The sequence below is a fragment of the Poeciliopsis prolifica genome, unplaced genomic scaffold (assembly GCF_027474105.1).
Source record: "Poeciliopsis prolifica strain line A6 unplaced genomic scaffold, Auburn_PproV2 SCAFFOLD005, whole genome shotgun sequence".
NCBI lineage: Eukaryota > Metazoa > Chordata > Actinopteri > Cyprinodontiformes > Poeciliidae > Poeciliopsis > Poeciliopsis prolifica.
Genome location: NW_026562380.1, coordinates 12,025,304 through 12,313,661, shown reverse-complemented (window position 1 = coordinate 12,313,661; position 288,358 = coordinate 12,025,304). Strand labels below are relative to the sequence as shown.

At 38.0% G+C, this 288,358-nt stretch overlaps 14 protein-coding genes, 1 long non-coding RNA gene and 3 pseudogenes across 23 annotated transcripts in view; 12 read left to right on the top strand and 6 right to left on the bottom strand.

The window, feature by feature from the left end:
* Window positions 1-6,188, bottom strand: part of sorcs3b (sortilin related VPS10 domain containing receptor 3b) — a 60,411-nt gene extending 54,223 nt beyond the window's left edge. For both annotated transcript variants that reach the window (XM_055029344.1, XM_055029346.1), the window contains exon 1: window positions 5,390-6,188. In XM_055029344.1, the coding sequence (XP_054885319.1) occupies window positions 5,390-6,037 (648 nt within the window). In that variant the 5' untranslated portion in view covers window positions 6,038-6,188. The remainder of the gene's footprint in view (window positions 1-5,389) is intronic.
* Window positions 6,189-63,795: 57,607 nt separating this feature from the next.
* Window positions 63,796-98,355, top strand: neurl1ab (neuralized E3 ubiquitin protein ligase 1Ab). The gene is made up of 7 exons (XM_055030328.1): window positions 63,796-63,943; window positions 64,079-64,198; window positions 70,488-70,729; window positions 72,965-73,286; window positions 88,338-89,063; window positions 93,554-93,733; window positions 95,044-98,355. The coding sequence occupies exons 2-7, from the start codon at window positions 64,165-64,167 to the stop codon at window positions 95,286-95,288; spliced, it is 1,749 nt and encodes a 582-aa protein (XP_054886303.1). The 5' UTR covers window positions 63,796-63,943; window positions 64,079-64,164; the 3' UTR covers window positions 95,289-98,355.
* A 2,211-nt stretch (window positions 98,356-100,566) lies between these two features.
* Window positions 100,567-184,666, bottom strand: sh3pxd2ab (SH3 and PX domains 2Ab). Of its 3 annotated transcripts, XM_055030321.1 has the most exons (14): window positions 184,328-184,666; window positions 147,079-147,159; window positions 142,723-142,798; window positions 141,947-142,023; window positions 141,291-141,382; window positions 135,746-135,777; window positions 126,725-126,853; window positions 112,268-112,381; window positions 107,988-108,071; window positions 105,525-105,642; window positions 105,110-105,438; window positions 104,759-104,808; window positions 103,751-103,870; window positions 100,567-103,598 (listed from the first exon to the last, which is right to left on the bottom strand). In XM_055030321.1, exons 1-14 carry the CDS (start codon window positions 184,397-184,399, stop codon window positions 101,688-101,690), a joined length of 3,285 nt encoding a protein of 1,094 aa, XP_054886296.1. In that variant the 5' UTR covers window positions 184,400-184,666; the 3' UTR covers window positions 100,567-101,687. The 3 variants fall into 3 exon arrangements, with proteins under 3 accessions (XP_054886296.1, XP_054886297.1, XP_054886298.1); XM_055030322.1 differs by lacking the exon at window positions 107,988-108,071 and having other exon boundaries at window positions 184,328-184,664; XM_055030323.1 differs by lacking the exons at window positions 141,291-141,382; window positions 141,947-142,023; window positions 142,723-142,798; window positions 147,079-147,159; window positions 184,328-184,666 and adding an exon at window positions 135,867-135,899.
* Window positions 151,454-154,336, top strand: LOC129360192 (N-acetyllactosaminide beta-1,3-N-acetylglucosaminyltransferase 3-like). The gene is made up of 2 exons (XM_055030326.1): window positions 151,454-151,563; window positions 153,129-154,336. The coding sequence occupies exons 1-2, from the start codon at window positions 151,556-151,558 to the stop codon at window positions 154,285-154,287; spliced, it is 1,167 nt and encodes a 388-aa protein (XP_054886301.1). The 5' UTR covers window positions 151,454-151,555; the 3' UTR covers window positions 154,288-154,336.
* Window positions 158,595-160,323, top strand: LOC129360195 (N-acetyllactosaminide beta-1,3-N-acetylglucosaminyltransferase 3-like; annotated as a pseudogene).
* Window positions 163,484-167,096, top strand: LOC129360191 (N-acetyllactosaminide beta-1,3-N-acetylglucosaminyltransferase 3-like). The gene is made up of 2 exons (XM_055030324.1): window positions 163,484-163,619; window positions 165,188-167,096. Exons 1-2 carry the CDS (start codon window positions 163,612-163,614, stop codon window positions 166,344-166,346), a joined length of 1,167 nt encoding a protein of 388 aa, XP_054886299.1. The 5' UTR covers window positions 163,484-163,611; the 3' UTR covers window positions 166,347-167,096.
* LOC129360193 (N-acetyllactosaminide beta-1,3-N-acetylglucosaminyltransferase 3-like) lies at window positions 169,334-172,279 on the top strand (annotated as a pseudogene).
* Window positions 175,414-177,870, top strand: LOC129360194 (N-acetyllactosaminide beta-1,3-N-acetylglucosaminyltransferase 3-like). The gene is made up of 2 exons (XM_055030327.1): window positions 175,414-175,542; window positions 176,129-177,870. The coding sequence occupies exons 1-2, from the start codon at window positions 175,535-175,537 to the stop codon at window positions 177,285-177,287; spliced, it is 1,167 nt and encodes a 388-aa protein (XP_054886302.1). The 5' UTR covers window positions 175,414-175,534; the 3' UTR covers window positions 177,288-177,870.
* Window positions 180,474-183,088, top strand: LOC129360190 (N-acetyllactosaminide beta-1,3-N-acetylglucosaminyltransferase 3-like; annotated as a pseudogene).
* Window positions 184,667-187,426: 2,760 nt separating the features above from the next.
* On the top strand, window positions 187,427-208,574 carry slka (STE20-like kinase a). 2 transcript variants are annotated; one of them, XM_055029189.1, is made up of 19 exons: window positions 187,427-188,029; window positions 191,330-191,494; window positions 193,723-193,771; window positions 194,191-194,340; window positions 195,455-195,527; window positions 195,790-195,984; window positions 196,146-196,227; window positions 196,348-196,479; window positions 196,855-198,054; window positions 198,134-198,264; window positions 198,991-199,114; window positions 199,373-199,552; window positions 201,277-201,369; window positions 204,645-204,774; window positions 205,321-205,445; window positions 205,524-205,718; window positions 205,887-206,012; window positions 206,799-206,912; window positions 207,002-208,574. In XM_055029189.1, the coding sequence occupies exons 1-19, from the start codon at window positions 187,880-187,882 to the stop codon at window positions 207,146-207,148; spliced, it is 3,561 nt and encodes a 1,186-aa protein (XP_054885164.1). In that variant the 5' UTR covers window positions 187,427-187,879; the 3' UTR covers window positions 207,149-208,574. The 2 variants fall into 2 exon arrangements, with proteins under 2 accessions (XP_054885164.1, XP_054885165.1); XM_055029190.1 differs by lacking the exon at window positions 201,277-201,369.
* Window positions 208,575-208,620: 46 nt separating this feature from the next.
* On the bottom strand, window positions 208,621-234,676 carry col17a1b (collagen, type XVII, alpha 1b). 4 transcript variants are annotated; one of them, XM_055029186.1, is made up of 55 exons: window positions 234,341-234,676; window positions 233,533-233,607; window positions 233,081-233,133; window positions 230,557-230,607; window positions 230,309-230,416; window positions 228,618-228,920; window positions 228,466-228,522; window positions 228,347-228,382; window positions 228,165-228,215; window positions 226,593-226,736; window positions 225,199-225,717; window positions 224,965-225,048; window positions 224,807-224,869; window positions 224,517-224,675; window positions 223,949-224,041; window positions 223,807-223,851; window positions 223,466-223,609; window positions 220,748-221,392; window positions 220,623-220,673; window positions 220,499-220,516; window positions 220,395-220,421; window positions 220,233-220,295; window positions 220,047-220,151; window positions 219,901-219,945; window positions 218,571-218,597; window positions 218,428-218,472; window positions 218,288-218,323; window positions 218,175-218,210; window positions 218,043-218,096; window positions 217,765-217,836; window positions 217,650-217,676; window positions 216,908-216,943; window positions 216,793-216,828; window positions 216,625-216,705; window positions 216,468-216,503; window positions 216,289-216,372; window positions 215,243-215,323; window positions 215,118-215,168; window positions 214,925-214,984; window positions 214,773-214,832; window positions 214,659-214,685; window positions 214,406-214,540; window positions 214,261-214,299; window positions 214,028-214,144; window positions 213,831-213,950; window positions 213,620-213,730; window positions 212,289-212,423; window positions 212,095-212,214; window positions 211,840-212,019; window positions 211,499-211,639; window positions 210,232-210,459; window positions 209,871-210,035; window positions 209,686-209,766; window positions 209,514-209,597; window positions 208,621-209,411 (listed from the first exon to the last, which is right to left on the bottom strand). In XM_055029186.1, the coding sequence occupies exons 3-55, from the start codon at window positions 233,121-233,123 to the stop codon at window positions 209,356-209,358; spliced, it is 5,415 nt and encodes a 1,804-aa protein (XP_054885161.1). In that variant the 5' UTR covers window positions 233,124-233,133; window positions 233,533-233,607; window positions 234,341-234,676; the 3' UTR covers window positions 208,621-209,355. The 4 variants fall into 4 exon arrangements, with proteins under 4 accessions (XP_054885161.1, XP_054885160.1, XP_054885162.1 ...); XM_055029185.1 differs by lacking the exon at window positions 233,533-233,607; XM_055029187.1 differs by lacking the exon at window positions 233,533-233,607 and having other exon boundaries at window positions 233,081-233,129.
* A 6,081-nt stretch (window positions 234,677-240,757) lies between these two features.
* On the top strand, window positions 240,758-242,173 carry sfr1 (SWI5-dependent homologous recombination repair protein 1). Its single transcript, XM_055029947.1, has 3 exons — window positions 240,758-241,026; window positions 241,461-241,793; window positions 241,879-242,173. Exons 1-3 carry the CDS (start codon window positions 240,934-240,936, stop codon window positions 242,065-242,067), a joined length of 615 nt encoding a protein of 204 aa, XP_054885922.1. The 5' UTR covers window positions 240,758-240,933; the 3' UTR covers window positions 242,068-242,173.
* Window positions 242,174-242,175: 2 nt separating this feature from the next.
* cfap43 (cilia and flagella associated protein 43) lies at window positions 242,176-259,021 on the bottom strand. Its single transcript, XM_055029946.1, has 38 exons — window positions 258,926-259,021; window positions 258,565-258,818; window positions 258,397-258,493; window positions 257,109-257,276; window positions 256,789-256,894; window positions 256,500-256,635; window positions 256,338-256,420; window positions 256,134-256,265; window positions 255,933-256,046; window positions 255,754-255,831; window positions 255,491-255,639; window positions 255,260-255,363; window positions 255,033-255,182; window positions 254,386-254,540; window positions 254,099-254,263; window positions 252,775-252,905; window positions 251,873-252,026; window positions 251,541-251,636; window positions 251,046-251,123; window positions 250,048-250,155; window positions 249,859-249,963; window positions 249,652-249,768; window positions 248,997-249,164; window positions 247,900-248,106; window positions 247,652-247,738; window positions 247,368-247,448; window positions 246,779-246,907; window positions 246,541-246,660; window positions 246,294-246,401; window positions 246,017-246,103; window positions 245,845-245,933; window positions 245,560-245,767; window positions 245,342-245,454; window positions 244,631-244,796; window positions 244,340-244,504; window positions 243,296-243,376; window positions 243,047-243,200; window positions 242,176-242,455 (listed from the first exon to the last, which is right to left on the bottom strand). Exons 1-38 carry the CDS (start codon window positions 258,952-258,954, stop codon window positions 242,280-242,282), a joined length of 4,848 nt encoding a protein of 1,615 aa, XP_054885921.1. The 5' UTR covers window positions 258,955-259,021; the 3' UTR covers window positions 242,176-242,279.
* A 132-nt stretch (window positions 259,022-259,153) lies between these two features.
* On the top strand, window positions 259,154-260,851 carry LOC129359720 (uncharacterized). The gene is made up of 3 exons (XR_008605936.1): window positions 259,154-259,223; window positions 260,205-260,428; window positions 260,515-260,851. It is a non-coding gene; the product is annotated as an uncharacterized LOC129359720 (long non-coding RNA).
* Window positions 260,852-263,669: 2,818 nt separating this feature from the next.
* Window positions 263,670-267,364, top strand: LOC129359719 (glutathione S-transferase omega-1-like). Its single transcript, XM_055029554.1, has 6 exons — window positions 263,670-263,803; window positions 264,097-264,205; window positions 264,343-264,565; window positions 264,685-264,786; window positions 266,646-266,752; window positions 267,024-267,364. Exons 1-6 carry the CDS (start codon window positions 263,776-263,778, stop codon window positions 267,172-267,174), a joined length of 720 nt encoding a protein of 239 aa, XP_054885529.1. The 5' UTR covers window positions 263,670-263,775; the 3' UTR covers window positions 267,175-267,364.
* Window positions 267,365-269,488: 2,124 nt separating this feature from the next.
* LOC129359717 (glutathione S-transferase omega-1-like) lies at window positions 269,489-271,975 on the top strand. 2 transcript variants are annotated; one of them, XM_055029552.1, is made up of 6 exons: window positions 269,489-269,612; window positions 270,449-270,557; window positions 270,644-270,866; window positions 270,958-271,059; window positions 271,184-271,290; window positions 271,634-271,975. In XM_055029552.1, exons 1-6 carry the CDS (start codon window positions 269,585-269,587, stop codon window positions 271,752-271,754), a joined length of 690 nt encoding a protein of 229 aa, XP_054885527.1. In that variant the 5' UTR covers window positions 269,489-269,584; the 3' UTR covers window positions 271,755-271,975. The 2 variants fall into 2 exon arrangements, with proteins under 2 accessions (XP_054885527.1, XP_054885528.1); XM_055029553.1 differs by having other exon boundaries at window positions 269,504-269,612; window positions 270,453-270,557.
* Window positions 271,976-272,083: 108 nt separating this feature from the next.
* On the bottom strand, window positions 272,084-276,480 carry itprip (inositol 1,4,5-trisphosphate receptor interacting protein). The gene is made up of 2 exons (XM_055029551.1): window positions 276,367-276,480; window positions 272,084-274,541 (listed from the first exon to the last, which is right to left on the bottom strand). Exon 2 carries the CDS (start codon window positions 274,471-274,473, stop codon window positions 272,905-272,907), a length of 1,569 nt encoding a protein of 522 aa, XP_054885526.1. The 5' UTR covers window positions 274,474-274,541; window positions 276,367-276,480; the 3' UTR covers window positions 272,084-272,904.
* A 1,707-nt stretch (window positions 276,481-278,187) lies between these two features.
* fas (Fas cell surface death receptor) lies at window positions 278,188-282,656 on the bottom strand. The gene is made up of 9 exons (XM_055029163.1): window positions 282,571-282,656; window positions 281,967-282,085; window positions 281,200-281,337; window positions 280,375-280,492; window positions 279,594-279,664; window positions 279,379-279,471; window positions 279,179-279,219; window positions 278,909-278,927; window positions 278,188-278,813 (listed from the first exon to the last, which is right to left on the bottom strand). The coding sequence occupies exons 1-9, from the start codon at window positions 282,630-282,632 to the stop codon at window positions 278,530-278,532; spliced, it is 945 nt and encodes a 314-aa protein (XP_054885138.1). The 5' UTR covers window positions 282,633-282,656; the 3' UTR covers window positions 278,188-278,529.
* Between the last annotated feature and the right edge of the window lie 5,702 nt (window positions 282,657-288,358).

Sequence of the window (288,358 nt, the reverse complement as noted above, 5' to 3'; positions counted from 1 at the left end):
CCTGAATTGGGCATCAATAACTTTTACTACAGTAAGCTGCAAGAGTATTTATATTCAGTGGACTTTTTCATGTCCTGTCACATTAGAACCAAAAGCTTCTATAGTTTTTCAATTGGACTGTAAAACCTAACAGTACATCCTGATAACAGAAATAACTGAAACAAACGAAAAAAAGTTGTGATAACTCATTTTCATCAATTAAATAAATGTTTGTTTGAAGCAATAACTCAGTGGTTTTAAGTGATGATAAATATAGTACATAATACTCCATCACAATGTATTTTTAGATCTTAAACTAAATAATTATCCTTGAAATGTTCAACGCTTGGGATATTGTTTATACACAAATCCCGTTTTAAACTTTTCCACAATGTTATCGATGTCTGATGTATTCCTTAGTCTTCACAATGCGGTTTGCTTGCTTACCGCAAACTTATAGGGCCTTCACCTAATGACTGTATCTTTATGGACAATAGTTACACACAAGTGTCCTCTATTCACAAATTCAGTGACTTTTGAAAGGAACAGGTTGCTATAGATTTTAATTGGGCGTCAACACAAGTCCAGTAAGGGGGAGTGCAACACAAATGCATATAAATTTAACAAACTTGTTATTCCTGAAAAATAGCAATTAAATCTAATTAAGCAATGCTTCCATTGCTTAATTATGACCTACTTTGTGCTAATCATAATATAACATTTGTATTAAGCAAACTGAAGTTTATGGTTCCAACATGACAAAATGTTGAATAGGTTTGAATACTTTTGCAAGGCATTATTGCCATTTATTAACTAATCGTGGAAAATAACCTTTGGCAAAACCCGGCGCTCAGATAAACATGTCACTTCTCCTCATTAGATGCCATCACAACTGGCCAACAAAAACAGAATTAACTTCTCTGAAGCCGCATATCAACGATTGCTGTGTTCACAGTGACTGGATAAATAGCAACACCACACAGCTGCAGTTTTCGTCAGCGTCTTACGATTCTATCAGTGGACAGTGCACCCTAAAGGCTTAGGACAAGTGGGATTAATGAACAAGTGTGTGGTGTTGACACCTCCAGAGACAAGCATGTGGAGGACAAGAATGCCTTGCAGGAGGGAAAAAAAGGATTTTTGATTTGTTTTTGTGCTGCCAGTTGTAACTTTACAAACAACAAAAAAACAAACAAAAGAAAATCAGAAGCTAACACTTATTATTAAAGTACATATAAATTAGAAGACAAAAAACTCAAGAAAAGCAGAGTACGGGAAAGTCGACTAATATAAAGTGCATCATAGAGAGAAAGTAATTTATACTCAAATATAAAAGCATGAACTGTTTTTGGTTTTCATCAAGCATCGTGAGGATCAAAAACCCCCTTAGATGGAAAGCAGGGGGGCCAGAGGGTGATAAAAAGTTCATGGATAAAAGCCTTAAGGAACTATTAACCCTTTGACTGAACACCTTTAGAGAGTTTTCCCATGTTTGGCAAGAAAAGCATTTAATATTTTACAACTGATTTGCAGTATCAAAGATATGCATTTTGAGTACAAAAGAAACTTCTATTTTGCCTTTTGATATGCCTCGGTTGTGAAAGGTTTATAATGCTCTTTTCATCATCCTGTAACAGAACCAAATTCTGGTCAAACACCTCTGTGATTTGGGAACCCATTCCATTTGATTTTATGGATCAATGAATTTCTGGCGCATTAAATGGAATGGCTGTCTATGTAATGAAACGGTTTTAAACACAGGTGTCCCCCAGGGCCATGTCATTTCCTCTTTTTTATTGTCTATTTATACCAATGAGATTATGAGGAACAATAATGGCCTCGTTTTGATTAAGCGTTCTGACAACACGACCCAGGGGGCCTGTCTCGTTCTCTGTAAGTCACAACAAAAAAAAAAGAAGAGACAACATTACAGAACTGACAGATCCGTTTGACTAATTCCACCTCAAAAGAAAGAACAGAAAAAAGAGGAGAGGAGCCAGCCTCATCAATGCCTGGCACCTCTTAAAGCAAGTTTCCAACAGCAGGGCAGTAAAGATGATCAGACTCTTTCTATATAGGAACATTATTTACAGGGACGCACAGAAGAAGCTCCAGGGATGTGTAGTCAATAAAGATGCTCATTAATGTCCTCGCCTCGAACACTCCGTCCTGGTTTGATCAGCTGTCTGTGAGGCGGTCGCAAAAATGGTCAATCAGGAGCCCAAAATCATTTGGCTGCCAATAAACTCCCCGGTCATCATCAACTGGCTTGCACACTAAGACGCCTGCCTTTAAGGGGAGGATGGCTTTGCATCCGCTGAAGTAGCTTAATATGTGCTGCAACAGCTGTTTAGCACTTATGTGAGAATAATAACAAACAAACAAAAAAAAAGCAACCTTTGTTATGCATTACAACCAAAAATGTTTACAGGTTTTGATAGGGTTCTATATGACATGCCAACACTAAGAAATCTGTGATGCAGATAAAAAAAAAGAAAAAAAAAACTTACTTTCCAAGATTTTTTTGATAGTAAAAATCTAAACGTGTGATGTCTATTTGTATTCTCCCCACCCTTTTTAATATCTCACTACAATTGCAATTGCGAATGTTGGTGTATAACACCACAATTTATGTATATGTGGAGACAAAAAAATTTGCCAATTTTTCTGCAATAATAGCTGAAGCTCAGTGGGATTGGATGCAGAGAATGTTCATAGAAATGTTCAATTGGTTTTATATCTAGAATTTGACTGGGGAAATTCAACACAAATGCTATGATGTGGCTCTCTTTGTTTTCCTGCTGGAATGTTAACCTCCGGCTCAGCCTCAAGTCATTTGCGACTTTGAACATATTCGCTTCCAGGACTGCCCTGGATTTAGCTGATAATTGTTCCCATTTGTTTTTGACCACACAAATCTTTTTTTTTTTTTGCATCCCTGTGTGGCATAAAAAGTTCTTCTCCATGACTTGAATGACACTTCTTGAATAATTCAGCCATCAGACCACTTTTACATTAAAGCCAGATTCGTGGAGTGCAGGCTAAAAGTTGTGCCTTTAAATTATTTCACATGAGCAGTGGATCTCTGCAGCTCCTCCAGAGTAAGCCTGAGCTATTGCCTTCTTCTCGGTGCATTCCTTGCATGGCCTACACAAAGCAATTTAATTTACACTGAGATTAAATGATACAGAGATTGAATATATTATCTATATCTCTATATATATCTCTGAAGACCTCACTTGTTGTTGTAGGTTGGTAATATCGTTTTTCCTAATTTGTGCAATTAAAATTTTCGCCCAAACTAAAACAGCATCATTACAAATCATATTTTTTTTATCACCTTCCCCATTCATATGCAGGACAGATTTAAGCAACAAGACACATGCACTACCAATCAATACAACACACAGTTAAGGAGCATGAATTTAAAAGGGAATTTGTGGGTTATATGTTTTATTCCCCTGGTTGAGCCCAATCAATGTTATCTCTCTTAAAGTCAGAGTCCAGGGGGCTATGACTTCAGGCTTTGATGTCTTAGACAATCCCAGAAATCAAATGATAGTTGGAAGACTGACTCATGGACAGGTTCAGGGTTTTTATACGATGAGATTCTTTATCAAATCTGAACTCAGAAGATCCCCTGCTGGCACTTTTCACCATCACCCTCAACATCTCTCTCATTTTTCTTCCTGTGGGATTTGACATATTGGCCAAATCGCAGGCAATGTCTTGAAGTGAAAATTTGATAGAACTACCCTAGACCGCAGGACTGAAGTAATTTTCCTTCAAATGTCCCTTTAAGATTGAATTTATTATCAGTCATTTACATCTAATATAGCCTGAGCTCTAACATCCAGTCGTAAAACCCCATAAATTTAAGCTCTGCCGTTTCACTTGTACTTTCAGGACCACAGACTGGAGTCCAGATTGTATAAATCTAAAATGTTGACTGGCTGCAGTGACAAGCTCATCAAAGATCCAGTGAACGCTGTTGTGCAGGAAAAAGAAAAAAAGTGGGGGTGGGGGTCATCAATGTGAAGAGATCTGAAAACTAACCTCATATTTCACTATTAATGACATATGAGGTTGTATGACTTCAAAAATGCTTTGACTTAGCAAAAGTCTGAGAACATAATAATATGCGCCATATAACAGAAAATGGAACAGATAAGAAAAGCAATTAAAGATTGAATTATAAAAAGAAATTGATCTGGCTGTTTTTAAAAAAAAACAGGAATATTAGCTCTTTCACTGGGGATGTGGAAATGATTAAATGTGGAATGAAATGATTGTTTCTGACACAGAGTGTTTTGCCGACGAGACTGAGGTGTTCTAAGTTACCTGAAGAAAGAAAAAAAAGATGTAGAGCAGCAGCTTTAGTCCATGGCTCTTTGTAGTTTGGAGATCTTTGCTCCTGATAAATCCTGCTGCTTGCAAACATCTTTGCATGCTGCATATTTAAAGCATGAGATAAAATCACCTTGGCTTTGTCTGTGTGTTGCTGGAGCGTGTGTACCCACAACATGTGTTCCAGAATGTAGTGAAAATGTGTGTTTGCGCGCATGCGTGTGTGTGCGTGTGTTTGTTTGCAAGAGGGTGTGGGGGTTAATGTGGAGGGATACAGCAATGTCTTGGCATGCATTTCAGCTGTCTGGTGGTGTTATATCGGGATTTATCAAGACAGCAAACGTTCAGAGCAACAACATTCATCAACTAAGCAAGAGTTTACTGTCAATAATAAAACTGTGTTTAATTTGCTAAAAGGTCAGACGCTGTTTCATCAGCGTCACATTAGGGGCCCAGGTTGGACACAGTTATTCTAATTGTAGCTCTTACACCTCTCCAGGAGACATTACTTGATTATTTCATAAATAATTAATGTGTTGTGATTGCTGCCAAAATACCTGCACCCTCCCACAGCTCTGTGCCTCGTCAAATTTACTTGCCAGGACGGATATTAATTTAAAGTTCAAGTGACAAACAGTTGAATAAATTATTCTTCTTTGGATAAATCTTTAAAAAAAAAAGGCAGAAAGAGATAAAGAGGAGGGTTGAAAGCATTCAAAACACCCAGCGGGCATCTACGATAAACAACAAAAATGAGTATTAATTATATATATATATATATATATATATATATATATATATATATATATATATATATATATATATATATATATATATATATATATATATATATATATATATAAAATATATAATTAATATAATATATATAATTTGTTGTGTGCGTGTTTGTCGGGGTTAAATATGCGCGCTGAGAAAAACGTGCGTAAAAATGTGGTTTTCTAAAAACATCTAGTTTTAAGATGCAATAGCATGTAGGCAAGTGAAGGGCATTTTAAACCCTCACGATCTTAAGTTGAGTGTTGGTTTTCAAACTGAAACTCACGCTGCTGTTCTGCCCGGACCAGTGCACCATCGCCTGGTTGTGCGTCGAGTCCCCCGACAGAGCAAAAGTGGAGGTGTCCAGGTGAGGCTCGCTCTGCTTCGGGTTTGAGCCCCTGCTTTCCTCCCCTGTGCGCCGGGACTCGCTTCTGAAGTTGGAAGCACCATGGACAGTTCTCACGGACCTCCGCGCCTCCCCAGTGATACTCCTGTCCACATTTCCGCTGTAGGACACGCCGACACTTCTTTTCTTCCTCTCCCCGACTGAAAATGTGGCTTCGGGCGTTTCAATCTCTGCCGTCGAAATGTTGTCACACTTTTTGTCGGGTATTTTGAGATTTTTGGAATTGTTTCCCGTTGAGCCATTCGTAAGCAGGGTTTCATTTTTCACCTCCTGTTTATATTTTGGTCTCGCGGGTCCGTCAGTTTCAGACCTGTGCAAAACTTCGTTGCGGTCATTGACTTTCAGCGAGACTTTGATTCCCGCTGATTTTCTTATCGTATGTCCCGTCGGCGACGTTACCTCCATGGGATGAAATCTTTTTTCCAGTCTCGGGAAACTTATCTCCGCCCGAGCCGCCAACTTGATGTGAATGGGGAATAGCTGAATGAAAGCCAAAAGAAAGCAACTCCAAAATGACCAAAGTGTCATTGTGGTCTCCAATTCGGGCAGCCCTCCTTTGCAGAGCAGATAATAGTGCGGCAAAGCTGTTCGATTTCTCAAATATTCAGAGAATCATGTCTGCAAGTTAAAAAAAAATCAAAAAAAAAAAATCCATTCAGCAGAACCACTCACGTCCAAGAATTTGTCAAAGTGAGGGACCAGTTGGGGCGGCGCTGCGCATCAGGCAAGCGCGCCAGAAGAGAGTATCTGCAAGAACGGGTAGTATAAGAGCTCATGAGGACGTCTGAAAACAAAAAAAAAAAAAGAGGAGGGAGATTTTAAAGCCTTTCAAATCATTTTGAAATCATTCCACGATCTAGGCTTTCATTCAGCAACATCTCTGGCTGTCTGTTTATGAAAACCTGTGGAAGTTATCCAGAGCAGCGCTTGACAGAGTTAAAACCGTTACCAGAAAGGGGGAAAAAAGTGATTTGCATAACATCGTTCAATCTTAGGCAACATTTTGTCTTTGAAACGACTGTGGAGAGAGAAAAAAAGAGAGAAAGAAACACAATTTGCTGGCATCAATCAGCAACGGATTCACCTGTCAGCCGTGCACGCCCGAGCATATGTGGGAGAGTTCATTTGCGAGAGATTCACTTGGACTGCTGATAAAGATCCAGATTTACTATTATTGTTCCAAGCTGCGATGCTGCTGAGGTGCAGGATTTTCTGTTCTCCTCTTGTCCCTACAAAAGGTTTTTGTTTGCGTACTTTTTCTTTTTTTCTTTTAGTGGCCTTAAAAATACTGCAGGCCTTCTCCAAGGACATACACATTATTACAAGTTATAGAGGTGCAATCTGATCGACTCACAGAGACAAAGCAGTTTTGAAAAGTTAGACTGTCAGTAATCCGATTGGAGAAGCATAACGTATTCATACACAGCCTGCAAGGAAAACTTAGTGTTTTTCTTGTGTTGACATTAATGATAATCACTTTCAGCAAGTGGAAATCCAAAGTGCTGGTTGTCAAAAATACTAATCTGTATATAAGACCAGTAAAAAACACAAAACAGGAACGTGGTTTTGTGGGTCAGCGATCTCATTTGTCATTCTTAATCATACAATCATGAGAGAGAGACTGCTGACTTTACAGATGTCAAGGATTTACACACTACATGAGTGTAAATCCTCGTGCAATGACCTCATGTAGCAATGACCACATGAGGTCATTGCTACATAAAACTGTTGTGCGCAAACTTGATGTACACAAAACTATTAATAAAAAGTTTAGTGGAAGAAAGATTTGTGGCTCCATTGAAAATTTAGGGTAGATTCACAAGGCCTGAGCTGCAGATGCAGTCATTGCTTCAAGGGCATCGGCAACAGTTTTAGGAACATGCATTATTAGCCAAATCTCTTGCATTCTTCATGATGTAAACAGTGCATTGCTGAGCTAAACAGAAAAAGGACTGGAGCTCATGTGGTTGAAAACACACAAAAGCAGCGAAATCCAATATACAACAGGTTTGATTTAAAAATACACTAGATGACATATTACCAAAATAATGATCAAAATACCAAAATTTCACAAATATATTCTCCTAATGAAGCCTGTTAGAGAGATTCAGCCTAGATTTGACATATTTTCACTTTTTATGTTTGTCTCAATTTACGGTTGTTCATTGAATGGATAAAATTGTGTTTTGTTATATTTTGTAATCTTTTTAAAAGTTTATGGATTTCATTAAGTTTGTTGTAAAATATCTAGTTTCAGTTTGACCTCTCCACATGTTTTGAATCTTTATCTACAGATGATACCAGACCTCAGATTAATTAAAAATAACAGCCTCTGAAGTTAGATAAGAGCAATATTCAACTCATCCATCCATCCATCCAGTTTCTGTTTACCTTTGTCCCTAGTGGGATCGGGAGTTGCTGGTGGCTATCTCCAGCTATGCTCAGGGCGAGACAATATTCAAGTCAAAACACTTTTTTTTGTTTTGTTTTGTGCATTTCTCCTTTGAAAGAAACCTTACAATTATGCCAACATGCTATGCAGTGTATGTTGGACATTAAAACTGAGTTTTAAGCAATGGGGGGCCAGGTTTCCAATGCTCTGTTAATCTCTGCACCATCACATTTTCTATTGTTCATTCACTTTCACTGTCCACATTTGAAAAATTAAGCATCTTTCTAAATCAATAAGCTATTTGAAAGGTATTAGTTTCAATTAGTAGAGCCAAATGAATCCTGGAAGGCATTTTCTATACTTCCTGCTGACAAAACTTTCTCTCTCTCTGTCTCTCTCTCTCTTTCTGTCTCTCGCTCTCTTTCTCTCTTTGCCCCTCTTTCAGCTGTTGCAAAACTGGTAAGCAAGGGACCAAAAAAAAAAAAAAAACCCTTCTTGTAAAAGTTATTACAATGCCTGTTAATGAGGAGCTGGAATGTATGCAAGATAAGTTTGCATCAGCTACCAGACAGTTCCCTAAGGAAGACTCATAAAAGAAGTATTTCCACCTTCCTCAAGGACAACAGAAACATCACTGAACAGGAACATAGAACCATGTTCCAACATGAGGAAAAGGAAAACAATCGAGGACCCAAAGATTCTATTTTATTTCCTTAAAATAAAATTACATGCATGGTAATTAGTGCTAGCTATGAAGAGATGTAAAGGCATTGATCCTTTCTTACTTTAAATTAGATTTTTTTTTTCTGTATATACTTGGCACATATTTTCAAAATTCAGGTTTGGACCTGCGCTTGGTTTGATTCTGTTGAGTAGAATCAGTTCTCAGCACAATAATCATCCGTGAAGCTATTTCAGCGTAGTGGGTAGATACAAAAATATTCACAATCTTTGAAACAAAAAATCAAAAAAACCAGCAGGACTGGCAGCAACATGAGTTTATTAAAAAAAAAAAAAACCTTATGATGTTGAATGGTTTCAGAGACAGCGCAGTGAAAACAGCAATCATAGTGCCAAAGAAGGCAGGCAGGCAGCAGTGCCATCCTCCTTAGAGGCCTCGCTTTTTGGTCGCCGGATTCCGGCTCGGCTGTGCAAACAAATTGAGATTCATACAAGTGAGGGCTCCGGGCAGCAGGTGCTACTGTTGCTATCCGCAGCATTGCCAGGCGGCGAGCTCTCATTCCCGCCAGAACGCCTCTGAAATGAGGGGGTAATTGGACTGATCACACTCTGTTTACCCATTATGCTGTGAAAATGAAGTGGGTTGCTCCCAAACACAGTGTGACAGTCCAGGGATGAAGGAGGAGTCTCCTCCATCAGTGACACATCTTTTAATCTGTGCTAACCTTGGGCTGGCTGCACTGCGCGGCTTCATTGTTTACCTCTTACTTATGTGTGCATATATGGGGCTAGCTCAGAGGGAAAGTCTGAGGAAGAGTTCAGCATTTGTTGTTATCTGAAGACGTATCTGAGGAGGCAGCTTTAATGTGTCTCTATGTAGGAAACTCTGCCCTACATCTTGTGTGCTCCTAAACTAATGCAAAGGAATATTGTATATCTTCCGGAGAGGAGCATCTCTCTGAAGCTGCATAAGACACGGCTATGGTAAAAAAGGAATATGGGAAAAAAAAGGCGAGATGAAAAACAAGCCCTAGAATCTCAGGGCTCAATCAGTTTTATGTGCTCTTCTCCTCAATATTAATCATCAGCAAGATTATCATTTTCACTCATCTCATTTCTTTGGGCACACAGCTAGGACAGCCCTCAGCAAAAGCCGAACATCCATGCTTTTGTTTCCAGCCGGAGACAGAAAGCAAACTTTAAAGCTTTCAGGACAAAATTCCATTTGTGCATTCTCTGTCTGCATCCCTGGCTTGTTAGCTCCAACACTTCAGTGATCCCGGTGGAGCGGACGCACATGCAGCAGCAGGAGCCATAATGGCCATCAACCAGACAGCTCGCACTCATACGCAGGAGATGAACAGCAAGGTGCACTCGCCCCTCGCCTATACCCGAGCCATTAAAAAGAGAGATTTTCTTTTATTGCAGATGGCAAAACACTTATTTTGTACTTCCTTTATCATCCAGATGAAAGGAAGGCATTTTAAAATCACAGTGGGAGGAGTAGTTTAGGACAGTTTGCCACTGCAATAAACCGGCCCTGTCACTGAAAACATAATTTTCTCCCTTTATGAGTTACTACCACACTGATGTCTTTGTTTGTGGTGAACAGACTGCCGCATATCAACGCAATTTACCTAAGCCCCAAAACATATAGTTTATTCACAGCTGCGGTTTTTCTGTGGCTAAAACGTTTTAAATGCACCCAGACAATGCCTGTTTGTGATACTTCATCAGTATTCACTAGTGTAAGGATATCACTTGATGACAGCACCTGTTAAAGTTTGGCCAATGTGTCTATCTGGAACAAGATAGTTTTTTTTTATTTTTTATTTTTTTAGGTTTTGACAGAGAATGGAAATAAAATGCTTCGGTGAGAGTTTGCTAATGCGTTCAATTACACCTAAGTAGAAAGGTGAGATGGTAAAGAAATAGAGGGAGAAACTCTTAATGATATTTGGCTAGATTTCAGAAGAGGACAGAGGAGACGGAAAGTGTGTAGAAGTATGTTCAATGTACAGAAGCTACAGAAAGAAAGGGCTTTCATACTGAGCCTTGGTGTTGAACTGGGAGTGGTTTAGGCACAGTGTTTTTTCCAGAATAGGATTATTATGAGTAAGCATATGAAATAAACAAATAATTCACAGTAAGACTTAATTCAACAACTGTTTACAGTGTGTATGTACTTTTTTTTTCCATTTTATGAAAAGTTCAACTTATGGAGATACAAGTTTTCTAGTTTTTATGGCATAAATAATTGTGTACATTATTGTTCTGCAGATATGTCATATCAGTTCATTATTTATTTCTGTATTCTGTTCTTTGTGCCTTTGGTCAATGTTGATTTTTTTTTTCTTTTTGGTTTGTTGTTTCTTTGTGTCTTAGTTGAGCTTGTTTACGTTCTTCCACAGCTGGCCCTATCACCTAATTACCTCAGCTGCCTCCAAAATCCTTCTTCACTGCTGCTGTTCTCTGACCTGCCCTTCCTGCAATTCCCCTTGAGATTTGTTCATTTCTTCATTAGTAAAGTACTCCATCGTTCTCTGCACTTATCAGAATCTAACATGACAGACCGTGATGAAGACAATTGTATTAAGAATCCTAGAACTGACAAAGAGCATTTGTTTTTACATCTGGATTTGTCAAAACCTCTGCGTGATAGTCTGATTTTTTTTTTTTTCTGTATGAATATGTCACCAATTATGTCGCACATAGAGCCCAGCAATTATCCCTAACTCGTGTAATCACACAACACTAAATCTGGCCGGTTCATTCTTATTCAAAATGTTTGTTTATGGCCACTGGTGAACAAAACACCATCTGCTATCATCAGAAACTGATTGATTCGCTTTCGAAAATACCTGATCTGTCTTGGAAAGGGAAAATGCCAACGATTTCATGCAGAACACAAATTCTGCCTGCTTGATTGAGCATCTGAATCCCTTTTACAGTTTGTGAGCAAAAGTCAGCATGTGATAGTATATAAATGCACATAGACATTTTACATCACATATCACCTGTTAAAAGAAACCTGTTGTTATCGTCAGACAGAAACAGGAACAGGAAAACAGCTTGAGCAGACAAACATATTTATTGGCTGCCCGTAGTAAAGTTGTGTAAAAACACTTTACTGGAGCAGCAGCATCATAAACTGAAAAGCGTAAGCAAATAATATATATTTTTTACTTCAGTGGTTGCAAAATGACTGGTACTCCTGCTGTTGGTATTTTGACAACCTCTTTTCACCAGAAAGATAGTTCCTCGGTATTCTCCTGTAAAATGTCTCCAGGGTTAGGCGTATAGGGAGAAGTATTTTTGACCATTCCCCTTGGCAAAATCTCTCTAGATCATCCTGACCCTTCTCCTCTCTCATCTTCTTGTCTCTTCAGTGAAACCTTGCCTTCGTTTTTATGCAGTCTAAGTCTGGGGACTGAAACAGCCAGAACCAAAATGTTAATGTTCCAAATGAAGCATTTTATGTGCTCATTTCTTCATATTTCTCTCCTGCTGAAAGATCCACAAACAATTCATTTCCAGCTTATTGACACCAATTCTTTATTAAACATATCCTGTTCTTTTTATTTTGCTGTGCAGTTAATAAAGTAGTTATTTTAATTAGTTTTGTCTGATGAATGCAAACAACTCCAAAACCTCTTCAGATATTAGCAAGTTTACATTTGAGAGGGTAAGACATGAAAAGTTCATTTATTTTTTCTTTTTTGCCTTTGATCCCAAACCACTTGTTGGCATGTAGATAAAATGAGAATTTTTTTCATGGCACCAAGATGACTCTCTTTTTCTGTCGCTCTGGAACAGCAAGCTTTGCAGACATTTGTTTTGTTTGTTTTGTTGTTTATTTATTTTTTTCACATCACTTATCATCCTAGTCACTGTACAAAAAGTCAAGATAATTATGGGTCCTCATGCAGCTGAATGTTGAGGATTAAAAAAAAATCTGTTATGTCACAGAGATACATGGGTTACTTATTAAAAGTTTAGAACTTGTATTTAAATTTAAAAATGAAAAGACAAAAAATATTTTTAAAATGCTTTTGTTGCATTTATTTCTAGAGGAATTAAGGATCTAATACTTAGGCACTTATGATATTAGACAATTCCTTCCTGTCATTTTTCTTTTTTGCCTACTGAATAATTGTACTCAAAATTTTTCTGTTTTTTTTTTTTTTTGTATTTTTTACTAAATTGTTTCAGTTCAAGGCCATTTCAATAAATACCCAACACTGTATGCAGTGAGCATTTTGCCAGTTTATTATGGACGCTGAAGCAAATAAAGCACTACTGAATGTTTAAACATGAACATTTGAGGGAGTCATGTAAACAGACTATCATTTTCCAATTGACAAATATTGGGATGAAACGGACAAGTGGTGCAGTAGAGTACATGTGTTCTGTTGCTAACAATTCTTAAGATGCTCACGGACTGGAATAGATTGGGATATTGTTTCCAGGCAGTAATATTGGCATCTTCATAGTACCAACAGCCGTAAAACAAACAAACAAACAAAAAAAACTGGTTTTGGTTGCAATTAGTCTCAGTGTGAGAGGATGGGAAACAAAAACAGGAGTAGATTAGATTGAAACGGTGATAAGAAAAATCTTGAGTTCAATCCACATCTTCTCTCTCACCTTTTAGCATTAGTATGATGTCGGGGCAGATTTACAACACTATAACATGGGAAATTAAAAGGATCAGTACGTGTTAGGAATGAGGATTGCTTATTACAAAAAAGGCATCCTGCCCATTCTCCTGCCTCCAGTGTCATAAACAAGTAATGGTTGTATCAGTTTACTGTCCTGTTATATTTCATGCTGACACGATAGAAGCCAAAGGAGAGGAAAAAAAGCATCTTGACTATTATAGATTTTGTCCTACATTTATACATGGGCTCTATGGACAAACTTGGACTTTCAGCAGGTTTTCTTTAGGCTTTCCACAAAGACTGAAGGAAAAGTCAATACTGCTAAAAACCCTCTGCAACATGTCTGCGACATTTATAAATGAGCACTTTAGAACTCGGTTAAAGGTGATGCCTTCTCTGTTCCCTTACTTTTTGGGGAATCTATTGATGGACAATTGCTTACCCCTAGAAACCCTTTTTTCTCCCACCAAATGAGAGCACACACATTATTCCTTTTTTGTATCCCTGTCTGTCTTGGTCTGTCTCTCTTTCAACCGCATTCCTACCACCTCCTTCCTAACTCACCCCGGTCTTTTTTCGTCTCTGTCTATGTGTCTCTACTTGCGCTTCCTCACTTGCTTTCTTCCCCATCTCAACGCTTTTGAAGTCGGAGACAGCTTGAAATCCAATGTGGTTCTTTTTTGGACAGCCAAGGGGAAATGGCTCAGAAACAGAGGCTCAAGTTTGATTACAACTGTTAATCAAAAATCTACACTGCCCAGCATAGCGTGATGTGAGAAATGATTTTGCTTTCGATCTGTCAAAGCTGCTATTTGTTACGTGCACTGACCTATGTGAAGATACGTTTGGCATCAAAAATAGACAACTGTGATATAGAATATAAAATAAACAACCATGTAGATATGCAAATGAAAATGAAAACTGAGAAAAGGCATTCGCAAATATCTGCACAAGCTACTGTGTCCTCTTTGGCTCGACGGGAGAGATTTTCTCCCAAATGTAATTTAGCAAACCTTCACCATCATAATTCACTCAGCTTAGTTAAGCTGAGTGAAAACTAAGTTATCATGTGATGATTGCATCTCTCATATGGTATTGTTATGATACTCAAATTTCGACCTGGATATTTAAAATACTCCACACTAGATTATATGTTGGAAAAAAAAATATCAGTAATAAAAATATCTAATAATAATCTGGTCTGCACTGTGAAGGAATTCACTCAAAAGTGAGCTTTTGTCTGGTTTATTGAGTTTGACCCGCCTGATCACCGCCATGTTGCACTCAGTTCAGCTGCAACAGCGCCGGTCCGGATCTCCAATCATGTCCTAAAAACAAAAAGTTCTGCAACTCATTCAATGTGAAACTGAACAGTATTCCTGCTGACATAAAAACCTCTGATCATATAAATAGTCCTGCTATGTTTTCTTTTCACAATTTTTTTTTTTTCTGGTGAATGTTGTCATCGCCAAATTAAGCTTGTTGGCTTCAAGATGTCCAGTTATTCTAAAGTCCAGCCATAGTTTGTGGTGTTCAATAATCCATTCAAATTCATGGCCCCACAACAGTTTTTTTTTCTCTTGCAGCATTTATCAGTAATACTTAGCAAAAAATTAAGGTAAAACTTTATTTGATAGGTTGTGAATAAGACTGTTATGACACCGTCATAAGCATGACATAACACATGTCATGAACACGAGAGAGTCTTCATGAATATTTTTGACTATTTTCATAAAGTGCCATGTGGTAAATCATGACACTTTCAATACAAAGTTGACATTATTCAATATGTCTTTGTTATGACAGCCTAGACAAAAAAACCTAGACAAAAATGTCTTTGTACGTTAACCAAAAAAATCATGATCTGACATAAACTTGTAATAAAAGTATTACTGATTAAACTTGAAAAATTATGTATCTTTATGTAATTAAAACTAACATTTAATCAGTAATACGTTTATAGCAAATTTAAGTCAGATCATGAATTCTTGGTTAATGCCAAGTTTTCAAAATAAAGACATTTTGAATAATGTCAACTTTGTAGTAAAAGTGTCATGATTTACCGAATGGCACTTTAAAACAACAGTCATAAATATTCATGAAGACTCCTTTGTTTTAATGAGAGGTGTTATGTCATGTTTATTACGGTGTCATGACAGTCTTATTCACAACCCATCAAATAAAGTGTCACTAAAATAAATAAATACAAAAATAGATTTTTATTCTCAACAATTGATAGTTTTCATTTGTTTTTTTGTTTTGTTTTTTTGTTTTTTCAAGAGAGGCAGGTACACCCTGGTTAGGTCGCCAGTATTTACTTACTACTTATTCATATTCAATTAATCACAATGTTTTTATCTATTATTTTATCAAGTAACATGTTTGTTTATTGCCACATTAATCAAAAATGAAATTTATGTGGAATATATGCAAGTTTGTTGAAATCAATTTTAGCAAAAAAACATACTTTTGTAAACTGCACACATATGCTATGATAGTCACTTTAACAGTTATTGACACACACCTAAATTTGATTCATAAAGACAGCTCTGCCTCCTGAAATGTTTTGAATATGTTTCTGATTTTCAACTTTAAAATCAGAAACATTTCATGTTATTAGATTATTTTTATCTGTTAAAATCTGCTGCGAGTGTCTTCAGGTGTTTTATTTTTGGACATTTTTAATTTATGTTGTTTCTTGCAACTGTTTCATGTTCAAAGTTTGTGGTCAACCACGGACAGAGAAACAAAAGTGCCAAGTGTTTTTTATGTTAAGACAATGACACAGCAGAGGTAACAATTCTTATAAGTTGCATTGTTTTAAAAACATTTTCACAAGCGAATCCGTCAATCTTAGCCTCCATTAGAATGTAATCACCTGCTGATTCTGCATCTTATCCTTCCATCTGTCAGGTTATAGGAAGATGTGCATGCTTGTTTCCTTGGGAGTTTAGAGAAATGACAAGCATAAAAAGTGAGAGATGGCACGCTCCTCAGCAGCGTTAAAACAACAGCACAGTCAGCAGCTGAGGACAACAGAGCAAAGGTAATATTTTCTTTGCCAAAAGTCACAGCAACTCTTCATTATATCTCACACAAGGCAAGTACACACAAACAGGTTCTAATATTTCTGTCCTCTTTCCTATTGATAAAAAAGGGAGACAAAATAAAAAGAAAAGAACAACACTATATATATGGTGGCTTGCAAAAGTATTTATGTCTTCTTTTTTATTTTACATTTTGCTTTGGTACAATCAAAAGCTTTTATTAAATAGTCGTATGTAGTTAAAAACTAATTGCTAATTTATTGCATGTTTTCCAAAGCAACACTCTGGCGTTTGGTTTTAATGCTGTTTTTTTTTTTAAAACAATCTCTTAAAAAAAAAAAAAACATTATTCAATACTTATTTGAATAATAGAGAAAAATTATTGGTGTTATCACAGAATTTTTTTCAAACACCAGCACTGATAATGGTACATTTAACACCTTTAAACACATCCAACCCCTATAGAAAAGACATTGTTGTTTAATAGGCAGCTAATCCACACTGGAGGGAGATAACTGACACTCTCCTGCACATCCTTGCAATGTTTGACCTGTGATCAGTATGCATTTATTTTACATAGTGAAAAACTCACAGAATCATTATAAACAAATTTTGGACGTTAGAAAACACAGGCCTCAGCATAGACTCTAACATAAAAGCAGTTTATTAACAGCAAAGTTAATTGACATCATGGTCAAACTGTGCAGAAGTTTCAAACTTTGCAAACTTGATGAACTGAGTCTAAAATTATTACCAGAAGCAACTGCAGAAACTTTCTCAGGGAGAAAATTCAATCAGAAAACATGTATCCTACAGAAAATGCCCTGAGGGTTTTTCAAGTAACGACAGTTGCTCTGCAGCATTTTGAGCTTTTGTGTCAAATATTATCATTCAAAATCTGATTTTCTATTAAATTTGTACACATGCGGTATAAAAGAAAAGTTTTTACATCACATGTGCAGGTTAAATGATTGCATATCATATCATGATTGCACATACCATAATGTGCTTTTGATTTGGCAGAATTACCAATTAACAATATTTTATTTTTTTTAATTACCTTGTGTTTTATGTTCATATTTTATTTTTTCAGTTTAGTTTCAGCTCATACATATTTAACCAATATATATGTAAGTAAATTTGTCTCTTACCCATAGATCATTTACTTTCCTGTTGAATACTGTTTTTGTCTGAAAAAGTTCAAATTGAACTAATGTTTCTTATCAAAAATTTAATTGCCCAACACAATTTCTGCCCTGAGGAAATTAAGGGAAGATGGTGCAGAACTAAAGATACTTGGATGTTTTTACACAAGAGACGGGAGATTTCACTGCTTGAAGAACACTGCTCCTTCTGTCCTTTTAAAAGATTATAGCTGATTTTTAGATCTGAAGCAGAGAAAGAATTGTTCTTAGGAGTCATTTGTTGTGGCAGCTGCATCAGAACAAGTGACTCAAAAATGCTGAGCAAAGAAGCTTGGCTCTGCGCTGGGGAGTGCTCCAGACAACACTGCACAAACTCTACACTACAAAGTGATTGAACAATGGGGATTCTTTAGTGAATGGTTATTTATGTATTACTACAAAGAGGACTTTGAAAAATTATCAATTCACACAAATAAATTAGGGCATTATGTCAGGATTGTGTTTTATCAATTTCCCCTTGTTTTTAATTGTAGATTATCTTTAACTTTCATTTAAATGTATCATTCACAGTATTTACGTTTTTAGACTTACCTATTTAAATGTGTAACTTCACAGAGTGCTAATATTTTTTAGAATTCATTTAACATCATTGCAAATTAAATGTGTTACAATCAAAACTGTGTCAGTGTAGTTATCTATGAATGGATTTCTTTTCAAGGCTTCTTTGTTCCAATTAAATACAGTCTCCAACCTGTTTAACAATGTATTATAGCTTCACTTCAGGACAATCCTTTTTTTATTTCAACCAGCTTGTGAGTCACATTTTTTTTCTTCCTTCAATTCATTATGGAGACTTGCTCATCTTGTGCCTTGATCTTAACCTTTTCCACCACCTTTCGGGTGAATTGCTTCCTGACTGGTTTAAGATTTTAGTAACCGACTCCACAGTCCCACTTCACTTGCACTGTGCTTGATTAAAAGCAGAATGCACTGCAGTCAAGGTTGAAGATCTAATGATAAGCCTTCACAAATAGTTTGAAGGTTCAGACTTGACTTAAAAATTTTGGCGTTAGAAAAATAAAAAGTATATAATGTAGCAGCAACGAGCATTTACATTAACTAAATTTGTACCATTTTATTTTTTCACTGAAGTTCAACACATTGCTACATTAATCAAAAATGAATGTGGCATATATATATGCCACATTCATATGTTATGAATATGGATATTCATAACATCTGTTATGAATAGGTGTTATTCATAACACCTATGAACAGAAAATACTGGTAAGTTTGCTAATTTTGCTGTTTCAAAAATATTCCAAAACATATGTGAGAACAGTAAGTAACTGTTCTTGCATTATTTACTGTCAAAACAGTAAATAATGATGTAACTTTACAGGAATCATCTCCCTATGCCAAAGCAGCGTTCCTTAATGTGAGCCACATGTTAAACAGACGTATATGCAGTGAGCACACCTGCAGTAAAAAAAAATAATAAAATCCAGCCCAGCTACTGTCAAAATGAGCAGTTAGTAGGGACGCATAAAGGAGTAAGTTGACATGGAGCCACACTGACATGAAAAAGAAAACAGTGTTGTGGTTTTTCTCACCTTTAGGCTGCAGTTGGCTAACGGTTATATTATCCAATAAAAGCAGTTCTGAGTTTTGAGGCTTCCTGGAAATGTCACCACTGTGACAGTGCTTTGTCAAAATCAGCAGGCTTCAGTTATCAATTAAAATTATAATGAAGTACAACAAAACATAAAGCTTCCTGGAAAGAGAAAAATAATTTCTCTACACCAGTGGTGTCCAAAGTTTGTCCTGGAGGGCCGGCATCCTGCATGTCTCTCCCTGGTGGCAGTAACAACCTCCTCAGCATGTCAATGTCCTTCTTGTGTCTTCTAATGAGCCATCATTTGATCCAAAATGTTTGGCAAGATGTTTGGGGAAATATTTAAATATTTACAGTATTTACATTTAATAAAAAAAAAACTGTTAAATTCCGGTTCAATGTTGTTAACCCCTTGTTGTCTGCTCTGTCTGTGTTATGTCCTCGGGTCAGTCAATTCAACCACCTGGTGAGAGCCTAACACTGCTGATGCTTCTGTCAGACTGAGGAAGGCTGGATTGTAAAAATATGTTGTGTTTTTAAAATAAAAACACAAAAAAGCATTTTAACCCCATTAATCTACAAATGCATAAGATGATAAGTAATCATTTATACTTTCTATTATTTTAGTTAAAAAGAAAAATGATTAAAGTCTATGCCAGTTTCATAAAAATTTATTTGCTGCTAGAAAAACCCAGATGAGTTCACAGAAATGTTGCCAATCTGAGGTATGTACCTGTTTGTTCAGCATAACTTATATCATTGCCCGTTTCAAAACTTTATTACACGCTAACCATTTGAACATTATTATTTCAAATTTCCAAATGAATTCCCCAATGAGGCCACAATATCTAACAATTTTACAACTTGAAGAGTATGGCCTCAGTGTACCAGTTGTTTTGTCCGACATTGTTAAGACAGTTGGGAGGGCTCTGGAGGTTAAAGCCAGCTTTTGGGTCTGCTGATGGTCACAGCTTCACGGGCTGCAGGTTTCACTGGATGCATTCCCTGGAGTTGGAATGCAGCTGAACACTTTGTCTTCGTCCTGCAGCTTTGTAGCTTACATAACAAAAAAATTGTTTTACAGAGACAGTATTTTGTACTGCTGGAAGGAATAATATCACGGTATAATAAAATAATGTTAATAATGTGAGATGAACTCAGGATCTCCTGTGTATAATTTATAGAACAACATCAAAGCAGATACCACCACAATTAAACTATTAAGAAAATGTACAGTCAACGTTTTAAGTAAAGAGAGGAACACCCACAGTTGGATTCTTAAATGATAACCAAAAACTGTGCTTGTACTATTAATCTTCCCTCAGTATTTATCTACAATAAAGGTCAGATGATAAACTGATCACTGAGGAGGTGGACAAAGCTTCAACACAACTGGAAAATACTACCACAGTATGGAAATGATCACCTCATCATAAACTGCAGAAAACAAAAAAAGACGATTCTGGGTTTCGGGGGAAGATCAATTGCACAAGCACTATTTCTTTGAGGTACTGCATTTAAGTCTGGAAATATGTAATTTATTTATGATATTGTACAGGTTTCTATATATATATATTAAAGGGCAGGTTTCCTATCATTTACACTCTTGGGGATTTTTTTTCAAGAAATGAAGGATCAGAGAGAAGTAAACAGTAAATAAAGAATTAAATACTCAAATAGTAATCCTGATTTGATCTGCATGTACACCTACAACAATTAAAAAAGGGGAAGACTTTCATTTGACCAGGTATGGCAAAGTACTGAAGCAAAAAAAAAAGGGGTTTTGCTAAAGGCTGAGAAAGTAAACATTTTATTAGTGTGTTGGGTAATCATAATTTCCAAAGCTTACACTGCTTTCTGTCGGGGTCAGAGGTTGAATATCATCAGGTGTGACTTGACTTTTACTCTCCAGATCCCTGACTGCTCCTTGTTGTTAACTGTGATGCGACAGGTTTCTTTATATTGAAGGAAACCGTACCGGTCACGCCACACAGTGCCTACACGACAAGGATACTGGCAATGTGGGTTTATGCTCATTACACAATCACTTCTCATGCCAGCAGATGTGATAGAAGTACTGTGATGGAAGCGAGCAATGAGAGAGGGTAACCTACAGCTGCAACGTTTCCCACTGTGCTCCCCGTTCCTCTTTGAATCAAGGCTTAAAGCTTTCTTCTGAGACCAAATTACAGGATCTTCCCCCTGCGCAACGGCTCTTCGAAGGCACTCTCCCTCTCTGTTGGGCGGCTTTCACCACAATAAGATGGAAATGTGACACAGTTAGGTGGGACTCCTGCCTAGGCCTGTATAGCCGATCGGAGGTGCGTGTGACACATTTCCAGCAACTCCTAGCTGCTCCCAGAACAGCTGCTGAGGACTGTTATGACAGCTTTCCACTGAGAGCACAGGAATCCATCTTCTCTCTACGACACTTCTATTCCAGTTCAGTCACTTTCATTTTTCCTTTTTCCACAGTTTTTGCAAGGCTGTCATTCAAGCTGCCTTGATTGGGTTTGGGGAAGCAAAAATAAAAAATAAAAAAATAACACCTTTTTTCACAACACTTGGCATGCATAATTACACAGACCAGTAACTCACCTGAATCCTTACATTTCTTAACAACATATATTAGAAGGAGAACCTTTGATCTTGCATTGCCTCCAACCATCCTTTCATGAGAGTTTTAAAGTTTTATCACCTTTAATGCCCCAGGACAAATCTGGGATCAGAGATGAGGATCAAGACAAGACGGGCAACGCATGATACAGTTGATGTGTGGGATAAAAATCACATAAAGTTCATAGTTTAAGTGAACTTGCCAGAAAGGTAGAGAAGTGTGAAGCTCAGCCCTAAATTGTGCATTTGCACTGCATAATCTCAAAACAGCCACCTGTTTACTCTTGCTTTGCTTTGCATAACCAACAGGAAACCAGGAGGAGACATGCTTTCTGAACAGCAGCTTGTGTATGAAACTCTGCTCCCAGTCACAAATTTGAAATAAAATAGTAATAAAAAATTCTCGAGTAAAAGCCCAGAAAACAAAAGAATGGCATTTTTAATGTTTGCTGAGAGACATTTTCAGGGAGCCAGACAAATTTTTATTTCTTTTAATAATCTTTCTGAAACAGATGACATTCATGTTCCTCTGATATTGTCTAGCTTTGGGTTAAAGGCTGAAATATTAATGGGGCATTGCATACATATGAGCACAGATGAGTGAAGAAGTGGCCAAACAGTTAACTGCAGGGTGTATTGTCTGGCAGGCTTGCAGCTAGCGTATAAAGAAACCAGGGATTTTGTTTTTAATCCTCCAAAGCTCCTCGTCTGAGACATTTGACATGGCAGCTAATATTGCAAACTCAAAACACATGATTTCATGCACTGGTCAAATATTAATCACACCCAAAATGCAAGTTAGGACAAGAATCCCCTATGTCCAAAATGAGAGTAGTGTCAAGTCATTAGGGACGGTGGTGTCCTAATTATGGCTTCGATCAAAGTGATAATATTTCCTGGCACATAGTGCCATTTGTTCAATTAAAAAAGAACCATAGCAAAACAAAAACTTTCGTGCATTAAATATTTAAGTTTATTGAAGACACAAAGCTGTATGTTGACCGTGTTCAAGTATGTGTCGCTCTCAGGAGAACAATGAATACAAGCATCATGTGATCCCATTTGCTCATAGCCTGAGCCGTGACATGATTTTATTATTGAATATTTAATTTCAGTCAACTGTTCAAGGTATTATAACAATGTGGAAACAATTAAGTATAACAGCAAATATGCTATGAAGTAGAAAAGAACATTATGAGTGGAGTCAGCAGATACTGAGACATAGAGAACAGAGGTCACTAACCGTGACAGTTGTAGTTACTTTTCTTTCATGTTTTACCATGAGATGTAGCTGTGGGGAGCCACACGTTGGAAAAGGTTAATCTGTCTTAAATGGTTATTTTTTATTTTCAAAATGTTTTACAGTATTTATAAGAATAAAGAATGAACACTTGATATTTAAGTGAAATTAAAACGATAACATTGATGAGTCTACTTTAAGAGCACGATGACGACGCTTGCATTTCCACTAAGTTCAGAAAACGGTTGATGCGAACTCGAGTTTTTGCTAATTAAGAACAACTAAGACAAAAAAAATGAGTTTTCAAGTTCACCAGCTTCTTCACTGGCAGGCCAAAGTGTTATGCTTGTTCTACTTTTTGTTGTATAAGCTGAAACAGTGAAGTTAATATTTTGTGCATCATCCATGTGTTTTATCAGTTCTACACTGCGCTTGAGATGTAAAAATACTATGGCGATTGAAGATATGTGATATACATACACAATAAACATCAGTTAAAGGAATTCTCATCTCTAGTATTCCAGCTTTGTGAGCAAGCTGGTGTACTAACTTTCTGTACACCAGCTAAAGCTGCAGACCCCAAATCTTTATGTGATATTCAGATAGAGAAATAGTGTGTAGAAAGCTTTATTAAATTGGTTTCCATGGCAGAGAAACTGCATGTAAACCTTCCCCTGCCAAGTGCAACACAAATTGTTGCCTGTAGTGGTGTAAAGTACTCTGGACTCTACAGCCACAGAAATGTGCTCTTTGGAGTGATCATTCATACCTCTCAGTCTGGCAATCCAATGGACCATTCTGGTTCCGACAGTTGCCAGGAGAACAGCACCTTCCAGGGTGTATTAGTCAACTAAAATCTGGCTCATCTTTGTCCTTCTGATTGTGAGATATTGACTAAAAATATCCACTTTGTATACATTCTTTACTTTTTGTCTCATTTTGATCCAACTGACTCCCATTATGACCACATATTCTTTATGTGAATATGTGGCATTTTAATACTGAAAATAATCTTTCCTTTCCTTCAATCTAAAAGTAGTTTCAGGTATGGTGACCCACCTAAAATTAACACAAGCCGTATTGTTCTATTTCATAAAATCTCAAAGGGGAAATGGTTTTATTACCTTCAGAATCCATGTCAATGAACATATTGACATTGTCTGTTGGAAAAGATATAAATGACTGGAGTGAATGTGATTGGGAAAATATTTTGTATGTGTAAATGTGTAATTTGAAGGATCAAAAGGTAAGTTGGCTTTCTTTATGTTTTCTTTATCTCTCTCCTCTCTCTCCTATTAGACGTGTGGCATAGCATGTTTATACATGTGCTTTTTCTAGTGAGGCAAGTTTGCAGTTTTGTCGACCTGTTCATTTCTCAAGGAGACAGCCATGAGAAGAGGACTAATTCTCCAGAGAAACTGATACAGCATTCTTGAAGTCTGGGGAGAGTGAGGACAGGTTTTCTGAGAAGAATATAAGCACAAGTCAGAATTAATTTAAGGGCAATGAGAGATTGGTAGATGAATTGATGCCTTGTAAAGGAGGCACCTTCCAATTGAGAGGAGTAAGAAGAGGAAGAGGCAATGATGATTGGAAATCTCCATGCAGATTGAAAAATAAGAGAATCCCAGGGTGTTGCATAAATGAAGAGACTCTGCCATACTTTTGTCCTCCTATCTTGATCTTCTCCTTTACCAGCATCAGCAGTCCTTTGTCTGCAATTGGTCTTTTTGTCCATGAAGACATCTTGCAGGCAGCTAGTCCTGCACTTCTCCAACCTAATACGGTCAGTAAATACATGCAATACAAATAAGTAAAAAATTTAACGTTAAATTTTCATTGCACTTTTATATTTGTGCCGTTTGGCGATCCAAGGGTAAATCAAATTAATTTTTTATTCTGAAAACTTGGTGAAAATATACCAAAATAAATTAAGGCAGTTCTGTAAAGACAAGGATAATATACATATCGATTGAAATTGTATTACCACAAAATCTTGCCCCAAGTGACCCTCTTACTAAGTACAACATTTGGAAAATGTTGATTGATTGATGTATTTTTTTGTCTTTTTTCTTGAACCTACAATTGGTTGACTTTTATTCATTCATTTCTGTAAAGATTTGTTTAGTACTTTTAAGAAAATGTAACACAACATGTTGAAATGCTTGGTATTATTTTTGCGCTTACCTGAAAGCATGCATTTAAAAACCAGGACAGCGTCTTGTCCGCAGTGACTGTATTCAGGCCTGATTTAAGTGCTACACTACTTATGACATTCACCAGCTGTAAACTATAAATCCCTGTTAAATACAGACTGCGGGGGTTGTAAAAGCTAGGTCTAACATATTCATCCTGCTGTATATTTTCATCATATACATTGCACTATGCCTGTTAATGAAACAGGATCAAGGATATGCAGAAGAAATGAATGAGTAACAGCACTGGAGATGTTGTTGACAGGCTAAATCTCCAGTAAAACAAAGAGGAGACCCGGTGTTGTATAAAAATAGATAAAGGTTACACCACAGATCAATTTGTTTCCTCTGGGGAACTGAATTATAATGCCATTTTGGGTGACCTTGCAGTCAGGTGTGTATGAGGCAATACTTGCCCAGCTGATCCTAAATATTTCTCACGCATAAGGAGATCAAACTCAGCCTAAAGCCTTTTTTAAGCTGCCACCTCTCAAACCAGCAGACCACAGTGCGTGGCCTCTTTGACTCTTCGTGGCTTATGCGTATGTATTTCTGCCACTTTGTTCTGAGCCTTTATGCCTCATGCCATTAGCAAGCTGCCTTCTCTCTCTCTCTCTCTCTCTCTCTCTCTCTCTGTTTCCTGCACATGCCAGCAGGATTTAGATTCCCTATGTATTATGGATTGGAAAAATAAACAGAACGCGGCAGCCATTTATATGACACACTTGTGAGATCACAGGACAGAAGTTATAAAAGTGGTCAGATAAAGCCTCATGGAAAGATGAAGCGGGGCTGTGATACAGCCGGGCTTAAAAGTCTGCTGAATATTTTCTCTGATATTTTTCTCCACATGTTGCCTTGTAACCAATTACATTAAGCCACTGCTTCCTCTTGATGGAAGTCTATTAAAGTGGGTTTTAATCTAATAAAAGGCTTACGTATGTGTTGTAGTGATAATTATTCCTCTCATTGAGGATGATAGCACCTTCATCAAGTACCACTTGGATTCAGAAGACCTGCTTGTGCACAAGCAATTTAAATAAACTTCACTGGAACGTCACACTGTAGTAGCATTGTGAACAGAGTAATCTTTTTCCTGGGTAGATTACTCTATACATACTTATAGGTATAGAGTGAATAATTTTGTGGATCCTGCAAAGATCCACAAAAATTTAATAATTTTGTGGATCCTGCAAAGAGGTTAATTATTTTGTTTGTCAATCAAAATATCTGTATGAACTCAATGAATCACTGCCATTGGCTGCAATTTAATATATCTGCTAAGATAAATATTGTTAAACATACTCATAATGTCAGTAGCATCATTGGTTTTATTTGGTTATGAAGTTTTTATTTTGCACAGTTTTATTGCTTAAATTTCAAAGTTACTTTTTTTTTCTCTCACAATGTTTTTTTTTTTTTGGTTCTTTTTCAAATCGAGTCACATGCAACCTGGCTACCACTGCTTAACAAGCTTTCATTCAGCAAATATATAAAATGCTGATTGGCAGCAGGTCGAGCAAGAGGGATAAAGTAGAGAGGTTGGAAGGGTAAGCCTAATACTGTGCTGCTTTATGATGAGGTGTGCCCATTTGGATCTTTTTGCACTTAGATCCTGGTGCTTATTCAACACAATGTTGAGCTGACATTATTTTGTTGTGCCTAAATGTGGAAAAAATTAACACTAAAACATTTTTTGGACTCAGAGTAGATCTATGTTTTACAGCAATCTTTTGCCATGAGTTCTGCAAGAACGGAAAAAGAGACTAAACGCTTTCTTTATATACATCATAAAGCCACCAACAGCATTCTCCCACTTTAGGCCCTTTGTGGTTTAACATGATGAGAGCCTGCTGTATGACAATCTAACCTCTTGTTGGCAAAACAGCACCATAGCTGTTGTGAAGTATGGCATTAAGTATCAGAAGATCTCAGGAATGAATGAGTAAAATTCTGAAACAAAACTAATGCCAAGATGGTTTACATTTCTATTCTATCCGATACGGCAAAGCCTGCCAATATCTCTATTAAAATCTTTGTTTATTTTATTTTTTCATTGCTGTACAATACTTCTTGGCGATAAATCTCACCAACAGAAAACCAACAACTTTGTGGTTTGAGCAGCTAAGTTGGGAACGTGGGTTGGATCCATGACACAAGACAAATTGGGTGTTAAGAATTTCTTAATTTTAATGGGCATTCTTTTTTTTAGTCAGGCAAGTCAGGACTGTGGGCCAGCCACTCCATCCTCTACAGTACCAAATTCTGAACTTATGCTTTGATAAACCAAACTCTGTGGTAAAACTTTGTAATCCAGTCCAATCGAGTGGACATGTGGGATCACAGCTTGTTGTAGAGCTTCATCTCTCTCTGCACTGAAATGCCTTCCATTGCCTTGTTTCTCCAGTAAAGGAGATGTTGCTCCACATGATCACACCTCTTCCAAAAGCTGTTTGGCGTTGGCAGAGGGTCTGGCAAGCTTTTAATGAGCACAACCCACATTCTCAACTCTGCTGCATAACTTATGAAGGCCTTTTGCCCACAAATTGGTCTTTTTTGAAGAGGAAACAAATACGCATTCAAACTGCAGAATATTTATTGCAAGATGCATCATTTCAACAAAGGAAATAGGTTGTATGAGCATCTCAAATGACTCCCTCTGAACGGCATGTCTCTCTGGGTTCATACCAGAAACTTGCTGGAAGAGCTAAATGTTGCTTTTGGCCTGAGAGGCCCTTGGAGTTTACCAGAGTTGCAGTAATAATGAACAAACAGAATACAATGGAAAACTGTAGGTTGCCCTGTAGAATCCAAAGTATGGCAAGCAAAGTGCCAAGTGCATTTAAATACATGTACTTTTAAATTACAGCATATCTGATGTTCTCATTATTATTTGTCACGACTAGAAGTTTAATGTTTAAATGTTTAGTTTGTGAATCATTAATAAAAATTTTGCATTTTATCTTGCAGAGAAAATTATGATAATCCATGAGAAGTATATCAACCAAAAGGAAAATGATAAGCATGTAAAATGAAAAACCCAAATGTTTTTTTAAATTATTTTGTGATTGGATATTATATACTTTATGAATCCAATCCCATGCAAATTCTGTCATAAACCAAAAATAATATTTCTAATAATCTGGCTCCACTTCACAGATTCCCATACAGAAAGTTAAAAATAAAGATCTAGACAAAACAAAGGCAATATCTAAACATTTGCAAGCGAACTGATTTCCATTTCTGGCCCATGGCTTGGTGGGAAAGTTTGGCAGGTCAGCTGACTGCCGCCTAAGATAATCCATAACACTGTATGGAGCAGCAAATATAATAATAACTCAGTATCTCTGAGTCACATTTCACCCACCAATATTTGACAGAAATCATTTGTTGCAACACGTCAGGCAAAAAAAAAAAAAAATGGTTCTCAGATTAACCAGAATACCTATATGAATAACATACAAAACCACCTTTCATATCGTAGTCCAAAGTTCATAATATCAAAGGGCACAGGATGATGATCAGATATCCAGGAAACGTGAAGGCTTGAAGAAAAAATTACACACATCCAGAGAGCAATATCTTCCCCAAAATGAAAGTGATAAGTGTGTCACCTAGACAGAAATAAAGCTATGAATATCTCAGAGCATAACAGTGCAATTTTTTCTGATTGTCTGACTTGATCTAGAGTTCATGCTTCTAGCATTATTGAAAACCATAGAAACAGACATTTATGAAGTCTGTTTGCTAAATATAGCCAGGGACAGAAAAACAGTCACTAAGAATTTATGTTGTCTGCAAATCCTTTCCTGAGTGGAGCCACTTCATTTACAAACTTTCTATTTCCTGTTATGTCTCTACCTCACAGATATTGAAGCTCAACCGATGAAACATAATTACAAAAGTGTACTGCAAGGTCTTTATTATTGTTTGTCTTTCTTTAGCAAAATTTTGTTTCCCTGCATTTTTAAATAAACGGCCACAGGTGTCCTTCCTTTACCAAAACTGCTGAATTTTAATTAAAAAAACAGGAGTGTAGAAGTTACAAATTTCCATTGCAGAAATTCATTCAAATACATGTAAAACAGCAGGACAAAAACAGTTATTTTCACATAGTAAATATGTAAGTTGATAGAAAACATTGTAGAAAACAATGCTTTTGATAACCAAAAGGACGTTTAAAGATTTGTTTTAGGTTTAAAAACTGGAGGAATACCTTTTGACTCTTAACATTTAACACCAGAGCTTTTGATAAGCTCTGCTGTGGAATCTAAAACCTTTTCATTTAGTCAGAGTCAACTAAAATGGAGTTAAACTTGGCAAAGGTCAGACAGCAGGAGTGGTGCAGATGTAAGCCAGAAATATGCCTCTAGTGATCCATAAGCAATGATGGATGCAAACGTGGATGCCAATGGGTGTAAGAAGAATGATCATCTTCAGAACTTGAGCTGATGAAAATCTATTTACATTCCCAGGGAAGTTAGATGTGAGCTTCGACTCTTGAAAACTACATATTCAACTCGTTTGACATCAATTAGTCATGTGACTTGACAGCACAGCAGTTTCACAAATGATATAGACATTCTGTGGGATACACTTGATAGGGACTGCTTAAATAAATATAAATAGTTTAGAGGACTTAATTTTGTGATGTGTGCTCAAATTGGCTTTTGTGTTTTTCTTCTTTTTTTTTTTGATCACTCACTACAGTGGATCTCACTCAATGTGCTGTTATAGATAGCTGTGAATTGCAACTGGACTCAGATGTCTCTCTGCCTGGGGATTATTTTTGGTAGTTGTGCTGAATATCAGTGTTGTGGGTCATTCACCAATCCATGAATTTGATTTCAGGGGCTCCAGCCACATCAGTTATGGGTGTAGAAAATCTAGACATGCCATCTGCTTTTGCAAAAATTTGTGAGAGAATGGGAAGACCTCACTGACTCAGTGAAATCCATCATAGGATTCCACTTCTACAAGACGTCCACTCATGAAATTTCCCCGTTAACTACATTTTCTGCTGCCGGCTGTTGGTGGCATCAAAACTATGTTTAAAAAGTTGGGAATGACAACAACTCATCCATGATGTTGAAGGCCATCTTAAACCACAAAGTGGGATTAGCAGATGCTGAGGCACATGGACTCAGTCAGGAGATAATGCTTTCAGATCCTTTATATTACATGTGGCCTTCAGAGTAACTCAAGAAATGCACTTAGGGAAACTCACAGAACAAAACCCATTTAGATCCTTGTCAGAGCAGCTGAATCTTTGCACTTACGTCACCAAGTGCACTGGTTAATGTCTGACGCAGTTGTGTAAAGTAAGCTGCCTTTGGAGTTGCCTCATCACCTTAGTTCCAGTGAAAGGAACTTTTATTGCTTCTGTATAATTAGACGTTAAAGGATTTAGATGGCATCATCTGGTTCTAACTTGAAAGCACACCAGTCTACAAGGAAGATCTACAAAGACATGGAGTCATGGTTTGGTGTGACAGACCTCGCCTGAAAGAGTTGTCACATATTGTTGTAAGACACTTCTAAACCTTGTGAACAGCATTGCCAGAACAGGTAAAGCTTTTGTAGCTGCAAAGGATGAACCATGTTATATTAAAGCCTTTCTATTAGTAATGAGGTGTCATCAAAGTTAATATGTTTGGAAAGTCAAGTGACCCAATAGTTTTGGCAATGTGCTACATATTGCAAAGGATTGATTGATTTTAGTCAGCACTTTTAAGACATAATAAAAGGAGGTTGAAACTCCCACAGCAAACAAATTGTTTTAATTCTCTGCTTCTTTACCTTTGTGCCCATTAGTAATATGCTGGACTTGGAATGGCTCTGAGAAGACTGTGAAAAACCGTTCATTTTGCTGGAAATCCTGAGCCATCTTTCAAAAGGTAACGACTCAAATGTTTCCTGTCAGCAGAATGACAAATAACGCTCAGGGGTCCTCAAATGCACCAAGTTTCCAAAGTTGAATAAAGACAAATTCAAGTTCTTATTTATGCATAATTCATAATCATTATTCTTTCTATACTGTCAGCCTGCTATGTGTTTGAGTTCAAGGGCAAAGATGAAATGATAGTACAAAGGGGCTGGGTAAGTCACAGTGGTAAAATGGCATTATATCTCTTGCTTAATGTTTAATCAACGCTGTCACTGAGCCCACACAGGGCTCAGTCAAACTACTCAATTTCAATGACTCCACAAAGTGTGTGTGTGTGTGGGTGGGTATATGTATGCATGTGTGTGTTTGCATCAGTGTGAATGACTGTATATGAGACCAGCTTAGAAGCTAACATTCTGTCTGAAATGTCCTAGAAACTTTCTCTGCCGTGAGTATATTTTTGGTACAAAATGAGAGCTGAAAATCACCAATTAAAATGTCAATGATGAAACCATCAGGCAGGACAATGGCAGACTTTCATTACACTGACTCAGTGTGTTCCACATACATATCCCATAATTGCACTACCAGTTAAATGAGGGTTTTTCTCATTTTATTTTTCTCTGCAACCAAAACTTAATTGCCTCACACACTTACAAATTTAAGGAGAAACAAGAGGAGTGAGCCTTTAAATCTTTTAAAGTGTGTTTAAGAACTCCTTTTAAATAAATTATTGATGGCTTTCTGGCTTCTTGGAGAAGGTAATAAAAGTTACAGACGGTCACTGAGTGCTCAACATAAATATAATGGCACAATAAGTTTGAAGCTATTTCTTTGGATTTTGTGTGTTTATACTTCAAAACAGAAGTTCACACATCAAATAAATCAAGGCACTCCCAAAACAAAATAGCTGCATTTTGTACAGATACAGAAGAAATGTCAAAACCAACAAAAGAGTCAAGATTTTGTCATGCAAATGTACACTGTGTGCAGTGCCTAACCCTCTGACCATTTCATATTTTTTCACATTACAACCACAGACTTCAACTACATAATAAACAAAAACAAAGTGTTGCATAAGGAACTGATTATCTGTGTTCAGCAGGAATTTTGCCAAGTGCCAGTCTGGCATTTTTGTTTTTCTGATAATAGTTGATCTCTCCTGGTTTTTCTTCTTTATTGTGGTTCAAAAACTGTTGTATCTTAAAATTGATGTGGACCTTGAATGGTTTCAGATTTAAATTTATCCCTGTATAAGAGGTAGGTGCTTCTGATTACCTTGAAGAAACTATCACAGAATTCATGTTGGATACGATTCAGCAAATTTTGTTCATTTAGTTCTGCCAAGAATGTCAACGGCAGAGTTGGCAGCACTAAGTGAAATGTGTTGGTTGTCTGCCTAAATCTGACTTTTAAACATGGCTCATGTGTTTTTATTAATGCCGTGAGCAGGACTTTTGGAAAATCATTCCAAAAGCTTTAGATTGGTCTTTTATGTTCAACATCAGCATTTTTAATATCAGTAGATAGATCTGGAGTACATCCCACTCAGCAAATTTACTACACTATGCTTCAATGATGAAACCTGTGTTTCTGTTGCGGCCCTGCAGGATCCATGAGGACTCTTCACAGACATCTGTGTGCAGCCCAGATTTTTACCACAAAGAATACAGGAAAATTAAATCTCTCAGTCAAAGGGTTACCCAAACACACAGGACATGTGGAAAAACATGAATTAGATCACGAATAGAGGGGAGAGGGAGCAAAAAATACACTAACAGTATTATATATTTTCAAAGCACATAGTGCCTTTCTATAACACAATCAAGTAACCATATTACCTTCAGTTGTTAATGCTGCATTTATCAAAGCTTATTTTAAAAATTGACGTTGGACACTTTGAAATTGGTGTCTGTCAGAATGTGTTGAATTTCTGGTATGTCGTTGATTTATTTACTTACTGTGTTAAACTGTGTAAAAGCCAAATAATGTGGCCAGTGAGTGTGTGTTTGGTAAAATGCTGCTTTTCTGCTCACATAAAAATAGAATCAAACGTGTTGGCGAGGTATGAACAGTGTTCAGTTGCAAACATGGAGAAGTATGTGAAGACTTCAAGTCAGATAAAGTATTGCTAGATTTGGAGATCACAGTCATGTGTGGGCACATCAAGTCAGGATCCAGTGATAAATTTGTTGCACCAGAAGTTGGGGCAAGTGATAGGAAAAAGAGTTTTTACTTTACTGGCTCATCTTAAGCCTGACCATTTGATACTGTGAACTAGTTAATAGAATAAAAATGTTTTCAGTGGAAAGATTTGACTTTTTTAAGATCCTCATCAACAAAGTATTCATTTATCCAGAGAGATAGACCAAGTGAACAAAACAACAATCACAAGGTCAAACACACTGGTCAAAACAATGTCTGTTGCTAAATAATAATGAAATTTCAATAATGCTAGTGCTTGCTCACTGAAAAGAAAAACAAGTGTTTCTATGATACATAGTCCATATGTCGACAGATGGGGGCTACATTTTGACTCTGCAGGAACACTGGACCCATGTGAAACCAAAAGAGGAACAAAGCACTGAATTGAATTTATATTGAGTTTGCATCTCAGGAGGTGGAGGAATTTTTCCACCTGTACAGCAATGCACCACAATAATCTGTATGTGCTGTACTCATAAAAAATAGTATTTGGATCCACAGAGGTACAAAAATTGGATGGTATTTTTATCTTTTGGCCAATTAATTTATTTTGGAGTAAAAAGAGAAAGTTTCTACCTGCAGTAATGACTAAAACATAATAATCTAACTCTCCTCCTCCCCTTAACTGTACTAAATGTTTTATTATTTTTTTTGTCTACCTATTTTCTCTTGGCTTCACACCCCTCACCGCATTATTTTGGCTTGGAGCCACCGCTCTCATCAGCCTCGTTGCTGCCGGATTCAGCCAGCTCTTTTAATGCATACACCGAGTTAAAACCAGTACATGCAAAATTCCCTGCCAAGAACAGCAAACAGATTGAAGTTTGTCTCTCATTGGTGAAGCATTTAGATACTAAAGAGACAGATAATCCCATTAGGAGTTGTAGGAAAGAAAAAGAGGTCTATTAGCAAACAAAAAAAAATTTGCTGTTTGCCAAGAGGTTGCCTGTGAAACCAGTCCAAATGAGAGGGAACATCTCCCTGTGTTTGTTGTCTGGGTAAATAATGTTTGGAACCGTGTGCTACATGTTAACTTTGCACAACTTGTTCAAAAAGTAGTCCTGTTCAAGACAGAAGCTGAGCAAGTGAATTAAAATTAGTTTTGTCACAAAATCCCTAGGATATAAATTACTTACACAGAGAAATTAGCATAAGTTCTAGACACAAGCAGAAATACCAAAATGTCACATCAAATGAGATGCCAGAATGGAAGTCTATAACCTGATCTAAAAAAAAAAAAGCAAAAACAAATGTTACATTTACTGATAGGAAAAGTTGTTGCCTGTGTTTGCACCACCTTCAGGTGACAACCAATTAAACACTTCTCTCTAGGTTTTTTCACACACTCACTATGGATATTTAGAAGGTAACTCAAGATTCTGCACCACTGTGTAATTAGTGGGAATTGAAACACGGACGCTTGAACGAGAAATGGCAGTGAGGATGACCAAAAGCATTTTCAACAGTGTGTTTCAGACTAAGGAAGAAATTAGATCTTTTAAAGTATTTGACCTTGTTGTCACTTTTAAACCACAAACTCCTGTATGTTTGATTCAAATTTGATGTGACAGTCTGACAAAAAGGAAAGCATAATGTGGAGGAAGCATAGAAAATGTTTTACTTAAAAAAATTTTGATATGCAATTTGATGACATCAAAATACAATCCAATGCAGCCAGCTGCCTTCCAAAGTCACCTAATCAGTAAACAGAGTCCACCTATTTGAAATTTAATCTCAATATAAATGCCGCTGTCACTTTAAAGTCTTTGTTGGAAAACACCAATGAACAGCATCATGAAGACGCAGCAGTGCGGTCAGGGAGGTAGGTTGGAGGAATCAACATCTAAAGCTTGATCCATTATGGTCAATTTATTATAAGACAACAAATGATGTTTACAATTGTAAACATAGAGATAACCATCCTTCGAAACTGGCAGGCCGGGCAAAAATAAAGCAAAAATTACAGAAGATGCCAAGAGGTCTATGGTAACGCTGGAAGAGCTGCAGTGGTCCACAGATCAGAGAAAAAAAGATGGTTGACAGTGTTGAAGAATAGAAAACCGATAGGAAGACAAATAAAGAAGATAAGTGGTATAAGGGTCAGAGGAGACCAAAAGTTTTGTCTTTTATGAAATGTGCTATGTGTAGCGGAAAAACTGGTAGTGCACTGCTAAACATAAGAACCTCAGAGGAACACATGGTGGTGGCACCATTATGCTGTGTGACGGGGCAGCTGGTCTTAGAAGAGGAAAAGATGGATGGAGCTCAATACAGGGGAATCCTACAAAAAAAATTGTTTAGACATGAAAAAGACTTGAGAAGACGGTGAAGGTTCACCTTTCAACAGAAGAATTATTCTAAACAAAGATTAGTATAAGATTTATGTTAAAATGGTTTGGATGTGCGTGAATGACCCAGTCAAAGTGCAACTCACAGAAAAAAACAGTCTGTTGAAATCGTTGGAGATCACTGTTCACAGATGTTTTCTGTCCAAACTGAGCTGACAATTGGCAAAAGAATCTCAGTTTTTAGATGTACAGAACTGGTGGAGACAAACAAGGGTCTGCAACGCGTTGACTCAGGCAAGATGTTTACTTGTATAAAATTTTGTACCGAAATTCATGCTTGTGGTTACAGGTTTGGAAATGATATTCATCTTAAAATTAGAATCTTTCTATCATCCCAGCCTTGCTGTCTCTGCCTACCCCCTTCTCCTGCTGAAGAACATCTTGGAACTTTCTGTCCAATTACACGATTTGTAGCAACTCCTGGGTTGACCCTACAGTAAATCTCTAAAGGGAGTTGATCAAAGAGCTTCATTAACTCAACCTCCTGATTTTTGTTCTGATTTTTTAGCCTTGGTTTAGGTTGGCATAGCAAAACATGAGACACTCCAGGTGCCACAGTTTTCAGTCTGCATGTGTTTCAGTTTGCAGAAAAATCTCCCGCACAGCAGAACAGAAACTACTGACAATGATTGCAAACTGAACAGAAAGAATAATCAGGTTTCTGTCTGACTCTGGCAGTTTCCTTAGAACCGTCAAGAAAATTGGAAACTTAAAAATGACACATAACTAAAAATGTTCTATGTTTTATAGCATCCTCCTCTGTCGCAGCAGCCCTCTCCATATCCTCCTTCACAAGCTGCTATGTGGTCTTTCTCTTTTCCCATTCCTTGGCACCTCCATATTTAACATCCTTTGTATAGTGTATCTCTCCTGTGCACATGTCCAAACCATCGCAGTGTTGCTCCACTAACTTTGCCTTCAAACTGCTCAACCTGAGCTGTCCCACTGATTTACTCACCACCAATTCTATGCATTTTTGATCACTCCTTAATGAAAATGCAGGCCTGCCCCCTCCACCTATCATCACTGCTTTATTGTTAATTTGTGCATCTCCAAAACATACATCTCTGCAGGTTTCACTGCCACCTTGTACACCTCCCCTTTCACTCTGCCATCCATCATTTTACATAAGTTTATTCCTGAGACTCGTCTTCAACCAGTCTTTCCTTCATTCTCTTTTTCTCTTGTCCACTCACCTTTGCTTCAGATGGTTGGTCCCGAGTACTTAAACTCTTTCACCTTCAATACAACTGTATGCAGCTATACTGTTGCACTGTCCCCCCTCATTTCGTCTTGTCTCTGCTATCTCTGTGCACTTCAGAGGACAGACTTCTCCTAACCAGGGATTTGGTGAAATCATCCTCTGTGTTCTCCAGTGTTGACAAGTACTTTTGCTTTTTGTTCTGTTAATTGATTACATCTAAAATTGAACTGTGGACGGATCTCAAGAGACATTAATGTCAACATTTTAACTGTATATTTTTAAAATTAGCATTGTAATTAATGGGCAGTGAAAAGACAAGTACACTCAGTTTTAATTACATTATTATTACACTCTTTCAATTGAATTAATATAGCTTGTGTTGCCATATTTTTTAAACCATTAATCACACCTATTCCTGAGCCTACACTGATCTGTGCGACATACAGATAGTGTATGTTATGTTACACAGAAAACAACAATTTCCCAGTCAGTGAGAAATGGTAAAATAATTTAGAAAGTTTCATCATCACATGGATTAACTTCTGTCTGCTTTGCTTTTCTTTTCTTTTTTCTTTTTGTTTTCTGGATCAATGTTGAACTAAATAACTACTTTCCTCTAATTTAATTTTTAATAAATCATCAGGATAAGAAAATTCTGTCAAAACAAACATCTTGATAGGTATATCAACTGTCACTCTAATTATTCTGCACATGTTGAGAAACATAGTCTCATTTTATATTAAATATTTCTGTTTCTGATGAACCCCATTACAGCAAAGGTGTCTGTTGTGACCCAAAAATGAATCTGAGTGGCATCCTGTCCCCGATCCAAAGTATTTATAATGATGTTGGCTCACCCTTTGCAGCTACGAGAGCTTCAACTCAAGGGTTTCCACCAGGTTTGTAAATTAGTTTGAGGGAATTTTGTCATTCATCCATAAGTGCATTTGTTAGGTTAGACACTAATGTTGTCGGAGAAAGCTTGGCTCACAATCTCTGTTCTAATACATCCCAGACTTATTTCATCGAGCAGATATCTCTATGTTGCTTGTGCATTGGTTAGTAGTCATGTTGAAACAGGAAGCGGCTATCCCCAAATTGTTCCCACAAAGCTTGGAGAATAAAATTACCCAAAATATTTGGGTGTGCCGAGGCATTGAGAGTTCATTTCACTAGAAAGAGCAAAGCTCAACTTCTGAAAAACAACCCCACACCATAATACCTCCTCCACCAAGCTGACAAGTTACACAATGCAGTTCCCCTGACAGTCGATAAACCAGGTTCGTCCATGTTATTGCCAGACAAAGGGACAGATCTGTCACTGCAAAAAATCATGTCCCCACTGATCCACAGTCCATTGCTCATATGATTCATACAACCACATTCAACACTTTGCATTTGGTGATATAAGGCTTAGTTGCAGAAGCTTGTCCATTAAAATCCATTCCATGATGTTCTCTGTACACAGTTTTTGAGTAAATCTAAAGACCACATGATGTTTGCAGATCTGTAGTCTATTGACTACAGAAAGTCAGAGGCCTTTGCGAGCCATTTGCCTCAGTGTCCACTGACCGCTCTCTGTGATATCATCTGCCTATTACTTTTTAGATTCCAAATCACTTCCGCTTTGTTAGAATCACTGACCTGTGAAAAGCCTGTGAGATATTCGGTAAAGAGCAAACTTCATGATTGAACTTATTGCACAAGTGTCATTCTTTTACAGTACCATGGTGAGATTTGCTGAAAAAAAATTTTTTTCAGAAAAATGTTTTCAAAAGCAATCTACATTTCTAGACGGTGGATTTCTTTGCAGTCAATAAAATAATTCAAAATCCTGATTTCAAAGTTTCGGAGAGGTATAAATTTTGTAATATAATGTATGTTTGTGCATTGAGGTCAAGAGTGTGAAATTTACCTTGTGCTCCTGCTTAGGGATAGAAGTTATTATTATTATTATTATTATTATTATTATTATTATTATTATTATTATTATTATTATTATTATTATTATTATTATTATTATTATCAATATTTTATTTTATTTGTGGCATTCATTCTATGGACATTTTAAAATTGTTTCACAATAAAAATTATGACAGTCAAGACAATAATTTACTTCCAGACACATATTTCTATGTCATAGAAACAAAAGGCAAATCTGCTGTGATAGAGGCATCAGCTTGGAAAAAAGGTTGACATTTTTGTGTAAAAGTTTCCATTTTGGGACTTGCAAAATATCACTTGATGTGAAATGCAGAAGACAATGAGGATAATAGTATGTCACCAGGCCAATATCACTTTTGCAGATATAAAAAAAAAAAGATTTGAAATGCAACAACTACCACTTTATTTAGGTTCTCACTGTAAAGAGTAACGAGTAGTTTGAGGCAGTATTGACCCCATACTGGATTATTAAAAATGTGCTTAAAAGTATTTTATTTACACAACATTAATATGTCTTTCTCCCTTGTAATATGGTAGGCTTTTTGCTCTTATATTGCAACAACACCAGAGTAGTTTAGGCTAAATAATCCCCCAGGACATGTAATCAACAAAGGATGTTCAAAAAAGGAGCATGGAGAGTAAACATAAACATAACATACGTAGTTTTCATGTAACTGGGCACATTGCTTCAGTAAGATCTATTGAAAAATATTTGAAGAAAAAAATGGGTGAAAATGTTACATTGAACCCTCTGTATCTCAAGTTACTGAAGAAAGTCCACTGTAGGAGCTTATTTATATACACTAAATGTACCTCAGTAGCAAACTATTAAGATTTCCAAGCAGGAGGTCATTACATTTGATAAGAAAATATCACTTCCATGCGATTTCTCTGTTAAAGGAGTCCCTTGAATGCAAAATAAACTCTGCGAGATGTGACCGTATACCAGACATCATGGGGAGAGCAGATTATGATAACTTGACAGGGTTGATTTGGATGTGTGCAGTAGAACACATTAAGCTTTTTATATACCTCTTCTCAAGATATTAACATCACTTTGCAGCAAAGAGTCAATGCTGGATCCACACGATGTTTATGCATGTTTAAAATTCAACACTGGGTCCAGATTTTAGAAGTACATAATTGCTAATTTGAGTATACATGTGTAAACAACATCTTTGTTTGTTTGTTTTTTTTTTGTTGTTTTTTTTTCACACTTTACCATTAATTACGCACAATATAGTCTGTATATAAAGATCCGATTAGGAGATGTTAGATTTGGGAGATTAATCATGCATGAAGCTCCCACGCTCCGAAGAACGAAGGGGGAGATTGGAGGAGAGTGAGAAGCAGAGTTGCACCAGGCAGCGTCTATATTGCTTTTGTTTAATGTCATGTAAAGTGCATCCATCCAAGTGGAAGCAAATAATATACTACTACCAGAAGCGCCTGTAGCAGCAAACTGGTCTCCTTGTAACTGATAGCGCTGGGTGTTAAATCAGCAGTCAGGAGAGTAACAAGAGAGAAATCCTTTCCTGTGATGTCTAATAGCATAAGTCCTTCCATCATCAACGCGCCCAGGAGTCTGGGGCAAAGGTGAGTCCGCCTCCTGTGTTATCAAAACTACTGTGACAGATCTTCAGTGGATGCGTGCGCGGAATACAAAAATAGCATGAATTTAATGACTGTTGCGTGGTCCCAAAAATGTGTCCTTTCTTTGTGTCTATGAACTGTGAAAGTTATCTGACTGTGCGAGAGGTGTCTCTCTCACACCTCCCCAGTCAATTTGTGTCTCAAGTCAGGGCCTTTACAGATCAAACTGTTTGATCCGGCTCTGATGGCTCTGCCGCCTGCTCCTGAGTAGCTCTGGCCTATTGACCGAGGCAGCTGTGTCTCCAGCATCAGCAGATGCCACTGTATTTCCATTCGGTTTCGTCTTGGAGTTTTGGGGGGAGCGGGGAAGCTTCGGCTCAAGAAATAAGAACACGTCAACACTGATTCATGTCAAAAAAAAAACGATTCTGTCCTTTTCGCTGATGAGATTGTGTGTTTGTGAGACGATATCTGGGCTGTTGACCCACTCCCTCAAGCTGATATTTAACCACTGGTTTCATACTGCAAATGCTCAGCAATGGACTATCAGACATCACCTCAGCCTACACTCAACTTAATTTTTTTTCTATGGCATGAAAAGGTATAGATTCTGTTTTTTGTTTGCTACCCTTGAATGTCTCGATTATCAAACACATTTTAATATCACTTGGCAACCTGAATAAGTAAAAAATATAATTTTATTTCTTAGGAGTAAAAAGCTATAACCAAACAGGGGTGACATTAACTCACTGAAAGTTCAATGAGATCAATCTTTGTGCTCTTTCTGATCAGCAGAGGTTTTCATCTTGGAACGCCTATGGATGTTTTTGTCTGCCAAGTTGTGTTTATTTTGTTCAACTGTGAACCTTGACCTTAACTCATATAAGTGAGGCTTAAAGGTGTGTGTATTTAAATAGGTGATTGATTTCCTTTTGTTGTGATTTTAGCAATAAACAGGCCAGTCATGGGATATGCTTTCATCATTCAAATTATTATGGTGAACTACTCTCACTGTAGTTCACCATAATCCCAAAGCCTTGGAAAATCCAAACATTGGGGTTACTCGAAGGTAATTAATTATTTAAGGATGGCAATCATATTCACAAATGGTTAAATATGGTTTTTTTTTTATTCGACATTTTGAGGACGTCAAACCTTTAAGAGTGACAAGGTGCAAAGAAAATATATTTTCATCGAAGTTAAAATTCACTTAATCCCAGAGACTTAATCCATAGAGAAAACTGTATTAGGCTGCACAAACAAGGCTTTAACTTTTTTAAGATCGTGCTATTCAACAGTCACGCTAAAATTGGATAAAACTTTGAATTTTTAATGAGCAGCTTAACGTGTTGCTGCAATTACGGTTTGTAGCTATTTTAACTTCAGCATTATTATGGAATAGCAGCTTTGAAAGCCAACTTAAATGTACAAAAAATGGAAATGGCAATTATCTAATTTGAAGCAAAGGATTTATCTTGTTTATTTGATTAGATGAGACCATTTTAATAAATTTTTGGTTCATTATTGGTGCTTTGTTGCCCTGAAACGTTCACTTTCACTAGAGGAAAAGAATAAATAAACAAATCAGGACAAATTTTTGAAGTTTTTTGTTTGTTTGTTTCAAACTATTGCAGTGCAGTTACAAGCCAAGAAAGTACCGAAACAAACTTGAAGGCTTATAAAGTTTGAAAAGTGATATAAACTTTTTAGACTGACGTGTTTCGATCAGTAGATCTGACATTGTTCAAAAATTCCAACTAATGTATTGAAATTAAGAACGTGAAATCAACCAAAATTTAAGGTGATTTATTTAACATAAAAGTAAGATATGACTGTGTCAGTATGATGTTTGTTTATTTTTCTCTTTAACGTTTCACCTGATTTTCATCAAACTTGTCAATTGTGTTCTGAAACGTATTGTATAACTATTCAAAGATTTGCGGTTTCTAAGACACAAATTTCATATAATTGGTCTCAAATATAATCGTGTAAATGTTGTTTTTAAGCCAATACATGTTTTTGTTGCTGTTGTTGTTTGTTTCTTTGTTTTTCCACAAGGAGTAGTTGCAATAGCAAATAAGTGTGTGGCTACATTCCCATTGTAAAGCTAAATGTGTTTACTCCTAAAGAATAAGCTGATGTTACTTGTGGTCATAAGACACAGAGCTTTTAGACCCCTAATAAATTGAGTGTGTTATATAGTTTTGCCATCTATCTACCATTCTATTTTGAATTTGTGTAAGACATTTAAATTGGTCGGTTTCCTTTGAATAAGCAGTTAATACCACTCCAGGAATGCTGCCATCATGAAGTCATTCAGAACGGCGTGAAATTATTAAGTTAGATACTCTTTTGTTTCAGGACTCCCCACTTTCAAGCAGCAGCATCTTTTTCCTCTGTGAAAATTAAAAGATGAGCACTTTGGAGAGATTTGTGCGCCACAGGAAACTTCAGTTCAAATCAACATTAATTAGTCAGTTTTACATGTGTAAATACAGCTTTTCACAAGCGACTGCTTTGCACTCTGAAATTTGAAATGACTGATGCCCAGCAGTAAAAAACGCGTATGGTGGTGATAAGCTAAAGTGTGAAGAACTAAAACTTTGTTCTCAGAGCTTAGCCAAAAATGCTAAAGAAAGCATATTGTTTCATGGTGAAGGACTTCCATTCAGAGACAACCAAATAAAATCTTGTTTAAAACTCTACTGTTTCCCTAAACTTTAAGTGTGCTGAAGATAAAATATATTCTTCTTTAAGTTCTTTCTAATTATTATTAATAATTTATTTATTGTTTTCTGTTTATAGCTAGACTATTATGATGTCTACACTTTGGTATTCACCTGGGACCTTTACAATGCAAGCTGGATAAAAGCAAACTGAAAGGTTTTAAAACAACTTCAGAGCAGATTGACCGAAATGGAAAAACTGGGAAGAAATTCAGGCCAAAAAAAAAAAAAGAAAGAAAAAAAATAAAAAACTAGCTAAAGTTTTGTGCTATGTTTGACACATGTTTAGAAGCAAAGTCCTTGCTTAGGAAGAACAGATTCAGCAAACAACTTCATATTAGGTGTGAATCTGAACTGAAGATAATAGGTTATACTGATCACAATCCATGCTGGTGAAGAAAAATAATGGCTAGCCTATAAGTGCACTACTTTATTTTACTGAAGAGCAATTGCACAATTTCTGATATCTGTCTTGTGTTATTTCAGTTCACAATAAATTGAGAAGGTGTCATTTTTAGATTGCTAATTGCTTTCACAACAACATAGCCTTCCAGGATTAGTTGTTTCTGCTGCTTGCTACAATGTGCACAAAGTTAAGCCTATAAGTGTTGACAAATGCAAGTAGGCCAATTGTCTTTCAAACACACAAGTAGCATTCTGACTTAAGGCAGCAAGCGTAATGAGCTTCAGAAAGACACAGATCCTGCAGAGACAAAAAAAAAAAAAACAAGAGTGGGAGAGGATTAACGAAAGTTGTCTATGTGCTTGTTTCGGTAGAATGCATCAGAAGAAGACCTTGGCTTACATTGAACTTAAAATTATTGCTAGATGATCAAAAGGAGAAATGTTAAAATTAATGCCTCTGTGCTTCAATGTTCCCTTTGAACATCTATGGCTTTCTCCTGTAAATTAATGTATTATTTGGTCTGTATGTGTCCTGAATCAAAAATAATCTCATAAGCGAAGCTTTTTTAATAATGTTCATGGATAGGGTAGGTAAACAAAGCAAGAAATACAAAGGTTAAGAAAGTAATCCCACAAGTTTTGCTGTCAGCAGTGACATGAGATATCATTTATTCTCAAGCTTAATTAAATGTGAAAACCTGAACATACAGCAAATCATCCATGTGCACCAGAATTACATTGATTGATAAATAACATTTACATCATTAAGTACTTTCAAGTCCCTTAGTCATATCCACTGTTTGCATTGACTGAGGTCTATGTGATAAAATAAGGTGGACCTTCATGGTCAGAAGGTGAAACCTTCTGATGTAACATTAAACAATGTGCATAACATTGCTTATGTACATAACATTGCTTATGTACGTACATGTAGAGTGGAAGAAGGGATCTTTTTTTGTCATTCCTTTTGCCTTAGCCTGGCCATTTCTATTCTGTCCAGCTTGATTCTCATCTCCCTTCAGTTCTAAATGTTGGATTTCTCCCATTGATCTTGATCTCAGTGAACAGAAAGAGGAGCTGTTAAACCATTATCTCCATTTTCTGCACTGTTTTATAACACATTTTTAACATCAACGGTAAATAAGTGGTCATTAATGTTTCACAATTATTTTTACTGTTTGTATTTCCCAAACAACAGTAGCATTGATCAACATGTAATATATGTTTTCTTACTTGCAATTTATCTCCATTTGTTCAATTATGTGGCTTCTACTGCATGTGGCAGTTTAGTCAGTTGTTTGTGGAAGGACTTGATTCATTTAAAGAAGCTTTTTTTTTTTTTCCAATTGCCTCATGTTTCAATATCCAATACCCACGATAGGCATCTGTAGGAGTAGATACAAGAAGAATGGAAATGTATAAGAAATAGGGGCAATGCTCATCTGCCTTGCAATTGCAGGGGAGACTGACATTTTGATTTCTTTGCTCCAAGTTTGATGTTAATGATTTGGATTTGGATGGGGGACCTTCATAGAGTCTGAGCCATATGAGTGCAATTTCCGTCCTTGGGATGAAAGTGCATCGATTGCCCTCTGATGGTTTTTTAGGAGGGTTGGGGGTAGGGAGAGAGCAGAGGCAGGGGGGTAGTGCTGGGGGCTGCTTTCATCCAGACTGAGACATTATTGAACTGCGCTCACTATTAATGCAGGGCTGATTCTGTGTAACTATATCAACAGGAGTCAAGCAACCATTACGTAGACTCTGCTTGTATGATGTGGATCCTGTAGCCCTTCATAGGTGTGTCTGCGTGAATATGCAAATGTTAAAGTGAGGTGGAATAATATCAGTTTCTCACAATAAAACACAAGCCTCATATGATCCTGTGAAGACAGACTACAGGAAGCCAGTTCACCAGCCACCCATGGCAGGCATAAAAATGAGCCTTTTATTCTCTGTAATTGATTAATATTGCAATTAGACTTTGCAGTCGGCGAACCCCTCTGCATTCGCATTAGGGAATTTCATCCCTGCCAGCGTGCAGCGGGGAGGATGCTGTTGGAAGCCTTTCTGTCTTTATGAATCTCTCTCTCTCTGTGTCTGCTTGGATTAAGGAATCATCCACAGCTGCCTCTACAGGGCTGATGGGGTTTGTGCTCGGGTTAAACACTGAAATGTGCTCAAGTGATTCTCCTATAGTACAAACCTTATTGAACTGACCCACAAAGACACAGAGGAATGCATCTGGCTAAATGAATAGGGGCTGGACAAAACCTACTTACATACATAAATGTGTCTGTAGGTTGTTGCTGCTGCTTCTGCTGTTACCCAGAATAATTCAAGAGTTATTTTTATATCCATTATGTTTCAAAAAATACTTAGATGTTGCACTCAGACTTTTTTGCCTGTTGTGTTTAGTTATGTTCTGAATGACAGTTAGACTTCATCTTTGATACAAGTTGACATTATACAGTTCAACAATCCTCATTAAAAGCATTGTGTTGCTCTTCAAAATACAGTAAATTACTTCAGCATGAAAAAAATTATTTCACTCTACTAGGACAAAGCTACGAAAGTTTCCATCTTCATCACAGCCAGCTCAAGGAAGCGTGAACTTAGAAAAACACTTGACTTATTTTTGAAATAGTTTTGCAGTTTTTTTTTTTTTTTCTGTTTGTAGCAAATTTGTTAATATCTCAAAGGTGGACAGAGTTCTTTCTGACCAAGAGATGTGATATTTTATGCAAAAAGTTCAGAACTTGCTTTATTAACACTGACAAGATTTGAGCTTTACCGGGTGATCCAGACCCAATTCAAATTTCTGTTCAATCACAAACAACAGCATTCAGACATAACTGATGTATTGAGAAGAAATTGCCAAAAACCCCATATATATATAAATTTGGAGATTGATTAGAATCAAAATAGAAATAATTTTTTTGGGATGATTATGTGCAATTGAATTTGATCACAAGTTGCATTTTGGAAAAATATACCACATCTCGAAGAGGAAGATAAGTCATGTTTTACCAATGTTGGCCTTGTAATATTCAATTGGTGAAAGCACATTTTCATCTGCGACAGCAGAACAAACCTGCCTGTGATTTGGTCTGGTTGATAGGTCAACTCTCTATTAACAAATACATCTGAACAAGGAATGGATAATTTGGGGTTTGTTATTGTAAGCACAACAGTTAAACTTGTGTCCTTCTGTGCAGCTCGACTCAGTCTGTGCACCAAACTGAAAGCCCAAAAGGGAAACACATAAAAAAAAAAACAATTTTCTCCTTTTATTTACAGTGTTCACCTTCTAAAACACTTCATCACAAGTGCCATTTATGTTTTAAATAATGCAAACTGATTGTTCTTCTCTGTGAGTGTGCTCCCAAGAGAAATCATTCTAAATTAAATTCAATTAAGTTTATTTATATACAGACATTTCCCAACAAATGTGATCTCAAGGCGTCCAGACAGAGTCAGTACATGACCAGAAATAGAAACAGATTTAAAGTAAAATAAATGTCTATTTAATCCAAGTTATGATACAATAGATTTACTTTATGAAACCAGTTGGTAAAAAGTTATCAAAATAAGTGTGTCTGCTTTAATCAAGTCACTTATTTTACACCATTGCCTCATTTTGAGCAACAGCAGACAGGAACAACTCTATTTTAAGAGGAAAAATTACCTAAGAAAACTTGGTGCATGACTAGGGCTGTGAGAACATGGGAATTGACTTATGTAATGTCTAAAATAGTATGCTTAGTTAATGACACATATTTCTCATTACATGACTTCTCAGCCAATAGTATTATTTCTGGAAGAAAAAGATTTGCATTTGTTGCCTTCAAGGCAACAAATGACTCCAGCGAAGTGGTGTCAAACTTCAACCCTGGAGGGTTGGTGTTCTACACATGATGTTTCAGCAAGACTGAATCAAATATTTGGATCATTTTTAGGTATTTTAGTGTAGTCGTTAAGTTGTGTTTGATCAGGGATGTTATGAAAGTTGCAGGACATCGACCCTAAAGGACTGGAGTTTGAGAACCATGAGCAGTAGAAAGGAGGCTTTGACATAATATCAAACAAGAGTGAGGAGGAGAAATATTAGTCTCATTCTGCCTGTCGAACAGTGGATTGAAACCAGACGAACTGTGTATATTTTGTTTCCACTTGGATTCCACCAGTACTTCTCTTTATCCCTAATCCTGTTTGTGCGTTTCATTGGTAGGCCGGTTTGTAAAGGATAGCCATGAAGAGAAGGATTTCTAGTCTCAGAATTTCAGGGTCTCGTCTCCACTTTTCACAGCTGATGTGATTTTGTTGGGGTCTTCAGGCCATGATCTTCATTTTGCACCAGAGCGGCCAATTGTGAAGCAGACAGGATAAGAGCCAGTTTCTCTAAGTCTGAGGTCACGGTTTTCAAACAGAAAAAGGTGGACTGCTCTCTTAAGCTGCGGGTCAGACTGTCTAAAGTGGAACATTTTTCAGTGTCTTAATTGCAATTGATGTAGCAGAAAGAGCAGGAGATGGAGAGATGGATTGGACTTTTGTCTGCAATGTGTTGGTGATTGCTCTGACCCATTGTGAAGAAGAAAGACCTGAGCCCAAAAGCAAAGCTCTCAACTCACAGCTCTATTTACCTTCCCACCCTCACCTATTGGCATGAGATATGGATCACAACCAAAAGAACAAAACCCTGGATACAAGAGGCTGAACTGAGCCTCCCCTATGGGTTAGCCTTAGAGTTTGGAGATTTTCTGAAGGTGATAGTGGGAGGAGATCCTGGTCTAGACGTGAAACACACTGGGGAGTCTGTAAATCCCTTCTTACCTGGAAACTCATTTAAATTCCCTAAAATAAGTTGGGAAAATGTCTAGGTCTCCTGTCCAGACCCGTTTCCCCACTAAATGTTAGATCAGGAGAATTTAATGGATGGATGGATGGATGGATGGATGGATGGATGGATGGATGGATGGATGGATGGATGGATGGATGGATGGATGGATGGATGGATGGATGGATGGATGGATGGATGGATGGATGGATGGATATGCAGTAGTCAGTTGCCTCAACTCATTCATTGGGTTTGTCACCAAACACAGCAATATGAGGGCTCATGTGTTTCATCTATGGAGACACAGCATAGAGTTATCAGCAGTCCTGGTGCCATAGCTAAAGGCTGTTTCCAGATAGATGAGGCATTGAATCACTAAATCACAAGGCTAAGTGTTTCTGAACACTGAAAGAAACACCTGGAGAAAAACACAAAGAAAAAGAACAAAGTTAACGTTATCAAAAATTCCAAGTCATGCAGAAATGGAAACTAACAGAAGAAAACAGCAGACGGAGGAAACATTTTCAGTGTATCCATCAGCAACCTTCGTTGATCACAACATACAGCGACAGCTCAGGACAACCAGTACTGCTCTAATTATGAGCTTCAGCAGAAAGGTGAGGTTTAGATCTAGTCTGGGACCTTTTATAACTTTAGGCTTCCTCTGCTCTTAATCTCACTCTAACATGACTCACCAGAGATCAAAAAATGTTCACTTCTCACCGGTCTATGCACTAAAAGCCTGTGTATACAATGAGGGGGGAAAAAAACCTGTGCGTTGAAAAGCATGAACCAGCATTCAATCTATTTAATCAATTATGCTGCTTGGCTGCAGTGCATGGCTGAGTAATCACTAATGCACTTAATAACCTTTCATTTGTCTCTTTAGGCAGAAAATTCCCAGTATTGCTAAACTAGTAATTGGTACACTGGTGATATTTAGTACCCAACACAAGACTGCAGGATCAGCATATTCACCGAGCAGAAGGAGTCTCTGACCTCTCCTCTTCCTATTTAATTTCGGTGACAAATTATAAATATGGAACATAGCAGACCTATCCTTGCACTCTAAATTAGTGCTGTGAAAGGTGTGCTAAAAGGTCAGGGGTTATTTTAGGAGTCAGATGCATAACCGTCCTGTCAACATGGCACCATATACAGGTCAAGAGGTTCGACCGAAAGGATCATTATATTATTCCAATATTTAAAACAGGCTCAGGTATAAATGATAAACAGAAATAGGAAGTTGACACTGGCTAAAAGCAATGCAGCGTAGATTTTCTTTGTTGATCTGCAATCTACTTATCCCTTGATTCTTTATCTAATGGCCATGGAGGTTTTTCCAAGCAAGCCTGATTGTTGGTTAGACCTTAACAATTGCTTATATGGAAGCGCCATCTCACACACACACACATCTTAGCCAATTTGCAGTTTTGTGTTTTAGCCTGCTTGCTCCTCTGCTTTCCTTTGTCTTTTTCTTTCTAAACTAAGACCCACAATCCCTTCAGATCTCAAGAGGCTTAATCAGTGTCTTGTGTCAGACTACTTCACACCAGCCTTTGGCCACAGCGGATATTATCCATCTTTTTCTTCGAACAAATCTGTCAATCCACTCAACGGGAAATGAAACTTCTCCCTTTTGCAGACAAGCAGGGAAATCAGAACAACGTCAGTTTAGCATTAAACACACAGCAACGCATTATGTGAAAGTGGCTCAGGCTCTGCGGAAGGAAATATCAGCAACAAAATGTTGTCTTCAAATTCTCAGTGTATGCAAACGGGGGGATAACCAACCAGGGGAAAGCTTGCTTTGATTTGACTTTATTTGCATAAACCCTCCCAACTATGCTTTTAATAAGTGATCTTCACCCAGGGAGTTGCCGGTGCATAGCAGATTAGCATATTCTAGACAACATAACCACCGTTAGGTTTGAAAAAAAAAAAGGAAAGAAAAAATAAACTGGGGGATGGAAAGGAAGAGATGATGTTTAGGGGTGCAAACTGGAAGAAGAACAGGGAGAAGTGTAAAAAAACAGGCATGTTTGTTCTAACATTTATTTTTCAGCAACACGGCATTAGGTTGAGGTTCCTGGAGAAATACCTACCCTTAGGACTCCCCTGCTAATTTGCTAATGACTGTGTTGTTTCATAGTGCCCCCTAGTGGTTCAAAAAGACCAGTCAACGTGGTTGTCCAGAAAACAAAAGGTTTCAGCATTCCAAGCCCAGTAAACACCTCTTTTTAAAGAAACTTAAGAGCAAAGGGGATGTAAATGTATATTTGTATATATATAAAAGGATACAACTTGATGCAAAGAATTAGACACTTCTTCTAATTATCTGACTTTTTTTTTCAATACATGATGGAAGTTGCATTGCTTAAATATTTTATGATAAACAGTGCGTTGCATATTTGATGTGCAGGGACAGGGGTTTCCTTTGTTATCATTTCTTTACACACTAGAGGGGGCTAGATCATTGAAAGGAAGTCACATTTAATGTGATGACAAAGGACCGCTCCGGTTCCGCATTTGGCCACATTTCTACATTGCAGAAAGAAGACGAGGAGCTTACAGAGAGCAGATAAACATCTACATCAGTGTCAGCTTAATCGGATATTATGGGTCAAGTTAATCCTTCACGTAATACTCTTGAGAATGAACTGACACAGACTGCAGGATGAAATAATGACAAAATAAAAAGATACACCAAAGTGGATCCACACTTCAGTGCCCAGGATAAGCTGGAAAGCTCAGTTAATTTTGCTGTAACTTTAATTTGCATGTCTTTGAAAAGACAGAGACTAATTGGTATTAGATAGTTCAGTGTTGATAGAGAGGAACTGTCAGTGTTATTGGCAGGGATGAAAACACAGGGACCATTGTTTAATTGCCTTTCAGTGGGGGCAAATCTTCATTAACTGGTATGGCAAGACTTAAGTGCATAATTGTGACATCATTTTCATATTCTGAATACATATTGTGCATGTTTTGATTGAATTTTAGAAAAAGATCATGCTTTATATATTTATAGATTCACCTAGAAACATAAATATACATCAGAAACATGTGCATAATCACATTTGTCTGTTCTGCAGGAATTTGTGAGGACAGATTTTTTTTCCCCCATTAATACCTTTTTATCATGGATTTATGTATAATATGGGTTGGTTATTGTTTATTTTTGCCAAGTTTAAAAAATGTATGGCTCGCCCTACTGATTTCATCAGGTTTTTTTTTTGTTTGTTTGTTTTTTGTGACCACAGCCACATTTTTCAGATCATCAAACAAATTTTGCTACAAAGATAATGTAAATAAACACAAACAGCAGCATGAAATGATTCTTTGATTTTCTAAAGGAAAATGGGCAACAGCTGTTTCATACAGCTGTTGCCCATAAACCTAATTAATTGAAATGCCACCTTTGGTAGCAGTCAAGCAGTGGAGTCAACCACATGTGTCGCCCCCTGTTTTATAGAATATATTACAGTCATGATGTCACAAAGATGTGTAATTCCACACTTTGACAAGATTGCTCTAAAATCTTCATTTTCTTTTGTCTGAGACATCTAAAGATGGCAAACTGGTCTACGTTTAAGGATTGTCCTGCTGTGCTTCAGGTTCTGGAAGAACCTGGATAACTTGGTTATCCATCCAGTCCTTACAGTAACAGTTCCATCATTATGTTTGACTGTCTGTTTGATGAAAAAGAAATCTACTTTTGTCTTTTCTGTTCATAAAAAGACAATGCTTCTTACCTCTACAGTAAAAAGCGTTGCTGATAAAAAATAATAATAATAAACTTCAAATAAAGCTGGGGCTGGAGGTTTTTGTTTCCTCAAGGTTTCTGCATATTTGTTTGTTGGTCATCAGCTCAGTTTGAGCAGTTTCCTTGGCAACAGAGTGCAACATCTCAGTCGTTCTCATATCCACGTCCTTGATGTTCACACCAAACTCTGGTCAGATTTATTCATATGCTGAAAAAGCTAAACTTATAACCCTCTCTCTCCAAGTCTGAGCAACTGAGATTATAGCCACCCTTCCCTCTCTCCAACCCTCCTTTCCAAACTTCAGTGTGACACACTCTGGATTTTAAATTCACTCAAATATCCCACACATTCCCCTAGTGAGGACAAAGAGGGAAAGAGGTTAAGGGATGTGCGGGGATGACGTCAACCTCGCAGTGTGAGTAAAGACAGATGTGTTGAACCCTGTCCCATAAGCACAGACACAGTGGAGAGAAACACAATCCTGCAACATCAAGCCCTGCATTTCACTGCACTGATTCTGACTGAGTCTTCATATGGACAGGTTCAGGTTTATGTCAGGGATTCTGTCTGGACCTTGATGTCCAGAGTGGGAGTAATTTATGTCCTTTTTGTGCAGTGATGAGAAAATAGGGATAAGTTTGCTTAATTATTGAAACTGAATTAAGCAAATGGTATAAACACATGTATTATCATTTAAAAATAAACACTACCACTGATCTTTCACTAAGAAACTCAAAGAAGTATTTTAATAACATCTAATTTTACTCCATGCACTGTGATCACACAAGATTTAGCATCAATAATTAATTAACCTTAGAAGCAAAAGCCAATGTATAGATATTTATCATAGAGCCAAGCCATCTATAACAATTCACAACCACAAAACAGAGAGAATCATGCATAAACTTGAGAATTCCAGTGCAGATGAGTTCTGCATTACGAGATAAAATGTAATATGTTAGAACTGGATTACTTCAAGTGCACAACACGTATTTCTTCAGCAGAACTCAAGCAGTAAATAAACAGTGAGTGAATGATGCAGTCAATTTTGTGTTTATGGGTACATTTCTTTGTGTGCCGTTACATAATGTCCCTTTGAAATCTTAGAGCTTAGATCAGCATGCTCGCTTCACCTACTACATGTCACAATGTTGACGTTCTTTTTCTGACAGAAACTGAAACGTTGAAGTGCCACAAAAGTGGTTTGAAACCAAACTGACCTTGGGTACCACACCCTATAAAGATCTGAGAAGATTTTACTGATCCAAGCACCAGTCTATCCTGCTTAGACTAAATTGTTTTTTTTATGTTGCCCCATGTCAACAAAATCACCCTAGCAGACAATAAACTTGTTAATAAGATTGATATAGAGACCTATGTTTTGTCTGTTTCAGTTGTGATAAGCTCATGCTAATGTTTGTGCAACTCCAATAACCGCAGATAGCAATATCATCTCTCAGGTGACTGTAAGTTTCTGCGCAATGTCTTATGTTTTTCTTAAGCAATGTGGCCAACATTTATTCAGTTGTGTTTCGTGCTGCTTTTTGCTTTTTCTGTAAGAGGATGTGGTATGAGGAGTCAAGGACCACCCACGATTGTGCTATCTTGCTGACTAAATAAAGAGCAATGCTTTGGGATGTTTTCAATTCCAGATGAGATCGGGATGGACATCCAGCATGTATGACAGAGGGATGAATGCAGGAAAAACTGCAAAATAAAGAGCAGCACAACAGGCACCAAAAAAACACCATGCTTATTGGCAAATATAGGCTGTCTTGCAAAATTGTTCATGCCCATGAAACTCTCAGATGTGTTCCAGGCATTTGTATTCAGCCCACTTAATTATGATACCCAAAGAGAAAATCCAGAGGAAACAATTGTTGTCATGAATCCCCTAAGTAGGAAATTGAGTCTGTGTAAGTTAATGTCAGTATGAATAAATCTGACCTGTTCACGCCTCAAAGGCTTGTTCGTGAACAAACAGAGAGATAAACAACAGGACAAAGCAAGAGAGCACTGATCAGAAACACACTCTGGATGATGTGTACAGATTGACAGATGAATTAGAAAAGATTGCAGTGTTCAGGTGTTCAAAGATAAGACACCCAAAAAGACTTGCAGTTGTGACTGCAGCAATAGGCATTCTATTCTTTTCTTTTCTTTGTAAGGAAACTTTTGAAAACCATGTGTCTTCAAAAATATTCAGCTACTTTGTGTTTGTCTATCACATCAAGCCAAAAACCATACATTGAGGTTTGTTGCTGTAATACAGCACACAAGTGAAAAAATGTTTAGGGGCATAAATGCTTTTGCAGACTCTATTTACGTGCACAACAGCACACATGCACACACTTATGCTCCGGAACGACGTGAAATGTTTCACAGTGGATGAGAGCTTTTACACGGATTGTCTTTGAATAGAAATCGCAAGGTGACAATAGCTCCTATTGCTCAGCCAAGCATAAAGATATTTGATGGAACTTCTGTTTGGAAGAGCACAGAAACAACAGGCGGAACAAGAGGGGAAGTCTGGATGAGGCAGCCTGCACATTGTAATGCAGCTTCAAATTATAACCCATAACAGACACAACAATGGAAAATGACATTTACACAGACAGAATAAAAGCAAACACATCATTCTATGAACACATTTCCCTCACACATCACTCCGCAAAGAGTTACCTGGAAAGAAGGAGGAAAATATCAAGGAAACATAAAAAAATTTGTGTCCAAGCATCATTTAGTTTCACAGAGGCCTTATTCTCGTTCTCAGCCTGTTTGTGGCACAGAGTAATCGATAGTGTGGAGTGAAGTCTCATGTATCTTCTTTCACACTGACTTGAAAATATAAGCAATAGCTTATCATGAATTCAAAGAGACTGTGTGATTGGACAAGGAAGGAAGCATATAAATGTTAAGATTAAGTTTGGTTTAGTATAGAAGTAATTTTTTTCAACATCAGATTAAATGCAATTGTGTAGGGGGAAAAAGTAAACAGCTGACTGATAAAGATTTAGGACTTAACAAAATGCAAAAAGCATCACAGCAATATTCCCCGAGAAACTAAGAATAATAGAGTGTACATTCTAACTGTATAATCAAAATCTGTTGATGTGGATTTTTGACATGTTGCTTAGACATCGGGGTAGTCAGTGTTAGCCAGAAACATTTGAAGTGTTGACAGTGGTCAAAAAGTCCAGTTTTCAGGTTGCAACAAACCATAGAGAACACAGCAAACCCATGAAAGATGCTCTGGTCAAATGAGACAAAAATAAATGTTTTGTCTTACATGGAAAACACTAAGTGTGACGAACAACAATTTACATCACTGTGAACCCGCCATTCCAGCGGTAATAGATTGTGGCGTAAGAATCATCCTGCGGGAAGGCTTTTCTTTAACGACAGAAAAGCTTGTCAGAGATGTTGGAACAATGAATGAATGAAATGCAATGCTGAAGGAAAATCTGTTCAGATCCAAAAGAAAGACTTGTTACCAGGTGGAGGTTCACCTATCAGCAGGACAACAGCGTAAAACACACATCTACAGTCAGAAGTAATATATAATATTTTTTTCCATTTCAATGAAAAACTCCGAAACTAAATCAAATGAGAATCTCAGACACATGTTAACATTTGCTGTTCACATTCACTTTCCATCAAAATAGATTGAGATTGAACTTTGTTGCAGAGACAAGTTTGTCATGTTCTTTCAAAGTGAGGATCTTGAACAGGCAACGACTACAGAGATGTTTTACAGTGTTTACAGAAATACACAGTGACTGACGGTTCTTCTTTGTTTCAGGGTCATTTCAGGATGTTTACAGTTCTCGTTTAAGGAAAATGACTCACAGGCAAGTTTCAAGGAAAAGAAAGGAGAGGAGCTTGATTACCACTCATCTGAGCAAAACAATTTGACATCTGCTTCAGAGAAACTGCCCCTTTTTAAGATCCTCCTCTGGAGGCTAAAAGAGTTTCAGTTGTTGTAAATGCAACCCGTGACATATTTAATCTATAAAGTTGTACAGAAAATCCAATAATATTTGAGTTTTTCATTTATGTCTTTTTGGGTTTTTTTTTTTACTTTCCTGTATAATTATAACTCAAACTTATCTTCTAACAGCAATGGTTCGTATCAGCCTCATTTAAAATGTAAGTTTTCTAAAAAGAAGAAAAAACCTATATGTACTTGTTGTACAGAACAAAAAAGTTACTTTTAAACAATCTTCTTGCAAACACACAAATTACCACATTAGTACCGTCTTATAGAGGTTAGAGAAGATAAAAAAAAATAATAAAAAAAAAGAAACAAAAAGTGGTAAAACCTGCTTAAAAATTGTAGCATTGCTTTTATGGAGAACATTATCCTTTGTAATGGCATGCCTTCCCTTGCAAACATCCTTGTAAAAAAAAAAAAAAAAATCTTCCCTAAACACCATTAGATCCAATACAAGACCAAACAGGCCTGTCAACTGTCAACTAAATCTTCTCTTGGTACTTTGACAGTCAAACCTTACAGCTTCACACCTTCAGGATGTGAAGCTTTAGCTTATAGAATTAGATGCAGATTGTGAAACATAATGACTCCATTTAAAACACTGATATCGTATTATTCAGTATCACTTTCTACAAATTTATTTACTCTTTGAAAAAAGTGACAATTTGTGGGGAAGCATTTTAAATGTTATTTCCTGGGGCAAAACATTGCATGGATATCGTGGTTTTTTTTGTTGTTCTTGTTCTTGCTCTTGTTTTTAAATAACAGGTTTGGAAAACAACACAAAATTACTAGTTCAATGGCAAGGCAATAATTTTTAGGAGTTTCACAAATGGTTCAAAAATCACAAGCTTTGCGAAAGAATCTATGATCGGTTCAGTGAATGGTTCAGTCGCTAACCAATATATTGGGAAGCTTATGCTTCAAAATTATAAATTGGACATTAAATAATCTCTGTTCATTGTAATATATTTCCATTTATATTTAATTAATCCAAATATTTAAAATTTTGAACTACAGGAGATGAAATACACTGAGGATTTGATCATAAGTCTACTTAATGTTCAGCATAACACTAATCAACTCATATTTAACTTGTCAAAGTATTTAAAATTTGGAAAAAGAAAAAATATTAAAGGTAGTCGTATCTTCTTCAAAACACAGAACTGGTCCAAAAGCAACCTGTAACAGTACACAAAAAATCAGACCGTCATGTTCTAGTTTCTGCAATAAAGAAGGTGTTCTTCTCCTCTGTACACATACACACTCGCTTGTGTAATCTGAACAAATTAAATCTTCAGCCTTATTTCAGTTCTCCACATCAATTCCACCTTTGGAAGACGCCCAACGCTCCACATGTCTTGGAAGAGCAAAGCTATGAGAGATCACTTTACTTGTCGTGACCTGCAAGAAACAAACTGCTTGTGCTATGTCTTCCAGTCATTACATCACTGTGCAGTAATGCAGAGGAATTTAATTAAACCAAAGTTGGAAGGACTGCACAAAATATTTACTAATTCTAAGTATTGTATTTCATTATAAAGTTTTTTTAATTATTGCTGGCTTACTCTTTGCGTCATGTACCTTTCAAACATGTTTTCTCTCATCCTCTGCTCCTGCAGAGCTTTAGAGGCCCAATATTAGCAAATGTTTAAACAGTTGACATTAGAGAACTAACAATGGTGGGAAGACTATAAACAGGTGCTCTGCATTGTATTACAAAAGGTTCACAAACTGTAGCAGGACTTGTATAGACTGGGTTTCTTGGATAAATCAGAGTCTTTTTCCTGACTGTCTTACTACATTGTTTTACAATGTATTTAGAATGGGATTTTAATTGGTTTAGGGTTGTTATTACACCTTGATAAATCCCTCCTTGCTGAGTAAATCTGAATGCTATTTTAAAATGACAAACTGCTTCAAAAGGAGCAGAAACTGAGCAGATGAGAGCACCCATTGAATAAATGCTGTTTGATTTCAGCAACAACTGAAACACAGATTTGTGGATGCCGAAAAACAAGCTTCCCACTAATTACTTAACACTCTGCTCCTCTGAAATGCCGTCTGAGACCTCCCATCATATTAATTGTCAATTTAATGTGCATAATTTCTGGGTCGGACCACAATTTGTTCTGCTGGATTTTCTTTTTCTTGTTTGTTTCAGAATTCAGTGTGAAAAAAAAAAAACCTAGACGAAATATCAGAATACAGACACACTACAGTTTGAGCTACTTGTGGTTATTTATATATTTTCTCCGCAGGGTGGATTTTCATTCTCTCTGGAGGAGGATCAATTGTAATCATCTGAATTCCCTACAGTAATAAAAGTGATAAAAGGCTATCTCTCAGAGGATCTAATAAAATCTCCCAAACGATCGTATCTGTTTATTTATATTCTTGACAGTTGCACACGTTCACTGTCCAAAACAATATGCAATAATTCTGCCGAATTCTTTTCGTAGGGTTGCAAGGTGGTGCAGAAGTGAGCACTGTAATCTTGCAGCATAAAAAAGTATTGACTCAGGCAGACTATATACAAATGCATGGAGAATTTTTTTATTTTTTTTAGTTTCTGAGTGCAGTGTGGAAAATGATTAAGGGATATGAATATGTTGTCATGGCACTGTACTAAAAACAAGAAACTTCAATTAATATAGAGGAGATTTGTACAGTTGAGCCTCTTTACTGACCCTTGAACCTCTTACCTGTCTGAGTAATGCAGAACATTCGAAAAGGAAGAAAAAAAAAGGCTATATTAGCCAATAAGGGCATTCCTAATTTTGTGTTAGCAGTAAAACATTTTTAATGTTAGCTTCGCTGAAAGTGACCAGTGATGTGGAAATAATTAATTCAGACCAGAGAGTTTAAGTAAAAATGTGCTTTTGGGCATTTATTATAATGCATACTTTGATCCTTTACAAACACATTTATTATAAACGCCTGGAGAATATCCTGTTTATAGTAAGATACAATTTGCTGCAGGAAAGAACAGATTGTCCAATACCTAATGCAGCTGTGTTCTGCATTAGTATTTTTACTTGGACATCATTTCAGGGTGTGGACTTTTCATTTTTAAGTATCCTGTAAGATGACTGTTTATTATAAATTAATATGAAGTTCGCCAGGGATTTAATGCATATTTTAACCACAGTCGACGTCCTCAAAACCCAAAATGTCTGGGTGATATTTTGTTAACTGAGTTATGATTGAATTTGTTTTAGCTCACAAACGAACCTTCAGGGGGAGAAAAGACAAATCAGTGGGATACGATCAAATCTAATGAAGCACACTTGTGGAATGTAGTTATCTCGGACGAGAAAACAAATACAAACAGCAAAAGTTTGATGTTTTGGGCTTATTTTCTATATAGTCATTGTAGATCCGTTTGTTTGTCTGCATAATTGCCTGCATATTTTGGTCGTTCTCCAACATTTGTGGTTACAATTCTAATAAAATCTTTGGTCATATTCTGCCAATAAATAAACTGGGTTCAGGTCCTGTCAGATCAAGGTTGCGAATTCCTTAAGAGAGCCTCGAATAATCAGATGTGTTTTACATGTCGTGGTTCCTTTCCAATAATATGTAACAACTCGATTTCGTCCTCACATACATGCCCGCTGGGCGGAGCAACTTTATTTTTTTCCTGCTGACATCCCCTAGTTGAGGATCATATGATGCTCTTGTGTTGCTTTGTAATATTTTGCACATGGTTCCTGGGCGTGAATCCAAACTTGGAGTTGAATGGTGTTTTTGTTCAATATGGTTCATCCAAGAAGAGAACAAGAGTGCGACGGCTGTCTCGAACCAAGGCTGTCAAGATGTCCAGGCAAGCTCCACGCCAGCACACCCCACCAGGCAGCTGCTGCCTGCCAGACGCCCATCTACAAATAATATTCTGTGGGAGGAGGTGTCAATCTTTCCTCTTAGGGTATATATAAATATTCATATTATATATTATCCCTGAGTGAAAGTTTTCAAATGCTACTGCAAAAAAGCAACAATAACAGGAATAATTTCAGCTTAAAATTATGACTTATTGGGTCACAAATTAAGGAAAGACTTTCTTTTTAAATAAAATTATGACGACAAAGTGACCACAACACGGGAACAATGATGGATTCCATCTATAAACAAGCAAAAACACTCATAACCTGAAAAACTGTAAAGATAAAATAATCAAAACAAATACAGAGTGAGTAGATAAAGCAATGATAAGGAGAAGATGAAAAACAACTTCAAAGACATGGAAATGACTACTCAGGGAGAAAAAAAACTGCCTCAGTGATATGCAGATTAAAAATGTATCTATGCTAATGACCACTTAGCAATTCTGTTTACCAAAATATGATGACAAAGAGATTTAAAATGATAGCTAACACATGCAAATGTAAACAGAAGGGAGGTGTGGGGTAAAAGAAACATTCTCTATTGCACAGTTTTATATATCAAAGATTTAAGACAATAGCTCCAAAGAAAAATCACAAAACAAAACAAAAAAAGATTACTGCAAGACTAGTAACTAAATTAGAGATATAGATTTTCTAACTCAGTTCTTTAATTTCCTGAGGGAGTCTTCCCAAGGGATCAATAAAGTACAAGTCTAAGTCTAAGAAACAGAAATGACAACAGTGGGAATACGACTCACTGATTTACACAAATAAACAAAAATACAAAGTGAACAAATGCAAAATTGCAACTACACCCAGTAAGGGCAACGCTTATCTCACTTAATCACCAGCTTTGCAAAATTTCTTGTTCCAGACATTTTGGTTAACAAAATGAAGATCTAGACGGACTGCCATGGCTGCAATGCACCTTCCACATAGATTCCTTTAGGCACATTACTCAAGACACAGGCATATTTATATTTGAAGAAATCTTTTAAGTTTACCCATGTGTTTATTCTACCAGGAAGAAATATTGGTGTTATGCAGCAGCACACCCAGAGTCCTGACTTCAACCTGACGGAGAATTAGATAAATATTAGAGTGATGGTGCGGAGGCCTCAAATCACTGGAGGAAAAAAACATCTGGTTAGCAATTAGAAGAAGGATTTTCTTGCGGTACTAACAATAAAGATTTTTTCCATTGAGAATTGTGTAAATAAGTGAACATCCTGTTAAATAATTTTGAAAAAAATATTTTTGGTAAAATGATTGTTTTCTAAATTTATATTCCCTTTCTGATTTTTAAGTACCTATTGAAATTTCATTTCCTATAAGAAACAAACATTTGGTTTGATAAAAATATATTTTTGAACCACATCTGACCCAAACGTCTAGACTTTGCCCAGGGGTGATCTAAATTAATCTACAATAATATTCACATGGACAGCTCAATAATTATGTCGAAAGAATTATTAGACTTCAAATGATATTATCTACTATCAGGAGGTCCACTTATAATAATTAAAATTTGATTAGTAAGTCTTCTAGTAAACAAATACTCATATTCTAACCAGTGCTGTGTCAATGTGCAACTCCAATTTCAAATAATGAAACTAATGTTCCCCCAGTAATAGATGAAGATATATCAATTCCACATTTGTCCGAAAAGAATATTCCATTTCATTGTAGATATTTTTTAACCATAATGCAATTAAGCTATTTGTCTCAATACATGATCTGTAGTTTTGTCATGACTGTGGGACACAAGGGATCATGTTTCATCATTTTGCTACGAATGACACGTCTTCTCTTATTACTGAGCAGTCAGTCAGTTTCTGACAGCCCAGTGATCAGGTGGCATGTCATACTTGATTAAGTCTGGGTTAGAAAGTCCATGCTATAAACTCTCAAAAGTTTAGTTAACACCTTTTACTCTGGTGTTTTTAATTCATCTGAGTTTCTCATAACTACTCAAACCCAGTTCCTCCGCTTTCCACTAAAAATCACAATTCAAGCTGCTGGAGGAAAAACCCGCAGTCATATGGCCTTACCCTATTCGAAAATTGCTTACAGACAAGCGAGTCAACCGCAATCAGTTTGTATAAACATCACGAGAATGGCCCATTCTATCAATACAGTGTCTACAGGCCTGGCTGCCAATACCAGTTATGTTGAAGCTTAGTCGACAAAGCAGATTGTGAGAGGTGCCACACTGCAGAGGAAGTGCCCAACTGGATGCCAAGAAAGCAACACTTCAGGGGCAACTGTGCAACAAGTCACTATCTTTGCTTCAAATAAAAATTGAAGAACATGTGTTGCAAAGTAGCACAACCCAAAGTAATGTGGATTACTTAAAAACAGAAAAAAGAGATTGTAGTCCAAATGCAGGATCAGCCACAATGTGTTCATATGAATCAAATTTAAGAATCTTAGGATCAGATAAAAGCCTGATGAATATTGAAGATCTCTGTTTTTGACTGTAACCACTGGCTGGATAGTAATAAAAAAAAAAAAAAACAGTTCAGTCCTCCAAAACAAAAACTGGACATTCAGTGGACAAAATAATTTGTACTGTTCAACCCAGAAGCATAAGTAAAAAATTTCACTTTTTAAGATGATGTCTTGTTCAAATTGGGCCTCAGCAAACATATTGATTGGTTAGACCCACAATGCAATTGGACTAACAAGTTTTCCAGGACATCTGTGATTCTACGTCATTTATAGGATAATGGCATAATCTTGGATAATAATTCATGCATAATCTACAATATTATATGAGGCATAGCTGAGCTTTTTCTTCCTTTAGAAGTAGAACATTCATCAGTTTATCAACAGCAAGAGAAGATGCAGGTGAGTTTCCGTACAGCTCTGCACACAACTCTGTAGGATCTTATCAGGGTGGTAGCAGAATCAGGTGTGTTTTGGCCCAAACAGAGCAAGTTCGGAGTCTTTGGAGACGATGGGGATGTTTTACAAGATGAAAAAAATTACCAATGACCCAGAGCATCCTCTCATAAGACTGTCAATATAACAACAGAGGGTCTTCAGAGTGGAGAGGCTGCTTCAGATTCACCATAATATTGTTGTAATCATGTAAAACAACTGGGATAGTATGCGTAATGACAACATCTAATTTCCCAGTCAAAATATTAAGCCTTTTGTAAAAGAGTTTGTTTTGTCCAGTGGGTGCAAAGTTTGCATTTTGACCTGATACAGAGCACTGTGTACATATTTTGATAACTGTGGCTAGAAGATAATTTTGAACACAATTTTGAAAGGGCAATATTCTGCATTTTCCAGGCACACATTAACATTTCATAGCACAATTAAGTAATACTGTCACCTCCAGTTATAAAAAATTTTGTATATATCAAAGAGGACCTAAAAGAAATTTGACTGCAATTTGACGCCTCAAAATTGGGCCTCTGCTCTTTCCAACACTCTGCCTTCATCACATCATTACAACAATTCTCCTCCATTATGCTGTTCACAACCATCCTTAAGAACTTGAAGAAGTAGTTTGTCTGAGCTCAGCAGATTAGCAGCACCACCAGGTGTTTGCTGATTGCTGCTGCTGCTAGTCTGATGGAGCAGAGTGAGGAAGGCTTGAAAAATGCACAAAAGAATCGTGGCAACACTCCAGGTATATTTTTGATGAGGGAGTAACACTAAAGCTCAAACGATCTATTTCACATCAAACCCCATCGCTCTCTTTGAAATGTTCTTGGTTACTTGAAACAAGTGTGAGCAGTGGAGAAAGTGCTGCACAGGAGACTCAACAGGTGCGAAAGGAAACCGATCTCACATTGAAGTGCAAGACGAGGCGCGGAGTGAAACTGAAGCCTCGCAAAATGTGTGGGATTTTTGCCGCAGCTCTCGTTTCGGTTTGCTCCAACAGGTTACATTCAACATGAGCAGGGCAAGAACTCTCGGACCGCTGGTGTCTACAGCGTTAACAACCCTGGGAAGCTCCACCTCCACCGCCACCTTCTATGTTAATTTCAACGTGATCCGTGCACAGAGAGTGAGGACGCAGCGCTCCATATCCGTGAGTCTCTGCCTGCTGCTTAATATCGATGAGGCTTCGGACCAGTCGTTGCGCTCAACCTCTCCTTCTCTCGGGGGGGCTTTTTTTATCTGCCTTTTTTTCTTTCTTTCTTTTTCTTTATTTGCGTCTTGTCAGTATTATGTCGCAGCTGAGAACGCGCTCCTGACCGAGGATCGCGGATCCAGCTCGCAGAGAGGGCGAAAAGCACCTTGCATCCAGTCATGGGAGGTCAGATCACCAGAAATACCTTCTACGGTAAGGACATCTCGCATCACGGTGCAAGAGGCATTCAAAGCCGCCGTGTATCACACGCTTGGGTTTTCGAAGCGCGCCTCAGAACAGAGTGCGTGAGATTTGTAGGCGTTTCTGTCAGACTGAAATAAAGTCAAAGTGTTCAAAGGGCAAGTTTTTAGCCGCGTTTGGATCAGTTGAATGATTTTGAATGATTTGGAATGTTTTGCAGATTAGCCTATAGCAGTGTTTTGCAGCATTGACTGTGAAGCCAATGTGGAAAGTTTCATTTTGCATTTCTTTTTTTTTTTTTTTTTTAGTTTTGGAGAGCAGCAACTAAACACAACATATTGAAGTTGATAAGTCACTTCAAATCCTGAAGGAAAGAAAAACACCTGCTGTTCTCCTGAATGCCATTGGCCAACAGCGTTAGTTTTAACTGTAACTTCCACATTTAATACATAGGAACGGAATAAAGCTGATTTTTCATTGCAGATGTGTTTCACTACAAATATTCAGAAAATACAACGTATTGGAATTAAATCAGGCTCCAAATGTAGATGACTCATAGTTTTCAAGATACTAAATCATCGAATAAAAGATATATTTTTGGTTGCAGTAACAATACAGGTGCAGACTAGGATATTGTTGTGACAAAAAAACAAACTGGCTTCATGACAAGAGCTCTGTCATCTCTTCCTTTTTCCTCTTTTGGGAAAACTTAAACAATTTGCTTCTAAAATCATTTAATAATACACACAATTTATGCACAAATATATTAACAAAAAGATTTTTCATTTTTGTTTTAAACCGTATTGTCTTGCGAAATGTTTTCATTTTTTCCATGTTTTGTTTTTAAATGGTTTGGATGTCTTCATCAGATAAGATGCTTAAATTATTGCTTTCTTGTGCAGCAACATCTGTTGCTTCCTGTTTTGATAAATGTTAACAGGTAGATGCACTCTCAAGACTTGACAATTCAAGTGTTCACTTTTACTTTTGTTTCAATTGTTTTTAGTGTCCTACTGTTTATCCACCAGGTAAATAAATCTAGGGTGTGGACTTTTGTTGAGACTTGACCTGACTGTTATTAAGATCAAAGAACTCTAGAAGTTATTTGATCTTAATAACCAAAGCCAAATTTAAGTTTTTATCACATTACTATTGTCTTGAGCCATTTTGTTGACTCTACAGAAACTTGACTCAACTTAATTAAATATATATCACATCACAGAAACTGGATTAAAAGCATTGGCTTTTTTGTGTACTTTCACAACCTTAAGATAAGAAAACCAAGTTATTTTTGTATGTCTCATTTCTCCCTAGTAGTGCCTAAATGTTTATTTTCTCCTACTTCACAGTTTTGCTTTAGCATAATATGGAGTCAGTCTACACAAAATGTTTCTGCAAATGAATAAATGAAGGGCCCCTTTATACTTTGTTTTCAAGAAGCACCTCAGGGTGAAGTCATGCTATCTTATAAATTTGCTCATTTCTTTATTCTGCTCACATACTCAATCTCAAAACCTAATGAAAAATATTCTCTATTATGTGTTGATCCTAAAAGTATGACCATTTGAGGTAAATAGAAGTTTATGTAGCATGCATGTTTCTGGACAAAGGCAAGGACAGACACACAGACAGAAGACGCTGACTCAGAAAGACATTGTGTCATTTTCTTTGCAGAAGGATATCCGCCTGCCGAACTCGACACCAGGACCCGGCTGAACTATTTTGACAGAGCTCTTTGTGAAGTGCTGTGTGATTGGTCAGAAGTTTGTGGCTGTAATGTTAATGCAGAAATACACTCAGACATCAATGTTGATATTTGTCTGAAACTCTTCCTCTTCCATTGTCTGGCTTTTGTTTCGAAAAGAGACATGAATACTTCTTATACAATTGTTCACAAAATAATTACTACATTTATAAGATGCGCAAATGGTTAATAACTCCTGAATGGAAAATATAATGGAGGCGTTTCTCTGCAGAAAAGTGTCACACTTGTTCCGTGATTGTTTCATAAAAGCAAAATGGAGGATACGATTCCTCTGGATACGATGGTGGTCACTCTTCTGAAAGGGATGTGTGAATGTGAGCGGTCCGCAACCGCGTGATTGCATGCCAACTGTTCGGATCAAGTATGTGGGAGCCTTCATACAACACAATCTTGAGTCATGACTAATGAGGTGAACAGCTACAACGATGTAGCTGTTCAAACCAAAAAAAGTGACTCTTATGACAGTGGCTCCCTCTTTAGCTTCGCAATTTGCCACGACTCAAAAAGAAGATTATTGATATCTGTTGGTCAAAATGCTTTACCGATGAATGTTAGCAACACTCTTCCAATAGAGTGTTGTGAAATTTGTCTTTGCATCAGAACATCTGAGTTACTTGGTTGATCCACACAGATCCTTGTTGGTTGGTTGAGAAAGGCAGTATTCCTCCACATCTCTGAGGATTTCTTCACATTTCCACAAAATGATAACTTCACAAGTGTGATACTTAAGCCACCTCTGGAAGAAGCCCTCGAGCTATGATGTGTTTGCAAAGAGTAAAAAATATACATGCCTTCTGGGTCTCGCGCATTCCTTCACAATGTTTGTCTAGTGGGCCGCGATACTAACGTCAGTCCGTGTTAGGACATTTATTCAGGCTTGTGTAAAGATCCTTGGAATAAAATGTACAGAGAGCAGAAGGCCAAATCCCACACACTAAACCTGCTTTCTGTCTCTGTACTGTCTGCTTCAATTCATGACAGTAGAGGCAGTCATCTTGTGTATGACTTAATCCATCTTCAGGCTTTTTATCTCATCTTTGACATGGCATGTTTCAACTACCATGCCAATATTCTTGCTATTGTTTACCTTGTCGGATTGCATTCCTTCTTAGACTCATTTTGCTGGAAAAATAGTATTTTGCGATATTTTATTTACCTTTTTTATTATTTGTTAGATGTTTGGAGTGCAGAAAACTGTCCATGGGCAAAAAACAATTTCATTTAGCAAAAACTCCGTATTTGATTTCTGTTACTGCATGTTTTGATGTTAATATCAACTAGAAATAGCCAAAATATAGTTACAAATAAAACGTGTATGAAAAATGTATTATTACCTCAGTTTAATAACTATATGTGTCACTCTTCACAGCAAAACTGCAATATCTAATTTCCAAAAACTGGTCCAATCTTCTTTCTGGAATTGGTTATGTTTGAAGTCATGCCACTATACCTGAATTATCCAAACTTTGACTGAATAAGTGGGTGGTTAGACAAAAGTCTTCAGGATTTGCTGCTAGAGGACAATATTCACAATTCCTTCAATTATTGGAAATTTTTCAGGTCCAGACCCAAAAACACAGCCCTAGAATATCACAGTAACGACACCATTTAGGATGGTCTGTTAATCATACAGATACAAAACACCTTCCTCATAATCTTAGTCATTTAAATATGTTTTGGAAAAATGTGAGAAAGATTTTTTTTTATATTTATTTTTTTTTTCTGTCAGCAGAATTTTTTGTTTGTTTGTTTGTTTCACTTTGAAACCAGTCAGAACAACCAACCATCATTGCCCCGTCCCTTATTTATCACACATGAGACCTACAGCGCTATAGATGCTCTTGTGGGTCAGTTGTGATCTTTTGGATGAGTCATCAATGCACTCCCGGTGTAGGTTTGGTTGTGAAGGTTCCCTATGATACCCTCTTTTCTTTGCTTCAGAATAAGCATTGCATCGAACCACAATGAGAGCATTGTGGTTCGATGCAATCGCAATCCCTCAGAAAGAGCTTAATATCTGGACATGATGTGGTTCTTTTAGACACTCTGGTGTTGTCACACAGGCTCTACTCATAACCTTCCCAAACTGTACAATTCTGCTTGTAATCAGGCCCAGATGGTGCTAGTGAAGCTGAAAAGCATGAGTTTATCAGTTAATTCATGAATGAACAACAAGGAAAGTAACTTTGTTTTTACATGGGACACCACTTTGGACTGCATACCTTTGTTCTGTCAATAAACAAAATCCATATTTAAAATCAGCCTTTTATATTTACTCTGGTTATCTCTGTCTGATGTTAATCTGACTTTGATTATCTGAAATATTTAACTGTGACACAAAAGCAAAAACAACATAAATGCTTCATAAGGCAAATACTTTTCCACCACATTGTAGAAATAATATATTGAAATAGGTGAAAGACAGTAATCTGTGCTTAGATAGCTTAGGGTAAAGCTGCACACTATCTGCAAGGAACTGAGATGTTTCTGCTTTGGGATCTCACAGGAAACGCTCCACTTTGCTTTAGGCTTTGTCATAGAATGGGTACACCACAGACCTATTGTGTTTTTCTCAAGACATCACGTCTGACTTGACATCATGACTACAATATGGTTGGAGATTTGTTATGACTTCATCTAAGACCACTGTTGTGCACAAAGCATAATCCTGCATTGTTCTGCAATGACAAGAGCTCGCAAAGAGTTTAACAAATAGACTGCTCTGAACCCAGAACTCTTGGCAGAGTTTCACTCTATTGTGATTCAGTATAGAAAGACTCTGCAGAAATATGCTGACAGAAACTCTCACTTTCGAGCCTTTTTCAGTTTATCCTAATTGCTTTTTTGTTTGTTTGCTTGCTTGTTTGTTTTTTGCTTCTGTCAAGTCATATCTTTACTAATAGAATTGACCTGAAGCAGGTAGATGTATATTCTCTGGCTTTACCCTTACAAAGACAACCATGGTGAAGTAAGAATAGCTGCAGTGGATATTTTCTCCTCTCATAGATGAACACAAGCAGCTCCTCCACAGTTTGTCAAGTTTAGGTGTGAAAATGCAATCTGTTCCCAAGTGTGAAGAGGTGTTAATTAGGTTTAAATTATTCATCTCCAACCTTGGCAGATCGTCTGAGTTTTGCAATACTTTTAAAAACCTTTAAGTGTGACAGGCAGAAACAACTGAAGGATTGTGGCAGATAAACTGTGTCTAATCAAATTAAAAGAAGAGATTTGGTACTTATTTTTGTTTCAGTCGAATCAAAAACATTTCTGCTTGACAATTAACGAGAGCCTCAAGTCTGTGAGAAAACACCTCCTCCACTAAACCACGGTGGCCTTGGTGTTGCGTTTTTAAAAGGAATGTGGAAACAAGAAAGGGGAGAGGTGGTACAATGAAAGCAAATCTGTGTGAAAATAGCCTTTTTATGCCTTTGAGCAAATCCTTTATCTGTGGGAACCTCTTTAAAATATGAACGTCAGGCTGGAAACAGTTATTCACATTTTCACATGGGGGAAAACAAATTCCCAAAAGTCTGACGCATAATATGATTCACTGCGAACCAGTTTGCCTTATTTTGCCCATTAAACCAAAAAAATGTTTCAAGTAAGAGAGGTTTTTATTCTTTTGTATCCTGTCTGGTAAGGCAGGTAGCCTGTGCTTATCGACAGTTCCTTGGAAAAGTATTCTTACCAAACTCTTTCACTTTATTGGTGGAAGAAAAAGGATATATAGCTCTGGAAGAAATGAAGAGACCACTTAAAATGATCAGTTTATCTGATTTTACTTTCATAGGTATATGTCTAATGAACATTGTTCTTTTATTATATGAACTACTGACAACATGCCTCCAAAATTACAAGGAAAACTTTTGTATATATTTGCAGAAAAAAAGATGCATCTTCATTTAGAAACAATGACACTAATGTTTTAACTCAGGAAGAGTTCAGAAATCAACAGTTGGTAGAAAAACCCTGAGACTTTCAGTGCAGTTTGCTCTTATTTTTTTCCAGAGCTGCATATATATATATATATATATATATATATATATATATATATATATATATATATATATATATATATATATATATATATATATATATATATATGAAATCAATATATATATATATATATATATATATATATATATATAACAATTAACATTCAGAAAGTGTAAGATACATTTTATGTGTCAGTGCCTTATAGAAACACTTTCCCCTGCTATTACACCTGTTACAGTTGGTGATATGTATTTATCTGCTTTGCACAATTATGTACTGAAAATCTGTAAATGTGCACTTTTACAAATCAGTCAATGATTTGAAAGTCTTTTTCCCAAGCTGGATGTTGCATGAGCTGACATGTTCTTAGAGAAGATGACATGTGACAGCAGCTGTCACTTTTTATTAATGTGAAACGGTGTGCGATGAAAGTCTATAATTCAGTATTCTAATCTGTTTGGCTGTTTTGCTTCAAACCATGCTTGTAGGGAGATTTAGTGCCTCCCCACCTGTTGACCAAACTTTTCCTTCTCCTTGTAGACTCTCTAAATGGACCATTTCCTGCAGCACCCCACCGATTCCAACACAAGCCGAAACGCTACCCTCCTATCCAACCATGTGGAAACTTGTCCTCCTTCCCGCTGCAGTTCCACCCCAGCACCAAAGGCTCACAGATTATCATGGACCTGTCACATAGAACCGTCAAGAGACAGGCCAGCTTCTGCAACGCCATTACGTTCAGCAACAGGCCCATTGCTGTTTACGAGCAAGTTCGGCTGAAGGTAAATGTGTTTCTAATAATTGCGCGTGGTTCTTGTGTGGCAGTCAGAAGAGACTACGATTTCTTTACTATGTCATGTTCTTTGTCATGCAGTTTCTAAACAAATTATTCAGAAAACTGGTCATTCCGATTCTGATTTAAAAAACAAATTCTTCTTATCTCCGACTCATTCAACAAGTATAATCTTGTTATTCTTCGCCTTCTCTTCATCTCCGGTCTTTGCTCTCCTGTTTTGATTTTCTCTGTGCTGTTCTTGTATGGACCAAAGCAGCGGCAGCTTAAAACAAGTTTCCACTTCACCTATCAGGCCATCTATGTCTCAAACACGAGACAGCAGGGCAAGCACTGCCATATGAGGAACTCCGTTATCTTGAGCCGTACATTCTAAGTAAATACTGAGTCAAAATAAGACAAAAATCGTTTGCAGGTGATAAACATACCAATGTAACCAGTCTCAGTAGGTTTGAAACACATATGTTGTTTTAAGCAATGCTTGTGGCTTGGCAGTAGGGATGGGAATGTTAACCTCTTCAAGAATTGCACAAGAACATTAAAATTCACACCGAAACATACATGTGGAACCCTAAATAACTTATTTAGACTGCTTACCACCAAAAGAAGTTGATTTAAAGGTGAGTTTCACTTAAGAAAATGCAGCAGATTGCATTGGGTTGTTAACCTTCCAGCAACCTGTCACACAAAGGATGCATGTAGTGACAGTCGAAAGCAAAACTCCCCTGTAAAAGCAGAAACTGGCTCAATATGAGCGACCAACTGGGGGGTTGAGAAGACAAAGCAGATGCACAAAAAGAAAGAGAAGAACTGATGTAGAATTATTTTCCAAGTTCATAAAAGTAAAAGGCTAATAGCAAGAGAACAATTAGTTGATATTGAAAGCAGCCTTATCTCAGCTGATGCCCTCCTCCAGGAAGGCAACACATCCAAGCAAAACACCAGATAAGATGTAGCTTCTATTGTGGAAAAAAACTAATAGAAACCTTAAAATTACTAGTCGAAATAAAGGCACATAATGCAAATTGGAGAACAGTAGAAGAAGAAAGTAGCAAAGTGAGTAAAAGTGGTCAGTTTATCCTCCAGCAGCCTATGCCTATAGTGTTCATCCAAGGTCTGTTCTGTCTGTGCCCATGCTGTTTCTCACTGGCACTGCAGCGCCAGTAGGTCCACTTCTGAAACCAGCATAGGAGGGAATTTTTCCCTTGGATGGAGAGCAAAGCGCTTGTTGGCAAGAAAGACAACAGACGACAGAGACAACCTATCAGAGTAATCAGAGTTTATTACACAATCACTAACAATGTAAATGTGCAGTGATAAACTATAAAGTATTAGGGATCATTTAAACTTATGCTTGAATAGTCATTTACCATATTTTGTTGACATTGATCTCATGCATTATTTATAATATTTTATGTTGGAACATGAAAAAAATTATTTCACACTGAAAGTCTGCAACCATCCCTACCAGGTGAACCACCAGATGACAAGTTGTGCACACTTGTTATCTGGTAGTGACTTGCTATAATATACAATGGCAGAAATATTTAACAAATCCTAAATATGGCTTGAAGGAACAGAACGGAAGAGGAGTTTATTTAAAACCCCTTTAGAATTGTTTACGTTCACATCACAACTACAATCATTTGCTTTCAGTTTCTCAGAAGATAATTTTAAGAAACAAAGCTACCTGAACATTAAAAAACTGAATCTGGAGATTTAAAATACACTTCTTCGGTGCTTTGCATGATTTTACATAAAAGAGTAGTTCCACTACATTAACCTTGTTTCAGCAAATCAGGCTTTATTTTACTTATGTCAAAGAACTAATGTCAGCAGTTCCCATAAAACCACAGTGTGTATTTCCAGGATGGGTGAGACAAAATGAATCGTTGAATCGTTCCCAACAATACTTCACAAAATGTAAACATGCTATGTGGGATTTATTTTCATCAGTCAGTCACACAGATGCATAAGTGCAGAGCTCACAACTTTCACAGAGACAGTAAACAGGCTTCCTTCTCTTTGTGGACGTAAGACTGATTAAATTAAATTAAATTAGTGGGTGACTGTACCTTTAATTGTGGTTGTAATTAGAAATGATGTGTGTGAAATTGTCTAGATATTTTAATTTGACTCAAATAAATTAACTTCTGAGCACCTGAGGTAATATTGATTCATCATAATTTGAGTGGCTGTTAATCCGACGCTCTCCTCTCTCCAGATAACTAAGAAGCAGTGCTGCTGGAGCGGAGCGCTGCGTCTGGGCTTCACGACTAAAGACCCGTCAAGGATAAATCCAGACAACTTGCCCAAGTACGCATGCCCTGACCTCGTCTCCCAGAGTGGCTTCTGGGCAAAAGCCCTGCCAGAGGAACTATCTAATGAGGGGAATGTCATATCTTTCTGGGTCGATAAGAGGGGCAGAGTGTTTTACCGTATCAACAACTCCAACCCCATGCTGTTCTTCAGTGGCGTCCATGTTGCTGAACCCCTTTGGGCTCTCATCGATGTCTATGGCCTAACCAGAGGAGTCCAACTGCTTGGTAAGTCATATATTTAGACTCACCTATTTTTATAGCAAATGTCCCAATTTGTACTCTCTTTTTATTTTTCTCCTTTATTTTTTTTTCTTTTTGACCCTGAAAACAAAGAATGCATTTGTGTTTTTCTTGTGATACCTTAAACATGTATAGGGTATTGTTTCTATCAAACAAAGCTACCGTCTGTTGTGCACTTAGAGCTAAAAATATTACTTTTTACATGGAAAACATGATCCTACTGAAGCTCAGCAAGAATTTAACTCCGAGCCCCTCTTCATCGTCACTTCCATGATAGCCCGACTATAAACCTCTGTTACCTCTGGAATTTTTTCCACAGCTCATGTTTTTATTTTTGTTTTTCTCAACTTAATAGATTAAAAGATGATGCATTAAACCACAATTTTTGTTTTTCCCCACTCCACCAAAATGACCCGATGGAAAAAGATGGTGGGAGATAAGGTAGACTGTTTAGTTGCCACGGTTGTTGGTTTCAGAGCAATTTCCCTGAGGGAGGAATTTCTGAATGTTTAAAATCTATTCTAACAAGTGCCATTTAAAGGGTCATTACATCAAAGAAATTAAAGCCAAACAGGTCCTTCACAATTATTAACAGGAGTTGTTCACAACACCAAACCAATTTAAGTGTGTCCTAGCTATAGATTTAGATGTGTTTATAACATACATTGAAAATATCTCAATTTTCTATGAATAATTCAAAACTAGGCAAAAATAAGGATAATCATAATCCCCTCGGGATGCTGCTGTAATTATATTAAATCCTTCCCAAAAATGGCACTGCTTCTCTTTAAAGTTAAAGCTCTGTTAGCACCACTAATAAAAATAGAAGAGGCTCCAGGATTGTGCGATAGTGCCGTTTAACCTCATTTCTTGCAGTGTGGTTGACGGCGTGAAGCATGCTGTCTCATGACGGGCTGTTTGGTATCTGCTGCTGGAGTGCCACTATCTCTGGTTCACTGGCCTCATGGTGCTGCCCAGCCCAAAGCTGTTGCAGAAGAACAAGAGCAGTGTATTCTTCCAAGAAGACAGTCGAGAAAAGACATGATGTCATGTTGTGACATGTATGCCATGGCTTTTGGAACAAAGTCAGACTGCTGGAATGTCTCACTCTTAGTGATTACCATGCGTTTAAATAAAAGATTTGTCTTGTAACCAAATGGTGTGCCATAATTAGGGGTGTACTTCCTTCTTACAACCTGAGGTGATATTGGGTTCGTGGGAATTAGGAAGAAGAGAGTTGAAGAGCACTCTGTAGGAGCCAAAGCAACTTAAACTGGGTTTTAAATCATTTCTGTTTAGTGTTTACCAATTCAATTCAGCTTCCGGTAGTTTTAAGTATTTTAGTCGAGATGATAAAATGTCTCGTATTTGAACAAGTCAAATACGAGAAACATACAAGAGATCAGCTCTTTGGCATTGGAGTTGTAGACCCCTTGCTTAGATTGACATGTACACATTCATGTGCACCCCTACACTACAGGTGTACATTAAGCTCACAAATGAGATGTTATAGTATTGCATGATTTTAAAACCTTCGTTTATGTCGATCCCATTAACGCTCAGATGGTCTAATTATAGGCTTTTGTGCCTCTAAACCTAATTACACCCTTAGCTATTACTTGAGATTTTTTTTTTTCCATTTTTACAGTTCAGTCAGAAGTTTCTCGAGAATATACTTTATCCAGCCTGCCTGTGAATGAGGCCATCTGCTAAAGTCCTGTTGTTTCGATACTGATTTTCCCACATTAAACGTCTTTATCTGCACAATGATGGGATAAGCTGAGAAGCTTAGCTCCTCAGTTTAAAGATCAATTTGCTATCAGCTTTTCTTTATATTCTAAGAGCGTCACGACGCGCCACTTTTGTATCTCAAAGAGCTGTCCTTGGAGTTGCCTCCTGTTCAGCAAACACTTATTCTGAAATACTGGTGGACATGTCAAAGTCGGGTTTTGCAAACCAGCACGTATTTTCACTTAACAACAGATTGCTTTATGATTCCTAATGATGCTTGCACTAGAGTCTGAAATGTAAGCTGCAACAGCGGATAGACTCAGCCAAATTTCACCTGTTGTTGGCTCATTATCAGACAAGCGGCCAAGGTAGAAATTGTAGATCTCTGGCAGTTTGTTACTTTTTCTTTAGTTCCTAATGGAGCGTGGAGATGTGAAAAAGGCAGGAGAGCGCAGAATGACTTGACTGTGTGACCTTGATTTGGCTTTTAAGATAAATGTGCAAGACAGTAAAAAAAAAAAAAAAAGGTGAGACAAGCCTGTTGATTTTGGCTATATGTACTGCTGAGTAAGTGGTTTAATGTTTTTTAAGAGGTTTAAGTCTATTAAACCAGCTTCCAGCAATTCTGCTCAGGCAGAAAAGTATACTTATCTCCAAGAGTCTTCCTCTGCTCCAGGGGGGGGAATTTTATGAGAGTACTCTGCCAGATTAGCACAGAACGACAATTGTTTCCCACACAGTTTCAGTGTACGTATAATGGTTAATGTAGCCTTAAAGTGCATTTTCAGTTTGAGAGTGTTCAGACCCAACAACAACTTCAGTCATGATGGCTCTACTTGTCACAAAGAAACGCAGACAACTGTGAAACACTTTACAAGTTTCCTTTCTGAAGACGACATGTAGATGTTTAATTTCTTTACCAGGAATATATCAAAGAAAATTATGCTTTTTTTGATGGAGCAACATTGAAATGTCAACATTTCATATGTGCAATAGGCACAAAACGGTACAGATAGAGGACAAGGTAAGATGATGCAAAATATATAATTGAATAAATAGACACGAGCTCAACTTCAAATATTGTTTAATATGTTATTCAGGTTATTCAACCACTAGATGGATGCAAAATGCTAATATACACTGATTTCAAGAGTTTCAAGAACTCCTCATTATCCATGTAACTATATAAAACAAACTTCTTTACAAATGTTGACTGTGAATGCTTACCTCAGCATTGGGTACATCTGTGCTTGCTGCAATATGTTTTGTGTTGAGATGCTATTTTAGGCCTGAATAGCTTTACTCCTTTTTGCACAACTTGCGCAAAACAATAGTCTTTTTCAGCGTTCCGTCAGATGTTTTTTTGAAACAAAAGTAAACCCCCACTGCGCCAACAAAAGCTGCATTGTCATCCATCAGATGTTGCTTGTGCATCAGATTTACAGATGAAGTAAACATTTACAAATCAGAAATGGACTTATATTTTTTAAAACTGCTATGAACACAAAATTATCTAGTCCAGGTTCATAAATTGCAGTTTTTGAGTTTTTCTAATTTGAAGGTGATCGTAAAAAAAATCACATTAAAAAGCTGTTTTTGTTCTTGCAGAAATAAAATGAAGGCATTATAAATCAAAAACTGCATGCTAAACAATTTCTGGCTGTAGAAATATTTAATAGGTTTGAGCAATTTATGCAGTTCAGATTTTGAAACGGAGTCATTGAAAGTATTTCAATGCAACCCTAATTGCTGCTACAGCTAGTCTGAAGGAGCTGAGTGGGGAAGTGAGAGGGGAGCGGTGCCTCTGTGAGGCCAAGTTCGGCACAAAACTGCAGCTCCCAGGAAGAGCTTTGTTGAAATTGATGACACTTTGAGGAAGCGTTCGCTTAGTGACTACCACTAAAGATGACATGATGACAGTCATCTTGTCATCAAGTCTCAGTCTAACTGTGACGGTGAATTGGAGAAACATCAATTTACTCTAGGTTTCTGAAATGTGTGAGAGCCATTCTTGCAGATCCCCTAAAAATGGTTTCATTGACTGACATCTTTCAGTCTCAGTAATATTTCTGATTTAAAGAAATATTTTTTTTCAATTTGGCAGCAGTAAGCTATTAGTTTGCAGTGTCATTTTCTGTTAGTATTTTTATGATTGTGTAGTTTGTCTGGTTAAACTGTTTTTCATTATGACACACCAAGTTGTGTTATTCATCAATGCCATCATAGCTTTGCTGCAACCAGGTCTCATTCTGATCTTGAAACCTTTTCAGGTGCACTGCTCTTTTCCTCTATACTGTTGTTGACGGAGAGCAATGTAGTAGCTAGCCACCCAAGCCAGGAGTCAAAGGTGACCCCAGGATCCACGAGAAAGAAAGCTGAGATGGCGTTGCATAAGAGAAGAAGCTAAATTAATCTGCTGAAATCAAACTGAGCCTCTGGGTTGTCCACAGCAACAATGCTGCCCATGCAATTTCATGAAGATCTGTTACATCACTGCAGTCGCTGTGCTCACGCAACTATCAATACATACTAAAGTGCCCTTTTTGAAGTTGCTGCTGTGAAGAATTCCCCGGCTGGGACACATCAGTCCTAAGAAGGGCTTTTAAAGGGTTTCCTCAAGTGTATGAAAAAGACTCTTACTGCAGAGCTGTTATGCAGGCATACATTGTCAACTGGGTTTTTTCAGATGTCTCAGTTTACTATGTTTTCCGGGACTTTTTCTGGACCTAAATTATTCTGGTTTTTATCTTTTTCTGGTTGAACTATTTCAGCTTACCACAAAATTATTTCCAGAAAGTACTGAAAAACAGCTTATTTCTGTTTCAAGTTTGCAGTATGCAGGCGAGGAAAAAGCTTGATCTATGTCCTTTAATTAGACACTGATCACTTTATCAGCTACACCTCACTATTTTTGGCTCTTTGAACTGTTGGATGTTCATGGCAGAGATTCAAAACATTATTGGAAACATTCCTCTTGGTTTAGGTTTGTATTTTTTGATGGTATTCAGCTGTCACTGCAGATTTATCTGCACATTCATAATGCAAATCAGGCATTCCTACACATTGCAAAAGTGCTTTGCTAGACTAATCTGGAGTACAATAAAGTGTTTGTCATTTTAAGCAAGTCAGTGTGAAATAATCTGAGTATTCACATATGGTACTTACATTTAACATGTTTTTTTTTTTTTTTGGAAACAAAAAACATTGAAGTTAAAGGACAGCATGAACAGATAGATATAATCAGTTGTAATACTGAAGAAATAAAGTTAGAATATACCCACCAAAGCACAACATCACTCACACCCAGAATCATTGACACATGCTTTTATGTTGTCTATGCCAAATTTAAACCCCACTGTTTGAATGCTAAAGCTAACATGCAGACTCATTGGATCAGGGAATGTTTGTTCAATCTGATACTGTCTGATCAGAGTGAAACCTACAGACTCTGTTTCTTGTACTTAACTGGCAGCAGTGGAAACCCGTCTGCTTCAAAATTTGACAAGTTGCGCATTCAGGGAATGTATCTCAATTACTGCACTCATCACTGTCGTAACGATCGCTGTTGATTTTTAACTTCAGTTGCTTATGATTTTGAGCTAGTCTGCCAATTCCTCTCTAAATCAGCAGTCAACAAGGATTTTTTTTTCTCTTTTTTTTTCATTTGTAAACCTGAGAGAGGCTTGTTGAAAATTACGGTGTAGTTTAAACTTGCCATGTAATTGCTGAATTGTTTAAAGTTCATACATAATAAAGTGGTCGCTGCACCGTGCTGCACAGCATGCTTTGTTTTTCAAAGGTATGATGGATTTCTTCTAAGTTCAGAAATTCGACGACATTTTCTGATGGATGCAAGATGCTCTACTGGGGCTTTGTTTACCATAGGTAGATGAGTCATTTAATCACTGACAGAACTGTAGTGATCCATAAGACGGCGTCTGCTAGAGTCATCTGCAACTTGTCTCTGTAGTCATTAAAGAAAAATCCCAAATATCTGCCAGAGTGTCACAAGGCCGTGTTCTTTCCAAGTGATTAAGAGATGGGCTTCAACATAAATCATCTACATTTGCTTTGCAGTGGACCTGTAGAGCATCAGCATCAGTAACATGTCTTGCTTTATGCTATCCTTGTTTATCATCATTCTGAGGGACAAAGAGATAAAAGTAATACTTTCTATGTACATTTTCATTGAATGGTTTTGAGTTGTTGTTTTTTTAACTCATTGAATAAATTTACCACTTTTGGATTTGTCTTGCCAGTGCATGTTTTTCCAGAAAGCATATTCTTAATTAGATTATATGTGAAATTGACATTGGATCTGCATGCTGGTGCCAGCCAACATAGAATAATAGGTGTGCACATTAGTATTTTTATATCAGGTCAGGTTTTTTTTCTTTTTTTTCTGGAAATTAAAGAAAAATTATTACACAAAAAATGAAAAATGGCAAAGCATAAATACAATATTTAATAAAGTTTCTTGCTGTTTCCAGAAATTATGTACCGCAGACCCGAATGGCAGAAATAATTTCACATTGATTGTTCTTATTTATCTAGTAATACCAATCACTTAAAATGTTCCATTTCAAGAAATAAAATGGAAAATACAAGTGAAAAATATAAAAAAAAATTCATTTTATTTATGTTAAATAATACATATTTGAGTAAAAAAATTTTCTGCTCTCAAGGATGTCAATGAAACACAGATTTTCTTCAGATGTTGAATATTAAACAATCTTTTTAAGGCATCTGTCACATTTCTTCATGTCAGAGTAGCAGGAGAACCTGGCTGAAAAGATACCTTGTACATGTCTCTTCTGGGCTGCATTCAGTTTCTGTGGTAACCAACATTTGAACTGATGAATGATTGGGCATATTATTCACGACTTCATTCCCTAGTGATATGTATATCTTTACATACATGAGAGAAAAACAATGTCATTGTCTAGAGATCGAGTCTTCATTTAAAGGACTGTAAGATGAAACGGCGTTCTGCCACATTCAGTCTCCATTGTCATTACCTCTGATTTAGAGGGTAAGTAACAAGAGGTTGGTTTTTACTAGACTACTGAAGAACAGAGGGGGGGAAAAAACACTGCAATTAAAAATAAACTTGTTTTCGTGGTTCTACAAACATGCAAACAGTAAGTCTCTTATTTGCTGTGATATAAAATGTTTGGATAAATAAACAAATTTGAAGTTAGCAGCAATTCATTAGCCCTTGGAGATATGTCAAGACTTTATATCTAGTCAGCAAAAATAAAATGCTTCATTGTCTCAATTAGTTTGAACTGACTTTCTGCGCTGCAAGCAGTCTAAGTATTACTAAAAAACGTATTGAAATAAACAACAAGGCCAAGCAAATCTTGTGACAAGTCTACCATTTAAACACCGGTGCAGTTCCTTGTTATTGTTATTCAAATCTGACCCACTTATTTCAAAGAAACACACAACATGATGGGGCTTGTTGAGGTATGTTGCCAATAAATTGTTTTCATTCTTTTTTTTTCTGATATTTTCTTGCACACCTGTCATTGTGTGAATCTCATCTTACTCAACTGAAAACTGAAACTGTTTTTGCTCATGCTGTTTATTTTTGTTGCATACCTGTTAGGTGTCCAGATGAAATGAAGAGAAACTCAATGCTATGCACGTGTTTAGTGCTATTCGAACACGACTGCTTTTGTTTCCTGGCTTTGTGTTTATTTTTGTCCTTTCTCTTAGTGTGTCACACTCTCATGCCACTTGCTACAACACTTATTGTTTCACTTGTCATCATAGATTAGGTGACCTCTCACTGGGTTTGATTTGTGGATTTCAAGGTTTTAAATATAGAAATGGATTTGTGATCAGACCACATAGAGTTTATAGCACTTAGTTGTTCTGAAGGCAGCTTATAATAAAATGTTGAAGGAGAAAAAGTTCAAATTGACCTCTGTTATACTCAAATTCTGATTACAATTAGTGTATTTACACCACGTAGATGCAGTTTTTACCTATTTCATTGAGGCTTCATAAAGCAAGTGAACAAAACTCTTTTGTTAATTTTGATGAATGAAGCCATGCGATAGACCAGAGGGGTTTGCTTACCCTGAACTACTGCAAATTGAGGCTGCACTAGTACATCTGATTTCTAGTCTGGTGCCTGAAGCCAAATCCTCCAAAAACAATATGCTAAAAATTTGCCTTGGTAATCACAATATGCAAAATCATTTATCAAAACTGTGTTTGGAGCCAAAGGCAAACAGCGGGACGGTGAGAGAGGGTGAGGAGAGAGAGAAGAAAAGGATATGCTAAATGTCTCCATACTATAAACATTTAGTAATTTCCTTTCACTGAAATCCTTTGGCACAAAGAAGCTAAAATCATGCATCATACTGCAGCCTTCTACTATTCTTCTTGTTTCGCTCCCTATTCTACTTGAACCTTTCCTCGGAGTTTAAAGATAACACATATAAATCACATGAATGATTCTGTTTTAAGGGACTTGCTATTAAACCTGATTACAGTCAAGAATATGCTCTGCCCTGTCCCACATTTTCCTATTATGGAAATTTCTGCAGCTTGTAACATCGGTTTAGGTCAAGAGGACAAGGGATTTCCATGTACCACTATTTAGGCTATTATAACGCTAGAGGTTACTATGTTTTTCTGCAAAGATATATCTTATTCTTAACTTCATAAGTCTTACCCAATATGTCGTATGCAATAACTGAAGCTCAAGACACTTTTTCCAGTTGTCAAGCAAGTGCTGCATACCATCTCTGGTCTAATTATCTTTCTTTCAGTTAGCAAACTTTATTTCATAGTTAAATATAATTAAAACACGTAACCTTTGATCCTTAAGTCTTTATGTTCTTTTGTTAGGTTTCAAAATAGTTTTGGTTTTAGTTTCATCTTGATGGAGTGAAAGTAAAATCTTCTCACATATTTTTGTATGACTAATTGCAAGTTGGAACCACAAACTTCTATGTATTTCAATGGGTTCTTATGTGACAGAAAAACACAAAGCAGCACAGGGTTTTCTTTGCATGTCTTTCATAAACTTTTGCACCTAATGCATCTGAAATATGTGGCACCCAGCAAGGATCTTTTTTAATATAATCTCCTGAGTCAATACTTTGTGAAGCCAGCTCTCGTCGTAAGCACTGTGTCTCCACCAGGTTCTTCTATGAAAAATACCTGAGGTTCAGTCAGATTGAATGAAGATATCAATATGAACATATTGTTCATATTGTTTTGCTCAACAAAAATGATTCTTAGTTTTATCTGAATGTAAACTTTTAAGTAGGCGATTCTAAATTAATGCCTATAGTTTATTATAAATTATTTCATTGACTAAACTCCATCCAAGTCTTTTGTAGCTTCCAACAGATTTTATTCCACAATGTTCCAGTATTTATCTTCATCTATCTCCCCTTATTTTCTGACCATCCTACCAGATTTTGCTCCACAAAAACGATTTCCACAGCAGGATGCTGCCACTAACATGTTTTGCTCTGGGGATGTTGCACAGTTTTATTTTAATGCCAGAAATGTTTCACATGTGGGTCAAAAAGTTATATTTTCTCCTCTGACCCAAACGCATTCTTCCACATTAACAACGAAACATTTCTGCAGTATATTTGAAATGTTATTGTAATTTTCAGCCTTCAACTGATCACTTTTAAGACACTGCAGCATATTATCTGTGTCATTTGTCATTTGCTATTTAAAACTATTATTTTTATTCACAAAGATATGGATTTTATGTTTAAAAAGTACATCACTTTATCTGTAATGTAATATGTATGTAACGCTTATGCACACAAATCATTGCATGTTGATGGGCATAAAGAGGTTAGATACATTCAGGCAAGAGACAAATACTTTCTTAAGATATGCAGCTCACCAGAGGATCAAATAACACTGTAGTGTGGTCATATGTTTACACACCTAAAGAGATGGACTAACACAGCTGCTCCCGGGTGGAAGGCACATTCAAATTTCACTAAAACATAATGTCCTTCTCCTCTTTGCATAACACGACTGGTAAAAGGACTGCTGACTTTAAACAAACTAACGTTTTTAATCAGTTTTCTGAAGCATTTTAAACTGGATAAAATTGAATGTTGTTTAGGCCCATTGCTGTTTTCATTGTTTCCAAATAATTTTTCTTTTCGCTCATAAAATGGAGCAGCTGTTATGTATGTGTCGACTCTAATCATTATTCTATTTGTGAGAAATTCAAATAGAAACTCACATATAAGAACTGCAGAGTAAAGTAACTGATTGGGAGCGTAATAATGAACACATTTTGAATGTGCAAAAAAAGCAAATTCTATAATAACAGGATATAAATATTGGTGGAGGGAACATCCAGAGTTAAATATGGCTATTAAAGATACTACAACAGATCAAGTAAAGAAAGTTTAGATATTTGATCACTGCTGGTAGGCGTGGTCGAGGTCCTGAGGAAATATGGTGCAGAAATTACAAATTGTTCAAAATAAAGTAATAAAGTGCTTTCATAATATTATAATTCATTTTGTTTTGATCTGACCTCTATTTTGAAATTCTGTGTTTATTGTTGCAGTTAATGTTTTTTTTTTTATTTGTTGTGTATTCCATATACTTCACATATTGTTTGTTATTTGTGCTGAATGCAAGGAACTGTAAACAATAGGGATCCAAATAAAAGAAAGAAAGAATCTCCAAGACGGTTGACAAAATAAAAGACACCCGAAATGAGCAAGATATTGGAAGACTGTCCTCCGACCAAATGTCTAAAATCATGCACACATGATAAGTCCTTGGATTTATGAGATTTCTGTCTCCAGTGATCTCAGGGCTTGGAATTCAGCTGATTTGCGGAACGAAAATAAAAGCGGCCGGGCAAGCTGTTGCGGCTTTGCTGGAATTTTATCGACCCTTGTGGAATCGAACGGATTTGCAGGAAATCAAAATAGAAATGGTAATGGAGCCTGTCAGGTTTGGATCCTGGGAGTTGCAGCGGTCAGGGGGAACCCTTCGGAGAGCGGGCTAATCACTTTCAGATGAACGAACAACTCTCCGAGTGAAAGAGGAGAATGTATGTTAGAGAGCAAATATGTCCATCTGTGAAGTTTTCAAAGATATAACTTCGACCAGAACGTTGAGATAAATCTGAATAATTAGAGAAATGTGTTTTAAATTGAGATCAGATTTGACACTTCATCAACTCGGCATAGAACTGCTGAAAACAAACATGGTTGTGTGAAAGAGCATGTTGAGGCACTCAAAAAGTATTTCTTTGAAAATCTAACAAACCTGATATTGGAAATATTACAGTTTTGCAGTATCAAGACAAAGATTTAAAATGGCAACATATAATTACATGTTATACCCAATGTTTGGTGCACAAAAGCAACACTAATTTATCACTTTTGAAATAATTATTTGGAAGAAATTATTATTACAGTGTAATCCAAAAGTAACAAGATTAAATTTGCTGGTAAACAGTGGGTTGCTGAACAGACATGACACTAACTGGCTTGATTGTGAAATGTAGTTACAAAATGGCTTCATGGGAAGAAAATTATTGGGCGGTGCTGCTGATTTTTATCATAACTGTCTGTGTTTTTCACACCCAGAACGAGTTTCTCTGTGCTGTAAGAAAGTATATTCACAGATAAGAGTGCTTCATATCTTGATTGAATCCAAATATTTCTGCACTTTTCAGGCGAAGAAACGTTAAGCCTTTGGAATGATATTTACAATCTTTACATACCTTTAACAGTTCAAGGTTAAATTGGAATAACACTTTCTGCAATTTTTTTTTTCATTTTTCCGCTTGTTGATGATTAATTAGAAAACAGGAGGGGCCAAATACCAGCTTGACAATATTACTCCATCTATACTATCTCAATTGTTCTGGTCATCTCATGAAGTGTAACAGCCTTACCTAGTCATTTAGGTCCACTAAACAAACAGTTGTGTGTATGTTTTTATTCTGGATTTCAAACATCTTAATCCTCTTTTTTGTATTTCTCTACAAGCACAAGTCATTTCTGTTATTTGGGACAATCTCTCCCATGTCAGATGACTTCACTCTTTTGAGTCATGCCAATCTCTGGACATCCCCCTTGTTCTTTTCTATACTTAGGACCAATACCCAAACTCACATGCAACATGCTCATGCAGACAGTCATCCCAGTTGACCTTGTATAAAGACTTTAGCGCTATTAAAACTCCCAAATGCCTCCTAATCAGAAACCTCTTCCTGCAGTACTAGTATCTGCTATCATACATACTTGTGTCTCTGCGATGCTTCGAGATGGATGGATTTGGACCGAATGTTTTGGCTGCTTGGTCTTAAAATTGTGCTTTTAAACTGCAGCAGTTGCTCTTGGCACATGCTCACGTTAAAACAGGTTTCCAGATTTTATTTGTCTTCCCACTTTGACTTTCCTGGAACTGGTTTTTCCAGATTAGTTGAAGAGTTCCTGTGTCCTGAAGCCTGGGACTTGTTTGTTAGGGGTGGGAAACCATAGCAGGTGGATAAATGTTTGTCTGTGTTCTTGTTTCTGGAGTTTCTATGAAGACATTTCCCCACAGTGTTTACAAAGGGTCTGGTTACACTTCTTTTGTGTTTTTTTTTATTATTATTCCAACAAAGGTGATGACTGCCAAAGGGGCAGTCATCGGCCCTGCAGTGTCAGTCTGGCATGTGCTCCTCTATTTAATTTATTTATTTTTTTCTCTTGCGAATGAGTGGCTGGAGCTGTTTAAAGACCACTTAATGTTAGCAGGGCAATTTCAAGCACTTAATCACATAAGTATTGTTTAAAAGAAAAAAGAGTGATTCTGGGTTGTTACTCAAATGCTTCAAGGACATGAACTTTAAAAATGTCAAAGTGGAATATAATTACCATCATGTTTAGTAGAAAAAAAATGGCTATTGCCAATTCCTGAAGCTCTAAATGTGTGTGCCGAGAATCTGCTGTAAATTTTCCGTGGGAACTTTGCTTAATTTTCCGAGATAATTAACAGCAAAAAAAAAAACATGTCCGCACCTGCATGGGTGCATGTGTGTGTGTTTGCGTGTACATGTTGGTCTCTGGCTTTCCATTGAGAAAGTCAATGGCGAAAAAAAAGTGTTGTTTGTTAAGCACAATTGAGAAATTGTTTCCGGGCTGGACTGCTTGCATAAGAGTCATAGATTTCAACCAGTGATTGTGTGGATAAGATGTATGTAAAATATCCATCTTCTCCACACAAAGACACACAGATATACTAAACACTTTATTGGTTTATTGTCATTTGGTTTGTATTTTATTTAACCTTTGATTAATCAGGAATTCACCACCTCTGTTTTAAAGGAGATGCATGTCAGTTGAACAATTATTAACTTTAATTGATTTCCAAATGTTGGGAAAAATAAAATTTCCCTCTATCCTTTATTTTTTTTTTTAATTTATTTTGAAATACTGGGGATTTTTATTTTTGAAAAATGTGTTAAATGCATATTGTACTGAGATTAAAGGGGCGAGGAAGTCGTACATATCCACTTTGCTCTCGACACTCTTTTTTTGTGTGCGTCTAATTTCGCTGTCCATGTCTCTACGCAGCGGATTGATACGTCAACGTAAATACGCCACTGCTCTGACAAAACACAGAAACTGTGAACCGTAGGAAACCATCAGTGCCAGAATAGAAATGATCTCTTGCCTTCCATCGACGGCCAGCTTTGCCTTGAAGATGATAAGGCTGCTAATAATAAGAGCCTCATAGCTGCTTGTGCTCGGTCTTAACAGAGGAAGTAATTAAGTTCCAGCAGTTTATCAGTGAGTTGGCCGGAGATTTGCTGTCTGTGGGGTGATAAAGAGGAGCTGTGGTGAGGTGTGCCCTTTCTCTCAAGTGTCCACCCAACGCTATTTTTCATCTTATCTCCTCTTGACTTTCACTTGTTCTTCTTTCACTCCGCATAGGGGAAGCCCAAAGCGGGTCGAGGCTGAGCGCCACCGTGTCAATCACCCTCAACCGTCCCCCTTCCCCCTCTCTCCTCTCCTCGGATGTCCAATAAGACTAATTTTAGCTTGTCGTAAAATTGGCACAGAGTTTCTAAGCTTGCCACTATGTGGCTCTGTTTGGACTGGCCGTGTGTGTAGAAAGCACGTTCCGTCTCTGTTTTCTTTTGGCTCAGATGCTTCCATGTGGTTTCTATTTTACAGTGATCCAGATTACCATAGGAATGAGTATTTGCATGCAGCATAGATGCAGTTTTTAGAATGCCTTTCCTTTTCAACCGTCAGAAAATCGTTGGCTGTAGCATTAAGACGTGTAACAAAAATAAGTCTTAAAATTTTGCTGAAATTCATGAAGCACTGCTGCTCGGTCAGCTTATTGACACTTCAGGACTGTAGTTCTATGCATGATTCAGTGGATCAGCTGGTTTTGAGTGGGGAACGTTTAAAAAGAAAGCTTGGAAGATCCCAGCAACATACAGGTTTTAATGCTACTTCACATCTGACCCAAAATTTAAGGTGTAATTCAATCTGTGTTGTTTCTAGAGCAGACTGATGGCGTTTCAGTGGCTTTTTTAAAAATAAACCATACTACATTTTTCTTGTACTTCACAATCATGGCCTACTTTTTTTCCTTTCTGTCACAAAATAGAATGCATTGACATTTCACCCAAAATGATAACACGTTTTGAGGGGTGTGAATACATTTGCAAGACTCTTGTCTGAAGGCTTGAGAATGGAGAATATATTTTAGCGACAGGACCCTGCGGCCCAGACAGGACAGATCTGCTGAAAAATGAAATCTTTTATTCTTTGAATGTTACATAAACCTGTTACGTCTTTTTTTATTTCTTTATCATTCTTACCATGCAGCGATTAGCCTGCAGCTACAGTTGGTCCACCACTTAAAGTCCTGATGAGTCTCTAAGCATGTAAACACTGATGCATGTGTATTTCTGGGTGGGTTTTAATCATCTCTACTAAATATGAATATGATATAAAATGCAGAGGTTCGATAGCAGCGTGTTCCTTGCGAAAGCAGGGATGATGAATGAGCAGAGTACAGAGAATGTACAACTAAACTCTTTTAGAATCTCCATAAAACTGACTGGCAGCATGCATTAAATTACATCACTGATTTTCTTTTTCTTTTGCAAAGACTAATTATTTTTCTTGCAACCAAAATGTAGATTAAATTACGATCTTGTCAAAGTAAAATTTCAAAGCACATAAAAACACTATGATATGATAAAATGAAGCTTTTTATACCACTGAGAAGGGGATTGCATAACGTTGTGTCTATGTGTGTTTTGTATTTGAACAGACAGCGAGATGGTCCCTTTGGACTGCCTGCGTCCTCGTTCCTATGCTGCCACCCGTCGGACTTCAGCTCGGCGGAACAGTCATGACCCTCGCCTCACCATTAGTCTGTGTGACCTGAGCCTGCAGCAGCAAGAGATGCAGCTCGAGGAAGAGGATGATGAGGGGGACGAAGAGGAACAACTCCAGCCTTTAAGCTCCAACTCTTGCCATGTTCCTCAGAACTCCCAGAACTCGCAGCAGTGCTTGCTGCTGCCTGGCCACTTGGACACTGATCTGCAGTTTCACACTATTCATGGTCTCCATGTCACTGCGCTCGATAAACACACAGTCGCTCGGCCAGATCACCGCAGCGACGAGAGGACCCTGGTGTTCACCAGCCGCCCAATGCACTGTTCGGAGATTATGTTTGTGAAGGTAAAAGCCGGAGTCAGTCGGGCGGGGTCTCTTTCTTACGGCGTGACATCCTGCGACCCGGCCACTCTCAGGCCCAGTGATCTCCCATCGAACCCCGAGGCCCTGGTCGACCGCAAGGAATTCTGGGCCGTGTGCAGGGTGGCTGTACAACTCCACAGTGGGGATATTTTGAGCTTTGTGGTGAATACAGAGGGGGAGCTTTTGATGAGCCATAATGGGAGCAGTGCAGGAATGGCGCTTTGTGTCGACAACTCCAGGCCCCTCTGGATGTTCTACGGTCTGCATGGATCCATCACTCAACTCAGAATTTTAGGTACACTCATCTTCCCTTGTTTCGGTCCTTTTCATTTAGCTAGTTGTGTTAGGTTTATTATGTCGCTGCATTCAGTGTTCCTTCCGTTATTAGTAGTATTTTTTTTATCACAATAGGTTTCATTATATTACATTACAAAACTACAAGGACAGAATTACCAGGCTTCAAAAAATATAATTACAGAAAAGAAGACAACCAATAAGAAACAATAATAATATAAAGTGAAAATGAGACGTGTATTACATAGCAAAGTGATTTTATGTCTGCACATTGAAGTTATGATTAATAACAATAATATGGCTGTAACTGCTTGAAGGCTTTATATGTCCCAGTTATATATCCCTGAATCATTTGTGACACCACTGGTGCTCCGACATTCTGAGAGGAGAAGTTTAAAATATGATTTAAGAACAAATCCTGCTTGCAGTCCGGGGTGAAAAGGATGTAATTGGATTTCAGTCAAAAAGATTTGACTTGAACGGTAAGTTGTAGTTTTATCAATGGGCTGGTTTTTAATTCCCCTGCTGTCTTCCAAGTATCTACAAAAGAAGTCTTTTGCAGCTTTCCGTTAGGAAGTTAATACAACATGGAATTGTTCAATTACGTTTTGAAGGACTAATTTCCACTCTTTCAAATCATGAAAAATATTTCTCATCCTTTGCCGTCTGTGTTCCTTTCTGACCTTTTATCAATTGAAATATTAGTTGGTAATTTGAATGCAGCTCTAGTGATTTGAATATGGCGTTTAGCTTTGAACCTTCAGTTAAACAGAATGTGTCTTGTGTATTTTGTTTCAGCAGATCTCACAAATTCATTGAGGCATCACATGAAGGCACATGGAATTTCCTGTACTAAGTTTCTTTTCCTGCCTTTCATACTGAAAAGTGGAGATGTTTTCTTTCTCTCCAGAAATTGCTCAACAAAGTTATTTGTTTAGCAATTGTAGTTGTGCTTGGAGTCTCATCTTGAACCCCATTCAGTGGGGTTGAGATGCTCGAAAGCCTGTGAATGAAAATAGCATATTGTCACAATAAAGATGAGGAAAAAAATATTTTATGTACTTTTTTTTAGATTTTCAGTATGGTAAAGCAACAGTTAGCAGTTTTGTAAAACTAAAGTGTTGTTTAAATTTTACACTTAATTTTATAACGAGCATTTTGAGGGGGTGGGGATTTACCCCTCAGAAGATAGAAGAAGGAATTTATGTCTTGAAATAGATGTTTTTCTCCCATATTATTTTTTTACACACATTTGGACAATCAAAATGAAATCCCACATTCTCTAGACTTTTCAAGAGTGTGTGGAAACCTAGAAGTACAACAAGAACATTTTTTTTTTCAATCTGTTTGCCATCACTGCAGATTAAAAAATATACATTATTTAAAAGCCACATTGCCCTATTCCACTGTCGCTGGCTTGTGCAGTAATGTATGCATCTGAGCCGAGCAGGTGTCTCGTTCACAGGAAATCAATAATTGAAGGTGACCTTTGCTGAAAGTTAAAATAAACTAAAATTGATCAGTTCTCCTGATTTTCTTCTTCAAACCTCTCCTGGATGCTGTGCTCTCCTCTCCACTCCCCCATGTAGTCAGCCAGACTGAGAACTCGGGAGGTTATTTCTGTCTTGCGTGGGCTCCCAGCAGCCAGCATTATGTATCAGGAGGGAGCCTGTGATAGCTTCTTATGATGCCCTCCTGATGCATTATTAAAATGTAATTGCTTGGAGATTTGCTGTGCTGGGTTTTCCACCCACAGCCAGTTCCAGTAACACTAGTTTTGCCTCAGTACTTCCTCTTTTCCCTATTTTCATTTTATTTTGCCCCCCTAATCCTATCCCCATTTTACTTCTTTGGGGTCCGTTACTCAATGCGTTACCCGGTCCAGCTGTGTGTGGGGGGGTGATGCGTTTGTGACAGGATGTCTAAACTCACCCACGGCCTCTGCAGTTGCATCTTATGAGTTGCCATGGAGACATCTAGCCAATGAAGCAAGTGACAGTTTGTTATGGCTGGGTGCTGTCAAGCCTCTGAGGTGGAACAGATGGGAGTCTGCCACTGTCACATGATCACGTTGTCTGATTTATCTGAGAAAGTAAGATTTAACCATTTCATGTTCGACATTTAACATCCTGATGTTTTCGTGTATCGCCATCATTATGGGTTTGCATGACTGCCTCCTTTATCTCCTCAGCTGCTAGCTTGAAGCTGCAATAATATATACATGTCAATGTAATTGTTAGGAACTCTGATGGGTAACACTACTCCTGTTGACACAGTGTTTTGCTCTACTCTGAAAAGCAACATCCTGACATCCATGGGAATGCTTTCTAGACACATGCCACTAACGTTAACATTAAGAAGACCAATCACCCCCCCTACAGGGCAACACTGGCACCATAAACTAGCACACATGTCTCTTTTATCTGCACATGAAGGATAAAATGTGTTCCACTCACAGCCCAATGTTTTCACTTGGCTTTTTATCATTGAATGGTGCCAGCAAATATTGATGGTGCAAAGCAGCAATCCTTCCTGCATAGCCAGGACCCACAACAAGTGGGGTACCTTGTCTCTTGTCCACTCTGGATCTCCTTGTGCCTCTAGATTTGCAATGAATGCGTCTCGTCAGCTGCAGAAGATTTCCCCACGTGATTTCATGTGGTAAGGAAATATGACATGCAAGTGCAAAAAGCAAAAGTAGAGTTCTGTTTCAACGAGTGATGGAAAGGGTCTGTGTACATCAGCCATCAAGTCTTTCTCAGATTCTGTATTGGTCCAGGTTCCAATAGATATTCCTTTAGTTCTTCCTAGTATTTAGCACAATATTGAACAGCGTCCTTGTTCCAGTAAAAAAAAAAAAAAAAAAAAGCATCCTACAAATGCTGCCATGATGCACCCACCACCTTATTTCATTCTTGGGATGGTGTGTGTTCTGCTCAGTCTGCATTGTTTGTTTTTGTCTTTCAACCTTCAGCAAACTTTTCGGACCTCCATGCAACATCTAATACATTGTTATTTCACCACCCTGGTGACTTTTAAGTATAATAGACTGTGCTGGATTTTATTTATAAGTATCAGAGTAAAGGGGGGCTGAATAAAAACACACGATTATAACAATTTTTATTTGAACAAACGTTTAATACTTCATTAAACCGTTGTACATCAATTAATCTATTGATTCCCAAATTTCTGCCTGTGACTGAATGCTTTAGCAAATGTTTACACATTTTGGCAACATCTGTCCCCCAGAAAACTGGCAAAGGCTGCAAGAGGGTAAATGCTCAGTTTGTAACTTGCAGAGAAATACTACTCGATGTGTAGGCAAGCAGTTTGCTTTGACTGGTACTCATAATGTGATATATTGCTGCATTGTAATAAACAAGAACTTGAAGGCACTAAACACAAAAGGCTCAAACAGAAATAAACAGACAACGAATACCGCAACACCAGTTATAAATTTATTCAAGAGAAGATGAAAGGCGCCCTTGATGAAAGGGTGCATAAATAGATATGAAGGTTATCCATTCTGCCTTATTAGCGTTCACCAGGACATGTACCCTTGGTGAAAAGCCCCAAAAAGGTCAGTTTAAGGTGGTAATTCAATGGTGCTGTATACGTGTGCACCCATGTCCCCTCTGTAATACATTGTAATCAATATGTGATCCTGGCAGACGGTGCCACGGCAAAGTGGTACAATCATCAATCTCAACAGTGACCTTAAAGACAAATAAATTACTGAAAGACTTATGTTTCTGTTGTCTTTCTGTCCTGACCTTTTTAGCAACAAACTCGCTGTTGCATAAAAACCTACTATAATTTGTTTATGTAAGCTCAAACTGAGAGAGCAGTGTTAAAAATGGATGGTAGAAAAGGCACTCTGGTTTAGAGCAATACATCAGAACATGCAGAAAACATTCTTTGTATACCATATAAAATTTTGAAGCTTGACATATTCTTTCTGTGGTTTATCTCTGTTTGCAAGGGATGTAAGGCATCAATGTCATGTGCATGACACCAAGTGAACGATCAGTCAGACCGTGACAATGGGGGAACTGGGTCAATATTTTTTGTGCTAGGAGAGATGAGCGGTCTGTATGAGAACCGATGGCAGCTCCAGTGGTTATGGGGCACAGAAGGGAATGGATCATATGGATCAGACAACAGATAGCCTGTGGAAGTTGTTTTGTACCTCATCCAGAGGGATCATGGGTTCGTGAAGGAGGAAGGAAGGGAGGGGGCCGTGCGAGCTCGTGACTCACTCGTATACACCCACACACATACACTGTGGACTTACTAGTCATCTGCTTGGTGATAGAGCAGAGTTAATGTGTGTGAAAGAAATAGAAGAATAACAGGAGGCAGTGAGATGACCAGAACAGTTACATTTGCCTGAATGTTTGCTAATCCACCGTAATCAGCTCTTGTAAAACTCTTGCTTTGACTGTTTTTTATGAAAGTGGATGTTGACTGTCTGTCCTCTCTCTATCCAAGGCTCATCTTTGCCTCTAGATCATCGAGGTCCATCAGTGCCCAGCTCGCCGTCATGTACACCCAACACCCCGACAACACTCTGCAGTAGAAACTCTGGGTCCAACCTCAACACCACACTGAACATCAGTCTGAATTCAAGCCTTAACTCCAACTACAGCACACTATTTTCCAGTTCCACAGGTTGGTCCAAGGTTTCATGGAAAATTCTCTTCAGATTTTCACACTGTAGATCTTTTGAATAATGCAAAGAAAATAATTGTTGAAATAAAGCCATAAGAATTTTGACAAAAAATACGTTGGGGACAGAGTAAACATGTCGAAAGAAGTGTTTCAGTCAGATGAGACCAAAAGTGACGCTTTTGATCAACAGGTTACACACCAAGTAAAACAGGACATCTAGAATGCACCGTCCCTAAAATGCTGTGATGTGCTTTTCTTCAGTACAAGATAACCATGTAATTTAGCCATGCACAAAATACTTCCTGGAAGAAACATGTGCTGGCAGAAACATGTGCTTTCAAGAAGAAAATAACCTTTAATACACAGCCGGAGCCACAAAGGAATAGTTCAGTTCACAGCATACTAATTTATTGGAATGGAGAAGTCAAAGTCCAGGCAGAAATCCAAATGAAAATCTGTGGCAAGAAGTTAAAAATATGTTCTCTGTCCAGTCTTACCAAACCTTAGTTATTTTGCCAAAATATTGAGCAGAATTGTCATCTTTTACGATACTAATTTGTAGTATTAGAAAAACGGCCATCAGTTTTTCTCCTCTTCTCTACTTTGTGTCAGCATAAGTTACATACAGTTTGTTGTATGAAAATGGTCAACAGATGTGAATACTTGCAATGAACTATAGTCCAGTACAAAAAACTTATATCTCTGTTTTAGAAAGATTTACCTTTGTGATATAAAGTGGTGTCCATGTTGTCTCAGGAGGAAGGAAAAGTGTCAGAAAATGTGACACATAAATACTGACTTACATTTAGAGGAGACCCAGTGGTTCTGCAATCAGCTGTCCCAAGGTTTCTTTAGTTACATCAAACAAAGACAAATTCCTTACATAATACTGAATGTGCATTTAGAGCAGCAGAGAGTTGGATCATCTAATTTTTATCTGGGGGAGTTTATTTGCCAGATGAACGCTTCAGACAGTTTTTGTGTTCTTTGAGCCATTCCAAGGCTGTTTACATGGGGACAAGCTATTGAGACAGCATGTCTCCAGCAGGGTTGGTGTGAAGTTGTGGGTGTCATTGATCAGCAAAACTGTTTCAGCAGGTGGCAGGTGGCATGTTAGCTTCAGTGTGAAAAACAGCAAGGTTTTCCCAAAAGCACATTGCATTATAGCAAGATGAGGAGAACAACCTCTCTACCTATTAGTGGTCACACTTGTGTCAAATCCATGCTTCCTGCAGAGTTCACATTGTGAGTTTAGACCTTTCCCAGCATTTCAGCTCTTTTTCTTCTGTCTCTTCTCTCCTCCTTCTCAGGCATACACCCAAGCTCTCCATTTTCCAGCCAGCCACAGTCCCCTACATTCCCATCTTCTTCCAGCTCCTGGAGTGACGAATGCACTATCTGCTACGAGAACATGGTGGACACCGTCCTGTATGCCTGCGGTCACATGTGTCTCTGCTATGCCTGCGGCCTGAAGCTCAAGAAGATGGCCAACGCGTGCTGCCCAATCTGTCGACGGACAATCAAAGACATTATCAAGACCTACCGGAGCACATAGACTTGCTTCCAACAATTCTCAAGACATCGCAAAAGCCATGTAAGACTTTCTAAAAACAGCACAAATGACAATCTGGCTCAGGTACTACACAACAGGACTTGAAGCTTGCCAAAACATTTTGTTCGATTAACAGGAGACGTCATCAAAAGCCATTAGAGATGCAGTGTGATCAACAAAAGCTAACCGTGGTACAGTAAAAACAACGTGGCAGTATGCCTGAACTCATTTATGCTGAAGAAAAACTGCTATGTCCCATGTCATGCAGAATAAACCCTTCGTGATCTCTCCATCCAAGTTAAATGGAGATTGTCCAGAGCCGGGGATAATAACAAACAGAATCAATCTCCAGCTTCACCAGCTGCTACTCTGCTGCTTGTCAGGAAGCTTTGAGTCAGACAGTTGTTTAAGAGGAAGAATTGATTATCTTCCTAAACAGAGGAAAAATCCAGGGAAGATAGTTTTATTTTGAGATTTTCTGAAGGCGGTGGGGAAAAAAAGTAAGTCGGGAGGGTGAGAGAACATTCTTTTAGCAATAATCAGACAATAAAACCTAAGCTCTAAGGGTACAGAGAAACTTAAAGGAACTTAAATCCAAAACAAGTGGAGTGTCTTGCATATTAACCCACCACCTGAAGATGTCAGGCAGAGACTGTGGAAACGGTGCAAAAGTGAAGGTCACACTTGATGAGGATAGAGAATGTGAATCAGTGAAGATGGAGGCTAAGGTGGCTGTAAGTTTGAGACTGAGATGGGGGAGATGAGGAGGTGGTTGAGTAGTGTGTGCCTGTTTTGGTGAAGATGAAATGTTAGTTCACTCAGAAATTGAGATACACGTTCTGGGTGTTGGCTGTCATGTCCTCCTTTTTGTGGCTTTTCGGTAACTTTGCTGTATTATGTAATTGCACAAAAAGTCATCTAAATAAAGAGTGGTGGGTACTGGGAAAGTTTTTTTTTTTCTTTAAAGTGTTGAATCAAGCTCTTCTTCACTATTAGAATCACTAAAAAGCCTATAACGCTTCTCTACTTGTCCCATGTCATGGCATTCTGCATGACATGGGACATGAAAATCTTCTTCAGGAGATTAAAATAGTAATGTTTGATTGAATAATGTTGTATATCTGTGCATTGCATCTTCTAGCTGGTCCTCGTGTGTAATAGAATCAGTGACAGAGATGTAACAACTGTGAGAATTTCATTTGCATATCATTTTCCGTGTGCTGCTCTCTAACTATAAAAGGTAACATGATATTTTCACGTGTCTACTCATGTACTATATGCTGATCATCTTTGAATAGGTAAAAATGTTTTCTGTTTTTTTGGGGGGGTTTTCATGAAAAATTGCATCACTCATTGATCATAGTAGGTATTAAATTGTGTTTTATAACATGTCATCTCATCACGGCAGGATTAGCATTATCAATTACAAGTAAGTTGTATAACATTTGTTCATATTTTTTGAGTGTACATTAGGCAGTTCACTGTGAAAGCCAAAAGTAAAATTTAGATTACTTTTCATCATGGAATCCTTATTTTGTGGTTCTAGTTTTCAAGACATGAGCTGGTTGACACTCAAGTATAGAAACACAACTTTGCTATATTTTATTTGAAACTGAATGCATATATGTCCTTGATGGTATGCATAGTATTTCTTGTATCCTTCACTACAAGTTTTAGTGTCAAAATGACATATTTTTCCAGGCTTGAGTTTCCAATGTTGTCATTTTTCTCCCATTTCTTAAGCTATAAATATCACTTTTACAGCAAACATCTCTGTAATGGTCTTTAAATATGGAACGTGAAGACAGCTAAGATTGGACAAGATGGATGGATGGATGGATGGATGGATGGATGGATGGATGGATGGATGGATGGATGGATGGATGGATGGATGGATGGATGGATGGATGGATGGATGGATGGATGGATGGATGGATGGATGGATGGATGGATGGATGGATGGATGACATCATTGCATGGATTTCCTAGTCTAAATAGGAACATAATTACACATTATGTTCTGTGCTGGAATGTTGTTTGAAATGTTTATTAGCTTTTTCATACCTGGTTATGTTTCCCTTCCTGACTATTAAATAAACTATGGAGTATTTGAAAGTATTAGAAAGAGAAACTTGTGAGGATTGAAACCTTGCTTGTACATTCAAAAGCTCTTTTCATGTTACTATAAAGAATTGTTGTGTGTTTTTATATGTGTGGCTAAATTAGGAAATGTATCTATAATCTTAATAATTTTGGTGTAGGATTATAGAAATATGGTCTATAGCACGAATATAGAAAGAGTTTACTGATATTTTTCCAGTTCCGAACAGTTCAGGTAAAACAAACAAACAAAAAAAAACTCTGCAACCTCACCCTATTCAGCACATGTTTAAACAAGCCAAATGTGCAATTTTCAAGCACATTTGGTAAATTTGATAGTATACCACATATAATTTTTTGGAATTGTGGCCTTTAAGCACAAAAAGCCAGGACGGAAAATCAACTATTCTGTCTTTGTACCAAAAACATATATTACTAATCATGTACAACTTCATAAATTAAGTAACAGATAAAGGAATGTTAAGCTTCCAATCATCTGACCAAGACAAAAATTGCTTAGCTTTTCCAGGAAGTAGAAATATCTACATTTGACAAAAAGACTCCAGTGAGTTGCTCTACATGAATCTAGATTTTAATCAAGTGTAATGCAATAAAATAATAACTTGAAACATTTTTTGTTTTCAAAAAGCCAGGCCAGCATCATCTTCCCCATCGTTTGTATCCTCTCATGGATAATGAGCCATATCTATACCACTTTAAATGATAGACATTTGTATGTTTTTAACTGACAATTAAAAATTAGAATTATCAATAACATGTGACCAAATAGATTCAGTCCAAGTAAAAAAAAATAATTAAAAAAATGCTAGCAAATGTTGCAAAGTGTATATGAGAAAAAAAAGAAGGATTTGCATTCCTATTTTTTTCTTTCTAAAATATGTTAAAATAATCTAATTGCATATGAATATGAATTATTTTTTTGTTTGTTTAATAAAGTCTGTAACACTGACCTTTCTACTGTTTTTCCTCTTTAATTTATCACTTATACATAAAGGAAGCACATGAGTTTATAGCTCTTGCAAGTGTGTAGGTAGGTCATTCTTCACTTATGTCTCGCCATTTGGCTTAAGTTGCTATGAAAGGGGAAACTTATGATTTCACTGTTTCAGCTCTTCTGCACAACATGAATATTAAGTCAATTTGGCACAAATGGAGTATAAGATTAGATAAATGTCACTATATTTTCTCTAAATATGCATTACAAGCATTTGATGGTAACACTTAGCAGAAATTTGAAGTTGGAAAGGAGTTAGAAACCAAAAAGGTACTCTGCTCTGTACAATCCTTCTCCCAAGTGTTCTTGACTAACATTGCGCCATATACTATACAAATAACACAGGCAAGAGCTTTTAGTAAACGACCGTAACTCACAAGGAAAGTGTTTACATTTGTGGTATGTAGACCTGGCCACAGCTAACATCATCTGTTATTTACCGGCTCGTCTGTGGAGTTTTGCTGCAGCACTGTCTAATGATCCAATCCACTGCCTCTGATGTCCAGACATGAAACAGGGCAGTGGTGGCGGCCATTCGTGGTTGAGTATTCTCAGAGGGAAACATGCAGGTAGAGTCTGTGACTGTCAAGGTGACATGAATGCATCGTATTTAGCCAGTGTCTGTGTACACATAGAATTTCCACTAAGACCTCTCAGTGAACCTGGCCGCCAGCCTTCTAAAGGCTCAAAGGGTTTGCCAGACATGCTCAACCTAAGTTGTTCTATCTCTGCCAGACAGCTGCTTGGCCAAACACAAACACTATCTATTAAGGTATTAAGTTTGGATTTCAAAAAAAGCAGTAGGCAGCATTGATTCTGAATCTTAACCAGACGTCAGAGAGCCTGAGTTTTTAGTTTGCTTCTCTTCTTGTTGCACCGGTCAGCTGGTGTTTGGTGTTCAGTTGGATGTGACATCTCTTTGTCTGTCCTATTTGTGTCTTGGACAAATTGTAAGATCAATCACCACTATGTTCGAAAGTGTTAACAAATCATTGTCACTTCCACACTGTTTAATTACAAAGCTGATGAAGTCCCCAAGTAGGTTACTGTGATAGTGTGTAATCCCTACTAAGATATTGTGCAAGGGTGCCCTCCAGTGGTTAATTGTATGTTCTGCATTATGTAATTCCACACATACCGAGCCCTCTTCAGTAATTTCAAAAGTTCCTGAAAAGTTTATATATTTGGGCAACTGCATTCCCACAGGTAAAAACATTATCCCCTATCACACAGAGTTTTTTGTTTTCAGGCCTTTATTTTTATTAATTACTATTATTTTCAACTTACAGCTGATGAAAACGTTGTATTTCTTAGATGAACAGAATTAATTTTGAAAAATAAATCTGGTTTGATTTACATTATATTATTAGCATTGCTATATACAAACCAATCTTATGATTATTGCTCAGCTTTTTGCATGTGTTCACTGATATTTCAAAATACTTAAATGCAGTAAAACCACCCTTTGCCTGGATAATTCCTAACACCACCCCTTTAACAATTACCAAGCGGCAGCATCATGGAAGTGTGTGTTTCAAGGGGTTTCTGTGTCCCTGAGACCACAAGAGAAGGACACAACACCACCTTGTCATGTAATTACCAGAAGCTAGTAATTCAGATTGAAAGGAATTATGATAGGCCAGTCAGGATTAAGGATATTAATGTGAAGTTATCAAACATGATCTATTTTGATAACACTACCAATCAAACTACTGTTTAGCTTTTTGTTTATTTGAACAATAGTCTAATTTTATATGTCAAGATGAGATTATTGTTCCCATAAACACATTCTGCATTAGACAACATTTTCCCTTTTTCATGGTTGGAAACAACTCTTTTGTTTGATCCGCTCAGTGATTGTCTTGTAAAAACTTGTCATTATATTGTACATTAATTGGTAATTATTCTAGATAATTACTTCTTGTAATCATAATTTTAATGCAAATTAAGGTGACCGCCTTTGATTACAATTTGACAGATGCAGGCTTTTTTTGTATTTAAAGAAAGAATAATAACTTTGTATATTATTATTATTATTATTATTATTATTATTATTATTATTATTATTATTATTATTATTGCATTCACCCCTTGTAATTCAAAGTCCCTTATTTGTGAAATTAGAAAAACGTATTAAACTTTGTGCAGAAAAAAATACACATAATGTCAAAAAGTGCATTTATTAGAGTCATTTTTGGCACTTCAGTTATTGTAACTGGTCACACATTTGGCATGAAACACAAAGGAGCATCCCAAAAAAAGAGTTATGTCAAATTTACTGCCCAGCAGAAATTCAAATGTTACTGTCTGTTCAAAGCTGTGATCTTTTTTAATACAAGTGTAAGGAACGAATAAATTATTTTTTTAACTGATGGAAGATTTAATTTTTGCAGAAAAAAGGATAGATAAAAAAAGACATTGCAAGTTCATTCAGAAATGACTAACAAAATCAAAATACTAAAAATCTGAGATGCTCACAATTTGGTTCTTTGGAACAATACTACAAAAAATGGATAAAATGCTTTACATAAAGGAGACGTACAGTATATAACATGCAGCACCATGATGTGACTAACACAAAGCAGCTTAGACAACAAAGCTTTTCTTTAGCACAAAAGAAAGAGTGAAAGGTGTTGTTGATATAATGAATCATTTTAAACATGCAGTAAGCTTTAATTCCTTAAAACGTGTTATGCATTTAAAAGTTACAGAAAATGGTTCAAGAATTAGAAAACTGAAGATAGTCTTCAAGTTAAATGTACTGCACCATGCAAAAGTATTCATAACACTTGAACGTTTTCACAGTTTGTTCTATTACAATCACAAACTTCACTGTATCTAATTAAGATTTTATGTACAATTTACTAGTAGCACTTAAATTTATTTAGGGATATTAGAGTTAAAGGGGCTGAGTAAAGTAAATTGTGAAAATTAGTCTGTGACAAAAACGAATCACAAAGTACACAGACGTTTGTGAGCGTAAAATTACGTAACGTGAAATCGTTAAGGGTTGTGAATATTTTTGAAATGTGCTTAAACTTCTGGCAAACATTCAGTAATTCTTGCTGCTATTTGGTTATGTCACTAAATCCCAAGCTTTTAGTGCAAGGTCTTAGGTACTTCAACATGTAGACTCATTCCACCAGTTGTAATCTGTTTTTGCTTGCTTACTATTTCACTTTGCTGCTTCTACTAATGCAGGTACCGGATTAGCCTTTTAGATTAAACCAATACATTTATAAGACTGGATACGTATGTCTATGGCACTGTCAGCTCAAGAGAGAGATCTAGTGCTTCTTCTCAAGGTAATTAGAGGGAACCCATCCTTTCCTTGGCCTGCCATTGTCCAGAATCTTGCAGTACCACCAGCCATTAGGGTTTCTTTCAAGAACCTCCAGACTTGTCCCCTCAGGAAATCCCATAGTCTCCTCATCACCATGGTAATCTGCAATGGAGACATATACCTCCCTGAGGTTATTGTGGATGATGTGGGGCTTAGGTTTCACTGGGGACACTGGAAGAACATTCTTCGGAGAGCTCAGGCCCAAAGACTCCGAGCTGCCGGTACCAGATCTGTTCCTGTTGTTTGATGGCAGACTGCGAGGCACAGCACCAAAAGAAGCATTGCGTCGCACTGTGGGGCTGACACGGGGGTTGTCTGTTGAGTTGAGGGACTCATTTCTTCTGAGGGACACAGCAGGACTAGCACCATCTCGAATCGGAGCTGAGATGAAGACAGACTGAGGTCTGACAACTTGCTGTTGTTTGGTGCTATTTTGCTTAAGTGAGCTGAACAAGCTTGCAGGTTTGGAGAAACCACCTGGAGGTTTGGAAGGAATGGGCGGCATGACCTTCTTTAAATTCAGGTTGATGTTGTTCAACACCCGCACCCTTTGTTCGTTCTTTTCAAGACTGTTGGACTTGCTGAGGCATCCAGGTTTGGTTGGTGTACCATAGGATTCATACTCTCCCATGTCATCTTGTTGTCTGGCAGGTTCCAAAAAGTATGTAGGAGCCCAACCTTCTGCATCTCCCCAGCGGATATACCACCAGCCACTTTCCTGCTTCTCAAGGACCTCCACTACCACCCCAGCAGGGAAGCTGAGCTCAGAGTCTTGAACTTTCTCATAGGGATCAGTTGTGCGATACAGGCTGAAACCTTCCATGTCAGACTCACCTCGGCTTCCTTTGGAGTAGATGGATGAAAGATCGGACGTACTCTGAGATGAAAAGGAATCTTCTGAGGAAATGACTGAAGCTGTCTCAGAATCTTCACCTTTACTCTTGGTGCCATTCTTCAGCTGACCTGTTGGTCGCAGCTGTCTTCTTAAGGTGCTAATGTCCATCTTCTCTGCGCTAGATGCTTTGGCTAGCTGTGGCTTAGGTCTCACAACAGGTCTTAGTTTAGAGGAAGACTTAGTGAAGGAGGTCTTGCTTTCTTCATTATCTTTCTTTGGTCTGGAGAGATCTGGGGTTGAGTCAGACGAAGCAAATTTGGGACTGGATGCTTCGTCAGATCTGGCTGAAAGTGGAGTCCCATTCAACTCAATCTTGAGCCTGTTACCAGCAGGTCTCCATCCACCTGATGCCTGATTTGCAGTCTTGCCATTTTCTGACAAAACACTTGTCTTGGATAAGTTTGAGTCTCTACTGCACTGTTTCTCTGGAGTCTCCCTGAAGGGCAAGAAGCCATCATTCTCATAGATACATTCTTCCTCTCCCCCAGCTTCTCCTTCTGCTTCTTGGCTATCCTCAAATGATTCACCCAATTTAAAGGAGGCGCTGTGGAGTGATGAAGCAGGAGAAGGCTTGGAAGACAAATGAGATCCCTTTTCAGAGGACGTTTCTTCATTCTTAAAGTCCACCAGAGAACTTTCCCCTCTCAGAAACTCAAACTCAGACTCCAGGTCCAGATCTCCAATGGCAGGCACATCATATTCTGGCTCTTCATAAACTGGTCCACTAGGAGACACAGGAGACTCCGGGGCATCTGATCCCGGACTGCTCGGAGGAGCTGTCTCCACTGAATCCTGTTTTTTAACAGGCGGGGCAGGAGGTGGTACTTTCGGGCGGCACAGAGTGCTTGTTCTCCGATTCAAGTTAGGCTTTTTACGTTTGTCAATGTAGGAACATGGAGCCCAGCCCTCCTTCTCACCAATTTGGACATACCACCATCCACCAGAATTCTTTTCAATCACCTAAAGTACACAAATAAAATAGTTTACGTTTTTAAAAGCATAATTGCGATTGAGAAGACATGCTAACTTTATGAAGCAGAGAATTGTGTGCATTACTGTATTTAAATTTACTATCATTTTGTTTCATAGTTTTAACTTGAAAGGGTGTTTACCTCAGCTTTCTGTCCTCCATTAAAACTGATGCCATCGGATATGCAAGACTGGAAATCTGCAATGGTGTAGTACTCAGCTTCAACTGCAGGGGGCTCTGGAGGGGAGGGCAGCTGAAAACCCTAAATGATAAAGAGACTTTTAATCCCATTGAAAATCAGTGAAAACGCATACAACATGCGCACTATTGCATCTCACACCTTTTCAAGAGTAGTTTTACTTCAAACTAAAAAAACTTGAAACAGCAGATTTGCATTTTTATTCATTCTGTTATTTTCAAATTACTCTGCCTTTTTGTGTTTAATTACTACTAATTTAACTACTTTATTGGAGGACTGTTAACCTAAAATTTAAATGGTATTTTATACATTCCTAGGTGCATATATATAGAGCTATGCAAAGGTATTTGATCCATAAAATATATTTTTTTAGGTTTTCGCTTATTGTAACAAAAACATTGCTAAATTAAAAAAGAAAACAGCTTTTTCAAATTATGATGTCATTTATTATATAACAAACCTCTTAAAGCAACACAAAAGTGATCTTTTCATACTATGTCAACCCCAAATTCTATTGTAAATTAGTTATGGCACCCAGAGGACAGATAATTGTCAGACTTGTGGAGCACTTAATAGAACCTATCTGACAGTATGAAGTAGGTTAAAAGATTTCAGGCACTACACATAGCCATATGTGACATTTGCTAGACTTAAAACCGATTATTTGCTTTATTTGCTTTTTTAAAAGAAAAACAAAAAGAAAAAAATCTGCAATCCTAAATTTTTTCACAACTTGCACAAAATGTTAAATGGCATTCACTTTGGCAAATAACTTACAAGAATAAAGTTGCTGAGATTTTTGCTTTTGAAGTCTTTGCCATTTTCTAAAGTTGTTTGTAACCTTTATCTAAACTAACTGTGCAAAAACATTTACATGACCAACTCGTGAGCCGTGTCGCAGTAGCTAAAAAACTAACTACGAAACAAAGCAAATAGATGGATTATTCTTACCAGAGTTGCATCTCTTCGAGGCGGAGGTTTTTGCCTGAGGACAGGGGAACCTGTGAAAGCAAAATTTAAAGATAAAATATAATAATATACTATTTCATCCATATTTATCAGGGACGAAGATAATGTACTTGTGTAAATTGTATGTACATCAACCTTACTATATGTCTTGGTGCGGCTTAAACAAAGAAATCCAGTGCATAAATATTGAAACACACTGTAAAGTGATTTGTAGAATTTTCAGAGATTTAAAAGACATAATTTATCACAAGACAGAAATAAATAATGAGCCAAATGGAGACTAATCTATTAGTTGTTCAATATAAAACATAATATAAAATTACCACAACTGACCTATTTCCACTCGATGTGGGGCTATCCGGGCGACAGCTGGTGAGGCAGGCTCTATTTTGCTTTTTCCCTCCTGTGGAGCATTAACAAGGCTGGATTCAGTGCAGGGAATCGGCAAGCTGATCTCCTTCCTGGAAACCTGAGGACTCTCAGGGACTCCTTCAGTCTGCACATTCTTCTCGCTTAAAGCCTTCTTGTTTAGCAGGTTGCTGATCTCCATGATATTTCCAATGATCTCAACTGGGCCTGTGACAGTCTTCTTACGGGGAGACAAATCATCCTTCACTTTCTTGAGGTAAGAAGCCGGAGCCCAGCCTTCTTTATCTTGGTATCTGCGAGAAAAGAGACAACCGTAAAATTGGCCTTATTTTATATGAAGGCCGACAAAACTGTCCACAGCAAGAGAGAAGAGGCGTACCTGATAAACCACCAGCCTTCAAGGTTCTTCTGAATGACCTCAACAATGACTCCTTTCTCAAAAGCAATTTCATCTTTGCCCTCGCTGGAGTAAGGCTGTACTGTGACGTACTTCTCTTCTGTTAGAAAAGGGGAATGACAAAAAAAACAGCTAAGATCTGACAGATGTCATAAATCTAAAACCAAAATACATATTGCAATGAAAGAAAAAGCAAAAGGGAAAGTTTTCATGAAACGCTGGCACCGAATGGTACAGAAGACACTGATACAGAGGTCCGTCTTTCTTCGACTGGATCTAATTTTTGTGAAATGTTTCAGCTGCCAGTTGCACTGGTGTGCTTAGTTCATATGTTAAAATGCTCTCTGGCATTATCAGTATTTAAACTCTTTTAATGAAGCCAAAATAACTTTATAATGCAGTAAAAACCAACTACAAGGAACTATAAATTCATTCCTGTAAGAAAATGTTTTTGCCATTGCAGCAGTTAAAAAGAATTCTCTGGGCTTACGCAGATGGCGTGTGTCGAGGTATTAAGATAATTGCTTACCAAGGATCTAAATAACAATATAAAAGAACTAATAGGTACAACACGCTGCATGAGGACTGTAAGCATTGTACACTGAGCACTAGTTTGATGTTCAACATCCATAAAAAGCAATGAGGCACCACGGTGGTGGTAGAAAAACTTTTTTTTTTTCATTCAAAAGGTCTGTTGTTCTCTAATTAATCCTGAACAAAACCAAAAATGGTCCAATGGAAGGAATGAAAAGAAAAAGTGGCTTAGCTCTGGATTTTTTGACAAAGTAAATAAAAGGTGCAAAAGCAAATAAAAGTTTTCTTTTCTTGTTCTCCCACTATATGTTGGGAGATATATGTTGTATGTGTAGAAGAAAAATTTGTAATTAGCTAATTCACACAATACATGATAGGAAGATTCAGGGTCCGAATCCCCCACCACCACTGAATAAACATTTAATATATTAATTATTGACATATTAATATGTTAATATATATATAAATATATATAAGATGGAGATTAAACACTCTCCATCTTTTTGGAAGCAAACAGACTAATTCCAATTTACCTTTATGTCCAGTGATTTACTACACTGACAATCTGCTATCAGGCACGACATCAATCATAACTCGACATAACAAATGAAATGATGTTAATCATGACAGTTATCAGGCTAACTGTCATGCTAGCATGATAACATTTAATGTTACACTGAGAGTATTCAACCCAAAAACACAAAGCATAAGGGGCAAAATCCCAGTATCTATGGCCTTGTGACAGGAACCATCTCCTCAATCTGCACATAATAGCAAGCAAAGACATCATTTCTACATTCCCATGAGGCCAAGGGGCAGAGTAATACTGCTGTTTCCTGTTATTATAGCAGTTCCTGTCTAAACAGATGGGGGAAGTTTAAAAGAGAGACCAGCAGATAAAAAGTTATTTTCTGTGCAACAATAGCAAATCTATTTATTTAAACCAACTTAATAGCCATTTCATAATTTCAAATATGCTTTATTCCTCTTTCATTTAGGACTTTAACCACATGGTGTTACATCTGGTAGATGAAACACCATGTGGACATATGGGGAGACACTGCCTCAGTGTTTTCCTAAGAAAAAACGTGGAGGGAAATTCTGAATCAGACATCATCTTAACCACAACATGCACTGGCTGCAACAGTATTATAAATTATTCTTGCAGAGTCAGCAAAAAGTTTTTTTTTGTTTTTTTTTGTTGTTGTTTTTTCTGTCAACACATCAACAGAGACAACATCTCTTTCTATTATCCCAAGAGGAACTCACACTGCTAAGAGCTAAATATAGGCCTTCTTTTTTTTTTCTCCTTTGTTCATAATCAAAAGACCGCTAAGACCGGTATTAATTAGGTTTTCTGTTTATCAGTCAGTACTGGTAAACCACTGGTAAACCACTGCAAGATAATTGCTTATTCTTGCTAAAGTCCATACTTGCTGCAAATCTACATACATGTTTAATTTCCTCATAAAAACTAAAATACAGCTCTAAAATGCAGCCGAAGGCATTCCAATGTCGATTATGTAACTACTTTCAGATGACTGGGTAATGATTTTCTGTTAAGCTCAGATTGCTAGTTTCGACTCACGTCCTACGACTGTAATATAGTAGAATAATTTGAGTCTAGCATTAATAGTTGGTGCATGTTAAGGTGCTAATTTAACATTACTGGTTCTTTTTACGTGAGCACTGGTTAGTGGTTAGTCTTTCTGCGTGGCGCTACATGATGAATGGGTTAAGTTGCGAGACAAAACAAGATGCAAAACAGAACAAATATGCACATGTGGAGAGAGGAGCAAACTGAGTCATGTGATGACAGACAATGAAAGAGAATGGTGTGAAAGAGAACAATAACCCAAAGGAAGGAAGGAAGAGAGAGATGGAGACAACGGGTAATTTATCTTAGTTCACCTCGGCTCTGCTGCCGACTGATGACACCCCCCAGCGTCCATCTCCGGTCCAGCCTCTTCAGATGAGCCTTATGTCGCTTAGTAACTGACATATGAACGTGGTTACCAAACAAACAAACATGGAGACATGAAGAGCAGGCATAAACGTTACACAAACACACAGCACACAAATGACATGGGCCAGACCAGAGGAGGCCCGTTATTAGCTACGGAGAAGACATAAAAACAAGACAACAGACCATATCAAAACATGATAAGCAGTTAGACGGGAATGGATGGATGGATGGATGGATGGATGGATGGATGGATGGATGGATGGATGGATGGATGGATGGATGGATGGATGGATGGATGGATGGATGGATGGATGGATGGATGGATGGATGGATGGATGGATGGATGGATGGATGGATGGATGGAAAGGAAGTGTTACAATCAAGACATTTCTGCCACAGCAGTAATTAGGATGTTGTTAAAATGGTTTTCTCGTCCTGTTGCGTCTGGGCATATGGTGCACACATTGCAGAAATGCAGGTTCATTAAGAGAGCTAACTGAGTTCACCACCTGTTGGAGGGGTACAACTGAAATGGTCCATAGTTGGCCTTTGTTATGTTTATAAAACAGGAGAAACCAAAATGATCTCTTTCACCTGGGTCACATATTAAACCAGATGATCTTGAAGTCAGTTTTCATTAAAAAAAAAAAAAATCTAATAAAAGACAAGGCAGCATAGTGATGAATATGTTTATTAATGTGATAAATACTGTTTAGATGTTTCAAATATAATAAAAAAAACCAAGGCCTGGTTCACTACAAATGCTGAATCCCCTTTTAGGTTCATAATTTTGCTCACCATTACCCACCCCTATCAGCATCTTATCCACAATGCAAACAGCATCAGGCACAACCACAGGCATCAAATTCAAGTAGAGGTGGGACATTTTAAAAATTTAATGAGAACCTAAATCTGATCTTCTCTTGCAGTAGACATAAAAGACACAAAGATGGAAGAAAAGGCTTGGGCACATCCACCCATGTGGATCTTTGACCTCTCATCTTTGCACAATCTCTTTCAATCGGTCAGTGTCCTACATTTTCCCACATAAACCACTAATACCTGTTAATGCGCACATAGCTAATAGTAAGGCTCATATAAATACTTTACTGCCATGTAATGGTTTGAATTACACTAAATTATGACTCATCTATAAACTAAGCACCTAATTTTACATCTATTATATGCACTGTATAAACACCCTAAAAATAATTAAAGTTTTATGATTACAGGTGTGCTAGACTGAAAGAAAAGTATATTAATGCTTTCTTGTTAATAAGGGGTATCTACTTTCAATAAATTAAGAGGAGCTCACAGTAGTCTCCTGCTGTATAGAAGGGTCTGGAGGTAAATATATCCTTAGTGAGGACTTTGTGATTATGATGGCTGCACAATCTCTGGTATGCTCAGATTTAATTGTCACAGATGATGTTTAATTCTTGTGTGAATCATACTCGTTCTGAATAGGTAAAAATGTTTTGAAGCCATTATATAAAATCCATTGAGTTAAAAAAAGATCACAAACTCTTGTCTTTTTTTATGGGGCTTATATGCCAGTCTGTTTCTCCCAATACTATCCACTTGTTGCCTGGCAACTACTTGCAGGACAGAAATAGTTTGGCACATAAACCCCCCTCGTTGCCAAACTGTCTTCTTACATTTCAGTTTTGAAAAGTTTGAGCAGATGAAATTTGAGAAATGTAAAATTTCGTGCAGATTTGTTTGGCATACCAATGCCAGCTGTTTGCTCCCCTAAACTTTCCTTTGAGCTGTTGCTTAATCTACTGTTATCATGGCAACATTATGTGTCTTTCAATAGGGAAGCAAATCTATTGTCCAAAACTTATAGCTTACACAAAGTAAAAGAAGGATAATGAGACACTGCCTCACTTTCAAAGGTATGGTACTGTGAGATTTGCTCCCCTACAGATTTTGTCTGTTTCTGCATTTTTTTGTCACACCTAAATGTTGCAAATCATTAAACACATTTTTAAATTTTATATATATATATATATATATATATATATATATATATATATATATATATATATATATATATATATATATATATATATATATATATATATATATATATATATATATATATATATATATATATATATATATATATATATATATATATATATATATATATATATTTCCCAACCAACCTGCCACTTTGTGAAAACATAATTGCCCCCCAGCTGCTTCTTTCTTTAGGGCAACAGGTGCCGTCAAGTATTTATGACAACTGGCAATGAATCTTTTACGTCACTGTGGAGGTATTTTGGCTCACTCTTCTTTGATGTATTGTTTTAATTCAACCACAGTGGAAAAGTCTGTTTAGCACCATGTTACAGAATCAAAAATGTCTGAAATTGGCTTGGCTTTTTTGACTATATTTTTTCCACAGCACCGCCTCTTATTTTCTTTCTTTTCTACGTCCCCTTCTAATATCTGTTTTCCAGAACTCAATTTTTTTTTTCTGTCACCACTGAGCTTCACAGATGGGTGAAGAACTGACAAAGAGGATCTTTATAAGATTCATGCCATTCCCATGACTGAGTAGACACATAAACACTAATTAAACTGACAGATTGTCCCTCCCCATCCCTCCAGCATAAAACTCAAATAACAACTTTTAGCTGCCCCCAACTGAATGGAGAGTTGGCACAGACATGTTTGCATATTTGTTGCAAAAAAACACACAAATACATATACAGGAGCCATTCCAGTCTTGGCCACACCTCATGTATTGTTTTACCTCATCTAGGAGTCATTAAGACGTTCAGTGCCAACAGAATCCTGTGCTCTATAAAAGCTTTTTGTTTGACCAGAGCATTGGCAAATCCTGTATATTTTCCATTAATACTATGCCTTCACTGATTGAACTGTTTCAGGTTGAGTTAAACACTCTTTGTTTTCATTCTACGAATTAGACTTGGCGAAGGCCTATCACTGCGACCAACAGGGAAATAACGCTGACTGGATCCTGACTTCAGTGCTACACGTCAGCCTGTTATTCTGGTGAAAACAAATCTCTATAAAGTGTGTTTGCTATTAAAGCCTTGGATGGCTCTCTGTGACTTCAGTAAACTCACGAACCTTAACATCAACACTCAGCATCAATTTGCAGTGATAAGCAGACAATGCACAAAACACTGTTAAGTCACATCAGAGCTGATTTTCTTTTGTAACCACAGCCGTAATTCAAACAGTATGACTTGTGAAATATGATGTTATTTTTCTGTCTCTGTGCTGATGAAAGCTTGTGCCTCTTTCGTGAGCTCACTCCATGGTGGCCATAGCCGTTAATGCTGCACTGTATCCTTCCTGCCTACGGCTTTACAGTACATCACTTTAGACACTGCGGTCGGGTCCCTCCTGGCACCTCTTGGTGTTTACTCAGGTTTGAATCTACACTCTGTTAGAGTGAAGCTGTAATGGCAGTCAGACAGAGAGAGGTGTTCAGAACTGCTGGACCTCAGCTGTCAGCGTGGACTTGCTGCAGAGAACGCTCATCTGAGTTGTTGCGGATCAAAGGTTAAGCTGTGTGTGTGGGTTCAGTGCTTTGGAAAAAGTATTCACACCCACGAAACCTTTCCACGTTTGGGACCGTTACAAGCGCAAACTCCAGTGAATTCCAATGGGATTTTTATGTGTTAGACCAACATAACTGTGAAGTTACATTCAATTTCAAGTTTAAAAAAATAAAATACAATTTGAAAAGTGTAGCAGTCATATGTATTCAGACGCCTTGATTCAAGATTTTGTAGGACCACCTCCAGGTGGAGTTTATTGGAAAGTATCTCACCTAGTTCGGATTTCCAAAGACTTAATTTTTTCTCTCATTCTAGTCATTTTGCCAGGAGAGCATATTTTACACTGTTACTAGTAGATTTCCCATGTTTAATTTGTCATCAACAACCACTGGAATCTACCATTTTATTTACTTGATTTGGTCTTTTGGTAATTGCGTTGAGTCTCTGTCTTTGTGTTAAATAGAGCAAAACACTTTGCTGTATGAACAGTGATATAAATAAAGTCTGATTGATTGATAGCATGATGCTGCCACCACCCTGTTTCATCATGAGGTGTGTTCAGCATATGCAAAAGTTGAACAAATGTAAGGGGACTTTTCCTGAGCACTGTTAGTTGGATAAGTAACAGAATAGTTGATGATGTATTTAGGTGGGTGACAACAAAAGTCTGTGGAGTGATTTACCTTCCCCTGCTTTGGAAGCACCCAGCTCCAAGTCGTCCCGGGTCCCACTGTGGGAGTTGAGATAGGTAGCTGGGACCCAACCTTGCTCTTCTGCAGTGCTCACAAACCACCAACCTGTCAAAAGGCAACAGAGGCTGTAAAAAAAAAACAAGTCTTGCAGCAAACTTTTGTTTCACAACAAGCGTCAAGGTGCATAAAGTATCAAAATAGTGTAGATAAAGCATCACTAGTAAAGGAAAGGAATAGGTCCCTGTACTGTTAATAAAAAAAAAGCCACAATGAGCTGCTCTTTAATTTTTACAGACACTTCTGATAAGTTGGTTCATATTTGTTTTATTTAGAAGGCTCTTATTTAATATATCATTTTAAACCACAAATCATAAATCAGAACTTGCATAAAAATTCTTGTGAATTTCCTCACACGATGACCACTTCCACTGCCAAGAACATCAGAATGAACACTGCCAGGCTACGGGTCGACTCAAAGTTTTCTTTTCTCTCTGCATTTCATCACAATCTGCCAAGCATTTTATTGGGCAGGACACAGCCGAAATGCTATTCTCAGGCCAAATTGTCCATTTGCTTTGCAGGAGATGACATGATTTAATTGTAGTCAGAACGATGACAATTTTCTGCTGAGAGCCTCAAAAAGGGGATATGGGGATTCACTTTAAAGTCAGATTTTAACGAAATGAATAAGTGAGTGAGTGCTAAAGTACATGTGTGTGCTCATTATGTCTCAACATTTCTGCCAAATAAGCAATTCATGTTAATGCCCTCCTCTAAAGTTGGGTACACTCTGTGAAGCTCTGCGAAACTCTGACCTGATATATCTTTGTTCATGAGTCAAAAATGCGGGTTAACAGTTCTAATATGCAACAGTGTGCAAAATAAACTGCGTGAGCACCATCTGAAGAAATGTAGCATAAAACTGTCAAAAACTGTCACTTTCACAACAATTTTAATGTGGTTTTCTCAACATAATGAGAGATAATTCAAACCAGATTTTTACATGCTAAAAAAAAATCACCTTCTTTATTATCTTATATAAGATTAATCTTTTCCTGTTTTAGATCAAATATATAACTGTTTCTACTTAAGTTTTTATTATTTTTTCACATTCAAAATTTGATGTATAATTCCTAATTTTTTTGAAAAACTGCCTGTAAAACTGATTGACTTAAACATTTCTAATAAGTTTATGACATTACTTTGAGATCTTGTGCAACCGAGTCAGGTTTGAGGGCTTTCTTGATCACACACCTTTTCAGCTCTGCTTACAAATCTCTTATGGAACTGGGATCAAGGTTTTGCGATGGCCACTCTGAAACAATGACTTTGTTGTTTTTGGGCCAACTTATGACTAATCTGGTGCTTTCCTTAGAGTTATTGTCAATTTGGAAGCCCAATATGTACCCAAGATTTAACATCCTGGCTGATGTCTTGAGGTTTTGCTTCACAGTTTCCACAAAGTAGTCTCTTCTCATTATGCAATCTCATTTGGTGAAGTGCATCAGTCCTTCTGCAGCAATGACTGATGCTACAGAAGGACTGACGCTAAATTTAGTTGGGTCCACAATTTTCTTCCTGATATATTATCAGATTTTCTTTAAGTTCCATGATGTCACATGAGAAAAGTTGGGTGAATTTAATTTAAAAAAAAAGCTAATTTAGTTGTTTTTTTGTTGTTGTTTTTTTTTTTACATGCTAATGCATATAAAAATGCATATTACTAAGCATAGTAATAGTAGTGCATGTAAACATCTAAATTTAAAGAAAGTAAAATTAAATCTTTAAAAACTGTATCTCATTATTCTGCCATTTAGAGAAAATAAATACTTTGGTAATCCTAATAGACCGAAAGGAAGACATTAAGAGCAAAAGGTTGTGTTTTTTATGAAAATACAAGATGTTGGCCATCTAAATGTGTGTTTTTATATTTTAATAAATAAATAATGAGATGTAATTGGTTTGAAACACCAAATTTGCATGGCTCTTGAGGAACTTACAAATTTAACAAATACTCCACATTGTTGAGTAGGATACTCAACAATGTGGATTACCAATAATTGTTAGTTAATAATTAATTACACAAATAAATGTGGAGTCAATCTATGATTGGGAAACGCCCACAGATTCCTGTAAAAGAAAAAGCTGGCAGAAAAAAAGTGCTATATTTTATATGCCACACACCCACCCACCCCCACACACACACACATACATACATACACACTATTTGTTGTGGTAACAGGATTACAAAATGGCTGAGAGCTGTGTAGACGACCCATAAAGAGGACAGAACTGTTCCATGACACTTTCACAGCTGGTCCAAACCTCACGTCTACAGTATTGTGAGAAAGTCTCATGGTCCAAAGAGCTGTTTTTGCTTATGGTTATCCAAAATAGTTATGAAAAGAACAGGATGGAAATGAATACATTTATGAAACATCAAAGAAGAAATAAACGTAGAAATGGAAAAATGGAAAAAAGAAACAGACTGACCCAGAGGAGCATAATTGAAAAGTGGAACTAAAATTTGTATTGTTTTCACTATTTGTTTTTTGTTTGTTTTTTTAATTACAAAGCTGAAAAGCATGAAATTCATTGGCATTTAGCACCGTTCAGTCTGAAACTGCCAAACTATGTTCAGGAGTTACCTAATATAAGTACCTCAAACTTTTGAAAACATGAGCGAAAAAAGAGCATTATGAAGAACAAATAACTTTACATTAATCAGACCTCGTGTTGAGGAGAAGTTTAAAACAAGATAAGGTTTTGAAACAATCTCACAACTTCATCAACTCAATCAGAGAGCCAAAGTGGCCACGGTATCCCAGAGGAGCTAAAATGAACATAACCATCATTAGTGGTTTTGTCTTGTCCACTTTCGCGATGGGTGTAGGATTTGAACTCATTTCTTTGAGAAGATTGATTCAGCTGTTGGCATAAAAACTCAAAATATGTTCACGATTCCAACATTTGATGACTAACATAACCATCAAATTGACTTCCCGTCTCTTTGCCCGTCCAACCAAATTAAGCTGGAAGCTAAAGGAACCGCAGACGCTCTGTTGACAGTCATAAGAATGTAGTTCTCAATGGTGGCGACAACGAATAAAATACTTCCAGATCTGTTTGCAGCTTGATGTATAGTCTCTGGCATGAATGTAAAAAAATGATTTGTCTGATACACTTGCAGAGTCTTGTAGATTACAACATATGGCTCACTTTTCATACGGACACTTGAAAAAATGGAAACTGCAAATATGGGAATACTAATTGGGAGGAACAAAGGCGGTATTCAAGAAGGCATACAATAAAAAAAGGAATGTCATAGAAGAAAAAAGTAAAGTATAAATATTTTTAATTCTCTGACATTTTCTTCCCATCCTTATCCAGACAACATGAAATTCCACATATTTCTATAACTTGCAGATGGATATAAATTGTCGGTTAAGCAACAGTAAAACACATTAAATGCTCCACATAAAGATTTTTTAGCAGTAGTAAGCCACTCACTTTGGAGGGCTGAGGGCTCTAAGATTTGCTTATTAGCAGTCGGAAACATAGGGAGCCATGTATTATTCTCAGTCTTTGTACCAAAGCTTTGATTTGATTCAAAATGCCACGCCTATAAATCAGAATGAAACTAAACACCACACAAAACACATCATGCTGCCCAAAGAATTCAAATCAAAAGAAATAACTGGCTGATTCCCTTTCCCCACAGTGCAAATCAAAGCCTTTAAAAATATGAGCAATATAATTAATTAGCTTTTAATTGCAGTGACATCATCGCTTTAAATCACTTCAAACTTTCCAGTTTTGAAACGTTGCAATAGATCATTAGGTCAGTGCAAGCCTTTAATTAACTCTCAAGTGCTTAACAGCTCATAAACTCAACTCTGTTTTTGGTACAACAATAATAATGACTCAGCAGGACCAAAGCATTGCTTACCTGCAAAGTGTCCTTTTTGTCCGCTTAAAAATGTAATATGTATAAGAGTTAGGTATTTGGATATGCTTTATTTGAAACACCCAGTTGAAAGCGCATTTTGACATAAAGCATATGCTGCTAATCTAAGATTACTGATTCAAGAGGTTTATAATATTTAACCATCCCTCCATATGGCAACCGCTTAGCCTGAGTTCACCGAACCTCAAAAGAAGCAATAAATACCCCAAAACACAAATGCACATAATGTAACTTTGAAGTTTTATATCAGGTTGCAATTAAAGAGTACTATAGGGGATAAGAAAATTCTTTACATCTTTGTCCTCATGTATTAATTCACAGAAGGTCTGTTGTTTACAGGCAGCATTAACTGGTAGAGATACAGCTTTAGGAAGCCATGCGATATAAGTTGTATGTTTCCAGTAAAACACACCTTGAAATTCCCAACATCTTACATCATACTCTCATGAGGTCTGGCCGAAATGGAGGTTACAATCCTTACTTTTTAAATGTTGATTTCAGACCTGATAGGGTTAACATTTCGTGTTCTTTATAGCAATACAACTCCTCAACTGAGGTCATTGCAAAAGAAACAGCTGTTTTGTGTGTGGGTCTCCTGCTGCCAAGACAGCAATTTTGCAGAATTACACAATCCTGACTTTCAGATGAAATCACGCTCTCAAGTCTGCGTGGATCTCTGGAACTTGTTAACTTACATGTAAATGTGCTTGTAGGATCCACAGGGCCTTGGTATAAATGTTTCAGATTACAAACTATTTAATAGCCGACGGATTTCAAGTGTAAAAAGAATGTAACAGTTTGCTGTGTCACAGTTATGTCAAATGATGTCCTTAATGGAAGCCAAGAAAGGATAGACCAATGGTGCAAATCATTGGAGTCGAGGGAGTAAAGTTCTACATTTCAGTACCCAAAGGTGAAACAGAAGATAAATTATAATTAGATTAAGTAAGTTATGAACTGTCCCCTCCTTGCTTCTGATAAACTGAACAGATGGGGGTGAAAACAAAAGCATAGATAATAACGAGGAGTGTGAGTGTTTGCACAACTGCATCTGTCAGTGCAGCTGTCTGATTCTGATAACGATGCAGTGATGTTTCCTCACGGTAAAAGTTAAACTCTTGGTCCATTATTTACAAAGAAGAGAAAGAAGAAATTTGTCATTTTTCAACAGTGTGGTTACAGATTTGTAGTGGGGACCAAACAGTGACAGGGTATCAAGATGAAAAAATAAAAAATAACTTTCTGCTATGCCAATTCTATGGTAACAAATATTTTCAATGAAATTGTTTAAAATATTTTTGGTTTAAAAAAAAAAAACATGGAAAGTGTTTTTGAGTCACTGTTGCAAGCAATGTTTGTGATTCTGTACATTCAAATTCATGTATTTTCTGTGGAATACAGATTCAAATGATCCGTGGAAAAATTGCCTATTTTTAATAAAAGTATTTGAAAGATAGTAAAAATTGGGAAGCTTGGTATGAGTAGTACTTGAAACATTCTTGGCTGGTCCTTACAAAGCATCCAATCTGGGACTGCTATCCGTTTTTCATTTATTTGGCCCAGAGAGCAGAAATAATAAAGACATGTATTTTAGCTTCTGTGGTTAGGACATTTTTTATATTTGGTGTGAGCTAATAAAATGGACAGCCATAAGCATTTTTGGAAGGGGGTCTCAGTTATTCACAGATTTTAGCTATTCGTAAGTGGTTGTGGTCTCAAAACCCTGCGAATACTAGTGGTCCACTGAATGAGTAATTTTTGTATGTATTATTTTTGCTGTGTTTTGAAATAAACAAGCATATTAAAGTTACAATAGATGATGATGCTGATTGCGTCTACCCGCCTCAATAATAATAGTAAGTACACATTCGAACTTTGTCCTTTGGGGCAATTTTAAAACAACAGCTGAGAAGCTACAAGCACAAGTCTGTTACATCCGTCTAAATGCCCAAAACAATAAATAACTGCTGCAATTAGCTTGTTATGATTCTATTGGTCTATGATAAGCAGAATGACAAAAAATTTATTATGTTGTGATAATCTCTTGAAGGTCCATCCTACTCTAACTATATTTATAAATCCTAAGAACTTCTCAACATTTAAACACAGTTTGCATTTGTAGCCTCTGCTATTTTAGGTTTAGTACTTTGAATAACACAATGGATACTATCACAACCATAATCAAAGATCAACCTCCAACAATCGTAATAGTAGGAAACTCAATGGCCTGCCTTAACAGTGTTATGCGTAACATGGATATGAATTAAAAAAAAGAAAAAAGAAAAATAGTTTTAGGCTAGTTGTGCTTTCATTTGTAATTAATGGTTGCTGTGAAGAACTTAAACTTGCCAGTGCAAGTTTTACATACTAGAGCAAAATTAAGCAAGTTTTTAACCCCTTAAATGGGGGTGAAAAAGGCAGAATATTCAAATAATCTAGATTTGTCCCATGGATGGGATACTGGCAGTTAAGGGGTTAAAGTTTGACAGCACAAGGCGCGACTTGTTGAAATTCGAACAGATGTGATTGTCTTTCACATATACAGATCTATGTATGACAACTTACTATTAAAGTATCCATTCAAAAATATGAAATGTACAAAAAAAATACAAATACATGCTTTCAGAAAAAATACAAATACATGCTTTCAGAAGTCCCTCTAAAACCCTAAACTGCTTGTATATAAATAAAAAAAACTTATCTTATGGCATCGTTATAAATTTTGCTTTTCTCTGCATGCTTCACAGAGAAAAATATTACATGGATCTAACGTTGAGAACTGAACAAGAAGATGTAAAAGAAGAGGCTCCAACTGATTAAATGATTATTAGTTGAAATACTCTGAAAGTATGTAGGAGTACCTACGGTTGGAGCCACTTCAGGCTGGAGATTAAGTAATTCTGCAACCTTTGAATAGCACCTGTGTCAATTATGAAGCAGTGGAGCATTTGTGTAGTAAGTTTAACTTCTCATGCTGAAGAATATTTTAACATGGCCACCAAAAACGGTGACAGACGGGTTTGGCTGTGTATAAAATTGTTAGTTTATTAGAATCTGATACTGAGAAGTATCAGATTCTAAAACAGACATTTCTGGTCTACCTAAAGCTTTGCATTCTCTTGCATCACTAAGACGCAAGGCAGACAGAGCGTGATGGGGGTATAATAGGTTTTGACAGCTGAAATATGTTTTGTTTTTTTGTTTTGTTTTTTCTTGCTTGAGAGTGAGCAAAAACATAACCAGTCCTTACAAAGGTTTCAAACATAGCAGTAACTTTCAGCATGCAAGGAATTATGCCCATATTCGATGCCACTTTCAATAAGAGCAGCACATCACTCCGACGTTAAACAATATTTAAATTGCACAGCCGTAAAAGATTGATTGCAGAGTTAAACTGTAGATGAAGTTCAACTGAAGGTGCATCTAGGCGAGGTAATGTGAAAAATAACTTGAGAATTACATTTCTGGGTCATACATGTAAACAAATGCATACCAGACTCAAAGTGTAATTTATTTCTCGTATATTCCACTCATGCAAGTGAGTATATTATACAAATGACAAATGTACATTGTGAGGTAAGAGTAGTCTTAATGCATGTTTGTCTGTTATGGTCAGGTTCCTGATTATGAACGGGAGAAGAACACAGTCAGTACCATGAAGTAACTTTGTTTATGACTTGAAATGATGAGGAATGCCTGGGCTCAGCAGAAATACAGATATATGACCCCGCTGTTAAGGAGAGACAAAAATTCCATTTGTTTCCAATTGTCTGAATTTATCAGCAGTAGATCTGAAATCAAAGCACGAATAGGTAAATCATGCGATCTAATGCACCCACCAGCAGTTACCCGAGGCGCAGGGGCGAGGAAAGGTGGGAGCCAAAAATGGCACAAAACGACATTTTAGACCTATGTTGACAAAAAGAACAACCTTCACTTCTACCAGCTTCTGAAAGGACTCCCTCATGTTCTGAACGGAGCCTTGGTCTATGGCTCATCTGCTTTCCTTGCTCCACTGGTTGACACACAGCAGTCCTTCAGCATAAGGACTGACTTTTTAAAAAGTCCAGCCAGTCAACCTTTGATTCAGAGAAGTTGTTTTTGTCTCTTCTGAAGGACTTCTGACCACTACTGTGACTACTTTTACAACTTCTATATTTGTTGTGCCTCTGAAAGATGCAACATATAGAAGCTGCTGTCTGGACTGAAAAGCCTGGTTTAAGCCGCCCATTTGACTTTCCATATCTAAAAATACAGTTTAAGGTTAATTTCTTTGGATGGTCGTTAGTCTTTCCTGTGTTAGCCTGAAGGAATGTGAAGGATGGGGATTGCTCTGACTGGATAATGTGTCTTCCATCTGCTGCGGCAACCTCTGCACAAGAAAAATCTGACATTTAACACTTGGCAAGCGTCGTTGACAAGAATTATAGGTTTTTTCCTCTGTTATACAAGGAAACATGTTCCTGCTGAAACTGCAAATACCAAGCTGGTAAACTGAAGGTTCGAGGAAAAACAGCAAAGACGTTGCCTCTTAGCTGTTCCTCCACATCCGGTACAGAAGTGGAGTAAACATCATTATATTTAAGCTTTGAAGTTTCCCCGAAACGAGAATCTGCAAAGAGGCAGCATTTCACAATTTCTACATTCCTTGACAACAAACTGTTCGCCAGTATAAAACATCTGTCATTCTATTGAGTTCTGAAGAGCTGAAGATAAGGTGTCATTGCACCCAATAAATACTACAGATTGTTAGCTCCCAAACTAAAAACAATGTTTATAACCCTAATTACAGTCCTATGTCTCTTTTTTACTGTTTAATTGCTTTTGCCAGAGTATGAGAGTATTGGCTATGCCACATAATATTTGGACTGTTTGTTGTGTCCCATATTATTGATAGAGACCAATTAACCAAAAATGCATGCTTTTGAACATAGGAAAGAAGCACTCGCACTTGCACTGAATATACAAACTCAAGGAGTGTAAGGCTAGACTGATTAGGACTAAGATACAAAACTGCAAGGAAACATTACTAACCACTTTGCCACCTTGGAGCCCTCAGCTATTAGTGTAAAATCAAGATAATGTGCCAGAGCTGCAGCTTTAATTGTTGCTTCCAAGGGCCTCAAAAAATTGTGCACTTACAGAATTGCTGTGGTTTTGATTTTTTGTCACATTTAATGTTATAAAAGAATAAGAACATTTCCAAACCAGAAAAAAATAACTTTGGAAAATATAAAAAGCAATTCTCAATCAATGACTTTATTTATTAGGAAGAAAAACAAACCAAGTCAACCTGGCCCAAAAGTTTTAAAACATTTTTCCAGTAGGCAGTAGGCACCATTGTCCTGATATAATTACAGACCTTTGATGTTTTTGTTTTTTTGCTGTCTGTTTGTTTTTTGACCAGCAGTGGTTTTAATTCATTAAATAGATAAAAGATTGTGGTGGACTTCAGGAAAACGTGTAATATTCCATAATACCCCATGTCATATAAAGAAAACATTGACAGAGCACTGAGAGCAAAATCCCGTGAGTTGCTCTTGAGGTGAAATTAACCTGTCTGCAACTATGACAGTTTTTCTAGCAGTATATGTGCAAATTATTTTTTTAAATAATTTCTGGCAGCTTTAATTATGGTGCAAAGATTAAAACTGATGAATTTAAAGTGTGTGAACTGACCTGCAAAGCTGCTAGCCTGCATTTGGATTGCATCCTTTCCAGAGAGTGTAAATGTAGGAGGCGTCCTGGAGGATCCATTAAGCCATTATAATGAACCAACCTCTCTGAACCACTAACTTTGGCAGCAAATTGCTTTTTCCATTTTCTGTCCGAGTTTCTTGCAGAAAGCTAATCCTGAGCCAACATCTCCTCACTCATAAAGTAGGCAGATAATAGGGACAGCAGAAGGAGGAAGGACACAGTTTATGATTTAAAGACGAAAATGTTGATTCAACACGTCGTGGAACTGCTCAATTTTTATCTTCACAAATCTTTGTGACATAATGTTTTGACAACCATCTTACTGCTGGTTGTTACAACCGGTGATGCCATCATGCACGCGCTGATCTAATTTAAAACGATTCAGTCTGCTTTAATCCCAACAATCCACTGAGTTGCATAAGCTACTGTTCCAACTGAAACAAAGAGCACAACAACGAACTGTATCGTCAAGGCAGTGCAATGGAAAATACTCGCTTGGCTTGGGACAGCAGGCTGGAAAAGTAGAGAAAGCTGAGCTCGCCCATAAGTCTGACCTAGATTTCCTGTCCTGTAAAAGCCATATGTTATCTAACCAAAGTAAGAAAAGGCTGATAGCTGCAGGAGACTGCATTTGCAGTCAATATTTAGAGTACAGTAACTGTACGGCAGGATGTCTGTTAAGGTCTTCAATGTTGGAAAAATAATTTTAAAAAGTTTAGCTTTCCATTGACAAAGTTATGCAAACATATTTATACCTCTGGATTATTCAAAGTTTCTCCATTACAACTACAAGCTTTAATGTATGGTATTGTATGTGATGAAATAATACAAAGTACTGTATATGCTTGTAAAGGAAAACTACTGATGTTTTTTTGTTATTCTTATGTGTACATAAATTGAATCCAGGGCAGTCAGTTGGTTTAAGAGGTCCGCTAATAAGTAGATTTCAGTTAACCCTTTGTGTCAAATAATCTGTGTAGCAATTAATCTGTCGAGTAGAGAAGATTAGTGCACAAACCCGATCATGAAGACCAAGAGCAACATGAGACAGGTCAGATGTAACATACTGAAGAAGTCTAAACCAAAGTTTAGTCTTCAAACAATAACCCAAGCATCTGACACACCACTGTTCTGTCTTTTATGCATAAACAGAAAGTATGTGGAATGACTGCAAGCCTAGCCAGGCATGGCTGTCCATGCCTGGCTAGGCTTGCAGTCAAGAAGCTATGCAAGACAGCAAAGAAGGCCAAGATAACGCTGCATTGATCCACAGCTCAGGTGGGAAAATCAGGCGACATGACAAATATAAGGTGTCACAAATTTGTCCTGTTTCAAAGAGAAGCAAAAGGAAGCTTACCACAACATCCCCACGCTGCGTGTAGTATTAGGCTGTGGGGATGCTGTTCTTCAACATGGATAGCAAAGCATGTCAGATGACAGGTAGATGAAAGAGATGGGGATAAATACAGAGCAATTCTGAAAATAAAAAAAACTCAAGCTGAGAGCTTTGAGACTAAGGTGGACGTTCACTTTCTAGCAGAACAACCATCAGTTTTCACCCAAAGCTACATAGAAGTAGTTTAAATCAAAGCATAGAATGGTGTGTTAACAAAAAACTCCAGGTTTAAATGCAATTTAAATCTGTGGTAAGAATTAGAAATCTATGTCTACAGAGTTAGCTTTTTGTAAGGTTTTACAGATCTTTCAGTCTTTAGATGGGCAAATCTAACAGAGACTACCACAAAAACTGCTTTTGAAAAAATGCCGGTAGGAGAGGTGAAAAAATTAGGGTGGAAGACTAGTTATTGAAGTTCTTTTCCATTCAAAATCACTGAGCACACAGACTCGTACTGATTTAAATCTGCAGAACTTGAAAATCTACGCAACCCATTTCATCAAATGAAGCAGACACTTTTAGTGCCTCTAATTCAGCACATTCGCCATGTAGCTCCGTATTACACTGAGCAATCTGTCAGACACCATTAAAGGGTTTCTACTTATCCTGCGAGGAAGTGGATCCTAAATCAAGTGAGCCCTCAACTCTTCTCAGGACACACTTGGTCTTGTTAGTGTTGGCAGAGGGATATGGCGTAATATCACCCAGCCAAATGAAGCAGTTTCAGCTGACTTACTCTGCAGGAGGTGTGCAGATTTTAGAGAGGAATAAGTGCAGAAAAGGGTTGTGTTTATTCATGCAAAAGGATGATTGTGCAATAAAACTGTCAAAGAGACTGTTAGTATATATTTAAAACCCTGTCTTCTAATATTTTCCTTTCTATGCCACATGTAGCTAGAAAATATAGAAGAATCCCAAATTATTTTGTTAGCGATTTTGTTGCTTTTGCGAAATATATTATGTTTATCACTATTTCCACCAGCTTCCAAAAATGTTGCCTGAAAAATGTAAAGGGAAAATTAAAAGTGGAGGTTTCTTCACTGCTTTTGCAAACAAGTATTGTCAACCAACCTGAGGAAAAGTATTTATTGGATCACTCTTGTCAACTTCCTTTAATAAAACTTCAAAATAAATGTCTAAAAGCCAAAGAGTCTGAAGAATATAAAAATAGAGGTGAGTGTTGTGAGTTTTTTTTTTATCTTGCGAGATCTCAAGCAAAGTGGAAATCTTAATTCTCCACATCTTCTACAACGCCTGACATATTGGCAGATCATCTCCTGTGTGGTTGCAAAGTGGTGAGCACAAACTGTCAATCCTAAAGGGCCTCTTCTTAAAAGCACAGAACCATACATTTTAAATTCATGTTGGAAATAACTCATATAAGGCCGCTGACAAAAGCACTTTCAGGTGCAGGAATATCCGCCCGACTGTGGCTCCCCATTGGGCTGAAACTCAACTGGAGCAAAGAGGAAAAACAAATCCACAAACCCGAAGGCGGGACATGTGATACTTCAAAGTAACCCACCTCTGTGGACCTTCTTCCATAAGGACCAGTGTGATACTCACACCCACCGTGAAGAGGCAGGTCAACATGCCTTCTTCGTCACAGTTTCCTGCTGCATCTCTGTTTCTGTTTTCTGGCTCGAAGGAACACATGATTCCTATTACTGTTTTACTGTCTCAGCAGACCGTTAAAGCTGAACGTGAGTCCCTGTTACCAGGCCTTTGACTCTGCAGTCGCTCTTTTGCATAGTATAAGAAATCACATTTAAGAAAGTGAGTCAGGCAGGTGCTTAGACCAGATTTGGAGCATTTATTTGTTGATATGTGAAGACATAATGCAATTGTCAGCTTTGTGGAGAAGCACAAAGAAATCAGCTGTTGACCAGAATCAGATGATTTACAATCTGATCGTTTATAACTGGTGACTGGCCTGGTCAAAAACTCAAAAAGTTTTTTTTGTTGTTAGTTTTTTTCTCCGAACAGGAAACAGGTCACACTAATATCAAGGGTCTTTGGTGTAGATATTGTTACTGAGTGAAGAAGACTCAGGTGACTTCAGAAGAAAACAGAGAGATTTAAGAAGTTATTTACAAAATAAACTTTATTTTCTACCTATTGAAACATGTCAGCAGGCTGTGAGAAAATGATAAAGAGCAAGCCTTATAGTAGATAATTGATCTTTTTGTTCCTTTTCAGCTTTCAACCTCTGTCTGCCCTGGAGGATACTGGATCGGAAATTTTAACAACCCTCTTGTTAACGCTTAGACTCTTAAGGTGAGTCAAGGTAGGAATTCAGTCTTTTAGTGCTGGACCCCAGGAAAAGAATAAATATAAATTCTATTTTTTTACAATCACAATCACAATTGAAAAAACTGCACATTTCTTTGTAACATCTGTGTATTCCTCTTGGTAAACTTGACCTGTATGAAGGAACACAACAGCGTGTGGCATTGCAAAAAGGTTTTATTGTATTCTGTATGCTTGCTAACTTGGAGGAAGAAAGGACAACCCCAGTTCTCTCTGTCATAGTTTTTTTACACTGAATAGATGCCACCCACCCAGCCAGTCCATGAACCAACAGGCCCGTCGGTGGTGTAAAACAGACTGGGCGCCCGCTATTCTGGTAAATACACAGAATAGAGGTATAGGGCTGTGCTTCTAGTCATGCTTGATTTTTTTCATAACTAATGTAAGATGCTAAGGACAAATTAAAAGGTTTGTATAAATTCTGCCAAAGTTCAGCCACAAAATTCTGATTGGTGCAGCTCTTGGTTTTTTTTTTTTGTTTTGTTTTGTTTTGTTTGTTTTTTTTATTTGTTTTATTTTGTTTTTGTTTCTAAGTAATTAGAAGTAACTGCTGATGTTTGTTGTGATTGAAAACAGTATCTAAACACGTCACAGCAAATTTGTCTGTTTAAATAATTTGAGTCGTATGAGCATGCAAGCAACTTATTAAACATTTACAACTGTCCCACTGAATTATGTGCACCTTAAAACAGCATCTTCGCTCTGTCTCTGGGCTCTTTCCAGAGGTTAAATTGCTGACTTAGGGCTCTCTGCAGCTGGCATTTGTAAACCCGGCATGTCCTTCTGGCTTCCCATTAAAGTGGGGAAGAATAATTAATATGAGTCTGGAAGACATTCCTCTTGCTAAAGGCAATATTTTGGCTCCCAGCCAAAACCAACAGTGGTTAAAAAAAAAAAAACAGGGCTAACTTCGAGCCAAATAAAGCCTCCATATGGGGATTAGTAACAACAATCAAAGTTTGTAGAAAAGGGGTGAAGGGCTGGTTTGGGAGGTGCACACAATATTTGATGAACTGTCAGTCAGAGCCTGACATGCACATAGCAACACATGGCGCCTTTTGTTTTGATTACTCACCGCTCTCGCTCTTCTCAATGACGTCGACCAGTTCACCCGCTTGGAGACTGATTTCTGCAGGCTCTTGTTTCTCGTAATTGGCCACCACCACGTACTGTTCCAGGAGCATGGGGTCCGAAGCGTCCAGACCTGGTGTTGACGGGAAAAAACATGCTGTCAGCCAGCTGCCAGCCATAGGTCCACGAGAACGGCTGCTGGACACCCGTTGTGCCATAGACCCCTCTGTCTGTGTAGCCAATTGCAATATTCACAGGGTTCAGTGCATTTTCCCCACAGCCTAGCCATAGAGCTGCATCCCCATCTAGCTGAACATCAAGGGCAACAGAGCAGTCGAAGCTCTATGAAAAGAACTTCGAAAAGAAAATGATCAGGCCATTACAGGCGAAAATCCATTCTGTTTTTGCTGAAGTGAACGTGTCCTTCCCCAGGTCATCAGATGCAGCTGGGCATGCAAGCACAATATTTTGAAGGAATTGCAACAGCAGTGCAGATGGAGAACAGAGAGCTGAAGCCAACTGAAGACAGGACAGAAATTTCTGAGAAAGAAATAGTTTCCCTTGGAAAATAAACCATCTGCTAAAAAGCCTCCTTCTCCTCAGTGGGGTTGGAGCTGGAGGAAGAGTAGGGGGGGTGGTGTAAGCCAATCATGAGAGTCGGCACTAGGGTCTTTAAATGGAACCAGATGAAGGGGTTGGAGTTTTGCACAGAGGGCTGGACCTGTGGCTCTGTGAAACACTAGAGCTCTGACTCCAGCATGCAGCCCAGCCAATAGAACTTTTCTTCTCGCCACATCGCTACGTTAACCATATAAACGCTGGCAGTGACTCCGTTTTTCATTCGCTTTGTTGCTGTGTTCCTGACAGACTTACCACCCATCCTCGCACCAGATTTCTGGTTCATAAGCAAATAAAATAAGAGACCTCTAAAAAAAAAAAAGAAAGACGTGTTTGGATTTGTGGAGCCATTTAAAGAGCATACAACTTGTTTAATACAGTAATTTATTTCTATCTGATTTACCAGCTGTTTACATCTAGAAACTGCAATTTGTGCCTATTCTTATTCAGCTAACAGCTCTAACCAAGCCAGATTGGATGGAGAAAATCTGTGACCAACTCCTAAGTGTTGACACAGAGTCCTATTTGTAGGTTTGAACTTTGACTGGGCCATTGCAGGATGTGAATATACTCTGTTGTAAACATTGTAGCTGAGGGCTACTTTTCTGTTGCAAGGTGAATCTCTATCAAGTGGCATGCAGCGTCCCCCAGTGATTCCACCAAGTTCATGGATGTAATGAGATCAATTTTGGGAAAAAAAAAAAAAAAGTTAAGGCAGGAACAGTTTTTTGAGGCACTGCAAGTGGGCAAAATTAGCAATGCTACATAGTTCAACCAATACTCATCACAGTTGCCACACAGTGATTAGTTTGTGGGTCTGAAGCTGTTTAGGAAGGATTAGCACAAACTGCTTTCAGAAAGAATTGCTTTTATTTTTATTAATTCAAGATCTAAGATCCACTCTTGTAAAAAGAATGAAAAAAAAAAGTTGAAGCCTCACTCTTCTTTTTATGAACTGTGTCAACAATATGGGAGAGCTTATCTTACAAATCTAAACCCAGCCTCATCAGCATCTCTCTGAATAATGCTGCCAAAGAGTCTGACACTCGGTTACTGTGGTTGGGCTGTGGTTTCTGATGGCTTATCTATGCAAGATGTTTTGACAAACCACAAAGTTGGAAGCAGAAAAAAAAAATACTTGATCGTCAGTAAATAATGTGACAACTACTTTACTTACAATTCATTGTGACTTGTGACTCAAATACTGATAAACCTTGTAAACGTCACAAGTTTTCAAATATATGCAATAATTGCCCATTTAGAGCAGTGTATTTTATTTTTTCAACTGCAGTCTGTTCACTGTCATATAGTATAAAAGCATCTAAAATGTATTTGTTAAGATAAAAGATGACTATTGACATTAAATTGATGTTTAACTATTTCTTGGCTTTATTTTGATTATTCTTTTCGAGACCAGTTCCCCACAGCAGTAAAACAATATGCAAGTGCAGTGCCTTGCAAATGTATCCATTCCCCTTAAACATCAATCCACATCTTCAGTTATTGGAGATGTGCATTGGATATCATACAAACACATTTTTTCATATAAATCTGAAAGGTGTGGTGTGTATTTCACCATCTTTACTCTGAAGCCCTAAATAAGGTCCAATACAGTCAACATTTGCCTGTGTGCAAACTATCATGAGTAGATCTTATCTGTGAAGATCTGTGACATTTGTTTAGAAAAAATGAGGCAGAAACTTCCTATGGGATGCTTTTCTGCAGATAGTGTGGGGAAGTCGCTCAGAGATGTTGGGAAGATGCAACTAAGTACAAGGCAATCCTGGATGAAAACACACTGAACAGTACTTCTGATTAAGGTGGAAGTTCATTCTCCAGCACAATGGCCCTAAATATATCAGAACTGCACTGGAATGGTTTATATCAGAGCTGGTTCATGTTTTTGATTGATCCAGTAAAATTTGAGACCTACATATTATTTTCATATGTTGGGAATACAGGTGAACTTATTTCAGTAACTAAATTTACTAAGGGAAATATATGGAACAATTACACACAAAATGGACACAGATAAAAAAAGTCATTATTTTATAAAGTGACTGAAATTAACATAATATTTTTATTTCTCAGAAGATGTCTAAGAAATTCACTAATGCTGTCAGGAATGGGGGAGGAATGTGAGGCCAGATGAGAGGGACTAAAGACTTTGTCAGCAAAGTCAACAGGAATGAAAGGCAAAAGCTGATATTTTGGCTCCATTCAGGAAATGAAATGTTTTGCAACAGCAGGAAGACAGAGCCAGAACAAGAAGAAAATATGAGAGAAAAATGTGAGTGACGTGACCTAGGGTCAACTTTGTCGCAAAACTAACCATTTCAAAAAGATTACAGGTGAGTCTTGTTGTTAAATGTAACACGTTTGTGAAGTTTTAAGACTTTAATCATTAAATTTTTCAAACCCTTGTTTGCTAAGACGCTACACATAGTGTCAGACATTGCATAAAACTCCCAGGCTCTACATTTCTGATAGCTGCATGAACAAGTACTTAAAAGAAACGCCGACCATTATCTGAAAATATCAGGCAATTGTATTGAATGTGGAGTATTCAAACGTTAGAAGCTTTAAGTTCAAAAAGTGTTTCGTCTTGAGTTCCAATAGTTATTCCTCGAGGCCACTTTCTCCTTATCTGTCCTCACTCAACTTTATAAATTTGTCTCCTGTTCTCACCCCGGCACACCCAAACGTCCTAATTCCATCCAACCCCCACTCTCAAACACTCGCTCCATCATAAGCTCCATCCAGAGATGATAACCACTGAGAGAGATGTAATGATTCATCACCATGAGACTATGCTACAATTTTATTCCAAAGTTTTTTTTTTGTTTTGTTTTAATTTTCCCTGTTTAGGACCTGAAAGTCTTTATGTGTTAACTTCACATTTTGAGCCCCAGAAAATCTCTACGGAGGAATAATTTAGCTAAGAGTAGTAAAATCTAGCAAAGCGTAATGCCTTTGTTTGAGTCATTGGCAGCAGATGTGCAGCTGGATTAGAAGGAGACACAGATCTGCTGATCAATGTAGTACAGATGTACTCGTGTCACTGAATTAGTATGCATTCCCGAAAAGAGAAGGGGGGCAGAACAGAAGCAATGATATTGAATATTATTATTCAATGATCAACTAGTATTTTACAGTCTAAAGACTTTTAAGTTTTACTAAAAACCCAACCTGCTCTGGACGTAAACCTAGTGGGGAAGGGCCACTTCACTGTTCAATATTATGAAGAGAATTTCATTCACATGGAGCAGACATGGTTAGAACTTGATGAAAAACATCATGGCTCAGTTGATAGTTAATATAAACTAATAGTAAATGGGAAAACATGCAAAGTTGACACATTTTGACACTCACGTGTTCAAATTTTTCAATTCTTTCTTAAAATTTATGACCGTGGATTGTAACGCAACTGCATGTAGGAAAAGCCTTACACATTTGAGCTCTTATTCTCGTACAAAACCGCTTCTGTCCTGAAACTATTTTGAGCGAGACCTTTCAGCTCTGCCTCCGGGGTGGGAGTCTGGTATGACAAATGGTCACTTATCAGAAACAGAGAAGCCAGTATGGGGCCTGGTCTTGGCTTAAGGGAAGAGAGAGCTTCCTCCTAACCAGAGCTTAGGTTTAACAAGAGAGAATGAAAACCATACAGCAATTTCAGCTTAGTACATTAAATGTAGTTTCAATGATCATTTCAAAGATTATAGAGAAATCCAGTCCTATAATGGATGCTATAGGTTGGGAATGTTTTATAGCTGAAATGTATCTTTTCGCACTGGAGTACATTTTTTACTGATCACAAATATATTATTTTTTAGTTTGTGAGATGCACCAAGCAATCATCTTGACCACTTGAATACCACTGAATAGTGAAAACTCAAAAATCAAACCGTTGTTTGATCAGTGAACGCACCACACAGAAGTGCCACCAGAGTTAACAACAACTGTCTTTGGTGTGGAGGAAAAAGACTCAAAGTTAGCTTTCATCAGACATAAGCTCAAAAATTAAGCCGGATGGTCCACACAAGCTGTAAGATGTTGTTGGAAAAAAAAAAAAACTCTGGTTTATGCGTCCAGTGTTCTGCCGCAATTATTACAAAGGTCTGGCTGTCTGGGTTTGACCATGCAATCATCACCTCGCCAATGACCACAGTCTCAACACGGATTGAAAATTAAGATGTTTGTGTTGATGCAATTTCACAGGCTAAGCAACAAACACAGGCTGCTGACAGCTGAACCTCTTGCGTGCAACACCCAGCTCAGTCCGGCTTACCCTCCCCTGAGGTGGTTCCAAAAATTGGGGAAGAACCGCACAGTCACTGCAAATGGGAGACTAATCCAGCTGGGGATAATTGGAAGAGAGTAGATTGAAAGCCAAACTGAAAAAAAAAAAACAGGCTAAAGAAGCCAACTTTCGGAGCATTCAATTTATATTTATTGGAAGCTGAGTCGGACTTGGAAATATTAGGAGTCGTTTGGAAAACTCAGAGTAAATGAAGTATGAAAAGAGTGATGTTTACAGATTTACGGTAACTGTGCTGTTCCCGAGTATAAGATACCAAAGACAAATAAACATGTCAACTGCAAATCAATTTGTCCTCGTATTAAAAAGTAAAACACTCGGTTAACAACGACCGCTTCCTTTCAAGCAGATGTTGACGTCGTCTCTGCTCCTAACATAAATACGTAACAACAATTCACAACCAGATTGATGGAAAAACATATTTTGAAGGCTGTTAATTGACGTACCCAGGTTCAAAATTGGCTGCACCACTTTGATCAGTCCCTTTGTATCTTTTTTTTTTTTAATTTGGAAAAAAACTAATAACTAAAAGGAAAAACAGCAGTAAATACTGGAGTCAGCAAGACTTTTTTAAGATGGAAACATCTGTATGCATCAGCTCCTCCATCTGTGGTATCTGTATGGAGTCCAGAACATTGTTTTGTGCCCACGTCTCAGCCAAACGCTTTATCTGAATATTTCTGCTGCATTCTTGTCAGCACTTCCTTCTCATCCAATTTGTTTGATGGAGATATCGCATTCCCTATGACAGTTGAGGAAAGATATGGTTTCGACTTCCTTCATTATCATCTTCCGGCTCGGCCCGCTCTTCAGCTAACCGGGCGTAATGAAACCCGTCAGTTCCTCCTACATGCAAACTATTTAACAGCACACTCACATAAAAGATGCAAAAATATGACAAACGTTTGAACAGAAATAAATAAGGTGGCATAAGCCAGAAGCTGCAGCTCTTACAAAAAAAAAAGAGAAGAGAGAAGCGAGTGCTGGATTGTCAAAGCCGTTTAGAAAAACCGACTGGGCCTAATGACTTCCTTCTCAAGTTTGCAATCGCATCCATCTGCAAATACAAACAAACATGCAGACCTCCTGACCCACCCAGTGTCTGACTCATTGCCCTGCCCCCACCTACAAGCATGCAGCTGATACAGAAACAACCACATGCTCTGTGCTGTATACAAACAGTAGCCATTTCCAAAAACTGCAGCAAAAATAAAGACAGCAAGTCTTGCACTGACAGTGCATCAACATGGTCCCCGCTTGCCACGTAGGCTGTCCTCTCCTCTCCAGCTGCTTTTCACATGCACTACACACCCCCAGGCACTCCAATCCTTTTCTCTCCTACTTTTTTTTTCCTCCAAGTTAGATCTGAGGAGCTAACGTTTGTTTGACATTCACATATTTAAAAAAAAAAAAACTGATGCTTTCGAAGATGGCACGATGTTCCTGAACCTCGGACCTGTACAGCTGTTATGACAGCATGTTTCTTTATCAGTTGCAGTCATCTGACAATGATTTATGCTAACAAGCAGTCAACCCTAAAAGCTCATTTATATGACGGAAAGGATGCAGAAGATCTCCATAAAACGGCAGGACGGCTGTGATGCACTAGTAAGCCTGGGCTGTTTCAACTTTTAAAAAAAGGTCAAGTTTTACTTCAAACAATAAATGAGACCTACTGTTGTATATTTGTAAAAAAAAAAAAACTTGTTTAAGTCTCTGTTTATATAAACCATTTTTCATTTCACCACCTTTAGAACATCTCAAATACTTATTTCGCAGTTGCTGGGTTTTTCTGGCTTCAAGGTTTATCGTAAAACAAGCCTTTTGCTCAAATTCTGGTGTTTCTGTGTTGTCATTAGTTGCATGTTAAGCTGCTCCATTTAACCACATGCATGACATCCATCCATCATCTGTACCACAGGGTTTGGTGCCTATTTCCAGAGGTCATTGGGCAAGAGTACATCCTGGACAGGTCAGTGGCCAGATTTAGGTATGATGCAAATTAGCAGACGAAGACAAAACTGTGCATCATACTTGTGATCCATTGCTTAAAAGTGACCCTCCAAGGGTGATTTTTAGAGACAAATTAAAATTCTGATTTTTAGACTATGCAAGGAAGCCAGAGCACCCTGACATTACCCACGAATGTAAGAGGACACAATATAAGCAAAGTGAAGAAAGGCTTTGTTTGCTTTTGGAACCAAGGACTTTTGGTCCCAGCAACTGCACCACTGCAGCCCATCATTAAATTATTTTATCCATCTTGTTCTTTTGTTATTTCTTGTTGTTTTAAATTGGGTAGTACGAAACCAAATGAGATTCATATGGTAGCAGCATACCATACAAATTTCAAACCTAATTTTGACACCAATAAATCTCATGAAAGCACTGTCATGGCAACAAAGGAATTGAAAGCTTAAAGTGAATTATCAGCTTTGAGTTAGTGATTCTCCGATTTCCTCTGCTTGCCAGGTAAACAGAGCTGAACCTCTAACCACTCACAGTTTTGTGGGCAGGGGCTCAGGAAACTCTTCTGGATACCTCAGCACCATATAATTATGAAACCTATAAGCTGCAAGTACAGCAAAAAGTAAAAATAAAAAAACTCACCACAGACTCACTTTATCTGCTATCCTGCTTTAAAAGGGAAATATTACTTTTAAACCACTAATGTCCACAAAGGGGACTAGAGTGAATGTTTCCAAATCAAATAATTACAACAGCTAGAGCAAAAGGAACAAAATCTTAGGACTAGGTTGCTGTGTGTTCTCACCATTGTTTTCATTACTAACCATTAATCATTAATAACTAATTAATATGAGCTGAGCAGTGAGAGCCACTATATGGAAAATGGCTCAAGGATTTTTAACCGGTCTGATAGCTTCCACAGGCTGAATATAGGCTTAACACACACATACTCTCTCACACACACACGCACAGCTGAAATAAGACAAATTTTCCATTTCTCTATGTGGATGGAATCCCCCATCATCTACCGCCTCAATGCAATGGAATGAATGCTGAAATAAGGTAGGGATCTTATTTCATGTTGGTGACAACTCCCCACAGCCTCTCCACCCACAAAAAAGAGGACAAAGTTGTGTCCACTTTTCACCTACTGAAATGTTTATGGGCCAGCTATAACACAGGCCTTCACAGCTCCATCGCGTTATGGAAAGGATGGTCAAAGAAGCTCCATCTGACTGTAGAAGAGCATTCAATTTAATAATACATGTGGGTATTCTAAGACTACATGCATGCAAGAGCGTGCACATACAAACATGCAAAATCTGCACAGCTGTTCACCAAACTGCCTTCATACTTTTCCTTCTGACTCCTACGCTCATATCCCCCATGCTCAGCTGAGTCACACTCTCTGTCTTTCTTGAACTCTCTTACACACCCACAAACACACACACACACACACACACACACACACCTACACCCCCACACACACACACACACACACACACCCACAGAGAGAGACAGCAAGGTTAACCCAAAAGCCAAAGCAGGCATAGGAAATGAAGAGGCACTAACAGGTGGTCTTGGTCTTCATGCACTGTATTAAGCAGTTCATATATTATTAAGTTGTGGTAACCAGTGATGTACTGATTGGCACCCAAGGTACAAATGGCAAGGCTTTTATTGCAGAAAGAGCCTCCAAGCTCTTTCATCATGCTTCCATCAATAGTCATATGTTTTGTGTTTTGTTTTGTTTTTTTAAAATCAGACTCAACTATGATTTTTTTGTGACACAACCAGAGTGTTTGTTGCAGTTAGTCTCATCTGACCAAAGCACTGGGTTTTGATTAAAGACTCGTTTACATTTAGGTTTATGCAAAGGCTTCCCATTGACATGGCTCTTTAACAATACCTGTTGTGTATTTTGCCAAGAAGACCATAGAGTATTACACATGGAATATGTGGATCGTAATTTGAAGAACAACATTTAATTTATGATTAAGTACGTTTTTGTAAATTACACTTGATGTAGCTCTACAGCATGACCTTAATGCCAGACTATGAATAGACACAAATCAATAAGTCTATCAAACATTAATGGCAAAGGCTCAGAGATGTTCTTACCTGATTTCCGTTTTCCAGATCCTCCACAGTCTCTGAAAAAGAAACAACACCAGAGTACCATGATCAGAGGGAGTGGACATTGATCGAACCGGATCAATCTGGTAACTGGTTACATCTGAACCTCTTAATGCAGACCATCCGAGTGCAGTTGGCACACAACTATCAGCCAAGCCCTCGTGGAGAATGCATGCAGAACTTGACCCACGACTAAAGGGAGGGAGTGCGGGTGGGACAGAAATGGGTGAGTCGTACAGTAATGATGCCAAAAACGGAGCCAAAGCAAAACTTCAGCCAGCATACCGTTGGTAAATGCATTATATCAGTTCTAATATTAGATGCCAGTGCCATGCAGCTGCCTAGTTTTAACAAAACGGCATTTATTGACCGGATAACAGTGTCATATCTCCCTGTGAAGTCCCATTCAGGCTCTGATGTGAAAGGCTTCTTTCTTGATTTCAGACTGTGGCTAAACTCAGATCATTAGTGTGAGAGAACCTGTTCTGTTTTACTAAAGCCAAAGAAGAGCATGTTTCCACTCACTATGCTCCTGCTCACTCTAAATGTCAGTGTCACTAGAAATAGCAAATCCATTGACAGAAAAGTCTCTTATTAGATTTTTTAAGTAAATATTTTAAACCTTGATTGGTTGAATACATTTATGTACTTATTAATTCTTAAGTTTCTTTCTAAATGTTGCACCCGTTAAATCAAATACGGAAGTGTATTTTCTTACTTTGCTTGTGCACAGTGTTAGCTCATCCAGAAGAGATCATTTTTGATGTCTGTCATTTATTCCCCAGCTGTGCCAGAGGAGTTATACAGCAATTATTTTGCAATTACTAAAATTTGTCAGAAACACAAAATGACTAGATGACAAATGCATTAATTAGTTCCTCATTAAGGTGCTGTCCACTCAGTTTGAGTGATCGCTCCTCATCCCCTGAACTGCATAAACATAAATGGGGGTGGATCATGAGGTGGAAACAGGTAAATATTTCAAACCACAAGACCATTTTCGGAAGTTTGGGATGACTGCTCTTCCTCATTTAGTTAACTGGGCAGCGGAGAGAAGAGTGATGAGAAGCTGAGGTTTGACACAGATGGAAACAGACACCTGGCTCTCTGGAGAGGCCAGCAGCAGGACTGGAGCCAAGGCCAGTCAAGGATATGAGAGCATGGTTGGATAAAACTTGTCTAACAAGTGGCACGCTTATCATCTTCAGTTAACAAAGAAATTTTACTAATGCCAGAAGATGATGCTACACTTCTGATATGGCTTAAAAAAACTATCTGTAGGGTTTTCACATATATTTTATATAGAGATGGGTCACATAAAAACCCATCTTTATGACAAATTGGCTGGTTACTGGCCTCTGACCAGGGACCTGGTGATCAGAAATGATATGTTTGTACTTTTCCAATCTTGTAAACACTCCAGACCTAAGGACTAACAGGTTGCAGTAACAATCTTAAATAGAGTTTGCTGCTGACTCAAAGTTTGCCTTTCAAATCAAGCCATTTGATCACTGTAAGCTTTTGAAATCGTTTTAGAAGATAATTTGCAAATTTGAACAAGTAAATAAATCAGGGGTTTTTTTCAATCAAACAATAAATGTTACTTTAAACTATTTTTCCAAAGACTTCATTGCTTTCAGATCAGTGAGTAAATTTGATACTTCTACAATAGATACACAAATTAACCACTTATGTAAACAAAATATCAGGAACAAGATTCATAAAGAGAATGTGAAAAAACACAGCAACTTCAAATTCAAATGCAAAATGTTTCAAACTGCAATGTTTGTTTCAAACAAAATTCAGAAACTTAATAACAAAACAACCAAACAAACAAAATATGCAAATATTGTTCAGATTTACAGAAAGCTTCAATGATGAGCTTCATCTAATACTATTCATGACACATGACAACACCACCACACACTTGTAATTTTTACATGGACGTAGGAAATCAGAAATGCATTGTGTGTTTTTGGGTGGAGATAAAACTGAGGCTTTGGAGGAAAAAAAGCTGAGGATGAAGTAAATGCCTGACCTGTTCTGCTTACTTCTGACCCTCAGCACAAGCTCAGAGGTGGAGTTATATATTCCTCCCAGGAGGAGACTGAGCACACAGCTCCGGCTCTGTGGATTTTCTTCCTAATTCTAACCGTTAGGACTAAGGAGAAAAGTTTCTTTGAACTCTTTAAGACTTTGTGCCCATTTTCAGTGGAAACCGGCACAGCAGAGACTTGTCTTCACTGTATATATGTCAGTATCTTTAAAAGTCCAAGCCCTTCTTGAATATTGAGAAACCTTATGTTTGTACAAGCCTGCAGCTAACTCTTCATAGGTGGGCCTGCTAGAAAGGAATGTGTGAGATATTAGCCCTCCTCTCACATTTTTCTTTTTACAGCAAGTGTGTCTATCCAGCTACATGACAATGACATTTACCTCTGCAGGAGTAACCTCTAATCTCTGTGGTCAACAGGTCGACATCATTGAACTGCAAATCACCATGATTAAGCAGAGTGACTATGTGCACAGAGAAAATGTGCGATGGAGGGTTTTTGTGTGAGGAGGTAGTGGTGCTGTACAAAAACACACACAATCCCAGTAAACTCAGGAATAAGGGCCAACAGTTGAAGCAAATCTTGGCCATGGGCAGACACTGATGTCAGCGCTGAAACATCGCTGCCAAATTAAGCTCCAAGTTGCAAATGAAAAGGCTAAATGTCACTAACGTTTTACTTGAACAAACAAACTTCCTGAGTCTTACAATTATTTCAGTAGTTTTTATGTGGGTGGCTAATTCATCATTTAGTTCAGTTACTAGGAAAGTGCAAATAATCTAAGGAATTAGGGTTAGGGTGTATATGTGTAGAAAAAAATCTGTCCTTGCATAAAAAGTTTTGATTGGATGAGGAATATTAAACCAGAAAGAATTGTCGCAAAACAAAATAAATGCTTAAACTGAGTTATTTGCACATAATCTGAAAAAATATATGGTTAATATCATAATACAATAGTTCACTAAAAATGCATGCAGAGCTTAGTTGTATACTAAGATTGTAACAAGTTAAAATATAGACCAATTTGGCATGTCATCTTTTAACCTTTAAACTAAAGGTCAAAAGATTATCCTACATATTTGAAGGTCCTAAATATCTGAATTTTTCATAGTGGTCATTTCCCTGAACACTGACCTCAGCACTGGAGTCAGTCTCTACCATTTGCTTCATACATTAATCTAAAAAGCTTCCACGACCCGGTTAAAATGCCGTGTTTTTGTCATGTAAAAACCATAGACTAATTGTTTTGGATCTTTTCCCACTCTTAATGTGATATATGGGCTGTCATGGAGAATCACTCAACCTATAGTCACTCTCCCAAATTCAGTTATTTTTATTTATTCATCTTGCAATTTCCCTTCAAATATTAAATAAATGCCATTATTATTTTTTTTTTCTTTTAAATAATCTAGTATCATTATTCTAATTTAGGTCCTTTTTTTAGACTTCTTTTCACCAACAATTTTTCATAAGACTTAAAGCAACAAAAGGTGAGCCACAATCACCTTTTATATATAGACTATTTATTAATAGCAAGATCAAATTTGGAAACTGAGGTTATACTGTCTTATCAAAGCATGTTTTGGCAAAGTTAACATGTAATAATTTATTTTTTCCCCTTATTAGTAATGTTACCATAGATTTTATAAAATATGCAAGATGTGCTTCTTACCACACACAGTAAGTACGCTATATTTATTTCAATGAATGCCAAGATTATTCTTGCTTTTCTTGCTTGTTCAGCAGCTCCCTCTGGTGTTAGATGGATGTAAAAACACCTTCCTGAATTATGTGAGTGTTTGTCCATTGAACATTAGGTGGCAGAATCCAACAAGAATAGCACACAAGTACTGAAGCTGGTGGGTTTATTTGAATTGTGAATCCAATGCGCTGATAGGATTAAAGTTGACTTGATGTTCACACAGTGTTGACCCTGCATGGTGTAACTGGAAAAATGAGCTGCTATCTGACACTTTCACTGATTTTTAAAGCATGCTTATAATCACTATTTTGAATTGCACCTTACAGGGGGGCATGTTTGCAGAATCAGACATAGATTTTTATACGTCATTCCATCTGCTTCTTATGAGTAGTCATTTTAAATGGTAGAACTTCAGCACGAGTAATTGGAGTTTATGGGTGGTATGACTTTTGCACCTCTCAGCTGACGGTGGGCTGGACTGTCTCAGTGACTGCAGGAGGCTCCCACTTTGAAGTGGGATTAACATGCATGGCTAGTCGAGGTTAGAGGTCGTGAGCCTGGTTGTGGCTCAGAAGCCTCATTTTCAGTCAGAATAATAAACAAGTCCTAAAATTGAAACTTGTCCTAATACATTTTCTAAATTCATGTGAAGTTAAATTTGCAAGACAAGAACATGTACAAAAGAACAGACATCTTGCAGTCAGTGTATACTGTAATTACTCCCACTCTTTGACTTTGAACTGAGCATGACTAACAACCTGACTGAGGCCTTTATCTGCCCCGAGACCTGAGCTGGCTGAATCGCATGACACCACTGATCTCTCTTCATTTGTTCTGGCTTCATATGTCACCCCCATGACATCATTATTAATAAAACACGGTGACTCTGGACCAGAATCAATCCATCATTTCAGACAAAATGAAACCGTAGGATCAAGGTGGGGTCAACACGAATAAAAACATTCCCGGCTGTTGAACCATACAAACACACTCAGACATGATAGCTACAGCCCAAGAGACAATGCTTGGTCTCTTAAAGCGCTTTTCAAAAGTATTCACTTGTTCAAACTTCAATGAGTTTTAAAACGTAAATGTGAAATGGAACAAAAATGGTACAGGATTTAAACTGTTCTTAGAAAAAATATCGTTATCCATCATTGCCCTCAGCAAGAAGGTAAACCTCCAGTCTGCCCCGGTTTGCTGCCTCTAGAAGGTTTCCTTATAGCATTGCACTGACCAGATTTATTGTCCCTGATGCAGAATAATGTCCTCACAGCATGACACTGCCACCAGCATCTTTTACCTTCAAGATGATGTGTTTAGGTTTAAATGCTGTAACCTTATGCCACACATTATCGACCACAGTTATAGGCCTTCGCAGAATATCCAAATTTAAACTGGGATTAAAATTTCCACAGCTGGACTGTACTAATAAGGTGTCGTCCAAAGTTGTTGGATGTTCTGAATTTTATTTAGGCATCAATGTATCAAAGTAAAAAGAGTCTGAATACATATCCACACTACATTTAAAAAATGTAGTGTGGATATGAAAAAGAAAATTGTAAAGTGTGGATAATTTTTATTTCCAGCTCACATGTTCTTTACTTTGTGTTGGTCTGTCACGTAAAATACAATTGAAAATGCAGTCATAGTTTGCGTTTGTAATAAAACACAAGGTAAGAAAGTTCAAGGAGAATAAATACTTTTGAGTTAGAAGTTATGGTAAAAAAAAAAAAGAATTGTTTTTTTTTTTTATGTATTTTCAGTGACTTACTCTGTGGGGGGGTTGAGGTCCTCTGGTCGGGTTTCAAAGAACTTAAGGACCTCTTCGCTTTCCGAAATGGAAGAAGGAAGTTTCATCAAAGCCTGTGGATAAACATGGCATTCATGTGTATTTACTTTAGTTGGAAGCATTTAGGACTTGTGACATTTCTGGTGAATCTGCTCAACCGAAACAGAAGTAAGCTGGTGTCTGCATCTCAGTTTGACCGAGAGTCAGTCCAAGCTTCTTAGCCAACTGCATTTATAAACAGTAAAGTTTGATGATTTTACAATAACTTCTCACTATGATAAGAACAGTGCCAGTAACACTCCTCCCATGCATTCTTTTTGATGAACAGCCAAAAGAGGAACAGGTCTGAGTGGATTATTGTACTTTTCTCCATAACTGCTGATTCATTCCTCCCGAATGCATGCCCTAGTTTTCCGTGTTTCTTTCATCGGAGTTCTATTTGCACTGCTGACAGGAAATGACCACTACAGATAGAGAAGCTGCTTTCCTGCTGAGGCTGGTGGCGAGGGAGATTAAAAAAGAGAAGCTGAGGCTTGCATTGAAGAGAAGACGTTGGCAAGCGTTTGTATGTTTCCCAAACTCTATTTGGTGTGTGCTGTAAACAAATTAAAGAAAAAAATGTTTTATGCAGTTCTTACGTTGCAGTAGTTATCCAGATGCTTCAGTCTTTTGACAGCAACATCTCTAATGTGACTACGACGAAACAAGACTTTACCTGAACAAAAACAGAGCAAACGTTGTGAAATTCAAAAACATAAAAATGAGGTGTACATTTTAACCCCCAAAAAGCTTTTTAACTGGCTTGTTGACAGTGAAAACAGGGCCCCCTGTTAGAATATAGCCTCCTGCTATACTCTAACACTCATCCGGGGGCTGACCTCCAGCAGAAACTAAAAGACACATTTGCCCAAACAGTTCCCTTGCAGAAACACAGCCATGTTGTTCCTCCAGCGTGATCAAAACAACACGGTCCATGGCTGAGCTGCGAGCCTTATCTAACAAAGGACCTCTTCACGACTCTCCTCCGCTCCGGCCCACAACAACTTTATCAGATTAGACAAATCCTTCTCTGCTAACCTCCTACTGACATGGCCAGCCACAAATTGATTTGGCCTGGCTACAGCATGGTAGTTGATAAAACAATGCAGTGTGGTGGGCACAGCTGTGGACAGCGTAGGAGGGCCAACAAACAGCTATTCTGAAAGGAAATAGTCAGCCATTTGATTTAATAATTAAAAATTGGATAAATGATATAGATTTGTTTAACAACAAATGGAGAAATAGGTTTCATTTTCATTGAATCGCTGAATGAAAGTTGAACAGAATTGACTTGATGAACCTGTTGCTCTGTAGAGGTGTTCAGGACTGCTACTTGCCTTGCAGCTGTAAAAGGGTTGAATGACATATTTATTACCTGGTAAGAAAGGAATGATTCTCTTCTTTGGATCCTTCTGTCCTGCCTCAATTGGGAATTTGTCAAGAATTCGCATCTGAAAGAGTAAAGTCACAACAATGGTTACGGAAATGTTTCGCTTTCTGATTCTAAAAGATAATAAAATATAAAAGGGATATTAAAACACCACATCTCTTTGTTGTCTCTGTGTGTGAATTAAAAGGTATTGCTTGTGATTGCTAATTAACCAACTTCACTTCACTTTCACATGGTAAGGTTAATTTGCCCATGTTGACTAGGGAAAAAGTACTAAAGATAGAAAACTGGGCTTTTGCACAACAGACACACATAAAGTGTAAACAGCTTACACATAAGAAGTAAGCAACAAAATATGTATTAAACTATAACAAACAGTATCAGCAAAACACACTGGTGTAGTTGTTTCTGTTCTCAGACGGGACTGAATGCTAATACCAGAGTAGGGACAAAGTTGGAAGCTTGTGCATATCCTTATAAACACATGCAGTGCTTGTGAAAAGCAATTGTCTCTTAAATTTTGTTTTCTGTGTTTACCTCAGTCAGAATTTTCAGATTACCTAATAAATTTGGATGTCAGACCTACACACTGCAAAATGCAGTTTTCAAATGGTGGAGTCTCAGTAGTAGTAGTACTCCATGGGAAAAAAGTGTTTTTTTCAAAAGCAAAAACCACTCCTGACCAAAAAGGAAACAAAGGCCAATTTTATGACATGTTGATGATTCCCGGGACTTTGGGGAAAATATTCGATTGGCTTTTTTTGGGATGTTCGTTCTGAAATAAGACTAACATACAATTTCCAAAACAGGCCATCATCACCAACAGTTAAATAAGATGGTGAAAGTATTACGGTGTAGGTCTGTTTTACTGCTTCAGGGCCTTGATTGGCATAATTCATGGACACGTGAATTCTGATTTCTGCCAGAATATCCAGCAAGGAGGAATATCTTCTTTTTTTTTCACAACACTGTACTGCCATACTCTGTGTATATGCTACAAGCTTTGTGGGGTGGATGCATATGTTCTGCTGAGTGCAGGAAACAGCAGAGAAGTGTTTCTAGTTTTCTGGCAACAAACTTTAATAATTTCATAAATACACATGAGAGACCATCTGTAGTAACAGCAGACCTGAAATCCAGATGTAGTCCTGGCTAAGACGTTTTTGCCTTGCCCTGTTCCAGATGTTCTCCCTTTAACAACAGAGTGTGGGTGTCAAGCTGAATCACACTGTGCGCCAAGGAGGAGGAGACCTTAAGACTAGTTTCACTATAAACTGATTCAAAAAATAACCAGGTGGACAAGCAGAATCCAGTTGGCGGGTAAAGTTGGACCCAGCCTGTCTGGGTCTGTAGGAGTTGTTTGTAAGACTTTTCCTCAAAGGGGTGGTTTGGTTTCCCATATTGCGGTTCTTTGTTTCCCTGGTCAACTCCACTGCCTTTGCTAAATGTCAAAATTACTTGCAGGGCACAGCATTTCCTCCTCTGAATCGGGCAGCTAGGAGACTTTGGGTTGTGTAAAAAATGACAGTCATCACTTTGTTTAGGGTAAAGCAGAGGGCAGGGCAAAAAGAAAAGCATTGGTTAACCACACATGCAGACAAGCTACTAAGATTGAATCCTTTTGCTTCAAGAACTGAGAAGAGCAAAAGCTGACAAATGCATAAAAACCCACCCTGTATTTCTGTATGATACTACATAAATAACAGAGTTTTACAGAAAGGGTTCAAACTTCATGTTATAACAATATATTGGCAACGTCATTGTTTTTTCTGAACAGGAAAGTTGCACGCTCAGCTTCACACTTGAATGTAGCTAAACCTTCCTGACAGTAAGTCAGGAAAGTTCACATGACGTGATCCTATTCAAAAATGAGGATGAAATCATCCTCCAGGACCAGCCTTGACAGTCTCCTGAGCCCATAGATTTTATGATTTAGCATTAACAACTTCGAATGGCAACATTGCCTACATTATATTTATTATTCATTTTGGGGATACACAATCACATGCAGTGGCTCTCAAAAGTCTTCAGTTGTTCTGTTAAAATGCTATCTTATTTCCTGAAGATAGTCAGAATGATTTGGAGTAAAATTTTGCAAGACAAAGTGGGCAAGTGATTCTTAAAGATTTTCTTTTTTAATTTTATTAAAATCTTCAGGTTACATGTCAGAATAAATCTGGACTCATTTTTTCCATCACTAAAAATCTGGTTTTTGAAAAGAGGTTGGTTCACTTTTATGGGCCACTGTGTGTCATGAAATATGTGTGTATTAACTGGCCATGTCTCCCCAAAGAAAACGTCTGCGCTTAGCAGGTGCAATTATCTTATGACGCCTCTTTGGTTGTTCCCTTAAAAACGGGGTGAGTTCTCCTGAAAGTGGCAGCACAGGATTCCAGAAACAGGAGAAAGCAAAGCAGGTTGTCTGAAATAATAACTGTTGACATGTTAAGTCGTTTTTACTAAGTCGTGAGAACGAGAGCAGCTAAAACAAAGAGAGACTGAAAATTTCAGCAGACAAAGAAGTGCTCTGGGAGGAATCTGGCTCAGGGGGAGGAAGGAGGAATGCTACAGTGGGAAAACGATCCGATTTCGTCTCTGGGTTGATATTTGACACCTACTTGACAGTTGTTTTCTTCAGAAAGGACAGTCATAAATGAGTTGTTTCAAAAACTCTTGGATTTGCTTCAAGAGACTACAATTTTTAATGGAAGAATCTACCACGTCACACAAATCATTCTACTCATATGTTTAGCAGCTTTACCTCTGCTGGATTCAATGCAAATACACTGTGCTTATCCCAAAGGAAAATTAAATGTTACGTATCTTCAAAGTGTCACTGTGAATGATGTTCAATGGGCAGAAAGGATTTTCGGTAGCAGTCGGGCTTGCTAAAGACTTTTTCTGTGTGACAGTTTGTCATGATAGGCTAACAGCTCAATATCCAGGTACAGAAGATATTCAATGGTAACATAGACAAGCCTATCAGCTGTTGGCAAGCACCACTAATCTACATTACTTGCTTTTTCTGCTCCAATTTGAACCTCTTTCTGGTCGTACAGTTAGAAGACGGACAGAATGATGTTAGAATCGGGGTTGTGATCCTCGCCTGTTATGATTGATGGAAGAGACTAAACACCTTCTTGTCTTTGAAAGATGTAACACAAATGTACTTCCATTGCCTTTATCTAAATAACTTTAAAAAAAAAGAAAACACTAACTTGTGAGGAGGATGTAAGTCAGACAAATCATAATGCAGAGAGAATGAAGCTAATCCTGTTCCAATTTCTTCCAAAAAATAATGACGACTAAGGGCTTTTAGAAAAGGTTTATGTCCAAAAGGAAACTAAGTCAGTATGTACACTCCCCATGTGGAAAGCCCTTAAGCTTGACGAACTGACCAGTACAGTCCCGCTTACGTCAAACTTGCAGGTCACAAAACATTTCCTTTGCACATGTAAAAGACTATTTCAATTTTGCACAACACTGCAAAAAACAAGGTTTAATGAGCAACTGAATGACTTGTCAGATGAAATATCCTGTTCTTCCAAATTATTATAGTCTACTGGTAACTGGGTGTCTTTCCTCTGCAGAAAATGTTTGTTTATTTAGGAACAATAAATAAACAATAAGGACACTATGCCAGTCATTTTGTAATGACAGCCATTCATTTGTTACTCTTCAACAAAGGATTTAGTGCCAGATGAACACGCCTCTTCACAGACGAGACCAATGATTACACAGACAGGAGAGATCCTCTGTTGTAATCTCATTGAGCAGCAGAATTTTCCAGGCTATTGCTAAGGGACCAGAGAACAAAAGGTTTCCTGCAAGCAGCCCACCGGAGTCATGGCGCTCTGGAATTCAGTCTGGAAGAAGGGGTTATCAGACAGAAGCCAGAAACATACAGGAATGATGTGTTTTTAAAGATTTAAACCTCTCTTACATTTAAACCTCACAGAAGTTTACATACATTATCTTTCCAACAAACAAGCTGCACCATGCGTTCGCTTAAGCATATCCTCTGGAGGGCTGATGCTTGAACTTTTGTGGAGACTTTGCCACATTATGCATTCTGACAGAGGTCATGTTTTTTCCTGTATCTGCTGTCTGGATGTCCCCTCTTTTCTTGGTTCTAAGCAGTCATCCTAAAATAGGTTTTCACAGAAGCAAAGCATCTGCATCAGCAGAGCAGAAAGCAGGGGCCTTAATGTCACACAGGCTTTATTGAGTATAATTAGCAACACAAGATGAGGCTACCCTAATATCAAGTTTTGAGAAGTATTAAATGTAAATGTGAATTAAAGCTGTGAAAGACATTTTGTTTTTGCAAGCATGACTTACCTGCAGGTCAAAAAACTTGCTATATCTTCGGTAGATGACATGGGAACTGGAGTCTGAGTAAGTCACTTTGATAAGATAGACCTACAGAAGGAAGAGCAGACAAAAAAGCCACTAAGCAAAGGCCACAAGATACCACTTTATCCCTCCTGACTTAACTTCAAAGATTCTCAGAGGTCACATACAAAAATTAAATCTCTCCTTTTTTTATCACACTTCAGACAGAATTAAGTAAACAACAGATTTCAAGTATTAACTCAATAAATTCTTCAATAATAGTTTACGCTCAAGTCAATAAAAGTGATAACTGTTTACTACATGGCTCAATAGTTGGCTTCATAGCAGCCACTATTAAAAATCATTCCCATTGTATCAAAAGCTTCTAAAAGCAGTGAATGTGACCACAAATAAGTGATTAAGAAAATCAACTACAGGTGGAGAAACTAAACAAAGCTCCTACTAACAGAGCCTGATGTGTGTTAGGCCAGGATTACAGAACCTGTGCGTCTGTGAATTGGGAAAACAGAAAGTAAAGTTGGTGTTAGTGGCTACTAAACTGATTAAAGTCTCAATAAATGTAGAGTGTAAAACAGTGAAGAAATATGACGAGAGTCATTTCAAACATGGATGCGGCTGTGGAAGTGGGGAATGTGGAGATCATGTTAGAATCTAATGCATTGAACTAAGTAAATTTCAACTTAGTTGAAAAAAAATTACTCAATCAGAGTCAAGATCTTAAAATTATGCCACATCAAATCAAATCAAATCAAATTTTATTTGTATAGCACATTTCAGCAACAAGCAAAGTGCTTTACATAACAAACACAAAAACACAAAGTCATGCATCATAAGATAGACAATACATTGTTACATATTACGTTTCAAATACAATTCTAAACAGGTGTGTTTTTAGTTGAGATTTAAAGGAAGTCAGGGTTTCTGCTGTTTTATAGTTTTCTGGAAGTTTGTTCCAAATTTTTGGTGCAAAGATGCTGAAAGCTTCTTCTCCTCTTTTGGTTCTGGTTCTGGGGATGCAAAGCAGACCAGAACCAGAAGACCTGAGAGGTCTGGAAGGTTGATACAACAACAGCAAATCTTTGATGTATTGTGGTGCTGAACCATTCAGTGATTTGTAAACTAACAACAGTATTTTAAAAATCTATTCTTTGAGCTACAGGGAGCCAGTGGAGGGACTTTAAAACTGGTGTTATGTGCTCTATCTTCCTGGTTTTAGTGAGAACGCGAGCAGCAGCATTCTGGATCAGCTGCAGCTGTTTGATTGATTTGTTGGACAGACCTGTGAAGACGCTGTTACAATAATCAATGCAACTAAAGATAAACGCATGGATGAGTTTCTCTAGATCTGGCTGAGACATTAGTCCTCTAATCCTGGAGATGTTCTTCAGGTGATAGAAGGCCGACTTTGTAATCGTCTTTATTTGGCTCGCAAGGTTCAAGTCCGAGTCCATTCCTACTCCCAGGGTTCGGGGAGTAGTGATCGCTAGTTTTTAGTTGTAATAACTGAAGCTGTGCATTGACTCTAGTTTGTTCTTTTTTAGGTCCAAAAATAATGACTTCAGTTTTGTTTCTGTTCAGCTGAAGAAAGTTTTGGGACATCCACACATTTATCTGTTCTAAATATTTATTCAGTGATTGGATGAATAAATGTTTAACACCAACACATGTGCTTCTGTGTTGCATAAAAACCATACAGTTATATCCACCACTTGTCAAGTATTACTTGTCAGACAAGTTAGCACAGATACCGAGCAGCAGGAAGTGTAAGCACACCTTAGTGGATTGATCAGAGGAGATCAAGAAATAAATGAGAGATTTGTGGGCCTCCTTGTTCGTGCTGCATGTCAGTGATCTGCACAATTTATTTTAGCAAATTTTCCTCCAGCAATAATGTTGAAAAGTTCAGTGTTTCAAAGTATCTCAAACATTTAAATATGGTGACATCAAATGGCCAGGATGAATAGTTTAGGAGATGGAATGTTAAGACACTATTATGAAACTAATAAAGGCAAATAGTGAATTATTTTACATCATAATGTATATATACATTATGATGTATATATACTATGATATATACATTATGATGTATATATACACATAATGTATATATACATTATGTGAATGTCCAAATATAAAATACTCTGTGTAATAGTGATATGCTTTATGCATTAAAAAAGATTTTATTAAAAAAAACTTTGTAATCTCTGTATGTATATAGCTTATTAATGCAGATTATTAATACAAATAATGATTGAAATTTTTGTGCTAATGTGAATAAATATCTTCTCTAGTGGAAACCTACCAAAACAAAGATATTTCAGCTTGGAAAGATCATGTTAGTCAAATATTCTAATATCACTACAACGACAATCAAATTTAATCTCCTTCTCCAAGATTTGCAGTGTTCTGTTCTATTACCATATAACAGAATGCAGGCAGCAAAATACACAACAACATGCTGAAATAAAACAAACACGCACACAATAGAATTAACAATTTTAGATTGATGGTCTATTTAGTTGGCTTAATTGTTGTTTGCAAAACGACAAGGTTGCATGGAGATACAAAAGCAGAAAAGCGAGAAATGCAACCAGTCAACAGAACATATCAAGTGACAAGCAGAAACTTTGGTTTCACCCACATTTCCCCATACCTCAGTTTAGGTTGAACTTCATAACCTCTGGCTATTTGCCAAGTCTGCATGATAAGACTCGGTAACTTTGTCCTTTTAGATGTCAATCTCATTTAGTAGTACATTTATTTCAATAATTCCAGCTGAAACTTTTGTAATTTATGTTTGTGTCTGGTAATATTTATGTATTTAAAATGTTTTTGTTAAGATTTGTGCAATACTCTAACCTTCTGGGAAACATAATTTTGAGTTTTTAGCAGCAAACCATAATTTTCACCAGTAATACAAATTAGCATGTTTTACTTGTTCAATAAAATTTCTGAAATAAATAAATAAATTTTTCAATGATATTTCAACTTGATAAGAATTGGATCAAAACAAAAGTTATCTGCAAAGGCTGAAACAGGAAAGAGTTATTTCTTTCTGCTGAGCTAAACCTGAAATTTTATTTTCAACAAGAACGTTTGTAAAAAAGATTTCTAGGTTCATCGTCACTGCCATTTTGCACCTCCTGTGCCACATGTTCCTGGAAGGAAGTGACAATTTACCAGTGGGGACAAAAACAAAGAGCTGCTTCTTTCCTCTGTCAAACCGGACATGCATTTCCAGTTGCTTAGCTCATATATGATGAGATCTTTTTGTCTTTGTCCTCCTCTTTCCTCAAGGGGATTTCCGAGTGAAACCTTCCATCCAGCTTTATCTCCCCTGAGAGCAAGTCTCTGCCCTATGTTCAGCAGCCTTGGGGAGGAATTCTCAGCGGGAGGTGGATGATGGAATTGATTTAAACGCTCAGGTTAATCACTTCAACTGAACCTGATGGACATATTGATTTTTCAAATCCCAATGGAGAAGTTCTCGGTGTTCACTATGTTGAACTACCATAAGCACAAACATAACAACAGTGGACTGTAACGAGCTTTAACAAAGAGAAACACAAGCTATTTCAGTATCATATTTGCCAGAACATTCAAAGTGTTCTCATACCTTTAGAAATACGCTATATACTTAGATTACGGGAAAAAACTCAATTTAAAACCTGACCTCAATGTCATACCCTGCATACCACTTGGCAGTGGCTTTCTGTAGTTTTCTGGGTGTGGCCTGATTGAGCCCAACGAAGCCAAGTCTTGACCACCAGGTGCACCACACACACATCATTTTGTGGAGTCGAAACCAACTTAAATTTTGAATCAGCCTTTGTCTAATCTCTTGCCTTAATCTTACCATGGGAAAAGCCCATCCAGGGGTTGAAGCACCCAGACAACATCACCCCAGGATAACACCACGACTGGAACCCCCTGTGGTTTTTCATACAAAATCATCTCTGACCATTTCACGAATGGATGGCTGGACCATTACATAATCCATCCATCCTTTGACTTTTTTTTTTGTATTCACTAAATTGACGGGATAAAAGAAAAAAAATTTCAATACATGCTCTTACATGGAAAAAGATTCATTATATTTTACTATTCTATTAGTGGGTTTGGTCTTGATCTGTGAGAATTTTTTTAATGTATGATCGTTGTATTATAGGTCTACTGAGATTAACTGTAAACTATTTGATTTCCAACTGCAATCCTTCAATGTTAAGCTAAATGAAGATGAAGGTAGAGAACTGAAATACTTCCTGCTCTACCAGTTTATTGACATGTCAGCATCGTGAAAAAACTTGAATATCTAACACATATCTTAACAGACGTAATGTAGGACCTGTCAGTGTCACAAGTAGCTTCGATGAGAATTTTCAAACTTGTGGCTTCAAAAGATATTTCTTCCTGCTTTATTGAATAAATTCGTCATTTCATCAGGCACTCACCATCTACCAACATGGTCAGGTAATTATAGTAAAATTAGTTTCCACATTTATGGGCTGTGCTTAGTTTATATGTTATTTTGATCACCTGAATGTTTCTGATCAATTAAAAGGGTCATTTGTTTGTAAAATGTTTTGTAAAGTACATTGTTGTTCATAACTGGATATTTATCCTCTGTGAAGTTAGATTGCTTTTCACAATAATCAGGAGGTATGTCACAAATTTCGAGTCATATTTTATCTTCTCTTTATAGGTTTTTATTTTTCATCACTATCTCTTTTTCAAAACTATGTTTGAAAGTAAAAAAGCAGTTATTGTTTTCATCTTTATGTGAAAATAGAAAGGCTACAAATTTTGAAATGTTGACTTGGTATTCATTATGAAATAAGTTATTTTATCCTAAATGTCATCACAATATTAAGACTTTTTCTGACTAAACTAAAAACCTTATGGTATAACTATAAAACTGTATAAAAGATCTGTATCTTAATCTGTGAGCCTTACTTTAAGCCTTTTGTTGCTGTTTATTAGCCTTAATCCGAACAAAATTCAAAATTAATCTATTGTCTTAGCATCAAGATCACAAAAAGTAATGCAATCACATTATAGAGATCTTCCTACTCATTTAGCAATGCAGCCTGTATTAAAAAATACATGTTGCTTATAAAATTGCAATAAAATCTTTGTCCATCTCTGTGATTCAATTTCAACCGAAGGTGTTGGTGAGTTGTCTTGTACTTTTTTATTAGACTGTTATGAAATAAAGAAATCAATACAAACATGAAACATTAATCTTCCCATAAGATTTTTTAAATGGGCTGGGTTCTTTGTATATTTGTTTGCCTGTGTGTCTGTTGAATTTCTTTTCACTTCCTTCTTATTGTTGCGCATGAAAAGTCTGAAACCTCACATTTGCATATAAAGTAAATCTGTATTTTCACTTCTGAATCTGACCAAAGTTTAAAAAATAATATAAAACATGTAAATACATCTCCTTTTATTCCAGGCACTTAGCAAATAGAAGAAATTTTGCTAATCCTACTAGCCCTAACACGGGAATGTTTACTCTGAAATTATGCCAGATAATGAGAAGAAAAAGATCCCATGTCCCTTGTCGTAAGGTTTATGTGAATATTTGTTTATAGATTACTTTATTCCATTTTAGCATTTTTACCTCAATAAAACTGTAATCTCCCACAAGTTAGAGTTAAATGAGTCTTTTTTTATCACCTCCCTGTCATTTTGTTTATTTTTCTCCTCTCTGATGAAAATGTGGCAGACTGTCATGAGTCTTGGAAGAGAAATACAGTCAGTAGCCAAACTTTTCTTCAAATTTAGTCAAAAGGTTAAAAGTCACCCAAACCTTTTTTATAAGCATATTAATGTAAATTCCCATTGCACAGATCTCTTATTGATTTAAAGTGACAGTGTTCGGTCGACTATGTAAAAGGCATCTACTAGAAAGAATCTGTTCCTAAATTCCTCTGTAAAACAAGGCAGAAGAAACAATGCAGTGGAAGTATTTACATAAGACATAGATGAGTTGTCATTCTAAGCTGTATTTCTTTATGTTTCTTTGATTTCAGAATTTTGAGAGTGATGAACACCTGTGCCACAACTGTATTACTGCTGATGATCCTTCTGGTACTTCTTTATTCCAATAAGCAACAAAACATCTCAACACCTCAATCTAGTGCCAACCTTGTCTGGATACCTTCATTTTTACACAAAACTTTCCCATTGTCAAATTGGCAATTGGAAAAGAAGAGGGTGTCACAAAACCTAACAGCAAGATGTGAACAAAACACAATGTTTGAAAATGTCTCTGGCTTTGAGTCCCTTTCCCCTATGTTTCAAGACTTCCTTTACTATCGTCACTGTCGCAGTTTCCCCATAATTCTGGACCTTCCTGACAAATGTCAAGGAGATGATGAGCCTGAGGACGTCTTTCTTTTGCTTGTAATTAAAAGTTCCCCACAGAACTACGAGCGAAGAGAGGTTCTGCGCAAGACCTGGGCTGCTGAGAGGTCCTATAAGGGAAAAGTGATTCGAAGAATCTTTATTATCGGAACTGGCGGTTCAGGTTTCGAGGAGGAGAAATTGAACAAACTTGTCATGTGGGAGCACCAACATTACAATGACATCCTCCAATGGGATTTTAAGGATTCCTTTTTCAACCTCACTTTGAAGCAGATACTCTTCCTTGAGTGGATGGACAGAAGTTGTCCACAGGCTCGATTTCTGCTGAATGGTGATGATGATGTTTTTGCCCACACTGACAACATGGTTGAATATCTTCAAAGTCTTAAAGATAATAATGGAAGGAAGCACCTTTTTACTGGACATCTGTTGCAAAATGCAATGCCTAAAAGAGACCCAAATAATAAGTACTTCATTCCCACACAGGTGTATGACAAGAATTTTTACCCACCCTACTGTGGAGGTGGGGGATACCTTCTGTCAGGCTATACAGCTTTGGTCATTTACAAAATATCTGCATCGGTCCAAATTATTCCTATTGATGATGTCTACATGGGAATGTGTTTGGTTGTAGCGAAACTTAAACCTGATTCTCACATGGGTGTGCAAACACTACAATGGCACATTCCCTCCAGGCAAGTTGATAAAAATGACCCCTGTTACCTTAAAGATTTTCTTTTGCTTCACAAATTCTTGCCCAGTGATCTATTTTTCTTGTGGCAGGAAGTACGCAACCCAAAACTCATATGTAGTGCTAAAGCATGATAAACAGTAGAGTCAAAATAAACTCAAATGAACTGTCTGAACAAGACATGGGTCAAAAAAGATTTAAGTAATTGGTTAGTTATGCAGATAGTATAGCTTGTTATTTTTGAGAAAACTAGGTACTTGTAGATGTTATTTAGTAAGTAAACTGGCTACCAATACTAATCAACTTATTCACTTGTAGGGCAGAGATTTTAATGCTTTTATTCTAGATTTGATTAGTTAATTACAGGAAAACACAGTAAAAACAACACTGTGAAATCTAAACATATGCTATGTGAACTAGTGTTTAAATGAGCCTCAGATTTCTGACTGCAAGTGAACACAGCATAATAATCTGTGAGCTATGTTGCAGGGGTTTATTTTAAACGTATTAATATGTAACTTAATAAAACTGCTAATCATTGTTGTTTCTGAAATTGGGCTGTTTTATTATTGTTTTACCTCTTTCCATCCTGCTGGAATGTTGCAATAATTACTCAATGTAACTCATAGTCTAACTGTAAAAGCAATGTTACCTGTTAAATCTCATGGAACCTGTTTTTCTATGTGTTACATTTGTGAAGATAATGAATGTTTCTTGGAAATTTACATTTTTTTTTTTGTAATTGAATGAAAGATATTAAATGTTCTTTACTACCATAACCAAATGCCTTCTAAAGTCACATGAGTTAATAAAAAAGTGTGCCTGTGAATTATTTGATATTAGTTTTAACGCAGCTGTCAGGTCTCAAAAATTAGTCATTGAACTAACAACATCATGATGATCAAGAAATATGCCACATAAGGTCAAGAATAACTTTCTTAATAGGTTTAAAGCAGGGTTAGGTTATAAAACAATATTCCAAGCTTCCAATATTTGATGGACCACAGTTCAATCTCATGAACTGGAGAAATAAAACTGAGAACAACAATTGCAAATCTACCAAGACAAACTGACAGATTAGGCAAAGAGAGCGCCATTAAAGTATCTGCAAAACACAATGTGTGACAAGAGGATAATATGACACATCAGTACAAGAGGCACATCTTGTCTGAGGTGCATGCGTATACATTATAGTAAAATCTTAACTATTCAAAGACTCAAGTTTAATGTCCTCCAAGATTTGCTTGAGTTGCTTAAACTGCAACACTATGTCGTTTATCAGGCTCAGGTGTTTGATGGAATCTCTGGTAACCGAGAACTGTATTTTGAATGACCCTGAACACCAATAATGCAATACAAAACACAATCTGTAGTTGTCACATCTTCTATTACCATATACCTCTCAGTTTAGGTGGAACTTGATAACTTCTGGCTAATTGCCAAGTCTGCAAATACCTGTGCCACAACTCGGTAACTTTGTCCTTTTAGATGTTAATCTCATTTAGCAGTAAATTTATTTCAATAATTCCAGCTGAAACGTTTGTAAATTATGTTTGTGTCTGGTAATATTTATGTATTTAAAATGTTTTTGTTAAGATTTGTGTAATACTCTAACCTTCTGGGAAACTTAGTCTTGAGTTTTTAGCAGCAAACCATAATTGTCACCAGTAATAAAAATTAGCATGTTTTACTTTTTCAATAAAATTTCTGAAATAAATAAATAAATTTTTCAATAATATTTCAACTTGATAAGAATTGGATCAAAACAAAAGTTATCTGCAAAGGCTGAAACAGGAAAGAGTTATTTATTTCTGCTGAGCTAAACCTGAAATTTTATTTTCAACAAGAACGTTTGTAAAAAAGATTTCTAGGTTCATCGTCACTGCCATTTTGCACCTCCTGTGCCACATGTTCCTGGAAGGAAGTGACAATTTACCAGTGGGGACAAAAACAAAGAGCTGCTTCTTTCCTCTGTCAAACCGGACATGCATTTCCAGTTGCTTAGCTCATATATGATGAATCTTTTTGTCTTTGTCCTCCTCTTTCCTCAAGGGGATTTCCGAGTGAAACCTTCCATCCAGCTTTATCTCCCCTGAGAGCAAGTCTCTGCCCTATGTTCAGCAGCCTTGGGGAGGAATTCTCAGCGGGAGGTGGATGATGGAATTGATTTAAACTCTCAGGTTAATCACTTCAACTGAACCTGATGGACATATTGATCTTTCAAATCCCAATGGAGAAGTTCTCGGTGTTCACTATGTTGAACTACCGTAAGCACAAACATAACAACAGTGGACTGTAACGAGCTTTACAAATAGAAACACAAGCTATTTCAGGATTATTTTTGCCACAACATTAAAAGTGTTCTCATACCTTTAGAAATACGCTACATATTTAGTTAGAAAATGACACTGATTACGGGAAAAAACTCAATTTAAAACCTGACCTCAATGTCATACCCTGCATACCACTTGGCAGTGGCTTTCTGTAGTTTTCTGAGTGTGGCCTGATTTAGCCCTACGAAGCCAAGTCTTGACCACCAGGTGCACCACACACACATCATTTTGTGGAGTCGAAACCAACTTAAATTTTGAATCAGCCTTTGTCTAATCTCTTGCCTTAATCTTACCATGGGAAAAGCCCATCCAGGGGTTGAAGCACCCAGACAACATCACCCCAGGATAACACCACGACTGGAACCCCCTGTGGTTTTTCATACAAAATCATCTCTGACCATTTCACGAATGGATGGCTGGACCATTGCATAATCCATCCATCCTTTGTCTTTTTTTTTGTATTCACTAAATTGACGGGATAAAAGAAAAAAAAATTCCAATAAAAGTTCTTTCATGGAAAAAGTTACATTATATTTTACTATTCTATTAGTGGGTTTGTTCTTGGTTTGTGGGAATTTTGAGTAATGTATGATCGTTATATTATAGGTCTGCTGAGATTAACTGTAAACTATTTGATTTACAACTGCAATCCTTTAATGTTAAGCCAAATGAAGATGAAGATAATGAAATAAGTACTGTAGAGAACTGAAATAAATACAGTGCAGATACTTCTATTATATGAGGAAAAGACAGAAAGTAATTACGTATATATTCAAGGCACTCGCATTGTATTGAACTTTTATGTTAGTTTTCGAGTGAGTGAAGCAGAACTTTATGGGGTTCCGAGCATCAATGGCCTTACCCAGTGTTGTGTTCAAGACCACCTAACCCGAGACCAAGACAAGACCAAGACCAGAGTGTATCGAGACCGAGACAAGACCAAGACTTTTAGGGTTCGGGACCAAGTCAAGACCAAGACCGAGGGAAGTCGAGACCGAGTCAAGACCAAGACCAGCGCCAGTATGTGACAATAAAATGTGAAACATGATCAAAATCACTAAAATTGATCTAAAGGACCCACATTCACGTAAAAACACCTAGATATTTTACACAGAGAACTGGAATAAACAAACATCTTTATTTAGTACTTCTATGTTGTAATCACAGAATTTCAAACAATCAAAGTCGATCAAAATAGTATTTTCCCTGCCAAGTATACATTTATGTTGTTTTTTTAAATGTGCTATTTCAAACCATGTGCACATGTGTAAAACTGAAAAAATGCCAATCATTTCTCTCGTTTCTCTCTCGTATACAGATTATAGCTACATTATATAACTTTTCTTAAATAAATCTATATCTATCACCAAGTTGTGACAATATGTTATGACACAGATAATTTGTTGAAAAAAAGATTGATCGATAAAAGTGTCGATAAAAGTTGGACGTAGTCCCCACCGTCTCTGATAGTGAAGCACTGCAGAACTTACATTGCGCTGTATGCTTTTTTCTCAATGTTGCTTTACAAATGTATTGTTTGTGATTTAAATAGCCAAATTTTATAACCGATGATTTGGCCGACATCTTATCCCCTTCCCAGACAACCACTTGTAACTTTCAATCGAAGTGCTGCAGTCCGCAGCTCAAGGTGAAAGGGGGTGGGGCGACAGCAGTTAAAAAAACAACAACATGCATTTACCAATGAGACGGGTTATTGCTTGGATTTGAATCAGGAGTGCATCCAATAAAAAGAAGGATCTTAAAGAAATTGATACTGATGATTTAGCGTTATTTTCACAGTTGTGGTCTTGACCGGTCTTGAAATAAAATACCGAGTCCTCAATGTCCGAGACCGAGACAAGACCGAGACCAAATGTGGTCGAGTCCGAGACAAGACCGAGACTATCAAAAAATGGTCTTAAGACCGGTCTCGAGACCAAGACCGTTTTCGAGTACTACAACACTGGCCTTACCCAACAAACACATTTGAATAATGCTTGGATGCTAAGGCTTCCTACTTCCTGCTCAACCAGTTTAGTGACCTGATGCCTTAAAGTAGAAAAACTTGTGTACCTAAAGCCTATCTCAAACTTCACAGAGGACCTGTCAGTCTCACAAGTAGCTTCGATGAGAATCCTCAAACGTGTGGCTTCAAAAGATATTTCTTCCTGCTTTATTGAATAAAGTCGTCATTTCATCAGGCACTCACCATCTACCAACATGGTCAGGTAATTATAGTAAAATTAGTTTCACATTTATGGGCTGTGCTTAGTTTTCGTGTTATTTTGTTGTAAAGTACATCTTTGTTCATAACTAGATATGAATTCATTAATCTTCCTTTAAGATTTTTTTAAAATGTTGGTATTTTTTACTTTATACCATTTTAGCATTTTTACCTCAATAAAACTGTAATCTCCCACAAGTTTTTAGAGTTAAATGAGTCTTTTTTTATCACCTCCCTGTCATTTTGTTTATTTTTCTCCTCTCTGATGAAAATGTGGCAGACTGTCATGAGTCTTGGAAGAGAAATAGTCAGTAGCCAAACTTTTCTTCAAATTTAGTCAAAAGGTTAAAAGTCACCCAAACCTTTTTTATAAGCATATTAATGTAAATTCCCATTGCACAGATCTCTTATTGATTTAAAGTGACAGTGTTCGGTCGACTATGTAAAAGGCATCGACTAGGAAAGAATCTGTTCCTAAATTCCTCTGTAAAACAAGGCAGAAGAAACAATGCAGTGGAAGTATTTACATAAGACATAGATGAGTTGTCATTCTAAGCTCCATTTCTTTATGTTTCTTTGATTTCAGAATTTTGAGAATGAGTTACAACTGTGCCACAACTTTATTACTGCTGATGATCCTTCTGGTTCTTCTTTATTCCAATGACCAACAAAACATCTCAACACCTCAATCTAGTCACAACCATGTCTGCACAACTTCATATTTAAAAGAAGAAAGTCGCAATGCCTCAAACAAAACTTTCCCATCGTCAAATAGGCAATTGAAAAAGAAGAGGGTGTCACAAAACCTAACAGCAAGATGTGAACAAAACACAATGTTTGAAAATGTCTCTGGCTTTGAGTCCCTTTCCCCTATGTTTCAAGACTTCCTTTACTATCGTCACTGTCGCAGTTTCCCCATAATTCTGGACCTTCCTGACAAATGTCAAGGAGATGATGAGCCTGAGGACGTCTTTCTTTTGCTTGTAATTAAAAGTTCCCCACGAACTACGAGCGAAGAGAGGTTCTGCGCAAGACCTGGGCTGCTGAGGTCCTATAAGGGAAAAGTGATTCGAAGAATCTTTATTATCGGAACTGGCGGTTCAGGTTTCGAGGAGGAGAAATTGAACAAACTTGTCATGTGGGAGCACCAACATTACAATGACATCCTCCAATGGGATTTTAAGGATTCCTTTTTCAACCTCACTTTGAAGCAGATACTCTTCCTTGAGTGGATGGACAGAAGTTGTCCACAGGCTCGATTTCTGCTGAATGGTGATGATGATGTTTTTGCCCACACTGACAACATGGTTGAATATCTTCAAAGTCTTAAAGATAATAATGGAAGGAAGCACCTTTTTACTGGACATCTGTTGCAAAATGCAAGTCCTATAAGAGACCCAAATAATAAGTACTTCATTCCCACACAGGTGTATGACAAGAATTTTTACCCACCCTACTGTGGAGGTGGGGGATACCTTCTGTCAGGCTATACAGCTTTGGTCATTTACAAAATATCTGCATCGGTCCAAATTATTCCTATTGATGATGTCTACATGGGAATGTGTTGGCTGTAGCGAAACTTAAACCTGATTCTCACATGGGTGTGCAAACACTACAATGGCACATTGCCTCCATAGAAGTTAAAAAATATAACCCCTGTTACCTTAAGGGTTTTCTTTGCTTCACAAATTCTTGCCCAGTGATCTATTTTTCTTGTGGCAGGAAGTACGCAACCCAAAACTCCCATGTGCTAAAGCATAATAAACAGTAGAGTCAAAATAACTCAAATGAACTGTCTGAACAAGACATGGGTCAAAAAAAGATTTAAGTAATTCGTTAGTTATGCAGATAGTATAGCTTGTTATTTTTGACCATAGTGAAAAAACTAGGTACTTGTAGATGTTATTTAGTAAGTAAACTGGCTACCAATACTAATCAACTTATTCACTTGTAGGGTTAGAGATTTTAATGCTTTTATTCTAGATTTGATTAGTTAATTACAGGAAAACACACAGTAAAAAACAACAACACTGTGAAATCTAAACATATGCTATGTGAACTAGTGTTTAAATGAGCCTCAGATTTCTGACTGCAAGTGAACACAGCATAATAATCTGTGAGCTATGTTGCAGGGTTATTTTAAACGTATTAATATGTAACTTAATAAAACTGCTAATCATTGTTGTTTCTGAAATTCTATCATTGTTTTATTATTGTTTTACCTCTTTCCATCCTGCTGGAATGTTGCAATAATTACTCAATGTAACTCATAGTCTAACTGTAAAAGCAATGTTACCTGTTAAATCTCATGGAACCTGTTTTTCTATGTGTTACATTTGTGAAGATAATGAATGTTTCTTGGAAATTTTATTTGGTATTTACATTTTTTTTTTTTTTTTTGTAATTGAATGAAAGATATTAAATGTTCTTTACTACCATAACCAAATGCCTTCTAAAGTCACATGAGTTAATAAAAAGTGTGCCTGTGAATTATTTGATATTAGTTTTTAACGCAGCTGTCAGGTCTCAAGAATTAGTCATTGAACTAACAATATCATGATGATCAAGAAATATGCCACATAAGGTCAAGAATAACTTTCTTAACAGGTTTAAAGCAGGGTTAGGTTATAAAACAATATTCCAAGCTTCCAATATTTGATGGACCACAGTTCAATCTCATGAACTGGAGAAATAAAACTGAGAACAACAATTGCAAATCTACCAAGACAAACTGACAGATTAGGCAAAGAGAGTGCCATTAAAGTATCTGCAAAACACAATGTGTGACAAGAGGATAATATGACACATCAGTACAAGAGGCACATCTTGTCTGAGGTGCATGCGTATACATTATAGTAAAATCTTAACTATTCAAAGACTCAAGTTTAATGTCCTCCAAGATTTGCTTGAGTTGCTTAAACTGCAACACTATGTCGTTTATCAGGCTCAGGTGTTTGATGGAATCTCTGGTAACCGAGAACTGTATTTTGAATGACCCTGAACACCAATAATGCAATACAAAACACAATCTGTAGTTGTCACATCTTCTATTACCATATACCTCTCAGTTTAGGTGGAACTTGATAACTTCTGGCTAATTGCCAAGTCTGCAAATACCTGTGCCACAACTCGGTAACTTTGTCCTTTTAGATGTTAATCTCATTTAGCAGTAAATTTATTTCAATAATTCCAGCTGAAACGTTTGTAAATTATGTTTGTGTCTGGTAATATTTATGTATTTAAAATGTTTTTGTTAAGATTTGTGTAATACTCTAACCTTCTGGGAAACTTAGTCTTGAGTTTTTAGCAGCAAACCATAATTGTCACCAGTAATAAAAATTAGCATGTTTTACTTGTTCAATAAAATTTCTGAAATAAATAAATAAATAAATTTTTCAATAATATTTCAACTTGATAAGAATTGGATCAAAACAAAAGTTATCTGCAAAGGCTGAAACAGGAAAGAGTTATTTATTTCTGCTGAGCTAAACCTGAAATTTTATTTTCAACAAGAACGTTTGTAAAAAAGATTTCTAGGTTCATCGTCACTGCCATTTTGCACTTCCTGTGCCACATGTTCCTGGAAGGAAGTGACAATTTACCAGTGGGGACAAAAACAAAGAGCTGTTTCTTTCCTCTGTCAAACCGGACATGCATTTCCAGTTGCTTAGCTCATATATGATGAGATCTTTTTGTCTTTGTCCTCCTCTTTCCTCAAGGGGATTTCCGAGTGAAACCTTCCATCCAGCTTTATCTCCCCTGAGAGCAAGTCTCTGCCCTATGTTCAGCAGCCTTGGGGAGGAATTCTCAGCGGGAGGTGGATGATGGAATTGATTTAAACTCTCAGGTTAATCACTTCAACTCAACCTGATGGACATATTGATCTTTCAAATCCCAATGGAGAAGTTCTCGGTGTTCACTATGTTGAACTACCATAAGCACAAACATAACAACAGTGGACTGTAACGAGCTTTAACAAATAGAAACACAAGCTATTTCAGGATTATTTTTGCCACAACATTAAAAGTGTTCTCATACCTTTAGAAATACGCTACATATTTAGTTAGAAAATGACACTGATTACGGGAAAAAACTCAATTTAAAACCTGACCTCAATGTCATACCCTGCATACCACTTGGCAGTGGCTTTCTGTAGTTTTCTGAGTGTGGCCTGATTTAGCCCTACGAAGCCAAGTCTTGACCACCAGGTGCACCACACACACATCATTTTGTGGAGTCGAAACCAACTTAAATTTTGAATCAGCCTTTGTCTAATCTCTTGCCTTAATCTTACCATGGGAAAAGCCCATCCAGAGGTTGAAGCACCCAGACAACATCACCCCAGGATAACACCACGACTGGAACCCCCTGTGGTTTTTCATACAAAATCATCTCTGACCATTTCACAAATGGATGGCTGGACCATTACATAATCCATCCATCCTTTGTCTTTTTTTTTTGTATTCACTAAATTGACGGGATAAAAGAAAAAAAAATTCCAATAAAAGTTATTTCATGGAAAAAGTTACATTATATTTTACTATTCTATTAGTGGGTGTGGTCTTGATCTGTGAGAATTTTTTTAATGTATGATCGTTGTGTTATAGGTCTACTGAGATTAACTGTAAACTATTTGTTTTCCAACTGCAATCCTTCAATGTTAAGCCTAATGAAGATGAAGGTAGAGAACTGAAATACTTCCTGCTCTACCAGTTTATTGACATGTCAGCATCGTGAAAAAACTTGAATATCTAACACATATCTTAACAGACGTAATGTAGGACCTGTCAGTCTCACAAGTAGCTTCGATGAGAATTTTCAAACGTGTGGCTTCAAAAGATATTTCTTCCTGCTTTATTGAATAAATTCGTCATTTCATCAGGCACTCACCATCTACCAACATGGTCAGGTAATTATAGTAAAATTAGTTTCCACATTTATGGGCTGTGCTTAGTTTATATGTTATTTTGATCACCTGAATGTTTCTGATCAATTAAAAGGGTCATTTGTTTGTAAAATGTTTTGTAAAGTACATTGTTGTTCATAACTGGATATTTATCCTCTGTGAAGTTAGATTGCTTTTCACAATAATCAGGAGGTATGTCACAAATTTCGAGTCATATTTTATCTTCTCTTTATAGGTTTTCATTTTTCATCACTATCTCTTTTTCAAAACTATGTTTGAAAGTAAAAAAGCAGTTATTGTTTTCATCTTTATGTGAAAATAGAAAGGCTACAAATCTTTTGAAATGTTGACTTGGTATTCATTATGAAATAAGTTATTTTATCCTAAATGTCATCACAATATTAAGACTTTTTCTGACTAAACTAAAAACCTTATGGTATAACTATAAAACTGTATAAAGATCTGTATCTTAATCTGTGAGCCTTACTTTAAGCCTTTTGTTGCTGTTTATTAGCCTTAATCCGAACAAAATTCAAAATTAATCTATTGTCTTAGCATCAAGATCACAAAAAGTAATGCAATCACATTATAGAGATCTTCCTACTCATTTAGCAATGCAGCCTGTATTAAAAAATACATGTTGCTTATAAAATTTGCAATAAAATCTTTGTCCATCTCTGTGATTCAATTTCAACCGAAGGTGTTGGTGAGTTGTCTTGTACTTTTTTTAGACTGTTATGAAATAAAGAATCAATACAAACATGAAACATTAATCTTCCCATAAGATTTTTTAAATGGGCTGGGTTCTTTGTATATTTGTTTGCCTGTGTGTCTGTTGAATTTCTTTTCACTTCCTTCTTATTGTTGCGCATGAAAAGTCTGAAACCTCACATTTGCATATAAAGTAAATCTGTATTTTCACTTCTGAATCTGACCAAAGTTTAAAAAATAATATAAAACATGTAAATACATCTCCTTTTATTCCAGGCACTTAGCAAATAGAAGAAATTTTGCTAATCCTACTAGCCCTAACACGGGAATGTTTACTCTGAAATTATGCCAGATAATGAGAAGAAAAAGATCCCATGTCCCTTGTCGTAAGGTTTATGTGAATATTTGTTTATAGATTACTTTATTCCATTTTAGCATTTTTACCTCAATAAAACTGTAATCTCCCACAAGTTTTTAGAGTTAAATGAGTCTTTTTTTATCACCTCCCTGTCATTTTGTTTATTTTTCTCCTCTCTGATGAAAATGTGGCAGACTGTCATGAGTCTTGGAAGAGAAATACAGTCAGTAGCCAAACTTTTCTTCAAATTTAGTCAAAAGGTTAAAAGTCACCCAAACCTTTTTTATAAGCATATTAATGTAAATTCCCATTGCACAGATCTCTTATTGATTTAAAGTGACAGTGTTCGGTCGACTATGTAAAAGGCATCTACTAGGAAAGAATCTGTTCCTAAATTCCTCTGTAAAACAAGGCAGAAGAAACAATGCAGTGGAAGTATTTACATAAGACATAGATGAGTTGTCATTCTAAGCTGTATTTCTTTATGTTTCTTTGATTTCAGAATTTTGAGAGTGATGAACACCTGTGCCACAACTGTATTACTGCTGATGATCCTTCTGGTACTTCTTTATTCCAATAAGCAACAAAACATCTCAACACCTCAATCTAGTGCCAACCTTGTCTGGATACCTTCATTTTTACACAAAACTTTCCCATTGTCAAATTGGCAATTGGAAAAGAAGAGGGTGTCACAAAACCTAACAGCAAGATGTGAACAAAACACAATGTTTGAAAATGTCTCTGGCTTTGAGTCCCTTTCCCCTATGTTTCAAGACTTCCTTTACTATCGTCACTGTCGCAGTTTCCCCATAATTCTGGACCTTCCTGACAAATGTCAAGGAGATGATGAGCCTGAGGACGTCTTTCTTTTGCTTGTAATTAAAAGTTCCCCACAGAACTACGAGCGAAGAGAGGTTCTGCGCAAGACCTGGGCTGCTGAGAGGTCCTATAAGGGAAAAGTGATTCGAAGAATCTTTATTATCGGAACTGGCGGTTCAGGTTTCGAGGAGGAGAAATTGAACAAACTTGTCATGTGGGAGCACCAACATTACAATGACATCCTCCAATGGGATTTTAAGGATTCCTTTTTCAACCTCACTTTGAAGCAGATACTCTTCCTTGAGTGGATGGACAGAAGTTGTCCACAGGCTCGATTTCTGCTGAATGGTGATGATGATGTTTTTGCCCACACTGACAACATGGTTGAATATCTTCAAAGTCTTAAAGATAATAATGGAAGGAAGCACCTTTTTACTGGACATCTGTTGCAAAATGCAATGCCTAAAAGAGACCCAAATAATAAGTACTTCATTCCCACACAGGTGTATGACAAGAATTTTTACCCACCCTACTGTGGAGGTGGGGGATACCTTCTGTCAGGCTATACAGCTTTGGTCATTTACAAAATATCTGCATCGGTCCAAATTATTCCTATTGATGATGTCTACATGGGAATGTGTTTGGCTGTAGCGAAACTTAAACCTGATTCTCACATGGGTGTGCAAACACTACAATGGCACATTCCCTCCAGACAAGTTGATAAAAATGACCCCTGTTACCTTAAAGATTTTCTTTTGCTTCACAAATTCTTGCCCAGTGATCTATTTTTCTTGTGGCAGGAAGTACGCAACCCAAAACTCATATGTAGTGCTAAAGCATGATAAACAGTAGAGTCAAAATAAACTCAAATGAACTGTCTGAACAAGACATGGGTCAAAAAAAGATTTAAGTAATTGGTTAGTTATGCAGTTAGTATAGCTTGTTATTTTTGAGAAAACTAGGTACTTGTAGATGTTATTTAGTAAGTAAACTGGCTACCAATACTAATCAACTTATTCACTTGTAGGGCAGAGATTTTAATGCTTTTATTCTAGATTTGATTAGTTAATTACAGGAAAACACACAGTAAAAAACAACACTGTGAAATCTAAACATATGCTATGTGAACTAGTGTTTAAATGAGCCTCAGATTTCTGACTGCAAGTGAACACAGCATAATAATCTGTGAGCTATGTTGCAGGGGTTTATTTTAAACGTATTAATATGTAACTTAATAAAACTGCTAATCATTGTTGTTTCTGAAATTGGGCTGTTTTATTATTGTTTTACCTCTTTCCATCCTGCTGGAATGTTGCAATAATTACTCAATGTAACTCATAGTCTAACTGTAAAAGCAATGTTACCTGTTAAATCTCATGGAACCTGTTTTTCTATGTGTTACATTTGTGAAGATAATGAATGTTTCTTGGAAATTTACATTTTTTTTTTTGTAATTGAATGAAAGATATTAAATGTTCTTTACTACCATAACCAAATGCCTTCTAAAGTCACATGAGTTAATAAAAAAGTGTGCCTGTGAATTATTTGATATTAGTTTTAACGCAGCTGTCAGGTCTCAAGAATTAGTCATTGAACTAACAATATCATGATGATCAAGAAATATGCCACATAAGGTCAAGAATAACTTTCTTAACAGGTTTAAAGCAGGGTTAGGTTATAAAACAATATTCCAAGCTTCCAATATTTGATGGACCACAGTTCAATCTCATGAACTGGAGAAATAAAACTGAGAACAACAATTGCAAATCTACCAAGACAAACTGACAGATTAGGCAAAGAGAGCGCCATTAAAGTATCTGCAAAACACAATGTGTGACAAGAGGATAATATGACACATCAGTACAAGAGGCACATCTTGTCTGAGGTGCATGCGTATACATTATAGTGAAATCTTAACTATTCAAAGACTCAAGTTTAATGTCCTCCAAGATTTGCTTGAGTTGCTTAAACTGCAACACTATGTCGTTTATCAGGCTCAGGTGTTTGATGGAATCTCTGGTAACCGAGAACTGTATTTTGAATGACCCTGAACACCAATAATGCAATACAAAACACAATCTGTAGTTGTCACATCTTCTATTACCATATACCTCTCAGTTTAGGTGGAACTTGATAACTTCTGGCTAATTGCCAAGTCTGCAAATACCTGTGCCACAACTCGGTAACTTTGTCCTTTTAGATGTTAATCTCATTTAGCAGTAAATTTATTTCAATAATTCCAGCTGAAACGTTTGTAAATTATGTTTGTGTCTGGTAATATTTATGTATTTAAAATGTTTTTGTTAAGATTTGTGTAATACTCTAACCTTCTGGGAAACTTAGTCTTGAGTTTTTAGCAGCAAACCATAATTGTCACCAGTAATAAAAATTAGCATGTTTTACTTGTTCAATAAAATTTCTGAAATAAATAAATAAATAAATTTTTCAATAATATTTCAACTTGATAAGAATTGGATCAAAACAAAAGTTATCTGCAAAGGCTGAAACAGGAAAGAGTTATTTATTTCTGCTGAGCTAAACCTGAAATTTTATTTTCAACAAGAACGTTTGTAAAAAAGATTTCTAGGTTCATCGTCACTGCCATTTTGCACTTCCTGTGCCACATGTTCCTGGAAGGAAGTGACAATTTACCAGTGGGGACAAAAACAAAGAGCTGTTTCTTTCCTCTGTCAAACCGGACATGCATTTCCAGTTGCTTAGCTCATATATGATGAGATCTTTTGTCTTTGTCCTCCTCTTTCCTCAAGGGATTTCCGAGTGAAACCTTCCATCCAGCTTTATCTCCCCTGAGAGCAAGTCTCTGCCCTATGTTCAGCAGCCTTGGGGAGGAATTCTCAGCGGGAGGTGGATGATGGAATTGATTTAAACTCTCAGGTTAATCACTTCAACTCAACCTGATGGACATATTGATCTTTCAAATCCCAATGGAGAAGTTCTCGGTGTTCACTATGTTGAACTACCATAAGCACAAACATAACAACAGTGGACTGTAACGAGCTTTAACAAATAGAAACACAAGCTATTTCAGGATTATTTTTGCCACAACATTAAAAGTGTTCTCATACCTTTAGAAATACGCTACATATTTAGTTAGAAAATGACACTGATTACGGGAAAAAACTCAATTTAAAACCTGACCTCAATGTCATACCCTGCATACCACTTGGCAGTGGCTTTCTGTAGTTTCTGAGTGTGGCCTGATTTAGCCCTACGAAGCCAAGTCTTGACCACCAGGTGCACCACACACACATCATTTTGTGGAGTCGAAACCAACTTAAATTTTGAATCAGCCTTTGTCTAATCTTTGCCTTAATCTTACCATGGGAAAAGCCCATCCAGAGGTTGAAGCACCCAGACAACATCACCCCAGGATAACACCACGACTGGAACCCCCTGTGGTTTTTCATACAAAATCATCTCTGACCATTTCACAAATGGATGGCTGGACCATTACATAATCCATCCATCCTTTGTCTTTTTTTTTTGTATTCACTAAATTGACGGGATAAAAGAAAAAATTCCAATAAAAGTTATTTCATGGAAAAAGTTACATTATATTTTACTATTCTATTAGTGGGTTTGGTCTTGATCTGTGAGAATTTTTTTAATGTATGATCGTTGTGTTATAGGTCTACTGAGATTAACTGTAAACTATTTGTTTTCCAACTGCAATCCTTCAATGTTAAGCCTAATGAAGATGAAGGTAGAGAACTGAAATACTTCCTGCTCTACCAGTTTATTGACATGTCAGCATCGTGAAAAAACTTGAATATCTAACACATATCTTAACAGACGTAATGTAGGACCTGTCAGTCTCACAAGTAGCTTAGGTGAGAATTTTCAAACGTGTGGCTTCAAAAGATATTTCTTCCTGCTTTATTGAATAAATTCGTCATTTCATCAGGCACTCACCATCTACCAACATGGTCAGGTAATTATAGTAAAATTAGTTTCCACATTTATGGGCTGTGCTTAGTTTATATGTTATTTTGATCACCTGAATGTTTCTGATCAATTAAAAGGGTCATTTGTTTGTAAAATGTTTTGTAAAGTACATTGTTGTTCATAACTGGATATTTATCCTCTGTGAAGTTAGATTGCTTTTCACAATAATCAGGAGGTATGTCACAAATTTCGAGTCATATTTTATCTTCTCTTTATAGGTTTTCATTTTTCATCACTATCTCTTTTTCAAAACTATGTTTGAAAGTAAAAAAGCAGTTATTGTTTTCATCTTTATGTGAAAATAGAAAGGCTACAAATCTTTTGAAATGTTGACTTGGTATTCATTATGAAATAAGTTATTTTATCCTAAATATCATCACAATATTAAGACTTTTTCTGACTAAACTAAAAACCTTATGGTATAACTATAAAACTGTATAAAAGATCTGTATCTTAATCTGTGAGCCTTACTTTAAGCCTTTTGTTGCTGTTTATTAGCCTTAATCCGAACAAAATTCAAAATTAATCTATTGTCTTAGCATCAAGATCACAAAAAGTAATGCAATCACATTATAGAGATCTTCCTACTCATTTAGCAATGCAGCCTGTATTAAAAAATACATGTTGCTTATAAAATTTGCAATAAAATCTTTGTCCATCTCTGTGATTCAATTTCAACCGAAGGTGTTGGTGAGTTGTCTTGTCCTTTTTTATTAGACTGTTATGAAATAAAGAAATCAATACAAACATGAAACATTAATCTTCCCATAAGATTTTTTAAATGGGCTGGGTTCTTTGTATATTTGTTTGCCTGTGTGTGTCTGTTGAATTTCTTTTCACTTCCTTCTTATTGTTGCGCATGAAAAGTCTGAAACCTCACATTTGCATATAAAGTAAATCTGTATTTTCACTTCTGAATCTGACCAAAGTTTAAAAAATAATATAAAACATGTAAATACATCTCCCTTTATTCCAGGCACTTAGCAAATAGAAGAAATTTTGCTAATCCTACTAGCCCTAACACGGGAATGTTTACTCTGAAATTATGCCAGATAATGAGAAGAAAAAGATCCCATGTCCCTTGTCGTAAGGTTTATGTGAATATTTGTTTATAGATTACTTTATTCAATTTTAGCATTTTTACCTCAATAAAACTGTAATCTACAAGTTTTTAGAGTTAAATGAGTCTTTTTTTATCACCTCCCTGTCATTTTGTTTATTTTTCTCCTCTCTGATGAAAATGTGGCAGACTGTCATGAGTCTTGGAAGAGAAATACAGTCAGTAGCCAAACTTTTCTTCAAATTTAGTCAAAAGGTTAAAAGTCACCCAAACCTTTTTTATAAGCATATTAATGTAAATTCCCATTGCACAGATCTCTTATTGATTTAAAGTGACAGTGTTCGGTCGACTATGTAAAAGGCATCTACTAGGAAAGAATCTGTTCCTAAATTCCTCTGTAAAACAAGACAGAAGAAACAATGCAGTGGAAGTATTTACATAAGACATAGATGAGTTGTCATTCTAAGCTCCATTTCTTTATGTTTCTTTGATTTCAGAATTTTGAGAGTGATGAACACCTGTGCCACAACTGTATTACTGCTGATGATCCTTCTGGTACTTCTTTATTCCAATGACCAACAAAACATCTCAACACCTCAATCTAGTGCCAACCTTGTCTGGATACCTTCATTTTTACACAAAATTTCCCCATCGTCAAATTGGCAATTGGAAAAGAAGAGGGTGTCACAAAACCTAACAGCAAGATGTGAACAAAACACAATGTTTGAAAATGTCTCTGGCTTTGAGTCCCTTTCCCCTATGTTTCAAGACTTCCTTTACTATCGTCACTGTCGCAGTTTCCCCATAATTCTGGACCTTCCTGACAAATGTCAAGGAGATGATGAGCCTGAGGACGTCTTTCTTTTGCTTGTAATTAAAAGTTCCCCACAGAACTACGAGCGAAGAGAGGTTCTGCGCGCAAGACCTGGGCTGCTGAGAGGTCCTATAAGGGAAAAGTGATTCGAAGAATCTTTATTATCGGAACTGGCGGTTCAGGTTTCGAGGAGGAGAAATTGAACAAACTTGTCATGTGGGAGCACCAACATTACAATGACATCCTCCAATGGGATTTTAAGGATTCCTTTTTCAACCTCACTTTGAAGCAGATACTCTTCCTTGAGTGGATGGACAGAAGTTGTCCACAGGCTCGATTTCTGCTGAATGGTGATGATGATGTTTTTGCCCACACTGACAACATGGTTGAATATCTTCAAAGTCTTAAAGATAATAATGGAAGGAAGCACCTTTTTACTGGACATCTGTTGCAAAATGCAATGCCTAAAAGAGACCCAAATAATAAGTACTTCATTCCCACACAGGTGTATGACAAGAATATTTACCCACCCTACTGTGGAGGTGGGGGATACCTTCTGTCAGGCTATACAGCTTTGGTCATTTACAAAATATCTGCATCGGTCCAAATATTTCCTATTGATGATGTCTACATGGGAATGTGTTTGGCTGTAGCGAAACTTAAACCTGATTCTCACATGGGTGTGCAAACACTACAATGGCACATTCCCTCCAGACAAGTTGATAAAAATGACCCCTGTTACCTTAAAGATTTTCTTTGCTTCACAAATTCTTGCCCAGTGATCTATTTTTTCTTGTGGCAGGAAGTACGCAACCCAAAACTCATATGTAGTGCTAAAGCATGATAAACAGTAGAGTCAAAATAAACTCAAATGAACTGTCTGAACAAGACATGGGTCAAAAAAAGATTTAAGTAATTGGTTAGTTATGCAGATAGTATAGCTTGTTATTTTGAGAAAACTAGGTACTTGTAGATGTTATTTAGTAAGTAAACTGGCTACCAATACTAATCAACTTATTCACTTGTAGGGCAGAGATTTTAATGCTTTTATTCTAGATTTGATTAGTTAATTACAGGAAAACACACAAAAAAACAACAACACTGTGAAATCTAAACATATGCTATGTGAACTAGTGTTTAAATGAGCCTCAGATTTCTGACTGCAAGTGAACACAGCATAATAATCTGTGAGCTATGTTGCAAGGGTTTATTTTAAACGTATTAATATGTAACTTAATAAAACTGCTAATCATTGTTGTTTCTGAAATTCTATCATTGTTTTATTATTGTTTTACCTCTTTCCCTCCTGTTGGAATGTTGCAATAACTACTCAATGTAACTCATAGTCTAACTGTAAAAGCAATGTTACCTGTTAAATCTCATGGAACCTGTTTTTCTATGTGTTACATTTGTGAAGATAATGAATGTTTCTTGGAAATTTAATTTGGTATTTACATTTTTTTTTTTGTAATCGAATGAAAGATATTAAATGTTCTTTACTACCATAACCAAATGCCTTCTAAAGTCACATGAGTTAATGAATAAAGTGTGCCTGTGAATTATTTGATATTAGTTTTAACGCAGCTGTCAGGTCTCAAGAGTTAGTCATTGAACTAACAACATCATGATGATCAAGAAATATGCCACATAAGGTCAAGAATAACTTTCTTAATAGGTTTAAAGCAGGGTTAGGTTATAAAACAATATTCCAAGCTTCCAATATTTGATGGACCACAGTTCAATCTCATGAACTGGAGAAATAAAACTGAGAACAACAATTGCAAATCTACCAAGACAAACTGACAGATTAGGCAAAGAGAGCGCCATTAAAGTATCTGCAAAACACAATGTGTGACAAGAGGATAATATGACACATCAGTACAAGAGGCACATCTTGTCTGAGGTGCATGCGTATACATTATAGTAAAATCTTGACTATTCAGAGATCTTAACTATTCAAAGACTCAAGTTTAATGTCCTCCAAGATTTGCTTGAGTTGCTTAAACTGCAACATTATGTCGTTTATTAGGTTCAGGTGTTTGATGGAATCTCTGGTAACCGAGAACTGTATTTTGAATGACCCTGAACACCAATAATGCAATACAAAACACAATCTGTAGTTGTCACATCTTCTATTACCATATACCTCTCAGTTTAGGTGGAACTTGATAACTTCTGGCTAATTGCCAAGTCTGTAAATACCTGTGCCACAACTTGGTAACTTTGTCCTTTTAGATGTCAATCTCATTTAGCAGTAAATTTATTTCAATAATTCCAGCTGAAACTTTTGTAATTTATGTTTGTGTCTGGTAATATTTATGTATTTAAAATGTTTTTGTTAAGATTTGTGTAATACTCTAACCTTCTGGGAAACTTAGTCTTGAGTTTTTAGCAGCAAACCATAATTGTCACCAGTAATAAAAATTAGCATGTTTTACTTTTTCAATAAAATTTCTGAAATAAATAAATAAATTTTCAATAATATTTCAACTTGATAAGAATTGGATCAAAACAAAAGTTATCTGCAAAGGCTGAAACAGGAAAGAGTTATTTCTTTCTGCTGAGCTAAACCTGAAATTTTATTTTCAACAAGAACGTTTGTAAAAAAGATTTCTAGGTTCATCGTCACTGCCATTTTGCACCTCCTGTGCCACATGTTCCTGGAAGGAAGTGACAATTTACCAGGGGACAAAAACAAAGAGTTGTTTCTTTCCTCTGTCAAACCGGACATGCATTTCCAGTTGCTTAGCTCATATATGATGAGATCTTTTTGTCTTTGTCCTCCTCTTTCCTCAAGGGGATTTCCGAGTGAAACCTTCCATCCAGCTTTATCTCCCCTGAGAGCAAGTCTCTGCCCTATGTTCAGCAGCCTTGGGGAGGAATTCTCAGCGGGAGGTGGATGATGGAATTGATTTAAACTCTCAGGTTAATCACTTCAACTCAACCTGATGGACATATTGATCTTTCAAATCCCAATGGAGAAGTTCTCGGTGTTCACTATGTTGAACTACCATAAGCACAAACATAACAACAGTGGACTGTAACGAGCTTTAACAAATAGAAACACAAGCTATTTCAGTATTATTTTTGCCAGAACATTAAAAGTGTTCTCATACCTTTAGAAATACGCTACATACTTAGTTAGAAAATGACACTGATTACGGAAAAAACTCAATTTAAAACCTGACCTCAATGTCATACCCTGCATACCACTTGGCAGTGGCTTTCTGTAGTTTTCTGAGTGTGGCCTGATTTAGCCCTACGAAGCCAAGTCTTGACCACCAGGTGCACCACACAACATCATTTTGTGGAGTCGAAACCAACTTAAATTTTGAATCAGCCTTTGTCTAATCTCTTGCCTTAATCTTACCATGGAAAAGCCCATCCAGAGGTTGAAGCACCCAGACAACATCACCCCAGGATAACACCATGACTGGAACCCCCTGTGGTTTTTCATACAAAATCATCTCTGACCATTTCACGAATGGATGGCTGGACCATTGCATAATCCATCCATCCTTTGTCTTTTTTTTTTTTGTATTCACTAAATTGACGGGATAAAAGAAAAAAAAATTCCAATAAAAGTTATTTCATGGAAAAAGTTACATTATATTTTACTATTCTATTAGTGGGTTTGTTCTTGGTTTGTGGAAATTTTTTGTAATGTATGATCGTTGTATTATAGGTCTACTGAGATTAACTGTAAACTATTTGATTTACAACTGCAATCCTTTAATGTTAAGCCAAATGAATTTGAAGATAATGAAATAAGTACTGTAGAGAACTGAAATAAATACAGTGCAGATACTTCTATTATAAGAGGAAAAGACAGAAAGTAATTACGTATATATTCAAGGCACTCGCATTGTATTGAACTTTTATGTTAGTTTTCGACCTTGAGTGAAGCAGAACTTTATGGGGTTCCGAGCATCAATGGCCTTACCCAACAAACACATTTGCATCATGCTTGGATGCTAAAGCTTCCTACTTCCTGCTCAACCAGTTTAGTGATCTGATGCCTTAAAGTAGAAAAACTTGTGTACCTAAAGCCTATCTCAAACTTCACAGAGGACCTGTCAGTCTCACAAGTAGCTTCGATGAGAATCCTCAAACGTGTGGCTTCAAAAGATATTTCTTCCTGCTTTATTGAATAAAGTCGTCATTTTATCAGGCACTCACCATCTACCAACATGGTCAGGTAATTATAGTAAAATTAGTTTCCACATTTATGGGCTGTGCTTAGTTTTCGTGTTATTTTGTTGTAAAGTACATCTTTGTTCATAACTAGATATGAATTCATTAATCTTCCTTTAAGATTTTTTAAAAATGTTGCTATTTTTTACTTTATACCATTTTAGCATTTTTACCTCAATAAAACTGTAATCTCCCACAAGTTTTTAGAGTTAAATGAGTCTTTTTTTTATCACCTCCCTGTCATTTTGTTTATTTTTCTCCTGTCTGATGAAAATGTGGCAGACTGTCATGAGTCTTGGAAGAGAAATACAGTCAGTAGCCAAACTTTTCTTCAAATTTAGTCAAAAGGTTAAAAGTCACCCAAACCTTTTTTATAAGCATATTAATGTAAATTCCCATTGCACAGATCACTTATTGGTTTAAAGTGAAAGTGTTCGGTCGACTATGTAAAAGGCATCTACTAGGAAAGAATCTGTTCCTAAATTCCTCTGTAAAACAAGGCAGAAGAAACAATGCAGTGGAAGTATTTACATAAGACATAGATGAGTTGTCATTCTAAGCTCCATTTCTTTATGTTTCTTTGATTTCAGAATTTTGAGAGTGATGAACACCTGTGCCACAACTGTATTACTGCTGATGATCCTTCTGGTACTTCTTTATTCCAATGACCAACAAAACATCTCAACACCTCAATCTAGTGCCAACCTTGTCTGGATACCTTCATTTTTACACAAAATTTTCCCATCGTCAAATTGGCAATTGGAAGAGAAGAGGCTGTCACAAAACCTAACAGCAAGATGTGAACAAAACACAATGTTTGAAAATGTCTCTGGCTTTGAGTCCCTTTCCCCTACGTTTCAAGACTTCCTTTACTATCGTCACTGTCGCAGTTTCCCCATAATTCTGGACCTTCCTGACAAATGTCAAGGAGATGATGAGCCTGAGGACGTCTTTCTTTTGCTTGTAATTAAAAGTTCCCCACAGAACTACGAGCGAAGAGAGGTTCTGCGCAAGACCTGGGCTGCTGAGAGGTCCTATAAGGGAAAAGTGATTCGAAGAATCTTTATTATCGGAACTGGCGGTTCAGGTTTCGAGGAGGAGAAATTGAACAAACTTGTCATGTGGGAGCACCAACATTACAATGACATCCTCCAATGGGATTTTAAGGATTCCTTTTTCAACCTCACTTTGAAGCAGATACTCTTCCTTGAGTGGATGGACAGAAGTTGTCCACAGGCTCGATTTCTGCTGAATGGTGATGATGATGTTTTTGCCCACACTGACAACATGGTTGAATATCTTCAAAGTCTTAAAGATAATAATGGAAGGAAGCACCTTTTTACTGGACATCTGTTGCAAAATGCAATGCCTAAAAGAGACCCAAATAATAAGTACTTCATTCCCACACAGGTGTATGACAAGAATATTTACCCACCCTACTGTGGAGGTGGGGGATACCTTCTGTCAGGCTATACAGCTTTGGTCATTTACAAAATATCTGCATCGGTCCAAATTATTCCTATTGATGATGTCTACATGGGAATGTGTTTGGCTGTAGCGAAACTTAAACCTGATTCTCACATGGGTGTGCAAACACTACAATGGCACATTCCCTCCAGACAAGTTGATAAAAATGACCCCTGTTACCTTAAAGATTTTCTTTTGCTTCACAAATTCTTGCCCAGTGATCTATTTTTCTTGTGGCAGGAAGTACGCAACCCAAAACTCATATGTAGTGCTAAAGCATGATAAACAGTAGAGTCAAAATAAACTCAAATGAACTGTCTGAACAAGACATGGGTCAAAAAAAGATTTAAGTAATTGGTTAGTTATGCAGATAGTATAGCTTGTTATTTTTGAGAAAACTAGGTACTTGTAGATGTTATTTAGTAAGTAAACTGGCTACCAATACTAATCAACTTATTCACTTGTAGGGCAGAGATTTTAATGCTTTTATTCTAGATTTGATTAGTTAATTACAGGAAAACACACAGTAAAAAACAACAACACTGTGAAATCTAAACATATGCTATGTGAACTAGTGTTTAAATGAGCCTCAGATTTCTGACTGCAAGTGAACACAGCATAATAATCTGTGAGCTATGTTGCAGGGGTTTATTTTAAACGTATTAATATGTAACTTAATAAAACTGCTAATCAATGTTGTTTCTGAAATTCTATCATTGTTTTATTATTGTTTTACCTCTTTCCCTCCTGTTGGAATGTTGCAATAACTACTCAATGTAACTCATAGTCTAACTGTAAAAGCAATGTTACCTGTTAAATCTCATGGAACCTGTTTTTCTATGTGTTACATTTGTGAAGATAATGAATGTTTCTTGGAAATTTAATTTGGTATTTACATTTTTTTTTTGTAATCGAATGAAAGATTAAATGTTCTTTACTACCATAACCAAATGCCTTCTAAAGTCACATGAGTTAATGAATAAAGTGTGCCTGTGAATTATTTGATATTAGTTTTAACGCAGCTGTCAGGTCTCAAGAGTAGTCATTGAACTAACAACATCATGATGATCAAGAAATATGCCACATAAGGTCAAGAATAACTTTCTTAATAGGTTTAAAGCAGGGTTAGGTTATAAAACAATATTCCAAGCTTCCAATATTTGATGGACCACAGTTCAATCTCATGAACTGGAGAAATAAAACTGAGAACAACAATTGCAAATCTACCAAGACAAACTGACAGATTAGGCAAAGAGAGTGCCATTAAAGTATCTGCAAAACACAATGTGTGACAAGAGGATAATATGACACATCAGTACAAGAGGCACATCTTGTCTGAGGTGCATGCGTATACATTATAGTAAAATCTTAACTATTCAAAGACTCAAGTTTAATGTCCTCCAAGATTTGCTTGAGTTGCTTAAACTGCAACACTATGTCGTTTATCAGGCTCAGGTGTTTGATGGAATCTCTGGTAACCGAGAACTGTATTTTGAATGACCCTGAACACCAATAATGCAATACAAAACACAATCTGTAGTTGTCACATCTTCTATTACCATATACCTCTCAGTTTAGGTGGAACTTGATAACTTCTGGCTAATTGCCAAGTCTGCAAATACCTGTGCCACAACTCGGTAACTTTGTCCTTTTAGATGTTAATCTCATTAGCAGTAAATTTATTTCAATAATTCCAGCTGAAACGTTTGTAAATTATGTTTGTGTCTGGTAATATTTATGTATTTAAAATGTTTTTGTTAAGATTTGTGTAATACTCTAACCTTCTGGGAAACTTAGTCTTGAGTTTTTAGCAGCAAACCATAATTGTCACCAGTAATAAAAATTAGCATGTTTTACTTTTTCAATAAAATTTCTGAAATAAATAAATAAATTTTTCAATAATATTTCAACTTGATAAGAATTGGATCAAAACAAAAGTTATCTGCAAAGGCTGAAACAGGAAAGAGTTATTTCTTTCTGCTGAGCTAAACCTGAAATTTTATTTTCAACAAGAACGTTTGTTAAAAAAATTTCTAGGTTCATCGTCACTGCCATTTTGCACCTCCTGTGCCACATGTTCCTGGAAGGAAGTGACAATTTACCAGTGGGGACAAAAACAAAGAGCTGTTTCTTTCCTCTGTCAAACCGGACATGCATTTCCAGTTGCTTAGCTCATATATGATGAGATCTTTTTGTCTTTATCCTCCTCTTTCCTCAAGGGGATTTCCGAGTGAAACCTTCCATCCAGCTTTATCTCCCCTGAGAGCAAGTCTCTGCCCTATGTTCAGCAGCCTTGGGGAGGAATTCTCAGCGGGAGGTGGATGATGGAATTGATTCAAACTCTCAGGTTAATCACTTCAACTCAACCTGATGGACATATTGATCTTTCAAATCCCAATGGAGAAGTTCTCGGTGTTCACTATGTTGAACTACCATAAGCACAAACATAACAACAGTGGACTGTAACGAGCTTTAACAAATAGAAACACAAGCTATTTCAGTATTATTTTTGCCAGAACATTAAAAGTGTTCTCATACCTTTAGAAATACGCTACATACTTAGTTAGAAAATGACACTGATTACGGGAAAAAACTCAATTTAAAACCTGACCTCAATGTCATACCCTGCATACCACTTGGCAGTGGCTTTCTGTAGTTTTCTGAGTGTGGCCTGATTTAGCCCTACGAAGCCAAGTCTTGACCACCAGGTGCACCACACACACATCATTTTGTGGAGTCGAAACCAACTTAAATTTTGAATCAGCCTTTGTCTAATCTCTTGCCTTAATCTTACCATGGGAAAAGCCCATCCAGAGGTTGAAGCACCCAGACAACATCACCCCAGGATAACACCACGACTGGAACCCCCTGTGGTTTTTCATACAAAATCATCTCTGACCATTTCACGAATGGATGGCTGGACCATTGCATAATCCATCCATCCTTTGTCTTTTTTTTGTATTCACTAAATTGACGGGATAAAAGAAAAAAAATTCCAATAAAAGTTATTTCATGGAAAAAGTTACATTATATTTTACTATTCTATTAGTGGGTTTGTTCTTGGTTTGTGGAAATTTTTTGTAATGTATGATCGTTGTATTATAGGTCTACTGAGATTAACTGTAAACTATTTGATTTACAACTGCAATCCTTTAATGTTAAGCCAAATGAATTTGAAGATAATGAAATAAGTACTGTAGAGAACTGAAATAAATACAGTGCAGATACTTCTATTATAAGAGGAAAAGACAGAAAGTAATTACGTATATATTCAAGGCACTCGCATTGTATTGAACTTTTATGTTAGTTTTCGACCTTGAGTGAAGCAGAACTTTATGGGGTTCCGAGCATCAATGGCCTTACCCAACAAACACATTTGCATCATGCTTGGATGCTAAAGCTTCCTACTTCCTGCTCAACCAGTTTAGTGACCTGATGCCTTAAAGTAGAAAAACTTGTGTACCTAAAGCCTATCTCAAACTTCACAGAGGACCTGTCAGTCTCACAAGTAGCTTCGATGAGAATCCTCAAACGTGTGGCTTCAAAAGATATTTCTTCCTGCTTTATTGAATAAAGTCGTCATTTTATCAGGCACTCACCATCTACCAACATGGTCAGGTAATTATAGTAAAATTAGTTTCCACATTTATGGGCTGTGCTTAGTTTTCGTGTTATTTGTTGTAAAGTACATCTTTGTTCATAACTAGATATGATTCATTAATCTTCCTTTAAGATTTTTTTAAAATGTTGGTATTTTTTACTTTATACCATTTTAGCATTTTTACCTCAATAAAACTGTAATCTCCCACAAGTTTTTAGAGTTAAATGAGTCTTTTTTTATCACCTCCCTGTCATTTTGTTTATTTTTCTCCTGTCTGATGAAAATGTGGCAGACTGTCATGAGTCTTGGAAGAGAAATACAGTCAGTAGCCAAACTTTTCTTCAAATTTAGTCAAAAGGTTAAAAGTCACCCAAACCTTTTTTATAAGCATATTAATGTAAATTCCCATTGCACAGATCACTTATTGTTTAAAGTGAAAGTGTTCGGTCGACTATGTAAAAGGCATCTACTAGGAAAGAATCTGTTCCTAAATTCCTCTGTAAAACAAGACAGAAGAAACAATGCAGTGGAAGTATTTACATAAGACATAGATGAGTTGTCATTCTAAGCTCCATTTCTTTATGTTTCTTTGATTTCAGAATTTTGAGAATGAGTTACAACTGTGCCACAACTTTATTACTGCTGATGATCCTTCTGGTTCTTCTTTATTCCAATGACCAACAAAACATCTCAACACCTCAATCTAGTCACAACCATGTCTGCACAACTTCATATTTAAAAGAAGAAAGTCGCAATGCCTCAAACAAAACTTTCCCATCGTCAAATAGGCAATTGAAAAAGAAGAGGGTGTCACAAAACCTAACAGCAAGATGTGAACAAAACACAATGTTTGAAAATGTTCTGGCTTTGAGTCCCTTTCCCCTATGTTTCAAGACTTCCTTTACTATCGTCTGTCGCAGTTTCCCCATAATTCTGGACCTTCCTGACAAATGTCAAGGAGATGATGAGCCTGAGGACGTCTTTCTTTTGCTTGTAATTAAAAGTTCCCCACAGAACTACGAGCGAAGAGAGGTTCTGCGCAAGACCTGGGCTGCTGAGAGGTCCTATAAGGGAAAAGTGATTCGAAGAATCTTTATTATCGGAACTGGCGGTTCAGGTTTCGAGGAGGAGAAATTGAACAAACTTGTCATGTGGGAGCACCAACATTACAATGACATCCTCCAATGGGATTTTAAGGATTCCTTTTTCAACCTCACTTTGAAGCAGATACTCTTCCTTGAGTGGATGGACAGAAGTTGTCCACAGGCTCGATTTCTGCTGAATGGTGATGATGATGTTTTTGCCCACACTGACAACATGGTTGAATATCTTCAAAGTCTTAAAGATAATAATGGAAGGAAGCACCTTTTTACTGGACATCTGTTGCAAAATGCAAGTCCTATAAGAGACCCAAATAATAAGTACTTCATTCCCACACAGGTGTATGACAAGAATTTTTACCCACCCTACTGTGGAGGTGGGGATACCTTCTGTCAGGCTATACAGCTTTGGTCATTTACAAAATATCTGCATCGGTCCAAATTATTCCTATTGATGATGTCTACATGGGAATGTGTTTGGCTGTAGCGAAACTTAAACCTGATTCTCACATGGGTGTGCAAACACTACAATGGCACATTGCCTCCATAGAAGTTAAAAAATATAACCCCTGTTACCTTAAGGGTTTTCTTTTGCTTCACAAATTCTTGCCCAGTGATCTATTTTTCTTGTGGCAGGAAGTACGCAACCCAAAACTCCCATGTAGTGCTAAAGCATGATAAACAGTAGAGTCAAAATAAACTCAAATGAACTGTCTGAACAAGACATGGGTCAAAAAAAGATTTAAGTAATTCGTTAGTTATGCAGATAGTATAGCTTGTTATTTTTGACCATAGTGAAAAAACTAGGTACTTGTAGATGTTATTTAGTAAGTAAACTGGCTACCAATACTAATCAACTTATTTATCAGGCTATACCATATCACTTGTAGGGTTAGAGATTTTAATGCTTTTATTCTAGATTTGATTAGTTAATTACAGGAAAACACACAGTAAAAAACAACAACACTGTGAAATCTAAACATATGCTATGTGAACTAGTGTTTAAATGAGCCTCAGATTTCTGACTGCAAGTGAACACAGCATGATAATCTGTGAGCTATGTTGCAGGGGTTTATTTTAAACGTATTAATATGTAACTTAATAAAACTGCTAATCATTGTTGTTTCTGAAATTCTATCATTGTTTTATTATTGTTTTACCTCTTTCCCTCCTGTTGGAATGTTGCAATAATTACTCAATGTAACTCATAGTCTAACTGTAAAAGCAACGTTACCTGTTAATTCTCATGGAACCTGTTTTTCTATGTGTTACATTTGTGAAGATAATGAATGTTTCTTGGAAATTTAATTTGGTATTTACATTTTTTTTTGTAATCGAATGAAAGATATTAAATGTTCTTTACTACCATAACCAAATGCCTTCTAAAGTCACATGAGTTAATGAATAAAGTGTGCCTGTGAATTATTTGATATTAGTTTTAACGCAGCTGTCAGGTCTCAAGAATTAGTCATTGAACTAACAACATCATGATGATCAAGAAATATGCCACATAAGGTCAAGAATAACTTTCTTAACAGGTTTAAAGCAGGGTTAGGTTATAAAACAATATTCCAAGCTTCCAATATTTGATGGACCACAGTTCAATCTCATGAACTGGAGAAATAAAACTAAGAACAACAATTGCAAATCTACCAAGACAAACTGACAGATTAGGCAAAGAGAGCTCTATTAAAGTATCTGCAAAACACAATGTGTGACAAGAGGATAATATGACACATCAGTACAAGAGGCACATCTTGTCTGAGGTGCATGCGTATACATTATAGTAAAATTTTGACTGAACAAAAATTTCTATTGTTTTTGAACGTTGCATAGCATGTTATGCTTTACAAAAATGATGTGCCAATATGGCAACCAAGCAGCCAGGTTTGTGTTGCATTTTTCTCGCTCTTGCACATTGTACAGCTTCTGTGTTGGAACAAAGTTTGGTTCACATTCACTCCATAAATAAATCGCTCTAAAACAATTTTTTGCAAATGTACAAAGACCAGGTCCTCCAAACGGTCTTTGTACTGTGGATCTGGTCCACACTCAAAGTCAGATTATTATGTTCATATCATCTTCATTACTGTATTCATACTCAAGTGAATCACAAGAAGGAATTTATTCTTCCTGTTATTTTTCAGAAGAAATTTTAAGTAAAGTAAGGTAATTTTATTTATACATCAAATTTTCATCAGCAAGGCTATTCAATTTGCTTTTTATAAAATAATTCAGTCCCATGACAGTTTGCAAAGGTTTAACATTAATCATATATATTGACATTGTGGTAATTTTTTATTAGCATCAGGATATGATTGAAGGGAAACCATTAACTTCACTAAACATGTTACATTTTTTAGACTTTTTAAAGCATATTTTTACTTGTCAAATGTTATTTCTGTATTTATGTGGAAACCTATTTTTCACATAAATGTCAGATGTCGCTTAAATCCCATGACAAAAATCATTTAAATCCCAGTGTTTAGTCAACTGAAAATAAGTTCAGTAACAGCATGAACAGAGGGACACCACGATCCAAGGAAAAGATATCACGTCTACTTCGCGAAGAATCAGCAGTGATGAAGTCGCAACGCAGCTGAGAGGAGAAAACAACTTACATAGTGTTTGGAGGGGTTCCTTCTCTTCTGCACGTCCACGACGTTAACGTCACGGACAGTGCGGAGCTGCATCTTCTCAGCAGACCAAACGGGCCTTTATTTAAAGGGAAAACAACCACAGACCGCAACGGCGAAGATATTTGCCCATGAAACCCCGAAGAAGGAGCTCGAAAGATGCAAAACTCCTAACTTGGGCAAATAGTCGAGCGAAACTTAAGGGAAGAAAAAAATAGCGCGATCCTGGGTGGCCCCCCACCCCCACGTACTGACGGTGTCAGGCGGTCTTTGTCAAACAATCCAACGCAATGAAACTGGCGAGTAATCAGGCTTCCCCACCCTGAAAGAGGGGCTGCACCGACCGCCGCTGTCCGGAGCCAAAGAGGGCAGTCAGTCAGAGCGCATGGGGCGGACCCAGTTCAGCTGGCTGGACACACTTCACAGGACTCTCCAGGAAGGAGGTCAGCCTGGCTGGGACTGGGACTGCCGCTTCTTTGTCTTTACGTGAACAGGGATTCCTTCACTTTTAACGTTAGTTTCCACAATACTGCTTAGTTGAAATTCAGTCAAATTCACAGTGCATTATGCTTTACTCACTGGTTTATCGTTATTATTGTAATAATGATGCAGTAGTAATGCGTCATTATTACTGATACATTATCATTGTCACTAATGGTGTATCATTATTACTGTATCACTAGTATTGTGATAATGATGTAGTAGTAATGCATCATTGTTACTAATGATGTATCATTATTACTGTATCACTAGTATTGTGATAATGATGTAGTAGTAACGCATCATTGTTACTAATGATGTATCATTATTACTGTATCACTAGTATTGTGATAATGATGTAGTAGTAATGCATCATTGTTACTGATGCATTATCATTGTTACTAATGATGTATCATTATTACTAAAAAAATGTTTACAATTATTTGGTTTGGTCCACTGAACTGGTCAAAATTCGCCTTTAGTTAAATTAAACTAAACGTGTCATGTTTTAGGTCAGTTAGAATGACCAACATTATTTTCATTTGTTCCACATAAGAATATTGAGAGGGACTTATTGAATTACTTTTTTTTTTAATTGATGATTCATATTCTTTCTATTTGGCAGGATATGTGTTCAAACTCAGTGATGGCATGGTTGCTTTGAAAAAGTAACTTTAATCAAATTACTCCTTGAAAAGTCAAGGATTACTGATTACTTGATTTGGAAAGTAACTAAGTTACATTAAAAGTAACTTTTTAGTTACTTTCAGCAGCTGTTGACAATGTTTCCACCACCTGTCAACATTACATTGAGGTTTACCAATACTTAATTTCAAGTAATTGATGGTAACATCAGCTATGTATCTTATAAGATTGAACTGAAGGGGAGATTGTTTAATGATTACAACAGTACAAAATTAACTTTAGTAATTTTTGCATGTTTTTGCGTGTCCCACTATTGTCTGGAAAACTTAGTATTTTAGAGTTCTAGTTTTTCCAGCAACAAAATGTGCATCTCTCTCCTCCCTCCATGGTTTACATTTCTGTCTCAGCGATCAGTTGCTGCTGTAGCATAGGAACAGTGTTCTGACCGTCTGTGCTACTTGTGCTACAGAAAAAAATCATGCATACGTAACCAACAAAATTATTGGCTTACCACTGTTTTATGTTTGAAATGCAAACACATATTTAATCCTATCCTTTATCTCAGTTTTATGACAGAAGGCAATGAGACAATAGACTCAAACAACCACAGACCGCAACACATGTGTTGTTCCTTACATACCAACTCCATAAACAACAAAACCTAATCGACTTTTGCAATCTTGTAACATCAATGACATCTTCACCAAGTGATTTGGTGGTCTGTTGAAAATGACTTTAAACCATTTATAAGACTTAGAAAATAGCTTCTTTTTCACCTGCTGCTTGAACACTGTAGGAGTTTTTTTTTCTGTTGAAAAGCCCTTTGGATATAAAAAAGTAACAGACAATAAAGCAGTAATAATTAATATATTAAAAACGTTTCTCTTTTTCTATTTCTCTAAATGCTCAATCATCCTGAAATCTGTATTCCATATCAGTGGCTGAGCATATGGCATGGGAATAGATTTGATTTTAAGTAAAAGGACATTGTTGTGCAATTTACAATTTTATTTATTTCATAAACAATAGCATTTCATTAGATGATTCTGGAGGAATTAACATTTTTGCACCAAGGCTCCCAATACTCTGGTATGAATGCTAATCCAAAATATTCATTTTCTAAGGGTAATTGGTTATTAGAAAATCCTGTTGGTTGCAATTGTGCTGCACAGCTGAAAAGCTCACTAACTACTGAGAGGGGAAGGGATTCATTTGGTTTCAGCAGTTTATTTGGTTTGTATCAGTTTATAGAGATAGATCAGTAAAATATTATGCTCAGGAAAGACAGGCTGATCAATGTGAGAAATTAAAACCATGTTGCCAGTGGGATATTCAAGATGGGTTTTCTCTTGTAAGCAAAATCAAGTTCTTCAGGGACGCATTACCAAACTGCAATTGGTAAAGGATTTTGCTGCCCTCTAGTGGAGGCTTACGCGAGCGTCTGATGCCGCATGTTGAAACTTCATTCAGACTTAAGAGAAAATGGGGACATTTACCTTCCCCTTAAAGCTCTGAAATACCTCTGCGTTAAAGTGTTTCATTGTGTTCAATACTCTTGACAAGATGAATCTTATTGTTTGGCAATGTGGTGGTGCGAAAAACACCATTTCCCTCTGTTCATGACGACATTAACACAACTAGCATGCGTGGTTGGGCAGAGCACCTTCCTGCACAGAAGATTCAGGAAACGGACGCCGCCAAGCAAATCCGTTTAGTGAAATAGTGACAGGGCAGTCTGCGGCGGAAATTACCTTTCAAATTTAAGGCCCGCAATCTATTTGTTTCAAAATACAAGAACACAACTTTGCAAATAAATGTTCATTAAATATTTAAAGTACACTTGTGTTATAAATGTTCTTCACTGCAGTATGTTTAAAACGTTATTTTCCACTTTCTTGTTATTTTAGATTTACTTTGAAATTACAGCGGAAGTGTTGAAACGTGGGTACGCTAGCTTGATGCTAGTCCGCTAACTTCAGTGTGGTCAGCCAACCGAAGCATGAGGGTCCGTGTTGTGTCCATTTTATCTCTTTGGCTTTAAACGGTAAACATGTCATCTCGAGAGTGAGGGTATGGTCGGTATTTTTGTTGTTTTTTTTTCCGATTTCAGTCTGTATGAAACGGAAACGCTTCCGTTCGAGAACGACGAGGTCCTCCGTCCGTATCCCTCACCTCCTCCGCTAGCGTCCTGTGACGGCTTCTATCTGTGATGTGATTGTGCATAACTGCCGTGGAGGGAAGTTATAATTGACATTATCACAGCCGAATGGCTGTAGCACCGGCCTGTCGCTGTTTGTTTCACGCCCGGGCTCTTTCTCAGACAGCCGTTTGAGTTCAGCGACGGGAGGGACGTTTTGCTGGGCGGATTGAGAGAAGAGACCGCATCCAGTTCAAAGTCTGAAAAACAACAAGATGTCTTTCTTCAATTTTCGGAAGATATTCAAGCTGGGGCCGGATAAAAAGAAGAAGCAGTACGAACACGTACACAGAGACGTGAATCCGGAGGAAATTTGGGAAATAATCGGTGAGCTGGGAGATGGCGCTTTTGGGAAAGTGTATAAGGTAAGTTAAGGCGTTACGTTACATCCGCTTTCTAGTTTTTAGCCCTATTTATAAAGAGTCGCTTCCTTCGGCTTCTGGTTGTTGCATGGAGGCAAGTGGGTAGATCTGTCACACAGCAGCGACATCCGCTTAGCTTTTGATCGGGTGATAGTTTCACGATTAGCTAAGGCCAATAGCTTAAAAATAATATAAAAATCAATTCTGCAAAAGTTAGATGCAGATCTAAACTGTTACCTGCCTCCCCGTTGCAGAAACGCGAGGAACCGTTAAAGGTTTCTGTGTTTATTGGTCTAAATCAATGTCAAAAATCATTGGTTCATAACCATTGAATAAACAATGCTCTCTGAAAGCCATCCTTTAAGGCTTACTTGACATCCACTAATAACAGTTTGGAAATGTCAAACAACCAGAACAGTTGCTTTGTAAAGTAATGAAACGCCCTTTTAAATTGAGCTTTCACTGTGCAATTGGTTATGCTTTGTTGCAGATATGAATCATTTCTTTCTGTAATGCGAGCCCTGTATTTATTTCAGCAAACAAATGGACAGTCTCTGAAAATTAGATCTTTAACTGTGTATTTGCTGTTGCTAGGCAGGGACAGAAACACTGAAGTTTTCATGCCTTTTTTTGTACGTTGTTCAATTAAGGTTAATTCATCAGTTTATCAGTATTGTTGATTATTGCAGACTTTCTTTTCCACCTCAGTTTTTTTTTGTTTTTGTTTTGTTTTTACCCAGGCCTTAGCACTTGTACCACTGTGTCCTTTTACTCAGTCTCTCTTCATTTTTGTTTTCATAAGTTATTTCTTGAAGTCCAACGCAAATAATAGGAAGAATAACACCGATAGGTTGCAGTCCATGTATTGTTTCATTACCGTAATACAGCCATTGGGTATTTTTGCTATGGTTCTGCTGCCAAAACAACATGTGCCGTCTGACACACTGATGTATGTCTCATATGAATAATCTTTTGAAATTATGATAATAAACCCATTGATATTCCGATGTTGAATGGGATACAATATATTGTGCAGCTCGGATTTTGAAGATTTAGCCCTAGACGCTCCAGAGAAAGTGTCAGGTACTGGTATTTTCTCCAGCTATGGTGGAGTGTAATAATGAAGAGATGTCACTTCACCCACCTGTTGCTGCTCATTTTTACGACAAAGTCAACTGAATCTGTTTGGAAATATTTTCAGTCATGAATAGAGCCGTTTAGTGAGAACATTTTTTAGGGTGATAATCGAAAAAATAAAAAACTAAAGTTGGAATGTCTCACTGAAAATTGGCTACAAAAGCTGCACAACACAGCAAATTGTAAAAATCCATGCAGAATTTGTGTTTGCAACATCATCGTAAAGGAATGTTTGGACGGAATACTTAGTATATTTCAAGTATCATATATAAAATTCCACCTTTAGGCTGAGATGCTAAAGCTCATGGAAAGCAGTAAAGACTTTGTACAAAGGTCAAGGAAGAAAAGCATTAGGATCAGTTAATCAAACTCTGCTACTTTAACAAACAGCCTGACCAGTTGTCCTGAACTGTTAGCGTCCTAACATGTTACTCCTCGAAGAGCCTAACAAATAGGTCTGAAAGTACTCCTTTTTGCCCAGGTAGCACTTAAAATCCATAACTACTCCAGTTTGTGCATCAAAAATAAATAAATATCAGCTCTGATCAGTGATTGATGGGTGAAATATATAAATAAAATAAAGCCTTATTCTATTTTTGGACAATAAACACAGGCTGATTTTCTGCTTTTAGCGCTAACAAATTCTGCCGGACCTGAGATGTCACCTTGACTAGGATACTTAACCAGGTTGTTTTGGACTGAGAATGTTTTCTGTCTTGCATCTTTGGCAGATAATATAACCTCTTTGAAATCACTTCCATGTCGGGCCCTGAGGAGGAATTCTGTGTTTGAACTCTGTTCTATTTAAATCTTCATTTGCCTTTATTTGTTTCCTACTCTTGTTAGCTGGTCGATCTAGCTGTAAGGGCTCCAAAGTTTAGCTGCTTAAGCCACACAATGTGCAACAAACCAAACTTGAGCTGACCCGGTTTTGCCTATATGGGACTACCTTAATCAGAGCCATTGATATTCTCATCAGTTTTTTCACAGGCCTTTGATGGTTGCCTCTTTTAGGTGTGGCTGGACTGGCTGCTTGCAAAGTGTGAATCAGCTGTTTAAATGAGTCACAAGGGAAAACAAGTGTCCCTAACTCAGGCAATCATGAAGTACCATGTATGTCACAAACTGAAGAGGTGTGTCACTTTTAAAGCTCAATACAAACTACCAGGAAAACTTTGCTTACACAGTGATCCATTTTACATATTTGAATCAGTTTTTATGTTCAGAACTAAGAAAAAAGATATTTCATTTGGCAAACGTTAACTGAGGTTTCTCAAGACAGTTGGGCTAAAATGCTGTGTACACACTGACCCAAGGCAACCCAGTTCTTTGTATTTCTCACATTCTGCGTAAGCATTAGGAAGGGTCTGCCAAACAGGCGTCAGCTGGAATGAGAGGAAAGAGCCGGGGAGCATGTCGTGTCAGAAAGTGTAAATATAGAGCCTGTCACAGCGGTAAATGTTCACACTCCCTTTTTGTTTTTTTTTTTCCACTGACATTGTGTCTGAATCCATAAACATTCAATCCAATACGAGCCTTTAAGTAATTTTTAAAATGGCTTCCAGGTGATCATGGGTGCCCGGTCATTTTTGCTACCAGCATCTTCTACTCTAAAATGAGTTGTTTTATTTTGTATAATTTCTAATGTAGATTAAAAATCTTGCACAATAAAAAAAAGACTGTTCCTAAGGTGGTACATTTTATGTTACTCTTCATTGTATCCAAAATTATTAAAGGAAAACTAAGTGGAAGGAAAAAGTGTGACATAACAAAATGCACATTAACAGAGATAATTGCCTCCTTGAGAGGATTATGGAAAGTGTTTTTTTTTTTTTTTTACCTGGGCTTCAGTAATGCTACAAACTGATTTCCTCCAAGCAACACTATAAAGCACAAATTAATGAAAGAGAAGCCAGAACATAGAATTGGCTATATATACGTTTCAGTAATCTATTTTGGCAGTTGACACATAATAATGAACATTAACTAGTTAGAATATATCATTCTCTGTAATGAATCCATATAAAATGGGTTAATCATTTTGGATTGAATTACTAAAATTGTTAAGCGTTTCTACAATATTTTAATATCTTTAATGCAACCCGCTTCCCGTTTGAACCTTTTGTATTGTTCATGTTTTAACAATTTTGTTTATTTTGCTTCCAGGCTCAAAACAAGCAGAACGGGACCCTTGCCGCTGCTAAGGTGATTGACACAAAGACGGAGGATGAATTGGAGGATTACATGGTGGAGATTGACATTCTGGCCTCCTGCAACCACCACCACATTGTCAAACTGCTAGATGCTTTCTACTTTGAGGGGAAACTTTGGGTGAGTTTTATAGTTCCCTGAATGGTGGCGCTGTTTTCCTTGTGGTGAAACTCCTAAATGGAGCATTTAAAAAAATATATATATAATGTAAAGAGCTGTAAGAGTTATCCTTGTGAGCTAAGATAAATTTTTATGCTTCCTCAAATGGAAAATGCAAATATATTTACATTTAAGGAACACAAGCAGTTTCTGACGTTCCTTTAAGATCAACATTATCATCCAGCTATTTCTTTGCGAGTTGTGCAGTTAGAATGTGTGCTGTAGATCTCATTCTGTGAGCACTAAGAGGTCCCAGAGCAATTACGTCCTGTCATGTGGTATCATGTGACTGCCCCTTGTGGACCAGCAACAGCTATAGGAAAATAATGGAATGGTTTTGGTGGCTGGAGAAAGTGCCTGTGAATAATTCAGAGATGCATGCAGGTCATGTCTCTGGAGCCTGTCTCTTAAGCAGCATGATTAATTCCTAACTGCCTCTGCTTTGTCTGGGCTGTTCAGTTAATGTAAGATTTATTCCCCTGTTCGGCTGTGGGATTTAAGTTGGCGGATTTTAAGTTGTGCATATAGTAACGAAGTGAAAGTGAAATCTCCATGGCATGATGGATGTTGCTCGCACTAGTGCAAAACTGGTCTAACCATTTTCTTCTCATCGTTTGAATTCACAAATGGAGTCCAAAGTTCAATTTCAGTTATTTATTTATTTGTTTTTCTTTTTTTCTTTTTACTAACCATCTGGTGCAAAAAAGCTTCTAAGTATTGAAGCAAAGCTTAATGGAGTTGAACGAAGTGGGAGCCAAGTTAATCAAATTAGCCCTGATTGAAGGTGTAAAGCCGTCTCTTCTTTTTGTACCCTCAAAGAGTAAATGAAAACCTGCAGTTTTATTATTATTCAACAAATCAAACAAGAACAATTCAAATAATTCGGCATGTCTAATAAGCTGTTTAAACGACTATTGCATCTTTTGCTATGACAACAAGCTGCAAATATAATTCATGTTTCTGTGCTCCAGCTGTCTTTTCAATTTGAGATTTCTAATCATGCATCTATGATGGCCACCCTGGTGTCTTTCCTTGGTGGTCTATTGATCCACGAGGCTGAATAGATCCAATTTCAAATCTACAGAACAAAATCCTGAAGCCTCCTTGGTTTATTTAGATAACTGTGTGTTAGATTATTGCAACAGTTGACTTTTCTTGTGCTTCTGGCTCAATGTTGGCGTATGTCTTAAAGTGACAGTCCAGGAGCCATTGAGAGTTTTGCATAGGCCTCGCTGTGGAAACTGGCACGTCGGTGGCTGCTGGCACCAAGTCTTACTGCAGGTGTTTTAAAAGCCAGTGAGGGATTTTTGAACACCAACCTTCTCAGGACTCTGGTAGCCATTATTGACAGCTCTGTAGCTGATGTTACTTTAGCAATAAACTGAACTCTCTGCTTTCAGCTGCATCAGTCGCAACATTCAGGGCCTTTTAAAAAAAAAATCATTTTCCTTGTTTGAGCAAAACAACAATCTTCTCTAAACTTTAAGGTCAAATCTCTTGACCTGGCTTGCATAAAGTGAAACATGACAGTCGACAGGTCAGATATCTTAGGCTTTCTATCTCAGCCACATTTGTTATACCTTCATATGTGTCTGAGAACAAATTTGTTTTCAAATGTGACGTCTTATAAAAAATCTGCTTCTAATTAGATTTAGGTCTAATTAGAAACAGATGTGAAATCCTATTTAACTATCTAAACTTTTTTCGTACAATTTATTACAAATTTGCTGATGATCCAAACTATTAAATAACGTCATTTATTTATTACAAAGTATTTTTACTTTGTAAAAATGTAAAACAAAATGCAAAAATAATGCATTATTTATGCAATATATGCATTACTATTTTGCATTAAAATAATGCAAGACACGTAACTCCAGCACCTCAATCAATCATTTGGGGTAAATGTGAGGTTTTAGTTTCTAAACAGTGTGTTAGATTATTGCAACAGAAAAGTGTTACAATAATCCCAGAATGTGTTGAAGCAGCAATAATTGAAGCGACACATTTAACTCAGATAAAAAAAGAAACAAAAAATATGTCTAGATTAGGAGCTTATGGTGATCTGAGAGCACCTGATTGATTAGGCCCCTGGAATGTCATCAGTGTCTAATCAATAAAGGTCCTGGGAGTTGAATGCCTCCTTGTATTATATTACCTTGTTTCTGATGGTTTTCCTTTTTTTTCAGATTCTGATTGAGTTCTGTGCTGGCGGTGCGGTCGATGCCATCATGCTGGGTAAGACCCTCATCTGCTGAACAAAGTAGGACAAAGTGTTCAACGGGATTTATTTTTATTTTTATTTTTTCAAACATTCCGAAGTGGGAACTGCCAACTCTTTATTGCACAGTGGGAATTTTCTCTCTCCCCTCACTGTTATTATTGTAGCTCAGGTTTCATAGCCGTTCCAGCTCTGTGGCTCCTAAATTCTGTCTTGTTTTGAAACGCTTTGCTTTTAATGACAAAGCCGAACTTTGACTTACTTAATTGTCCAATGTACATCCATTATAGTCTGTGGTTTGACTTGGATGCATCTAGTCATGCATACAGGATGTCCCCCGTCTGCCATGGGATACCATCAAGAAGTTAAATTTGATGTGAATCTGTGCAAATGGCCTAGTGTCGGTTTACTGAGTGTGCGTGTTGTTGATCATCAGAACTTGAGAGACCCCTGACTGAGCCCCAGATCCGGGTGGTGTGTAAGCAGACACTGGAGGCGTTGACGTACCTTCATGAGAACAAGGTCATCCACAGAGACCTGAAAGCTGGAAACATCCTCCTCTCCCTGGATGGAGAAGTAAAACTCGGTAAAAGACTTTGCAGCTTGTTTTGGTAAATGAGTTGAAGTGCAGATGCTGGACTAATGGACAGGCTTGCAAAAAGTATTCACATCCTTTGATCCTTTTTGCATTTTGTCACGTTGCAGCTACAAACTTCAATGCATTTCGGGGGGATTTTATGTGGTAGGCTGACAGGGAGAAGTGCACAGTTGTAAAATAAAAGGACAAAAACTATTGTTCTTAAAGATTTTACAGATGAAGATTTGTGTTATATGCAGAATGAGATGAGTAAAAATTAGCTCTGCACAATAAGCCTGAAATCATCCTTCACATGGTGAAACATGGTGATGGCAGCATTATGCTGAAAGGATGTTCAGCCTACATTCTAATTAACACACAAATGGTTTAGATTAGTTTATGTGTTAAAATGTCCAACTCCAGACTTAAATCTAATTGAAAATCTGTCACAACTTGAATATTATTGTGATAAAAATTATCTTCATCCACTCAGACTGAACCGCAAGAAATAAGACTGAGCAGAACTTTAGGTTTCTGTGCAAAGCTGGTTGGATTCAAACAAACACTATTTTTAGACGTTTTCTTTTTTAACTATTGAATGCCATGAATAATTTTTCTTAAGCTTCAAAATTACTTATTTTGTCATTATCACATAAAATAAAATCCCAATAAAATACATTTAAGTGAATGCTTATCACATGGATTCATTTCCTGTGCATTTAATAGGTAACAAAGAAAACCAAGCGATTCACTTCTCATGTATTGTTTATAAATCACAGATCTTCTGCAGCTGGTGATGCATCAAATCAGTTACATAATTTTCCACCAGTAAAGTATTCATGTAGCTGCTGTAGCGCACATAGCTGCTTTTTCCCTGATGATTCATGTTCTGTAGGCAGAGGGTCAAAATGTTAGCCTGGCAAACAATAATTATCAAACTGGTCACCAGGACTTAATGGTCCAGTGTGAGAAAAAGACTAGCTGATAGTTTATGACATCAGGAGGTTTTTGCAAAGCATGTTTGCATTAAGGAGATTCAGATTTAAGTTTCACTGTTTGCTTGAGGTTTGTTTAGTCAAATTTGAATTGAATTGAGAAAACACTTGTTGATTTCTACTTTCAGCTGATTTCGGTGTGTCGGCTAAAAATACCAACACATTACAGAGAAGAGATTCTTTCATCGGCACTCCATATTGGTGAGTCATGCTTCCTAATATAGGGAGGCACTCCTTTCTTTACTTTTGATTATTCTCTCTTCTCCCGCATGTGAAGTTACAGAAAAAGGCTTTTTTCATCAATTTAGAGGCACTTATATTTTGGACATTCTTTACTTTATCGTTTAGCCTTCCTGTCTTTCCACCTCCCTACTAAATACACACATGCAACATTTAAATCACTTTCTATCCCCTAATCAATTGAGTAAAACCTAAAATTAGTGATTGGCTGAATTTTTTTCAGGATGGCTCCGGAGGTTGTGATGTGTGAAACTTCCAAAGATCGTCCGTATGACTACAAGGCCGATATCTGGTCCCTGGGAGTGACCCTCATAGAGCTGGCACAGATCGAGCCGCCCAACCACGAGATGAATCCCATGAGGGTGCTGCTGAAAATAGCCAAGTCTGAACCGCCCACTCTGATGCACCCCTCTCGCTGGTGAGATTGTTTAGTCTTGATTAAAAGAAGAGGTGGCACTGGGATGTTTACAAATTCACAGGATATCCTATGTATTTCCTTTTATGTGCGAAATGTATTTTGGAAAGCTGCAACTTTGGTGTTTTAATAGCAAGGAATTTAATACTTCAAATATTTAACAGGTCACCAGAATTCAATGACTTCCTGCGAAGAGCGCTGGACAAAAATGTGGACAATAGGTGGAATTCAACACAGCTACTGCAGGTTGGCTTCCTGTTCAGCGTTCTTCTCACATCTCTGATGTAAAGTTGGCATCATACAGAAAAGGGTCCATTTTTGTGTTGACGTTCTTTTTTTTTTTTTCCTCACCTTTTGGGCATCTAGCATCCCTTTGTGACCAGCGTGACTGACAGCAGACCTCTTAGAGAGCTCATAGCTGAAGCCAAAGCAGAGGTCACAGAAGAGATTGAAGACAGCAAAGAAGAGGAAGAGGAGGAGGAACCTGATACTCCTGCGGTGGGTTATGTTGTTTGTTAGCAGAATGTTCACTAAAAATGTTCATAATTTGCAAGAGAACATGAATTGAAAACATAAGCTGCAGTAGAAGAAAAATGAAGCAAAAATGAGGAAAACTCTTTTAGTTGGGGTTGAACAGGAAGGATATGCAGGCTGGAAAGCAGGAATTTGGTTTGAATAATTTTGACTTTTGTGGTTTAATGTAGTAAAAATCTGATCTTTTCACTTTCAATGAAATGTAGTTTGAACAACAATTATTATTTTAAAATTATTTTCTTCAATATTAGCAAATGTAAAATTATTTTATTTGGTTATTTTATTAGTTTAAAAATAAATCACAACCATATTAAGGATGTTTGTTTTCCTACCCATCAGGCAGTTCCTGGGCACAAAAGAGCACCATCAGATGTCAGCATGGCCAGTTCAGAGGAAGACAAAGTCCCACCTACTCCCTCCAACCTGGAATCTGTTACAGAAAAAATTGAAGCTGAGCCCGTGGAAGACCGGAGCAGCGATAAGCTCTCGGACGAAGGACTCGGAACAAGCGAAGTGGACAAAATGGAGGACGAGAAGCTCGATGAAGTTTCTGCCAGCAACGAGGATCTGACCCCTGCACCAACCGAGACGAGCAAAGACCTGACTTCACAGGATTCTGCAAAGGTTCAAGTGGATGTTGATCAAACTGAAGAGATCTCTGGTGAGGCGGCAGTGTCGAAGTCAGATGAAGCTGTGGATTCCCAGAAACCTCCCTCAGAAGTTGAAGAAGCTGAGGAACCGAAGGAGACATCAGAGAAAATGGGCATGGAGGAGGATATTACCCAAGACAAAATGAAGCCAGATGAAGACAAACAGCAGGCACGTGAAGACAGTGCTGCAGATTCAGTTGAATCACAAGAAAATCCTGAAGGTACAACAGCAAATGAAGTAGCTGTGGTTGAGGAAGAAAGCACAGATTTAAAGGAGGAGATCACCAAACACATGAAAGTGACAGAAGACCGAATCAAAAACATCACCGATGAGACCATTGAAAATGTTGATACTTATAATTCACAGTCAAATTTAATAGACACAAAAATAAATGGAGACATAGACAGCAAGTCTAGTGTAGAGGAGACTTCCACTGAGGCTGTTTTAGAAAACAGAAGCACAGAAAATCAGTCAGAGGAGACAAACGACGAAGTCCCCAAAGAGTCCGAGCCGCCAAAACAAACAAATGAGAGGAAAGTGGAGGAAGAACTCGAGGAACGAGCACCAAGTGAATCTAATCAAATCAGCGGTGACGTCAAAGTTTCTGAACATGGAGTTATCTCTCAGGACGTCTCAGTTAAGGAAGATGGAGAAAAGGGTACTCAGGCAGATGAGGTCACCTCACAAGACGGCGTCTCTGTCCAGGAGAGTGAAACCGACTCAGAAAGCAGGATGGAGCACGGAAGCCCTGCTGTGGCCAAGTCAGACGTGGAGAAGGACTCTGACTCAGGGAGCAGCTCTGCTGCCGATAGCAACAGCCTCGACCTTAATCTGTCCATCTCCAGCTTCCTGTCCAAGAGCAAAGAAGGAGGATCTATATCTATGCAGGTAAAGCTAAATGCTCCACAGCCCCTGTTGCCAACTCACTATTTGCCTTGATGTAAATCTACCTGAATTATTTTGGTAGGAGTCAAAACGTCAGAAAAAGACTCTGAAGAAGACCAGGAAGTTCATGGTAGATGGTGTGGAGGTCAGCGTGACAACATCAAAGATAGTGACGGATAATGATGCCAAAAGTGAGGAGATGAGATTCCTGAGGTACGGCCGTGTCCGATCCACTCCATACACTGTTCAGTCTAAAATTAGGACGTGACCCGTCTAACGTCCCTGCCTGCCTTAAATAGCTCTCATTCATTTGGTAACTCTTGCAACGTTTTACAAATGCCAGATGGCTTATCTGCCATGATTCATGCTGCTTTATGGTCCATTCATCTCTAATTTTGCATTTTAAAGATAAAACACTTTGTACAATATTTGAGTGTTTAGCATCTTTTTTTGTAAAAGTTTAACATTTTGTCACATAACAAAATCAAAAGTATTATTTCAGGGGTTTTTTTATAAGATAAAGCAAAACAAAGTACTAGTATAACAAGTACTACAAATGGCAGAAAACATATTTAAAAAACTTACTTTCATTTCGCTCATTCTTTTGTGAGTTGATCTGAATTCAAAGTCAAAACAATTAAAAACACGCTGGTTAAACATGATGGTAGTTCTTGGGTAGCATCACATCACTCTGAATTATGGAAAGCAAAGGAGTGTGTTGGTTTAAAAAAAAAAAATCTGCATTTTCCAAAACAGAAAATTTGATCACATTGATTTTTCTCCCATTCCGATGATCAGATCATAAACTGAAAACTACTCAAAAAATAAAAGCATGGAGAACAGTCTTTTAGATATACATATTCAATTCGTAAATCAAGCAGTTTGTTTTACGTTCGCTGTTGTGTTGATCTGATAAGTCATTTTGTGCGGCTTCTTCAGGCGGCAGGAGCTGAGAGAGCTTCGCCTCCTTCAGAAAGAGGAGCAAAGGGCCCAGCAGGAGCTGAGCAACAAGCTGCAGCAGCAGAGAGAACAAATCTACCGGCGCTTTGAACAGGAAACTACTGTGAGTCACTTTGTTTCAACCACAAGTGGTGTAATATTTCTTTTCCCTTCAGTTTTTTTGGATTTCCTTCTCTTTTTGGCAAACCCCTGAGAAATGAGTGTTGATATGACTGGTGACTGTGGCATCTAGGATGAGAAAACTTTGAAGATGTCCGTGTTCATTCATTAGTCAGCAAGTTATCAAAGGCTTTTGTACTGGTTTTTTAAAAATGTCTTTATAGAAATGTCTACGGTCACCTCTTTCTGTTTTGTTTGACAGGCAAAGAAACGTCAGTATGACCAAGAGGTGGAGAACCTTGAGAAGAAGCAGAAGCAGACGATCGAGCGACTGGAACAAGATCACACCAGCCGGCTTCGAGACGAAGCTAAGCGCATCAAAGCGGACCAGGACAAAGAGCTGTCCAAGTTCCAGAACATGCTGAAGAACAGGAAAAAGGAGGTACGGACCTGCACTGCGGTTTGTGCCAGGCTTCGGCTCATTTCTGGCATCTGCATGTCACGCGGAGCTTTGTAGTGTTTCTCTTTGAACAATTAGCTTAGCGGCTCAGTTTGTTTTGTTGCGCTGATCCTGTGGGAGTGCTGTGGCCAGCTGCTCTGTTGGTGTGGTGTGCTGATGATCGCTACAGACCAGCTCTAGCTTTTCCCCTAAATGCTCCTTCATCCATTTTTTCATATCGGTCTTAATCTGTCTACGGTTTCTGCTGCTTCTCTACTCTGGTTTCCTCCTGAGAACTGAATCCTCAGGAGTGTTTGTCTTTTAAAAACCTTTTAATGGAGTTCAGTCTTGCTAACATGTGGCATATCTCCTGTCCTTGACTCTTCAGCAGGCTCTGCTTGCTTTGCAGAGTGCTTTAAATGTTCTGAACATTTGCTGCTTTTTCTTTGTCTTAGTGCAGTTAAGTTGATTGTCTACTGTTTTGCTGCTTCCCCTTCATTTTCTTTTTTCAATTTTAACATAAAATATCTCAACTGCATCTTTAATATGTTTGTAGTTTTGTTTTTGAAATGTTTTTGTTATTTAGACATGTAATCTAACTGTATATTGAACTAACCATGCTTGTTCTATGAATGTGTGAGTTTGTACTGGTTATGGGATGATCAATGTTGTTATATCTATAAAGGAGCTGGGTGTCTTCGGGTTAAGTAATCCTTGCCTTGCATCAGAGTAACTGATATGGAATCCAATAAAATCTACGATAGCCTATTAACATGTTTCAACAAATTCTTAGTCATATGTCAGCAGAAATTGTGTTTATACATGTTTGGTGATAGAAATGAGTTGAATACAGTTGATATACAAAGTGCACACACGCCTGTTAAAATGACATTGTGACAATAATTCATAAGTTTTTCAATATTTTAAACTGCTCAGTTGGGAAAAGTCATACATTTTTTGTTTGGATTCAATCAATCCAACTTAATTTAAAGAGCCCTATATGTATTGTTATACACAACAAACTCTAAAACATGAAGGCAGACATTTAACCACTAGAGTTGGATGGATTTAAATGAGCAGAATATTTATGTCAAGTATCCAAACTGCTAAAACAAGCAATAACTTGCATCGTTGAATCAACGTTTTATTTTAAGGATGTGTAAACTTCCCCTTAAAGACATTTGTTTTTCTAGTTGTAATCAACAAGATTTATACTATATAAAGATGGATGTTTCAGCATTTTAAAAGGTGAATGTGCACTTTAATGATACACGGTTCATGCATTTTTGCATGAAGTTAGCACAGCTTGTATTGAGTTTAAAAAAAAAAAAAAAAACTTGTTTTGAAGCTAAATAATCTCTACTCCATGTCAGTTACTCTGGTCCTTTAATCTCGTTGATCAGGACATTCAAACCTGTGGCTGTGGTGGAGTTAATCAAACACAAACGTAACGAAGCTTTTCTGGGACTAACACCTTCTGGCATGCATCAGTTGAACTCTTTACAATTTACATATTGCAGTTCAGTCTTAAATTTTCAGAAATGGTTTAATAAACGTCAAAAAGGATAAGGCGGAGGGGAGAAATTAGCATGATGGCGATAAATCTGTCGGTGGCTGGATTCTGTAGCTCTTCTGTCAAAGAGGGGGCCGTGCATGTCTTCTCATGGTTGTTGGGCAGCTTTGTCAGATTTTAAGAACAATACGGCATCAACTAGTTTCTGCTGTAGGCCGTTCAGGAGGTCGGACAGTCACCCAAACACATGAGAAAAGAGCTCATGAAACGCTTAAAAGAGGACCTGGCACTCCTCCAGACCGCAGAGGTAAATCATCGCTGTCTCTGTTTTTATTCTTCTGCCTTAAGCAATATAGATCTGTATTTCCTGTTTCCTGTTAGCTTTTTTTAAGTTTTAATTGGATTCTTAATTAAGTGCTGGCCACATTTCTTGGCACCACCTAGCGAAGATGTATGAAAAGCCTTAAAAGAAACAATGACTTACTTGCAGGGGTATAAACTCACTCTTAAGCATTTAAAAGTAACTGAAGCATATTTTTATTTTTTACGTTAAGTAAAACTTTCCGAGTTCGTGAAAGTTTGCTTATTGGGGATGTAAATTTTGACATCAAACCATCAGGGATCACCAGGCTGGAAGAAGTTCCACATTTATTTCTCTGCCACACAGCGATTAATGTTCCACAATATATATATGGATGATTAAACAAAAAGTGGAGTTTAAGGGCTGACCTGTAAGCAGCAAAGGCTTTCACAAAGTTTGACTGCAGGAGTCCCAATGATTTTCAGTTGTGGTTCAATATATTAAAAACATTTTGCCTCCTAAATAAAAATTCTCAGCTTAAATAAAAAGAGGGATTCTCGTTGTTTTTCACATCTTTAGCAAGGGTGCCAACCAATGTGACTCACTCTGTACATTCAACCATTTCTAGAGTTCTAACTCTTTTAGCATTAAATGTTCCTTTTATCTAGTGTAACTCAGAGGAGGTGAACGATAAGCAGATTTCATCCAATTCAGTGGTTATTGTAACATAAAAAATTGTGCAGTCATTTTATATCTGAATAGTTTTTGAGCTTCCTCTCCTGAGTACTGAATTAGTTTAATAATGCCCATGCATTTATTAAGCTTAATGTGGAAACATGTTTCCAGGACTTCACAGGCTGTTTAGTAATGCGATGTTGTTCCGGATTTTCTGCTGTTATTTATGTAAATCAAAAGGAAAATCATTCATCTTTATATTTAGTCCATTAAAATGCACTATAAAGTATGAACATGACTCCTTACCATTCACAGCTTTAAGTGCATTTGATGTTTATTTTGGTTTTTGTGTCATTGTAATTTGCTTTGGCCTTTGAAATTTTGTGAAAATGGCAATACTAAATTGCCATTTTCACAAAATGTTCTATTAAAAAATAGTCAAGAAGTAACCCCTTTTGCTCTGCTTCTGCCATTTCACACAAAACTACGGTTAGAAGAGGAGGTCATTTAGGTCTTACTTGATAGATAATTGAAGAGTTTCTAGAGGGAAACGTCTGAACTGAAAGCCGTTTCAAACATTACCTTTCAAAGCAAACTCCCAGTTATGATGCTCGATTAGCCGGCGGCGTTCAAAAGCTGCTCCTTTGCATGCCGGATTCACATAAGATGCTGAATTTATTATCCACTTTAAAGCATGCCATTATGAGAAGTGCTTTAATAACTAATTAATTGGCTTCCTCCTAACATTTACCGGAGCAGTTCCCCACGCATTAAGCTGACTGACATCCCCAAAGCGGAAGACCCACGTCTTACATAACTCTGGAAGAACTGGCGCGAGTGTGTATGCGTGCGTGTGTGTGTGTGTGTGTGTGTGTGTGAGTGTGTGTGAGTGAGAGAGAAAGAGAAAACTCCTCAGCCTGCTGTGTGTGCCGTCTGTCCGTGTGATCAAGGCGAGTGCGCTGTGTGCTCTCCTCCGCAGGCAGTGGCCCAGGTTATGATACAGTCTTTTCAGTTATCCTCATGCGCACTCTTCAACGCTCAGATGCAGGATGTAAGTGCCCCCACCTCCTCCACCCACCCACCCTGCTTTCTCTCGGTCTCTGGCCCATACTTAGATGTGTGCGAAGTTCAGTGACAGGATCGCTTATCCTGTTTCACTTGTACTTTGAGAACTACACATGTAAGCATGGGCGGCGTTGGGCTTGTAGTGCTTTGATGTAATTTTTTTTTTTTTTTTTTTGTGTTGCCATCACTGTATTTGTGCAGTGGTCTTTCTTCCTCTCCTGCTCAGTATTTTTCCTTCACCAGTTCACAAATGTTCCACATCTGGTTTGTGTAAAGTACATGGCATTAATTTCGTGTGCATAAAACTGGATGGTGTTTGTCTTAATATGTTGGTAATGCAGGTTTTGATATGTTCTGGCTGAGTATATATTTGTGTCTGAGGAGCAGTTATACTGAAGCTGCGTAAATGGAGCCTGAGAGTCTTTTCTTCAGTAATTTAAAGCAGTGTAATAAGGTTACCATGTGCCAATAGGTTGTCTTTCAGAGCAAATAGTGTTGTGGTGAAGCAGAGTGAAAGAATTCAAAAGTACAGTTGCAGCAATCAGGTTTTCTTTCTGATTACCGATTTTGTTTTTATAATCTAATCTTCATCTGCAAACTCAGATTTTAATTTAGATAATTTCTCCTCAAGAATCATTTTGTCTGGCTCCATTTAAAAATCAACAGTTTGAACAATCAAATGTTTCTGGTAATAAAGATACGTGGAAATACCAAATGATTTGACAACAAATATCTACAACTGAACTCCAATGAGTTTTTCAGTTACTTTGGATTTATTTTTTGCACATGTCAGAACGTCACAATTTTTAGTGTCCAATTTGATATTTTGCCTCTGATTTGCTGTTGTGCTTCCTTCCTTTGACTTTATTTTTTCTAGCACTGAGGTTAGTTTAATCTTCCTTCCTTACGATCAGCTTCCAGAAAAAAAGATTGTTCCCACCTGTTAGCTTTCACATAGTGTTTGTTCACACTACGTTAGAAAATCTTAACATTTTTAGTTTCATTTACGGCTCCCCGCTGATTTCCTTCCACACTCAAAAGCTCATAACTACTCAGTGTCTTGTTAGAGTGATTATGTCAGTCTTGGTTAAATGCTCATCTTTACAATAAAGTTTATCACACGGTCCCATAAGTAGGCAATAAAACTAGAAAACTGCTCATTTTCATGCTGCAGATTGGAAATAGCAAATTTTTCAACAGTTGAAATCCGTTGTTTTCTCCTGCTGTTTGTCACCTGATGAAATCAGCCTCAGTGAAGGGTCAGTGCAGGGGTCAGTGCAGGGGTCAGTGAAGGGTCAGTGCAGGTGTTTTCCTCTGAGCCTCTTTTTGTTTTCCCCGTCCATGAAGTCCGTCTCCTCTCTTCGGCCCCGCTGACGATGTTGGCCTGAGTTTGAAGTGGATGTTCTATGATTAGATTTGATGAAGCTTGGACCTGTATGTGTAGTGTGACATTTCATTGCATTTCGATGTTCCTGGCTCCTTGCTGTCCCTCTTTGTGGAATCGCCTGGCCGCTCCTCACCGCGGCTGCTCTTCTCCTCAGGAGCAGGAGTTCCTGCAGAAGCAGCAGCAGGAGCTGGACGGCGCGCTGAAGAAAATCATCCAGCAGCACAAACTAGAAATAGCCACCATCGAGAGAGACTGCCTCAACCACAAACAGCAGCTGCTGAGAGGTAAGGAAGCCGAGGAGAGCCGAGAAACGAAGTTTTTCTCCTAGGTCTTTCAGAACGCCTTCACTGTCTTCTTCTTCCATTATACTTTGTTTCTCTTTTCGGACACATTTTTCATTTATGCTACACTTGATTGCAGTTTACAGCTTGCAACAAGAAAAGCAATTGTGTCTGTTTGGGACTCGACGAACAGCAAAAAGAAAATCCTTGGAAAGTTTCAGTACTTCCACTGAAGAGATGTGATGTGTGGCTTTGTTCCACAATCAACTTTACAGTTAATTTTTCGGATCCCAGAGCCATGAATCTAAAATTCAATTTCTATGAAAACTATGTAGTATTAAAAAAAAAACTTTAATGAAAAAAAAACAATAATGCATTTCTTTGATCCAGAGATCAGGATGGCATAAACAAAGAAGGTGAGAATCAACCAGACATGCTACAGGCGCTCCAATTTGCGTTAGCTTTCCTCCTGAATACATAACTGCCCAGCATGTCTGCTAACCAGAACACATCCGCAGCCCTCCCTTCATGTTCTGGTGTGTTCCGCAGCACGAGAGGCAGCAATGTGGGAGCTGGAGGAGCGCCACCTGCAGGAGAAGCACCAGCTGCTCAAGCAGCAGCTGAAAGACCAGTACTTCATGCAGAGACATCAGCTGCTGAAGCGGCATGAAAAAGTAAGAGATTGGAGAAGCAGACGCAGGTTTTCATTGAACGCACTTGAGATGTTAAACGTTTGCGTTTGCGCGTGGCAGGAAATGGAGCAGATGCAGCGCTACAACCAGCGGCTGATAGAGGAGCTGAAGAACAAACAGAATCAAGAGAGGGTTCGCCTGCCCAAAATCCAACGCAGCGATGCAAAGACTCGCATGGCCATGTTCAAGAAGAGCCTCCGCATCACCGTCGCCGCGGCCATGACGCCTGACCAAGAGAGGGAACGCATAAAGCAGGTGCAGGGTCACACTCCCGTCTTTCACCCAAGGAGAAGTGTCTTGGTTTTCCCCTCTTTTTATTTATTTTATTTTTGTCTCCGCAGTAGCTCACCTCCTCATTTGTTCTCGTTTTTAACAAATATTTGTTTTAAATAAAGCCGCTCGATTCTTCTGCTCTCCGTCTAGTTTGCTGCGCAGGAGGAGAAGAGGCAGAAGAACGAGAGACTCAATCAGCACCAGAAACACGAGAACCAGATGAGGGATCTGCAGCTGCAGTGCGACTCCAACATCCGCGAGCTGCAGCAGCTGCAGGTCACACTGACACGCTGACGCTCACCACGGTTCACTCTGAAGCAAATAAAAACGTCTGCCCTCTCAATTGGTTGCAGCAATACTTATTGGAAGTGAACTGTTTGTTTCCCCCCTCAATGATATAACATGTACGGAAAAATGCACTGTCTAGTTGAGGATGTGTTCATGAAAACTGGGTCAAAGGCTATTAGGTGCCGTTCTCTGCTGCAGTGCCCCCTGCTGGAGAACTTGTGTTAACCAGCACCTTTGGGCTTTAGCTGTTTCATACTGTTTTAAATCTTTAAATTTGCATTTTCAGACCCCTTAGAGACTTGTGTGGTTTCTCACCACACGTTTTTATTCTACATTTCTATTTCAAGTTTTGTTGATACATTGGTTTGAAAAATCTATGTTTAAGAGCTTTTTCCAAACTGTTTGAATTAGAATCCAGAATCAAGATGTTTTCTTCGGTTCCTGTATCTTTTGTGCTGCATTTGAACAGGGAAAATAAACAGGCATCAAAACGTAGCATTACATTAAGCATGCTTTGAAAAATAGATAAAAAAGTTTTACTAGACTAAAGATGTTTTTTTTAGATGATTTTTTTAAAATCTTTACATTAAAATGAATATATTACTATTACTGCAGACAAATAGAAAAATGTACTCTCTATGCAAATGACACAGAGAATAGCACATGCAGCAGATTAAAAGCAGAGCAGAGTGTTGTTTGGATGTGAATGCATAAAAAAAAAAGAGTTCAGTATTGATTCATGTTGATAACATCGTTCTCTGACCTCGTTTTCAGAATGAGAAATGCCACCTGCTTATTGAACACGAGACCCAAAAGCTGAAGGAGCTGGACGAAGAGCACAGCCAGGAGATAAAAGACTGGAGAGAGAAGCTCAGACCGAGGAAGAAGGTACACTCTTCGGTCATAAAGTTGCTCACAGCGGATTTTCTTTCAGCAGAATTAGCATTTTAAGGCTGCTTGTCGCTGCTTCCCTGCAGGCGCTAGAGGAGGAATTCACGCGGAAGCTCCAGGAGCAAGAAGTTTTCTTCAAGATGAGCGGGGAATCCGAATGCCTTAACCCCACCACCCAAAGCCGGGTGTCCAAATTCTACCCCATCCCAAACCTGCAGAACTCGGGTTTATAGCCTCGTGTTTATGTTCCTGAAAATAAACTCCAGTCAGACTTTTATCTCCCGCCCACCCCGTATCCCTGATGGGAGTTTTTTTTTTTTTTTTTTTTGTCATTGTTCTTTTTGTCTCCGATAAACATCAAAATGTAATTTGTGCTTTGATTCAACAGTCAGTGAGCTTGATGTGCCTACACAATGTTCCCTCACCTAAAAGCATTTTCTCAGCCTGCTGGGAAATATCTTAGTAATATGCACTTTTTTGAGCATGAGAAGACTTCCAAGATTTACGGTTGTTAGCTAAGATCAGCCATGCTTGTCAGATTATTAGAAGCACAGCCTGAAACAGCATAAATAATCTCCAGTGCCTCACAAACACGCTTGCACACACACATCCCCTCCACACTCCATTTCTGACATTTTTACCATTCGCAGTAAATAAATGAAACCCTTGAATGTTTTGCACTTAAACAAAGCGGTTGTCCTTGTTGCATTTCACATTATCTGGTGATCAAATCCATTTGGTAAAAAAAAAAAAAATAAGTCTGTGGCTGCATGTAAAGTAGATCTGAGAGAAGAAAAGAGAAGTGTATTTACTGTGCATACTGCATCTAATGTCATAAGGGCATCAAAAAAAAAAAAAAAAAACGTCATAAAGCTGTATCCAAAAAACTAGAACGTACCGTGTTCGTGTGACTACAGAATAATCAAAAGTGTGCTTACCAACAGCATTTCTGTCTCATCCAGAGACAAAGTGATGTATTTATTTATGACATACTGTTACTCTCCCTCGCCCCAAAGTGCTGTAAACACCGCCATCCTGTTCAAAGAATAGAAATAAGGTCAGTTATTTGGAGCAGCATTCGCACAAACGGATGGTTTGTCGTAGAGTTTGAATTGTAAAGGAATGTAACTGCACTGGTTCGCCACTTGAGTTCAAGAATATTCATGAAGGTTCAGAGACTTGATCCTTTGCCTCACTGAAGCCTATCGAAACTCCAGATGACTGTAATGTTTCAGAGATTTTTCTCTTTAATTATTGCGCTCAATTTTTTTTTTTTTTTTTTTTGGCATCGTTTTGGTTTTCTAACGCTTCCCTACCTTGATGCTGTCGTTGCTTATCAGAGTACCTGTTACTGTATGAATGTTAGCATCTGAAGCTTTCAGCTGTATGTTACATCATCATATTAATTTGTTGCTGCTCTGTGGTATATTTTCTATACGATGACTTGAACATCATTTTTTAATGAATGCTGGATTTTTCTTAGTTCTTAGATTTCTTCGTTTTTTTCCTTTTCAGTTGCATCGTTTTCAAGCGTCACTCTCCCATCATGAATATTCCTATAATATGCATTTTTGATGTCAGATCTAATGTATTTAATGCATCTTTATAAAATGCCCATTTTTCTTTTCTTGTAAATAAAACCCTGACTGTTTATTTGAAGACTTGACTGAAACTGTTTCTAAAATAGTCATAAAAATACAAAGACTCCCAAATCCAAAAATAGATTTATTGTTTTTTGTTGTCTGGTATTTTAATCCAAAAGGTTCATCCATGTTTATAATTTATTCTCTCCAACACTTAAGGCATATAGAAAATATCAAATTCAGTGCTCTTACACAAAAATATACAATTAAATCAGTCGCGTCTTTCCGAGTCCATCTCTACAATAATACAAACATATTTCTCTTCTTTATACCAACAAAACCTTTCAAGTAAATCTCAAACCTTCGTAAAATGACCCTCACTTTGAGTCTAGCTCGTGTTTTTTGTTAGAGGCTGAATGGTTTAAAAATATTTTTATGGGGCCCATGCGAAATTAATGCTTCTATATTCCTCGATACATATAATCCCCAAATGTCAGCAAGTATAAAAAAGTAAAAAGAGCAGACGGTTGCATTCGAAATAAAAAGCAACCGCCGCTCATTGCTAGGCAAAAGCTGCCGCCAGGCTGAGGGAACGCAAGCCTCTAACTGAGCAAAGTAAACATTACACACCCACAAGTTGAACAGTGAAGTCTGAGCCTTCTAGAAACCGCAGGCTAACACCTCTATAAGAAGCGTTGTTAAAGAGATGAATGCTTTTGTTTTTTTATTTTCCCAAACCAAACCTGTCTTGGACAGAAACAGTAAAGAGCATATTTGTACAGTTTAACAACTAAAATTTTAAAAAGGAAAAAAAACAAAGCTGATGTGGAATTTTGCGTCGGCCAGCAGGACGGCCTTCAGCCGAACCCGGCTTGACGTCGACGACGCTTTTGACGAACCGCCACTTTATCGCCTGCATCAAAACAAAAAACAGTTAAGATATGTAATGATTTGTGAGCGTGTTTTTCACATATTTTATCTTTTAGATAAATTCCGATGTTTTCGCTGAAGTTACCTGCTTCTCTCTTTCGCACTTTGTGTGGAATCTGGACAGTGAGGGGCGCTGGGATTCCAGGTAAACCCGGAGGTCCTGGATCACCTGTGATCCAACCAAATCTCTTTCCTTTAGTTTTATGAAACGTCTCTATGAAAGGTGCAGAGTTTCATCAGGTTCGTGCAAATCTTACCCTTGTCTCCTTTGGGTCCTGGGTACCCTCTGTCTCCCTTTGGACCTGGGCTTCCTGGCGGGCCGGGAACGGTGCCGTGTCCTGACAAAACAAAACGAGTCGTTTGAAAACATTTGCCCGCTGCCACGTTGTTATCTTCCTGATTTCGATGAAGACGGCGGAGAGCTAAAACTCTTCGTCCTCACTCCTGAAGAAGTCCATCAGGTCAGCCGTGACGTTGCCGTAGGAGCCAATCACACGGCTGTAGCCGGGTGGTCCTGGAGGGCCCGGTGGACCTGGGGGTCCTTGAATTGCTCGGACGTTTGTCCTCCATGAACCGTCTGAGAGGTACTGCTGCAGCAGGCCTTGATCTGCAGGAAGACCAGACATTTTACATCCTATCAGAAGACGCAGAAACTGCTTTTTTTGTCTCATTCTGATGATATTCTTCCGTTTTCTTAATGTCAAGTATGGAAATTTTATTATGTTGTTAATTAATAATCACCAAAATCACTGCGCATTTAGAGAAGCGCTGAGAAAAAACTGCAGCAGCCGTTGTCCACTCACTCTTAATATAGTCTGTGACCCTCATGGCGACGTTGGAGTAGTCGAGCGTCTCGGTGAGCCTGCTGACATCCACGTCTCTGCGCTGGGAGCCGTAGCGATCGTCGCTCTGTTGGTAGCTTTGGCTCTGTACGTAACTCTGCGAGTAGCCAGGCTCTCCGCGTTCTCCCTTCTGACCCTTCGGACCTTGGGGACCCGGAGGCCCGACAATGGTACGTCGAACGCTGTCGCCTGGGAGAAAAAAAAAAAAAAAAAAGAAAGGAATTCGAGGCTGAACGTGATACGGCAGGTTTGCCGTGTGTGCATATTCCGAACACGACCTTCTGACCCCGTGTCAATTAATTTGCATCAGTCCTTTTTGTTTGAGAAATCAGCAGGTCACTGTAATCCAACAATTTGCAGCTTGATCTGTTTCATTCAACCATTTTATGCACCATGTCTAAGAACTGATTTTTGTAACACTGTTCAGTGGGGAAGTTATGATGAGAGGCTCAAAGTGGGGCTGTTTTCAGGCCGGTGAGTTTAAGAAAACAATATAAGTCAGAGGAGCAACAGAGATGCAAGACACTGCAGAAGGGAGCCGTGTTCTCTAAAACACGTGCAGCTCTTTTAGGCTGCAGAAGAGCGAGAGAGAGCAGGACTTTCAGCACTCTTCAGAAAGGCTGAGAGGATCCAGCAAAATTGGTCGTTTTATCCTTCTGAGCTTAAAGTGAAAAATGGTGATAAATGTTGGCATCTCTTCGTTGTTGTAAGAATCTAAAATTTCTAGGAAATACACTGACTGCTTTCCCAGTGATGCTAATTGTGCTAATCGCTAAAATAAGATTGAAATATAAAACCCTCTGACATCCAGCGTTTGCTTAACCCAATGCTTAACATTTTTCATTTTATTGTCAGGTAGCGTGGCTGCAAGATGAGCACAAATCATCAACCCACCACCACCATGCTTGACAACTACTGAGGGGTTGGTGCTAAAATGCTTTGTCATATTTTCTCCACTTCCACGTATGCAGTGGAATTAAATAGTCACCAAATTTGTCTATATCTGATGGGGAGCAGCTAATGTCTCATTACAATTTAACGCATGTATTTCTGAACTAAGAGGTCAGAAATACTGAATATTAAAACATTTGCATATGTGTGTGTGTGTGTGTGTGTGTGTGTGTGTGTGTGTGTGTGTGTGTGTGTGTGTGTGTGTGTGTGTGGTGTGTGTGTGTGTGTGAGTGTGTGTGTGTGTGTGTGTGTGTGAGTGAGCTGCTAAGATTCTTACTAGACAGATACTGTTGAATTTCGGCGCGGATGCTCTCCCGAGGGAAATTTCCACTGTAGGTCACTGATCCGGTGACGCTGCCCGGTGGCCCCTGGGGACCCGGGGGGCCGGGGGGTCCAGGGAGACCCCTGAGTCCAGAACCTGAGACAGAGCACAGTAAGATCGAGTTACACACAGTTCTCAGGTTCATGCTCATTAAAGTAGATGAAGTTGTGAGACACGAAACTGATTTGGTCGTCGTCTTTATTTCTTGTTGCTTCGACCCTCTGAACATGAACTAGACCGGAAAATACAAAATGTCGACCCAAACTCAAGTGGGCTTTAGTTTCTTTCAGACTCACCCTGCAGGTAGCGCTGAATTTCCTCCAAGCTGTAGCCACGCCCTCCCGATCCGTACACCGTCGCCGTGGAGACCCCTGGGGGCCCCTGAGGACCGGGAGGCCCAGGTAGCCCTGGGACACCCGGAGGACCAGGAGGACCTTGCTGCACAGTGGAAGTGATCCAGGAGCGGAAATCTGAATCTGTGTGGATCAAGATGGCGATTAGTTTCCACTCTGCGTCTGTGAAGACGTGTAAAACTGACAGAGCGCTCTCACTTCGCATCAGAGCCGAGTAGTCGATGGTAGCGGTGGTGAAGCCAGAGCCTCCCGCGGCTGGGGCGCCGGGGGGGCCCGGTAGACCTCGTGGACCTGGCGGGCCTCTCGCAATCCCCCTCTCTGAACGTCAGAGGAACCTCAGTGATTGACCTCACCTCCCAAGGTTACGGACTTCTCCTGCGAGCTGTTCTTACCGTTCATGATGTTGAAGACATATGTGGCTATCTCCTCTATTCTGTAAGTGCCGGAGAGTCCTCCTGAGGCCCCTGGGGGTCCGGGAGGTCCTTGAGGCCCAGGTGGTCCAGACAAATATCTTCTCACGTCATCTCCTAGACATTTCAAACCACAGATACACAGATCAGACTGATACACCCGATGAAACCTCGGTGTCTGCACGGTCCAACATGAGGATAAAGTAAAGACACAATGGATTTCAATGAATTTCAGTTTTTCTGTCACCACACATGAGGAAAAGTATCACTTTCAAATTTTTCTAGAAAATAACACTAGAAAGATGGCGACCGCGTATTTGTAGACAGTCTTTCAACCAATAGAAGAGAACATGGTTTGATCCTGTAATGGCATATGAGGGGGGATCTTCCGTGATCCGATCTCCTTTTTCCTTGATCATCAAAGGTCAGTCGTGTCTTGCAAATTTTAGATGCGTCTTTGATTGATTTACACAGGAGTGTGTAAATCCTGACTGCATGTTAAGGAGGAAATTGCACCATGGGATGCAAGTGTGTTTAGACCAGGAACCAGGAATATAATGGTTGCAGGACACCAACTGTCGAAGTTCAGGATCCCTGCTCTAGATCGTCCAGAGTCCTGGATCTTCGATTCCCTCTTCTCTTCTCGCTCCATCTTTAAACCCATTTCATAGTATTCAGTCTTGGGAAGGAAGTTGAGTTTGTATTTTCTGAACCGTTGATGATTTGTAGTTATGTTTCACGGGATTCTGCTGCTGAACACACACCTAGATATCCAGTCTACAGTTTTCTGGTGAAAGGTCACAAGATTTGTACCTCTGTATTTCAACAAGGCTTCCAGACACAGAGCTTCCAGCCCACAGCTTCACAACAGGAACGATTTGTCTTTTCTGTTTCATCGTTTCCACTCTGACAACTTTTTTTTTAGGACTGAGAAGTAGTTCTTATGATGAACTCAGCAGAAGTGCAGCTCCACCTGGTGTTTGCTAACTGCTGCTGCCGCTAGTCTAGAGGAGCTTCGTGGAAATAGTCGGTGCTTTGTGAGAGGAAGCGTTTAGACACACCCGAATGGTGGCCGAGGGAGATTAAAGGATTTTCTCAAACATGCATGAAAAATCAAAGCAACACTTGAAGTGTGTTTTTGATGAGGGAATAACATTACAACATCGCATAAAGCTGAAAAATGCATTTTACGTGACACTAAGTGTAAAATGTTCTGAGATTAGGTCGATATATGTTGACCTTTTGAGGCTTTCCAACTTACATTTTCACTAGGGATGTATGTACATCTTTTAGGAAGCTGTTTATGTACTCACTCTGAAGCATGGCGATGAGAGCGCTGACAGTCAGGGAGCCAGAGGCGGGCCCAGGAGGACCGGGCGGTCCTGGAGGTCCCTGAACGCCGATACTGAAGCCTGAGTCTGAACCTGCAGTTCCACAGTTAAAACATGGTTACAAACAGCCAACTGTCACCTCCCCTAAAGGTCAAAGGTAGCGGCCCTTTGTACGACCGGTAGCAGGTCTTACGTCGCAGGTATGCAATAATGCGAGTAGAGATGTCGTCTATAGACCCTGAGAAGGTTCCTGGGAGTCCTGGAGGCCCAGGTGGACCTGGAGGGCCAGGTATGCTGCTCAGTCTGTATCTACCTGCAGGGACCAAATAAAGGCATATCAGTAGTTTGTTCCCGTCCTCCAACTCCCTTGTTCTTGGCAAAAAGACGTACTCAGATAGTCTGAAATGTACTGCCGCATCTCAGTGGAGGAAGCGAAGGAACCCGGCAGGCCAGGAGGCCCTGGGGGTCCTGGGGGACCAGCAGGGCCAGAGGTGACTGAGACTGAACCTGGAAACATAAGATAGTTTGCGGTTTGTTTTTTTTCGTTTGTTTGTTTGTTTGACAAACACAACCAGTGAACAAGATTGAAGAGTGTTTAGCAGGAATGTTTTGAAAATTCCCACCTCTCGATGCTCCGGGAATTCCTGGAGCTCCAGTGTCTCCTGTCAAAGGAAAAACGCACACGTGTGATCACACGAGTTGTCAAGAAAAACACAAACAACACAGCAACGAGGCAATTCATTCATCTCTACATCTTATCGGCTTTACCCTTCACTCCAGGTAACCCTGGGAGTCCAGGAGGCCCCGGTGGACCCGGTGGTCCAGGAACTGCGTTTCCTCCATACGCAATGGAGCTTCCTGCTCTTCCTGGTGTCCCAGGCGCGCCTGGTGGGCCTTGCTCACCTGAGACACATGTGACAGTCAGTCTTGTCAGACGTCATGGCTGTTTTGGGTTTTATTTTTTTTAGCTCCAAACATTAAAATCTGTGTGATCTTTGTAAAGGTGAACTACAGAAAGCACCTGTGTATCCGCGGGGTCCAGGAGAGCCTGAAGCAAACACAGAGGCAACGTGACTGTGAGTGTGAGCAAACATACAGCGTCAATACACGGAGGTGGATTTATAACCGTGATCACCTGTTGATCCTTTGGGTCCAGGCTGTCCAGGAGGTCCTGGCGGTCCAGAATAATATGTTCCTATAAGCAGAGCAGCAGAAAAGTGTGTGTCACAACAGGCTTGGAAAGTTCCAGCAAACTACAGAAACTAGATGATAAACTTTGGATTTTACCTGAGCTGGACGCGAAACCCACATCTCCCTTTTCTCCTTTAGGTCCAGGTATCCCGTAACCTAAAGAGCGAAACGTAACGGCATTTAAATTCCACCCGGACATTGCATCATCATCATCATCATCATCATCATCATCATCTTGTCTGCATGCGTTGCTGTAGCAACTGTTGCAGAAGCGAATATGAATACTTGCCTGGCTGCCCTGGAGGCCCGGGTGGTCCTGGAGGTCCTTGTCTGGAGTCGCCTGATGAAAGCACAAAACGTCAGAAACCACCTGAGTTAGTGGGGATTCGGGACGCCGCCTGATCTCTCTCTCACCTGGACGTCCGGGAGGCCCAGGTGGACCCGGTGGCCCAGGTATGGCACGGAAAGAGGAGCTTCCTCCAGCACCGAACTGCCCTGAAGAACAAACCAAGAATAAAATCTTTTTAAAGAAATAATAATAAGAATAATTACTTTTGCACCACAAGTTTGAGAAAAGAAAAAAAAACTCCCTGAATTCTCGAGCAATTATAAAAAAGGCGGCGACAAAGATGCAGGTGAAGACGTCATCAAAATCCCACGATGAGACTTTTGTATCAAGCGCTCAGAACGAATGAACTTTTTCACATTGCATCCATAAAAGTCGGTGTGTGCTCACGGGATTCATCTGCTAAACCAACAGTTGCGCGTCTGTAAGGCGAAGGAGAATCCCGTTTTTAAACTACAGCAGCTGATTCTGCAGGGCTGAGCATCTACAGAAACCATCATTGTTTCTCTGCTAAATGGCTCAAGCTCAGCTAGACTGAATTCAAAGCATCTATGAACATAATTGTCTAACCAAAGACCATCAATTAGATGTAGGTCTTGACTTTGACTAGGACATTTTAGCTGAATGTTCATCAACTAAAGCCATCCTGTTGTACCTCACCATACGTTAAAAGGTTTGCACTGTCATGGAATGCGGGTTTCCGGCCTCAGCTCTGCACTCCTGAACAAAAGCGTTCCCACGTCATGATGCAGCCACCGCCGTGCTTCACCACACAGCGAGTTCTCCTCGAGCTACGAAGATGTTTTCTAAATCATTTCTCGGTTGTGATCATTTTGATGATTCACTCGGACATCGGTGTTCAAAAGTGCGACTTACGAATTGAGCCGCGGTCAAAATATGTTAGTTTGTTGCAGATTGAGATTTACTGTTACATAAACACCCCTAATGAGTGGCAAAGGCTTCTAAATATCCATCGTTCACAACCACAATGTTAGAAACTTTACAACTTAAATATAATGTTTTAGTTTAAAAAAGAAAGAGAGATTTACGTTCAGCGTATTCTGCGTTAAATTAAATTGGAAATTCATCTGCAGGAAGATTACAAAGGACTCACTCTCTGCTGTAGATGAACTGAAGGTTTCCCTGGTTATTCCAGTCTCTCCCTGCTCTCCCTTATGTCCTCTGTCACCTTTAGGACCTGCAGGGACACGTAGAACACAACACCTGTCAGACTTGCCATCTAAGAGCAAAATGTTTAAAATAAAATGAATGTATACGTCCACAGCGACCTACCAGGTGGTCCAGGCAGGCCAGCAGGGCCAATGGGACCTGAAGGGACCAATTTAAAACATCAGCTGGTTTCTACTTGCAGCAGTCACCAGATTCAACAATCTACCGTAACAGATGGCAAAAACTTGTCAGGAATGATTTCTGTGAGAGAGAGAGAGACCTGATAGTCCGGGAGGACCAGCGGGACCCGGGGGCCCAGCAGGTCCAGGTGGTCCTGGGATGCCAACAGAAGCAGAGCCGGCTGGGAAACGACAGAGATCGCTACATCATTAGCTGCTGTCTCACCGAGTGGGCTGAAAATTGTTTTTGTCATTCTAATTTCCTTCACCCGCATTGATGATTCGTCCAGGTTGACCGGGTTCACCTGAAACACACAAACGCACGTCAAACAGCTGAAGAACATTCCCTGAAAGGAAAGCTCTGCAGGTGGACAGCAGCTGTACCTTTGGCTCCTGGTCGGCCAGGATTTCCTGGAATTCCTAACGTAACAAAGAACAGCGTCGATGTGGAAAACATTACAGGAATGAAAGCAGACTTTCTTTTTTCGTTTTCTTTTTTTTTTTTAAAGAGTTTCTGTTAAGGTCAGAAGCACTCGATATCTTTCTATCTAATTTGCAGTTGTTTCATTCTCTGTGTATTCAAAAATTGTTTTTTCTGAGTTCCCAGCAGCCGAGGCCGGAGAATCCAATATGGCAGCTGCCGTATAACTCGCTTACAGTTTCAGAAATAACTTGTTTATTGGTATTTCTGACCGTCTGTTTTTTTATTAAACCAGTGCCAGACAGCTCTGTGCCATTTCTGAACATGTTCCTTTGATTGATGTATTTGATTGCAGGTACAAGCAACACAAGACATTGTTATTGTCTTGTGTTGCTTGTAGTTGCTCAGTCAAGACCAAACTACAAATCCAACTGGTTTTCTGACTCATAATTAAGATGTGCACCGACTGTGAACATGGTGACAGTTTTAAAGGTTTATAGGATAAGGGTAACGTTTTAGAAGTTTCCATTAATCTTGGATGAGACATCATTTGTAGTCTCCACAGGCAACCAATCTGAAGCTGGGGAGATTTTAAGTGCTTATGTTGTTTTAACAGAACCTCAGTTCAAAAATCCCGAACCATATTTTTAAACAAGAAGAACTGAATCGGTGTCTTTGATTTTTGTGCCTTAAAAAGTTGCCTACCTGGTGGTCCTTGAAGCCCTGGTGTTCCTACAGGGGGAAGGAGGCAACATGTGTTATAGCAATAAAAAATATGCATGTGGTCAAACAACAAATATTTTAAAAGAAGGGATTTTACCTGGAAGTCCAGCATCTCCAGGAGGCCCTGCAGAACCCCTGATTCCAGGAGGTCCAGACGGTCCCTGGTCACCTGAAGTCCATAAAATAAGCAACTGAGTTCATGATGACCACAGGTTGATGCGTTTCAGACCTTCTTGGGTGGTAAAATTCAGTATGAAATGATATATTTAATTTACCTCAGTGAGGTAAACTCACTGAGGAACTCAGTGAGGATCCAGTTAATAGTCTGGAACAGCAAGATCATGTCAGATTTGATTAGTTAGTCCTGCGACTCACCCGCAGATCCTTTGGAGCCTTTCTCTCCTGCTGGTCCTGGTAAACCAGGTTCCCCTGATAAGTAAGAGGTCTGGATCAGTAAAGCCATGCAGACCGAACCAAGTTCATAACAATCCACAGAGCTGCGCTCACCTTGCAGACCTCGGACTCCCTTTTCACCTGTTTCACCTGAAATCCAGAGTGAAATAAAACTGATTCCGATCTTTCTCCACATTATGTCTGAAAATAAGAGGAGAGCTGCAAACCTTTGAGTCCTTGGAATCCAGCAAGCCCTCGATCACCTGCAAGAAAAAGAGAGAGCGAGAAAGAAATCGCCATGAGCGCCAAACGGCTAACATTTGCTCTGCTATGTTATTTGAGAGGTGAAATTGGGTGTCAAACCAACCTTTTGGTCCAGGTAGTCCTGCCTCGCCACGGAAACCCTGAGGACCTGGTTGACGTCCAGGAAGCCAAGAATGAAGAAAATCAAATCACATTGTCAGCTACTGAAACTGGGAAAGTGTGTATGTACGAAAGACAGAAACTGACCAGGCGAGCCTTGGACTCCTTGTGCACCTATGGACAAAACAAAGCATAAATCACCATGACCACCTACTACTTTGCATCTGCACTGTGGCGTTCAGTGCCATCTATTTTACAAAAGAAACACCTGCTGCTGCAGTGGAGCGAGAAGAGGAGTCGGATAACACCTCTCACCTCGAAAAGGATGTTACATCGTCATCTCAATAAAAATGAAGCGTATCACAACGTCCATGTGTTTCAGGTTCATTACATCATTACAGTGACGTATTTCAAGCAATTATTTATGTTAATTTTGGTGAATATGGCTTGCTGCTAATGAATTACTGCTGGTGAGATGTTCAGCAAGCGTAGCCTCTGAAGACATTTAATCTCTGTGATCGTGCTCCATGCGCCAGCTCACTTTTTCCTTCCATTCAACTTTCCATATGAAGGTAAGGTGGAACACAGCATTGTCATGTATCCCAAAATATTGTCTCTTGAGTATTCAAAAGCTAAAGGTTCTCCAATGGCTGCTGAACACGTGCTGCTAAATTTTATTGCTAATAACAAAAACATATTAACGTTTATTTTATTCTTCACTAATATATAAACACCTGCTGGACAACTAAGAGTTCACAAATCTTATTAGAGTTAATGTAGGTCACTAAATAGTATTGATTGAATATTTCTGAATTAATAATCATTTGTGTTGGTTTCATGTGAGAGAGAAACTGTATGTTGCTGCAGTGTTGCTGCAGTGTTATGAGTATGAAACATTTACTTTTCAACAATATCCTAATGTCTCATGATGCACATATGAGAGTACAGTTTATCTCTCAATATGTGAAATCCAGACTCTATTGTCTTTCCTGTCTGAGCTTTGAATTATTTACATTATTTACTTCCCTCGCGTCATGTCTGTTAGGTTACACCATCAAGTTCGTCGAGGCATTGTATCCGAAACAAAGTCGAAGTGCATCCTGGGAAAATCTCAGCCAGGTGGTTAGTGATGATGTGCTTCATTTGACTGATGTTATGGAGACACGAGCAGAGCTGTTGATGTTCCTGCTGTTTGTCTCGCTGACAGCTGTGACTCGGCTGCATGTTTTAGTTGCACATAAACCGGATAACTGTGATCTGATTAGTGAGCTCCACTTTCATCTGAAACTGCTGGGGAAGGTTGTTGACGCCGCCTCTGAGCAAGAATTAAAAATGACTCCACAGTGCCATCTGGTGGCATTGTTTAGTTCTTACACCAAAGAGGGCTCTTGATAGAAACATCCGGTCTTACTTCACCTAGTTATTTATTTTCTACAAAATATGAAGTTTTTTTTTTTTTTTTCTCCACTCATCTTACCTTTTTGTCCAGGGGCCCCAGCAGGTCCAACAGATCCAGCTTCACCTAGAGAAACCCAAACATGACATCATGAAGAAACCCCCCTTGCTTCTGAACCGATCAGAAACGCTACAGTAACGGCCTATGACCCCGACACAAAGTCATACCTTTATCCCCTTTGACTCCAAAGCCTGCAGGTCCTTGGTCGCCTCTTGGCCCCGGTGGTCCTTCGCGGCCCCTGATGCCTGGTGGCCCGTCCACTCCATGCTCACCTGACCAGACATTTTGCATTAAAGACATCAATCCACACCAACCAATAAGTACCACAATAGAGCGTAGTGCAATCTCTTTACCTTGGCTTCCTTTCTGTCCTTTGGGACCTTCAGGACCAGCATGTCCCATTGGACCTGGTGCGCCTGAAAGCAAAGGTCAAAGTCAGGAGGATTATGTCATGAAAGAGCTTAATCTTCCAAAGGAAAAACGTGAAAATCAGCTGGTTGAAATTGGCTACACACCTGGAATTCCAGGGAAACCAGGTTCCCCTGTTGATACATAAAAATATTTTACTTTCATGAAACTGCAAAGGGAAAAATGGAAAACAGACATCTTTCTTGCTTACCTTTCAATCCAGAGTCCCCTGAAAAAAGCAAAGAATTAAAATAAATAAGCAGATGGATTCTCATTACATACGAGAAGTTTCATATATTTGGTTTTCATGAAAAAACTCTGTGTTTTACTGGTACCTTTAGGCCCAGGTAATCCCCTCTCTCCCTGCACTGAGGATGCCAGGAAGCCTGAGTCAGAAAATGGATTATAAGTCAACTGAATTCAGAACATGCATGTGGGAGAGTGTGTGTTTGTGCTTTACCTCTGAATGCCTGTGACTGCATTTCTGACCTCAACATTTGATGAATGGCCAACTGAAGGAAGGCGCTATCTATGTATCTTCCACTCACTCCAGTCCCACCACTGGTCCCACCGCTGGTCCCAACGCCGCTGACCCCACCGCTGCTGACCCCACCGCTGACACCACCGCTGGTCCCAACGCTGGTGCCAGTGACGAAACTGGTACCGGCACTCCCAGTACCGGCACTCCCAGCACCGGCACTCCCAGCACCGGCACTCCCAGCACCGCCGCTCAAGCTGGTACCAGCACTGCCGGCGCTCCCACTGATACTGGTACCAGAGCTGCTACTGGAGCCAGTTCCAGCTCCCGCAACCCCTCCAGCTCCACCGACACCCACAACGCCGACATCAACATCATTCCGACTGGCAGATCCGCCTGCACCAGCACCAGCACCAGCAATACTGATTTGCGCTTTGGAGTCTGAGCCACCTCCACCGGCACCTCCGAATCCGAGGATGAGTGTGTTGTCGGTGCCTCCCCCTCCGCCGCTCACATAGGTGTTGATGTCATTGGAAGGACCCCACAGCCGACTGGTGCGAGCATTGGCAACCGAGATATCGGTCTCCAGAGTCGACACTCGCTTCTTGAGCTTCCTCACATCCTCGGCTGAAAGAATGACAATTTTCTGTGTTCAATCTGACAAGCTGTTTGTATTTTTCAGTATACTTAAATCACCAATTCACACTGATGCATTTACATCCTTAATCAGTATCCAGGACTTCAAAAGGATGCGAGAAGTAACTTGTGCTGTCAAAATTACGTTACATAAACACGTAATCTTGTGGGAAAAGGGCAAATTAACCAGAAAATATTTTCACAAAGCCATAGACAGAGGCAAGGCTATGATGTGATGTAATATTATAGCTGCAAACTTTCATGTGTTTTATTGCAATCTTATATAATAGACCAGAAAAAAGTGATTTATTATTGTAAAGTGACATAAAAATTCAAAATGTGGTACGCATTTTATTCAGCCGTCTTTAGTCTTCCCCAAAGTAAAATCAATTTCATCCCAACTGAAGTTCCCTATTTAGTAAATAGGGTCCATCTGTATGTAATTTATCTCATTGTAAATCAGCCTGTTCTTGAAACCCACAGCCATATCTTGGGAAGATTTGTAAGTATCCACAGCTTGAAACATCTCAGAAAAAAGACTGCAACTTTCAAAAATACCAAGACAAGGCTGCCTAGTTAAACTAGCAGGTCAGACAAGGAGAGCATGTATCAAAGTGTTTCGCCAACAAGCCCGTGGTTACTCTGGAGAAGCTGTAGATCCACAGCACAGGTGAAAACGTGACAAGGAGAGACACAAAAAGAAAGTCATACAAAGCACTATTTGCAGTTTGGGATAAGCCATGTAAGGGTCCGGTGAGAATGTAGAAGAAAAGTTGAGATTTTGGACAATATGCTAAAACAGCGTGTGGTAAAAGGGCGCTACTGCTAGTCAGAGATGAATGATGGGTGGTGGAAGCAGCTAAATGCAGGGCAACTCTGGAAGAAAAGCTGCGAGAGTCTGCAAAGTACTTGAGGTTTCGGCCAGAGGTTCACCTTCCAACAGGATAGCCAACCTGAAGATGCAGCCGGAATTACAATTAAATGGTTCCGGTACGTATGTGTTAGAATGGCCCGGTCAAAGTCCAGACATAAATCCAAAACACACACTAAGGCTTAAAAATGCTCAAATCAGCAAATATTTCAGTCTCTGGATGTGCAAAGCAGACACAGACACACAGAAACATTGGGGGCTCTAAACAGTGAAATGTGATGCCAGTTGATATTGACTCAGGAAGGGTGAATGAGGGGAATATAAATGCATGCCACACTTTTCAGATGTTTTATTCCATCTCTCACTTTACATGCACTTTTTTGTGTCTCATAATATGCCAGTATAGTGACACTTCTGTGAGGGTTTTAGTCACCATAATCAAGTATATTTACTGACAAAAGAATTGGTTCTTTTCTACAAATCAGTGCTGGAGTTTACAACCAGACAATCAAATGCAGCTATAAGCCTTGCTATTTCATTGAAAAAGTGTTTTCTGGCATGAGGTAGGGTAGCTTCAATACAGAGGAGAAATATCAAGACGGAAACCTTGCTGCTGGAGTTACAGTGAATGGAAAAGATTTTAAAGTGACGCATCAAAAGGGAATTAACAATTAAACCTAATAAAGGGAAGGTCAAGTGGTCTTTTACAAAAGGCATTTATTTAGGGGGGCAATATTAAAATGAGTGTTGCTAATTAAAAGCTAATCATGCTATGATCTACTACATTTCGTAAGTTAATAGTGACTTTAAAAAGAGAGAAAGTAGATTTTACAGTTCTGTTTATCACTCTGGAGGCAGATTGTTGGTTCATTCACTGCAGATCTTAGACGAGTCGTGTGATGTGATGTCATCACGCAACAATTTCCAAAGCTGCACCAATGAATGCCAGACTTTATGAGAGTGAGATCAAATTTCCAAGAAAAGGGACCACGTGTACTGTCTCACAGTGCTGTGAAAAAACGTTCTCCAGTGTGTAAAAGCTAAAGCAGCGCATTCTACTGGTCTAAAAGCTGTCGCCCTCGGAGGTGCTGAAACTCTAACCTCTCAGGACTGAAGTGGTTTCTTTAGGGACACATTTATTTTCTTAGTATTACTTTAATCAAGTCGATGCTTTTACAAGCCTCTTGTCTTACCCAGTGCGATGAGGCCAAACAGGAGCCCGAGCAGAAGCAGGCCGAGGAGCAGCAAACCCAGCAGCCACTTCCACCAGGAGCAGCAGGAGTCGGAGCAGCAGCATAGTCCTCCTCCCCCAAAGACGCCGCTGTCTCTGTGAATCTCTGACAACAGCAGATTAACCCGAGGAGTCAAATCCCAGCTTTCGTCTATCAATTTAGCATTTTTCTAATTTATAAAACATCAAAATAGAAGAAAGATGCTAAAGATGGCTTCAGGTCAGTGTGTGATAATACTGCAAGTAAAGCTCCAAATGGGCTTTAGTTAAGAAATAATACCTAAAAGCATTCTATTGATATACCTGCATAGGTTGCCTTATCTTTCATCAGGACTCCGGATGATCCGTCTAATGAAAATAAAAAACAAAAAACCAAACAGATCAATTTCCACTATTTTTACTAAAAACTAATATTTCTGAAAAGATAAGTATAATTTATGCTTACAGTATGAATTGCCTGTCTCTGCTTTCAGAGTGCCCGTGTCAACGTAGCTGGATATAAGCTTCTCCTTCTTTATTGAGTCTCCTGAAAGTGAACCTGTGGCGATCATAATGGCAAACAATCACTCAAAACCAACTTTTTGCACAATCCAATTACATCAATAAACATCGGTGCCCCCTTGTGGTGAGCACACGGTAAAATAAATAAATACTGCTGTACAGAACATGTGAGTACCATTTTTTGATTTGGGCAAAATGGCTCATTTTCCTGGGTACCACTGAATCTTATGGCTGCACAATAGGAAAAAATAGTCTCTTTTCAATTACCTACTTACGGGACAGTCGGAAATTGGCATCCCTTTCAATATAAGCACTGTACGAAAATATAGGGCTCTGTTTGTGTTCTACTTTTTGTCCATTGTGACGCAAGGAAAGAAACTGATAAATAAAGTGATATTTATACTGAAGCTTAAGCAGGTGGGCTCCTGGGTTTAAATTAAGTGCTGTGTCTCCTCCAAAGACATGAGACATGCCTCTTGTCCTCCTTAGGGGGGCATGAGTTCACCTCTCACCTCCTCCGATATGAGTGCTGCTGGTGGTGGTGAACTGCTTGCCGCTGTCTTTTGCCAGAATGAGCATTTCTCCCTCCCTCCTGGCAGGAACGTTCTCCTTCTCAGAGGCCATATATCTGTAGTCTCTCTTGTAGACATCATCGGTTTGGGACCTGGTGGCTAAAGAAGATGAAACCCACTCAGAGGCCATTTCAGTTGGATAAATTGTGCAGCTTCAGGAGCTGCAGAGAAAAAAAAATGATCTGGATTCTTTTAAATCCAGAGAAAAAGGCCAACTTTTCTATGCTTACCTGTAGAGATCCCTGAGCTTATGACAGCACTGCCGTTTGACATGTTCTTCTGGACGCCGTACCCTGTCAGACCAAACATACATCACTAAATAAAAGATCTGTTGTGCTTTATTATTGCGTGGTAGCTATCGGATACTCCACAGACGAGCAGCCATTACCTCCCAGGTTAGCGGTTACGTTGCCGCCGCTGGTGGTGAGCACACCGATAGAGGTGGGAGCCAGATTATTCTGAAAACCATAAACTGGAAACAGAGATGCGGACACAGAATGGGAAACTTAATGAAAGACTTTAGCAGTTTGTCGCTTGTTAAGCTTCTAGTCAATTAAAACATTCAGTGCACAAAATGCATCCGCGCATTCCTGTGGGTGTGCCTCCAATTGATGATTCTGACCTGATAGAGACTGCTGTGGGACGGGACTGATTGGCGGGGAGCCTCCCGACCTGTTGTTGGCGCTGACCTGACCGAGCTGATAGGTGTAGCTGCTGGTGTTGCCAGCGACGACGGTTGTGGAGGAGGAGGGCAAAGTGGAGGTGGACCAGGAGTAAGTGGGAAAGGCTGAATCCAGGGTGTCGTATTGGCCTGATCTCCCAGTGGTGTCATACTGGCCTGATTTCAGACTCATGTCATATCGGCCGGTTCTCAGACCGGTATCGTACTGGCCTGAGCTCAGACAAACATCATACTGGCTTGACTTCAGACCAGTATCGTACTGACCTGAACTCAGGCTCACGTCATACTGGCTGGATTTGACTCCAGCGTCACAGTGGCATGGCTTTACTGTGACAGTGTGTTGGCCTGTTTGGACACCAGGGTGGTGCAGCCTGGATGTCAGTCTGCTGTCATGGAGGCTCGACACGTCGATAGTGTTGAACCCATTCGTCTGAACAACAGGTTCAAATAGAGTTGAGGCTGTTGGAGAAAATCATCAAAGACATAAAAATTTGAGAAATTAAATTTACACACTGTTTTATCATATTTTTATTAGAGAAAAGTATATTTTACATACAACTAAACTCTACTAAATGATCATTTCATAACACTAACAGGCTCAAATACTGTTTTCTAACCTTACAATGTTGCAAAGCTTCACTAGGTAGAGGGCTGAATTAGGATTATGAATCAGAATGAGAGTAAAAGAGATACTTATATTTTTTATAAGCTCTGATAGAGAAAAGTAGATAATCTAATTGTGATATATTGTTTTGATGTATTAAAAATGAATCGATTGCTGAATCTGCAGGTCACACCTCAACAAACACTGTAAATCCCTGTTTATTTAAAAGTAACTCACTTTGCAACCATGAATCATATATAGCACAATTTTAAATAAACGTGGTTGCAATTCTGTGTTTGGTCATTTTTCTAGCTCCTCATTTCATGTTACACATTAATTATAGTTTTGGCACAAAGATCCTGTCCATCAAACAGTGGCCTTGCCTGTACAAAACACCTTTTTAAGTTTACTATAATATTATTTTTTTTTAAAAATCATAATTTTCCATAAACATTTTTATAAAGCATACTTGAAAATATTCATAATTCACTCAAATGTTACTTTTCAATTGCTTCAAAAATGGACAAAAACGTTTTTCTATTAAGACATATTATGTCTATCACACTGCAGGGTCATGTTTTTAGATAAACACTTTTGGACTTTAAAGAACAAGATGCTTGGTTGTGACAGCGGGTCAAATAGCAATCTAGATTAAATCGTCTGGGTCGGAGACAAAGTGTCTAAGAATGCGCTGCACACGCACATTTGTAGCTCCGGTAACAGAATATACCTGACTGAGTGCCCACTGAGACGGTCTTGGTCTCCACGCTGGCTTTTTTAGGGACTGGCAGGGTGACTGAGGCGGAGGAGCGGGTTGGACTGACGCTGCTGGAGCGTCCCTTCAGCAGCTTCTTCACATCTTCCAACTCTGCCCCTAAAAACACCACGGCCACACAAACACCGTTCAAAAACCACTCAAACAGCAAATCCATGTCAGCAGCAACTTAACTTAAATGATCCACAATAAGTCCCCCAAAAAAATCTATGAATAATTAAACCCTTGAGGCACTAACCTAGTTTTGCTCTTTCTGTCTTTTATTTTATTTCTCCACAGAAATCTTAACGCAATAAAATAATAGCTGCATTTTTGAGACACGCGCTTCTTGTAATGCAACAAGAAAAACTCAAAATGAGTCAAAAGCTTTAGCAATGATGCTAAGCCAGTTGGTTTTGGCAGAAATTTAGATTTCATGTGATTTTCTTCTCTCTCTCTAAACATCACTTTTTCATGGATTTTGTTCCATTTCCCAGCTGGCCTAAAGAAATCACTTTGTCATGGATAACAGTGTGGAGATAGGTAGGAGCTTGTTCAACCAAGCTGTGAAAAAGCAGGTTGAAATTTATGCAAAAGTGTAACCACACAACAAAATGAACAAATAAGTGTTAGCAATCATTATTAAGTATAATAGTATTTTATCGGTTTTCAATAATCTAGTCAGCTATATCCCTTCTTTTGAGTCTACGTCTCATTGGGTTATCAAACAGAAGTTGTTTTTCAAAACAATTATTTTTTTATAGGTATATATGTTAAGGAGGCAAAATGATGCATTTATAATAAGCTATAGTAAGGGTTGTGATGTAAAGCATTTCAATTGTTTTGTATATTCAGTGAAACTATTTGTAGTTGATATGTTGAAGAACCCCACAGTGGAAAAGAATGCAAACACTAGAAGTTCTTGAGAGAAATCTTTTTTTTTTTTTTTTTTTACATTCTACATTTAATTTTTACAGTGATTTTTTGCTATGCTGTGTAATTTAAGGAATAGCAGAGAAAAGTCAGAGACCCATTTTAAGAGTCCAAAGGTGGCACTGAAAAATTGTTATATGACTGATTGAATAACAGTAGTAACCGACTTTATTCAGCAGGGGGCGCAACATGCAGCGCTTTTCCTTCTCAGTATTTTTGCTTCAAGAGCAGGAGTGACTCATTTGTACCATTCCTGCCACCATGATCTGGCCCTTTTTCTTTTTCCCCACATTGTCTTACTGCAGAGCAAGTCATACTGACCCTGTTCCAGCCCCACCCTTACTGTTGCTGTTCATACAACTAACTATACATGTGCAACTAATAGAAAAAATGTGGTGGCATGTGAGAGCTGGAATTTGACTTTGCGATATGCAGTCTTCAAGCCAAAACATCTGACAGCGACATAACTCAAAAACAAAAATCCCGCATGAGAAATCGTTTCACAGCAATGCACTTCTTTGAAAGGACTCTCAGAAAACTTCTTTTTTTTTTTTTGGTGCTTTATGAGGAGTTGCGTAACAACTGCCAGAGGATCAGTGTCTCCAATGGTCTTACATCTTCCGGCAGATGGGGAGGCACTTTGCAGTCTGGCTCTGATCTCGCTCTCTGGGAAAAATAAAGGAAGAAATCAAAGCACACGTTAGACTAAGGAGTCTTGATTTAATAAAAATAAAATAAAAAAGCAGGCCAAGACAATTTAGCGAGATGGAGCATAAATGTGGAATAAACCTGAATACCTCTGCTTTCACTCCTCCCTCTAGTGGCACCGGAGCCTAAGAAGGAAAATGGAAGGAAACATCAAAAACACATTTGTGAAATCACAAATTATTGGATACTATACTTGTTTCAGTCTTACAGTAGTTCCCATAGTCTTTGCGTGGAAATTCTGGGGAGGAATTACCACTGGAACTCCCTAAATGAAAAAAAAAAACATGAAGAGTTAGAGATCCCAGTGAGTCATGCCTTCAGGTTTTCGTTTCCACATGTGGCCGCCTCTCAGGATCCTACCGTCGTAGCCTCCCGAGCGGCTGGCTATGGTCTTCCTCTCTCTGAAACCTGGCGACAGCCCCACTGACGACCCCCCAGTCTGAGCTCTCCTGGCGCCGCCCGACGAGCTGGACCGAACCTTTGACACGGAGCTCACGAGATAAGTGCTTCCACTGCTTCCTCCTCCTCCTCCTCTGCCTCCTCCTCCGCTCCCATAGCCCTCTCCATCTATGTAGCTTCCGCCACCTTCACCTCCTCCAGAGGAATCTCCTCCCAGGTAGATTCCTGAGGAGGAGCTGTAGTTACTCGTCACACCTATAGAGGCTGGAGAGACAATAAATAAACACTTTTTAAATGAACTCGAATTTGAACAACCACTTAAGATGCTCTAAGTAGAGCACATAATATCTGAAAATGGCTTTCCTCCAAACACTAGTCATAAAAACTAAAAATATGGATGTCATAATGATCTCAAAGTGCTATATTCAAAGGATGCCTGTGCAGGATTTGTGTTTTTTCTTCCTTGATTTTTCTTGTGTTCAACATCAATTATCACTGCAAGAGTAAAGGCTTGAGAATTGCCTTACTGATCATTTAACTCTTTAGCATGTACAATTTGCTCACCAGATAGGTCAGACGACTACAGATATTTTGGACATACTGAAAAATTTGTGCCGCATGAGCACCACAGCCCTCATACGCCAAGCAAACCGCATGCACATGCAACTGCAACAGAACTGATACAACTGCCTTTCAAATATCACTTGCAATAAACCGCACTAAGCTGTCTGCGCTAATAAAAATGCACCCACCTCAGCATCCCGGATGCTTGAAATTGAAAAACTTGACCTTTTTTCTTAAGAAAGTGACTAATAGTTAATTGACCACGAAGGGGTGCTGATAGAGTATTAAAATTTCATCCCTTGATGCCCAGTGATTTGTGAATCCATAAAAAAAAAACACAAATATATCATGGTAAAAAAAATTGTATTCCTTACTCTTCAGCAAAAGAGCTGAGCCCAATTTCAGACACACTTGACACCCTGCTAGCTGTGCTGTTGTGGGAGCTGACAAATCAAAGGTTTGACACATTAAATCCCTCCTCTCATTTACTCGTCTCAATCTCAGATTTAGCTAAATATAATTTCATGCAACAAGCCTACGCTCTAAAGAAGGCTTGTTTTTAACTTCATTTTGTTCTGCTTCAATTCCAGACAAAACAAAAAATTGCATTTTGCTAGTATTAGTAAAACTTTGAAATAACTTTTTAAGCCATCAGACGTCCATATTCTATACAACATCCAAATGAAAGATAACTGTGTACAGGACTTAGCAATTTAATTGATTGATTGATTTTTTTCTGGGAGTGAATTGATTGGTAATTGTGTCTGCATGATAACATGCATTATCCTAAAGTTGAAAAATTATTCCCTTTTGGTAATAGTTCATATGTGGCATTTGGCTTATTAACAACTGAATTGGCTCGATTGCAGTATAACTCTGCCCTCCGTTTGTTTGAGCGGCCACTGCATCGACTTTAGATTGCCTCCTCCACTTTCGCCTGGAAGCTCTTTAAAGTTTCTCTCTCGCACGAGCCCAGAAATCTTCTGCTCTGCCGGGGCTTAAAACTACAACATCCCTAAACTTTGCTTGGAGACCAACCCACAGCTCCCCACAACTTAGTGGAAAGACGAGTGGAAAGTTGCTCTCACATGAAGAGAAGTAGGTCCCACTGCTGTTCTGCGTTAAGACATTCTTCTCAAAACCCAGCCCTCCGGCACCGCTGGACATATTCCTGTGATTTGATCCGCTGGTTCCCTCTGGCAACAAGACAAACAGCAAAACAACAAGAAGCTGTTACTCATCGGCTACTTCCTTCAGAAATAGCTGCCTCGTGATTTTATTACACTTTTGCTTAAACTAACAACGTCAAAAAAAAAAAAGGCGAAAGCAGACTCACTTGGTGGGAGAGAAGTCAGTCGGGTGGTGGAGGTCACTGTTTCTGTCAGAACTGATGAAAAGACAAACAGTTACCACTGTGTGTTTGGTCCACTTCTGTGTTTGTCTTATTTTAACAACTGCCGTGTTAGTGCTCTGTCTGTGCCGGGTTTCGGTTCAAGCGGTAGCAGCATATTTTCTCAATAACGCGATCAAACGAGGCGCCTCGAAACAATAAATCCAACCGGCAATGTTTAACAGACGAAAGAGAACAATGGCCGCGTTGACTGCTTCGAGTTTATTCTAGTTCAACACAGACACTTTGAGTTGCTTTGTTTATTAGTCAACTTTTGGCCTCATCGATTCACTTATTCTTGAAGTTGGATTATCGTCCGACGCAAACTTTGATCCCAATGAACTACATCAAGTGCTTTGGGATCACAGGCCAGCAGGGGGCCGGCCTGTGAGCAACAACAAACCATAAAACTTCTTATTTCTAAGTCATTTATCAAGACTGAGCCTTTAAAATCAGTTTTGAGGGCAAATGGGGAAATGTGTTTAAGATTTAAATATATCTGGTATGGAAAAGAAAAACCACAAATCCCTATTTGGAATTTTAGAGAAAGATTAGTCATGTTGATGTAACTTCACCTCTACCTATTAGTTATATTAGTTACCTAATATGTAGAGAAAATCATTTTTGATGGTCAAGAAAAACATTTTTGTCATATGGTCAATTTCTGTCTCTAACTTGTCAATCTTGTAACTAGGAATGTTAGATGCAAGCAATAAAATGTGGATGATTGAAAAACATCTACTTTAGTTGCACCATGGGCCTAATAAAATTTTGCTCCGCCTTTGCTGGTGGATTATTTTCCGTTCCAAATGTGTCGGATCCTCAGATCTTTGGCTGCGATTAATTAAATCTACATTTTCATTGGAACAAAAAGGAGACTGAGATGTTGAATATAAGAAAAGTCAAAGTGAGCTCACCTCAAATCAAACATTTTTTTTTTCTTATTAATAATCTGTCTGAGGACTGTCTCTGCATGTCAGAATCTGTCTTTTCAGCTGGCTGCTGTTCTGTGAAGATCTGAAAGGTCGGTTAAGGTCAAAGTGTATGCGCCGCTGTTTGGTTGTTCCTTTCCACAGTAACTTGCTATGACAGCTGGGGCCTGTTAGGCAGAGGCGACTACATTAAACAGAATTCATCCTGCAGAATGACTCTCAGAAGCAATATGCACAAACAACTCCTTCCTAATCCGTGCGCATGCTTTCAGCGAGCTGCAATTAGGATCTGGTTTTAGAACGACCTCAAGGCAGGAAATTAAAGCTTTTGTCCACTATGGGCTGTAAAAGAAATCATTATTGACCAAATTCGTCTCTGCACTTTGCTGGCTGTCCCTTAAAGATAATGCTCATTCCACTTAGATTTCATGCCCCCTCTTTGTCCTGTCCTCCTCCTGCTCTCCTTCCTTTTAGGGATCTCCGTCTGTTTCAGAGTCGAGGCTAAACCCAGTCATTACTCTGCTGCTCTTAACGTTTGACTGTGGAAACAAAATCTCACTGCAGTTTCTGCACAATAACAGTCCAAAAACAGATTTTTCATGACGATGAGCCAGACCACATTTTTGCCCGTCCTTCGCTTAGAGTTTTGTGAGGACGTTAAGACTTGTTGGCTTCCAAATAATCGATTCAGTAAAGATTGTGAATAAGCTTTGGTCCCAGACAACAAGTCTGAGTGGATTCAGGAGGTTTTAAAGCACACGTGCATCTCAGGTGTTTGTTTTTATGACTTCGGCTGGTTGGAATCCCCTTTTCCGGCTGTGTTTTATTTTCATGCTGTATTTCTGACTGAAATATACAGATGCTATCCACTTGTTGAATTTTTTTCTAGATATTCCTAATATTTTCTATTCTTACAGTGTGCCTCTTCTTAATAGTCAACTCAGTTCTTAATCAAATTTACTCTTCCATGTATGTCAACATTGCAAGAGGTTTTTTCTGATTTTTGTACAAAACACAAAAAGGGGAAGTTGATCTGAGAAAAGGTCAATGTTTGGAGAAAAGGTACTGATTTGTTTCAAATCATCCAACAAAATGTCAGACCGAAGTTAGAAGAACACCGACTGTAACTTTAACTCTTGGGTTTTCTCTCACAGGAGACACATACAGTAAAGTAAACAGACGGAGAAGCTGATTGCACACTGCAACACAGCTACCGTCTGACATTTACTCTTGTTTGCTGGACCTGAAATGCTGAAGGCTTTAACATTTAGCTGCAGGTTGTGGGGAAATTTAAAAAAAAAAACAACAAAAAAAGAGATCCAGAAAATGATGACCCCCTCCAACGATGGAAACCAGTAAGGGCATGCATGGTGTTAGCGCGACTTCAAAAAGAGGTGAAAGACTTTCATACGCGTTTTGAATGCTTATTTTATAAAGTTCCCACTAATTTTAAAGTTTGCCAAACAAATTTTCACTACACCCTAAAAAGTAAATTGTTTTACTCTTAAACAATGTGTGATCAAATCAAGCATTCTCACCCTTTTCTCCCGAGATCTCCATCTGCCTTGTTAACTCGTCCATCCCATCCTATCTAGTGAGACGGTGACAGAAGAAGCAGAAGAAGAGAGAGAAAGCGAGAGAGAGAGAAAAAAACCATTGGCCACCGTCATGCATATTCTGTTAGTCTGAATGTGGAAAATAAGATTTCAGCAACTGTTTGATGAGGAACAAGAAGAAGTGCTGTGCTCCAATGAAAGGGGCTGTAAGAACTCAAAGCTGATTGCAAAACAGCAATCAATTGAAATTTCATCCAGCCCAAAACTGGGAAAATGTTCCCCCCACATCAGTCGCATGACCATTTTTTAAAGACCGCATTCGAATGCCTCTGCGGCTCCTTTTATTTGGACATTGGCCTCCAGTGGTATTAACCCAGAAAGGCTCAGGGACACTCCCTCCCCTCTGTGAAGACAACTTTTCCTGCCATGCTCACCTCTCATCTGAACGCTGAGAACCACATCAGACCCCGCGGTGGATCACATGCGGAGTACTTTTGTGTCTCTGGAAACTGAACCAACAGAGAAACAAAAGGCGCTGAGGTGGATCAGAGCACAGCTCTCAAAAGACCATCCTCTGACCACACCCTGGCAGATAAGGACATTTAACTGCATTGGTATGTTCCTGCTTGGGGCATGTGCTGCTGAACCCACACCAGGGTCGCAGTCACTGTCATAAACGTCTGAAAACATGCATTTTCTCATCCGTTCTGAAAGTAAAGACCAAAAAAAAAAACAAACTAACACACACACACCTACAATAAATTAAATCCTAATAAGCATCCTATTAAAGTTTCTATAAACTCATCCCCCTTTTTATAGCATGCAACTGATCCGGGCAGCAATTATTAAGGGTTGATGTCTAAAGCCACAGCTTGGACAGGTCTTCTGGAATATATTTAGAAGGATGCGAATAGCACAGCAAAAAAGAGGGGGGTGTTCTGTAACAGAAAAACGATCCCCAAAAATCCCCCCCTGGTGGATTTAACAAACAAGCCGAGAAGTGCTTCTCGGGAGGAAGCCAAAGGGGAAACAAAAAGTTATACCAGTCTGTAAAACTAACGACAAGCCCGTCACCAAAAACCCCGAAGAGCGCATCCGTTAACCCAGAGATGCGCGCAAGGCCAGGTGCAAGAAAAAAAAAAGATATACATCCAACTTAAAAAGGCTTCAGACAATGAAGAAAAGCAAAAAGTCATAAAAAAAAGAGAGAGAAACTTCCAGCTTCAGTGATAGTCTCCGTACCTTCAGGCGCTCTCCTTGCAGCGGTCGGGTTCCTCTCAGGACGCAGACACTTATCCTGCGGAAGAACAATGCGTCAGTGTGGAGCTGACGCGCAGAGCGTGCGGGGATGTTCCCCCAAACTCCCTGCGTTTCTTTTGTGCCTTTTCGCTCAACTTTCCCAGGCGAGTCAAAACACAGATTTGGGCTCCGGTCCCAGCCGCGCCCATCTGAGCTGCAGCTTGGCAGGCAGGTGTGGCAGGCGGCACGAGAAGCTGAGTATATGAAAAGACAAAAGAAAGAAAAATAATAGAGCCTCAGGGGGGGGAACAGGGAAGGAATTAAGTTGTCATATTCTCAGCCCCTGCAGACACAGATTGTAGACTGGGGGGGGGGAGGGGGGGGGGCAGATAAACTCCTCCTCTTCTCGCTACTGCTTCACTGCTGTGGTCACCAGTTTGGAAACGGGCAACGTTTTGGGCGGAGGTGGTAAAAAAAAAAAAAGAGAGAGAGAGGGAAGGGAAGGGAAAAAAAGTTAGATTTGGGAGTTGTGATGTTTTTTTTTTCTCTCTTTCTGTGTTTTTCTGAACAGAAAGGGAGGGGGCTGTCCCAGGTTGTGCGGATCTGCAGTGGGCAGTAAATCCATCCCTCTGCAGCTGCAACACATCTGGCCCCCATACTGAAATAAGAAACTCAACTTTTGCTCCATATGGATTCAGGCAGCAGGTAGAGGTGAGTTTTTCACTCTGACTTGGAGGGTAGAGATCAGCACTCAGATGTGAAATCAGCCAATCAAACTTCCTTTGTGTTTTCACTGGACTTTGCATTTATGATTGGACACGACACCTGGTTTTAAAAGTCCTTCATGTGACGTTTTGCATCTACTTTTCACGAAAAAAAATTGTGTGCAGATCTAGAAACTTAAAATAGCTCAGTTAGACTGAATGGAGAATGTCAGTGAGCATCATTTGTCTTTTTTTTTATCTCACTTAGGTCTTAACTTTGACTGGGCCATTTCAACACAACAAAACGTTTTAATCCAATCCGTCCCTGGATGAACATCTGTTGTGGTTCTCCTAGAAGAACCTCCATCTTTTGCAGCCTGTATAATTTTTGAATTGGCATTTTATCAGCACAACACGTCTGATCAGCATGATGCTGCCGTTGTCGTGCTTTAAACTGCTTTGCTTTATGTCATCTCTGGCACTTCTACTTTGTTGTTCTTTTTGATGCTGTTTGTTCACCAATGTTTTCGAGTAAGACCTCTGACGCCTCCACACACCAGTTGTACATGTTGAGAGGATCTCGTAATTCAGTCTGCACTCAGGAGCAGAAAAACGTTGTTTGGTTCTGGCAGAAAGGACTTGGCAAGGTTTTCATGGGTACAACCCTCAGAGCTCAACCCGCAAATGCATTTTCCTGACAATTTTTTTAAAAGGAAATAAGTTCTCCAAATGCAAGTACAAATACAACACAAGAACAGCAGACATAGACGAATTGTCTTACTTTTTGTGGTAGATTTACTAATAAATCTGTCGACAAATGTCAAAGAAATGCAACAAAACATGTTGTTCTCCATAGCAATTTTCTGTGTGTGTGTGTGTGTTTTTTAAGAATATTGTGTCCTTCTGCTTTCACCCATTTTATTTTTAGTTAAAAAGGGAACCGAATAATTCCTCACCAGCTCACACTCCCCCTTTTTTTGACAGGATTTTTGTGAGAAACTTGATTGAGTAGCTGAAACTCGGCGTTTCAGGTGTTTGTTTTTTTATTTTTTTTTATTTCCCAGTTCATTTCTCTTTCCATAACGGCTGAGACTAAAAAACAATAGTCGGGCAATAATCTTTTTAAAAAAACCATCACTTTTCAGACAGTTTTTCAAAATTAAATTTGTTCATCAACTGATTTTTGGAGAAAAGTGTCTGCACTTGTTTTTTCTTTATGGTGTCTGAGTAAAAGAGGCAGAGTACAAATGCCTGCCATACTTTTCAGATTTTTTCTTTTTTCTTTTTGCTGAAAATTCAGTTTCCTTCCTCTTTACAATTATTTTCTACTTTGTGTTGCTCTGTCACATAAAGTTACAATAAACCACATGGAAGTCTGTGGTTGTAACGCAGTAAAATGCGGGTAAGTTCAGAGGACGTTAATTCTCTTACGAGCTATTGTCACGTCAAGTGAAAGCTCTTCATTTTTGCAGTTTTCGCAGGGACCATCTTCCTGTTTGCTCTCCTGTCGGGGAGGCCTGATACTTTTCATGTCACAATTATGATACTCTTCGGAAGTTTCTCACGTCACGCACATTTCGAAATGAGAGGACACAAGGCCTGTTTTCCACTCTGTAATCAGAACACGCATTCCCAATCTGCTAATTCACATGTATGCCGTTTGGCACCAAATTAGATGCTGTATTCCTCCAGTGGCAGCCACAGACTTCCACAGGTTCCCTTCAACCACCACACCCAGCGAAGAAATCCACCCACTAGGCATGACTCACAGCCAGTAAGACTCTAATCTCCTCAAATGATTGAAAACAAATGGCCCCACGGAGAGGAGCTGCCCCGCTCACATCCATGTGTGATCTTGGACAATTCCAGATCCTGAGCAGAAAGCAACAAATTCCGGGATGGTGGGAAAATGAAAGGGGGGAAAAAAAAGCAGGGCTGACTAAACACTGATGCCTCTTTTCAGATACTCTCCTGCAGGATACTGCTTTGGTATTTTTGCAGAGCGGGACGGCAGCATTTTCCAGAGGTTCAACAAAAGACCTACACATGGAAAAATACACTATAATGTGACATTATTAACTGTTACACAAATGGTAGAGGGGGAAAAAAAAGCTTCTGTATTACGTGGACTTGGTATTCATACTGATTTTGATAGGAATGTTAGTACTGTCATTCATTTTCCAGGTTATAAAGAAACTGTTGCTCACATTATTTAAAGCCTGTCTTATGTAGTTGACAAAGAAACAAAACAAAACAAAAAAGAGATACTTTTATGGCCACAATAATCTTGGAGGGTTTTGGATATCTAAAGAGATAATAATTGGGTCTGTTCTGAGCTGAACTTTTAAACCACTCAACTGTGATAAAAAAATAAAAAAAACATTCCAGTGCGGCACTGGACCCTTGGCTCAGTGAACATGCAGGCACATTCTGGAGAGAGGAGCTTATCTGTTGCTTATCTGTCTTGATACAAAACCGTCGCTTTATCTGAGAAGAAAAACTTAAATATGCTGTTGCTCAGTTCAGAGGACTGTCTTTGATGTTTGAATCTAATATAACTTGACACCTTTAAAGGGGTGATCATTATATCCTAGAGCGATGCAACGTATGGATATTACTTCGCAGTTTTTAAGGAGATTAGTGATTTTAAAAGTACTTTTTGAGAACAAGTGAGCATGTCTCTTGAAACCATATATGCGGATGGACTGTTGTTGAATATAGAATATTAATTGTTTTATGCCTTTGGGACCTATCACCTTTTCAACTACAAACACAAACCCAACAGTAGAGGATGTAACAGTTCTTGCTACAGCTTGAACAGAGGCAGAGTAAAAACAAAGACCATAGCATCTGTCACCGTCTCATTTTATGGTCACATGTTTGTGACCATAAAATGCATCACAAAAAAAAAAAACAGCTTAATTTATGGGTCTTTTACTTTTTATGTCCCGACACAAATTATCTGCTCATAGAGATGCCACTGTAGAAACAAAGATCGTTTTGAATTAATATTTCCTGTTCCATATGTTTCTGGAAACCATAGCACACTTTTAAAATCTTCTATAGGATGCCGGTCTGTTAGATCTCCAAGCTGCTGCTCTTACACCAAATTTGGTCTGAACAACCAATAGATTTATTAAATGTCAAACAACAATAATAATTTACTTTTGATAGCTTCTTATAGTTCAAAGATGTAAAGAGATTAAGCAAAAGAAAAAGAGTACCCATGTTTTCTTAGTAGATTTAAAATACATAAAAGGAGTACAAATTTGAATTTATTGATCAGAGTATTCACGTTCAATACTCATTAAACCAGACTAAACTGTATTTATTTTTTATCAAAAAGGAGGGTCTGTATTTATTCAGATACCACAACAGTTATAAAGATTAATGTAAAACAACTGTTTCAAAACAAGCATTGGACAAATTTAAAGCACGTTTCAACAGCAGGCCTCTCTCGTCTATCAAGACAAGGAAAGGAAACATGAAGTAAACAGCTATTTGTGGAGGAGCTCCCTGCTGACAGGAACTTTATTTATTTCATTAATGACACCGGTCGTTTTTTTTTATCAGTGGCATGTCAACAGGTCTGCCGGGAGAATAAATATCAGTTACAACAAACCTCATATGGGCTAAAATGTTTCCGGTTCTTGGCATCGGACTGTCTCTCAAGGTGAAAATAGCTGCCGCTGTCAGGTAATTTTGCTGTATCTGTGTGAGAAAGTGTTAACAGACGAGTCACGTCAAGTTACAGGGAGATCTTAAGAAGACAATGCAGCACATTGACTGGAAATCAAAGTAACCCAAAACACAAAACAGATTTTCAGCAAAACAAAAACTGAGTGGGACTAAAAAAAAAAGAGCCACAAGAACTGGATCTTTTATTCTCCAACATTATGTTTAACTTAAAGGCAGTTTTGTAACACTAAGCTACATAAACATTAACAAGAGTTAATAGCTTGTGCAAGCATATGTTCTTAATAAGTAGCCATCTGTGTGTTTGTTGAAAGATTTGGCTCACTGGGTGTTTCACATAGCCTCTAGATTCTATACACTCATACCAGTTGATTCATGTATCTTACTGGGGAGCAATCAAAGTATTTTATCTCTACTGTGAATGACACAAAAAAAAAAAAAAAGAGAGAGCACTCTCTAGAGCCTTGACTAATGCATAGTAATTGTTTCCAACCTTCAGCCCTGCAAGATTCATCCATATAAAATGTAAGAAGAAAAAAAAGTCCCATTTCCTCAGGGTGTGTAATATCGCGTTTCCATGTACTGAGAATCAAGTCCAGGCATTATTACGCTCCACGTGGCGACAGACAGAGTCTCATGTGCAAGTGTGAAAAGACTTCTGAATTACATTTAGGAGTTTATAAATAGGTCTGTTAAAGGACGTGAAATAGCAAACGAGAACAAAGTGACTCAGACCCAAGATGAACATGGACCAGACACGAACGAAAGCCCAGATAAATCACTTTTACTCAGAGCTCAGCGTAACCATCAGAGTTCATCTGTTTATCCCTCAAGAACGGCTCTGTTTAACACTGACCTCATATTTAAACAAAACCGTGAGTCACTGGGGCATTCTGTAACTTTACTGCCCTTAACGAAGTTGTAATGGAGAAACCACTTGTACTTTTTTTTTTTGTACCAATACTCTTTTTTTATTACTCAACTCCCACGTATCTTAACTTAGGTCTTTATTTACATCAGAAGAAAATGTCAATTTTAACAACTTTTGAACTTTTAGACTAATTACATTGATAGCACCAATTTATTTTGTACCTAAACATAAGTTTAGTTTATAGAAAGAAATATAGTCAAAATAAACATTCAAAACAGATGCTTTTTTAAAGGATCAAACACAAGGTTTATGTCTTTTGTTAGTATTTACAGACAACTTTCCAGGTATGTTTTTCGTAATGAGTCAAAATAAAAAAGAGCAGCAAAGGAGCCATGAAAAAAATTGTGATATTACAATAATTATAGTAGCACAGAATACATTAAGCCTACCCCGTTTTATTTGCTGTCTGTTTATTTACATTTTATTTATCTTCTGTAACCTCTGTTTCTTTGGTTACATTTTTAGTTATCTACATTTTAACAACCCACTTATAAAAATAATTGCTGTTTTTCTGTGTACTTTGTCTGACCTTTTGTCATTTATTGGTTCATGTTTATTCTTCAAATTACTGTTTCAAGTATGACTTGAATGTCTCTATTTGGTGCTCCATGTTGTGTTAAAATCATAACACATCATAATTTTAAAAACATTGGAGGGCCCTAAATATTATGGTACTGCACCTGACTGAAAAAGTTAGTGGTGACAGTGCAGTGCAGAATAAATAAAAGTTTGTAAAGCAGAACAAGACAAGATCTAATAGTAATTTTTGAGTGGTTTTGGTCTAAATGTGATCTGAAGCTAAAACAAGAGCTTAGAGGCCAAAAAGCCTTTTTTACGTCATGTAGGTAAATTTGCCTTCTGGGCGGTAACAAATAACACCAAGGCAGTAGTGACTTAACGCAGTACAAGTAAGAAACAGCGAAGAGGACATGTAAACACAACAAACGTCTCACAAAACCCGCGAACACGTGTCATTTTCAGGCACTTCTAAGATAGATAAAAATAAACCACAACTCCCAGGATGCCGTTCGGCTGACCGTAATCAAATTCTGTCCAATCACTGCCGTTGAAGGCAGTGCGCCGCAAAAATACGGAAAGACAGAGTCGAGTCTTCGGTGGGTGTTCAAAAGAAAGTGCTGTATTTTTGTGTTTTTTTAAAAGACTTTGTATATAAAAGCTCCAACTCGCAAACTTAATGTTGCAAACGCAGCTGACTTGCACTGCATTGGTGAAAGAGTTCACATGAGTCAAAGTGATTTTGACTAATGGAGATCACACCGAAAGCAGCCAAACTGTCATGTGGGTCTTCATCACCTTGTTCAGTGGAGTCAAGCCCCTCTGAGTTTAAAGAAGAGAAGGTGAGTGTTGTTGACTTTTATTAAATGCATCACTTCACCCTTAACACAACTTGGGATCAAGCAAACAAGTTTTCAGTCTCTTGAAGTTTGAAAAAGTAAAGAATGAATTGTAGGTGTGTGGATAAATATGGAATATAATAATAGTGTGGAAAGTATTTGTTTTCCATGTCTGTTTCAGATCTATCTATCTATCTATCTATCTATCTATCTATCTATCTATCTATCTATCTATCTATCTATCTATCTATCTATCTATCTATCTATCTATCTATCTATCTATCTATCTATCTATCACTCATCTGTTTGTCCATCTATTCATCCATTTTATCTCCATGTCTGAGGAAATTCTTTGACGTTTTGTACAAAACACATGCTCCCATATTAATTATCATTTACCTGTGTTGTTTGGTGTGATTCCCACTGCCACTCCCCAGCTTCATTCCGGGCTGAGTGCCTCCCTAAGGGAAAGGCTGAAGAGAACGCGGCGCTCCTTCATCTCCCCCATTTCTGTGGCCAAGCGCCTTTGTGTTGACGGTGAGGAGGAAGATGGCCCGCATGCTCCAGCAGACTCCCAGGAGACTATCGCTGTCCACACTGTGGATGCAAACGGGACTGAGGTGAAGCTGGGCAGGGAGAGGTTGCCCTCACTTCCTCCCCAGCCATCACTCATGTCCTCAGGAGATTTAGCTCTACAGCTGAGGAAGGAAGTAAAGGAGAAAACAGAGACACTGCGTCGACTCAAGATGGTGAAAATGTACAGAAGCAAGGTATCAGTAAAGTCACCAAATATCTTCAACCAGGTTTATCACTTGGACTGAAAAAGGTAATATGTGTGTGTGTCTTCCTCCTCAGAATGATTTGACGCAGCTCCAAACGTTGATTGACAAGTGGCGCAGTTGTGCTCAGGCTGCTCTGTATGAGCTGCAGTCAGAGTTCCCCATAGACGGAAGGAAGGCCGACCTGTCCGAGCTCATTGACCTCTTTGGTCTGGATGATAGCATTCTGTGCTTTGACCGTCCAGAGGGAAACTTCACTACATAATGCCAGAAGTATCTTAAGTCCATCAAGGACCACAGAAAAGAGTTAACACAATTCATCTTATTTATTCTTTGAGCTTGTTCTTGTTCACAGCAAAAAAAAAAAAAAAAAAAAAACACTAAATATTCTGTTAGCAAATCAATGTATAAATAAATAAACTTGTTGTTCATTAGTTGTTAGCAAATCAATGTATAAATAAATAAACTTGTTGGGCATTAGCTGTATTTCAGCTGATCGAGTGAGGGAAAATTCCTCCTTTCCAGACGCTCAACTTCTTTCCGGAGGAGGTCCAGTTCGTCCGACTTAGCCCTGGCGAGGTCCCTCAGGTTGCGCCTTTGAACAATCTCCAGGTAGCGCTCTTCTCTTTCCGCTGCCTCATTTGCCTCGGTAGCTGAAACGGCAAAAGAACCTCATTAAAAGCTGAAACAGGAGGAAAGTCCCTTTTGCAGAGTACTTAGTTAATGGCCAACTCAGTTAAGTCAGAATATCATCAAAACATGTATTGATCTGTTAAAAAACTAAAATTTACAAAAAAAAATGTATCAATTGCCTTCATACAGACTGATACATTTCAACAATTTATGTTGACTTTATTATGTTTTATACATGCAGAAAACCCAAATTCCAATGTGTCACATAAGTTCAATAAAATGATACTTTACAGACAGATTTGTTATAACATGGCCATGTTAGCAACTACACTGTCATGAGTAAGACTGCTGACCTGACAAATGTCCAGCAGGTATTAACTCAACACTAGTGAGGCAAGCCTAAAGATCATAGCTAAAAACACTCGCTTTTATCAATGTTGTGTTAACTTGACTGGTTAACTGAAGTTGAATGGAAAGTTGAATAAGTTTGTGAAGCAAAGTTCATTTTAGCAATTGAGGGGGATTCAGCAGCGCCTCCATGCTGCACTCTGCACACATTTCAAGGACATTCTAGATTATTGAGGTGTGTCTGTAGATCTGTTTTCATTTACCTGAGGCTTCATAAATGTGTCTCAGCTCTGCCACAGAAGCCTGCATCTCAGGAAGATCCTTCTGTATACCAGAACTGCTCTCTCCTACCATTGATATCTTTTTGTTGATCTGTTTTACCTTTTTCATTCGCCGATGAATGGCCCTTTTATGGGTCTGAAATAGAGAGCAGCGTGCATTACTCATAAGATGTTGCTGGCTTTTGCGGTTCAAACTTCAAACGTTGTGCTAAGACATGTTCAGGTTGTTACCCGTTTCATGAAAGCAATACTTTTCTCCAACTTAGAAATTTTATCCAACTCGTGAGCCTTCGGATCCTTCATGCTGAGATACTGAAAACAAACAAAAAAAAAAAGGAGACGGTTAATTTGTACAAATGAATTACAAATGGTGTTTTTTCTAAGTTTAGAGCAAAAATTTCCAAGCTAATGTCCCCAAATCTTTAATCATAAAATATTTTTAATGACAAGAATGGATTATTTATATTCACAGCTTTCTTCCTGCATGGTTTATGAGCTTTAACAATGTCAGGAAGCTACCAGCGGCAGAGCAACATAAGCCTTCTGCCAAAGGAAACTGGCATTAAAGTGAGGGAATTCACATGCAATGCTTTGTTAAACTGTAACAGATAATTTAGTTGCTCTGCTTTCTTTTCCAAAATCTAATGTAGGTTTAAAATTACTAGTGAAATCTATTGTTTTAGTAAAACAAGGGTAAACATCTATTCTAGAGTAAACAATTATCCTGTTAGTTATTTGGCATGGATTTAATTAAGCTGCAGTTTTTGGCTTAAACTCTTGGGGGGGAAAAGAAGGACGTGAAGAATTTTAGGACTGAACGAAATAAAAATAAATTTGGAAGAGGAGGAGATGTAAAAACCTCTATCCACACACGACATCTTCGATAAGATGTTTAAATGCTGAAAAGGCAAAGAGGGTGGGGAGGTTGAAAGAAGAGGGTGTGAGTTTTCTATAAAAGATAATCCATCTGTGCTGGGAGATGGTAACAATTTTCTGCTTGCAAAACATCTTTCCATGCCAAAACCAAAATACCTGCCTGGATAACACAGGGAGAAATTTGGCCAGGCATGCACACTGGATAAATGTTTCGCCCCATATGTAGATTTTTTTTTCCCCTCTTTTTTTTTCTTCTTCATGTTATTATTTAAACCTGATGCTGAATCGTCTGAGCCATATAATTAACGCGGCAGAAAAAAACATTCCAGACGTCGTGAAAGAGCAAATCACAGTTTCCCAGGACTTCAAAAACAGAATTATGATTATAAACTAGATTACTTCCAAATCTTCCTTTGAGAGTCGAAGCATCTTGATCTCTTTCTTCTTTTCATGTAGGTCCTCTATCTTCTTGTCCAACACACGGTGCTCCCACTCCAGCTGGATTATTTCTTTACGGACCGCGCCGTGTGCCTCCATGTAGGTTATCTTCTGCTCTGCAACTCTCTGATAACACAGGCAATAAGAATTTGAAAGACAACTTGTATTGCTTTATTACTATTTTAACGTTAGTAAAATTTCTCTTATTCCCATTTTGATGTTTTATAAAGACATTTGACGGGAAAGACAGACCATGATCTTCTCTTTGACTTCGTCCACCACCTTTCTGTCGAGAAGGATGAAGTCAGTCTCAGCTTTTTCAGCTGTCAGATCTAAGGTGGACGTCTCCACCTGTCCCTGTGGCAGGACAACCTGGATCATTGGGTCCATGAGATACTGGTCCCTCCTGCTCCTCAGGCTGCAGAAACATGACATCAGAAACCACCATAGCATTATCAACAACATTTTTCTCACTTAATGTCTTCATGCGTTTTCAAGCATTTCTTGTGGGGTGCCAGTAAAAGTCTTTTGGTTTATTTAGTCTGTCAGAGAGAAAAAAAGTGGGTGTTTATTTTTTCATTTCTTTTGCCATGTTATTTACACATTTTTAAATGTTAGTTACAAACTGAATATATTTAATCCACAGGCTAAATATGTCATATCTAGTTGACAAACATTTAGATATCAAGTTAAAAATTTGTGAAAGAAGTTAAATATTTAGTTATAAACTAAACAAAATATTTACATTTAAGCTAAATATTTTGTTTAGTTTGAACACAAAATATTTAGATCCACATTAAGTATTTAGAAAAGTATTTAGTGAATAATTTTCCAAGTATTCACCTACTTGGACGTAAATACAAGTTCTAAAGTAAATACTTATTTTCCAAACTCAGTATTTATTTTCCCAACTTAACTGGTCTGATTGAAACAGATTGTCGAGTCAGAAGTTCTGGGTCGTACCTTCGGAGATCTTCAAAGTGCTGCTTAATTTCTTCTTGGGCAGCATTATCTTCATCTATCCGTCTCTGCAGGAAGGCCTGCATCTCAGCCAGCTCCAAAGCGTGCACTTTTATCTGTAAAACAAAACGCAAAGAAATTAACAAACTGTCAGGGAATAAAATATGTAAATATAAAATGAATGCACATGGATGGTGGACATGTCATTTTCTTTGTATTACCTTTTGTTCGCTCTCTACTTTTGTTTTGCGCACAACACAAAATCTCTCCCAGAAGGGCAGGGTCAGTCCTTTTGGCATGTTCTCTGGAGCGTCCATCTCCTCCATGGCGGCGAGTATTTGGCTGAGTCCATCAGGAGCGGGAACGTTGAGACGTTGCGGCTTGAAAATGTTGGCAGCATCCATAGACAGCCCCCGTAACCTTTGAACCCTGGTGACAGTCGTGACAGTCCGAGCTTTAAAAACAACCGGCGTTAAACAACTGCTGCATGGAAATGGTTCACAAACCTGGGTCTACGCTTGAACTGTTTGTAAAGTTGATCAATCAGAAACTTTGGTAGATCAGCAAACTCTTTCCTGAATTCTTTGTCGAGATTCTTTGGGTGATGAAACAAAATTGTATTTATCTCTTACACAAACCATGTTTTCTTTTTTGTGTGTATTTTATCAGTGCGCTTACTTTGTCTTCAGCTACAATGTTCTCATACTCGAACTCAAACTGTTCCACCGTGTCCTTGTATCCACTCAAGTCTTTCTCTGTGTTTACCTGTCAGAAAAAAATGTGCAGTTCTGGCCAGTCAGCCCGACACATGTACCTGTTGCTTCACATCACTTTGTCAAATTGTGTTTTGAGATGGTAAGGCGCTGTACTGGAATGCACGCCAATTTCTACAGCCTGAATCTAGTTTCGATAATTAATAAACGCCTGCAGAAAGAGTGTGCCCAACATTTGTAACCTTTTGTGCCAGCAGTTGTTCAAGTTTGAGCTTGAGCTCACGCTCTTGATGGTTCATCGCCTCGATCGTGTGCACTGATTCGGCAAGATAGCTGATCTTCAGCTCTTCCTGTAAGACACACCCAAACCGATGCGAAACAACAAATCAGCACAAGGTGAATTTTTTAAAAGTAAATGGTTTCATTGGACTTTATTTAGAGATCCAAATACATATGAATGCCACACGTTTGCGATTTAATGTGCGTTACCTGATATATAGCAGCTGTGAACTTTAATTTCTTCTCAAACAGCTTTGTGAGTGACTCATCAAACTTGTCTGTTGACTCTTTGATGATTTCCTGCAGCTTTTTCATCTCAAATTCCAATCCCTGCAAAGCCAAGGTTCACACATGCTTAACACCAATCCGCAGCAATATTTTGGCAATAAAATAACAAAAAAAAAACCCCACACAAACGGAACCTTTTATCACCCCTTTTTTTATTTACCCGTTTATATAACTCCTTCTCCTCATTGAGATCTCTAACGTTCTTTTCGTATTCTTTGAAGGCTTTCTTCTCATCTTCACTCCACTGAATGGGAGGCTTGGTCAAGGAAAAGTCAGGAGGATATATTTCCTGTGGAGTGAAACCAAAACAAACTGTGGGCTACTCATGCTGTTTGGTCTGATTCTACTGGCACTGCCTAATAATAAATAATAAAAAAATTTAACTGTTCTAGCCAAAAGAAAATACTTAAAAGAATATTATTTAGAGTGACGTTCAGTTCTGCTGATATGTTTAAACTAAGATATTAACGTAGGTTTAAGATATAATTCAATCGGTTTCAATCGAGATGTAATGTTTTCTTTTTTAAAAAAAAATTTGTACAAAAAAAAGGTTGAATGACAGTTTGACGGTCAAAGCCTTCACAGTTTTCTGTTAGACATAATTCTTCAATGTTTTCTAAATAAACTGATTAAGTTAGGGAAGGCGTTACACTATGAAAAAATAGCATGTTATCTTGCAAGATATGCTTTACATTGAGCAATCATTCAATTTAAATTTTATTATGTGAACAGGATATTTAAATATTTACCACTTTTAAAATGTCCACTTTTTTCACTTCCAGGACTCCGCCCATCATGTCATTCAGAGCTCTCTCTCTGCTGTCGTCTTTCTGCAACAGGACAAGCATCCCTCCCTCAACAGAGTTCAACTAACCTTTTAATCACAATCATTTACTTACTTTATAGATTTGTAAATCGCACACACAGTTGTAAACTGAAACCACTTCTCTGAACAAGGCGGATAAAAGGGTGGAATTCATAGACAACGGCAAAGAATTAGCAAAAAGCTCAAATGTTTATCATGACAGCATACGTGTGCAGCCAGGCGCGCCTCCCTCTCCAACCTAAGCCTCTCCTCCTCTGCCTTCTGCTCCGGGGTGAGGTATTTCTCTGCTTTAATCTGAAGTTGGACAAAGGCAACGTCTCACAATTACACACAAGTTCACATCTCAGCCCACAAAACAAACAAACAAACCACAGAGCACTTCCACATTCACTCGTGCTTGGTTGAAGTTTACATGAACCATGTCCACTGCTAGGACATTTCATGAGGACAGTGACCTCAGAGTCCTCCACGATGAATAGCCTCTCTGGCCACTCCATGTCGGTCAGGCTGGGCTCCCACAGTGTCTGCTTGATGGCCAGCTCCAGCATAATGTCCCTGATGTTTTTGTTCATGTCCACCACAAGTTTGATCTCTTTAAGTTTTCGCTTGAACAGGGCTTCAAAGTCGGAGTTAAACGCCATCCTGATACCATAAATCAAATCCTGCATTCAGAAGTGAGAGAAAAATTCATTATTAATTAAGTCTGGGACAAAAACAATAACAAAACTAAATTTGCATCCTTGACTTCTTGTTGAAACCAGACTGTGTGCGGTATATACAACAAGTGAACGTCTAATTAGTCCAGGAACAAGACAGGTGCTGCTTTTTCAAAGAAAGAAAATGTATATTAACCACAGAAAAAAGGTGGTAAACAAATCCTTAACATCCTTATGTCTGAAAAAACCAGCAACAACATCACAGGGGGCGGCAGTATCGTGTATTTATGTTAAAGGATGGATTAGTGCACTTTACAAAACATACCTAGTAAGATGATGAAATAATACTATGCACATAATAAAGAAAGACAAGAGACCTGGCAGGAAAGTAAATCCTGGGTTCAAATTGGTTTTCCAAATAAATGATCCATACAACCAAATTAATTGCAATTAAAGTGGATGGAAGACAACAAAACCAAGGTTTTTCTACAGAATAAGACACTTATGACTGAGTATAAACCGTACTCAGTTATGTATAATGTAATGACTCAAATATATTGTGAGAATCTTGTGGTAGTACTCCAAAACTGTTTGGTCACACTATAAAATACGAATATATGAAAACGTAAAAAGAAAACACTCTTGGTATTCTGGCTTTAGCTAAAGTAAATAATTTCAGTTACTTAACTAACTTAAAACAAAAAGAGAAAAAAACTGTCTGAATAAGAGAGGAAAAACAATTATGTGTTTTTTCATACAGTTTGAATAAATAACTTGTCCTTTTTTTTTTTTTTTTTTTTGCTTTTTGAGTGTGTGTTTTGGGTTCTGGTTTTGGAACCCATCAGAATCTAAATGAGCAGTAGTCACCATTTTACAGAGCTTCGACAGGCTCCCACCTGTAACAGTATGATCTGGTTGATCCGCTGTTCGACAGTTTGCATGCTGAACTGGTCGTAGAGGTAAGTGTTGGCCTGGGCTAACAGAGCTGCGAGTCCTACACTGTCTGCACTCTCTTCCATATGGTCTTCCTCCGGTTCACTGCTGCTCTTCTTCAGGCCGATCAGCTGTAGGTTGAAATTGCGGGCACAACAAATGATGGAGGAAAACATGAGCGCCGAATCTGTGGCCAGAAGATTATAAACTATATCCAAAGAATATTGCAGTTGAGAAAATCATTGCAGCAGCCTGCTTTCAGCCACACGGCTATAAATCTGAAAACATTTCAACAGCGCTGGGCTGGCGCGTGTTCAAGTATTTAAAGAGGGCTGCAGTGGGGAAAGTTCAGAGGAAAGACTGTGATTTCAAACAACCAGTAGTGTTTTCAGAAGTAAACTTGTTTAGACTTAGATGGTTTTGTCCTGATATAGATTTCCACAAGGGAATAAAGATAAAAAATTTGACATTTCCCCGCTACTGCTTTCATAAAACATCACATTGCTGCATTCCTCCTGCACACCCACAAGAGTAAACATGGATCTAATTACTTTTAACTCATCACATGTGCATTACTTTGCTTCGTCAATCAGAATTTAAACCACCAGTTTTATTCACTTTGCCTGCAGATTTTTCAATCATCCTCATGTTTTGAACCCTGCGGATGTCCTCCAACTCCTTCTCTGTTCGCGCTTTGAGGGGATAGTTCTGCACAGCTAACTTAGAGTGGAATGCCTGTGGATGACAGCCACACATAATTCAAAATTAATTGATTAAAAAAAAAGTAGTCTTCTTTATTAAAAGCTTGCCACTGAACCACTTTACATTGATACTCCGGGGTTTGATCAGAAAACAATCCCAGCATTCTCTCTTCAGGACGTCTCTTTGGTACTGCTTTTCTAGAATGCCCTGCTCAATTTCGGCCTTCACCTGTGCAGTGGAGCAGCGGTAAAAGATCATTGTAAGGAATAATTTAAGGTCGATGGCGGTAATGTTTACTTGAGCTTTCAATACCTTCTGAGCTGCCTCCTCCACCCTGGCGTCCATTCTCTTCTGCTCCTCCACATCTAAGTTAAACATTTTTATTGGGAGGGTTTCATTCTCAAGCATCATTTTCTGAACCTGACCACAAACAAAAGCACATGTTGCACATACCTCTTTACAGAAGAATTCAATCCAAATTCAGATTCGTTTAGAAATTTTAAAAAGATGCTTGTAGAGTTACAGCATATCATCGGTTCAGACATCAGTTAAAAAAAAGGGTAAAAATCTCTCATTTTTACCCTTTTTTTTGAAAGTCTTTTTCTTTTTTAACTGTTATCACGTAACCCAACATCGGTTATTTAGAATACTGAATAGAGTAAAAATCACATAAATGTTTTGGACATATGCTTATTTGACGGGTTGTGAATAAGACTGTCATGACACCGTAATAAACATGACATAACACCCCTCATGAACACAAATGAGTCTTCATGAATATTTATGACTGTTGTTTTAAAGTGCCATTCGGTAAATCATGACACTTTTAATACAAAGTTGACATTATTCAAAATGTCTTTGTTATGACAACTTGACATTAACCAAGTTGGGTATAACACGATGCTGATGGATGTAAAAGTACGATCTCTATCTACAACCTGCAGCACATTTTTCTCTTCAGTGCTGTGGTCCTAAGAAAAAGGAAAAAACTAATTATCCTAAAAAGGAAACAGCAATTCATACTATGAAGAAAAATGAAAAATGGCACTAGGCAGCAAAAGTCTGATTCCCTTTTTTTTATGATGTGTCAATGGCAAAAATAGTAAATAATTACAAAGGAACAAAACATTATGGGAAAAAAACTAAAACTAAAAGCTGCGTGGCATAATGATTTTTTTAAACTAAAGTTGTAATTTTAGTGTTAATGACAGTTTCTCATGTTAGTCTGCAGTGACATTTTTTCCTGTTGACTGTTTATTAAACCATGCGGACAAACTGTAATTCCAAGCAAATTATAAAAGCCTACTTACAATCTCCCGTAACTCTTTCATGGTTTCTCTTATGTTTTTCTTTTGTTCAGCATAGTTTATTTCATCCTCCTTATCTATCTGTTTTAAAAAAATAAAGACAAACATGAAGGTAAAATTGCCTTGAAAACACACAAAGTGAGAAGAATCTTTCCACCGTCCCCACATCAGGTGTAGTAGAGACCTCCCACACGTTTATTATCAGCTCATCTTCATGCCAAGCCTTTGTCATGTGGAAAGGTGCCAACAGGTGTAAACATCTGGTTAATGCCGTTAACCAGATGTTGCAATTACTTGTTTCTGTAAGCAACAATAAATCAAACATCTGCAAAAAGCAACTTGGTGCCAACAATAATTGCTCTTTCTGAAATTACTTCCACACACAAAGTGGAGCAGAACCCTCTTGTAAACCACCGCCTGGAATATTATGAAACAAGATAAATAACTATGCATATTTTCACCCTGTCATAGCCACAAATACAAGAGCTAATCACTCACTTCTGTATCTCTTTTCTCCAACCACGTAGGGTTTGAAGCAGGGGGGAGATCATGCTCATCTTCCTCTGTCACATCAACTGATGCTGTGGGGCTCAACTGTAAAGCATAAGAAGTAAACTTGGTTTTGAATATTTGCAAATGATTAGGGACATTACATATAGACCATTTTTAATTAATTAGCTACCATTACATATCAATATTAGAAGTGGGGAAAAAAATTACTGATAAAGCTGGAGTATTATGCTAGACACCAGAAGTGCTGGAATTTAAGGACAATTTGATTCAAAATAATACTTCAAAGAGAAAAAGCATTATAACACAGACAGTTTCACCTCAGTTTCCTCTGATTTCTCGCCACTAACTGGAGTCTCCTGGATCAAGCTAGGTAAGTTAATCAGGCTGGGATTTTCAGAAATGAATGAGGTCCTTAAGGACTGAGCCCTAATCTCATGGTTTTTGAAAGAAGACATAATTGCATCTTCAATTCTGTGGGAAGGGATAAGAAATAAATAAGCAAATTAGTACGTCAGAGTAGTTTCAATAAGGCAATATTATTACATTAAAGTATACATTTCAATTACCTCAGATTTGAGTTAACGTTATACTTATTTCATTTCACAGCATAACACTTAATAAAATGAATCACTTCATAATTAGCGATAAATTATCTTTAAAAGTAATGAGACAAATTTTTATGAATAACATTTCAGTAAATTATTCAGTAACTTTATATTAGATTAATAAAACATGCATAACTGTAACTTAGTTATGTTTTAATCATGTTTGAAGTGAGATTTTCTCTACACTTTTTTTCAAGCATTTATCAAATGTTACAGAAAATCAGACGCATCATGAAATACCACTAACATATCAAGAATAGTGCTTATGATCACAATGTTTTGAAATCTGAAACTACTGCGTGCGTGTGAGTGGACAGAGCAGGCAGATGTGGAATCTGAGTGGGAAGATTTTCAGAGCCAGAATGTGACTTTTACTACAGTAAGTCTTTGTTTTTCCACACCTTCAGCTCATAGTTTCTTTATAACCTCATAATACCACCCACTGGAGCTTAAGTCATTTTGTTTTTACTGCTGTCCTGCACCATTGATGGAAAAGGCACCGTTTATTAAAAGCTACATCAAACTGCAGGTGTGACTTCCTTATGCAAGCAAGGACGCCCCCTACTGTTCACAGTTGTGCACAAAATGAGCATGTGTCCTGGGTGGTGCTTTACTTGATCTTAGAGCAGAGGAGGGAGCCATCGTCTGCGCCAGTAGTAACGACTGTGTGACTGTCTGTGGAGAAGGACACACTGCGAATTCCACCGAGGCGTCTTGAATGACACCGCAGCTCACAGCAGAGCTCCTGCAGGCACATCAGCAGTGTTATATCTGTGGCACTTTGGAATAATATTTGAGTAAGAAATATCAATGTATATATTGCAAATATATTCATATTAAAAGTTTACTTTAGACACGCACAAACTAATACTTTGTCGTGAACTCAAAGGAAATGATTATGTACTTTCTGGCAACTACTTTAAGTTCTAAAATTGATCTATACATCAAACATGACTCATATTAAGTACTTAATAAGGATTTCTTTAAACACAGTCTTTTTCTTTGCCCTTTTCACAGAGACTATATTTATAAAGTCGTCTTAAGCTGTGGATCCTCCAGCAGCATGGCCCTATTGCTCCTGATCTCATTAATAAAGCTTCTTCTTACCTGATCTATAAGTTCAGGAGGACAGCTACGTCTTGACAGGTTTGCATATATGCCATAGTTTGTTCATTTTATGGACTCTGGATTGAACATAACACCTCTGGATTTCTTTACTAAACCACCTTCTCTGACTACACATGCTATTTTAAGTTTAATTGCTATTTTAAGTTTAATTTGTAAAAAAAAAAAAAAAAAGAAAAAAAAAGAAAGAAAGAAAAAAAATGTGTTGGAGCTATTTATTCTTTATTTCTTTATCCATTTGAATTTTGTTAGTTTATTCTTAAATTTCTTTTTTTTTTGTATAATTGCAGATTAATAACTGTTGATTTTACTTTTTTTTGTTTTATTATTTTTCTTATTTATTCTTTCTAAGTAAGACAGGAAGAAATATGGGTCAGTCGTTTAGGGGGCCTGGTAAAAGACTAGCAGGCATTTGGGTTTGGGGCCTATCGTTTTTACCAGAGTAAGAGAGGTAGCATGAGAATAAAGGAAAGTCTGAACTCTGTAATTGTTTGCTGAAATAGGAAAATAAATCATCCAGAACAATCAACAATTTTGGACATTGAACTTTCTGTTGCCTGCATACAGAAACTTGACCCCAGTGCCTTTGTAGTGGCTTGATGGAACTTGTATTGGATGTTTGGTTTGGCAAATAATCGCCACTACACAATGCATCATTTACCTTCTGCTTCACAAGTTTGTATCCTGACAAATAAAATCACAGTGCGATAGAATGAAACCTGATTGTAACAGAAAATGTGAACAAGTTGAGAGGTATGAATAAATTATCAACTGCAGATGATGGGATAAAATACAAACAAAGTGACCACTTACCATGGAGGAGGTTGGTCTGATCTGTAGTATGCCTTGTCGTCCCACAGAGGCGAGCAACATACTGTCAGGAGACAAAAGGAGAGTGGCACGGCCGGGCAGCTGAATATTAACTTCATCCTTTGGGGTTAGTTGGACCCTCTTTTTGCTGATGAAACCAAATGAGTCCTAAGTCAACAAAAAGGGGTCAGAAAATAGTTTAATTCCAATTAGTGTAAGGAATCGTACCTAAGTTTAGGCACAATTCCTAACTTATAGAGACGCAAGGAAAATATCATTTGGGATCAAACCTCTGGAAACTGAAATCGCTGAAGAGATTTTTTTCTGTGGCAATAACCAAAGGCCTCACCGACGCCAAGAATGCAAGAAGTCAGTGGAACTTGCACTTTGAGTCTCGTTACTCTGGGAATGTTCAGACAACCATTCCTTTCTACAGTAAAAAAACCTAAAGGTGAGCAGAAGCACAACAATATCAGGTTTAGCAATAAAGATAGCACCACAGAAAATATTAGCCACATTTATTTATTCTGAATCATATTTATTGCAAGTCATTGCTCTGGTACTAAGCTTAAACTGCTGTGTCATTCAGAAGTTTAGGTGTCGGTTCTTCAAACAAGGGTGTTTTTAAAATACCCAAATCACGGGCATCAATTTGTAAAGTTTTTTTTTTTTAAACCAAGAACTCAAGGCTTTTACACAAAAACATGAAAGGGCAGAGAGAAATTCCTTTAAGGTCTGCTAAATCAACCCACACATTTCTCATGAGATGATTAATCAGCTGCTTTTGACCTGATAAATGTGTCCTGTGCTTTGATTCGTCTTCTCACATAGTGAATCTAGATTTGTGGCTCCATGACTTTATGTGAAAGAGACAAGATTGCTGTTTGGTGTTTTTGTTTTTTTACTACAGCTTGTATGTAACCAATGTGCTTTTTACCTCCAAGGCCCTTGAAAGGTAGAAAAAATATCAGCAGCAAGCTCCCCTCATCCTTTTTCTCCTCTTGTGAAGCACAGAGTGCAAGAACTTTCACATCCTCACCACGGCTGGCGCATTGTGTGGAAAGTGACAAAATTCTGCCAGGAACCTCTGGAGAAGAACACATACAGGATTGTTTGTAATAAAGCTCAAGAATTCTCACATGAGTCTTTGAAACATATTCTTACCAACGTATCCCACAACTGAAAACTTTGCTGATGGCCTTCCATCGATTACAAAAACATGTGAATCCAGTCCACTGCAGAAAAGGTAGCGCCCTTCTTGATCAAAACTGTAAAATGACGTCTCGGTTTTATTATCGTGACCCAAAACTAAAAGCTTCTCTCTTAAGCTTAATGCATTTATGTGTCACGAGACATTTGAAAGTTGATGCTCTTTCAGCGATGGAGGATACTTGCACTAGATGATCCACAGCAGTGTGGTAGAGATAAACCTGATGCACCAGTCGAAGCTGCTTCTCATAGTTCAAGTCAACGAAAAGGATTTTTCCTGATGCTGTTCCAAGAGCGGCGTAATGTGCAATGGGAGAGCAGGTGATGTTTGTCACCTAAACAGACGTAAATTATCTCGATACACTGTTGTCATTTAATTATGCTCTGACAAATCTGAAGATATTTAATACGCTTGTGGAATCCTTAGTTTTACTCGATGTCGATCTTACCTCTGCTTCTAGGGAGAGGGAGGTGAGGTAGGTGCCATTGGAGGACCACAGCTGCAGAACGCCACTATCCCTTAATGACTACAAGTCAGTGGAAATGTAAACACAACAGCTCACAGCTAAATTATATAGGCTATAACGACACACTGTAGCCAGATTTACAGGCAACTTAAATACTTTACCACACAAATGTTCTTGTCAGAAAACAAAGCAGCTGTCAAAAAGTCGCCACTGAGAATATCCAAGACCTTCTCAATCTGGTTTGACTTTTTTGCATTCAGCACATAGAACTGCCCCTGAAAGATTGACCAAATTCACATTTAGCTAGTATGTAAAGCTCAATGGAATACCACATGAAGATTAAACCACATTTAGGTGCTTACTGTATTGGTGAACAGAAGCACTGTGCTGTTGTTGGGGGAGACCACTGCAGTCGAAACAGGTCTCTCTAACTCCCAAGTTTGCGTGATACTGATCTGAGTCCCTTTGGTCTGCAGACAGTGCATCACACTCTCCTGAAAAACATTAAAATATTTCAAGTTCTTTTATTTGAGAATGTTGTGTTGTTTTGTGTTCATGCCGCATACCTTTCCCACTGCAACAAGACCATCGCTATAAATGGCTAGAGATTGAAAATAGAAGTTTTTGAGCTCAGGAATTGCATCCGCAGCTAAAAACAAAAGAAACAGGAAATTATTCCACTCAGGTGAATAACAGGGGTACTATGACTTGTGTACAATTTAGTTTACCATTAGGGTCAACAAGGGCAGAAACAGAGAGGCTCTCAGGGTCAACAAGAAGGACATAGCCTTCAGCGCAGCCCACACAAAGGTGTGATGTGGCTGTCCAGCATATGGTAGATGGTGTTACTCTGGCTGCCGTAGGCTGTTTGAACACAAGTTGAGTTGCAATCAACATTTTGTCGTTTTGTTTGGATAAAGTTTATTCTAACAAATGGTTCAACTGTTGTGGTTAAATGTTTCTTTTCTCTAAACAGTGGGGAAATACTTCACAGGTAAAAGGTTTATTTTTTGAGACCTCTGAAAGGGCAGCCAGAATTTGAGAAATACAATTTGGGTCCTTTGTGGAAGTGAGAGTTGGTTTCTCTGAAGAGGAATCCGGGATTTCTGGAAGCTGTATTGCTCTGCAATGGGACAAAAGTAAATCTACAAATGTAAATCACAACTTGATATTTCTTCTTGACAATTTTTCTGTAAGATTACCACTTCAACTATAAATACATGTGTTATGTTACCTCTAAATAATGTTGGTTATATTCCTGAACAATCCACTTATAGGTGAATTTCACAGATTATTTCTGTGTGTGTTTTTTTTATATATATATGTTTTTTTTTTACCTTGGTTTCAACAGATGGAAAGACCCACATCTCTCTATGTTCCAAACAGTGAGGGTTGTGGTGCCCAAAGCACAAAGCTGGAAGCAATTCATGGGGTTGAACGCCAAATGAATGACATCCCGTCCGGCTTGAGGCTGTACACAGATCAACTCAGCCTTTTCCCAGTTCCTGTACACAGAATTAGTATAAATGCCTTATTGGGATAAACATTAAAGTGTATGAGGTGCTCATTCATTCATATTTCATTTTTTGTTGCAACCACAAATTGATAGACCAACACAAAGTGACAGAAAAATACCTAATTGCTTTCACTATCCATCTATCCATCCCTCATTTATTCCTGCTTATCCATTCACCCAAGATGGGAGCTGATGCATACCTACAGCATCCAATCTATGACAGTGCAGTAAGAGACACAGAACAACCACACATGCACACACTCACACCTAGGGCAACTTGAGTAACCATCAAACACAGCAGCCATGCCTTTGAAAGATGGGAGAATGCCAGAGTATCCAAATAGAACCTCTGCATCAATCAGGAGAACATGGACATTCTGCTTGGAATGTCCAATCAGAGAAGGTTCAATCAGAGAAGAAGACAAGAGACATGTTCATTTTGTAGGAGTTGCAGAAATCTAAGAATCAGCTGGGGGACGTTGATAGAAAAACTACTAGTTGGTCAGTCCATAAATCTGACCACTATGGAAGAGTAGCAAAAAGGAAAACAGCGTTGAAATAAAGCCATATGTCTCCTATATACCATGTACAGAAAGCAGCCAGAGCTGCTTTCTGATTGTAGACAGGAAGACACATTTCCATTATTCTCTCTGGAAACTTTCTACTGTTATTGTATAATACACTTTTGACTGCTCTTGATATTAATTTTTAAAAAACGTCCCCCGATGTGATGGCTGTCTTCAATTCACTTTTATTTTGAAATTTTCAGTAAACTTTATTTCAGAGGGCTACACTGATCCTATGGGGAACAGTGGTTGGGTTAAATGCCCAAAACGTTCTGTCATGTTCTAACGTTCCGCCATGTTGAAGTTCTAACCGGCAGTCATGCTAGTTCTAAAGAGAAGCTTCGCTCTCTGCCAACTGTCATGTGAGGGAGAGACAGAAATCTAACTGTTTGAAGCAATCCCTTGAGAAATTTCGAAAACATTTTTGGGGTGTGATGTCACGACCGATTTTCATATCAATAGAGCGATTTTTTTGTGGGCGTGAAGGTGATTTCAAAGTCGCTTTTGGGGTCAAAAACAAAAAAACCCACTTTGGTGTCTTACCACAGTGTGATGGAGTAGTCAGGAAGCGACGAGCAGGAGACCAAAAAAGGCCCTCCATCACTTAATGTCAAAGATGTATAGTCCAGAGGCGTATTCCCTGCAATAAAACACTCAAAGTTTACTACAATGCCTACGTTTCGCGACAACATGTGGATAAAAGCTAACGACCTTTCAGTTCGTTCTTCAGTTCTAATTGCGGGAAGTTGTACACATATATAGACGGATTCAGGTCTCTCTCGGAGAAAGCAAACGTCCCGCTTCTGCAGTCAGTTGTCAGCGCTCCGACGCCACTGCCAGGACTCTGAAACACGCTCCGTCTTTCTGTCTCCAGGTGCAGGAAGCATATGTGAGCCCCGCACGCGTAACACACTGTATTACTACTCACGAACTCGACGTTGTCTCTTGGAAATCCTTGAATCCAGCTAGCCGAGGGTGAGAAAGCAGAGAAGTTATATGAGCAATACCGGGCACAGAGGAAACTGGCGGTTTTCTTCAGGAATGAAGTTGTAATAAAACCGAAGAAATTTACCTTATGTCTAAGCTTCCAAATTTGCTCATTTTAATTCAAGAATGTGACCGGGCGCTTCTACAGGTCCGAGTTTTCAAGAATTCGTAGACAAGTGGTTTCGTATCCATAGCAACCACTAACGGATGGCACGGCCTACCTGTCACGCTATTGGCTGTTGAACACCACGTGCACCGGTGGCGTACAAAATAAAAGCACATGGAAAAAAAAGACTTCCACAGTTAAGTTCCTGTAAGTTCCTGAAGTCTGCGGTGCCAAGTTCCAAGTGCAAACATGTCCAGTGAAAAAAGCGTGATCAAAGGTAAAACTTTAAAATTTTACATTTTTCTTCTTAAAATATTTTTTTAATCAGGTTAGTTGACGTTGAAGCATGTTGTCTTATTCCTACTCTTATTTCTCCAAATTGTAAAAATATTAACAAATGACCTTGTCTACATTTCATGAATACTTATGAAATAATATTGAACATCTTGTCACAGTGATGTGATTTGGCAGTATACAGATAGAAACTGCTAAAGTTTGATAGATAAATATCTTTTCATATTGAATGAACACATTACAAAGTTACCTTGAATGTTCTATTTATGTCTCCCTACAATAGAGAGCCCTATAAAAATTTATGGCAGGCCTTGAGTTTGACATGTGTTTTAAAGTATGTTAAATAACGCACAGTTGTCAGAAAAAAGTATAACTTAACAGTATGGCAGATGTTAAGTCATTAGTTGCATAGAATTGATCTTGTAAATCTCCAACGTCTGGTTGATATTGACAGAGTGAGCATTATTGAGTGCATGATACTCATTTATGATGGGTTATTGCTAATGATTCATATTTACAGATTCCAGGGTATATTAATGTGTAACTGTGTGTACAGACTTTGTATGTAGTTTTTTTTCTTATTACATGAAAGCTCAAAAACACCATACATAGAAATACCAGTCTCTATTACACAACAATAATGGGTACTCAATACTTAATACTCTAGATACATACTCTAAATACATTTGCATATTTTTGTATTAGTATTTTTTTGTGACACTCAGGAGCCCCTGAACCTGGGCCGGTCCCCAAAGACAGCATACGTCTTTAAAGCATGAGATTTTGTCCTTATGTCCAGAGGACCAGGCTAGTGCTGCACGCCAAAGGCATCAAGTAATGCTGCCTCAGAATGTATCTGTCATAGGCAACATGTTTGTTCCTGATATACATTTGAGAAACATTTCATTTCTTTGAGGCACTGCAGAACTTTGTTTCTCTGTGCGTGTGTGTGTGTGTTTTCCAGATTTAGCACCATCAACATTCACTTGAGAAACAAACCAGAATGGTTCCTTGAGAAGAACTCTCTTAGTATGGTGCCAACACTGGAGACACCTGCTGGTGAGGTGATCTACGAATCTTCAATCACCTGTGAATACCTGGATGAAGCGTATCCAGAGAAAAAGCTGCTTCCCTCCAACACCTTTTGGTAAAGCCCGGCAAAGAATGATGCTGGAGCAATTTTCCAAAGTATGTTATGTGGAAAATGTTGAACCCAAATCTTAGGGGTTTGTTGTAGACTCACAGACCCCTAAAAGCAACAAATGTTTCTGTAGGTGGAGCTGCACTTCTACAAGATCCCAGTGCGGAGGTCGAAAGCGGAAGATGTCTCAGGACTAGAAGATGAGCTGAAAGTGGCTTTGACCAAGTTAGAACATTTTATATATGTGTATAAAACATTTTTTTTTTACTTTAGCCACCAGTTGTAAAGTATTGTTTTATAGGTTAAAACAGTCTTGTCAGACTGCAGAGCTAAAATGGTGTCCGTGCAACACATTTATTTTTACTTTTAGCACCTTGCGAAGAAGAAAACAAAGTTCTTGGATGGTGATACCATCACAATGATCGACTACATGTTGTGGCCATTTTTTGAGAGGATTGAAATGGGTGACCTGCAACCGTGAGTGCTAATACTTTTCTGTTGTCGTTGTTGTGAACTACCCAAATAAACTGTGCAATGAAAAAGGCAAAAATAAAAACATGGAATATTTCTAAAATGGAGAATACTCATTATTTTGTGTTGTTAATATAATCAGAAATTTGATTTCAGTTGTAATATAGTTTTAAAACTCATGCTCTTAACATTTGTTAGAAAGACTTCTTCAGGACAAATTGGTTCTTTATAATTTAATAACTGAAATGATTAACAAACTATTTCCAGCTACTACAACTTGCAAGTATTTTTTTCAGCAAGTCAAATCATTCTAAGCTTATAAATATAGATAAAGGCTGCATACATATGAGCTATATACTAATATGCTGTCCTGTGACTGACTGGTTTACCCATTCTTTAGAGCTTTTTTGACAACACACCTGAGCTGAAGAAATGGAGAGCCCATATGCTTGAGGACCCGGCTGTTAAAGCCACAATCCACAGCGTGGAATCCCACAAGGCCTTCTTCAAGGGATACGCTATTGAGAATCCCGACTATGACTGTGGCCTGTAGAAAACAACTGATAGTTGAGGGCAAAAAAAAAAAAAAATGAAATTCATATCATAAAGTTTTTTGACTCTTATTTTCTGAATGAAATTGCTTTTGATCAACTTTGTCAAAAAAATAACTGTGATTTAAAACAATAAATCTATGAGGTTTCTACTCTGAATTTGATTAGTTTTTTTTTTCTTTTCTTTCACATCACATGTAAAGATCTAAGCAGGACAATAGTCAAGAAAAAGGACTCACACTCTCAGACACAATGTGTTTAACAATCAATATTCACTGGTAATTAGACTTTTCCCATACAGCAGTGACTATACGGGGATTTGAAAGGTTCTGCTATGAACTGTTAGTTTGTGAGGTTTCATGTCATTAAAATTTGCTTTCGGAACGAAACATGAAAATACCTCGTAAAAGGCACTTAACCTTTGTCAGTTTCTAATCAGACTCAACTTTTTCTGTTTTAGGTCATTTAGTTTTACCAAAGCATCTGTTTAATAAGAGCTTGAATAATAATAGGGAGAATTATTCTTTTAAAACTTTACAGAATTTGGTAGAACCGGATTTTAAAGTATGACGTAGGTCTCGGTATTATGCAACAACCTTTATAAAACAATGTATCTGGCATTAGCAGTGGATGCTGAGTCATTTTGGTTAACTATAAGCATCAAAGTAAACAATTACAAGAAAAGCATAAAAACCCTCCCATCTCAGCAAAATTTGAAATAACTGATGCGATCATTTTTATTCTAACTCTTGACTTCTGAATGAATATATAATCCAGGGAGTGTCAGGCTTACAAGGGAGTGGTGCACACTTCTTTTCAATAAGTGAGGTGTGTATACAGCTATACAAATAATAAGGCAGCAAATGGGGTGAGAGAGTAAGAGGGTGAAAGGTGTGCACTATGTCGCACATGTTCCAGAGTGAGTTGCAGGTTTTTGTAGAAACGTTTGCTTGCCCTCACTGATAAATGTGCACTTATCAGTGGGGCATTTACCAGTGCTGGGTGGAACACATCCAGTCCCAAGTCACTGTGTAGTGGCCAGAGCCCCATTCAGCAACTTATGCAGCAAAGAATACAACAAAAACAGTACAGGAAGTAGAGTCTATATCTAATATTCTCTCCTTCTTGCTCAGGTATCATATTAAAAACACAAGAAGTTGAACCGTGTGGAAAAATTCAAAGGGAAAACGGCAAAAAGGAAAGAAAAAGATTACCACCAAGGCCACCTTGTAGATAGCCATGTCTATGTCCACATCTCAAGGCAGACAGTCCAACAGAGACTGTATTCTACTGAATCCCATGGTTGCAGACCTAGAAGAAGTCAGTTGTCTGAGTAATTCCCACAAAATCTTTTGCAAAATGTCATGTGGGCAAAGAGAAAGACTTCTGACCCTCCACATGTGGTCGGGTGAAACAAAAATCCAAATGGCCCACTGATAGTCTGAGAAACTGCATAGCTGAAGAGATTTATTGCTATGCCAGAAGTATGCTTATGGAACAGAAATGGCATATATTTGATGTCTAATAAGAGGCACGCCATCTTCAGACAGCACCATCCAGCTGTTGCTTAGTTGCTTTGAAGCCGTACAGTTGATTTTGTTCTTATTTTTTGTCATTATTCCTGCTGGTGATACACATGAATTCCCCCACCGAGGGACAGTAAACATTATTTCCATTCTACTTGGACAGGTTGCCATCACCAGCAACACATGCATTATTTTTGCGTCATATAATTTAATATGAGAGCTAGAATATCATAGAGATATCATCATCCCTATTTTGGATCTGCTTTGGGTTTGCATTTTGTAATTTTGTGTCCTATATTATAAAAAATAAATAAAAAATATGCTGAGTCACGTAGTTACTCAGCGGTTCTCCTGGCTGTTCCGTGTTTGATCAAAGTGCAAAGTCATCGTGATCTTTTCATTGCTTTCCAATGCATTCTGTGATTGTCATTTTATTGTCACTAAACAACTAACACCGTGCGTCATAATTTTTTTACTTTTCTTTTTAATGAATTGCCGCAATATATATATATATATATATATATATATAATATATATATATATATATATATATATATATATATATATATTTTTTTTTTTTTTTTTTTTTTTTTTTTTTTTTTTTTTTTTTTTTTTATAATATAATAATATTTTACTGACAAGCTCTTGTGTTTATAAGCCCGCTGACTCCCGGACAGGAAACAAAGGAAACGGGGTTTCTGTCGAGTTTCTCTAGAAAACCTCCTCGGACCGGACGTCTCCTCCCCGGAGGAAGTTCCTTAAATAAAGGATTGCAGCTTCTTTCCGCGCACTCAGTTCCGTGTGTTTGGTTCTGCGCAATTATTTTTGACAAGTTTCACCGCAACGATGTCTTTCGAAAAGAGCCTCGCCGCGGGTAAGATTGACCTCGTTTCCAATGGAGACTAATAAATTAGACGATTATAATAAGTTCAGTTTGTTTTGCTGAGATCTGCTGACGATTATCATCGGACCTAAAGTATTCTCTTTGTTTATGACATAGTAACAACCTGCAGCTGCGCTTTTGCAGAACCTTATTTTCAGAAAGAAGGCGCTCGTGTTTTAAAGTAGAGCATTTTGAGGATTACAGAGACAAAACACAATGTGAAAAAATAAATAATAATAATAATAATCAACGTGGTTTCAATGTTGCATTTAAATTTGAAACAGGAAGTCCTGCACCTGGTCCGGTGCCGAAAGGTCAGCTGCGTCTGTACAGCATGAGATTCTGCCCTTTTGCCCAAAGAACCAGACTGATGTTGCACGCCAAAGGGATCAAGTAACTAAATAAAATTGTGTTTTTCTCAATATGAGAAACTTCATATCCAACCCTGAAATATGTTTTTTTCCCCCTTACTTAAAGGTGTTTTTTGGTCTTTTTCTTTTTTTTTTTTGTCTCTTTTTTTTTTTTTTTAGGTTTGAAACCATCAACATCCACTTGAAACAGAAACCCGACTGGTTCCTTGAGAAGAACCCTGACGGTCTCGTTCCTACAATCGAAACGCCTGCTGGTGAAGTGGTGACTGAGTCTGTCATCACCTCCGAGTTCCTGGATGAAGCGTATCCTGAGAAGAAGCTGCTTCCGGCAGATCCTTTTGGGAAAGCCCAACAAAAAATGCTGCTGGAGCATTTTTCCAAGGTGTGTTACGAAGAATGTCGCCATGTACATCTTTGGTGCTGGTTGCATGTGGATACTGAATGTTTTTCTGTTTTGTATGGGGGAAGAAAAATGAGAGAAATCTATCTTGTCTTCTGTAGATAACACCACACTTCTTCAAGATCTCATCAGCAAGAAGAAAGGGTGATGATGTGTCAGGATTAGAAGCAGAACTGAAGGAGAAGTTCACCAATTTAAACCAAGTAAGTTGTAATATATTTTGGGGAAAGTGTCCAAACAAATAAATATTGATTTATTTGTTTGTTTTTGTAATGTACAACTTTTATGGGCTTCTAAAACAAAAATTGGCTGTATTAGTGTGACTTTAATTCAACTTAAAGTGAGCGTGTAAATTATTCTTGACACGACTGATTGAATGTCTGCGACAATCCACAGGTTTTCAGATATATTTTTCTTTGTATTTAGTACACATAATTGTCCTGTTCATTGTGCATAAATTTCACCACCTTGATTGAGATCATTTTGTCGTTAGCTCTTCTTCTTAATTATCTAATCTACTTTACTTTACGCCCTGATTCACAGTTAGCAAAGAGTTTTTATTTTATAAAAAGCCTCCTCTTTACTTCTCCAACATACCTCTTGTTGTTATAGATCTAAATTCTCAATTTTTATCTCATCTGGCCATTGTCAAAAAAACCTGAGATCATCCCATTTCCCCATGCTGGATATTTTAGTTTAACAGGAACAATAAATAAAGTTACCTTTTAAATTAATCACCTAAGTGACTGTAGACTTAAACTTCGATCTGGCTTTTTGTCTCCTGCAAACTTTGCTTTCAGTCTACCTCTTTTTTTTTTTTTTGTCTATCTAACCATAAGAAATCACAGTCAGACAGAGAGAGTCATGAAACGGGAAGAGCAGGTTTTCCTGGGAGGAAAAAAAAGTTGCGCAACGAAATTTTTTTTCACCAAAAGGCTCTTTTTGTCCACGTGGTCAGCTGCACATTTCAGGTGATGTCATTTTTAGTGGTCAGCACCATCTCTACTCGTGGAGATGTAAAATAAAAGATAAAATAAAATAAAAAATGACTTACCTGTTGACAGCGACTGAAATGACTCCTTTCCTTAGTTTTCTGTTAATTACAAATAAATTGAAACTTGCAGACCCGATTTTTTTTCTTATAAATAACAGCAGTTACTTATCATGTAAGAGGGAAAAAAAATTAAAAGCCCTTAACTCGGTGTTCATAAAAATGTTAAACTACGCCTGCCAAACCGGCAAACATGAGGGTGTCTCAGGCATGTACTCACATGCTGCACATTTATATCTATTTAATTCCGTGTAATGACGTGACCTCTGACCCTTGCATCTATTTCAATGTATGTTTTAGATAAGAATTTTATTGACATAATAAATTACAGCGGCTGCTACTGCTATGGCAACTTCTGCAGAGGACAGTAATACCCCTGACAGTAATGATAGTGGAAATTGAAGAGCTACTGCTCTTCTAATTTTGAGTAAAGCTTTTCAGTGTCTTCCTAATCTGATGCAGGTATTCATTGCTGATAAAAGTGGCTTGAGAAAACAGTTGTGTCTTCTGTTGGAATATTTTTGCTAAAATGGAAAACATTTTCTGCAGTCACTCTGCTCAGGAAGAAAAAAAAAACAAAAAAACAACTGAGTTAGTCAATGAAAATGAAAGGGGATCATCATCAATATGAATTACCCTGAAAGACTGAAATATATTAGAAACACAAGAAAATATCGGAAAATATTCCAAAATATTAAGAAATGATTGTTTGAATTTGCCAGATATCATCCTCAATGCTTCCTGTGCTTGAAAAATGCTCAAAATCAGGCATTTTGCAGAAAACCAATCAGAGGTAACGGTGATAATGCATTAAAAAAAAGTCTGTGCCAATTGTCAACGCACAATTTGCAGTTTCTGAGATTTTCAAGATGTTTTAGGAGCAATACATTTACAAGGTTACATGAGAAGCAGGTCAGTCAACATGTCAGACTATTCTAAGTTTTTGTCGGAGAACATAAAAATAAATCATTAATGTCTTATTAGCAGTGCTTAATGTGATATTTTTTTCAGCACTTGGTGAAAAGAAAGACAACATTCTTTGGTGGTGATACCATAACCTTCATCGACTACATGATGTGGCCATTCTTTGAGAGGCTTGGGATGTTTGAAGTACAACAGTGAGTTTTATTTACTCTTTTTTATTTATTTATTTGTGTGTTCTAGGTTTAAAAGGTTTTCAGATCTTTCAGAATAGACTAAACCAACAAGAAGTACAGGAAAAAGGTCAATGGTGGTATCAGAGGAGATCCCAACACCTCAATAGTCAGTGGCAACCATAAGGCCTGAGTTTTATTCTGAAATATCTTTCTTGGGGAATGTATTAAGTTCAAATGATGGCATAGAGTTGGAAATTGATGTGCTGTAAAGTGTTTTCTCTGGATCTTTCAGCTGCCTGGACCACACTCCTGAGCTGAAGAAGTGGACTGAGCGCATGCTGGAGGATCCAGCTGTTAAAGCCACCATGCACAGCACAGAGACTCACAAAACCTTCTACAACAACTTCCTGGATGGAAAACCTGACTATGACTATGGCCTGTAGGAAACAAATAATCAACGCTTCATAGAAACAAGTCTACATGTTCTCTATTTCCGTCATATGGCTGCGATGTATTGCATTCTTTTTTTCTAATGGTCATTTAAAAGGTGGGTGAAAGTGGGTATTGGTTCAAAATTTCTTTTTAAAATTAGAGATCCATGTCAAAATTAAAAATAAAATATATTTAATCGAAGATATCCTTTTGTGTGTGTTTTTTTTTTAAATCTTTAAATCAATATTTCACTCTTATTGGCGCCATAAGATTTAGAGGCTCAAACATGAAGGTGTCAGGTTTGAATAAGTAAATATGCAACTATAACACTTCTTCACTATTTCCTAAAAGTTATGTGGTTAAAGTCATAAAACAGATGTATGGTCATAAAACACTATTTTTTCAAAGAATGAAGCTCCAAAGAGCTGCAACATGACAAATCCAATGTCTGCATGGATAACATTATTCAAATATGCTTATTTGACAAACACTCTATGCATACTATGTAAATACAGCTTTTACAATTCAATTAATGTAGGTCATATTTATAAACCACCCATCAATTTGCACACAATAAATAGAAATTATATTGTGTGTGAAAGCTGAACATTGGCTCCGTCTCTTAGATGGTGAATGTGTGAGCACAAAGCTGGAGCTGATTCTGAATGATGAACACCAAAGGGATACAAGTTGCTTCAGGGCAACAGTTCTCAAACATTTAACAACAATAATTGTCCTACAGAAGGAATTTGGCTTCAGTTCAAAGCAGACTGCCTTTAGTCTTCACACTACCACAAAAAAAAAAAAAAAACAACCTTTGAGGTAGTCTTTTCCACCAGTATTCAACAATTTAACAAGAACCAAATATGTTAAGCTTTAGTGACACGGATGGGCTCTTTTGTCCAATGACTTCACCTGGGGAACCTAAACTCAATTTATCATCAATAAGTTCTCCTAGGTATTTATAAGTACTCTCAGGATTTCATCTTAGAAGACTTTTACTCTGGAAAGCATCTGAAATGGAGCAGCTTAAGAAAAAAAAAGTCATTTTATATTATTCAATGGAACAAGATTCAATAATTTTTTTTTCTTTTTTCATTTTGGTGAAAAAAAGTAGCTAGTGTTAAGAATTAAAAAGATGAAGAACTTGATCTTAGCTCGTTAATTAATTCTTAGTCCCGAATTCCTGTGTCTGTGTAAGTGTGCAGAGAGAAAAGAGCAATCATACGACGTCAGACTTCAGATATTCAGAGTTTTATCCAGAGAAAATCAATGCAAGAAGAATGTTACAATAAGCACCTCACCTAGAATATCAAAAGTCCAAGACATTACAGAACAGAGACAAAGAATTGAGTGAAAAAGACAGAAGATGCATCCTCCGGGAAACTCTCACTCAGCACAAAGAGATTCCAACTTCTGCTGTGAAACAAACCATTTTTTATAGACTGCATATTCTCCTCATTTAAATATATGCATTAGGAGGTGTGTTCTTTTCCTTTGTGTGGGCTGTCTCAATGTTAATTTTATTACCTCCTGCTAAAGAGCCCCAAAAGCAGATATACGGCAAACCCTTCTCGTATCAGCCGCTGTCCAGTTTGATATATGATTGCAGCTGCAGCGCTATTTCTGCCTCAAACTGTTTTCACAAGAAAGTAGTTTGTATTTTTAACCAAGCTTGCACACAATGTAATGCTAAATAATGACTATAAGTTTGGATCTAATAAGTAACTAATTAAAAACATGCTTAAAGAAATATAGTTAATTCTAATATAGATAAAATTATTTATAAAAAGTTTTAAGATCCTAGTGAACTTTTGAACCATGCTCAGGAATTTGTTAATTGCCTGGCATACAGGCTCCTTATCTCAAGAGATCCAAGGAGTCTAGGCCTATGTTTTCTGTTTCTTCTGTCTGATCCTCCTTTTAAGAATTTATCTGCGTTTCAGAGATTGAGCCGTTGTTTTTAGTTTCATCTAAATTTATATGAACCTAGAGTGTACTTTAACTTTCTATGTTATATTTTATATGTGTCAAAGCTATCCTGTGCAGTATTGTGCTAACTTAAAATTCTATGTCAACACTAGCTAACACTCTTTCTGGTGCACCGTTTAAAAGACACAATTTAAAAAACTATATATATATATAAATCTTCCTTAGTCATTGCAAAGTCATTCTGCAAAGTCATTCTGGCCTCTGTCATGTTGTACATACTATACTACACCTTAGAAAAGGTGGGTTAAATGATGACATTTAGTGCTAGTCGCCTTTCATTTGTATCCGCCCACTAATGCGCTATTGGCTCAGAGTTTCATGACGCACCTCCACCGGAAGTAGTTAACTCACAGAGAAAAGTAGTTCTGCACCTTGCAGCGTGTTGTAACCACTGGTCAAACGCATTCGGTCCCAGTCCTCAGGAACGCCATGGCTACTGAAAAATGTTTCGCTAAAGGTAAGACGCGTCCAGATAAATCAACATAGGGACCATGTCTTGCGTGCTGTCAGTTTGTTAAACTTTGTACCGCGTTGGGTCGTCCAGTTTGTTTTCTCCAAGAATTTGCTTAATTATTTAACCAACCCGGAAGCGCTAACCTCATTGACACTCTCAGGCAGAAATAATGATGGGAATAAATCTCTGTTATATGACCTCTTCCCTCCAGCTTAACGATGCATTACACAAACAGGTTTTTTTCTTTCTTTTTTTTTTTTTTCTCTCATTGGCGCGCCATAATTTCTTTGCATCAAAGTTTTTAATATGAAATGAATGTGTTGGTAAATGGCATAAATGAATAAATTCTGGCGATAACTGGAGTAAAGGTTTGTTTTTGCACTTCCTGAGATTCCGGTGCAATAGTGTGACAAAGCAGAAATCTGAAAGTGGGCGTATACTTTTTCAAAACACAAGTTATAGAAAATCGCTTTAAAAGTTCTCTTACAATGGGTGCATTTGTGTTGTTTGACACTTTAATATTTCTCATTTATGTCTTAGGTGTAATGTGCTCTACGAAAAGCCAGATTGTTGTTTCATGTCTACTCACATCCCATTCAAATAGTTATTCTAGTTTACCTCAACTTGATCTGATTTTCATTCTTTGTCTTTATTTTTTTTAATTTATTATGAATTAGATTTTTCAGTCGAAATGTTGATGTGAAAGATTAGAAAATGATTGAGAATTTAAAGAAAAACATACATTTTTAGATATTACATAATCAGAAGAGGACACACGTTTGTTGTTTGTCTTGTTGCATTTTGTCATGAAAAAGTAACCTTTTCATGGTTGACCTTAGGAAGCTCTGCACCTGGCCCTGTTCCCAAAGGTCAGCTGCGTCTCTACAGCATGAGATTCTGCCCTTTTGCTCAAAGGACCAGATTAGTGCTGAACGCCAAAGGGATCAAGTAAAAATACATTTTAAAAAACTTTTTTTTAATTCATTAATTATTTTCACACTTCCTGAACAACCCGATTTTGCTTCATATGCAAGATATGACACCATCAACATCCATTTGAAAGAGAAACCTGAGTGGTTTCTTGAAAAGAACTCTCTGGGTCTTGTGCCCGCACTGGAGACATCTGCTGGTGAAGTTGTATACGAGTCTCCCATCACCTGTGAGTATCTGGATGAAGCGTATCCTGAGAAGAAGCTTCTTCCATCCTCTCCTTTTGGAAAAGCCCAACAAAGAATGCTGCTGGAGCATTTTTCCAAGGTAAAGTCCATAAAAAATTGGCATTAAACTCTTTAGCTTTTGGTTACTGTCTTCTTCAAAGAAATGCTTCTACTTTTGTTTTTTTATTTAGGTAACACCTTACTTCTACAAGATCCCATCAGCAAGGAGGAATGGAGAGGATGTCTCTCAACAGGAAGTTGAGCTGAAAGAGAAATTTGCTAAATTGAATAAGGTGGGTCAAATACATATTGGGATATATTTCTTTCTTTTTACCCTAAAGGTTAAATTAGTTACTTTGGTTGACAAAGTACTGTACTATTCTTGACACAGCACTGATGAAGGTCATTGATTTTCAGCACTTGGAGGAGAAAAAGACAAAGTTCTTTGAAGGCGACACCATCACAATGATCGATTACATGATGTGGCCCTTTTTTGAGAGGATTGAGGCCTTGGAGCTGAAGCAGTGAGTAATACTTATAAACCATGTCATAAATATGTAATTTTATTTATGGAAAGTATTCATTGAATAGGTACGAATATGTGCAAAAAAAAAAAACAGAAGTTAAAAAGATATAATTTATGGTAAAAAGTATTTAAAAAATACAACAAAAGCAGAGCACTTTGTTTTGAAGTCCATTTACTTATTGGTCAGTGCAGTAATGTTCAAGTACAGTATTTAAAACAAACAACAAAAACATTGTGTGCTTGGCTATTAACTGCGGTCATCAGTTTTTAGCAAATAAAATGAAAACCTGTGCTTGTGAACTGTTCTTCTCTGCATCATTTTATTTCCTTCTTCTTGCCAGCTGCCTGGACCACACTCCTGAGCTGAAGAAGTGGACGGAGCACATGCTGGAGGATCCAGCTGTTAAAAAAAACCATGTTCAATATGGACACCTACAAAGCCTTCTACAAGAGCGTTGCTGAGGGGAAACCCGACTATGACCTCGGCCTGTGACAGAAACAAAACGTTCATCCGTCCATTTATATTCAGCACCACAAATCATCTCTGTTATCAATCTGTCCACTGAACTTTCTCTATACTCGATATGTTGACTCTCATGGAGATAACAGTCACAAAGTAAATGAATTTGTATCCCTTTTGTATGTATCACTTTTTAAAACAAAATAAAAATGATACAGTTTCAGTCGGTGGTTAAAATTATTTGATCTAATTTTATTAAATATAAGTTGTAGATATCAGACACAAACAATACCTTAAAAAATGTAAAAATAAAAGGAAAAGTATGAGCTGCCTTTGGATTGGGTAGAGTTAGGAGTAACAAAAGGTTCTTGTTAAACAGCTCTGCCTCTAAAAATGTATTGCTCATCTTCATCACTAAAAAGTGCAATCACAAAACCACTTAGGAAATTTTATGTTTCTACAGTTTATGTTAATACATACAATTATAAATAAAAAAGTTAAGAGTAGCCTGCACCCTTTCTTTTGTTGAATAGGTCTTTCTTCAAAATACTGCATATATTTTCCAACATGTAACCTATCAGTAACTATGACACTTTTAAGTGTTGCATTTAAGCCTAAAATTAGTCATACTACATGACACATTTTGGTTTATAATCATTTCATTCTCTCAATAAATGTATTTTTGACCAGAAATGGGACGTATCTCAAACAATAAACATTGTGAAGGGAATATTTTTTGATAACATTTTGTTTTATAAAAAATGTAGATTCTTCTTAATAAAAATGGCTTAATTGGAATTACAACAATCAAATCCTAACAGCTGACCAGCTTTTGCATGCTAAAAATGGTATTTGTAAGAATTTATCTTTTGAGATGAGCTCACGTCTTTGAGGTTGGAAAGCCGTCTCATTATTACCCTGAACCTGCACAGTCAGTCAGATTAAACATCGTCATGAAATGAAGAGATTCAATCTGAAATCTGCCAGAGGTATGAATCATTTTTTGACTTAAGTGTACGTAAAAAGCAGGGAATCAGTCACCAACTATTTCATTGGCAAATATTCTGTGCTTGCTCTCATGCTCAGCTGCCCTGGATGGTGAGCCATATCAAAGTGTGTCTCTACTTATAAGTAGCTTACAAGCTGCTACTGTTAACATCCATTGGATAAGTAAGGTGTATACTCTTCTATAAGAACAGGTGCATTTCTCAACATCTCTTGGAAGTGCCTGACGGTCGCTGCATAAAGCTCCCTCCTCAGCACCAATGGCCTGAACAGATTGATGGGTTCTACTTTGCGGAATCTCTCAGGAACCCGAATGTCCCGAGGCACTTTCCTGTTCCCAATTAGAGCGTGGTACAGTCTCTTCTCCTGCAAGCTCCTCTGCAAGAAGCTGAACACATCCTGAAGCCTACGCTCCAAACTGGCAGCTCCCCAGGCAGAGGTCTTGGTGTTAAGTAGCAAGTGCATCATGGCGGTCTTGAAGTGGTAGCTAGTGAGGGCAGATTCTCCTGTCAGACTCATCTGCTTTCTGTGCAGGAAAGTAGAGACCTGGAGGCAGTGCAAGTGGCAAGAATTTTGTGGCAGTCGCTTAGCTAAATATTTTAGCAAATTTTTCTCGCAGACTGCTAAAGAGAGAGGCCAATATGGGTCTGGGAAACCGTTGTGATCTGATGGAAAGTGCGATACAAAATAAGCGTTCGTGTCTTCCAGCTGCACCACGGGGATGAGGTTCAGTACAATGACTTTTCCAGAACGGAATCGGATCTTCAAAGCACCAGCAGCATCCAGGCTCCGAAAAGTGACCTCAAAGTCGTATTTGTGGGAGATTCTGGCCCACGCTTTGGTCACAGCGATCTGAAACCACCGCATGACTTGATCTTTGGCTAAGAAATGTGTGTCATGGGAGCACAGGAGTTCATCTGGGCTGCGGTTCACCTTGACCACCTTGTTCTTATTATGCAACAGACAAAGCATGTCCTCCCCAAAGTTGGCAGAACCACATAGGCAGGCTTCTTCATCCTCCCCAGACATGGTCACCTTTATGGTGCCACAACATTGCATGTCTGGTGGAATGTCACTAGAGGAGCTGCACCACAGATGGTACTGGAAAGAGTGAGGATCAGGAGGTGAGAAAGGCACTAAAAGGTCACACATCAGAGGCTGGCACACCTTCCAAGACTCAAACATGCTTCCTACGCCAATGAAATCACCAACCTCCATGTCCACCTCCCTGTCACACATGCTCCAAAGTGACTCTAGCAGGTTGTCAGCAAAACCCTCCACAAACTCCCTCACCTTCCAGTTTTCATGGGACGAGGTGTAGCTGCATTTATCACAGAAGTTCCTCAGGGCATTCTTATCCATCATCCTGGGTGGGGCGGATACGGTCTCATACATTACATCTTCCACCTCAATAGGATGAATTTCGTTTTCTGCAATATCTGCTCTGCACATCTCGATGGCAAGGAATATGACGAAAGACACAACACTCCAAAAGTACCAACTGAGGCCTTGATCCGACGGGGTCTCCTCCAGCTGCGCAAGTTCTTTCTCCAGCCTGGCATGCTCCATCTCCAGCATCTCTTCGTGCTCCCGCATCCGAGCCACCAGATCCTCATCTTGCTCCAGCAGCGTGGTGTTTTCACGGGGGAAGAGTAGCGGGTGGTTCAGTATGGCAGCGGCCACCACCATGCAGATGCGTGCAATGGCTCCCTGCATCTTGAATTAGCAGTTTAACGCATCCGATCGGCCACCAAGCAGACATCGAGCCGGCTGTATTTCACATCCTGAAACGGAAACATAAATATTTCTTTTCGTAAAAGTTCACATGAATAAAAGACAATACAAATTTATAGGAGTTATTTCGAGGAAGCTCTCCTCCTACTGCAGGATGCACAGACTGTACGACTAAAAACAGACGCTGTGTGCTGAGTGACGCCCTATCATGCTCGGCTGAGGCAGAAAGAGTAAACCTTTCAGAAAATGTCACCCCCTCAAAACGGCATTTGCACTCTTCTTACAAACATCCACATTGATAGTTATCTTTTCCATTTCTGCTGTATAGGAAAGAGGATATTACATAAGCCCAAAAGCTTAATATAAACCACCCCTAAGATATCATGTTACACAAGAGCAGAATGTTCAAAATGCCCTTGTTTCGCAAAAAAATTACATTAACTTGCTGACAAAGTCCCTGCAGGTGTCTTCGAGAAGGAATTGTTCAATCTCCCATCCCCATAACGTCATAAAGTGATAACATTTTAATCTGACATTTTGGTGCACCAGAAAAGGGAAGTGAACATATTATGAGTTCACTTGAGCACCACGAGTTGTTTCTTGTCGGCCCGAGGCATTAAAATGGCAGCTGTAAAGGCATATGTTGAAGCCATAGAAACCCACGAGGTTTTCCTACGCCTTACTCACCAGAAATACTTCCAACACTTGCATCAAAACAGAAAGTGAAGCTGACAGGAGACGCCCAAATGAAGCGCATATTAGATAAGCTTTGTTAAGCCACTGCTACAAAAACATACCACAAAAAAAAAAATAAGTCCAGCTGCTTATCTTTCATAAGGCATAAACTGTAAATGACTTATCGCAACGGAACCATGCGGGCTGCTTTGACCAACATGTAAAGAAGCAGAATTTTTTTTTTTTTTTAATTCTGCAGTTGCCAACTAGAAAATGTCTTCATAGATCATTTTCTTCTGTTCACTCTCTCATAAAGGTCAGATTCATGGAGGACTAAACTAATCGTCTTCCTCCCAACAGGGCCTGCTTTCTGTTTCCTAAATGATGCTCTCTTTGCCCAACTAATAAACTTAGGTAGATAACCATTTCATACATGTTTGCACTTGTGCGCCATATGCTTTCTTTATCGAAGCACGCTCTGTCAAATATTAAAAGTTTGGAATTTTTTATACCCAGACCATGCTAAACCTCTTATGGGTTTGGTGTCTCTTCTCCCAATTTTTATTTTTTAGCAAACATCAGAACTTCACAGGGGAGCTGCATTTATACTGACATTAAACAAAAAGGATTTCTATTCACCAATTATGTGACTTAGGGGTATTAGAGTAAAGGGGACAGAGTATAGGAAAACATCAAATGTTTTGTGAGGGGTCGCTTTAAACCAGAACATTTTTGTTTCTCACCAATACAAGAAACACTGTTAAAAACAAATGACAAAAATATGCATATGTAGGCAGTAGTTATTATTAGCTTTAGAGCGCACTATGTTTTTTTCAGAAAGACGTAAAGAAACGGGGCAAGTACAGTGACGTAATTGTGGCAGTTGGCGGCTCCGCATTTGTCGCCTTAGCAACTAAATAGAAAGCTGAATGTGGCGCGTAGACAAACATTTTTCCAGACCAAATGAGTCACCGGGAGCCTGACCGGCGAACAAATGAGCCTTTGTGCCTCCAGGAACCGTAAATGAGTTTTTTTGTTTTTTTTACAACAACAGAGAGCAACTCAAACCCTCCCGGGAAAAGGTCTTGCGTAATTTGGACAGCGTGTTTCAGCATCCCCACGCTGACTTCCAGCAAAAGGGAAAAAGGCTTTAGAGAAGCAGACGGTGTTTTATCCAAACCCGGAGCCGTCGAAACCTACCTGCGCGCCCTTCTTGGCGGAAGCTCGTGTCGACAAAGTCCATCCGGTAAAAGCAGCAGCGGCAGAATCCGCGAGAACAACTCGGGGACAGTTTTCTCTCAACTCAGCCTCCTCTTCTCGACATTTCCTGGCTGTGCGCTCCACCCATGTTAAAGACAGAAACACCGCCCAGATTTCACTACTGCGCCCCAAACTAGGGCTTTCTGAACAGTGACGCTTTCAATGCGCATTATTATTATTATTATTATTCAGCAGGCCTCAACTTTTTACTTGCTAAAATATGTGAACTGAGTGATTGCAAATTTCAAACTCATATAACCTTGAGTTAATCATGTGGTTTACAGAAATGTAAACCAGCCAACATATATACAAAAACATTAGTTTGTGGGTTGTTTTACTGAAATTGTCTCTGAACCACAAGGTGGAGCTTCAGCACTGGATAAAATGAAATAAAAGGTCAGCAGGCAAGATATTTATGAGGAGAATATCAATGCCTGGGTGGTCAGGAGCACCACAGGGCACAGTACTCCTACCATTCCTTTTCACTCTGTCCATCTCAGACTTTCAGAACATATCGGAGCGCTGCCATCTGGAGAAACGTTTGGGTGACTAACGTACTGGAAACTGGGTGCAAAATGATATGAAATGTGATTTATATAGCACATTTCAGCAACAAGGCATTTCAACGTGCAAGCAGGGAGCTGGTGATTTTTTTTTTTTTTTTTTTTTTTTTGTGGCATAGCAACAATCATACAATATTTAATGTGGAAAAAAAAACAGGAGATGATTTTATGGGGAAACTGAAAAAAATGTCAGACATCATTTCCATCATGAGAGAAGAAGTGAATGGTGGATAAATACCCTGACCAGTCATACACTTGTGAAATTGGTCAAAACATAGTGAATTTTATATCCACAGAAAACTGATGCATATTAAAACATCTTGATCATTCACGCAAAAAGATTGTTTTGATATTTCTGGCACTGCGATTAATAGTTTAGATATTAAAATAGCACAAAAACCAAAGTTATGTTGAAAATTGGTTGCAGCCAGAAGCTCCTGCTGCCTCCTCCCAATAAGAGTCAAAGTGAAGCACAATCTATAAAGATTAAGTATCTGATGTAATCCAGATGAACTTCCAAAGCTTTTTTTAAAACACCATTTCTGATTTTGGGAATTTATTCAGTATCTGAATCCGTTTCAGGCACAGAACTTACAGTCACTTGGGATATTTTGCTAATTTTCCAAATCTTCAGAAAAAATAGCACTAAAAAAAGTAAAAGTCATATATAGCAATAGTAATATGCAAATCTATGCCAAAGTCACACATTTAGGCTGAGAGAACAAGGCTTCCAGGCTGAAACAAGTGTCTTTGTACTTTGTCAAGTGTCTTTTCTTGATTGTATGCCACTCCACGCTTTCCAACGATAGATTTGTGATTTAGTAGCATCACATTTGACTTTTATAGTAGTTGCCTTCCCAGGGCAGTATGTAATATTCTGCCACAAAACACAACAAAACTTTATATCCCTTGTTTTTTTTCACCTTTTATTTAGCAAAATATGATAATTGATGCTCCATATGCACATGAATTAGTCCCCCCCATTATTTAAGTGCATTTGAGATTTTCAACATCTTTAATGAAAAATCTAAAAAAGTCCTCACAATCATGTCCAGAAATTAGAGTAATAACATTACAAAGGAAGACCACATTTGTATTAAAATGTACATAAAGACAAAATAAAACTCACTCAACCATGTTTGATCATATGTTGAATCTTTTAAAAACTAGTTAAATAATGCATGCTATACCTGCTAAGTATTTTTGACCTCTTACATATTTGAACTTCTTTTTATTCATTCAGTGCATACAGAGTAAAAATGTTTGAAAATTACAAATTTAACGGAAAGACAGGAAGAGCAACTTACAGAAAAGAAAGCAAATACAATAAAAACAATTTTCCCCACCAGTTCGTATCAGCATTTAGATTGCGATAGTCCATTCGCTAAATTTAAAGTTTTTAAAAGTTCATAAGGACTTTTTTTTTAAATAAAAACGCACATGCTAATCTTGTACGATCGTAAACATTTTTGATTGCACAAAAATAATCCATGCTATTATTTTATCAACAGCATAAAAGTTTAAAAACAGTCAGGCAGAACTACACTGTAGGAGAGTCGATGGGATACAGTTTCTCTTTGATTTGGTCCGCCTTGTTGTTGTGCCTCATTTTCCGCAGAGTCTTGATCAGCTCTACTGAGGCAGCCCTGCCCTGCAGCTCCATCCATCTTCTCAGTAGTTCTTGGGTCCACATATCACTATCACCAGGGTGGTTATGTCTTACACTATCAATGGCATTTGCCATCTTACAACTGAGTCCAATTTGGCTCATAACTTTCCAGCCGATTATTTCTGCAACTTCCACAATGTGCGGCTCCATGTCCACTGGGATGAAAAGACAGGGAAGATATGACTTGGGGCAACCAAGGAAAATGCACACGACAGCTTTATTGACGATGCAAAGGCATATACTGTCTTACCTGGAAGAAGTGGGTCATTCTGTGAAGCACAGAGAGATTATTAGCTTTTATTTAGCTTTCCATCTACAGAATAATTTTGCTATTCCACAAAACTTTCACACAACCACAGTAGTAGTGAGGACAACAAACCTGTCCCTCCTACATAAAGGGTCAGCTTGTTTAAGATTAAAGAACAGATGGATTTGTAAAACTTTGTCGTCTGGGTGAATCTAGAGAACATGACACAGAAGCCAAGTCTCTTAAAATATAAAAGTGGCTAAGTTAACTTACCACAGGGCCAGGGGGATTTGATGCGTCTCTTTTCCAAAACCCTTTAGAAATGGTTAAAAAAAGACAGAGAAAAATAAGAACAGTTTGTTCTTGTAACTCACTAATGGACTGACTTATTATTATTATAAAAGATAAACAATGGTGTTTATTGAAAACCAAATGAATATCTGGTAAACATGTATTGAGTTGTGTATGCTTACCCAGAATTTTCTTCCTGAACACGACTCCAAGGGCAACAGTGACAAAAACCAAAACTGTAATCACAATGCCAGCGACTGCACCACCTGACAAACCTTAAACAGAAAACATAACGCTTTGATCATAAGCTCTTCCACACCATTCCTGTTAATACATGAAGTCAAAGTAAATTTTATAAACCCATTTGAATTGTAAAATAAATTCAACAATAGCTCACCTGTACTTTCCTCTTTGCAAATTGCATCACTAGTGAGTGTGCAGGGCTCTTTAACGCCGGTGGAAGAACATCTTAAAGTAAGGAGTAGACCAGGTCAGTTTTTTTTCCTCAAAATACATTTGAGGAAGAGGAAGATGTTTTGTTTAACAGGAATCCAAATATGAAGCTTTCAAAATGACACACAACGTTCTTTAAATAATAAAACCATGTGAATTGCTTGCCTTTTCCAGACCCTGGACTTGTTTTTATTCATTCAGTGCATACACAGTAAAAATGTTTGAAAATTACAAATTTAACGCAAAGTCAGCAGAAACAACTTCGGAAAAAAAGCACATACAATGAAAACAATTTTCCCACCAGCTGGTCTCAGCATTTAGATTGTAATAGTCCATTCACTAAATTTAAAGTTTTTAAAAGTTCATATAAAGATTTTTTCTTTTTAAAAGCACATTCTTATCTTGTAAGATCGTAAACATTTTTGATTGCACAAAAATAATCCATGCTATTATTTTATTATTATTTACCAACACAACTTCAAGTTGAATGGTTATTTATTGTATTACTCTAATTTTACTTGCAATTTAAAACATTCAATAAACACACTAAATTACAAAAATTAAATCCAATGAGTCAGGGTTCATTTTCTGAACTATATTTAATCAGAAAAGTCTTAAGATTGTCCAACACATCCCTAAAAGTGCCGTGTAATCTAACAAGAAACTTAATTAAAACGATGTTCTATAAATGGTTGAGCATAAAGATCCCACAGAGGCAAGCTTACCTGTTACAGGGATGGCAGATTTTACAGGATCCTTCTGCAGAATTGCAGTAGTGACCCTCCTTACATCTACACTTTCTGTCTTTTAAGGGGGTGCAGGGCTCTTCTTCTTCTAAATTAGCTGAAAGAACAAAACAAAGTTCTAACCGATACTGAGAACTTTTCACACATAATGCTGAAAATAGACTCAGTGCTCTGGTTCACTGCATTTCTTGTTTACTCCAATCTTTACTGAAAAGCAGCTCATTCTTCTTTCATACATCTCTGAAACATTAACTGTATAACAAATAATTCTGCAAGTACCATGTGCAAAAATATGAAAATCAAGTTACTCAAGACATTAAACGGTTGTTGATATTACAAAACTATCCTGGTTCCATTTCATATAAATATTTAGAAACATAAATAGAGCTGAGACTTTTTAATGGGATACATATCTAATTAAAAGTAGAGTGAGATTATGTCCTTGACATAGAAAATTATCCTCTTGATATAAAGAATATTAATTTGTTCAGTCTCATCCAGCTGTATTAATGCAGGTGGATAGAGGTGATAAGCATGTGATTTATTGACGTACTTGCAAAAAAGTTAAGACTTTTCTTAAAAGTAAAACAAATCACTGTTAAAAAAAAAACAAAACTTAATTTGACATTGTGGTGTGTGCCACCATGGTACACCCTATACAATCCTGCAAGGATAAGTCGGTGCAGAAAAAGGGGATGACGGTGCCGACTTCATCAGTTAGTCTGCACTGTTCAGTTAGTCAGACTTAGTTAATCAGATAGTCTGAGAAAATCGACAAGCAAAATGCTCCAGCTGGGATTTTACCGTTTTCTTGGTCGCAGGACGTGCAGATTTCACAGGAGACCTTAGAATTGGGTTCGCTGTTATAAGTTGACCCGTTTTCACAGAATACACATCTTCCATCGCTTACAGTTTTAGTGCAGTGCTCTGCCACTCGCTGACCTGCAATTTAAACAAACATGAATCAGAGAGTAAAGAAGCAAACCGTTGCACTGAATTTCATTTAAGAGTAAAGAGGAAACGGGAGTGAATACAAATACACGTCGCACTTTTCAGGTTTTGATGTGCAAAACATTTACAAAACTTTGTAATTTTCCTTCTCTTTCACATAACTTTTTGTTGTTGTTTTTCATTTTTATGTCCATAGTGGCAGGTTTTATACAGTTGTATACTGGATGGATGGACAGACGGATGGGCTGTAAACAACCATCCTCCACTGCCAAAAGCAAAGTGCTGATCTGAACGAGGCGGCTGTTGATATCAACTCCTCCTATTCACTGATTAGTAAAAAAAAATTAAAAATCCATCAGACAATCCTAGTCAAGGGGAAAAAACTCAAACTGTTCAGGAAGTAAGATTTATTATTATTATTATTTTTTAGAGGAATTGCACAGGAAGCCAATTCCTAATCCCACATCAGCATGATTTAGCAGGATAAATATGTTGGTTTTTTGGCATATGTTCCCCCAACGCTTTACGACTCTGGGCAGAAAGCCATAATTCCCAGATTTACAACAAAAACGTATTTTCTTAGACTGAGTATTTTCAGACAGTAACTTTATAAAACTTACCAGCTGCACATTTGCAACAGTTTATGCCTTCGTGCTCGTAAGTGCCATCTTGACATCCCTGCCTTTTCACACGAAAAGTGTGTGTGCCATTCAGTTGAGTAGATTCTGCAAAAACAGCTCTGAAAACAGAAAGTAAAACCAATCACTAGTTTCCTTTTAGGTCATTCCTGAAAACAAACATTTCAAGCAAATCTTGTATTATTGGAATGCAGCTTGATTGAATGCGCCCCTGGATTTACCAACATGTTACAAGAAAAAACTCATTTAGAACTCCAGTGTTGCGGCGAATTTGGCAACCCCCCCTTTCTTCTTCTTCTTCTGAACCGTGTATCGACCACCACACCCTTCCCTTTCTTAAACCCAGATAAATGAAAACAGCTCGTTTCTTTAAAACGTCCTTTCTCCTCTATGACAAAAGCCAGTTCTTTCCCAAATTTTAATCGCGTTTACAACCAATTCACTCAACCCCATATCCACAGGTTCTGAATCGAGTTTCGGTCATGACAGTCTCGCAATGTCCCCGAACACACGCCGCGCGTCATTAAAGGCATTTTGACGAGTTCACGAAGCCACAGTCTGTGTGTGAAAGCGTCGCTTTACTTACTTTGTAAAAAAGAAAACGCAAAGTAAAAGGAGGCCGGCGGAGAACTTGCGCGAGGACCCCATTGCTTTCCTACGCGTTCACGCAACTGGACGTAAACTTCCGCGTTTCGTCACGCTTTTATACTGACGATTCTGCTGGCGCCCCACGCTGCTCTCTATTTAAATTAAGTAAAAAACAAAATAAATAATAAGTTCAGTTTTTTAAAATTGCATGAAAATGGGCGATTTTTATTGCTTTTCTTTTTGTAAATATCAGCTTTTCCTCTTAAGAAAAAAAGAGGCTCCTTTTGAGCCTTTTGAGGAGTAAAAACACCTCGACTTACTGTGAAGTAAGTCGAGGTGTTTTTGGGAAGTCCCAAACAAACACACACGGAACCAGGGTTTTTCCAACAACTCAAAACTGAATGCCCGTATCCTCAAATGAAAAAGCCCGCTCAAGATTAAACGAACATGCTTTTCTTTTTAAAAGAACATTTATCAGATGATGTTGTAACGTCATCTCCAGGATAAACTTATACACCTTAAAAGACAGAAACTGTTACTCAGAAATGAATGTTTTCCAGGATAGGCAAGAGGGAAATGATTGAACTGACAAATTAGTTTGTGAAAACAACTTTGCTTCAGCCTCCATTGTCTAATGATGCGCTGACCTTTTACCTTAAAACTCATACATGTGTTTCAAATATATTTTTATGTAATATATTGTGTTATCAGATAATAAATAATCGCTTTGCTGTGGAACAAAATAATTAAGTGCAGTACCGGCGTCTTCCAAAACGCCATGCTCCACCTCCACCACTAGGCGGTGCTGTTGCGCTGTGGTGTTATGGCTGCTGGACAGGCGGTGGAATTTAAAAGATCACATGGATTAAAAGCAGAGATTATTTCTCTTGTGAAGCTTTGCAGCTCTGAACGTGTTGAAATACTGACGGATTGGCAAAGAGCCAGAAGAGGTTGCACTGCTGTGAAAACAGCTCAAAGTAATCACAGTTCATTTATTTATTTTAGAATCAATATTGTATAAATGAATATTGAATCAGCATGTGATTTATGATATTATTGAAATGACATAGTAAACCTCATTAGGTGGGGAATTCATTTACTAAGCTGAATAGTTGAAGGAAAGTTTCCAGTTGGGAAATGTTCCTAAATTAAAGGAGAACTCATAGGATTCGCATGTTTTCGCATGAATATCAGTTCCACTGCCTTCACAGACCATAAAGCTATCTTGGAGAGAACAAAGGAACCCTCTCAAGTGTTATAAGACAATTGTGATTAAGTTGTCTCTTTTTTTTTTCCAATGGAAAAGCAACAAAGGTTGAAAATAGTGGGGGAAAAAAAAAACAAGTTTCAAGATCCAGTTTCAATAAAGCTTTCCTGTGCAAATTATGCTAAAAAAAACATTCTCCTTTCCAGCACAGTCTGGGCTTTCTCTTCTTGACTCGGATTGTCTCTGGTAGATTTTTGACCGGGCCAATCAGCAAACAGAGGGAAAAGTTATGAATGATATGTCGATTTTCTGCGCTGGTTCGGAATTGTAGTCCTATAGCCTATAGCTTTAGCAATGGCAGCAAAGGAAGTGAACTAGAAAAGTATTTCTAACATCGATAAGTGAAAAGCTGTGCAATTTTTCACATAGTTACTTGATCTAATGTTTATTGCTTATTTCATAGTTGGTGACTGTATGATGTTTTTCTGCAAGCATTTTGAACTGCCTTGTTGCTGAAATATTCTATGCAAATAAACGTGACTTGACTAAAAGACAGGAAGGTGAAGAACTGCATCCTATCTTTTGGAATTGGAAGATGAAATTTGGCCACATACGTACGGCTTGTCAGCATTGACGGGAAAAATAGCTGTGAATTTTTTAAACATTTCAATATCGTGACACCATCAGAGATTTCTGGTAGCAGACGAAAGAGAATGCAAGTCATACGGCTGAGAAAGCGAACTCAACTGTGGCGCTGGGCACGAATACATTTTGCAAAAAAAGAAAAAAAAATCTAGAATTGCTATTACAGCATGAGGAAGTATAGAATATGCAACACACACTGAGATGATGAGTTCACTTGTCGGCTGTACCGTGACAAGGCCATGAAGAGGCAAAACCACGGCTTTAACCACAGCCAATGCGCTCCACCTATAGGCTCGAGGTCAAACAGAGACTAAAGGCAGAGTAATTGTTCCTCTGAGACGGAGAGGAGGGGAAAAAACAGAGGAAAAAAATGAATACAATTATTTTGTTATCATGAAGAAGCTTCTGGAAGAGACCCGCGTTGCAAAGCAACCTTTGGGGTTGACGAAAAGATCCTCTCTTTGACAAAAAAAAAAACAAACAAAGGAACTCCTGCTGCTGTTTGCATGCTGAAGTTTAGTAATGCTGTTTCCTTGAGCGATTTAATCAACCTCAGTCACACTGCTGTCCGTCTATTTCTGCTAAGTAGCTCAAAACCACATTACCTGAGAAAAACAAGCACAGTAACAGTTTTTTTTGTACACATTGTTTCACATCAACAAAACTGTCACAAGTTGCACTCACTGCAACATCTCCTCTGATGCATTTGTCAATTTGGAATTTCATGTACGTTGCGAAAGAGTTCTTCCTGCACTCCTGTTCACTTGAGGTTGAGCCTCTTTGAATCTGATTTCAGCTTTTCAAGCACAAAACTAAAGCTGCCAGCCCTACAGGCAGTTATTGTAATCACTGGATGCTATTATGGAACGCTACCTTTTGAAGGAGGATCTGGTACGCAGAAAAATACATATATTTATGTGATTTTGAAACGTCTTGTGCGCCTTGTGAGCTGTACCCAATGTGCCAGAAAGTAGGACTGGAAGAATAGACCTGACGCGTCTTCTCAAAGAGAACAGGAAGAGAGTCATGCTGCTCTTCAACTACAGGAAATAACCTTGCTGTTGATGACGCAGGTCTTATGGGCAATCTCTGCAAGTTCACCAGATCCGAGGCGTGCTGCTCACTCTCTAAGCGCACCAGTAGTGATTGTATGCAACATGTTGCATACAGTATCTCTGTGTGGCATACTGTGCATTAGATTTATGGAGTGTGCTCTGCTCCGCATCCTCGAGCACGACTGCTGTATCTCCCTGTCTTTCCGTCGTCCCTGGGCACGGGCTTACACACTTGTACATAAACAAGATGAAAAGACGTAAATCTGTAAAAGCTGCCACTTGATGATAAGTCTTTGCAGGGAGATTTCCCCCAGCAACACGTCCAGCGGTCTGCCTAATTAGAGCCCAGAGCATATGTGGGCAGCGGAGCCTGCGTCTGCACATTGAAAGAGCGGCAGGGGGGATTTGGCCACAAGCATTCACTCGCTCGGCTGTCTGGTGGGAAGACAATGGTGAAGAGTGTAGATTGGGGTGTCTTGTTTCCAGAGGAAAAAGAAGAATAATGCCAGCTAAAACCCCTCAGAGCTGGATTTATCAGGACTGTTGTTGGACGCATCCGGTCTGGGCCCAATCAGAACAGAACAGAACAACAGCATGAGGAGACTGAGCTGAGCCCGCAGGCAAGGCCTAATCGATGCAAACCCTGCATGACCTATATTCTACCTGTCCTCTGTGTCCTCAAGCAACGCTGATCCAACTCATTTTATCCTTTGTATTAAACAGAATATGAAAGGACGTCCGCAGATTCCCCTAGAAACAATCGCTCTCTTATTTCCATGGCCAGCTGCCGTTTCTGTAAGCTTGATGCCGCCGCCTAAACTTTAAAATGTGGAATGCAATCAACAAAGTTATCAGCGCTTTGAAATGACAAAAGTCCTTCTGCAGTATTATTATCAGCGACAAATAGTCAGCTCTCATATGAAATTTGATGTAAGGTGAAAAACGAAAAAGAAATTGAATTAGAAAGGTTGCAGCTATGATAGTAAGGAAACTTGGTTGAGAGAAATTTGCTTTCTACTGGAGATATTCTGACCATCTGCCAAGTTTTCAGCAAAAATTCTCTAGAAAAATGCCATTGGTGCTAAAATGTATTTATTTGTTTTGCTAAATTGGATACCTTTTTTTTATTTCTGTAGCACTGAACCAAATAAATAGAATTTTTTTTATTATTGCACATTGTGGGAAAGAAAGTACATGAAGATCAAGTTCCTCTGCAAAATTGCCTGTTATGTTTAGAAAAAGCACATCCCTTGAGTTTAGTCTGTATGATTCATGGGTGAGAATTTAGTGATTTATTGCATAGCTTGTCACAGTACAGTATAGTATAGCATAATATAATACAGGGTAGCTTATTATGGAGTAGTGTAGTATAGCATAGCACACCATACTAGAGAAGAACAGATTATAGGAATGTCCACAATCATCCCAACATACTGGCCACACATCTCATTTCACTCTTACTTACATTAAATAATCCATTTTCTGAGACAATAGTGATGCTTAACATAAAAGTTTTCTTATTCACCCACACAGGAAATTGTGTATGTGTAAAGACACACACATGCACAAACACACACACACACAGTAAGTCTTTTTATCCTCACAAGGACTTTGTATTGACTTCCACCTAATATTCATTCCTTTCTATAGTCTATAGCCTAAACCTTAACCATTATCCAAGCATCACTTCTTATGTGGTTCAGGCTTTGTTGGGTCCCATAAGGAGCAGCACGTCCTCACAAAGAAGTATTTGCAAGAAAAATGGTCCCTACAAGGTGCTAAATGGTAAAACACGCACACACACACGCACATAGAAACTACCCACACGGCATGAACAAAGCTATCACCTCCCACCCACAAGCCTGGAAAATATTAACCTTTTCATCTCTGTTCACTTTTCTGTCTAACTTCGTGCCCTATGCTCACATGCTCTTAACCTGCACACTGAGCCGGTGTGTTAGCACAATGATCTGTGGCTGCAAACCAGAGAAAGACACAGAGACACATCCAGGCAGCTGCAGATATCTCAGAGGAACTTCAGAGAATTCAGGGAGTGGGGAGTCATTTTGTTAAAGAGAACCAAACTGCAGGAAATGAGAGTCATTGGCCCTCCCTTGTGACTGGATTAACAATCTGTGCCTGAAATCAGTTGGAGGAAGAAAGAAAGAAAACAGAGAAAGTTTGCTGGAGAAGGAAATGTTTGAGTTGTCTATAAATAGAATAGGCCCGTGTTTGAAATGATACTGAAAGGCGTGCAGTCATTTATTATTCAGTTCATATTGCTCCATGTTTATCACATAGAAGAGAAGAGATTTGACAGGCCTGCTTTTTAAAAAAACACAAATTCCTATTCTGACATCAGCAGACTAAAAACTGAAGACAGTGTGTGTGGTGTCATGCCCCTTTGTTTCTGCAAGCTTTAAACTCAACTGCTCAGTCCGCAAAGAAATCCACCCTTAGACATAATGCCAATCAGCTTTTATTGCCCTGTGCAATTACAGATTATCTGTAAGTGTTTTGACTGCAGTCGGACAAAAGCGATGCGCGACTGCTGCTCGATTTGTGTGTGTGTGTGTGTGTGTGGAGCTTTTCGCTGAAGACTTTTCTCGCCGCCTTCAGAGGCCGAGGTTAAAGAGAAAAGCGTTAAAGAAAACAAACAGTATATGGAGAGCAACGAGTGAAGACGAAGCCCCCCTTTTCTTTCGTGCATTGACAAGATGCATGGGGCCTCATTCATAATTCAGACGCATCGCAGTGATATGAGAGAGGGGGACGCATCTGTCTGCATTACGCCAGTGTTGCCTCTGCGTTGCATCACCCTCCCGGGAGGATCAGATTTTTTTTTCCTTTTTTTTTGAGAGAGAGAGTTTAATACGCTC

Excerpts from the sequence above, each read along its gene's own strand:
- slka (XM_055029189.1), top strand. The coding sequence starts at position 187,880 with ATGTCTTTCTTCAATTTTCGGAAGATATTCAAGCTGGGGCCGGATAAA. Across the intron at positions 193,772-194,190 it reads GGTCGATGCCATCATGCTGG|AACTTGAGAGACCCCTGACT; the intron begins GTAAGACCCTCA and ends GTTGATCATCAG. Across the intron at positions 198,265-198,990 it reads GAGGAGATGAGATTCCTGAG|GCGGCAGGAGCTGAGAGAGC; the intron begins GTACGGCCGTGT and ends CGGCTTCTTCAG.
- neurl1ab (XM_055030328.1), top strand. The coding sequence starts at position 64,165 with ATGGGAGGTCAGATCACCAGAAATACCTTCTACG. Across the intron at positions 70,730-72,964 it reads ACGAGCAAGTTCGGCTGAAG|ATAACTAAGAAGCAGTGCTG; the intron begins GTAAATGTGTTT and ends TCCTCTCTCCAG. Across the intron at positions 73,287-88,337 it reads CAGAGGAGTCCAACTGCTTG|ACAGCGAGATGGTCCCTTTG; the intron begins GTAAGTCATATA and ends GTATTTGAACAG.
- LOC129359717 (XM_055029552.1), top strand. The coding sequence starts at position 269,585 with ATGGCTACTGAAAAATGTTTCGCTAAAG. Across the intron at positions 270,867-270,957 it reads TGCTGGAGCATTTTTCCAAG|GTAACACCTTACTTCTACAA; the intron begins GTAAAGTCCATA and ends TTTTTTATTTAG. Across the intron at positions 271,291-271,633 it reads GAGGCCTTGGAGCTGAAGCA|CTGCCTGGACCACACTCCTG; the intron begins GTGAGTAATACT and ends TCTTCTTGCCAG.
- fas (XM_055029163.1), bottom strand. The coding sequence starts at position 282,632 with ATGGGGTCCTCGCGCAAGTTCTCCGCCGGCCTCCTTTTACTTTGCGTT. Across the intron at positions 279,665-280,374 it reads ATCTGCCATCCCTGTAACAG|ATGTTCTTCCACCGGCGTTA; the intron begins GTAAGCTTGCCT and ends CCTTACTTTAAG. Across the intron at positions 279,472-279,593 it reads TTGCAAAGAGGAAAGTACAG|GTTTGTCAGGTGGTGCAGTC; the intron begins GTGAGCTATTGT and ends TTTCTGTTTAAG.
- cfap43 (XM_055029946.1), bottom strand. The coding sequence starts at position 258,954 with ATGAGCAAATTTGGAAGCTTAGACATAAG. Across the intron at positions 252,027-252,774 it reads CTCCTCTGCTCTAAGATCAA|AATTGAAGATGCAATTATGT; the intron begins GTAAAGCACCAC and ends CCCTTCCCACAG. Across the intron at positions 243,201-243,295 it reads GTATTGCTTTCATGAAACGG|ACCCATAAAAGGGCCATTCA; the intron begins GTAACAACCTGA and ends TCTCTATTTCAG.
- sh3pxd2ab (XM_055030321.1), bottom strand. The coding sequence starts at position 184,399 with ATGCAGCTCCGCACTGTCCGTGACGTTAACGTCGTGGACGTGCAGAAG. Across the intron at positions 141,383-141,946 it reads ATCTGGATAACTACTGCAAC|GCTTTGATGAAACTTCCTTC; the intron begins GTAAGAACTGCA and ends GTTTATCCACAG. Across the intron at positions 103,599-103,750 it reads ATGGAGGACAGAAAGCTGAG|GTGATTGAAAAGAATTCTGG; the intron begins GTAAACACCCTT and ends TGTGTACTTTAG.
- sfr1 (XM_055029947.1), top strand. The coding sequence starts at position 240,934 with ATGGAGATCACACCGAAAGCAGCCAAACTGTCATGTGGGTCTTCATCA. Across the intron at positions 241,027-241,460 it reads CTGAGTTTAAAGAAGAGAAG|CTTCATTCCGGGCTGAGTGC; the intron begins GTGAGTGTTGTT and ends GCCACTCCCCAG. Across the intron at positions 241,794-241,878 it reads TGAAAATGTACAGAAGCAAG|AATGATTTGACGCAGCTCCA; the intron begins GTATCAGTAAAG and ends CTTCCTCCTCAG.
- col17a1b (XM_055029186.1), bottom strand. The coding sequence starts at position 233,123 with ATGGACGAGTTAACAAGGCAGATGGAGATCTCGGGAGAAAAGG. Across the intron at positions 228,921-230,308 it reads TGGGACCTACTTCTCTTCAT|CCTCTATAGGTGTGACGAGT; the intron begins GTGAGAGCAACT and ends TTGTCTCTCCAG. Across the intron at positions 228,383-228,465 it reads CAAAGACTATGGGAACTACT|GCTCCGGTGCCACTAGAGGG; the intron begins GTAAGACTGAAA and ends TTTCCTTCTTAG.
- LOC129359719 (XM_055029554.1), top strand. The coding sequence starts at position 263,776 with ATGTCTTTCGAAAAGAGCCTCGCCGCGG. Across the intron at positions 263,804-264,096 it reads CGAAAAGAGCCTCGCCGCGG|GAAGTCCTGCACCTGGTCCG; the intron begins GTAAGATTGACC and ends AATTTGAAACAG. Across the intron at positions 264,566-264,684 it reads TGCTGGAGCATTTTTCCAAG|ATAACACCACACTTCTTCAA; the intron begins GTGTGTTACGAA and ends TGTCTTCTGTAG.
- itprip (XM_055029551.1), bottom strand. The coding sequence starts at position 274,473 with ATGCAGGGAGCCATTGCACGCATCTGCATGGTGGTGGCCGCTGCCATA.